Source organism: Ambystoma mexicanum, chromosome 9 (assembly GCF_040938575.1).
Source record: "Ambystoma mexicanum isolate Mex_15411 chromosome 9, UKY_AmexF1_1, whole genome shotgun sequence".
NCBI classification, from domain to species: Eukaryota; Metazoa; Chordata; class Amphibia; order Caudata; family Ambystomatidae; genus Ambystoma; species Ambystoma mexicanum.
This window is the reverse complement of record NC_090931.1, coordinates 138673491-138961848: the sequence shown is the minus strand read 5'-3', so window position 1 is coordinate 138961848 and position 288358 is coordinate 138673491. Positions and strand designations below refer to the sequence as shown.

At 47.4% G+C, this 288358-nt stretch overlaps 2 long non-coding RNA genes across 3 annotated transcripts; one reads left to right on the top strand and one right to left on the bottom strand.

The window, feature by feature from the left end:
• Window positions 1-46918: 46918 nt before the first annotated feature.
• LOC138489600 (uncharacterized) lies at window positions 46919-221065 on the bottom strand. Of its 2 annotated transcripts, XR_011274827.1 has the most exons (4): window positions 220959-221056; window positions 218027-218203; window positions 62638-62704; window positions 46919-47241 (listed from the first exon to the last, which is right to left on the bottom strand). It is a non-coding gene; the product is annotated as an uncharacterized lncRNA (long non-coding RNA). The 2 variants fall into 2 exon arrangements; XR_011274828.1 differs by lacking the exon at window positions 218027-218203 and having other exon boundaries at window positions 220959-221065.
• Window positions 116863-118310, top strand: LOC138489599 (uncharacterized). Its single transcript, XR_011274826.1, has 2 exons — window positions 116863-117082; window positions 117907-118310. It is a non-coding gene; the product is annotated as an uncharacterized lncRNA (long non-coding RNA).
• Window positions 221066-288358: the final 67293 nt, after the last annotated feature.

Genomic DNA, 288358 nt, shown 5'->3' with positions numbered 1-288358 from the left:
ATGCTCCATGTGCATTGCACGCATGCCCCTATGTGTCCTTGACTGGATGATCACTGTAATATAAGTCCTTGGTTACATACATTGCCTGCCATCTCATCAGCCTTCCCATGTCAACTGTGGCTCAGTCCTGCGTTGCACACATGTTTAGGCTCTGACAATCTGTGTGGCTCACAGGCCTCAGCCTGTTCAATGGCCAATGACTCTGTCCAACTCTTGTGTCTTCTTCACACGTGGGCGGCCTCCGGAGTTTCCATCATGTGTCCTGCCCACTGTCCCAGCATCATTTGCAGTGTTGTAATTTGAATCATATTTAGCTGTTGATGCCAGTCAACACTGCCTGTCAATACACAGGTGTATGGTCAGCCTTTTGATACCATGCTAGGCTTCCCTGCTTTGGTACTGGGGTGGGGGGTGCTTGGCTTCTAGACATAGTACACATTGAATGCACAATGCACGTGATGTCTGAATTTGACATTGCACTGCCTTCACATTTCCTGGCACACAGTAGTGCTTGTACATGTAGGTAGTGAGGGCGTACACATTTTCTGCACTGCATAGACCCACTTCCATGGAAACTGCCACCTTTCAACAGGTCTGATCACAGAAGCTATTCAAAGTATACCCAGCATGCATGCCAGGTCATATGTTGTGTGTCACATGTCTGCCGGATGCCTTTGCTGTCGGTGTGTGTGTGTGTCGTGTGCTTCTGACATGTGTATTGACCTTTTTCTCTCTATTTTTCAGGTGATGACGCAATGGAGGCAGAGGATGGTGTTGTCATGCCAGACACAGGGTTGCTAACGCCACATCAACCCAGCACTAGTGGGGGTCGTGGGGTGGTCGGCCACGAAAACCCCCAAGTGCTGCAGTCCATCTTGTCTCTGGCTGCCTATGAGTCCAGCCTTGATGACGACTCTGACGTCCATGTTGAGTTGGATGAGCATCAAGTCCATGTGTCAGGGGTGAGTGATTCTGATGTGGACACTCCTCTGTCTGCGACACCTGCACTGAGGGATCAGACAGTCTTGGTTCCTCCGCCCGTGGTGGATCGGGACGCAGGGTCACCCTCCACACCAGTCACTGATGTGCCTGGGACATCACGTCGACGGGGGCATGTAGTTGTGCAGCCGCAGGCGGTGCCAACACAGCGAGGACCCCCGGTCCTTGGGTCCCGCAGGGGTCAAGCCCGGCAACGCGGTCGCCGCGCGCAACCGCTGTATACTGAGTGGGAGCAAGACATGACTGCCAATTCCGAACGGCAGGGGGCAGCAATGGAGAACATCGCTGAGAGCATGGAGCGTGTGGCCCGATCTGTGCTCCCCACTGCTAGGCAGGTGCTTCTCCAGCAGCAGGCGGCACGGTCCACGGCCCGCTCGCTCAGGCTGGGCATGGCGGCCTCAGACAGGGCACGCCAGGCTGAAATGTCGTCTCTGCATCAAGCAATTGCTGCTCACGAAGAGGCGCACATGGATGCCCTGAGGGAGGAGTATGCTTCCCTCAGATCCACTCTTGGTGTCCTTATGATGTCCCAGAGGCAGCAGGCAGAGGAGAGGTTTGCACAGCTTGAGCCTACCATCTCGGCTGAGCTACAGGCTTGCCGGGAGGTGCAGCGGTTGTCCAGCCAGGCCTTGCAGGAGGAACTCCGTGTTACACGTGCTACCTTGCAAGAGGAAGCACGTGTATCACGGGAGGTTCTGCATGCAGACCTACGTCACATCGCCACACAGAACCAGGCTCACCCGTCCGGCAGACTTGCTGCCGACGAGGGGCAAGCTGCGGCTAGGCGTGGCCAGGCTACTGTGCCACGTCCTCCTTTCCAGGATGAGCCAGACTCGGACGACCATCTATCTCCCACATAGGTCGTGCTGTGCAGGCGTTGAGCCCATGGAGGATTTTTTTTTGGCTCAGCATCATCGCATGTGGATGTTGAGCAGCACCCTGTACCTCCCCCCTCCTGGGTGCCTCCCCTCCCCCCCGGGTCGTATATGGCCATTTTTGATTTTTCTTTTAGTTTAGTTAGTTACGTTTCTGTTTGATAGTTAGTTTAAATAGGTAATGTAGGTTTTACATAGTTAGTGTAATTAGTTAATAGTTGATTTAGTTTAAAATTGCTAGTCTATTGTGCTTTCATGTGACGGTGCGGTGCTTTGTGGCTTTTGAAGGCATCCACTGTCTGTTCCAGCTGGGCCCTTCATGGTTGTCTTGTGTATGTGTTTGCTGCTTGGGTTCCTTGACTCACATATGCCACTCCTGCCTCCCTTATCCATGGGCTTGCAAGGATGGTTCGGTGTTACAGCATTTTACACAAGGGCTTTGGACTGTCATATCTGTGGCATGTCTGGTGTTGTATGACTAGTGTTGACACCCCTAGTGGGGATGATTTAGGTGTCATTGTCCACTGTTCAGCTTTTGCTAGATGGGGTGTGTCATGATTAATGTGGACATTGATTGGTATGCATTGTGTAGTATGTTTCATATCTTTCCTGTACATGTGCTTGTTGCAATTCATGCTGTAGATAGTGTTCCACACTTTGGAGGTGAAAGACGGACTGATGGTGTGATTTGTGATGTGACTCTCTGACATGGTCAAGTAATGAGATGCCTGATGAGACACACACATATGACTTTGAAGCATTAATCATGTGTTTCACTCCCTTTCTGCAGGGGGATGAGCCTCCAGAGCACCTTTGCCAGCAGACATGGCCCATTGAACGACGGAATTCTGGACCCGTTTGTTGGTGCCCACAAGCACATGTGTGCAGAAGCAGAGGCACAGTGATTGCAGACCCACATCCTAGAACTGCTGACATGTTCCAAGGAACTCCAGGCAAGGTCAGCATCACAGGGGGGCCACGACACAGCAAAGCTTGCACCAGGCGAGTTGCACATGCAGGCTTAGTCACAGCACTGAGGGTGAGCTTAGACGAATATTGGTGTTGAAGCACACAATGCAGCTCAGATGTGTTTGTGGACTGATGGCTGCTGATAGTAGGGTTGTCTGGGACACATGCAGGGGAAGTGGCACATACCCTCCGGTACACCAAGGTCCATTGAGCCACTTGTATCAACCATGTAGCCTTCCGAGACATGGAAAGGGGCACCTCACAGGGACATACAGCAAGGGACATACTCGGGTGCAGTGCATGTCTTTTCCACGTACTTCATGATAAATGCACTGCCAACTTTGTTTCGGTCATGGTGGTACGCAATTTGCTCTGTAGTCATGGCTTGCTATATGGGTCTGTCTGCTTACCCAGGGAACATTGCATGTTGTGTGAATTGTGACACATTGGTGTTCCATATGCCACGCACCCAGCAGCGGCTGCCTTACTGCATTGACTGTGTATGACCCGTCACAGGGGTGATGTTATATATGGGTACGAAGCATCAACCACAGATTGTCTGTTTGTAGAGTAGTCTGTTGCTATGGGGCATGTTTGGTGTTGTGTTTTTGTGCAATTGGCACGTACAGGTTGTTGACTGTGGCTCTCTTTGCAGCATTGCAGTGCTCCTGTAACCGGACCTGAGAGTGCGCAGGCAGGAGGCCAGCACTCAAAACCAGAGCTAAGTGTCTTGTTGTTTTTCTTACAAACTGCTCTGCATAGGCTTGCTGGGGAGTGTACTGATGCATGGATGTATGTGTGGTTCAATTTGGTATGTTTTTTTCTCCCTAATCACCCGTGATCCTATGCAATTTTGAAACCTGTACCCTCTACCCGGTGTTCCTGCTTCCCGTGCCTATCCAAGCAACGTTCCCTGACCCTTTTTCCCCACTGGGGTTGCGGATGCCTGTGTAAGCCCCGAACTTGCAGGCGCCAAAACCCTAGAGGGGGTGGTTGGTTCGTACCACTCCTGAGCCTGGACTACAGAAGGCCATGACAATGATGTCCAAGTTTGTTTGGATTGTGTATGTGTTCATGCAGGTTGTACATTTTCGTGCATTCCCTAGTTTCATGTGTCATTCCTCCTCCCCTCTCCTGCCACTCATTCCAGTCACCCAGTGTGTCAACACCTGTCCCGACTGCATATCCCTGAACCTCATTCCCCACCAGGGTCTCAGGGGCCTGTGTGAGTTTGACCTTGCAGGGACCTGGGACATGGTGGGGGTGGTTGTTTCGTGACACTCCCGCGCCTGTACAGGGGACCTGTGACAGTACACATCCATTCATGGTGCATCATCCTATGTCATGTACCACACATGTCTCACATCCTGTCGTGACATTGTTTTGCTGTGCTACCTTGGTTGTTGCATCATTGTGGTATTACTTGGCCTTTGTGAGGTACTGCTATGTCAAGTCATCTACTGGAGGGTGTTCGGGTTCGTTTTTATGCCTTCGATTTTGTGATTTTGGAAATGAGTGTGGATTCTGAGGGTTCAGGCATCTTTTTACACACAAGGTGGGAGATGGTGACGAAGGGTAAAGGTGATCCTGTGGCCAGGTGGAATTGAGGTTTGGAGACTCTATGTCCCAGGTGCAGTTGTTCAGTGGGTCATGGTCATTTGTGAGGGAGGGGGGGGGGTTGTTGTTGATAGTTGCCTTGCCTTGCAGTGTGATGGGAACTCTGACATAGTAATGGTGGTATCCTATGTACATGTTGTGTTCTGCTGATCAATGCCTGTTCATGTGTTGTGTTTTCCTTTCAGGTGCGAGGGGATAGTTGTGGTTTGACATTCTGGGGTGTACACATGGTGGATGTTCACATGTGATGTGTAGGGAACACTGATGGTCACTTGAGTGCACATGCATATGTGGAGTGCATGTCCTTGCAGAACCACACACTTGCACTCTGATGCACTACATGTACTCCCACCCTTGAATATCCACGTGTACACTGTTTGCCTTCTGGTGCCCACTGTGTCCCGGCAGCACATGTTCTGTGACCGATCATGGATCCAGTACATGCCTAATTTGATGTTTGACGTGGTCTGTCACTTAGATGTGATGCTCAGGGTGTGCATCACACACAATGGCTGTGCACTGTGCTGTGCGCTGAGCAGTGTGATGCAGGAGTAGGACACTGCACACATGAACTGCAGTGTTGATTTTGCAATGCATAATGTGCATGTAGACAGGCATTCATTGTGATGTTACGTCTACGACTGTTGTAATGCATTTGGAAATGACTTATTTTGGGTGGGAGGTTGTTGTTCTGTCATTTCATCTGATTCCGGGTCAGGCAGCAGTGTCCGATGCCACTGTGCATTTAGGACATGGTAATGTGTACCTTATCGTTACTGCGTTGGTGTATGGGTATTACGTGCCATGTCATGTTGATGTTTGGGAGGGTTTGAGTGACATGACAGTGATGGCCATGGCCTGGTTTGCAGGTGTGTGTGAGGCACACCTTGCATGTCCGTGTCATCCGCTTCTCAGAGCAACTAGCTAGGGGTAGATTTCTCTCCGCAGCAGGGCCCTCCCCCTGGAACAGACTTCCCGCCTGACTTGAACTTGAGGGGAATCATCTCCAGTTCTGGAAGCACCTCAAGACCTTCTTCTTTGCTTCTGCTTACTGTCTGCCTCTCCCTTGCAGAATTCTCCACTGGAACTGCACAGGAGCTGCAACTGGGCCACTCTCACCGACCTCGGTCCCTGGCCCAGCCACTCTCTACTTGCACTGCCTCCCTGGCAACCCATGCACTGCAGTACTTTCTCTCTATCCCTACAGCCCTCCCTTCCCAGCACTTGTCTGCACTTACCTTTGTAGTTTCCACCAGGCGACCTATGTATTATTTTTTTGGGCTACTTCCCCTGTACTGGACTCCCCCCCACCCTTCCCCTTGCACTTTTCCCATTCCCCCTACCCCTGCACTTGCACGATCCCAATGACACCTGGCCTAGTAGTACCGTTCTCTGTGTTCCCTTTTTCCCCCCTCCCTGCCTCATTGCGCCTTGGAATACTTGTGTATGGCCCATATCATGTCATATGTCATATGTGTGCCTTTTGGTCACACAGGATAGCTTGTGTTTAAGTAGCTAGGGATGCAGACGATGTGGCACTTCCATGGCAACTTTCTCAGGGTGGTAGGGTTGTGACAGTTAACTGTCTCTTTGTCATCATCGATTGTCACCTGGTATGTGCCAGGCCTGTGTGCACTCCGCAGGGGTGGGAGTTTAGGTGAAAAATGTGGCCACAAGCTGGGTCCGGGCTTCCTCGCCACGTGCCCTGTCCCTTCCCATGGGCAGCGCCTGTGCCTGTGGTTGGGGATGTGGGGGCACCACCATGTCCACTGGGACGCCCTGCCGTGTTGCAACATTGTGCAGGACACATGCTGCCACAATGATCCTGCACACTACTGGTGGTGCATAGAGTAGTTGCCCACCAGAGCGGTCAAGGGAGCGGAAACGTGACTTGAGCACTCCGAATGTGCGCTCCACTATGCCCCTGGTTGCAATATGGGCGGCGTTGTATCTTACCTGGGGTGGTGTGGTGGGGTTCCGGATTGGCGTCATCATGTGGTTGCTCAGAGGGTAGGCACTGTCCCCTGGGGAGGTGATAATAGTTGAGATTATTAGGGTTTGGATATTTGTCTGTGTGTGACTTGCATGCATGTGCAAGGGCATTTGTACTGACCTAGGAGCCATGTGTCGCCATGCTGCCCAGCTTCCAGGGCCCGGCTCAGGGCGGACATTCTGTATATGAAACTTTCATGGGTGGAGCCAGGGTAGTTTGCATAGACAGAGGTGATGATTCCCTTTGCATCACATACCACCTGTACATTGATGGAATGCCAGTGCTTGCGGTTTCGGTAGATGTGCTCAATGGCCCTAGGTGGACGTAGGGCCACATGGGTGCAATCTATGGCACCGAGCACTTTGGGGAAGTGTGCCACCCTGAAAAAATCCAGGACAACGGCCTGCCTTTCTGCGGGTGTTCTGGGCATGTATATGTGCCTGCGGACTGAGGGGCGCGCTGTCATGATTGCCAGTACCTGGTGTAGGCAGCGTGACTGCGTAGCCTGTGAGACCCCCCCCCACTATGGCAGTGGTCCGCTGAAATGACCCAGTGGCCAAAAAAGGCAGGACATTGAGCAGCTTCTCCAAGGGGCTCAATGCTTGGGAGCAAAGGGTGGGGGATGTGAGGTCATCTTCCCACTCCCTGACCAGGTCTAGGATGATATGGGGTGGAAACCTATACCTGCCATAGACCTGGTCGTCAGGCATCCCAAAAAGGCTTGTCCGTGGTGCGAAAATGCGTGCCCTGGCTATTCTCCTCCTCCTGCGGTGTCCCACGATCAGTGCAGCGACAAATGGGGCATTCATCGTAGCTGTATATACGCGTTTGTTGTTTGCGCGCACTTTTATGCTGTGCGCGGGGACGCTTCCGCCTGCCTTCGTGTGGCAGACGCGTTGACGCGTGTGCACGTCTTTTGCCGTGCGCGGGTTTCCCGTATTCGGATACGGTCTGAGTGTCATCGCATGTGATCGGAGGGGAGTGAGCGTACACGCAACTGGCCTGGGCACGTGTGTTTCACGGTGCGTGGGAAGTTCCACACGCGATTAGCCTGGGTACGTGTGTTCCGGGGTGCCGGGAACTTTCACACGCGATTGGTGGAAATCCACGTGTGTTCTGTCATCACGTGCAATGAGGGAAACACCTGCGCGCATCACTACACAGACGCGCTCACGCGCTAAGGGCCTTTGGTCCAATGAAATCGCATATGCGTGCTGCCGTGCATACACGGTAAGGGCCTTTCCTCGTATTACACGCGGACGTGCAGTTTTCCACGCGCGCTTACACGCATGGGCCCTTTCCTCGTATTACACGCGGACGTGCAGTTTTTCACGCGCGCTGAAATGCCCATGCACGTCTGTACGCGTCACGTCACAGGGGCGATTGCGCTTGAGGGGCCTTCTGTCCAATGAAAATGCGTATGCGTGCAGACACGCTTACGCGCTAAGGGCCTTTCCTCGAATTACACGCTGACGTGCAGATTTTTCACGTGCCAAATCACTCCGTATGAAGCTGGCCACGCGTAAGCACACGGAAGACCACGCTCCTGCCCAGAAGGCCGAACTACTGCCCCCCAGAGCCCCGAGCACGCTCCCACCTGCCATCTGCTGCTGACTGACTGCCTGCTGCCCACGTGCCCTGCCATTTGCTGCCTGCACATCAGCCAGGGGTGCTGTTGCTGTGACCACCCCTGCTGGAACCGAAGACTCCCGACTGGGATTCCATCGCCCCACAGCCCAGCCCCAGGACCCAGTTGCCCACCCACTCCTGCCTCTGGGGTTGTCATGTCGGGGCAAACACCATCTGTGACCACTGACAACCCCCGGCCAGAGAGGCAGAGGGGCACCAGCTTCAGTGCCACCGAAGTTGGTGTCCTGGTGGAGCAAGTCCTGGGGCAGTATGATGCCCTCTTCGGAAGTTCCCGCGCCGACAATGAAGGACGGACTCGGATCTGGACTGACATCGTGACTGCCATCAACGCGGAGGGGGTGGCAGTCCGCGACTTACAACATGTCAGGAAGCGCTGGGAGGACTTCAGATCCAGGACCCTGAACAAGGCCCGGCGCCTCTTCAAGGCAGCGGATGCCAAGGGGCGCCGGGGCCACTTGTCGGAAGAACAGATGAGGGTCCTGGAACGCATATCCCCAGCGCTCCACGTCCAGGTCCTTGAGAAGCAGACCCGTCTGGAGTCGAGCGGTGAGTGTACATGCATCCTGATTGTGAGCAGTGCGTGTGGTGATTATTCAGTAGTGTGCAGGTTGCACATCTGTTTGTATGGGGTCGAGTATGGGTGGGGGTGTACAGGGCCGTGGGGCTGACACATGCGAGGGCTGTAATGTGTGAGACATGGATGGTGCTTGTGTGTGTAGGCTTGCATGCCAAATGCAATTGTGTGGGCACACATGTTTGGATGAATGTGTATGTAAGTAGACATGTCCGTGATGTCAAGCATGTATGTTGTTTTCGGCTGCATGTATCAGCACTGTGTACATGTGCATGTGTGTGTATTTGACAAGGGTGCAACAGTGATGCAACATGGATGCATGTGACAGCGGTATGTGGAAGCCTGATTGGCAGATGTGACATGGATGCCCGTCTGAACAGTGCGACACTTGGCAGAGGTGTACACATGCATGCAAGTGTGGTGGTGTGTGTACATGTGTGGTGCACTTCCTGTGTTGCATGTGATGTCTGGCTCACCTTTGGCTGCTCATGCTGTTGTATGAGTATGGATGGTGGTGGCAGTTGCGATATGGCTGTGGTATGGCTCATGTGTGTGAGTTGTAATGACATGTGTGTTGGGGATTGTGATGACATGTCTGAGGTTTGCCAATGCCACTCATGTACAACTGTCATGTGTGTATGTGTCCATTGTACAGTGCCCTGATGCCTGTGTTTTGTTTCTCCCTGTCTGCAGTGTCAACTGATGAAGAGGGCGGAGAAGGTGCTGTGGAGCACAGCGGCGGGGATCCGACCGCCAGCCGGAGACGCAAGGCCCGGCTCCCCTCCCAGGTTGTCATCTCGTCGGGGAGTGAGGAGTCCGGTGCCGCGTCCCAGGCCGCAGCTGCTGGGGGAGGTCCAAGAGGCGGAGGTTGGAGTTGGACTCCTCGGCATCAGAAGGGGCAGCTGGGACCCCATAGGGCCCAACAGGGGAAGATGGCACGGAGTCATCCAGGTTGGTCTGGGGTTTGGTGGAGGAGGAAGCCGTGCAAGCACCAGAGACGGGGTCTGGAGGTGGGGATTGGGGATCCCACTGGTGCTAGTGGTGCAGTGCAGGACAAGGGACAGGAGGTGCCGCGGAGGTGCCTGTGTGCAATCCTGTCCCCGATCCTGTCCCTGCATCATCTTGCACCAGCAGGGATGCCTACGTCCAGACCCGTTTTCAGGCAGTGGATGAGCTCACGTCAACTGGCCTTCCTCTTCCTGCGGACGTGGCTATCCAGGTCCGGGTTGAGCCTGTCCTGGCTGGTGTGGCGTTGCGTCAACGGGCCATGCGAGGTGACCTGCAGTCTTTTCATGAAGAGACTGCGAGTCATCTCGAATGGCTCGTTGACCACGTCAGCCTGCTGGGACAGGTCACCCAGGCCGGATTCCTCCGTCTGATGGGGCTTGCTCCGACCCCCTCCTCAACTGGACCCCCTACGCGCCAGTCGTCCTCTGTGCCATCTTCCCACCCATCAGTCACCTGGGTGCCCTGTGGAGCTGCCTCTGACGGTGCGGCCAGGCTGGTGGAGGAGGCATCCCTGCCACAGTCGGGAGTCGGACGTCCAGCAGGGGTGGCCACATCAACAACTGCACCCCAGCCGGCGGAGGATGTGCAGGCAGCAGGAGGCAGTGCACGGGCAGAGGCACAGCAGCAGCAGCAACGTGGTGGGAGCAATGAAGGCTCGGGGCCTTCGACATCGGAGGGGCAGGCATCGGCCGGAGGGCAGGAGGACCCAGGACAGAGAGTGTCTTCCGTGTGGCAGCGGTTGGGCCACGCCATAGATGCGGAGCGGCAGCGGGCGGAAGAGGCACGGCTCACAATGGTCAGGGCGGAGAACTCCATGCGGAGGGCCCTGAGGCGGGCCGAGTGCCTCGAGGCAATCCGCAGGGGTTTGGAGGTGGAGACGTCGGCGGCCCTGCGGACCCTCGGGGCCATGGAGGAGGACCGCCTCCGGGACATTGAGGAGGAGTTCGATGATGCCCTGGCCCAGAACATCCACAAGTGAGCCGTGTAACTAGCCCGCTGCCCTTGTACATAGTTTCTAGGTAGTGTTAGGTTTCATTTTTGTTTTTATTTTATTTGGACCTTTCGGACATTGGCCACATTTTTGTATATAGTTTATTTTATTAGTTAGTGTAGTTAGATAGGTTTCCTTTATTTTGTTGGGATGATGGACCCTGGATTGTTCCCATGTACATAGTTGACAGTTGGATTGTATTTTTTTTCTATTTTTAACCATGGAGCAATGGCTTTCTTTTTTATTTCCCATTGGATTTTGTTTTGTGGACATTGACTTTGGACATTACTTTGGATTTTTATTTTTGGTTTTGCTTTTTTTGACGGACATGCTTCTTTTCATTTTTGTACATTCACGTTTCTGTTTCTTCATTTTTTATTCTATTGATGTTTCCTTTAATACATATTATTTTTGGTGAACTTCAATGTGTGGTATCTCATTGGTTTCATGCATTTCATGATATGTGTTTTGAGATTCACTGACACCCATTGGGTGTATGTGAGGGAAATGTGTTTGTTTCGGAACTTGCAATTGGTGTTCTGTGATGTAATTGCAAATTATGAGTGGGTGGATGCAATACTCGGGTGGGTGTTTTGCATTTGGAGGCTGACCATAGGGACCAGGGATCTAGATTGTGATGACATGTTGGCTGGGGAACATGAGTTGCACATGGGTGGGGGCCTGCTGGCAGGTGCCCCACAGTGCTGGGGGGTGGGGGTGGTGTGAGACATGGGTGGGGGCCTGGTGGAGGCTGCCCCTGCACTGCTGGGGGGTGGGGGTGGTGGGAGACATGGGTGGGGGCCTGGTGGAGGCTTCCCCTGGTGACTGGGGGGGTGGGGGTGGTGGGAGACATGAGTGGGGGCCTGGTGGAGGCTGCCCCTGCACTCCTCGGGGGTGGGGGTGCAGGGAGACATGAGTGAGGGCCTGGTGGAGGCTGCCCCTGCACTGCTGGGGGGTGGGGGTGATAGGGGAAATGAGTGGGGGCCTGGTGGAAGATGCCCCTGGTGGCTGGGGGGTGGGGGTGATAGGGGAAATAAGTGGGGGCCTGGTGGAGGATGCCCCTGGTGGCTGGGGGGTGGGGGTGGTGGGAGACATGGGTGGGGCCTGCTGGCAGGTGCCCCACAGTGCTGGGGGGTGGGGTGGTGGGGAATAGGGTTGGACATGGGTGGGGGCCTGCTGGGAGGTGACCCACAGTGCTGGGGGGTGGGGGTGGTGGGAGACATGGGTGGGGGCCTGGTGGAGGCTGCCCCTGGTGGCTGGGGGGTGGGGGTGGTGGGAGATATGAGTGGGGTACTGGTGGAGGCTGCCCCTGCACTGCTGGGGGGTGGGGGTGCAGGGAGACATGAGTGGGGGCCTGGTGGAGGCTGCCCCTGCACTGCTGGGGGGTGGGGGTGGTGGGAGACATGGGTGGGGGCCTGGTGGAGGCTGCCCCTGCACTGCTGGGGGGTGGGGGTGGTGGGAGACATGGGTGGGGGCCTGGTGGAGGCTGCCCCTGCACTGCTGGGGGTGGGGGTGATGGGAGACATGAGTTGGACATGAGTGGGGGCCTGGTGGAGGCTGCCCCTGCACTGCTGGGGGTGGGGGTGATGGGAGACATGAGTTGGACATGAGTGGGGGCCTGGTGGAGTCTGCCCCTGCACTGCTGGGGGTGGGGGTGCAGGGAGACATGAGTGGGGGCCTGGTGGAGGCTGCCCCTGGTGGCTGGAGGGTGGGGGTGGTGGGAGACATGGGTGGGGGCCTGGTGGAGGCTGCACCTGCACTCCTCGGGGGTGGGGGTGCAGGGAGACATGAGTGGGGGCCTGGTGGAGGCTGCCCCTGCACTGCTGGGGGGTGGTGGCGGTGGGAGACATGGGTGGGGGCCTGGTGGAGGCTGCCCCTGCACTGCTGGGGGGTGGGGGTGGTGGGAGACATGGATGGGGGCCTGGTGGAGGCTTCCCCTGCACTGCTGGGGGTGGGGGTGATGGGAGACATGAGTTGGACATGAGTGGGGGCCTGGTGGAGGCTGCCCCTGCACTGCTGGTGGTGGGGGTGATGGGAGACATGAGTTGGACATGAGTGGGGGCCTGGTGGAGGCTGCCCTGGTGGCTGGGGGGTGGGGGTGGTGGGAGACATGGGTGGGGGCCTGGTGGAGGCTGCCCCTGCACTCCTCGGGGGTGGGGGTGCAGGGAGACATGAGTGGGGGCCTGGTGGAGGCTGCCCCTGCATTGCTGGGAGGTGGGGGCGGGGGGAGACATGGGTGGGGGCCTGGTGGAGGCTGCCCCTGCACTGCTGGGGTGTGGGGGGTGGTGGGAGACATGGGTGGGGGCCTGGTGGAGGCTGCCCCTGCACTGCTGGGGGTGGGGGTGATGGGAGACATGAGTTGGACATGAGTGGGGGCCTGGTGGAGGCTGCCCCTGCACTGCTGGGGGTGGGGGTGATGGGAGACATGAGTTGGACATGAGTGGGGGCCTGGTGGAGGCTGCCCCTGCACTGCTGGGGGTGGGGGTGCACGGAGACATGAGTGGGGGACTGGTGGAGGCTGCCCCTGGTGGCTGGGGGGTGGGGGTGGTGGGAGACATGGGTGGGGGCCTGGTGGAGGCTGCCCCTGCACTCCTCGGGGGTGGGGGTGCAGGGAGACATGAGTGGGGGCCTGGTGGAGGCTGCCCCTGCACTGCTAGGGGGTGGGGGTGATAGGGGAAATGAGTGGGGGCCTGGTGGAGGATGCCCCTGAACTGCTGGGGGGTAGGGGTGGTGGTAGACATGGGTGGGGGCCTGGTGGAGGCTGCCCCTGCACTGCTGGGGAGTGGGGGTGATGGGAGACATGAGTGGGGACCTGGTGGAGGCTGTCCCTGGTGGCTGGGGGGTGGGGGTGCAAGGAGACATGAGTGGGGGCCTGATGGAGGGTGCCCCTGCACTGCTGGGGGGTGGGGTGCAGGGAGACATGAGTGGGGGCCTGGTGGAGGCTGCCCCTGCACTGCTGGGGGTGGGGGTGATGGGAGACATGAGTTGGACATGAGTGGGGGCCTGGTGGAGGCTGCCCCTGCACTGCTGGGGGTGGGGGTGATGGGAGACATGAGTTGGACATGAGTGGGGGCCTGGTGGAGGCTGCCCCTGCACTGCTGGGGGGTGGGGGTGCAGAGAGACATGAGTGGGGGCCTGGTGGAGGCTGCCCCTGGTGGCTGGGGGGTGGGGGTTATAGGGGAAATGAGTGGGGGCCTGGTGGAGGCTACCCCTGCACTGCTGGGGGGTGGGGGTGGTGGGAGACATGGGTGGGGGCCTGGTGGAGGCTGCCCCTGCACTGCTGGGGGGTGGGGGTGGTGGGGAACATGAGTTGGACATGGGTGGGGGCCTGCTGGCAGGTGCCCCACAGTGCTGGGGGGTGGGGGTGGTGTGAGACATGGGTGGGGGCCTGGTGGAGGCTGCCCCTGCACTGCTGGGGGGTGGGGGTGGTGGGAGACATGGGTGGGGGCCTGGTGGAGGCTGCCCCTGGTGACTGGGGGGGGTGGGGGTGGTGGGAGACATGGTTGGGGGCCTGGTGGAGGCTGCCCCTGGTGGCTGGGGGGTAGGGGTGGTGGGGAACATGAGTTGGACATGAGTGGGGGCCTGGTGGAGGCTGCCCCTGCACTGCTGGGGGTGGGGGTGATGGGAGACATGAGTTGGACATGAGTGGGGGCCTGGTGGAGGCTGCCCCTGCACTGCTGGGGGGTGGGGGTGGTGGGAGACATGGGTGGGGGCCTGGTGGAGGCTGCCCCTGCACTCCTCGGGGGTGGGGGTGCAGGGAGACATGAGTGGGGGCCTGGTGGAGGCTGCCCCTGCACTGCTGGGGGGTGGGGGTGGTGTGAAACATGGGTGGGGGCCTGGTGGAGGCTGCCCCTGCACTGCTGGAGGGTGGGGGTGGTGGGAGACATGGGTGCGGGCCTGGTGGAGGCTGCCCCTGGTGACTGGGGGGGTGGGGATGGTGGGAGACATTGGTGGGGGCCTGGTGGAGGGTGCCCCTGGTGGCTGGGGGTGCAGGGGGACATGCGTTGGTGGGCAGTAGTGCAAGTTGACATGTGGGTTGGCTGGTGGGCATGGCCATGGTGGATGGGGTGCCTGCATGACATGTGCTGGGTAGGCCCCTGTGGTGTGAGCCACCTGCAGGGGCCGTGGAGGGTGTAGAGGGAACACCTGGGAGGACCCACACGTGCAATTCACGTGTGCTGCTCCCCGCGCACCCCTGTAATACACGTACCCTGATGATATCGCGTGTGGAACTTCCCGCGCACCCCTGGAATACACGTACCCTGCTGATGTTGCGTGGGATACTTCCCCCGCACCCCGAAATACACGTACCCTGATGAGATTGCGTGTGTGACTTCCCGTGCACCCCAGAAATACACGTACCCCGCTCAATCGCGTGTGTAACTTCCCGCGCACCCCCGAAATACACGTACCCTGCTCAATCGCATGTGTAACTACACGCGCACCCCCGATATACACGTACCCCGCTCAATCGCGTGTGTAACTTCCCGTGCACCCCCAAAATACACGTACCCCGCTCAATCGCGTGTGTAACTACCCGCGCACCCCCGATATACACGTACCCCGCTCAATCGCGTGTGTAACTTCCCGCGCACCCCCGAAATACACGTACCCCACTCAATCACTTGTGTCACTTCCCGCGTGCCCCCGAAATACACGTACCCCGCTCGATCGCGTGTGTTGCTTCCCGCGCACCCCCGCAATACACGTGCCCCGCTCGCACAGGCCCAATTGCTGTATGTTGCCACTTTTGTGATGCGCTGGGACTCTACCGCCTGCCTTCGTGCGTGTCTTTGGCTGTGCGTGGCTTTGCCCTATTCGATTCCATGAATACGTGTGGTTCGAGTGCGTGTGGGCGTTCCGTCTGCTTCCCTGCAGTACATCCCCAGTTACGCCCTTATTTTCGCACGTTGTTCCCCATTCCGCGCGTTACGCCCCGTGTCCCGCCCACTTTCTGGTGTATGCGCCGAGGTTGTGCGCTTTCACTGTGCGCGTCGTGCACGCCTTTCGGGATGTTGCAGTGACTTGTGCGCCATGCACAGGTTTGGCGCACATCCCGAGGTGAACACGCGCAGGGACTTCCATGAATCGCACTCGTGCGCCTGTTTCTTTGCGCTTGCGCCTGCTTGTGCCTGCTTGCACCTGCTTGCGCCTGCTTGCGCAACGATTTTCGGTGCACGTTTGTTCCATGAATCGGCCCCTTAGTGTGAGAAGGCTACAGATAGTGTTCAATTTTTCTTATCCTCCCTGTGCTTTGTGATCGAATCTTTGATTTTGGTAAACAATAAAGTTCAATTATAACAACCAGTGTCTAAGTGTTGCAATTAGAGATGGGGAAACAATCACATGAGTGTTTCCCTTCAAGGTGACATATGTTTCGGCCACTCAAACTGCGCAATCTCAAGTGCTGTTGGTCTACTTATTGTTTGGGCCATCTTCAGGACAAAGTAATTTTTTCTGAAAATTCAATTCATTCCCCAATCGGTACTTCTTCAATTTAAATTTATAACAATGATGATGATATTCTGTTTACTTCATTCGGCAAAGTTAAAAACAGCAGTTTCTTTGAGGTGATATGTGAGGTATCAACAAAGGTACCACCACGATTACTGACCCGGCATTCACAATGCTCAGTTAAGGATATTGAGAAATTCATATCTGGACCATAATGCAGTCTGGGTCTATATTTCAGGTGCATTAGGCTATCTAAAAACAGAGCGTCGTTTTATCGATCTCTGTGTAATTTTGAAAAACATTTCTAATTTTGTAGAATGTGTATTGTAATCAATTACCTTCCATAGATGTTCTATAGGGGATTTGTTCAGTCGTGCATCTCGAGCAATTCCTTTGTGACTGATTCAGATGTCTCTATTAATTATGTAGTGTCTCAAGACTCTTCTCTAACGTTTGTTGAGTCAGGCAATTGTCTCCATGCGAATAAAAACAAATGTGCAAGTATTTTCTCCCAAACTGGACTAGGTATCAATGGTGCTAGGTGTTCAGCATTCATTGTACCACCTGGTCAATTTATGGCTAAAGGAGGTGCAAGTCTCATGACAAAATGTCAAAAGATAGTTAATTACATGTGTACTAACCACAGGTATTACTCTCTCTCCCTAAGGGAATTTCCCTAGAAGGCGCTGATGGACCGCTTATCTAAAAGGGACAGGAAAAGAAGATAAAGAGAAATAATTTTTGAAAAACAAACATTCTAATGATTGTTACAACCTTGTTTGTCCCAGGTCACTAATATCCTAATGGGTAAATATGAGCAAACATAGTGTTAAAAAAGAGTTAACACCTAAGGCAAAAGGTCAGCCTTCTACTTTGGGTACATAGTGGTTTAATATCCCGTAAACAGTCTGAGTAGTCCTAGGGTAACTCAGGTTAAGAACTAGTAGCTCAAAATACAGAGGGTGTGCCAGAAAAGTAGGAGAGTAACTGGCGCTACCTATCTGGATGAGCTTCTAAAACGAAGACAAACATATAATGACCCACATCATCCGTCTATCAGATGCTTAATACTAGACTGAGTATGGGAAAGCTAAAAAGAGGGTTGTTCAGAGTGTAGGTAGGTTTATTTTCAATGGTACGGATATAGATATGACAACTTTCTTCAGGACAGTCTTCTAAAAACTGTAAATCACCAACATGGCCATGGGGAGTATACTTTATCCCACTTTTGTTGCCATAGACAAGGAAGTTCAAGAGAGGAACATACGGACAAACAGAGATAATCCTTGGTCTCTTGTCAATTACTGCTCAAGTCTAAATTGCTTATAGAGAATACAGTGTTTATCATGTACCTCTACATAGTACAGTGTGTGTGCAAGACATCAGTGTAGTACACATTTTACTAAAATGGTAAAGGAAAGCATGGATGTTAAATGCGTATTCTTGTTGTCTATCATGTATTTCAAACGAAAGTATCACAAGCACAAAGGATGTAAGTATGTACTGACCTTCCTTATGTCGTTGGTCAATCTAGATGGTAATGTCTAGTGTGGAACCTGACTGTTGTTCATGTGTGTTCAACAACAACCTCAGAGTATTCTTGCTGTGGAAACAACAAAATGAATCACTACAGTTGTGGCATGGGTAGATGTAAGTACCCCTGAGTCTTCTCTAGTGGTTGTGTATCCAAAACTGGGGGTGCTCAAGTGAATGTGTATGTATACATTAGCCTATGTTTGTGTCTCCTTTGCATGTAACTTCCATACAACATATGCCATAATTATATAATCTGTAATTAGCATATGCCAGCTATAATCCCATTATGGTCCTCAATAGGATCATATACCCAAGTGGGATGGATTGTTGGGTAAGCCATGTCAGTGAGCTATACAAGTGAATCAGCCATAACACATTTAGCCGTAACACCAGCGCCACTATAAGTGGTGATTTGCATCTTGTTTTAGTAGCATTTCAAAAACGACATAGGGCCTCATTACACGGATGGATTTATGAACTCTGACCTGGTGGGCAGAGGATCAGAAGGCCAGCCTAGTTTCTTGGAACAGGGCAACCTCTGGACCAGCCAGACCATTCAAGGTAGCTATGGCAGGTGGTCAAGTCTAAGCCTCAGGAGCGGTGAGGGTGACTGAAAGACCTCAATGAGCACACAGAGCAAGGACACTTACAAATGACTCCCAGCCCGGTGTTACATCAAAAATATAAACACATTTATTACAAGGCCTTTGTAACTCAGACCATAGCAAAAGAATCACAGCAATACTAAGTACATCAACCCAACACTATCAATATGGTGTATATACAAGACCATAGGGATCAAAAGGTTTAAATGCACAAAATATGTCGACAACCTAGATGGGAAGGAAACAGGCAGTGCAGGTAGTCTTTAGGCCCCTTCGACATCAGCAACACACCTAACTAAGAGGCAGTCCAAGCCCTAAGAAAAGAGGAGCCTTGTGCTCAATAGTACATGCAATGCAAGTGCACATGGTTGTTCCAATGGTCAAAACGGGGTCTCTTCAGGGGTCTCTAGCAGCTCAGAAAGGTGGATGAGGCAATGAAGAATAAGTTCCCACTGTTCAGGGGGACCTCCACTTGAAGGCAGAGGCAGTTCCAGAGAACGGGATGGACTTGCTAGTTCGCACTAGCAGTGGAAAGGAGAGGGACCCTCAGGGTCACTCGTGTGTAAAAAGGAGCCCTGGTGCTAGGGGTCACCAATTAGTGTTGGAAGTACTCACCGGTCCCAGGTGCACTCGGACCCAAACTTTGCCAGTTCAGTTCACTTCGCTTGCAGGTTTGAACACGACAAAAAGGACGTCTCTGCGGCTTTCAGTTCCTGAGATACAGTGAGGATTCCCAAATGGTACAGTGGCAATTTCTCCGATCTGGGTGGATGAATCAACCTGGTTTCACTGCAGCAGGCTTCATGGTGAAGAGGGTCACAAATGCAGTGCACTTGCAAAGGTTGTTGCCGCGGCAGGGCAACACAGTAACCGCGTATGCTCGGGTCCTGGTGCATTCGTCTCACTTCAGACCTGGGAAAGCCAAGTTTACAAAATTCAGTCTGGTGGTGCCGTGGACACAGAGCTAGCAGTATAACAAGTTTCGAGGGCCTCCTCGAAGTGGCGGCGGTGACAGAGCAAAGCAACTGGGTAAGCTGGTAAGTCCAATAGTTGGCCCAGGGACACTTGCATGAAAACTTATTTGCAGGTTTTGGTGAAAGTGCAGAGAATAGTTGGTCCCACTATTCCAATGGGTCGAAGCATCTTCGCAGACCTTCTAGGATGACCAGCTGCAGAGGGGTGCCACGGGACGACAGCGGGCTCAGGATGCCAAACCTTTCAGCGGGTCACCAGCGGTTCCGCGACTCAGCTTTATAGTTTCAGGATTTTTTGATCCTATTCTTCGTTCAGTGAGAACTCCAGAGATTGACATGTTATGGGTGCTTTCTGCCTCCTCTTATCCAAAGTTCTCTTCACGCCAAAAGGGAGAGGACCAAATGGGAGATCTGCTCACAAACGCACACTCCATACGTGGAGCAATCATGGACCATGATGGTCCCAGTCATTCACAGCACTCCAGACTCTCTGGCACCCAGGATGCGTATTGGGGACAGACACCCCAGCCCACATCCTAGAGGAACACACACAAGGCATGCAGAAGCCCACAAAAGCTTGGTGTTTCGCAGGATACTGCTTGTCCAAATAAGGATTGACCCAGCTCAACCTGGGGAAGGTGAAGGGACAAGATGGCCAAAGGACAGGACAAAGAACCTCATGGCATGGCAATTTTGGAACCAGGCCACCTATGTTTGCCAAATGCAGTTACCTCGGTTAATATGGCAGGAAAGGGTTAAAAATAATTTGAAAAGATAGCTGCCACCAACCTGTCCATGACACATCTGCACATCTCACAAAAAGTCCATCAGGAGTATGTAGGGCCTTTGGAAAATGAATACACTGTACTAGATGGTACATTGTGTGCTTGTTTGTTTCATGTTGCAGAAAAGTTGCAACATGGAAAAGGACTAAGAAAAACAAAGTCTCTCAGTACGACTGTATTAAGGGCATGTCAGTTTCCCCATAAAAAGTGAGCAAAAGTCCAGAGGAGTGCATCTGAAGGCTGTGCTTCTCTTGCAAAGTCAGTCTATGGTGTCTAAACAGCAGCTAAATGTTTGGGGGTGTACACATGGAGGGAAAATGACATACAATTATGAAATCTTTCCTAACACTTGCCCCTCCAAGACTATATACAGGGGGAACTAATCCACCCCTGGATGAGTTTCTTGTTCAGGTCGGTTAAACATTCTGGACAACCCATCAGCATTGCTATGTTGGACACATAGCTTATACTCAATAGTGAAGTCAAAGCCTTGCAGACGTATTGACCACCTAAGCAACTTTGGATTCTCACCCGTCATGTTCATTAGCCACTTTAATGGCTTATGGTCAGTTTTCACAGTGAAGTGGGTCCCATAGAGGTAAGGCCTCAGCTTCCTTAGGGCCCACACAACAGAGAAACATTATTTCTCCACTGTGAATCATCTAAGCACTCTCTCATTAAGCTGGCGACTAATGAAGCCAATAGGGTATCCTTACCCTTCTGATCTGCTTGTGATAGTACAGCTCCTATCACAGTGTCAGAGGCATCTCTCTGCACAATATAAGGTCCTTGGTAATCAGGGGCCCTGAGGACAGGGGCCGGGCACAATGAGTGTTTTAAGCCATTGAAGGCCTTCTCACACTCTTCAGATCAGGTTACCTTCTTGGGTTTCTTTGGAGTTGTGAGAGCAGTCAGAGGAGCAGCTATTGTGCCATAGGCTGCCATGAATTTTCTGTAGTAGCCAGTGAGTCCTAAACAGGCTTTCATTTGGGTCTGAGTAGTGGGGGTAGGCCAGTCGTGTACTGCTTGTACTTTACTGTGTAGAGGCTGTATCTTCCCTCTACCTACTTCATGTCCGAGGTAGACCACTGATCCTTGTCCAATCTGGCACTTACTGGCCTTTATGATCAAGTGGGCCTTCTGAAGAGCCTGTCACACAATCCTAAATTGTTTCACCTGGTTTTCCCAGGAGGCACTGAAAACTGCTATATCATCCAGATATGCAAGACAGAATTCATCCAACCCATTCAACACATGATTCACAAGCCTCTGGAAAGTGGCAGGTGCATTCTACAACCCAAAAGGCATTACCCATAACTGGTAAAGACCCTCTGGTGCCGAGAAAGCTGTCTTCTCCTTGGCATGTTTTGCAGGAGCTATTTGTCAATAGCCTGTAGTGAGGTCAAATATGCTGAGGTATTTGGAGGCACCCAAAGTATCCACCAGCTCATCAGTTCTAGGCAAGGGTCGTGCATCTGTTTTGGTGACAGCATTCAGAGCCCTGTAATCCACACAGAACCTCAACTCAGAAGTACCTGCTTTTGGAACCAATACCACTGCACTGGACCAAGGACTACTAGAGGGTTCAATCACCCCAAGATCCAACATTTTTTTGACCTCTGTCTTAATGTAAGACCTTACTTTGTCTGACATTCTGTACCCCATACTTTTGGTTGGTACACTGTCTCCTGTGTCAATGTCATGTTTGCAACAGGGTGTCAAACCAGGGGACTGTGAGAACAAGTGGGAAAACTGCCTAAGCAAACCTTTCACCTCTGCTTGCTGATCAGAAGTCAGGTGAGGGGCCACATGGGCACCCTCAATGGAGCTGTCTGAAGGACAGCTTTGGAGCAGGTCAGGGAGAGGTTCTGACTCCTGTTCCTCTACATCTGAAGCCAGCAGCAGTGCAGCGATTTCAACTCTTGGGATGAAAGTCTTCAGTCTATTCACATGGAAAACCTTTGGAGCCTGACCAGCCCTTCCAAGGTCCACTAAATAGTTGACCTCACCCAGTGACTCCACCACTGTGTAAGGGCCTGACCATCTGTCCTGTAAAGCTCTAGACCTTATAGGATTCATGATCAGGACTTTCTGATCAGGTGTGAAAGTGATGAGGGAAGCTTTCTGGTCATAACAATGTTTCACCAGTGATTCCTCTGCTTTCAGCTTCTCACTAGCCAGACTCATCAGGAGTACCATCCTTTTTCGGAGCCCTAGCAAATAGTCCACTACGTTGGTAGTAATAGGGGGAGTGGGCATCTCCCATCCCTCTTTGACTATGGCCAAGTGTCCCCCTACAGGGTGACCAAACAGAAGTTCAAATGGTCTGAAGCCAACACCCTCTTGTGGTACCTCTCTGTAGGCAAACAGTAAGCATGGTAACAGAATATACCATTGCATTCTTTGGGGTTCTTCCAGAGCCCCAATCATGCTTTTTAAGGTTCTGTTAAACCTTTCCACAAGACCATTTGTCTGTTGGTAGTATGCAGATGAAAACATATAGGTGACACCACATTCCTTCCAAATGGTCTGCATATACTTGGACATAAAGTTTCTGCCCCTATCAGACACAACTTCTTTAGGGAAGCCAACCCTAGTAAATATGCCAAGTAAAGCTTTTGCATCTGACTTGACAGTCACAGTCTTCAATCGGATGGCCTCAGGATACCTGGTGGCATGGCTGACCAGCATCATGATAAACCTATTGCCTGAGTATGTTTGGGGGTCAACGGACCAACAATGTCAATCTCTACCCTCTCAAATGGTACACCCACCACAGGGAGTGGTACCAATGGTGATTGGATTGTTGAGCCACTCTTACCAGATCAGTGGCAGGTGGAAAAACTCCTGCAGTGACTTTCTACTTGCAACCCCATCTTGGGCCAATAGAAGTGCATGGATAACCTTTGCTTGGTTCTCTTGATTCCAAGATGACCAGCAAGGGGCACTTCATGTGCCAGCTGCAGGAGGAAGGGTCTTACAGCAAGGGGAACACCAACCTCTTATGGGCTCCTTCTATAGACTCTGTAGGCTCACTGTACAGGAGCCCACCTTCCCAATAAATCCTATATTTCCCAGAAGGTTCACCCTCAAGCTGGGAGCAGGTCTGTCTAATTAGGCCTTCCAGAGATGGGCACTCATGTTGGCCTTTACTGAATTCTTTTCTGTCGAGACCACCTTCCACTAACACGTCTTTTAGTTCAGGATGGTCGTTTGGATCAAATACTTCAGGCAACACCTCTACCTCATCAGGTTCTGGTGTTTGACCAACTACCTCCACCTCAGTGGTAGGTGAGTTAGGGGAAATATTCTCTTCCCCTCTTTTGGATTTTCTGACTCCTTTAGCATTGGGTTTCCCCTTTGGCTGGGGCACTGCAGTGGTCTTGGCCAGTGCTGCCCTGATTTGAGACCTTGTGTAGGGTCTTTCAGCTGTATCTCCCACAAGCCCTCAAGATCATTTCCCAGCAAGACCTTTCCTGGGACTTTCTCTTGGATGCTCACTGGAATCCTAATTGCTGTGCCATTCAAAGTAAGAGTTACAGGTATTACTGGGAACATGAGAGGTGGGTCATGAGCCAACTTAGTGGGTAACAGAGTAGCTCTGGCAGCTTCCTCTGGGTCTACCAAGGTAGAATCCACTACAGTTCAACTACACCCAAAATCCCTAAGAGCTGGAGTATCTACTCCATTGATCAGCACACTGTCTTTAAAGTAGTATTTGGTATTATCTGGAATTCTCGCATACGCCCCAGAGACTTAAGGTTCCCAGGAACCCAGGGAAACTAAAACTACCTCAGAATTATCCCGCTGGGGAAGGAATCTGAGGAGAAGGATGCTCCTGTAATCTCTTCGCCATAGGAGGAGAAGGCCAGATTAGCACAGTGGACCCCCAAGGTTTTGACCTTACATCTGGGATCCCCCTTCACATGGTCAGTTGCTCCACAGGCAAAACATAAGGAGGCTTACTATAACCAGAGTTCTGTCTTGGATGCTGACCTCCACTACCCTGTGAGTTCTCTTGTGACATAACCCTATTTTTCTTTTTGTGGCCCTTCTGGGAGGAAGTTTTTATCAGATTCCCCACCCTCCTTATCTTTGGACTTTTTTCCCTCCTCCTGCTTACCAGGATGAGTCTTGTCTTTATGGGGCACTCTATGTGACACCCATAAATCTGCTGCTATGGCCAGCTTCTTAGGATCTATCTCCTTCGAATCTGCCAAATGCTCTTTAAGCTCAGGGGAACAAGATGCAAAAATATGTTCAAGCATGACAAGACATATCATACCTTCAAAGGTGGAGACCTTATAACCTTCAACCCACCCAGTCAAGTTTTTAAGGATTCAGTTAAATAAGACACCCAAACATGACCTTCTTCTTTTTGTACTCTCTGAATCTCTTTAAGTATTGGGCAGGAGTCTTTCCAAACTTTAAGATGAGAGTTTGCTTCAACATTGCACAATCTGCTGTCTCAGCCTTTGGCATTTCCATAATGGCACTGCAGCTATAATGGGGCATCTGCTAAGTAACCAGGCAATTTTATTAGCATTGTCAACATGTTGAACTTCACATGCATGTTCAAAAGTATTCAGCCAGTCCATAATGTCATTGTTTTCATTATACACACTGAACAGATCTTTAGGAAACCGAGGATGAGAGAAGGACCCAGACCCATGTCCAGGGCCCTTAGATCTATTAGAAACTTGAAGCTTGGTCATTGGGTGATCCCTGTCCTTCTGTTTTATGCCTGCTCTATCTTCAGCTTGACCATGTTAAATTCAAGCTCCTTCTGCCTAAACAGCAGTTCCTGCTTCCTGAATTTAGGCATGGCCTCAGCATCAGCACTGGCAGAGGAAACATTGGATATTACATCATTTAAATCCTCTTGGGTCCCATTGATGAGTACAGCGGGCAGAGGTTCAGAAGGCCAGCCTAGTTTCTTGGAACAGGGTAACCTCTGGACAAGTCAGACCAATCAAGGTAGCTATGGCAGGTGGTCAAGACTAAGTCTCAGGAGGGGTGAAGTTGACTGAAAGACCTCAATGAGCACACAGAGCAAGGACACTTACAAAATACTTCCAGTCGGGTGTTATATCAAAAATATAAACACATTTATTACAATGCCTTTATAACTCAGATCATAGCAAAAGAATCACAGCAATACTAAGTAAATCAACACAACACCATCAATAAAATGTATATACAAGACCATTGGGGTCTAAAGGGTTAAATGCACAAAATATGTCGACAACCTAGATGGGAAGGAAACAGGCAGTGCAGGTATTCTTTGGGCCCCTTTGACATCAGCAACACACCTAAGAGGCAGTCCAAGCCCTAAGAAGAGAGGAGTCTTGTGCTCAATAGTACATGCAATGCAAGTGCACACGGTTGTTCCAATGGGCAAAATGGGGTCTCTTCAGGGGTCTCCAGCAGCTCAGGAAGATGGATGAGGTGATGAAGAATAAGTTCCCACTATTCAGGGAGAACCTGCTACCTTGATTGGTCTGGCTTGTCCAGAGGTTACCCTGTTCCAAGAAACTAGGCTGGCCTTCTAAACCTCTGCCCACCAGGTCAGAGGTCCGAAATCCATCTTAACATATGTGACAATAGAGATTGACAAATAAAGGTAGAGATAGAGTGATGGGGGAGCAAAAGAGCGAGAGAGAGAGAAACTGAGAAACAAATGGGGATCGGGAGAAATAAAATTAGATCATACTGACAGAAAAGGTGAATGCATTCCAGCGTGTTCTGACTGTGAGAACAGACCCTGCAAGACCACACTAAGAGAGGAAGAGGAAGAAAGAGTGCACACTAGAGAGAGATAGACCGAGAAAGAGAAAGAAAGAGAGAGAGAGAGAGAGCGACCGAGAGAGATATCACATTGGGGGAGAGAGGCAAAATACTAGATGGACACATGCGATAGAAAACCATGGTAAAGCATATTTGTGGGTGACCAGTGAGATCAAGAAAGGGTTGAGAAAAGAATAAATAAGAGATCGGCCAGTTAAAGCTCACGGGTAGTGATTATTTTCTCCAGTTCAAATCTTTGTCAATCTTACACAGTGTGCCTCATAACGAGCTTGCTGGTCCGGATACAACGGTACCGGTAAGCATGCCGGTACCGTTGTAGCCGGACCGGCAATCTCTGATTTGTGCTCGCGGGTGCCTTTCATCCCGCCAGGTCTGACCTGGCGGATTGAAAGGCACTCGTGAGCACAGCATGTCGGATGCACCGGCACCGTCATTAAAAACGGTGCCGGTGCATCCGACCTCCCCATTCTCATTGAGCCCTATGAGGCTCAAATGAGAATGGGGACACATTTTTTCTGGCGCACAGGAATGGGTAAATACTGAGTCCGGCAAGGCTTCAATGACCCGGTAATTGCCCATTTCTGGGCTCGGAAAAAAATGAATACCAGCGGCAGCCGTGCCTATTTTACAGGTACGGCTACCACCAGCCTCTTAATGAGGCAAAGTGTGTCTTAAAGCCACAGGGCTTCATTAAATCATAGATTCTCACGGGTAGTTCTGATTCGCTCCAGTTCAAATCTTTGTGAATCATGCAGCCTGTGTCTTCCAGGCACGGGGCCCGAGTAAAGCATAGATGCCCATGAATATCTCTCCTTTTCTACTTCTCCCTAACCCTGATTAACAAAGGCTTACCCTGCAGAACACATGGAGATGCCAGGAGCATCAGTGAGAGGTCCTGGAGCAAATATTTAAGAACCACATTTCCACACGTGCAGCTGCGATGCTCCTGGCATCTCCACATTTGCTGCAGTTTAAGCCTTTGTGCATCGGGTACAAAGGAGCAGGTGCAAATTCGAAATGCTCACAGGTATCACTGAATTACTCTGGCGTGAATCTTTGAGAATCAGGCCCAGTGCCACATTTTGTGAGCTTACCAAAAGGAGCCTGTAAAATGGCATCATTATCCAACACTGTTAGCAAAACATACACCACAGAACTTAAAATACAGTGCAGTAGATAGATGCATTGCTAGAGACACCTGACACCGATCAACCGGCATTGCCCACTAACTTACTTGCTAAGATCATACAAAGTAAAAGCAATCACAGCTTAAGGGACATATATGGTAACGCTTGACACGCAATGGTGTTGACTGTAAACATGTGCAGACACATCAAATGCCATAAATCAATACACAATGCAGCACACTTCCCAAGACATGAAAGACAGTATGTCTGTGAACACCAACACATCTGATAGTAAAACCCAGACATGAACTGCAGGTCACGCTGGAGGCGGCGCAGTTACATAAGCACCTGGAAAAACCTGCAGTTTGGAATTCATTCAAAAACAACTACATGGGTAAAAGGCAGCAACAGATGGACATGTATTGGGTAAGGTGGGAGAGCCAGGCCACTCTTCAAGTCACACAGACTGGGTACTTTGGAAATGGCTTCTCAACAAGCACAAGCCGCACACATGGGAATCGAATATGTTTTTACAAAAATGTATTTGGATTATCACATCAAAATACATACATTATTATAATTATAACCTAATACTTTTAAGTTCCAAGTATAACATTTTAACTCATGCAGAGTATTTTTGTAAATTGATTATGTATTCCACATTGACAGAGAATTCATAGACACGCTACTTAGATAAAGTGGCTTGTGGGTAAGATGTTGACTTGGCTCCCTGGAACATTAAGCCTGGCTAAACCTGTCAGAAGGGCTTATTGCTTTTGCTTTGATCTCTGGGTTGCTAGCCTTCACAAACGTTCCTTACAGCCTAAACCTGTCAGGTTGCTCTTCCCAAGCTACCTGTACCTGCAGGATGCACTTGGGTCATTTGGGGATTCAGGGCAGACATTCATAGTGGATGAACATGGAAAGGAGGCAAGAAAGAAAAGGATGGACTGCGCCAAAGGGAGGGATGCAGTGTAGGCCGGTTGGACCAGATTAATGTGGTTCATATTTCGATGTTATGGTTTGATTTTGATTTCTGGTGACAGCTTAATTCTTCACCCGCTAAAGAAATGACGCTGTGACCCGACAGAAAGGCTTCAACTTTACATTTCCACAGAGAAAGCTGGAAAACTCTTTTGGAGTGCACAGAAATCTATTCAGAAGAGCAATACATAAATAAGTAAATAAATAAATAAATACATAAATAAATAAATAAATGCAATAAAAAGAAGATATTGATTGTGTCTCTTTATAAAAGAGCACACTGGGTTTGCAGCAATCGGTTACAACAGTTATCACAGAACTCTGAATGTCCTGGGAGGATAGCTCAGGCAACGTGCGTGCCTTCAAAGCAAAACAACACAGAAGCAACGCCGGTTCGATTCCCCAGGTCTGCGCTTAGAAACCTCCGGGTGTTTAAGTGCATTATAAATATAAGACAAAAAAAAAACAATTACGCAACTAAAACCCAACTCATTCCTGTAACAATTCCTCTAACAGCGCCTTGATGCATGTGGGCTGTGTGAGCGCTTTAAAAATGTTCATTAAATAAGTTAAATAAAATAACCCTAAAAAAGGAATATGCAAAAAATCACATTAGCCTTGAGGAAGTGCCACAATTTGTCTTAAAATTAGAACACAAGAAGAAATGATGAACTAGAGTTAAAACTGAATATAATAAGAAAACCCAAATAAACACATACAAGGGGAACCCGCGTGTTTATTACTGATTCTTAGACAAATCAGGCCCTTTATTTCAGAACATTAAGGGGCTATGGCAAAGGCTATTACTAGATGCTCCTCGATATGACTGATATCATGTCAAGTAATCTAAACCATAATCAGCAGTAACAGGTGCCGCACAAAGAATGTACATATACCATTTTCTTTGAAGATTGCACTGGCTACTGGTTATACCCAGGATCAAATTTAGGTCCCTAATTCTGGTGTTTAAGACTCTCCAGAAGACCTACAAAGGAAATGTCAGCACTATTCTCCTCATAGATCTTCACAAGCTTTGCTTCTAAAGAGTGTTAGAATGAAGCAAACCTAAGCAATGGGGAGGTCCTTCCAGGCAATAGCCATCAAGTTCTGAAAGGCACTAACACAGGACCTCAGGGACATAAAACACATTTAGAACAGGACTTAAAACCTTTCTCTTCATGTAGTTCCTCTCGTGGTCATCAATAGATGTCTGAACTATATAATTTAGATGCTTTGGCCGTAGGCACTCTATAAATGCCAATAGACTATATTCACAATAAGAAATGTGCTTGGTTAAGCATGTAGAAAAAATATTATTATTATTATTATTATTATTATCATTATTATAGTATTTATTGAGCGTGGACCTAGCTTCGAGAAGCAACAGAATGTTTCACAAAGGTATATTGTGTGTTTCACAGAGATATACTGTAACAGTTTATTGAGAAGCCACCCTCAACAAGGGGAGTTCCTTCCCTCCTCAATTAAGTGGGTATCCAACACACTTTTTAACAGATTCTTTTTTTAGCCGTATCTCAGACACATATCATGCCACTTGGATCCCTCTCCCGTGAGCTAACAATGAACCAAGAACCAGGCTGGTGTATGGGAAATATCTCCAGCCTGATTCATCCTACTAGCCTCACTATTTTGCCAACACTCTTCTACTAACAGCAAATTAGAATATAACTGAGCAGTTAGCTGAGCCTTTTGTATCTGTTCACCACGAGCAGTTGTCTTCATATAAAAAGCCTCAAGTGCTTTGTGCAATATCCCAGCTTCAAGCCAAATATCATTGCTTACTGAGGTTCCCTACCGCACAATTCTGGTTTGCCAGTTTCTTGCATTTACTGAACCAATTCTCCTTGGAGAAATAATTTAGTTAGGAGATGCTCCCTGGCTTCCCCAATTTGCACAGTAGTCATTTTCACAATTGGCTTTTTGCACTTTAGTAAAACTTTCTTTATTCAGGGGCAAAATCATTCTGTTCCTGCTTGAATTCCTTGCTCAAATAAATTCTTACAAACTCTTAGGGGGTAATTCATAGAATTCAGCGCACAAGTGGCGCACACGGCTGGCGCACAGTGTGCGCGTGCGAATCCCTGCGCCAGCCGCGTGCGCCAAAACCCATTTCCGCGCACAGCGTATTCATGGATTCCAGCCACCAAAACCAGCCGTGGCGCACAGTGGCGCAGCGACCTTGCAGCAGCACCAGTTACGCCCCCAAGAACGCCTTCCACGCAGGGAAAAGCCATCAAAATCCCCAATCCAGCGCAAAGGGCTGCGCTAACCCTGTACCAGCACGGCAAGCGGGCTACGTGTATTTCAGGGGTTCACGTGAAGTTTCTCACGCGAACGGGCCTGGGGGAGCGGGCTACGTGTATTTCAGGGGTTCGCGTGAAGTTTCTCACGCGATCGGGCCTGGGGGAGCGGGCTACGTGTATTCCAGGGGTGCGTGAGAAGTTCCACACGCGAATAGCCTGGGCGCGTGTATTTCAGGGGTGCGCGGGAAGTTCCACACGCGAATAGCCTGGGTGCGTGTATTTCAGGGGTGCGCGGGAAGTTCCACAGGCGAATAGCCTGGGCGCGTGTATTTCAGGGGTGCGCGGGAAGTTTTACACGCGATTTCAGCAGGGTACGTGTATTTCAGGGGTGCGCGGGAAGTTCCACATGCGAATAGCCTGGGCGCGTGTATTTCAGGGGTGCGCGGGAAGTTCCACACGCGAATAGCCTGGGCGCGTGTATTTCAGGGGTGCGCGGGAAGTTCCACATGCGAATAGCCTGGGCGCGTGTATTTCAGGGGTGCGCGGGAAGTTCCACACGCGAATAGCCTGGGCGCGTGTATTTCAGGGGTGCACGGGAAGTTCCACAAGCGAATAGCCTGGGCGCGTGTATTTCAGGGGTGCGCGGGAAGTTCCACACGCGAATAGCCTGGGTGCGTGTATTTCAGGGGTGCGGGGGAAGTTCCACACGCGAATAGCCTGGGCGCGTGTATTTCAGGGGTGCGCGGGAAGTTCCACACGCGAATAGCCTGGGCGCGTGTATTTCAGGGGTGCGCGGGAAGTTCCACACGCGAATAGCCTGGGCGCGTGTATTTCAGGGGTGCGTGGGAAGTTTTCCACGCAATTTCAGCAGGGTACGTGTATTTCAGGGGTGCGCGGGAAGTTCCACACGCGAATAGCCTGGGCGCGTGTATTTCAGGGGTGCGCGGGAAGTTTTACACGCGATTTCAGCAGGGTACGTGTATTTCAGGGGTGCGTGGGAAGTTCCACACGCGAATAGCCTGGGCGCGTGTATTGCAGGGGTGCGCAGGAAGTTTTACACGCGATTTCAGCAGGGTACGTGTATTTCAGGGGTGCGCGGGAAGTTCCACACGCGAATAGCCTGGGCGCGTGTATTTCAGGGGTGCGCGGGAAGTTTTACACGCGATTTCAGCAGGGTACGTGTATTTCAGGGTGCGCGGGAAGTTTTACACGCGATTTCAGCAGGGTACCTGTATTTCAGGGGTGCCGGGGAGTCCTACATGTGATTTGACAGTGTGGGTCCTCCCAGGTGTTCCCTGTACACCCTCCACGGCCCCTGCAGGCAGCCCACACCACAGGGGACTACCCTGCATCCCTGGTCATGTCCCGCAGGCAGCCCACCCAACATGGGCATGCCCCCCAGCAAAGGCACATGTCTCCTTGAACTAATGAACACCAACTCATGTCCCCCACCACCCCCACCCCCCAGCACTGTGGGGCACCTGCCAGCAGGCCCCCACCCATGTCCAACTCATGTCCCCCACCACCCCCACCCCCCAGCACTGTGGGGCACCTGCCAGCAGGCCCCCACCCATGTCCAACTCATGTCCCCCACCACCCCCACCCCCCAGCACTGTGGGGCACCTGCCAGCAGGCCCCCACCCATGTCCAACTCATGTCCCCCACCACTCCCACCCCCCAGCATTGCGGGGCACCCTCCACCAGGCCCTCGCTCATGTCCCATCCATGCCCCCCTGCACCTGGGTCCCAACAATCCCCAATCATGTCCGTAATGGCCATCCTCCCCTGCCAAAAGGCCCAACCAACTATCACATCCACCCACATATCAAAGGCAATTACATGTTACACACCCAATGTAAATAATGCAAATGAACACATGTCTGTCACACACAATGGCTGCAAGTGAATGTTAAAACACCCAACAGGACATGCATGAAAGTAATGAGATGATACGACACATTGAAGGATGAAAATAAAAATGTATTGAAAATAAACTAGAATGGAAATGAAATTAGAAAAACCACAAAGCAAAACAACAAAAAGAAGATGAATGTCCACGAAAAAAATCCAAAAAATCCAAAAATCCATAGAAGAACTATTTACAAGACAATCCCGGGTCCATGAGCCCAACCAAATGAAACCTAACTATGTCAACTAACTAAAAACTGAACTATATACAAAAAAGTGGCGCATTGTCCAATCGCAACCAAATAAAAAAAAAATAATTTAAAGGAAACCTACCACTAACTATATAACTATATACAATGGCAGCGGGCAAGTCCTGCGGCTCACTCTGTGATGTTGCCGGCCAGGGCATTATCGAACTCCATGTCGATGTCCTGGAGGCGGGACTCTGTCCTGGCCCAGAGGTCTCGCAGGGATAACCCCATGTTCAACTCAAACTCCCTGCGAGCTTCCTCGAGGCACTCAGCCCGCCTCAACGCCCGACGCATGGAGAACTCCGCCCTGACCATGGTGAGCCGCTCCTCTTCCGCCCGCTGCCGCTCCGCACCTATCCGCTGGACCAACTGCTCCCACACGGAAGACACTACCATCCCAGGGTTCTCCTGCCCTCCGGCCGATGCCTGCGCCTCTGATCTTAATGGCCGCGAGCCATGATGCCTCCCACGTCGAGCCTGCTGCTGCCTCCGACGCCACTGCCTCTGCCAGCACGACGGCATCCAGGATGATGGAAACCACCGACGCCGGCGTGCACGTGCCCTGCCCGATGATGCCGTCACATCCTCCATCTGCTGGGGTCCAGTTGCTGTGTTGTCCACCCCTGCTGGACCTCTGACTCCCTACTGTGGCAGGGATGGGATCCCCACCGAGCTGGCTGCATTGGTCAGGGCAGGTCCACAGGGGGCCCTGGTGGCATCTGGGCCGGAAGACGGCAAGGAGAACGACTGGCGTATAGTCTCCACAGAGGAGGAGAGGGCCGCCAGATTGGCCAACACATGCAGGAAACCCCCGAACATGGCCGATCCCAATTGGGCCACGTCGGCACGGTGCTCTTCGTGATGACGTGCGTGCTCCTCCTGGGAAGCACGCACGGCATCACGAATCACAGCCGTGCGCATCGCGACCCCAATCAGGACCTTCTCCACACGGCCAGGGGTCCCCTCGTCCGCAGGTGGAGGGGAGTCAGATGACATGGACATCCCCTCTACCTGCGGACGGGCCTGGGACGGGGCATCCCTGCTGGTGCAAGGTGATGCACCCACAGGTTCAGGGACAGCGACATGCACAGGCCCCTCCACGGTGACCTGTGCTGCCTCCTGCCCCTGCCCCTGGACTGCACCACTTGCACCAGCAGGGATGCCCCCACCAGGCCCCATGTGCGCCTCAGTGGCGGCCTCCTCCTCCTCTGTGGAAACCACCAACCTGGATGGCTCCTCGCCGTCTACCGCCGTAGCAGGCCCCTGTGGGGGCTCACCCACCCCTTCCGCAGCAGCCGTGGGGGCATCCCCGCCGCCTTGCTCCACAGCGCCGTCTCCGCCCTCTCCTTCACTAGCCGCTGCGTAGAGGGAGACATAGAACACAAGCATCAGGGTACTGTACAATGGTCCCCTAGACAGGAAGCAATAGCAGATGAGTGCCACTGTCAAAGTACACTTCCATCATGTCACACCACAACACATGTGTCAGTCCAGGCAAAACACACACAGTGACAGTCATGGTGCGTGCCATGGACATTTCAATGCATGTCCAATGGACTCTCGAATCATACAATGTAATGGGACTCACATGCATCATGGGTCATGCCTATCACATGCACACACTTCACCTCAGTCACATCCATCTGGCCCCGTACACCCCAATCACAGTGCATACAAGCATGACTAGGCTGCATCAGTGAATCTGTACATTGTCACAGACATGTGTCATGCATCCATGGCACTCACAAGTCACAGACACGCAGGTCAGGCACACACACATGGATACCACCTATGTATCTGGCATCAGCACCCATCCCTCGCCCCCACCCATGTCCAGGAACAGAGACTGCCATGCTCTCATGTGTGCAATCTGCACAGGGCTCCCCATGTCGCATTCAAACACATGCAACAACCGTGCGGTTCACACATTACAGGTCGCACATGCATTCCCATGATGTTCCTGCACACATACATGCGTACATGGCCTATGTCACACATGCAGGCAAGTATCAGACAACCAGCACACTGCAACATGCCCTGTCTCACACAGCAATGCTTGGCCACTTACCGCTCAACTCCAGACGGGTCTCCCTCTCAAGGACCTGGGCGTGGAGCGCTGGGTGTGCGCGTTCCAGGACCCTCAACTGGATGGTACTCATGCGGCCCCGGCCCCCCTCCACGAGGCGCCTGGCCTTCTTGACCTTCTGGATGGTGCGGGTTGCCACCCCCTCCGCGTTGATGGCAACCACACAGTCGGCCCAGATCCTCTCCCGTCCTTCCCTGTTGGCGCGGGACGATCCGAAGAGGGCATCATACTGCCCCAGGACTTGCTCCACCAGGACACCAACTTCGGTGGCAGTGAAGCTGGTGCCCCTCTGCCCCTCTGGCCGGGGGTTGCCACTGGGGTCAGATGTGGATGTGCCCGACATGGCAACCCCAGGGGCAGGAGTGGGTGGGCAACTGGGTCCTGGGGCTGGGCTGTGGAGCGATGTTATTCGAGTCGGGAGTCTTCTGTACCAGCAGGGGTGGACACAGCAACTGGACCCCTGCAGATGGCTGATGTGCAGGCACCAAATGGCAGGGCACAGTGGCAGCAGGCAGGCAGGCAGGCAGCAGCAGATGGCACGTAAGAGGCTGCTCGGGGCACTGGGGGGCAGTGATTCGGCCTTCTGGGCAGGAGCGTGGTCTTCCGTGTGTTTTCGCGTGGTCAGCTTGATACGGAGTGATTTGGCACGTGAAAATCCTGCACGTCAGCGTGAAAATCGAGGAAAGGCCCTTAGCGCGTAAGCGCGTCAGCACGCGTACGCGATTTCATTGGACCAAAGGCCCTTACAGCGTAAGCGCGTCTGTGACGTTTTGCGCACGGGCGTTGCCCTGGCAGGGCTTGGTGATCCCGCATGCATTTATGTTCTGTACGTGCTTTTCGTGCGGTGCGTGTGTTTTCCATCCGTTGGGGTTCACAGCGGGTGTTGGCTACGCGTTCTTCTACACGCAAGGCAGACGGTGAGTGGTACCCCGCTCCCCCAGGCCCGATCGCGTGAGAAACTTCCCCCAGGCCCGATCGCGTGAGAAACTTCACGCGAACCCCTGAAATACATGTAGCACGCTCCCCCAGGCCCGATCGCGTGAGAAAGTTCACGCGAACCCCTGAAATACACATAGCCCGCTCCCCCAGGCCCGATAGCGTGAGAAACTTCACGCGAACCCCTGAAATACACGTAGCACGCTCCCCCAGGCCAGATCGCGTGTGTGACTTCCCGCGAACCCCCGGAATACACGTATCCCGCTCAATCACGTGTGTAACTTCCCACGCAACCCCGAAATACACGTGCCCCGCTCGCACAATTGCTGTATGTTTCCACTTTTGTAATGCGCAGGGCCCTTGTTTTCGCAAGTTGTTCCCCATTCCGCGCGTTACGCCCCGTGTTCCGCCCACTTTCTAGTGTATGCGCAGAGGTTGTGCGCTTTCACTGTGCGCGTCGCGCACGTCTTTCGGGATGTTGCAGTGACGTGTGCGCCATGCACGGGTTTGGCGCACATCCCGAGGAAGACACGCGCAGGGACTTCCATGAATCGCACGCGTGCGCGTGCGCCTCTTTTTTTCCGCTTGCGCCTGCTTGCGCCTGCTTGCGCGTAGATTTTCGGCGCACGTTTGTTCCATGAATCGGCCCCTTAATGTTTTACCCATACAGACTACTGGAAGTCAGGAGTCAAATCCTAGTGACACTTTAACAAAACAAATACAACTTTCCCTCCTCCTTAATGCAATTGCATCAAAGTGAATAGACTGTCACAATGTACTTGTCATGGGTCAGGAAAAGGAGGCTAAATCCTGGCCTAAGACCACAATTTGTAACAGTTTATCCAGAAGCCACCCTCAACAAGGGGAGTTCCTTCCCTCCTCAATTAAGTGGTTATGCAACAAACTGTTTAACAGATTTTTTTAGCCCTATCTCAGAAACATATCATGCCACTTGGATCCCTCTCCCGTGAGCTAACAATGAACCAAGAACCAGGCTGGTGTATGGGAAATATCTCCAGCCTGATTCATCCTACTAGCCTCACTATTTTGCCAACACTCTTCTACTAACAGCAAATTAGAATATAACTGAGCAGTTAGCTGAGCCTTTTGTATCTGTTCACCACGAGCAGTTGTCTTCATATAAAAAGCCTCAAGTGCTTTGTGCAATATCCCAGCTTCAAGCCAAATATCATTGCTTACTGAGGTTCCCTACCGCACAATTCTGGTTTGCCAGTTTCTTGCATTTACTGAACCAATTCTCCTTGGAGAAATAATTTAGTTAGGAGATGCTCCCTGGCTTCCCCAATTTGCACAGTAGTCATTTTCACAATTGGCTTTTTGCACTTTAGTAAAACTTTCTTTATTCAGGGGCAAAATCATTCTGTTCCTGCTTGAATTCCTTGCTCAAATAAATTCTTACAAACTCTTAGGGGGTAATTCATAGAATTCAGCGCACAAGTGGCGCACACGGCTGGCGCACAGTGTGCGCATGCGAATCCCTGCGCCAGCCGCGTGCGCCAAAACCCATTTCCGCGCACAGCGTATTCATGGATTCCAGCCACCAAAACCAGCCGTGGCGCACAGTGGCGCAGCGACCTTGCAGCAGCACCAGTTACGCCCCCAAGAACGCCTTCCACGCAGGGAAAAGCCATCAAAATCCCCAATCCAGCGCAAAGGGCTGCGCTAACCCTGTACCAGCACGGCAAGCGGGCTACGTGTATTTCAGGGGTTCACGTGAAGTTTCTCACGCGAACGGGCCTGGGGGAGCGGGCTACGTGTATTTCAGGGGTTCGCGTGAAGTTTCTCACGCGATCGGGCCTGGGGGAGCGGGCTACGTGTATTCCAGGGGTGCGTGAGAAGTTCCACACGCGAATAGCCTGGGCGCGTGTATTTCAGGGGTGCGCGGGAAGTTCCACACGCGAATAGCCTGGGTGCGTGTATTTCAGGGGTGCGCGGGAAGTTCCACACGCGAATAGCCTGGGCGCGTGTATTTCAGGGGTGCGCGGGAAGTTTTACACGCGATTTCAGCAGGGTACGTGTATTTCAGGGGTGCGCGGGAAGTTCCACATGCGAATAGCCTGGGCGCGTGTATTTCAGGGGTGCGCGGGAAGTTCCACACGCGAATAGCCTGGGCGCGTGTATTTCAGGGGTGCGCGGGAAGTTCCACATGCGAATAGCCTGGGCGCGTGTATTTCAGGGGTGCGCGGGAAGTTCCACACACGAATAGCCTGGGCGCGTGTATTTCAGGGGTGCACGGGAAGTTCCACACGCGAATAGCCTGGGCGCGTGTATTTCAGGGGTGCGCGGGAAGTTCCACACGCGAATAGCCTGGGTGCGTGTATTTCAGGGGTGCGGGGGAAGTTCCACACGCGAATAGCCTGGGCGCGTGTATTTCAGGGGTGCGCGGGAAGTTCCACACGCGAATAGCCTGGGCGCGTGTATTTCAGGGGTGCGCGGGAAGTTCCACACGCGAATAGCCTGGGCGCGTGTATTTCAGGGGTGCGTGGGAAGTTTTCCACGCAATTTCAGCAGGGTACGTGTATTTCAGGGGTGCGCGGGAAGTTCCACACGCGAATAGCCTGGGCGCGTGTATTTCAGGGGTGCGCGGGAAGTTTTACACGCGATTTCAGCAGGGTACGTGTATTTCAGGGGTGCGTGGGAAGTTCCACACGCGAATAGCCTGGGCGCGTGTATTGCAGGGGTGCGCAGGAAGTTTTACACGCGATTTCAGCAGGGTACGTGTATTTCAGGGGTGCGCGGGAAGTTCCACACGCGAATAGCCTGGGCGCGTGTATTTCAGGGGTGCGCGGGAAGTTTTACACGCGATTTCAGCAGGGTACGTGTATTTCAGGGTGCGCGGGAAGTTTTACACGCGATTTCAGCAGGGTACCTGTATTTCAGGGGTGCCGGGGAGTCCTACATGTGATTTGACAGTGTGGGTCCTCCCAGGTGTTCCCTGTACACCCTCCACGGCCCCTGCAGGCAGCCCACACCACAGGGGACTACCCTGCATCCCTGGTCATGTCCCGCAGGCAGCCCACCCAACATGGGCATGCCCCCCAGCAAAGGCACATGTCTCCTTGAACTAATGAACACCAACTCATGTCCCCCACCACCCCCACCCCCCAGCACTGTGGGGCACCTGCCAGCAGGCCCCCACCCATGTCCAACTCATGTCCCCCACCACCCCCACCCCCCAGCACTGTGGGGCACCTGCCAGCAGGCCCCCACCCATGTCCAACTCATGTCCCCCACCACCCCCACCCCCCAGCACTGTGGGGCACCTGCCAGCAGGCCCCCACCCATGTCCAACTCATGTCCCCCACCACCCCCACCCCCCAGCATTGCGGGGCACCCTCCACCAGGCCCTCGCTCATGTCCCATCCATGCCCCCCTGCACCTGGGTCCCAACAATCCCCAATCATGTCCGTAATGGCCATCCTCCCCTGCCAAAAGGCCCAACCAACTATCACATCCACCCACATATCAAAGGCAATTACATGTTACACACCCAATGTAAATAATGCAAATGAACACATGTCTGTCACACACAATGGCTGCAAGTGAATGTTAAAACACCCAACAGGACATGCATGAAAGTAATGAGATGATACGACACATTGAAGGATGAAAATAAAAATGTATTGAAAATAAACTAGAATGGAAATGAAATTAGAAAAACCACAAAGCAAAACAACAAAAAGAAGATGAATGTCCACGAAAAAAATCCAAAAAATCCAAAAATCCATAGAAGAACTATTTACAAGACAATCCCGGGTCCATGAGCCCAACCAAATGAAACCTAACTATGTCAACTAACTAAAAACTGAACTATATACAAAAAAGTGGCGCATTGTCCAATCGCAACCAAATAAAAAAAAAATAATTTAAAGGAAACCTACCACTAACTATATAACTATATACAATGGCAGCGGGCAAGTCCTGCGGCTCACTCTGTGATGTTGCCGGCCAGGGCATTATCGAACTCCATGTCGATGTCCTGGAGGCGGGACTCTGTCCTGGCCCAGAGGTCTCGCAGGGATAACCCCATGTTCACCTCAAACTCCCTGCGAGCTTCCTCGAGGCACTCAGCCCGCCTCAACGCCCGACGCATGGAGAACTCCGCCCTGACCATGGTGAGCCGCTCCTCTTCCGCCCGCTGCCGCTCCGCACCTATCCGCTGGACCAACTGCTCCCACACGGAAGACACTACCATCCCAGGGTTCTCCTGCCCTCCGGCCGATGCCTGCGCCTCTGATCTTAATGGCCGCGAGCCATGATGCCTCCCACGTCGAGCCTGCTGCTGCCTCCGACGCCACTGCCTCTGCCAGCACGACGGCATCCAGGATGATGGAAACCACCGACGCCGGCGTGCACGTGCCCTGCCCGATGATGCCGTCACATCCTCCATCTGCTGGGGTCCAGTTGCTGTGTTGTCCACCCCTGCTGGACCTCTGACTCCCTACTGTGGCAGGGATGGGATCCCCACCGAGCTGGCTGCATTGGTCAGGGCAGGTCCACAGGGGGCCCTGGTGGCATCTGGGCCGGAAGACGGCAAGGAGAACGACTGGCGTATAGTCTCCACAGAGGAGGAGAGGGCCGCCAGATTGGCCAACACATGCAGGAAACCCCCGAACATGGCCGATCCCAATTGGGCCACGTCGGCACGGTGCTCTTCGTGATGACGTGCGTGCTCCTCCTGGGAAGCACGCACGGCATCACGAATCACAGCCGTGCGCATCGCGACCCCAATCAGGACCTTCTCCACACGGCCAGGGGTCCCCTCGTCCGCAGGTGGAGGGGAGTCAGATGACATGGACATCCCCTCTACCTGCGGACGGGCCTGGGACGGGGCATCCCTGCTGGTGCAAGGTGATGCACCCACAGGTTCAGGGACAGCGACATGCACAGGCCCCTCCACGGTGACCTGTGCTGCCTCCTGCCCCTGCCCCTGGACTGCACCACTTGCACCAGCAGGGATGCCCCCACCAGGCCCCATGTGCGCCTCAGTGGCGGCCTCCTCCTCCTCTGTGGAAACCACCAACCTGGATGGCTCCTCGCCGTCTACCGCCGTAGCAGGCCCCTGTGGGGGCTCACCCACCCCTTCCGCTGCAGCCGTGGGGGCATCCCCGCCGCCTTGCTCCACAGCGCCATCTCCGCCCTCTCCTTCACTAGCCGCTGCGTAGAGGGAGACATAGAACACAAGCATCAGGGTACTGTACAATGGTCCCCTAGACAGGAAGCAATAGCAGATGAGTGCCACTGTCAAAGTACACTTCCATCATGTCACACCACAACACATGTGTCAGTCCAGGCAAAACACACACAGTGACAGTCATGGTGCGTGCCATGGACATTTCAATGCATGTCCAATGGACTCTCGAATCATACAATGTAATGGGACTCACATGCATCATGGGTCATGCCTATCACATGCACACACTTCACCTCAGTCACATCCATCTGGCCCCGTACACCCCAATCACAGTGCATACAAGCATGACTAGGCTGCATCAGTGAATCTGTACATTGTCACAGACATGTGTCATGCATCCATGGCACTCACAAGTCACAGACACGCAGGTCAGGCACACACACATGGATACCACCTATGTATCTGGCATCAGCACCCATCCCTCGCCCCCACCCATGTCCAGGAACAGAGACTGCCATGCTCTCATGTGTGCAATCTGCACAGGGCTCCCCATGTCGCATTCAAACACATGCAACAACCGTGCGGTTCACACATTACAGGTCGCACATGCATTCCCATGATGTTCCTGCACACATACATGCGTACATGGCCTATGTCACACATGCAGGCAAGTATCAGACAACCAGCACACTGCAACATGCCCTGTCTCACACAGCAATGCTTGGCCACTTACCGCTCAACTCCAGACGGGTCTCCCTCTCAAGGACCTGGGCGTGGAGCGCTGGGTGTGCGCGTTCCAGGACCCTCAACTGGATGGTACTCATGCGGCCCAGGCCCCCCTCCACGAGGCGCCGGGCCTTCTTGACCTTCTGGATGGTGCGGGTTGCCACCCCCTCCGCGTTGATGGCAACCACACAGTCGGCCCAGATCCTCTCCCGTCCTTCCCTGTTGGCGCGGGACGATCCGAAGAGGGCATCATACTGCCCCAGGACTTGCTCCACCAGGACACCAACTTCGGTGGCAGTGAAGCTGGTGCCCCTCTGCCCCTCTGGCCGGGGGTTGCCACTGGGGTCAGATGTGGATGTGCCCGACATGGCAACCCCAGGGGCAGGAGTGGGTGGGCAACTGGGTCCTGGGGCTGGGCTGTGGAGCGATGTTATTCGAGTCGGGAGTCTTCTGTACCAGCAGGGGTGGACACAGCAACTGGACCCCTGCAGATGGCTGATGTGCAGGCACCAAATGGCAGGGCACAGTGGCAGCAGGCAGGCAGGCAGGCAGCAGCAGATGGCACGTAAGAGGCTGCTCGGGGCACTGGGGGGCAGTGATTCGGCCTTCTGGGCAGGAGCGTGGTCTTCCGTGTGTTTTCGCGTGGTCAGCTTGATACGGAGTGATTTGGCACGTGAAAATCCTGCACGTCAGCGTGAAAATCGAGGAAAGGCCCTTAGCGCGTAAGCGCGTCAGCACGCGTACGCGATTTCATTGGACCAAAGGCCCTTACAGCGTAAGCGCGTCTGTGACGTTTTGCGCACGGGCGTTGCCCTGGCAGGGCTTGGTGATCCCGCGTGCATTTATGTTCTGTACGTGCTTTTCGTGCGGTGCGTGTGTTTTCCATCCGTTGGGGTTCACAGCGGGTGTTGGCTACGCGTTCTTCTACACGCAAGGCAGACGGTGAGTGGTACCCCGCTCCCCCAGGCCCGATCGCGTGAGAAACTTCCCCCAGGCCCGATCGCGTGAGAAACTTCACGCGAACCCCTGAAATACATGTAGCACGCTCCCCCAGGCCCGATCGCGTGAGAAAGTTCACGCGAACCCCTGAAATACACATAGCCCGCTCCCCCAGGCCCGATAGCGTGAGAAACTTCACGCGAACCCCTGAAATACACGTAGCACGCTCCCCCAGGCCAGATCGCGTGTGTGACTTCCCGCGAACCCCCGGAATACACGTATCCCGCTCAATCACGTGTGTAACTTCCCACGCAACCCCGAAATACACGTGCCCCGCTCGCACAATTGCTGTATGTTTCCACTTTTGTAATGCCCAGGGACGCTACCGCCTGCCTTCGTGTGGCGGACGTGTATCGGCTTGTGCGTGTCTTTCGCTGTGCGTGGCTTTGCCCTATTCAGTTCCATGAATACGTGTGGTTCGGGTGCGTGTGGGCGTTCCCTCTGCTTCCCTGCAGTACATCCCCAGTTACGCCCTTGTTTTCGCAAGTTGTTCCCCATTCCGCGCGTTACGCCCCGTGTTCCGCCCACTTTCTAGTGTATGCGCAGAGGTTGTGCGCTTTCACTGTGCGCGTCGCGCACGTCTTTCGGGATGTTGCAGTGACGTGTGCGCCATGCACGGGTTTGGCGCACATCCCGAGGAAGACACGCGCAGGGACTTCCATGAATCGCACGCGTGCGCGTGCGCCTCTTTTTTTCCGCTTGCGCCTGCTTGCGCCTGCTTGCGCGTAGATTTTCGGCGCACGTTTGTTCCATGAATCGGCCCCTTAATGTTTTACCCATACAGACTACTGGAAGTCAGGAGTCAAATCCTAGTGACACTTTAACAAAACAAATACAACTTTCCCTCCTCCTTAATGCAATTGCATCAAAGTGAATAGACTGTCACAATGTACTTGTCATGGGTCAGGAAAAGGAGGCTAAATCCTGGCCTAAGACCACAATTTGTAACAGTTTATCCAGAAGCCACCCTCAACAAGGGGAGTTCCTTCCCTCCTCAATTAAGTGGTTATGCAACAAACTGTTTAACAGATTTTTTTAGCCCTATCTCAGAAACATATCATGCCACTTGGATCCCTCTCCCGTGAGCTAACAATGAACCAAGAACCAGGCTGGTGTATGGGAAATATCTCCAGCCTGATTCATCCTACTAGCCTCACTATTTTGCCAACACTCTTCTACTAACAGCAAATTAGAATATAACTGAGCAGTTAGCTGAGCCTTTTGTATCTGTTCACCACGAGCAGTTGTGGTCATATAAAAAGCCTCAAGTGCTTTGTGCAATATCCCAGCTTCAAGCCAAATATCATTGCTTACTGAGGTTCCCTACCGCACAATTCTGGTTTGCCAGTTTCTTGCATTGTACTGAACCAATTCTCCTTGGAGAAATAATTTAGTTAGGAGATGCTCCCTGGCTTCCCCAATTTGCACAGTAGTCATTTTCACAATTGGCTTTTTGCACTTTAGTAAAACTTTCTTTATTCAGGGGCAACATCATTCTGTTCCTGGTTGATTTCCTCACTCAAATACATTCTTACAAACTCTTAATGTTTTAACCATACAGACTACAGGAACTCAGGAGTCAAATCCTAGTGGCACTTTAACAAAACAAACACAACTTTCCCTCCTCCTTAATGCAATTGCATCAAAGTGAATAGACTGTCACAATGTACTTGTCATGGGTCAGGAAAAGGAGGCTAAATCCTGGCCTAAGACGACAATTTGTAACAGTTTATCCAGAAGCCACCCTCAACATGGGGAGGTCCTTCCCTCCCCATTTAAGTGGTTATGCAACAAACTGTTTAACAGATTATTTTTTTAGCCCTATCTCAGACACATATTATGCCCCTTGCAGCCCTCTCCCCTGAGCTAACAATGAGACAAGAACCAGGGCGGTGAACAGGAAATATATTGGTATTTATATAAATTAAAAATAATAGAAATTAGCATGAAAATATAAAAAAACACTTTATCCGTGGCATAACACAATCAACTTCTCTCAGCATAAATAAATCACAAAAGTGAGTTAAAAAGAACACAATCACAATTCTTAACTTTCTGCAAATTTCACTTCACAAAATAACTACACTGATCAATAACAAAGGCTCTTATGTAATGTTATGCTGTATTGATTTTCCTGCTGGCTTAAAAGGATAGCAGTAGGATTTCAAGATTGGTCAAAATACATATGGCAATTACAATTTCTCCCACACTTTTGGTTTAAAATAAACACCGGCTGATTTACCACTCTTTTTTTCAGACCCCCCCCCTCCTTGCCTTGGTCTAGGTTGAGAAGTCAGACAGAGAAATTGGAATGCTTTGAGGAGAAATGTTAGATGGATTAAAGAACAAAGTCGGGGTCAGCAGGACAGCAAAGATTACCCTATTAATGTATAACAACAAAGATTGGCAGAGTAAGTCAAAAATGTCCACATCGCTTGTACAATTAATATTCAAGCAGCACCAGGCAGCGGGTGTCTGGGATGTGTGGGTACACTGTCAATGTTCCCACAGTACATAAACAATAAACAGAAGGTCCCCAAACACACTGCGTCAAGGAAGTGCAAGAGTTGAAATGCGGTCTGATGTTAATTCAGGGTGATCAAAACAGCCTGACATATGTTTTGTTTTGTCAAGCGCTTACCTGAATTTTGCTGCTACTCCCTCTGTAACCTAGACCTTTACCGCATCTGCAAAGCATTAGAGTTGACCAACTCAAAGGCATCTTCATGCCTTCTTTGCAATTGAACCATTTACTTCCTTTACAAGCCTCAGATGAAGAGCCAGTTAAGCTCGAAACGCGTGACGGGCTTTTTGATCACCCTGAATAAACATCAGATTGCATTTCAACTCTTGCACTTACTTGGCACAGTGTATTTGGGGACCTTCTGTTTACCAGTTAATGTATAACCTATAGTTTTCAGCGCACACTGGGAAGTGAGCTTTGTTAATTTCGAGTTTTAACAAAATTCATCACGTAGTGTCCTGTCATATGGTGAATTAATTAAATTAATATTTTTGGTTACACAGGCTAAGGATCTACATAGTTATCCCCCCAAGCCCACAATAAAGGGAAATGATTCAAGGCAAGCAGACTCCCCCACCTTTGGTTTTGCCAGGGCTCAGTTCTGCTTACATAGCAAGCCTCTGTTTAAGGTTCAGGAAAGCCAGCTGCATCTCAGAAAACTCTGGAAAGCAAGGACAGGGGTCTGGTCACTCCACTCTCAAAGATGACCATCCACACTCCACCTTATTACCCTGTCAGCTTTGAGGCTTCCAGGAGATAGAATCTCCTCTAGTCTCTCCTTAAAGTTGTCAGATGGTCTGTCTCTTGTCTGTATGTTCCTGTCTTTCACCTTTTTCTGTGTGTCCCCTATTCTAGAGTCCCCTTATATAGCAGTGATGACACCATCAATTTTACAATCTTGAGGAAGTACCCTACAATAGTCCCTGCCACTAGGATTGGACAGTTACCCTTCTCTCTCCTCCCAAACCCAGCTTCCAAGTCAGGATTTGTTTGGGGGTATGGATCAACATATGGCAATTCCCATGTGTCAACATCCTTTGTTCGCCTTTCAACTTTTTTGGCAACAACTTGTTATGTATCACAACTTCATAATTTTACTAGCAACTGCCAGACTAAACATATTTTATGTTTATGCTAATCATTGGGAATTAGATAAGATGACCACGAAATCTGTATCATGTAGCATGGCCATGAGGCACATTTCTGTCGTTTCCATATAAAGCACAACAGTTATGAATATGTAAGTTATTAAGCATATTCCTAATTTCAATTTCTCTCACATTTGGAACCTGTTCAGATCAGCCAGAAACCTAGTTTAACTGGCCCTTACCGTTCCCAGAGTCCCAGGAAGATGAATTTTATATCCCCAAAACTGCCTGGAAATCACATTAAAAAATGGTACATAGCTGACATACACTTGCCTTATGATGGCTGAGAAAAAGGTCTACATGCTAATAGTCATTTTAAATAAATTCTGAATCTTCATGTGGGACAAATTGCCCTGCTCCTGCTTCCAGACATTTGTTTTTATTGGGTCAGCCTGTACTTATATGAATCTCCTTTCTGTTGGAAGCTTGCACTTTGAAGTGTGTGCCCCCATTTTCACACATATGAGTCATGCTCCAGCAAGGGTGACCTTTCTTGAAGTCCATGCTTTCAGTGCTGGTCTTGAAAACACTGGATTTCGATGCATTTAGCAGGACATTGTTTATTGTGCTCGGCCATTAGATGTCCTTGTGATGCTTTGCCCACAGCCAGCAAAAAGGTCTGCCTTGGGCTGACATTTTCCATGAATACAAAGTGGCTCTTCAAATGTCACTAGGATTTTGGAAGGTGAAGCATAAAATACATGGCTTTTGGTCAACCTGCATATCATCTTTTGTTTTCCTGACATTTTTCTGTGATATTTTTTTCACTTTTACTTTTAAAACTGTTTTAATTTTTGCACACACATGTGCAGGCCTGTTTTCAATGTTTAAACATCTGTCCTTCAGGTGACAGGGATCTCTGATTCCTCCTTCTTTTGTAAATTAAAATGCTGTTTATCCATTGGTAATGACAGTTAGGCCCCGTTCCACATTGCTCTTTAATTTTACTTGACAAACAAAAACAAGGGCCAGGCCATTTTTGTTCAGTGTTTAATATCCTGCCATTAATGTGCAAGGGACATCTGTTTGACACCTTTAAATGCACCCCACATGCACCTCTCCCTCCCCTGTTCTTGCATGACTCTTTGTTGGGGAAGAGCAGGGCAGAGTGGGGTTTCATTAGGTGTCATTTCCTTCATTTCCTTCATCAGGGAATGGGCACTCCAGCTTCCCCTAACATCTTTGGGTTGGATGGCGTGGCACGGGAACCCCTTTCTTCTTTCTTTTCCAGGTCCATGGGGTTCTCGCCGGACTCCATTCTCACCTCTAGGCTGGAAGTTAAGAAGGTTATGTCTCTAATAAAAGATAAAGAGTTTCAGTACTTTTTATACATTGTTCCCGGGAAGATATACATAGAGTTTACATCTGCAACATACAGTTATAACATGACATTTCCATTTTACAAAACACATTTTATTCATTTTCTTCATTTGTACAATAACAACAAGTAAATTACTACCTGTTATATACATATCCAGACGAAGCCCGAGTAGGGTGAAACGCGTCGTTCCTTTTTGTGACTTAAGCTGTTGCTGCCTTCTTTGTCCATGCATTTTAACTAATAAAGGACACTTGGCTGCACGGTAATCATTGACTGCTTGAGGATTAGTTACTATATCCATTTTTTCATTAAGAGCACAGCCGGAGTGCAGCTGCGCCCCTGATTGGTTTCCAGTCTTCCTTTTTGTATATATATATATATATATATATATATATATATATATATATATATATATATATATATATATATGTATTTTTTTTTTTTTATTTTTTTTTCCATCTGATTTTTCATCCTTCCTTTTCATTCTTCAGGTGGTTCCTCTGCTCGACTTTCATTTGGCTCATCAATCAATCATGATGCGTGTCTGGGATGAGAGCTTTTCAACTGGTTGATGTGGACCCATTTTTCTTCTGTCAGTTCTCCTTTTGGGATGTGAATCTTGTAAGCAACAGGTGATGTTTTATCTACAATTTCAAAGACAGCACACCAAGATGGGAGGAATTTCCACTCCTTGGCCTGATTCATGTGAAAACTGTAAAGGAAAACCTTGTCACCTATTTCACAGTCTTTCTTGGTGGTCTTTAGATCATAGTTGGTCTTCATTCCTTCAGGTAACTTTTCTAAATTGCTCTGAGCATAAACAAAAGCATGCTGGGGGTGCTTCCTTACATTTTCAATGTACGCATGAGCAGTGGGCACCTTTATCAGTGTCTGCTCCTGAGTCCTATAGAGCAGATGCTGTGGTAATACCATTTTCTGTCCAGTCATGAGCTCAAATGAGGACATCTTTGTTGCAGAAGATGGTGTAGACCTAATAGCCATCATGACAAGCGGCAATTGAATGTCCCAACTGGGTCCATAGTCTGCCACAAACTTCTTTAAGATACTCATAAATGTTTTGTTGTATCTCTCTAGCCCCAACTTGAGGACAGCAGTAGGCAATGTGGAGTTTTCTTTTACCCCTAGAATCTCCCACATTTTCACCATCACCTCACTGGTAAAATAGCTTCATCGAACCGACTCAAACCTTTGTGGGAAGCTGAAACAAGGGAAGTTGTGGTTGATCTTTAGTGCAGCAGATGTCACCACCTTACAATTTGGGCCTGGAAGACATTCTGCCCACTTCATGAACAAGCATGTCACATTCAACAAGTACTTGTTTCTTCAAGAGGAGTGAATCACTGGCCCAATGAAATCAACTTGCAAATCTGACCAAGGCACTGTCATTCTGTTTTTTTGTGCAGGAGCTCTGTGTGAGTGAACTGGGTTGTAATTGAGGACACACAAGACACCCCTTTAGGTAAGTGTTGAGGTCCTGGCCCATGTGTGTCCAGTAGGCAACCAGGCACAAGATTTCCAATGTCATATGAAACCCCCTATAACCGGCAGTTGCTGGATCATGGGTGTGGTTCAACATCATGCTTCTGAAGGTAGTAGGTACCACTCACTGGTCACAGCCAGATAGGGCTTTCCTGACCAACAAACCATATCTGATCCTGAAACATCTTGGACAACTTCACCAACACCCAGAGGTCCTCTTTACCGGCATAATCCGACTCTGTTAGAGGAAAGCTTCCACAGTCTTCAATGTGTCGATAACATTCCCCAATGCACAGGTCCTCTTTCTGTGTAGTGATCAAATCTGCATCTCAGGTATCGTTCCTCCACTGGGCTGTTGAGAGCGCACTGTTACCCGAGTTTGAGACCTAGTGAAAGTTGCCATTTTGATTTCACCCAGCAGCAATTCCATTTCTATGAAATCCCCCTGCAGAGCTATAGTTTTAGCCTGCTGATCAGCCAAGTTATCCCCAGTCTTATCTGGCCCCTCTATCTTAGAATGACCTCTTATCTTCTTCCAATAGTTGGTCATCTCATCGGCAGTCACCAAGCCATTGATTGACTGGATCAGTTTGGCATGCTTTCAGGGTTTGTTGTTGGCACAAAGCATGCCTCCATTCTTCAGTTAATCAGGTGCTCCACAAACCAATTCCTGACATAATCAGAGTCAGTGATTATGACTAGTTTGTTGAGTTGGTGGTGCACTGCAGTGAGGAAGTGAAGATAGTTTGATAAACAGCCATCAACTCTGCAACCTGACTACTTCGGAGTCCTATTTTATAACCAGCAGAAGGTTCTGGGGTATCATTCACCAAAGCATTCCCAATACCAGCCAGCAGTTGTTTTTCCCCGCCATATAAACAAGGTAGGAGCACCCATCGATATAAACTGTGGGTATCCCATGACACGTGTCTTCTTCATAGACCTTGCGTGGGGAAGTTAAGTACACCTCCATGTTGTTGTTAAGCATTAGACTTTTGTCCTCGAGACAATTTCTTGAGCACACTCATGCAACTCCACCAACCCTTGAGCTAGGGGACTCTTCTTGTTTGGCCATATCGGATCTCCACAGGAAAGCCTTGCATAGACAAAATCCAGGAAGTAATGCTGGAATTACTAACATTCCCCTCCCGGATGCTGTCACTTTGTAAATATTGCAAGGGTTGATGAGGGGTTTCAACAATTATGTGCTCCCCTGTATGAATGTGCTGTACATTTTCCGTGCCTACACCATTGCCAGGAGTGCCTTCTCACAGTCATTGAATTTTTCCTCCAAAGAGGACATAGGGCCTCATTCTGAGGCTGGCGCAAAGGGATTACAGGCACCAGTAAGGACACCGGTGCCAGTAATCCCTTTGCGCCCTATTCTGAGGTCCCTTTGTGGGTCCCGCTAAGGCCACCTGGTTTTACCAGGCAGTCTTGGCGGGAGCCGCAAAGGGTCCAGAGAACACATAACGGTGGGGGCTTACCGGTCCCGCAATGGTCTGACTAGAGCAGTAAGTCCCCATTGAATGAGGGCGGACTCGGTACCCTTAGTGGAGGCAGCCATGGCGCTATTAGCGGCATGGCTACCTCCAATCATGGAATGAGTCTCTTAGTCTTGCTCGCATATTAGTTGACCTTGTCGACCTTGTCATGCTTTTTCTACAATACCGCTGTTAGCCAAGTACCTGAGAACCCTGTCTCCAAGAAGAACTCCTAGTTCTTTATCAGGTAAGCCAACCAAGGAACCTGGGAAAGGCTTCTTTTCAGTTGTTTAATTGCCTTGGATTGTTCTGGATCTCATTCGTACTTGACTCCGGCCTTTTATAAAAGGGCCAACGGTTGAATGACCCCTGCGTAGTCTTCATTGAACTTTCAACTATAATTAGTAAGTCCAAGAAGGCTTCTTAATTCTCACAGACTGGTAGAGTCTTTTAATTTCAATACAGCTTCCACCTTCTTCGACTGGGGATTACGACCCTCCGGTGTGATCTCGTGCCCTAATAAGTTCACTCAGGTCTTACACCACTGTGCCTTCTGCAAGGACATTTTTGCTCCAGCCTTCTGCAACTGGGTAAGAGCATAGCAGATTTCTGGTATGTGTTCCTCCACAGTTAAGCTCTTGATCAAAACATCATCCACATAGGCCAGTGTTCCTCTTTCGCCCAAATCGGACATGGCCTTATCTAGGAAGATGTTGAACTCATTGCCAAAGTTTATGTATCCAAAGGGGGTTTGGGTCCACGTGCAATGCTGCCCCCGAAGCTAAAGGCAAGCTTGTACTGGTCTTCCCTACTCACGGGTACTGTCCAGTTACTGTTGGTCAGATCAATAGCGGTTTACACCTTTGACCTTTGGATCTGGGCCAGTCCCTGATCGATATAGGGAAGGGTCCATCTTGACATGGACATGTGAACTTTTTTGGCTAGCTCCCTCAGGTCTGCACATAGTCTCCATTGGCCATTTGGTTTAAGGATCCCCAGTACCGGGTTGTTGAAGGTACTGTGGATCGGATAGATTATCCTACAGGGTTCTAAATTCTTAATATTCTCAGTGAGTGACTTCAGGGATGTGAGAGGTAACTGGTCTTGTTTCACAAATACAGGAACCATCTTGGGGCCCATAGGAATGTTTGTTGAATGAATGGATGTGCGTCCACAGTCATATGAGTCCACTGAAAATATATCTTGGAATTCCAGGAAGACCTGTTTTAGCTTTTGTCTTTGCTCCTCAGTCTCACAGGCATCAGCAAGATTGATCCTTTCCTTGACACTTTGCTTGAAACCTAGAAAGACTTGGCTTGGCAATTTCAGTGGTATCCTCTAGTTGGGTGGAGAGATCTCTTTTGATGGTGTAGACCTGGACTGGGGATTAGAGGTGGTTGTCCTTCACTCTGAACACTACCTCCAGCCTCCTAATATCATAGGTCACCACTTCCACACTGTAAGGATGGGAAGAGTACACCAGGAAATTACACCATGCCTAGTAAAAATCTTTTCTGGAGGAATACCCTTGCTGATGTTGAAACAGTTGTTTGGGATTGGTCCCATGATTTCATTACCTAAATCAATAGAATAATGTTGGCATCAACCTCCATTCCAATATAGGTGTCTGTGCCCAAAGTGATACTTCAAGGATTGCTGTTATCCACCAATATTGGAATGGTGTTGTGTTGTAGGTCTACTAGAGGTGTCAGATTTAAATATAAATATTGTTCGAGATGGGAATTTAGATTTAGATATGCGTCCTTATGTTTGAGGTTCTGATCTTGCTTAATTTTGAGGGGAAGAGTACATTGTCGCACCTGTCCTGGCATGGTAACCTCCTCTCACACTTGAACTTCAACTGCATAAGGTAGCAATTGAGCTGACCGGAATGCCTTTTCAATGTTTTCAAAGCCCATGGGGTTACTCCCCAGTCAGGACCAGGCTTTATTATTAATTAGTCCCTGGCGAGGGCTCAATCAGAATGAAACAAACATTCTGATTGGCCCTCGCCAGGGCATTATCGGCCAGGAATCCCTTGGCCGGGATCCCATGGCCATGGTTCCTGGCGGGTGGTGTGGTAGCCCCACAGCCAATGAGAAGGCTCGAAGCGGGGCGATCCCTACTCTGAGCCTCCACATGGCTGAGAAGCTGCCTCGGCCCCCTGAAGGGGACTCAGGGATGTGGTTTTTCCCCTTTCCTCCCACCACACCGCCCTCCCCACCTCACTTACATTCTGCCTCCTTTGTCCATGGCAGATGACGTGGCAGCCTCCAGCCATGTAGAAGCTTGGAACGGGGCCATCTCCGCTCCGAGACTCCACTCGGCTGGAGGCTGCCTTTGTCCACTGCCGTGGATTCAGGGACATCTAATTTTTTTTTGGTTTTTGGTTTTCCCTCCCTCACCCCTTCCTCCCCCGCCCTCCCAACCCCACTTCATCCCCCGCAGTGGATTCAGATACGTCTTATTTTTTATTTGTTTTCCCTCCCTCTTCTCCTCCTCCCCCGCCCTCCCAACCCCACTTACCTTCTTCTCTGTCATCTGTTGGGAGCGAACGCGCTGGGAACACTTCTGTTCCCAGCATGTCCGCTACTGATTGCTGCCATGGAAAGGGAAAACTGACTCTGTTTTCTCTTTCCTGGCGGCCATTTTCTTGGTCTTATTTTTTTTTCTGTCCCGAAACACTGCAGTGTTTCGGAACTGAAAAAACTGTCTTTAGTACCCCAGTCATGCAGATCTTGCGGGTGGGGTACTAATAGCAATATGCCCCCGCCGCTAGTGGCATATTGCTTAATTAGGTCCAAATTGATTGCAAATCGGCTGAGAATGTCACTTTCCAGATAAAAGGCAGAAGTGACATGTCTCACAACCCAACAATTATGGTATATGCTTTTGTTACCAATGGACTTCGTTAGCATACAACTGCTAGGCAGGAGATGTTTGGAATTTGGGTTTTCCAAACCTACTTCACATTTGTCAATCAATTTAAATGTGGGAATGGTCTGCTCTTTTTTTTTTTTTTTTAAACTTTTATTTTTGTTGACAGAGGCAGGTAGCATACACACTTACATCAGGACAGCAAGAGCAAATACAGTACATAGGTACATTAATGCAAGGGCTTTTCTGCGGAACATAAGCTGTCAGGGACCATCAGCAACATAACATGAGACACCAACACTTTAGACAACACTAGTAGAAGGCCGGTGAGATCCGCCCACCGTGGAGATGTCATCCAAACCGTTCAAATAACTATTAAAGGCAGACCAGATATTACGGGGGCGGGACCGGGCCGGGAGCATATCCAAAAACCCCTCCTCGCAATTCCTAGACCATGTGAGCAGGTTCAACCATTTCTGATATGTAGGGGGGGTCGAGCTTTTCCAATCCAGCAAGATGCATTTCTTGGCCACCACACAACTTACATTTAGGAACTTGACCACATCTCTAGGCTCCCCGAGGCCCCACACCCCAAACAGTGCCCCCAGCGGGTCGAGGTCAACATCAACATCAATAATTGTCGACAACGTCTGCATGATCTTGGACCAGAATGTGGCCAGCTCCGGGCAGGCCCAGAACATGTGTAGATGGTCAGCCCCATCGGTTCCGCAGCGAAGGCAGGGCCGGGGGGTAGAGCGTGCAAATCTCGAAATTCTACCCGGTGTAAAATACAGCCTATTGAGCAATTTATACTGTATGGTGCGGTAGCGAAAGTTCAAGGACACCCCACTGGTATGAGAGCACATTTTCCCCCACAATTGGTCTGTAAGGTCCGTCCCCAGTTCGGCGGCCCAGTCCTCCCGTGCCCTGGACGGGCGGGGCGAGGGGCCGGTTAGTAACAATCCATATAATGAGGAGACCACACCCCGCGCCCCTCCCGAATTGGCGATGTATGCGATCCCGGGGGAGTCCGGAGGCTCAGCTGGGAAGTCAGGCCACGCGCTGCGGAAGGCTGCGCGCAGCCTGTAGAATTGCAGCAGCTCCATGACTGAACCGGAGTGCCCCGGCTTCAACGTCTGCAGTGTTATAAACCGCCCATCTGGGTAAAAGTCAGTGAGGGCACGGTAACCCAGCGCCTCCCAGTGCCGCGCCAGTGCAATGTCACACGTGGGTTCAAGCCCGGGAAGGTTCCAGGCGGGAAGCCACCTGTAGTATGGATGTTGTTCAGCACACGTGTTAAACAGCCGGCCCCAGGCCTGTACAGTGGCGCGGACTGGATCGATAGGCGAGTCCGGGACATACTTCCTATTTAGAATCAGGGACATTATGTTACAGGGTGCCCCCGCCAGAGTCTCCAATTTGACGTGGGGGCGAGGTGGGGGTCCGGGGTACCAGTACGAGGCGAATTGCGCCTGTGCAGCCGTCCAGTATCTAAGCAGGTCCGGGGCCGTGAAGCCCCCTTTGTCATATGGGAGGCACATGTCCGACCATTTCTTACGCACCGCACCAGAGTGCCAGAGAAATTGTGCAAGTGCTTTATGAAGGTCTGTAAAGTATCTCCCACCCGGCCAGACAGGGACGTTAGAGAAGATATACAAGAACTTAGGAAGCAGGATCATTTTCACCAGCGAGAGTCTACCGGCCAGCGACAGCGGGAGAGCGCGCCAGCGCGTGATTTTAGCCTCAGCTTGTTCCGCCACCGCTCGGTAGTTATCCGCTAGCAGTGTTTCCCTAGACCGAGACACCCAGACCCCCAAATATTTAATCCCCATTGGGGACCAGCGTAGCGGGTACTCCGTGAGCGGTTGTGCGGTGGAGCTAGTAAGAGGGAAAATTTCGGATTTGGTATAGTTAATGGTGAACCCGGAGTGAGTGCCAATCCGGGTGATACCGCGTATAATCGGATCCAGGTGCACATCCGGGTCTCTTACGAAAAGTAAAACATCATCTGCATAGAGCGAGACGATTTCGGGAGCGTCCTTCAGGCGGATCCCCTGGTGGGCGTGCCGGGCCCTGATATAGTCGGCCATCGGCTCTATTGCCAGGGCGAATAAGATCGGAGAAAACGGGCAACCTTGACGGGTGCCCCTAGAGAGTGGGAACAGAGCTGACGTCTGGGAATTAACCCGCACCCTAGCCACCGGGGAAGTGTATAGCAACTTAATGTACGCTATCATGTTAGGCCCTACACCCATAGTCTCCAGCACCAACCAGGTGTATTTCCAGGAGACCATGTCAAAAGCCTTCTGGGCATCCAGCGTAACCGCCACGGCGCCAACTCCCTGATCCATGCGGGCCATGACATTGAATAGCCGTCTAATATTGTGGGACGTCGACCTCCCAGGGACGAACCCTGATTGGTCATCATGCACCATATAGGACATGACCGGGAGGAAGCGGTTGGCAATCATCTTAGCGAATATTTTGGTATCTAGATTCATTAGTGAGAGGGGCCTATATGATCCACACTCATCAGCAGGTTTCCCAGGTTTAAGAAGGACCGTAATGGCGGCCTCCCGCAATGATGGAGGGAGGGTGCCCAGCCGGAGCGACTCATTCCAGACCTCCAGCAGCCTGGGGGCCAAGATGGCCACATGCTCCTGATAAAATTCTGCCGTTAGCCCATCCGGACCGGGAGCTTTTCCTTTGGGTAGATTGGAGATTGCCCCGACAATTTCGTCCAGCAGAATGGGGGAGTCCAGTGAGTCTTTGGTTGTGGGGGAAATGAGTGTCGTGGGGATCTGGCTGAGGAGATCGCGCATTTGGGACTCGCTATGTTCAGGGGGCTGGGAGTATAGGTCAGCGTAGAAGTCCGCGAAGACCTCCAAGATTCGTTGGTCAGACGTTTGACTCAGCCCTAACCTGTCCCTGATACAGGAGATCTGTGAATGACCCCACTCGCCCCTGGCCACAGCAGCCAGCGTCCTGCCCGGCCTGTCCCCCTCACCATACTTGCGAGCCGCCTGGGGGCGACTGAAATATCGAACTTCCCTGATGGCCTGGTCATTAAAAGCTTGGAGCTCCTCACTGATCTGGGAGAGGGTGGCCGGGTCAACCGAAGTGGGATGCGCTCTTTCCAGGTCGCGTAGTTTGGTTTCGGAACGGGCAAGAGCAGCACGTATAGCCTTGAGTACTCCCGCCTCCCTCGATATGGACATTCCCCTGATGAAGACTTTGAAGGCCTCCCACCGGACCCCCAGGGAGGTGGACCGGGACAAGTTAAACTCAAAGTAGGACTGTATATCAGCAAGAATATCCGCCTTGAATACTATGTCTTGCAGGGCCGCAGACTTGAAGCGCCAAGTATTAATAGTGGGAACCGGGACTCCCAGATCCACGGACATCCGGACAGGAGAATGGTCCGATAGGGTACGCGCCAAGATCTGAGTTTCAGCCACCCTGCCCAGAAGCGTACTGGACACGAAAAACATGTCAATCCTCGAGGAGCTGTCGTGTACCGAGGAATAATGGGTATATTCGCGCGCCAACGGGTGCATCGCCCGCCATGCGTCTCGAACATCTAGTGACACCCCGTGTGCTAATAGCCTACGCGCTGCGCCCGAGAGCAATCTGGGGGCAGTGCCCGTTCTGTCCAACGTGGTATCCATTATGAAATTCATGTCCCCCCCCCAGATAATCTGTACCCCCACATAGCCCAGCAATATCGCCGCCACCCGGTCAACGAAATCAGGAGAGTCCACATTAGGGCCATAGGTATTGACCAGCAGGTATTCCCTATTCGCCAAGGAACAATGCAGGATAACATACCTCCCTTCAGGGTCAACATAATTCTTATGTAGAGAAAACTTGAGCGATCTATGAACCATCGTCAGGACCCCCCTAGCCCGGGAGGAGTAGGAGGTAAAATATCTATTGGGGCCCCAGGAAGGGGCCATGCATCTGGCCAGGTGGCCCCCAGAGTGGGTCTCCTGCAGGAACAAAATTTTACAACAATGTCTGTTGGCGTAAGCCATAATTTTACGAGCCTTGGTGTAGTTACTAAGGCCCCGTACATTCCAAGACAGCACAACAGTTGTCATTGCATCGAACTAGGGTACATCCCACACTCTCTGCCCAGAGCCAGCCAGTAGTTTAAAATGGGCCCCACAATGGTGCCCCGATGTCATGCATTCTGCCACACTACCTCCGTCTTTTGTAATACAATCCCACACACCCCCAACATCACCACCCACCACCCACACTGCCCACCCGCAACTTGCAGTAGGTATCGTCCCCCACCCAAACCCAAGGTCCCCAGCTAAGCCAGGGGAGTGACAGGGTCTCCCCAACCGGGGAGGAACAGAGGGCACCACCCAACGGGGATGCGCCCACGATTCGGCCCAACAGTGGCCACCCAGCCCTAACAGCAAACCAAGCACAAACACAAACATTGCAAACGCAGTGGGGGCGCTGTAGCCGTGCGGACGGCATCTTAAACATCATGTAGGCCGACATGGGCCATCAAGTCAAGTTCTGCGGTGAAGGATCCAAGTTCGAACCCAGGAGTTGAGGTCGGATGATAACAGGAAAACAATAGGCGATCTAACGCATGAGCATACCGTGTACGAGGAGTATTGAGTAGTGTCCAAGGGCCCAGGGCGAAACCCCAGGCCGGATGGCCATCCACGGGGTTCGAGTCGCTGGGGTAAAGAACAGCATTGCCAACAACACATCCAAAATGAGCGAAGAGAGCTGGCGAGGAGAGTGGGGCACTACAGGGAGTGCTCACTCAGCGGCCACGGGAGCATTTATCGGATTAGGTAATGGTATCTCCAGCTCGATGAACTTCACTGCCTCCTCGGGGACCGTGAAGAAGTAGAGTTTGCCATTGTGGGTCAATTTCAATCGCGCCGGGAAGAGGATGGCGTATGGGACATTGCGTTCCCTGAGCAGCTTTTTGACCCCGAGAAATTGGCGCCTTTCCTGCTGGACCGCTACGGAGAAGTCGGGGAAGATCCTAACGGTGTTGGCCTCCAGGCGCAGCTCTCCCTTCTCCCGTGCCAAGCGTAGGATGAGGTCCCTGTCCCGATAGTTCAGGATCCTGGCAATGATGGGTCTCGGAAGATCACCCGCTCTAGGGCGAGGGGACAGGGCCCGATGTGCGCGCTCGACCGTAAAGTGCGGAGACAGGGTCGGGTTGTCGAGCAGTTCCCTAAGCAAGCTCTCGATCGCATCCTCCATGCGCCCCTTGAGTGCGTTCTCGGGGACACCAATGATGCGTAGATTATTCCTGCGAGAGCGGGACTCCAAGTCATCGCATTTGGATTTAACCGCCTTCATGTCCCGGGACAGGGCCGCGACCGTGGACTGCAGCACGTGTAGTTCGTCCTCGTTAGTAGAGATCCTGCCTTCAGCCTCTGCTATTCGGGTCCCGGCTTGGTCTACACGTGTCTTGAGCGAGGCAACATTGGCATGTATATCGTCCAACTTCTCGTGGAAGGAAGCGAAATTTTTGGCCATCGACTCCATGATAACCGTGAGGTCAGGTCCCGGCGGCCCGGCCTGCGACTCCACCCCAGACTCCTCCGGCGGGGGTGGGGATGAGCAAGCGTCGGATCTCGGAACCGCTCTAGCGAATCTATCCATCGATCCTCCCCTGCAGTTTCCTTTCGATTTACTTGGCATGACGAAGAGTAGCGACGGCCGCCGTGGTTATCAAGCGTCAGCCACGTGGAGGTGGTGGGCACAGGGTCCGGGAGTCGAGTCAAGCCCGGGGGGATCTTCACCGATGTGGACGTGGATCACGCTGGCAATACAGAGCGGGGCGCACCAGGGGGGAGGGGGCAGGGGCGCCCACAGGGCAGGTCCAGGGGCAGCGCGAGGTGATGGCCGGGCCCACCGTGCCCCGTCCGGATGCGTCACCCCTCCGCTCCTCACCTCGACAGTGCAGTCCTCCGCCAGGCGAGTGTCGATGTGGCGGGGCACCCCACAGGCCGCCGCAGCCGTCGGTTCGGTCCCAGCCCCCCATCCGGCAGTGATCCGACCCGCGGGGCCCCCCAAGGTGGGAGACAGGGGCGGGCGGGCCGCGAAAGAGTGGCGAAGCCTCGAGTGACCGCCGCAGCCCGGGTAGGCCTCCAGAGAGATGTGGCAGTAGCAAGTCTCCCAGTAGTCAGAGAAGGCCGGGACTCCGCCAGGAGCTGCCCAGCAGACAGGAGCAGATGGTTGGCCGCAATAGGAGTGTAGCAAGCTCCGATGTTCGCAGATGTGGGCAGATGAGGGCCGGAGCCGCACGGAGCTCAAAAGCTAAGCAGCCATCTTGGGCTGCTCCACAGCGCCACCCCCAATGGTCTGCTCTTTTGAGAGTTTCCTGAATAATTCTTTGCTGCTGAAGCTCCTTCCATTATTCAGACATACTCTGACGAGCAACGGTTCCACTCCCCACCCCCCACACATTTAACTGAATTGGGAAAAACAACTGCTCACCCTTTTTCTGAATAATGTCTGTCAGAATTTGAGCAGACTCTTCTTTGTCTGGTTTCACGGGACTCAAGGTTTCTTCGGATTTTGGACTGGTGTAACATTTTAGGGTGTTCCCTTCCAGTGTGAATTGCCACTTAAAACAAGGAGGCAGGTTGATTTTTAAGAATGGAGAAGGGTTCCCATCATCATTTTGTTCTCCGACAGAGATGACAGGGATGGCGGGGACTTGGTTATTTTTTTAAATTGAACTGTATATTTTTAGAACGTTGATCGAATACGTTACAGGTGCCATTCAGGATTACATAATAGGTATTCAATTTTTATTTGATGGAGCGGTTAATCTGAGTTCAGAGGACCATTTTTACAAAGTTGATCAGAGATGATAACATCCTCAGGAGATTGTTCCCCAGTAGACAAGGTGTGCCCTCTGGAGTCACAGCAATCAACAGATGTTTCAGCCAATGCTGTCCAAACTTTATGTCCAGATCTGCAGTCCCTTTGATGGAAATATCATTCCCATCGAAATTATGGAGTTGTCTGGGAAGTGGTGTAAGTGGAATTTGGTGGCCCTCCCCCATCCTGTGTTCAGTTGGTCAAAGGCCGTTTTTGACAGGAGGGTGGCTTGGGATCCAGCATTCACCAGAGCCAATAATTCACACTAACCCTGCACCTTGACCGGTGCATAAAATCAGCCTTAATTTTCCTCCAAGGTGCAAAAAAAGTGTGACTAATTTGACAGTCCAGTGGTCATTTTCTTAATATTGAACCATGACACTGTGATCTTGGGAGATTTTCTGTGTCGGAGTTCGGTAATATGTAAAAAAAAACGTTGCAACTCAAAATGGGAGTTGTTGGGGAATCCTCCTTTTCTCTGCCCCTTGGCTGTCCCCTGTTACCTGACAACAGTTCTCAGAAACCATTTGGAGAAACAACACCCAGTCCGTTTCACTACTGTGTGGTTCAGATGTTTGTGGTTGAATAGTTTCTGGTTCTGGGTCAGTCTCCAAACTTAACCTGTCCCACTCTGGGTCTTTTGGAACTCATTTCACCTTGAAAGGATCCCTCTGTTTTCAAGAGAAGGTCTGGTTATATGAATCCTTCTCTTTCAAAGGGGATAATCTTGTGTTCCTACACAAAGTGGGTTCTTCTTTGGTCTCTCCTACTTACCCTTTGCTCTTTGGGTTCTAACATTTTGGGGGTTAAAGAGATTCTTTCAGGCTGGGAGGTTTTGAGGGGTTCTGTTTGGGTTAGAAAGGAAGCATCCTCAAGGGCTCGGCATCTCCCCTCCACTCTTGCCCCCTCCTCCGGAGCCTGTGGTTTGTCAGAGGTTTCTTCCCATCATTTCCCCCCAGGAGCATCCAGCCTGGGTGTTGTGGAATTCTGGGAAACAGTGTTAAATTGAGAGTTGGACTGAGTCCTCAGCATGCATGCCAGATCATTGGTCAGTTGCTGGTCGCTCCAACTGTGAGACCTTGTCTTTGTGGTCAAGAGCTCTCAAGTCATATCTCTACTTCTCCTTAAACGGGTAACGTTACCTTCTCCCAGAGTAGCTCGGGTACTGGAAAATCCCCTCATAATTGTCCATCCTGAATATCCCTTTTCCCAGGTTCAGAGATCTATTGTCCTGGAACTGGGGAGAGAGAGGATTGTTTTGGAAGTTCTGGTTTGGGGGATATCTGGGGAAAAAGTTCAGATTGGGAGGTGTAGTGATGCTTCTCTCCTGGGGGAAGTTTGGAGGGAAGTTCCTGGGACAGTACTTACCTTATTTGTTCCCCCATTTGGTCAGGAAAGTGTGTACATACCCCAGGATTGGTTCAATACCCTTGTACCTACGGCTTATATAGGTGGAAGGGTCAGAGGGATCATTGTTCTGGGCCCCCGCCTGACTGCCATTTGGTTGGACTGGGTTGGGGGGTTCCCTACTGCTTTCCATTTTTCTTTTTGGCCAGAGGGTTACTTTTAGGCCCCCCATCTCCATATTCAATGGAGGGGTCGTTTATCTCCTGCACAAACTCCCTCAATGCCTGATCTTCCCCACAATGCAAGTTATACGCAGTTTTATGTGCCTCTTGTGGGTTTCTATGGATGGAAACATTTTTCAATATGGCTGCCTTATAAGTGGACCATTTATGATGATCCTGGTCCTCCAGTCCAGCAAAGAAACTGGAGTACTCAGGTGAGAAGGTCCATTTAGCAGACACTATACAATTCACATAATTTCTGATCTGGAATGATGCCATCATCTGCTCATAAAGTTCCAGGTGCTCCCATACAGAATACTTGGCATTGTTGTGGGATAGGGAAAGGAAGCTCTTTATGGCCTTGATTTATTTTATTGGGTCTTTGACAAAATCTTTTCTTTGTTTCCCTGTATTTTTCTTCTTCTGCACCAGAGTTCAGTCATCTTCTGACTCAGAACTGCTACCGGTACTCCTTTCCCTGTCTTCTAGGTGCTTCGTATCTCAATGAGACTGAGAATATCTCCCAGAACCACGGGATCTGGACTCCTCTAACCTGGACCAAGGTGAACTCTCAGGGTCACGCTCCCTGGAGTTCCTTTCAGGCCCAGGATAGAACCCAGTGTCCTCATGCCCCCTACCAGGGATTCTGCGGGATTCCCCCCCTTCCCCTGATTATACAGATGTTTTTAGAATGCTCTTCCTGGGATGAGGTCTGACTTTTCTCCTTCAGCAAAGCAGGCAAGGCGGTATCCTTATAATCGAATCTTCAGCCAATCTAACTCCCTAACTTTCTCCTCATAAGAGTTTTCATGGTTTGAAGTACTAACCGTACTATTCCTTTCTTCCCAGGACACACTGGTCTGGACACTTTCCCTTCTATGTGGTAGAGATGAATACTCACTAATGTCAGACATGGACTGGCCTTCTTGTTCAGCTGAGCTAGGCCTGGGTAAGTCTAACTCATGTCACCCTGCTCTTGATAGGTGGCATGCATGAGGTTGGTTCCCATTTGCGCACGAGAAGTTGTAAATGACTGGCATAAGGGCTCTGTTGGCAAGGGTGCCTCACCTTGATCAGTGGTCCTTGTCACATATCCTGATTGTTCACGGTGCCTCTGGTCCTGTCCACATAAATCCTAAGTAGAAATAAACAGAGGACATTAAGAGCAGCCAATGTGGGTAGTGTGACCAACTGTCCATTATTTCAGACCTTGAAACTCTTTGAATTCTCACTTGGACCTAACCTGCTTGCTTCATATAGACACTTTAGTGCCCTGCTTAAAAAATGCCTCTGTCGACCATACTTAACAGCCTATCACTCTACTCCCACACTACTCCAAGGCTCCTTAAAAAAGTGGCATTCACCCGGACAACTATCTACCCAGAGGTCAGCCGATTCGGCAAACCACTGTGATCTAATTATGTACTGCTAATGATCCACAGATATGTATAACAAACAAAAGGGGTCCCGAAGACCTTATGAAGTTCAGGATAAACTAATCAAACACACAAAACAACTTCATAGGCAGAGGTGCAAAGTACATAAAGACAAATCCACCTATTGGGGGAAACCTGTACTGATTGAAAACAGTGTGCGATGTCACATAAAACACAGGAATGTTTATATCATAAGATAAAAATTAAACCAAATGTAAAAAACTCAACAAAAGACATACAAGCAAACACTTTAAAACATGTTTTAGTAACACACATGTCACACATATGCTCATGGAGGGGGCAAAATAAACCTATTTTGCTAAACCACTCTGTCATCAAGGGCCAATGTAGGACAACTTGTGCACTAATAGTCACATACATTGTGCAAGAATTTTATGCATTTCAGACCAAGCTATAGATCTCTGACAAGATTGTCAATTGCAACATTCACTGTGTTAATGCATGTTCCTAAAGCATAATAACTCCTCATGTTTTGCTGAACCAAGGGGCAAGAATAGACAATATAAACAAGGCCGCAATAGTCCAACCACTAGTTTTGGTGACCAAAAATAATAAATCGCTTTCCTGAGGGAATCCCTGGACTCCTACAATAGACAAAACAAAACAAACATGACTATACTAAAAGGCTGTGTCCACATGACACACAACACTCATGTATGCATATTTTACAAAAAATACCTATCATAAATTAGATAAGCTGAACAGCACTGATAAATGTCTCCAACATTCTCACGTATGCACACCATACAAAACTCACTGCAATTCCCAATCTTCTAGATCTTACTCCAGCCTTCAGCATTAGCAATCACCCCACACTCCTCCATAACCTCTGTAACTTTGGTATCAGGGGCACTGTCCCTGCTCTGTGTGTATGCATCTTGTTTGACAACTACTTCTCCATCTCATGCAATAAACACATCTTCAGTCTGTGCCCTGGTGTATGTGCTTGGTTTCAGATAGTGCAAGCCTGACTGTGATGCATATGAACAAATGGCTCTTATGTTTACTCTTGGAAGATCATGGTGGGGGGATACAGAGTGTTGCATGTTAGGCAGGATGTGTCAACCAATTCTTAATTAAATTGTTGGTGGATCTGCAGCTGTGCTCCGGCTTAAAGTATATTCCTGTGGTTTTCACACACCCTGACTGTTATGTTGTGTCCCAGTGTCTCCCTCAGCAAGTGTCTCTTTGCCGTCTTCTGCTATGAGAGTGAAATCCAAGTGTGTTCCCTTTAATCTTCAGGGAAGACCCTGAATCGACAAATCATTAGTCAACTCTTCCCATATTTTGAATATCTTTTTGTATGCTGAATCCCCAAGATGGCCCACAGAGTGAGGAGTCATTAAGCACCAGAGGTGCCCTGGTTGTTATAAATTCAGAGGAATATGAAACAGAGTGTTTCAGACAGTTGAGCGACCTAAACGTATACAATATTCGACCCAGTGACCCAACCAATTAAATTGCAAGTAACTTGAAATCCATTCTAGAAATGGCTGAAGATAATGAATGGATCAATGAGAGAACCAGATTGATCCTCACAAAAGAATTACCCGAAAACACTGCATTTTAATATTTTACCAAAGATACATAAATCAATGACTCAACCTCCTGGATGACCAAAAGTGGCAGCAACTAATAGTATTCTTCAACCTCTTCCCATCTACATCGAAGCTATATTGCAACCCATAATTCAGAAATATCCAACTTACATTCACGACACAACTTATTTTCTGAACAGACTTAACAACATATAGCTTAAGAAAGTGTACCTGCTAGTTACAATTGATGTAAACAGCGTGTATACATATAGCCCACATTCCCTGGGTAAACAAGCAGTGGAGTGGCTTCTACTACAAGAAGATGAAGTGGGAGTTTCCAAGGAATGGATCATGGTAGTTTTGGAGTTCATCTAGCAAAATGTGTACTTCCAGCATAACAATACAGAATATTTACAGATGAGTGGAACAGCTATGGGGGCCACAATGTGCCACCCAATGCGAATAGTTTCATGTCTAAAATTGAAGAGGATCACAGCATCAAACGTCCCATTTGGCACTGATTCATCAGATACTGTGGAAAATACATTGATGACATTTTCATGGTCTGGAGCGATTCAAGAGAAACATTGGATTTATGATTGGTTAATTATATTTTGTTTTGAGAGGGTAGCTATGAGCAATATGCTCACCTTGGAAGCAAGACGACACGTAGCAACACAGGTTTGAGCCCCGGGTCTGCGCTTAGCAACCTCTGGGTATATAAATAACCAATCATAATCATAACAACCTTCTGCATCGGATGAGTTTCACCCTCCGGCAACCATCAGATGTTTTCCATACAGCCAATTATTACAGATCAGAAGAATAATCAACAAAGAAACAATGTATGAGCATGAAAAGAACACAATGGCAGCCCATTGGTATTTGATAGCAAGTACAGTAGGCATACAACAAGAATTACAAAGCAAATACTGAAACATTAACCCCTGTTGGCATGTAACAATAAACTTCAAGATTTATTCAAGGATGAACTGATCTTCGCATTTCGACGCAGCAGTAACTTGAGAGATCTCCTTGTTAAGAGAAGAGAGATATCCAAATTATGGAAAGCTATGTCCCCTGCACACTTTCCATAGGGCAATAAGCATTAAAACTATTTTGACAAAATTTGTGTGGTTAAAAATGAAAATTCCAAAATTCAAGTAACTCTGATTCTGTTCCTCTCCAAATTTCAAATATATCATTAATATATCTTAACCAAGTTAGTTTCTTGTTCTGCCATGTTGGATTGTCCAATACGTGTGTTTTCTCAAAATGAGACATGAAAATCTTCGCATAGGATGGGGCTACAGCAGACCCCATCGAGGTACCATAGCTTCTACACATAGTATATTCCTGATGTTACATTTCTTTGGAGAAGCATATTTGAGGCATCTCAGGTCCTTCATGGTTCTTTGTTTAAACAGGTTAATGAGAGGGTGGAGGGACAGATAGCAAATTTCAACCGTTGGTTGAAGAAAATGTATTACTTTTTACAATGGACATAAATAGCCTTTATACTTCCATCCCCCCCTCAGAAGGTATAGGAGCTATGGAATGATCCCTACTGACACACAGAGATGTGAACATCCAAAAAGTGTTTGCCTTAGAATTGTTACATATCATACTCTACAATAACTATTTTAGGTATAATGGACAATATTATCTCCACATTTCAGGCACCTCAATGGGGTCTTCTGTAGCCCCATCCTATGCAAATATTTTCATGTATCATTTTGAGAACACACACATATTGGACAATCGAACATGGCAGAACAAGATACTAACTTGGTTAAGATATATCGATGATATATTTTGAATTTGGAGAGGAACAGAATCAGAGTTACTTGAATTTTGGAATTTTCTCAACACCTGTAAACCAAGAATTGGCTTCACAATGGAAATTGGCAAACCTTCGGTGAACTTCTTTGATGTCACGGTGGAATATACTGGTGCGCATATGAAAACTAAAATTTTCCGAAAACCTACATCATGCCAGCCATCACCTAAAACACCTAAACGACAATTTACTGTACAGTCAGCTGTTACAATTTAAAAGCATCACCTCTGAAATGGACACACTACAGGAGGAATATAATACCATGAAGAAAAGATTTCTATTTAGAGAATTTCCTCCAGAAACTATAGACAAAGCAATCACTCGCACAGAGACACAAGACAGAAATGTACTCTTACAGGCCAGTCATAAGAGAGAAGATCAAAACCTAATACACACACTCAAGTACTCGAGCCAAAGCTTCGAAATAAAAACAATTATGCATAAAAATTGGAACGTAATCAAATCCGATGAAACTCTATCACAGCTATTTCCAGATCTACCTATGATGGATTATAAACGAGGAAAGAATTTCAGAGATCAACTGATAAGAGCGGAAAGGAGCAACCAACAACCCAGAGGACTCTAAGCAAACCCAAAGTTGGCACCTTTGCCTGCCTACATTGTCAGCATTGTAACAACTTGATCAAAGGAGACCACATTCGCCACCCACACACCGGAGAAAAGGTCATGCTGAAAATTTCGTGACATGCAACACGAAAAGTGTCATCTATGCCATACGCTGCCCTTGCAGCAAATACTATGTCGGCAAAACCAACAGACGGACCAAAGATAGGTGGACGGAACACAAATCATGTATCAGGACACAGAACATCAAGTGACCCTTCTTCAGACATTTCCGCGACATGGACATAATGTCTCCCAAATGCGATTAGTGATTTTGGAAGTGCTACAACCATTTAGCAGGGGAGGAAACCTACCCAGACTATTGGCTCAGAGAGAATTATTTTCGATCAACAGACTCGATGCAATGACCCCATTAGGCCTTAATGAGGATTATTACTTAGGTCCATTTTTATAGCCACAGAGCATTACACACATTTAGGGAAGGACTGCTCTGGTTCTAGTACTATGTGTATTAACTCCAAAAGGTATAAATGTGTATGAACACCTAAATAAATCCAAGAAAAAGGTGTTTACAGTAGATTGTACACCCATTCGTTTTGGGGTAGACAAATTGTAAAGATTTTCATTTTCTATTGAATAATTGTCCTGTTTTGACACAAATAATATGGACTATACAGTTTGATGAATGGTTTCATGACATAGCAATGCCTTTCTCTTGAGATTCTGACCATTAACTACTCAGAGATCTACTCTGTATATGTATTTAGCAGGGCATTACGGCCCTCACTTTGCTCATTTGTTCTTTCCACTCATGTCACAACTTGCGCCCCTGTTTGCTAAACAGTAAAAGATTTAGCTATGGGTAACCACATTTTACTCCCCACTTTCCAGTGCAATGGCTTGGTAGGTCGTATGCACTACTGTCAACTTTTTAGCCACATATCATTTCTAGCACACTACGGCTTTATACATACCTGATACCAAAACCATTCTAATGCTTTTTAAGACTAATACTTTTGCTGATTTAGTTTTTACTAATGACCTAATTCACATTAGCTCATTGTTCCCCATAATTGATTACAGTACGCACATACTGGAGTGACGTCACGCCACTCACGCAATACTCAGGCATTTACCAGCTTATCAGTCTATATTAGACCTCCTGAGCGTGTGCAGGTGACATCATTGCTTATGGCGTACCCTACGCACGTGCACTTGTAACACAACTTACTCTCATTGTTGTGCTTGCATCACGCCGCTCGCGCGTGCGCGGGTGACGTCATGGCTTGTGACGCCACTCGTGCATGCGTGAGTGACATCACCGGACCAAGAACTAGCATATATAAACAGTCCGCGATGGATGCAGTCGGAGAGCTGCGCTTCCTGACCGCATCCGCGCCGTGAACTACAACAACTACACTATCTACAAGTAAGTTGGGCTCCCACATTTGAGCTTTCACTAGGCCCATAGATACCACATCTTAATTCATGCTCTCATTCTCCCCCAGGAGAACAGAGCCTTTCAACCTCCTACTCTGCAGGATTTCACCTGACCACTACACTTTGCCTCAACGCCTAGTTGTGTAGCTCTTAACATCCCGCTGGGATTATCGTCTTCTACAAAATTGTTTAAGCGAAGGGTGAGTCAGTTTCTGATCAGACTCTCAATTTTTCTACCAACTATTTAACTTAGGCATTGCTGTGGCTGAATTCAGCACATCACTGTAAACTACCCAGATTTAGGGGTGTAATGTTCTTTTACTTCTAGATTTGTTCTATTTTATTACTTTATAATCACTGTGGAGTGTGGATTAGAAGTAAGTCACTTATAGGTAACATGTATTCCTCTTACTCTCTATAAAAATGTTATAAACTAGCACGATCAGGTTCAGAGTGACACTTGCAACAGGATGGCAATCTAAACAAGCTGTTTAATTATTTATTTTTTTTAAAAAGTGAGTTGACTTTGTTATTCTATTTTTGAGTAAACATCAGTTAATGTTGGATTCATTTCTGTTTCTATAGATCTATGTGAAAAATTGTTTTGGAATATATGCCCTTGATGAAGAGAATATGAATCTGGAAACGCGTTGGGCCTACTTGAAAATATTAAAAAGGAGAAGACAAAGAAGTCTTTGAATGTATTCTTTGAATTAACTTGTTTACAAAACACCTCTACTTGTTTGATTATGAAGTACTATATGTTAAAAAGCTATTTTTAACCACAACAATTGGTCAAAATAGTTTTTAGGCTTATTTCCCTACGGAAAGTGTGCAGGGGACGTAGTTTTATATAATTTGGATTTCCCTGTTCTCTATTATGTTCCAGCCTAGATACCAAGGCTGAGTCTTTCTCGCCTGCACCTCAAACTTTGTCAAAACAGTTTATTGAATATCACTTACCTCTCACAGAATTATAATTTAAAAATTGGTGTGCAAGTGTATTCCTGTGTTTTGTTAGATCTCCTTGTTAAGACACACCCCAAGAAATCACAAAGGTAATTTACATGTCTGTCATGTGGGAATTTCCATAGTATCATCAAAGGCAACTCAGTGACACATCTCAGGACAGGAGAAAAGATTGTGATCAAAGATTACTCAACATGTGCTTCGCAAGGAGTGATAGATTCAATCAAATGTCCCTGCAGTCTTCTCTACATTGGACAAACCAGTAGAAAAGTGAGGTCGAGATGGAACAAACATAAGTCCAACATTTGAACAAATAACCAACAATAACCAGTTGCGAAACATTTTGAGCAAGCAAGACAGCAATTATCACAAATCAGATTCGAGATTCTGGAGGTCGCGAATCACACACATCGGTTTTAAACCTCACCAGAAAACTTAAACAAAGAGAAGCCTACTGGATAGAAAATTTGAACACAGTCTCTCCCAGTGGGTTGAACAATGAACCTAATTTACACTGCTTTCTGTAATTTGAAGTATATCACTGCCGTGCCATTCCAGCAGTGACCTTTACCAGTTGTGTGAATATGAGACCCTGGTATACTATACAGTGACTCTTACAGTATTCTTAACCCTTTTTCAGTTTCTGATTTCTTACACCTCAAACATAGGTATACATTTTGCTGTTATGTCAAGATAGTTACTCTATCTACTCTACTCTCGTATCATTATGATAGCTAATCCTTTTTGATCATGTAGGATGCTTTAGGGTTGACATGGTATGTGATTCACACCTCAATGTTCCCCATGTACTTGCTTTCACCACATGGGTACATCACTATCGACCTTACGTGCTACCATCACCATACCTACCCTGTTATGCTTCTCATGTCACCAGTCAACACCACACATGAAACAATTGCAACTGCCGCTAAGGGGTGTTCACTTATACATTATGAACATCTTGCTTCACTTAAGTCCACTGCCCGACGATCGGATAGACATGCATATTATTTTTGCAACATTTACCAGAGATGTTCACATATGCGAACCCTTGTACAACATACGTGCAACAAAATCCTTCTGATATGTGTTTCTCTGTGTATGGCCTTTCATTAAGACCTTGTTTTATTGTTGTATTTTCCACCTTGTTGTATTGTTTACAAGTTGCCTAGGCAACCTCTTGGGCCGTAATCCTGCCCGACACTACACGTCATCACGCGCTAATGTGCGGTTACCCTTGGAAACACTTACATACACAATCCCTGCACCCCGCGGCTGCATAGTTTTACGAGACAGCAGGAGGCCCATTTAACATTGAAACAGACAGATTCAACTTGTGATAATGGTAAGCAGCGTCCAAATCGTTCACATTTGATGCTTGGTTAACAGCCTGACTCACACGAACAGATCGTACAACTTTGCTCATATATATTTTTTCATGACAGACGCATACACGTTAGCAGCCATGAGGGACACGCTAATATTGTAACTGTGAATGCCGTATTGCATTTTCTTTTCCCAACGTTTAGGCATGCTCTTCCTGCCTATGAAATATGACGGTCACTGTACTGAAAAACAGGGGTAAGAATGACTCAAACCTTTGAGAGACATATTTATTACAGTTGTGTGTAAGTGGTTTATCACAGGGTATTACATATGCACTCAGGTTTTTTACAGAAACAAATTCTGAAATCACCCTATGTATGTCCACATCTTCTTGACTTTGCAAGATTGCAGGTACAACGAGTCTCCAACTCTGTTTCTCTTTCAACCTTTTTGAACTTTTTTCACCTTTTTTTCATTTTTGAGTCTTGATACTGTGTTGTATGGTTTTAATATTCATTTGATTTGAACTAGGTAGCAATCTTGTTGATATGGCCATTTCCTATCTAAAGAAGTGTCTGTTTGATATTGCCATTGTAGAATTTGCCCTGGAGAAGGACCTTGGTCCGAAATGTATCTGAGCTAGAGGCTTCTGCTAATTTACTTGAAGAATTAACTTTCATTAAAGAATATATTTTACCCAACCTGAACAGCCTCATCTTTGTTGCTTTATGGAGAACATATTACCTATGATAAAATAAAATAAAAAGATACTCAGTAGTTTTCACTACATAATTTGGCGACCCCCAGGTCTGGTGATTACTTCACCGGACACTTTATTGTTGAGTCATTGAGCACCACGGTCTATGTTCTTCCAAAATGTTCTTGGACTATATTTACTGGCAACTCTGAAATGGATTTCTGCATTGAAGAGGATGTAATCAGGAGAATGTAGTCACCCAAGAAATAAGCACTACTTGCTGTTCTGATGGCACCTCAAGTCTTGGTGCTTAGACTCTTTTCATCTCTGTATTTGGTGTCTCCTACCAAACCTTTGCAGATGGTACTCAGGATTTATTCTTCTCCTACCCAAGAAGTAGACCCAAAAATCACAAATTGTCTCACTGCTATTGGCAACTGAATAGATTTCCTTGTCTTCTATTGAAAGCCTCCAAGAATGAAGTTATACACCTTCCTGCATCTAACGACCCACATTGCCGCCCCTCCCAAATATCCTTTCCTCCTCACCTAATCACACCTTCCCCCAAGGCTCACAACGTGGTTTCAGGCTGAAGAAGAGGATTCAGGCTGAAGAAGAGTAGGGGAAAGTGTCACGTGGGAACTCGATAGGCAGAGGAAGAGATGAGAGAGAGCTTTTAGCAGGGAAGAAGAGTACCTCTGTTCTGTTAACGCTTAACATCAGAGAGCGCAAAGCCATCCCATATTTAATATCTGAGAGACAGTTCGAAATTTTAATAGAGAGGTCAGAGAAACATTGAGGAAAAGAGAAGATTTGGGGGTTGTCTGTAAAGAGTTGGTATGAGTACCAAAAGGAGGAGATTTGTGCCCCGGGAGCTGTGTAGTGTAATGAGTGGACCCAAGACAGAGCCTTGTGTAACACCAACAGTTAGAGGAGTGCAGTTAGAGGTGTTGTTACTCCAGGAGACACAGAACTGGTGAGGTGCAAGGTAGTATTCAATCCAGGCAAGGGGATGATTATGAATCCTAAGAAGAAAGAGAGTGTTAAGGAGATCAGTGTGATCAACAGTTTCAAAGGAAGCAGACAGGTCAGGGAGAATTAGGATTGAGGATAGATTTGAGTGCTTAGCAGAGGCAATGAAATTGGACACATTCATGAGAGCAGTTTCCGTGGAGTGACAGGAGTGGAAACCTGCTTATAAGGGGCCTCAAAAGTTGTGAATGTCTAAGAAATTGTTAGGCAGTCAAACACAACTCTTTGAAGCAGCACTTTAGAGTAGTGCAGAAGGAGACACACAGAGTAAAAGTAAGCAATAGGTTTGGTTCAGCCCTTTGCTTTTTTAGAAGCGGGATGATTGTGTATGTTTTGTAAACAGTGGGAAAGCAAGTGGAGTCAAAGGACAGGTTGAAGAGTTCAGCACAAGAGGGGTTACCGTTACTGAAGCGGGAAATGGAGGCAGAGAATGATGGTAGAGTAGGCAGAGTGTAAAATGTAGGAGGAGGGAGTATGAGGAAGGTCAGTAGAGAGTCTCTAATTTTGGAAATGTTTGCAGTGACGTATTCAGCTAGGTCATTAGCTGTGAGGGTGAAGTTGATAATCGTAGACTTAGGGGGAGTGAGGAGTGAGTTTAGGGTGTCCTTTAACCAGTGAGGATGGTTGGCATGAGAGTCAATGAGGGTTAAGTGTAATTCCTTTTTAGCTCTATCAAGAGCGGACTTGAGAGATTTAAGAGCAGAGAGTTTGAGTTGCAGGTTGTCATGGGAGTGGGTATGCTTCCATTTGCGCAGCAGCCGATTCATGTCTCTGCAGAGAGAGGATATGAATGGGGTGACCCATGGTTGAGGATGCTGAGACTTAGGGGTGAAAGTAAGCAATGGGAAGTGAGAGGAGAACAAGTTGTAAGGTAGGGATTGGAAGCTGGAGGAGGCAGTGTTGGTGGAAGAAGTATTGGAAGTGAAGGAGGAGAATGTGGACTGTAGGTCCGAGAGAAAGGGGGAATGGCTGACGGTTTGAATTTCCTTTTAGTAATAGGTGAAGGAAGTGGTGAGCAAAGGCCAGAGGGTGGAACAGAGATGGTGGTGGAAACAATTGAGTGATCAGGTATGGATGGTGTAACAGTAATATTAGTGGCTGGGAGAGAGGTGAGATGAATAAGAGGTCCAAAGAGTTACCCCCTGCCTGGATAGAATGGAGAGTGTGGTTACTAAGAAAAGACTGAAGTTCAGATTTCTGAGAAGTGGTTGGAGAGGAAAGGTAAAAGTAACCTAAGAGAATGGGGTGATGTTTAGTGGAAAGAGAATCAATGAGTTTCCCAAGATCATCAAAAAATTGTCCAATGGGACCAGGAGGGCGGTAGATGGAGATGATGTGAACCGAGAGAGGCAGAGCAATAGTAGAAATGGGGAATTCAAAAGAGGAAGGAGTGGACATGGCACTGGAGATTTGTGAGGCATTGAGGTGGAAGAGAGTAGTATATGCCTGATGCCTCCACCTCCGCCATTAGTCGAGGAGAGTGAACAAAGGATAGTTTGGAGTCGTGTAGGGCTGCCAGAGGGGCAGCGTCAGATGGAGAAATCCAGTTTTCAGTGATAGCAAGAAGGTCTAGGGGAGGAGAGCTGGAGTGAAAGAAGTCAGAGATAAAGGAAGTGGTTTGCATACAGACTGAGCATTCCAGAGTGTAATGTTCAGTTGAAGTGGTAAGGAAGAGTAGAGAAGTCGAGTATCAGAGGAAGAGAGGCGAGGTGGATAGGTGTTAGAGGAGGCATGGTTACCTCATCGGCTTTGTTTTTGGAAGGAGGTGGAAGAGAAATGGAGTAGTTGGAGTTTTGAGTTGTGAGTTTTATAATAGGGAAAGGAAAGGAGGCAGTTGTAGCGTGACTGGAGAAAGCATAGGGAGAGGTGAGTAGGAGGAGCAGCTGAGGAGCAAGAGAAAATGCTTTATAGGCTAGTAGCACAGTGTGGATATACAGTACAGTAATTATGAAACTGCTGGTACTCACAGGTGCAACAGAGCGAAAGGCAAGAGATAAAGCTCATATGATAAGAGGCAAAGAGGCTGCTAGAGGACTGGTCTTCACCCTTCACTGTACTGCCCTTAACTGCGACACCCCTGGCTGGACGCCCTTAGGAAGTTCAGAAGGAATGACACATGCTCTTGCACATCATCGCCTAGTCGATCAGTGGTTGGTCTCTCTGATATCGTCCCTGATTTTGTCCTTGCTGTTGCTGGGGTGAGGCAATTTCTTTGTGGTTGATGTTGCCAGAGGAGCCTCTTGCGGCTTGCGTCTGGAGAGGGGATTTCGTCCAAGGCGGCCGTAGAAAGTTATTTCAGGGATCCACAATGTCCACAGGAAGAGATGTCACAGATCCAAGATGGCCACTGGAAGTGTTGTGAGTGATCAATCAAAGATGGCTGCTGGCATCCAAGCTCCAGACAGAAAGTTAAGCCAAAAACCAGAAGGAATGACACATGCTCTTGTCATCTGATTGCCTAGTCCATTAGTGGTTAGTCTCTCTGATATTGACCCTGCTGTTTCCGGGATGAGGTGATTTCCTACTGACTGGTGTTCCCAGGGAAGCCTCATGTGGCTTTCAAATAGAGCCAGCCTTGAAAATCGGACAGTTGCGTGATTACAACTGCTGATAAAAACCCTGCTGAATATATCCTATTAATTAAAGTTTGCACCTAAAGGGGTTATATTTAATTAGACAGTATGGGGCTAGCTGACTGTGACGGGACTGCTGTATGGATAATTTTCCACTGTAAATGAAGAAAAGCATTTTTGTTCCCATCCTCTGCTGCAGTGTAAGTCATGCTGCTTGTATAGCAAATCTAATACCACTGGACTATTGGTACCATAGGAGGTGGTTTTGTCCTGCCTCGCTTTAATGTCTGTGCTTCATTTATAGTCGTTCTAGGGAGATTATATTGTATCCTTTTTAATCTATATTTTATATTATGTATTTAGTGTAATACTGGTAATAAAGTTGGGTTTTATCTGTATGTGCTTTTAGGGGGAATTCAGAAAATATCTTAATTTCTAAATTCACTGAAAAAAAACGTAGTTAAGGTGCACTTAAGTTGTATAGATTTAAGGCAACAAAAACCTTGTAATTCAGCGGATTTGGGAAGCCATGACCAGCTTAACTCTGCATATTACCATTGATGTCCCCCATAATGCCATGTCCCCCATATTGCCATTTTGTATGTCATTTTGTACCTCTTCTCTTATAATATGTATATGCTCATGGGCATTGCAACAGTAACGTGCTGAGTTAAGCTTGCCATGTCTTCCAATATCCACTAAATTTCAAGGGTTTTGTTGTGTTAAATATGCACGATTTAACTGCAACTTAACTACGTTTTTTCCATGAATTTCCAGGGTTCTTGTTAAGTTGAAGAAGACCCAATCCATGTAAGAGTGCATCAGCTTTATTTAAGTACAGCAGTACAAGGCCCTCCCGCAACAGTCATGTGTAACTGACAACCCTCCAGAAGGGGAGTTGCTTTTTCTCCTGGTTAGAACCCCCATGCAACATTCCATATCCTAGGTGACAGTGAAAATAATCCAGGCTGCCTTGTGACAAAATAGACATCTAATGCAATGATATTCTAAGTTGCCTGGCAACTTAGTAAACACTTGCAGCAAAACAAACGATGCAGCTCATTTAAATTATGCTGTCACCTCTCTATAAATGAATATATACAATCGCAACTATGCACAAACATACATATTTATATATCAAGACACACCTAACAGTTCTGTGATTCGATTTCTTTACAGGCCACTAGCCACGGCCTTCGGGTGTGTCCACTCTACATGCACCCCCAATATGTTTCTTTTGGGCCGGTAGGTGGCCATGGCCAACATTTCTTTCAGGCCCACTGACCGGGGATTTCACTCTGGCCAGTGAGCACAGCGTTTGGTTGTGACAATGTTATCTTTTAAAACACTATCTTTCTTTCCTGCTCATTAACATGGCCTTCTCCCATTACCATGGGCCCTTTGCATGTTTTCCCAATAGCTTTCTTCCAGTGCCCACGGCCTTCATCTGTGTCCGCTCTACATATTACTTCAATAGCTTTTCTAAACAGGCCCACTAGCCGTGGCTGAATTTAAAGGGTTTTGTTGTGTTAAATTTGCACAACTTCACTGCACCTTAACTAAGATGTTTCAGTGAAATTCAAGGGTTTTGTTCAACCATCGTTTCTTTACATGCCATTAGCCATGGCATTCGGCCATGGCCAGTAGCCACGGCCTTTGGCCGTGTCCACTGTACATGTTCCCCCAATATGTTTCTTTTGAACCCACTAGGTGGCCACAGCCTTCGGCTCCCCCGTGTTGGCATAGTGGTGGCACCCTATGTAAGAGAGAAGCTCCCCACTCCCATGATAGTGAGGCCAGTGCTAGCACAGAAGGAGGGCATTTTTCACTTAAATAGGGCACCCCACTCCACCAGCTCAGGGGAGCTATTCAAAGGTACCTCGATGCTGGTGTTGCCGCAACGCCCTACTTAAGAGAAATTCTCCCCACCCCTATAATAGTGCAGCTGGCGCCAACATGGGAACGGTGAGATTTTCACTTCAATAGGCCACTGCCACTGAGCCAGCTTGGGGACGCTTTTTAAAGGCCCCAGTGCTTGCGTGTCAGTGGCACCCTACATTAGTTCCAAGTCCCCCACGGTTAAGGAGTTTTGCACTTATGCAGGAAGCCACTGCCACAGCAGCATGGAGGAGCCTTTTTTGTATTTGTTTTTTTTTTTATTGTGATTTAGTTTATTACAACTTTTCACACATGAATAAATGTACAATTAGATAATCGCATTGCATTTGGACTTCACATCTGCATTTCATCTTTTGTTTTAGAAACTGTTCAAAATCTACAGAATATCTAATTAAGTATTTGTGACCGTATACTTATTGTCCAATATCTTGCCTAAAAAAATCAATGCCTGCACATATTCGTGCTGGATTCTCTAACAAAGATAAGCTCCACCAATCATCTAATGATAGGGTGTTTACATTACTGTCATGTGCTTTTGTGTAAATTGTTCTCTCTGAGATTATGGCCGGACAGGAAGTCATGAGATGTTTGATTGAGTCAATGCTATCCGGCTGTTTGCAGAAGCGACATAGGTTGTCAGGGCAATCCTGTTTTAGAATGTGCAGTAGATCTTTTCTGGCATATAGGTTTAACCTTAAATGCAAAATCTGATTTCGATGATCCCGACTTGGGAACTTCATCAGATATTTCAATGTTCTATTTAGTGCACGAGTTTTGCAGCACAAATATAACAATGATTTGTGCTGCGCTCTCTGTTGGTGAGTTTCGATCCAATCCTGTGTACTCAGTTTACGTTTTACTTCACATGAATTACGTAACAAGGTCTCCAGCGGCATGTTCAAATGCTGCAGGTGGGCCACACATGTTTTGTACCACGTCTTTAGGAGCCAGGGATAATTTCCATTTAGCAGAGGTTTTAATATTCTGTGGGGGATTGAGGCATCTGCTATGGCTATTTTCCTTAGGAGAGATAGCATTTTCCATAAAAGCACTAATTGAAATGATTGAAGCCCCAATTCAGCTCAAATACCGACTACCGGTAGACTTCTTGGCAATTTCACAGTTGTTTTCCAGACGTTCCCCTATAGATTATTCCATATTTTCCATGAAACATTTAAGCCAGCTTCTCCTCCATGTCTTAAAGTTGGAACCACTTTCTGTTCATATAATCTGATTAACAGATCCAGGATACATTTTCCATATCTGGCATGTAGGATTGCACCCTGTGTTCTTAACATTTTAGTTCTTGATTGTAGTTCAAGCAGCCAGGTACTTTCTCAAATAATTTTGTTATATCTAATACCTATATAACAGAGCTACTTTACCTGTTTAAGTTGTTTGCAGCCTACTTTCCACTTGAAAGTCATTCCTTTTTTCCTGCAGTGATGGCTAGAGGTTATCAGTTTGGATTTCTTAACATTAATCACTAGCTCATTATTAGTCATGTATTGTTACAGTGTGTTCAATTTACGTTGCAATCCAATTTCCGTCTGGTCATGAAGGACTAGATCGTCAGCATAAATGATCGAACAAATGTGCTGCTCGTTGAACTTTGGTGGAAAGGCTTTTACCACCGTTAGAGCTATTGGCAGGTCTGCTAAATACAAATTGAAGAGTATTGATGCTAGCTGACATCCCTTGTTTGACACCTCGCTCAGTCTTGATCCCTCTTGATAGTTCTCCTTGATCGTTGAGTCTAATTCATAAGGCAATGTTGGTATGGAAAGCCTCTAGAGTCTGCAGCAGGTCAGTTGGACATCCAGAGGCAAGAAGTTTGGCCCATAACATCGATCTGCTGACACTGTCAAAGGCTTATTGTAAGTCAATAAATGTGCGATACAGATTACACTTAGTTTTTAGTGCATTTAGGAGAAAACTGTTGAGTGTGTTGCCAACACCCTTTGTGAACCATGTTTGTCTTGAGTCCATGTTGTTTGCCTTGTTGGCCTACCTTGTAAGCAGTTTCTGGAGGTTTAATGCAAAATGTTTAACAATAACGTCTAACATCGTTATTGGCCTGTAGTTTGTCGGGTCCGCTCTATCTCCTTTTTTAAATATAGGGATAATGATGGCTGTAGTCCAATAGGGAGGTAGTCCACCAACGGCAATAATGTCATTGAATAATGGTGAAATACATACGGACCATTTTTCAGGTGCTGCCTTTAGCATGCAGTTTGCTAGCCCGTCGGAACCTGCAGCATGCAAATGATTCGGTTTCATGATTGCGTCTCTGTCATCTTTATTGATGCTGAAACTCCAGGATTTGATAGTGGTCTATTGATGGTTCCAGATGTCTGAGTGAAATCCTTGGAATAGTGATCAACCCAGAGCTGTTCTGAGACCCCACTACTCAGGCTTGCATGTTGATTGACAGTTATCAGATTAATGAAAGACCAGGTATCTCTTGAGTTTGGATCACAGATCGCTTTCAGCATTATCTCGGCCTGTTCTTGATCGCACATTTTGAAACCGATTAGCCAGTTTCTGTATCAATGTATCGCTATTTTCTTTTTTTTTTATTGCGTCTGTCATTGTTGCTTTAGGATTTTACTTGAATTGCTTGAGGTCAGATCAAAAAATGTTCTGCTGTCAACAATAGCTGAACTATAATGATGTTTACATTTTATATATGGATTTTTGAAGTACATTTTACCACCTCATAGATTGAAAAAAGAGGGGCGTAGCATAGGCCTGACTTTTGCACATCAAGGAGTTCTAAATATTGGGCAGTAATCGACAGAATGTCATTTTGGGTGATTTTTAAGCGATTTCTCCCTTGATTTATTGTAGTTGTACCCAGCTCATTGATTGCTGGCTGTGAACCTTGGATCCTCCATGTAAGTGTCAAGGAATCATGATCACAACCTTCCTGTGGAGAAATGTCAAGCCGTTCAATGTTATGCAGAACATTTTGAGACCTTTAGACATAGGGGGTCATTACGACCTGGGCGGTAAGGGATACCGGGCACCAGTAAGGAGACCGGTGCCGGTAATCCCTTACCGCCCTATTTCAAGGTTCCTTGGAGGGGACCGTAAGGAACATGTGGTCTGACCACACGTCCCTTACGGGTCCCGCTAAGGGACCAGGGCGCTAATAACGGGCTTGCAAGTCGCATGCCCGTTATTAGCGCCCCCCCCATTCCCATTGATCCCTATTGGGGCTCAAATGGAAATGGGGAATGGTTTGTTAAATGGGGACTTACCGGTCCCGCCAGGGTTGTACTGCACCGGTAAGTCCCCATTGAACAACACCAGTGCCAGACCCGTTATTGGAGGCATTCATGGCGCAAATAGCGCCATGAATACCACCAATCTCGGAATGAGGCCCATAAACTTTTGTTGACACAGTGGTTTTCTTTCTTCAGGTTTCATTTTTTTTTACTGGGATATCCCCAACTGTCTGACCATTTAGCATATAGTAATTTCTGTGACTCAGGACTTGCATCCACATTTAACTCCTTGTATCCAAAGGAGTGGTGTCAGTGGGTTCAGCTGTTAAAGGATTGGCAGCTCTGTTAAGCCATTTCACGTTTAGGTATCCACAAATGAGAAAGTGAGGTTTGCTTAAAGCTATATAGCACTCACTCCTCTATGATGTTGGTTGCACTTTGTAAGAACTTGTATGCAGAGATCTTGGCTGGATTGCCGTCCAGGTTTATCACCACTGAGTGTGTAGGATGATGTTCATCAAAATGCTCATGTTTGAGAACAGTCCACTGGACAGAAGGATTTTGATTGATACTTTTTACAACCTCTAGACCTCGAATATGTTTTATCATCGTTATTAGTCCAGCATGCAGGTTTCATTGTTGTCCCTTTGATGCAGGGTTCAGAAATTCTGTATAACCATCCTCTGAGAGTTGAATACCAGCCAAGTCTCCTGCAGTAGTGGTGTGACATTTCAAGTTCAATGTTGTATTAGTGAACAAATGTTTGAAGGCTTGGGTGTTCCATGAGAATAGACTTCGCTCTTCTTAATTGAAGTTCCTCTTGGCTAGTGATGTTTTGGAGCTGACAAGGCTTTAGTTAGCCAGGCCCAGTTACATTTCCCTTCTAACGTGTCAGAAGGGCCATGAACCTCGACGACTTGACGGGTATGCTCAGTTTTGTTACTGAAGGTGACTTTCAGTGGCCCCAGCTGAGAGTCCAGTTTTTTTACACAACTCGCCTCTGTGTGTGTTGGTGGTTGCTTCACACAGGTGTGTTGGATTTCCTATTTCATTGCATTGTCGTACATTCTTTGAAACTATGTTATCTTTCAGCTCGAATTCAAACGCTATTAATGCTGAATTTGCCTCTAATAGAGTGTTTTTTATTGACTGCGACTTGACATGTAGAATAACCCAATCGCCTTTTGATTCCTTTACAATTCTTCAATCGCAATGTCATCTGAAGCAATGGTTCTGAGTGAGGGTACACAGTGAAGTAAATACATCACATTTCATCAATTTCTGTTTACTTCGTTTCTTATAGTTAATATGTATTCCAGATGGATTCTCTCCAGGTTCTTGTGGTCCTGTCAGAGGGTTTTGGGTTTGTTTTTTTCCTGTCTCGCGGCCCTCTTGGATTAAGGCCATTCATATTGTCCAGTTTATTGCATTTGGGTACGTCTAGATCCGTGGGCCCGAGATAAGATTGTAAATGTCGTTTTTGTGATAGTGTTCAACATGTTGGCCAGCTGGCCATATGATGCGCCCTCTTGTTTCCCTTTTTGTGCTCAGTTTCCATCTCGCCATTGATGTCAATCTATGGCAGCCACGGGTGCCCATGATCTTGCCTCTAGTTCCAACGGTGAGTCTTGTATATTTAGGCACGTTCCCTCATTTTCTTGTAGCTATTAAGTCTTCCAAGGGATCAAGGTCCTCAATGGTGGTCACCTCACAGGGCTCACTAGTGAAATGATTAGTCTCTTTTTCGAGTTGTATCACAGATTCAGAGTGGGCTTGTGGTGTGATTTTTTCTTGAGTGTCATGCTCAGGAGACTTTGGTCTCTGCGTTTCTGTTATGTTGCTTGATGTTGCAGAAACTAGTGCGTGGAGACCGAGTGCTGAAGTTCCTGAGGAACGCTCATGAGCCATTTGATTTTAACATAGGACCACCTTTAATGTCTTTTGATTTCTTTCTTGTAACCGTGAGGCTTCTGACTTTGCAGCGGCTTTGAAGCTCTATTGTAATGAGCTGAGGCTGTTTTTAAAAAAAAATTCTGCCTACTGATGTTAAAGGTAGTATTCCTTGTACTACGCAAATTGTGCTTGTTGTGTGCCAAATCAGACAGAGAAGTTGGTTCATGTTTGGCATGTAGGCTTGCATCTAGCTCTTGTTCCACTGTGAGTGTCTCTTTAACCTTGGAGGTCTCGATCACGCGTGTCACCTCAGCGTGGTTAACCAAGGGACATCTCGGATTTCAGAGTTGTTCTTTTCGTAAAGTGGAATCGTTTCACAATTAAGTATGGTCATGGGTTGATTCAAGATTTCTGCTTCAATGGTTGGCCCCCATTATGCATTTGTCACTGTTGAAAAGTGTGATGGCATCATTTTAAGTTGCTTTCTTATCCATTTCGTTGAGTCTAACAGGGCTTCGATCAAGATGGCGTTCTCCGAACGGTTGCCACTGGCCAAGTCACATACATGAGATTGCCACATCCCTGATGCTTTAGCCTTGCGGTGAAGTCTAGCTTGGACTTCAGAGATGAACGCTTCCAAGAATAACATTTGTGAATGCATCATCGCAAGCAGTTTAGCATGATCTTTGATGTTATCATTCATTGTTTCGTAGAGCTTTAAAAAAGGAGCCAGGGAAATGGCTAGTTCCCCCATTACATTATTGTGTATTTGTATACCTCCGGCCACTGACAAGTGTGCCTTGCTCTATTTATTTCACTAGAGCAGTGGTGATCACTCGAGTCACTCCATTTATTTAGTTCACTTGGCGACAAAAGGTTTAGTGACTGCTGAATGAGAATTAGGAGATTGCGTTCGTTACTTCATGCACTAAACCCGTACAGGGCAGTAGGGGGTAATACACTTTTTTTCACTAAGCAAAGTGGCACCAGGCCCATTTTGATCTCCTCAAGATTTGATTTGTGACGGCCTATCATTGAACCTCACTGGCATTGATGTATTTGAGTGGTTAATCTGCCATCAACTGATGAAGGTCCAGCGTTACTTTGTCCAATTTTCTCTTTGCGTTAAGCAATGTCTTTAGCCAATCTGGCCACTAGTGGTGACGTGGTCACCTGTCTTTGGCATTGTGTACTCTTTGCACTCTTCAAACTCCACAGCAAGAGACTGTTCATGAGTATTATTATGAATTATTTTGCGTTTGGGTACAGCTTGTGCAAGAGTTTTTACAGAATGCACCTCAAGGTCTGGGGCTGAGGCAGGGTTTGGGCTCAATCAGCTCTTTCAGACATAGAATTTGTTATCTGCTTCAAGCAATTCGGCATCAGTGAGGTCAAGTTTATTTGCACAGCCTGTTTGTGAGGAGAGCGAGCATGGGTGTGTTTGTTTGTTTGTTTTATTTGTATGGCGTGCCAAACCCGAAGGTAACTGGGCGCAAGCAGTACAAATAGGCGTTAGGCTTAGGTTACAGAGATTTCAGTTACAATGTTGTAGATACAATATTAAAGATACATAAGGTTACAGGTGGTCCATGTAGGGAGAGCAATACAATATTACGGTGCATCAGAGTTGTTGCTGCAGTATTTTAGATACATAGGTTGCAAGGGGTCAATGTAGTTAGAGCAACGGCAGGATAAGTACATAGAGGGCCTCAGCAAGGTAGTCATTCAGAATAGATACTGTAACAAGTGGTCAGATTAGCACATTATTCTTGGGCTTGGGTCCCAGGGTGTGAGTCATTGGTTCTCAGCCATTTCTGTATGTTTTGTCTGAAACTAAGGTAGGTTTGATCTGTACAAAGTGAGACCGGGAGTGAGTTCCACGTTTGAGCTGCCATGACTGGTTGCAGCTGAAACGGGGCAAACACTCACCTCCACACTCACCTCCACACTTCTAGGTGGCTCACTGTTAGTCTCCTTCGATGGGCCACGATGGAGGCGCTGTTGCTGGCGCGTTCGTGGCCCCATTTGCTCTGTGATGGAAGAGGTTGACGATGCAGGTGAGACGAGCATCTCAGATTGTCTCGATTTTTCAGGTCTTTTTTTTGGCAGCACATGTTTTCACCCCAGTCGAGCCCCAGGAGTGACTGGGGAGAGACTGGACACTCGCTGGACTCACGCATTGGTGCCACGCGCCTCCTGCACAATATATAGGAGGGTCCAAGTTTTTAAAGGAAAAGCAGCAGCAGACACGGCAAGGAGAGCAGAGATCCACAGCAACACCAACAGAGACTGGGGAGAGACTGGACTCTCGCCAGACTCACACGCAGTCGCTATGCGCCTCCTGCACAATATATAGGAGGGTCCATCCTTTTAAAGCTACAGCAGCATCAGACACGGCAAGGAGAGCAGGGATCCACAGCAACACCAACAGAGACTGGGAAGAGACTGGACTCTAGCCAGACTCACGCGCCGTCGCTATGCGCCTCCTGCACAACATATAGGAGGGTCCATCCTTTTAAAGCTACAGCAGCATCAGACACAAGGGAACCACAGCAACACCAACAGAGACTGGGAAGAGACTGGACACGGAGAAGCCTTTTCTTACATAAGGAAACATGGGTGCTTCTGCGCCAGCACAAAGGAGCTTTTGAAAAGCTCTGTCATGCTTACATGGCCATAGCTTTGTCATCCTTAGTAAATAACATGAATTTGGCACCTGGGTCACTGGCCAGATCGCCCGTGCCTAAGGCCGGCCCAAGCCACTGGTTACATGTCTCTTACCATGGTACAATGGACGCCCTTATTCATCCCTCTCACAATCAACAGATGAAAGCTATACCATCTGCATGCATCTGGCTTCTCGCACCAAAAAGACTGCAAGAAAGCAGACTCCCTCCCTCTGCTGGCAAAATGAGACCCTCCACTTCCAGGAAGCGGGTTATGCAGTAGCAGAGAAACAATGCATTAAGCTCTGAAGCTTTTCGAAGGCTTATGAGCGCCTGACAAAATCCTAAATAGATAAAAATATTAACGAGGTGCATGTTCACGTGTGGCATCCATTTTCCGACAGAGCACAGGCATGTGAAGGAAGAGTAAATCGCACCCCACCCTTAGGGGCATTACATCCTGACAGCCCACGGTGTTTTATGAGTTATTGAAGATTGATGCAAGGAATCTGAAGAGATTTAAATGATTGGCTACGTTCCAAGCAGGCTACGGAAGTAAATACACCAATGGTGCTACTGGGGTGTAAAATTGGCTCAGACACCAATGACAAAGCGGACCACAGTCGCAAATAGTAACTGCGTCCTGATGTGACCGGCTGTTCGAGTCGTATCCAAATGAGATGTTTTGGGTAGCTTTTTAAAGAATATTTTTTCAGTAACACTGCCAAAACTATTATTTGCAAAGTGAAATAATTCATCAAACGTGCCTACCTGAGCCAGAAAAAGGCACACTTTGACCAGAAATATGACCCACAACAGCATTCCTGGCCTGAGCCTCAAGCATTGGTCTGTTGCCCTATAAGGCAGTTCGAGCCAGCACACACAGCGTAGGATTCCAGTCATGTGGTATGTTGAACTTGTCATGGAGGACAACTTTGCAGAGCTCGAGTTGACTTTCCAGCATCATAGGAGACAGCAGAGGGAGGAGTTGTCTTTCCAGCATCATAGGAGACAGAAGAGTGAGGATTTGACGTTCCATCATCGTAGGAGACAGCAGAGTGAGGAGTTGACTTTCCAGCGTCACAGGAGACAGCAGAGTGAGGAGTTGACTTTCCAGCATCATAGGAGACAGCAGAGTGAGGAGTTTACTTTCTAGCATCATAGGAGACAGCAGAGTGAGGAGTTGACTTTCCAGCATCATAGGAGACAGCAGAGTGAGGAGTTTACTTTCTAGCATCATAGGAGACAGCAGAGTAAGGAGTTGACTTTCGAGCATCATAGGAGACAGCAGAGTAAGTAGTTGATCCAGAAGATGCACGAGGCAGCTAATCAATACCCCTTTGCCGAGATCTGAAAGTAACCCACCGGTCACTGATTGGAACCCTAGCAGGACTAACACAGACTTTCTTTTTATGAGGTGGATAAAATGAGTGTCATTGAGGATGGTAAGACTGTATGGATAACACGTCCCTGCTTGCACTTTATAAGGATACTGCAATTGTGCCAGTCACAAAGGCATTTTTACTAGCTGTAGTTCAGCGACAAAGTTAAGGAATGTGTCCTTCACGTTATAACGTGACCATGCTGCAAGATCATGGAACTTGCGCATGTCTGACAATATCAATTTTATGTATAGTTAGGGGTGTTTTATTTTGTATAATATACTAACAAAAAGTACCCATCATCCGAATGGGTTCTGTGGACAGTCATGACAACACTCTCCTCAAATGTTGAAAATCAATAAACCTGTGAGTCGCTTTTCCGATTCACTTATCGCTTGATGTGCTTTGTACTCTGAAGTAAGCTGCACTGAGAATTGGCGCATATGGCTGACTGACATACCCCAGAGCAGATGTTGGTGGGGGTTGGGGGGGGGTGAGAGTTGCTGCATACTTGGACCTTCTGTGCTCTCTCCCCACCTGTTGCCTCACCCTGGCGTGGTGCAATTCACTGTTGTGGATTCTAGTGCAAACATCTCAGAACCATGCATCCTAGGGCCAAGCAACATGGTTTTCAAAGTCCCCATGGGACCTTGAGTTTTGTTCCTCGTGTCGAGACTGGTCCTTCTACGACCACTTAGATACTTCCCCGGTTCCAGCCAATCATTTCATGTGTGAAGGTGCTGATATCTGGAGAAAGGGGTGGAGTATCCACATGTCATATAGTCAGTAATGTTTGCAGGGTCGTAACAGGTAACTTTGCAAAATTTGATGAAGATTGGTGAAACGGTGTGGAATTGTACAAGGAAAAACGCTTCGACAAGCCGCAAACCCTCAAAAACCCACAAACACATTTTGTCTTTTATAAATATAGATGGTCCTCAAATTGAACAGTCAGTCTCCTTTCCAAAGCCATTTCTGCTGTCTCCTCTTTTTCCCAATTTCCCATGAAACAGAGTGATTCTATCTCACAGAGGCATCACATTTAAAGACCTGGACTGTCCTCTTTCAAATATGTGGTATCAGGTTTTGAGTCCAATTTCTTCAATGAAAGCTAACCAGCACTGCAATGCACAAAATGCATTAATTTGGGGAGTTAAAGTCTAGAAATGGAAATGGGGGTAATAGTGAATCTATTCATCAAATATGGTCCCCACTGTTCCTTTGCCAAAAAATAATTTGGGGGTGCCCACAAGCCTGTTTCTCTTTTCACCCATTCTGAATGACCTCGATTTACAAATGTCTCTTTTGTGCTTACTTCCCTCATTCCCTTGCCCAGCTGCTGTTTTCTTTGTGGAACTCACATGACACGTTTTCATTGTGTATCGGCCCTTTCCCAAATACCTTGTTTTCAACCAGTGGTTCCCATGTCAATGCCACTAGCTGTAGCAATGGAACAGTGGCATGTCCAGAATCTTTTGACTGGGAGGACCCATGTGGGGTGCTGATTTATGTAGGAGTAGCATGAAGTACATACTTTCAAATTAAAGTCCCACCAGATAATTATCATAGTTTAGGATAATTGGGTGGTACCTGGGGTGGACAATCACATTCCAGGGGTAGCCGGTGCCACCCCCGGCCACACTCTGGACATGCCTATGCAGTCTACCAAGGTTATAAGTGGCCACAGAGGAGAAGCACGAGTGAAAGAGTGGTTAACCGCCTTATCTGCACAGTTATGTGTGGATAAGGTGTGAATGTGCCTAAGCTGTCTGGGTGGAGTGACTACAGGGTGTGTGCCGCCCTTTCTGGTGGCAATCAAAGACAGACCTCGGTCACCTGCAGAAATGTGTGGGAATTAAAAAGTGTAAACCTAACTTGGAAGCAACAGAGTACTGTACATCAGAGACGCATCCAGTGGGATACAAGGCAGGGTGCAGCGGCATTGGTGTATCTGGGATCGTCAGTAGAACAGGAATGGGAGGAGCACCCGAGGGGGAAAGTGGGGCGCAGTGGAAGGATCAGGAATCACATGCAGTTTTTCATTGTTTCTAATCCATGGAGCAAGTGAGGGGACTGCTTGTGCATGAAATACCATTCCCTGTGTAGTATTAATCTCTTTCCCTCTCTCAGTATGTCCTGCAATGATCGAACACAAGGGATACCAGCTACTTGCACCCTTGATTTTTCTGTCTATGGGAGATAATATTCTTTTGCGCTCATTACAAGTCCGGCGGTAACCGTGCCGGTACTACCGGCAGGTTGCTGCCGGACCCGTAATGATTTACCGGCGCAGAAACACTAGCGTATTACAACCCCGGCATTCCGGAAAGTCAGGCGCCGGTAAATTGTAAGTCCCCATTCCCATAGGGTGCAATGGGAATGGGGACAACGGAAGCACCAGCAGTGTTGGTAACGGTGGGTGTCGGTGCTACCGTGACGGTCTGCTTACCGTGGCCACTGTGTCCGACAGGGTCTGCCCTGTCAGGTACACCGGCTCTGCCAGGCAGACTAGTAGCTTGCACGTCCGGAAACAACGGTGCCGGTAAGCTTACAGCACCGTTGTTTCCGAACCGGCAAACTTGTAATGAGGACCTTTTTCTCTACAAATTTAGGTAATTTTGCCAGATTCCAACTCTTAAGCAAGGGACCTGTCATATCCAAGACCTTCTATTGGCTGCCAAACCAAGCATAATCTACCTATTTGCAAGATTCCTATCTATATTTTTAGAGGAAAAGACCAGATGAAATAGGTGGAGTAATCTGTGCTTTCTTTGCCAGTACCTTGTAGCCAGAAGGTAATGATGTCATTTTATCTCCAATGGACAGAACGCCCCATTCAGTGTCCTGGGCTTGGTTGAGTACCCCGCATTGTCGATGGTAAAGTGGGGCCTGGAATCGGGGAGGAAAGGGCATACGAAAGTGATGATTGCCTAAGTTCCACTGAAAAGCGGGCTAAGCAAGCACACCTAGCTCTGCCGATGGCATCACAAATGACTTTCCCAGAAAGGAAATTAACTCCGCCTATAAAGAGGGGCTGGGGGTTAACGTTTCCTTTTTCTACTTACAATTCTTCCTCGCATGAAAGGTCCTGATCCCTCCATTATTTCAGAACAAAAGGCAAGGGATCGGGGACTCATTACCTGCCACGAATTCCACAGTACTGTGCAAATGTTGCTGCAAGTCAAGATACGCCTAACGTGGGATACCACTCTCCTCAAGGACAGCCCAGCAGCCAGGGGTGGACGGGGAACCAAAGTGGCCCGGGAAATGTTTTTCAAAGTGGCTCCATGGTATATCATTCGAGGGCATGTAGCAAGCTGGCCCAACCTTTCTAAGCAAGGTTTGAGGGTTTTCCACCCAAGAAAAGTTTGAAAAATGGTTCCAAGCAGTGAATGTTATTAAACATTTGTCCCTAAAAGTAAGCACAGATGCACCTGGCTCGTCAGCTTTCTACCAACGAATCTGAATGTGTGCCCATGAACAGGCCATATACTGTCCTGGAGTACCCGGGGGCATGGCCATCTTTTAAATCAAGCCGGGTCTGTGGACTTGCTGAGGGGAACTGGCATATGTATGCTCCAGGCATGTTGCATGACAGCACACATTTCCTCTGATGGTTATCAGTCTTTTCATAATTTGACATGTAGGGGTCCTGTGGAACGTCCTTTTGACGGCCTTTTTACAGTGGTCATAAGTCTCCTGGGGATAGCTCAAGGGCAACATGTTCTCCTTGGAAGCAAGATCCCCGGGTCTGCACTTTGAAACCTCTGGGTATTAAGCGTGTTATAAATAACATATCATATCATATCAATAGTATGAAAGCTAAGATTGTACCGGTACCCCCTAGGAGAATTATCTTCTTATGTTCGAGATATGTATTGAAATGGAAGACACTCGACACAGGTTATTGTTAGTAAATCTATATGACCCCCCACCCCTCCCACAGGAGGTATACCAAGGGTATTTCTGACATTATCACTGATTTCTTGGTGGAATGGGGCAGAAATGAAGAAACCGACATGGGGTCTCATTACAAGTTTGGCGGTAGCCTTGCCAGTAAAACCTGCAGGCTGCTGCCAAACTTGCAATTTTTTCTGGCACCCGTGAACGAGCAATTATCGGGTCATTACGGCCCAGCCAGACCCAGTAATTGCCCATTGTCGGGTACTGGATGCTGGAATGCATTACTCCCCATTCCCATTTCAGCCCGATAGGGCTCTATGGGAATGGGGAGGTTGGATGCACCAGCACCATTGAGAATGGTTCTCGTGCATCCGGCATGCTCTGCTCGCGGGTGCCGGTACGGCCGCCAGGACAGTCCTGGCGGCCGTAATGGCACCCGCGAGCAGAACTCCTAGTTTGCCTGTCCAGGAACTATGGTACTGGCAAGCTTACTGGTACCGCAGTTCCCGGACCGGCAAACTTGTGATGACCCCCATGGTATTGCTTGGTGGTGACATATATGGATATTGTTTGGATGACAAGGAAATAAACAAAAGTGATTATGTAGATGTCAAGGGCCCGATTCATGGAATTTTTAGCATGGTGCAAAGTTACTTTGCACTACTGCAGCGCGACTTTGCACTGCCAACAAACACCCTGATTCGCAGAGCGGTGCAAAGTGTATTTTTGCAGTGCAAAGTCATATTGCACTGCCAAAGTACTCTTTGCACCAGGCTACTTTGGGCTAATTCATGGTGCAACAAGTATTTTATAGAACAAAGTGACTTTGTACTGCAACAACACACTTTGCACCGCTCTGTGAATCACGGTATTTGTTGACAATGCAAAATCACTTCATGCCAATGCAGTCACTTTACACTGCGCTAAATATTCCATGAATTCGGCTCCAAGTGTATTATGATTAAGAAACAAAGTGGGGAGACTTTGGCAACAGTTGATGGACAGGTGGGATATGTCAATGGTTAACGGGCGAACCAGGGGCAATATACCAGGAGGTACAACATTGTGCTGTGGCTGTAAGAAGGTCACTCTAGATTATTTATTCTGGACCATTGCGTTTATTATTATTAATGAAATATTATTGATTATAAAATCTTTTAAAAAATTAGAATTGGTGCAAAATTATGTTACTGAGCACGTAGTATTATGCCTGCATGTTGACGCAGATGTTAAACCTAAGCTGCGGATATGTACCACTGAGGGACTAGTGAATGTAGGCGGGAACAGGTTATCCTGGTCATTAGTAAATATTTGTCCGGATCCCATTACGAAGTGGGGAACGTCCCCTGATGAAATGGAGAGATGGATTTTATGATGCACAGCTAATTTATCTGGGCTCAGCAATAATTCAATAATTAAAGAGGGATCCGCAGAGGAAAAACCATTCGGTGCTGAAATAAACATTTTAAAAAGCTAAGCAGACTCTAATGAAGGAGATTAACCAAATAAAAAGCACGACTGTGTACAAAAGAGAAATTGCTATTATTATCTGGAAAACAAAGCATGAATAAAATAAATGGATAAAAAAAGGCACATTATCTAAAAAAAATAGAGTGTGTAAAAATATGTGCATGGCGCTCTGGAAAGGGGATGTCAAAAGAATCTAGGAGATCCTAGGAACCTGTAAGGGAAATCATGCCACAAAATCAATCAATCCGATTGGCGAGGATAGTCGGAGGGAATATATAACTAATACATTATATATTGCCCATCCACCAGAGAGAGCTATACCTAACACTATGCATTAGGGGTTTAAGCTATACATTATTTCATGTATATATAAAAAATAGCTGGGGATGTCAGCAGCTTAAGTGAATTTGGGGGTAAAGCCACTAAAATCGAAATGTATAGAATAAAAGATGACCTACTTGTGAGTGGCACATAGGTTGCAACTATTAAATGTCATGGTTTTGAACTTAGAATCAGCATTCTAGCTGCATGTGTAAAAATTGTAAGTGTGATTTAAACTGGGAACAAACAGGGCATTTAGCTGAAGCTTGGCTTAAAGAAATTGAATTCTGCCTGTCAACTACCCCCGACAGGAGTTGAACTGGCTCAACAACTCTTCCCAGGCCTGACTGCATCCTGCTGCCCCCACCAAAAGGAGATCACACCTCTCTGATTGAATTAAGGGAGGGGTACCTGCAGACTGCAGGAAATTGAAGAAAGCCCTGTCTTGGACTCAGGCAATTGTTAAATTAGGGGGGTCGTAAAATGGCTTCCTCTTGGAAGGAAATGGGAGGGTCAGTGCCTCTGCTAGCAAGCTGAGCTTGGGGGAAGTGGACAAACCAGAAACTCCACCATGTGCTTGGGGGAAACCACACCCCTTTGGGCCAGAGCATAATTTTAAAAAAAGATGGATAATTCATAGTATGGACTTGTCAGAATTATATAAGTAATATCATTATTCTTGTGATTTTCCTGTGCACGTTTTAAGAGGTGTTAGGACCCTGTGGTGTATTCTGGGGGGTTGCTAGCAGAAAATAGGGTCTTACTCCAAATGTCTGCATGTTAAAAATCTGACACTTCATCAATTAATGTCCATACTCCTTGCGCACATTTGTGTAATTTTTGGTAAATGTCCGATATTGGTAAACCGTCCAAAAAGTGCAAAATGTTGTCATTTCTGAATCCCAGCTCGCAGGAACATGGGGCTTGAACAGAGACCTGTCTTAATTCATCTGTAATATGTACATGTAATGTCAACCACTTGTGTAACTGGGAAATATGTATTTGAATCAAATATAGATTTGTGGGCAAATTGACTTGGGGAGGATCCTCTGACCCATAAACAGACCTCATCGTGATGACCATCCATTTCCTTCCCCCAATCATGGGAGAGGGGAGAATTGGGCCAATGACAAGTAGAGAGGGACAGGCTCAGTTATGCCATGCACACACCCACTTTCTAAACACATAAAAGCAGACAGTGCAGGACAGGTGGGGACAGTCACTTTCTTGCGGGACGCTTTGCCGGGAGACTTCAGACTTCACACCCAGAGATCCAGACTTCAAATCCATCAATCTCCAGAACCTGTTGCAGAAATTAACTCCAGAATTTGTAGCAGAGAGGCCTGAATCCACAAGCTGAATCCTCTTTAGCAGGCCTCAAAACCAACCAAACTATTCAACAGCCGGGCGAGCTGTTTGAATTTTTTGCCAAGAACTTTTGCAAGAACCTGTAGCAGTATCCAGAAAGCAGTGCTGTATCCGGAACCAGAGAGAACCACAAACCAGACCGTTGTGAGCAGAACCGGTGCTTGACAGACCCAGAGAGCAGAGCTAACCCAGATAGCCGGGACTTCAGAACCACCCGCCGGAAGTCCCGTCCAACCTGACCAGAACTTGACGGCTTATTTCAAAAATATAGTGTGAGTACTCACTGTGCCAAAACCAATCTCTTAGTTTAAAATAATCTAATCCAAACTATTTTAGCCTATTAGAACTGCCTCCTAGAATCGTGTCATTCTGTCATCTTTAAAACTGAAAACTGTCATCTGTCATTCTGAGCTTTAAAATTTCAAATCCGAAAAACTACCTTGACCAAATCGGCTATATCTCCGGAACCGTTTGTGCTAGGAGCGGGTTTTAACTGTCATCTATCTTAAAGCTAAGATTCTAGGCTTTCCAACAAATCTAGAACTGACTTGCTACTCCTTATAAGGCCTCTGTAATTACGCTCGACGCACGCAATAAAATTTGCCGCAATTTCACATTTTGCACAATTTCAGCCACGTGTAAAAATCAGCAGCTCCTTGCTTTCCTTTGCTAAAATTCGTTTTAACCTGCTAGTTACTTATAGAGCATTGCTAAAGTGAGCCTGAACTAATATAAACTAGATATCACCCACCCTGAACCCCCTATAGGGAATTAAAAGCCTTTTTAGCATATTTTTCACTTAATTGCTACCACATCAAAGCATCTTGCCTGTGTTAAAACTCATACCTGTTTTCCTCTAAGCTTGCTAGGGGGGAACTGAATTATATTTGATTGCATTCCTGAGAACTGTGTGTCTTCTTTCCATCTCCTTATATTGCATAAAGGGGGGGGGAGTGAATTGTCAAGGAAAAGTGATTACATTGTCTTTTGTTGAAGCCATATCTAGTTATTTTCTGTACTGCATTTCATTCATCATTGCGTTTCCTTGAACCATATAAAGCATTCTTTCCCACCTCATTCTTCTGTTCCTATTCATAAGTAACCAAGAACTGTGCTACTGTAGGATTACCTCTTGTTGATTACTGCTCATAATCACAAGTGTACTATCCATTATCAATGTATTTATAGAAGTGTGATATATATATATATATTGTTTAATTTTTCAAATAAACCATTTAAATTTGCAAAACAAGCCTACTTCTTGGCTCAGTGGGGTCAAGGGGGATTCTAAGAGAGGGGTGTTATACAAGGGGTCCATCATCCAGATTATAACTTGCCATAAAAATACATAAATAAGGGCTTCCCTTGGGCATCCCAGACAAGGCACTGACTTAGTGGGATTGCTTGATTGGAGTCACTTACAATGTAGAATAGATATCTTATGTGGATGATATTATACTAATGGATCATACATATATTGGCCTTTGTAGAACTATGAACACACTTTGCTGTTTTGATAAAAAGAATGAACTCATTTTGAAAATGAAACAAAACAAATACATGTGCTTTGGGGGCAAGCACTGTAAGACATCTCTGCAATATACCACAGAGGGTTTTGTTCTACTGGTCAATGAATGTAAATATCTTGGGGTGTTTCTCCACCAGAAAACTGGATTGAATAGCAGATAAAAGCCTTAGAGCAGTTTTACTTACAGCTCTGATAAAAGGATTTACAAAGGATTTACAAATGGAACGGCCGGTTATAGTCTGCAGGGTATTTGACAAGGTTGCAAGCAGAGACACTGGAACTAGAAGATTGTAAATGACTAAATGATTTAGAGGGAAAATTCTGGTGACAATTGCTTAATCCCCCCCAAGCTTTCCTGATTGAAATGTTGTGATTAGAACTGGAATTTAAATCTCTAATGGGATAACTTCAAAGGAGATTGGGCAATGTGTTTATTAAAACTCAAAAAGAGTGTGGGAGCCCCTCTACTCAGAACAAACATGAGTCAAATACCCTTTTCTATGGCATTACCTACACTCAGGAGGATCCACAAACATGTTTTAGCTCACTTGCCCCTTCACAGAGGAGAAATATATATTTGCATATCAGTCTATGTCCCACCCACGAGGGAAGTCCAGCACCAAAATGCTAAGCAATTCTCCTCTGAGCAAGAGTATCATCAGCAAACCCAGGCATGTGTTTTGCCCTTGTTGGTTCTCCTCCTTGTGGTGAACCTGAGCCTCTCTAAGGCACGTCTGGATTTCCCTTGGTTACTTAGGGAGAAACCCTAAGTTTTACAAAATTCAGTGTTGGAGCCCCTCTACTGAGAACAAACACAGGTCAGATACCATGTTCTATGGAAGTCCTTCCACTCAGAAAGGTCTACAACCAGGTTGTTAAAGATTCCAATCAGGTGTCACACCCTGGACCAGGACACTTAGTCTTAGCCTGGGACGTGGTGCTCAATAGGAATGCTTTTTCTTTAATTTCAACTAATTCAAATTGAGCCGGTACCTGACCCGTCTCACACCCCCTTTTACAAATACCCTGGGTCACAATGGACCATGAACCAGGCCGGGTTGGTGAAAATACAATATTTATTTATTTTTAAAATTCACAAAAATCACACAAATTTTAATATTGTCGAGCAATCATGAATGGGGTGATAATGGCAATGGAAATGGAAGCAATGCACTTGGTTAACCTTCTAGTAGACCATATCCAAAGCACAACTGAATACGAGCACTTTTTGAATTAGGATAGATAGCACCCAACTTAAGGTTTCCCCCTTCAATGTTCCCTTGACCCACAAGTAATCGAATTCTGAGTTGACAGAAAGAAGCAGCAGGTAGTCAGCAGGTAGTCAGGGATAAAAGGCAGCAAACAGGATCAAAATCCGACCTTTCCTCACAAAGGCCTAAAATGACACTCAGATTTTGATAAATAATTGATTATATGTGTTCTGAAATAATGGTATGCATATTTTTTATCACAGTATTAGGGATGTTATATCACTATTAATCATAAGGTAAGGTATCACAAAAACATACAGTTTACAAAACAGATACAGATTGAAATTGAAAACCCAGTGCAGCTGAATTCACAAATGGAAAAATTGAATTTTTTCTGGTTTGCAGTTTTAAATGCAAACATATTTTTTTTCAGAAAATGGGTGAAAAACACCTAATTGCAATGCGGTTTTTGAGCAGGGTGATAGATGCACTGCACAGGGACAGTATAGAAGTGAAAGGAGGGCTATAGCTGGTGAACGGAGAGAGATTTGGAATGTACAATAAGGTTAATTTTTAGGAAAATAGAGCAGTGAAAAGAAGAAACTTGGTTAACAAAAAAGAAAGGCAAATTTTACTTAAACTAAATTATTTAGACTATATTGTTAAAGAAGGCCACAGTACGTTCAAAGATTGAATCGCAACGTCAACCTTTTCCCGACGTGCTCTGATCTATGTGGGAATTATTTTAAATGACTCCAAATATCACTAATGAGTTACAAGGGGAAATGAATACAAGAGTTGTGCTAACACTAGGAAACAAGAACAGGGTGCACAGAACATTGGAACAGTCTATACAAGTTATCAGGGTATGGATAGGGTTGCTTAGAGAGTGGCACAATGACAAAAGTCAAGATGGGGTAGACTATGTGTTATGGGATGGGAGATACTCACAGTCCACTCTCAAATTTGGGATTAAGAACAGTCAACCAGGTTCTGGACTCCAAGTCTTGTGTCACCAGGTAGCAGCGGACTCTCCTAGCAGAATAACAGCTGGGCCTGTCTGGTCACTGGATAATCAGGACATCTGGATGGCAGGGTTGCAGCAGGCATGCAGTTAGTGGGCAAAATGCCGGTCTGGTATCAGGATGCTTCCCAAAAGAACACCACAGCTTTTCCCTTTGGTTATTGGGATTTTGTTAGTGGGATCTCTGGACTGAGGCCTTGCTGGGATGGTCAGCAATGCTTTGGCCTTGCAGTGGAGTCTGGAATCAGCTATCCTTTGGCTTTGCAGTGGGATCTGGAATCTGGCAAGATGAATGTAGAAGATCAGGAATGCAGGTGCAGGAAATTCAGGAAAGAGTCTATCTAGAATTTTGTCAGCCACCCTTTTTATAGATCATGGTGACATCACAGAATTATATGTCAAGGTAGGCTTAGCTAAGCATGTCTCTAAACAAGTAGATTGGCCAGGGGTGTTAGTTACCGCCTTCCTCTCAGCTGGTTGAGTTTCAAGGGCCTGATATCAGATTTATGATGTGAGTTTTACAATGTCCAGAATCTCCCACAGTTACTTTAGCTAATATCCAGTTTTTCCATAAATGGCTCCTTTATACAGTTGGAGCATCTTAACCAATTACATAAACAGGTGACATATTTTATGCAGACCATACCAGTCCAACTCTACATTTTGTAAGACATTATTTCGCCCTTCAGATCATTTTTAGTCATTTTTAGTATGAAATATTCGGCCTAAAATGCTGTTTATGGATTATCATTAGGCATGTCAGTGTTGATTTTTACATTGCCATTATGTATACCTTCCTTGGAATACCCCATTCTCTGCCATTTCTGTTCCCTATATGACATTGAAGGCTACAACGTCTTAATTTAAAACCCAATGTTCTGTTGCAAAAATAACCGTCATCAATGTTTCTTAATAAAATAGTCTTTTGAAACAAATGGCATCCTTTGTCCTTCACTGGGACAATTTTTTTCTCTTCAGCTACCTTCCACTGTCACTTCCCCCAGCGTGGAGAGGGGTTTTCCCAGTTTGATTGAAGGTTTATGGGCACTTCCACTTCACATGTTGGTGTCCCGGAGCTTCCATTGTAAGAGGCCTCAGCCCAGATGAAAGTCTGCCAAGGTAGCAAGTATCACTTGTGTGTTCTAGCATCTACTTTGAGGGTTCTTCTGTTGCTGGCAACCCCCAAGCAGAAACCTTTTGGGCTGATTTCCCCACTGCAACCAATGCAATTTAATTCCTTATTTTATCTATTTTTGCTATAAATCAGAATAAAGCCTCAAATAAGATCTCCCATATAGGTTTCACAGCACAAAACCCCTTCACATTGCTAGATAAGGGCAGGGCCTTATCCAACAAACACTTTTGACCAAATATTCTTCTCAGTTTGCAAAAGTACATTTTAAACGTGTGGTTGCTTCATTTTCCTTGCAAATTCCCACATTGTGTTGTAGCCATAGTTAGCTTCTGGTATGCAGCAATGGGTTAAAACACAGATGCACTGAAATTGACATAGGCCCAGAGAACCAGGGCATTTTTGACGCATTGATCCTTGACATTTCGTGACCAAAAAGTAAAGCATTTCTCGTGTAGCTGAGTACAGCTTCTTTTGTTTTCTTCAGATCTGAACAGCAGCCTGTCATTCAGGAATACTGCTCTTGTATGCATAGAGCGCAATGTGAATGTGGGGGTGCATGGCAAGGTCTCATTAATACAAGTACTGTGATGAGTAACAGAGGAAAAAGAGCATCAACGTGGCATGATTTTTAAATGTAAATATTTCCCTTTTTCAATGGGAACTTGGGCTTGCAGCAAAGCAGTGTTGCTTTTTTCTGCTTTTTTTAACACTCCTTCTTTTGTACATGTAAGAACATGCTGGTGGGCTTTCTCAGTGTGCCCCCTTGTTCCATCCTGCCCAATATGTGCTTGGCAAGATGGTGCTCACGCAGTTTTGTTGTGAGGCAATGGTGCTCACAGGACCCAGCGCAGCCATTTTGCTGCTTCTGCTGAAGTGCAGCTTGGTTATGGAAGGGAGTACAGCTGAGTGGGTAAATATTTCCCACAATGTGAACATTAAAGCTATTGAAGATCCAACCATTTATTGGGGAAGTCCTTACTAAATGAGGCAGATAGCAAAATGGCTGTACATCTGAAGCTAGTCACTTAGCTTTTTAGAGGAATTGAATGGGCCCCTGATTGGGATGTAGATTATAGTCACCTGAAAGCTGAACTTGAACAAAAATGTAATGTATGGGATTGGTGGTCGAACTATGATCACATGAGAACATTTAAAAGGTATACAAATTATCGGTCAGTACAACATACCTATTTCAAACCACTGAGATACTCCATTATATGCCCCTCTCTGGAAGTCAGAAGATTTAACCTGTTAACGAGAATGAAGAAGCTTCTCACTCTAACTACTACGGTCCCACAGATGCAAATACCCTTGATAGAGAGATGTTGTTGAATCTGTAGAACGTCTGTGATTGTGGAGACCAATCGGCATGTTCTCACCACATGCAAAGAGTTAGGTGATGCATAGAAATGTAATTTGCTGAGATTTGTGCATAACCTGGTGTCAATAAGCAGTGATGATTTTGGGCAGTATTGTCTTAACTCAACTAGCGTCTCATTGCAAATTGCAATGTTTAATGTACGGAAATTAATTAGCCCCATATTGAAGATATAAAAGTGGAAAATTAAAATCATATATTGATGATTGTAATGTTTATTTTTAAGAAGTGTTATGTTTATAAAAGAATTGTGTTACCAGTAATGGAGATACTATCTATTAAGAGTCTTAAATGCTTTTCAATTTTGTATTAGATTTTAAATTGATATATGTATATTATATGTTTATATTGTTTATTACATGTGAAAGTTCACTGTGAACTGAACCACATTAAAATAAAAATCAATAAAAAAAGGCCATACATAGGGTTAATAAAAATGCAAATAAAGGGCCCTACAATGTTTGATAATATGACATCCTAGAAATGTATAGCAAAGTATTTGAGTCAAAAGGATGTGGGGGATTGGGATGCTGGGAGTAATGAGATGGAATGCAATGACTTGGGAGAGAGGTTAAGGAAAGCAGAAAACCGGGAGCCCCACACAAGATGCTCAAAGCGTAGTGGCTCATTGGAAATCTCCAGAGATCCCTGCTGGCCAGTCCACCACTGCTTCCCACTATTTATAACTAAAATGCTCATCCATGGGCAGGACACGTAGCTGGAGCACTAGCACGTCAAAGCAAATGTAATCACTAATTTGTCAATGCGTAGATCTGTTGGTGCTCAAGAAGGTATAATTTGTGGATTTTGAGACCCTGGTACCATACAGGCCAACATTATCCATTCAAATCAGGAGATACCAAACCAGTCCTAGTTTTAACTTTGAATTCTGTAACTTCTAGTCCTTGATTTAGGGGAAAATAAAGAACTTCAATTTGCACAATGCATGTTTAAAACCAGCACTCGACTAGTGTATCCCGAATGGATAGTGATAGAATGTGAACAGTGCTGTAACCTCGTCCTCTACCTTGACATAGACTCCTTGCCCCTTACTATTGGAACACTCTCTCTTTCCCCCTCCATTCCATTACTTCCTACTGTTCCTTCCCTACTTCTTTAAGGAACTATCTTCTCCTGACTTCATTCTTTCCTTGAAAATGTTTGTAATTTGAATCAATCTTCATTTGTATTGTACTGTTACTTTTTTGTACAGCACTTTGGAGTGAAGGGCTCTATAAATGCCAATTAACTAACCACAGAAAATACATGTATGGTGTACCCTGAACCCGCACCCAGAGTCACAAAGAAAGAACATGTCAGCAGTGGGAGTGAATGATCAAAGCTCCAACTTCTAATATGCATTTATGTCCCAGGCAGAAGAGAAGCATTATTGACCCTCGTTCCCAAGACCATGCACCATAGGCTCAAATCAGAGGGATCTACACGAATAAACTTTACGACGTATGATCATGCAGCAATACAACATGAGGATTTGGACTTATGGCATTGAGGGCTATATAGTAAACGGAGTAAATGGATGGGGTGAAGTATACAGATGCCAATGGACTGAAACACAGAGAGCTATGGTGCTTGTATTCCGATGTTGTTGACATACTTCCAGCTGGACAAATAAAGGAAAGAGAATTGCAAAATGTAAAGCCTTCATGCCTGCCCCTAAAAGTATTGAGTTATGCCCTGCAAGATAAGTTATTTGACCAGTGAGATCCCCACCACCTTAGACACCAAGAGGCTTTGGTTTGAGTCGGAGATGTCTAAATAATTTGTGTCCCCCTGCACAACGGGGACTACATGGACATTATTTTATCCCACGTCACTTGCTCACTAAGCAGTGGTTTAGACGTGGATTGGCAATTTGATCCTGTCCGTGATCAAACCCTTGGCTTTGAACCCAAATCACCCTTGTTCATCACTTCTTCAGAGTTTTCTAAGTAAACCCTGTGCAGAACCCACCCCCGCCCTCTTTATTCACTTATATATTAAACTATCATCTTATGCAGGGCGTTTGATAAGATTTTGAAGTAAGTGATTCCATCTGCGGGCATTTTTTGTGTGGGTAAAAATATATATTAACCCTAATACAGATCCATTGTTGTATTAGTACAAGGCAGGGGCGTGGCATCCTCCAAGCCAATGGGGCGGCTCGGAGCAGAGGCATTACCATACTATAATCCCACCGCTCTGAGCCTCCTCAGGGCTGGAGGCCATCATCTCCACTGCCGTGGCACAAGTAAGTGCACCCCCCCTCCGCATCCTGCACCTCCCGCCCCCTCCTGCCCACTTACATTCTCTTTTCTGGTCATGATCGTGAGTAGATGCACTGGGAACACTACTGTTCCCAGCGTGTCCTCTCCTCATCTGTTACATGCCACCATGGAAAGGGAGAAGGGACTAACTTTTTCCAGTTCCATGGCGGGCAACTTTTTTTTTTGTGGGGATGTGAAACGCCAGCAGCATTTCACTACTCCGGGAAAGATTCTATTAGTACCCCGGTCCAACGTGCCGGGGCACTAATGGCAATAAGCCCCTTGATGTGTCCGCTAATTCCCCGAAGCCTTCATTAAGTCCCTTGCGTCACTCAGGGCTGTAACTGTGGGCCCGGGGCATTACCTGATGCAGTAATGCCCCCACCCCCAGTTCGGGGCTTATTGCTTAAATATATACCTGTATGAACTCAGTAATGCATGCACATTGAAAGATTCTTTTTTACCTCCTCAGATCAGACAGGTAATTCATTTGAGGTTTTTCAGGTGGCACTGGTCTGCTCGAACCAAAGACCCAAACATAATTACGCAGCTGTGTGGATGCAAGTAGAGACCAGGCTCTTATGTATCTGCCATTCCAAAATTTTTGTTGGGAATATGTTTACTCTCTATTGTATTTTCTTGGGAGTAATTGCCTGTTTTTAGGGATTAGAAGTGGCTGGTATGCCACTTACCTGTAAGGTTGGTCTTATGTTGTATTACCGCAACTTAACAATACAAGCCTTCTTCTGTATTGATGAATGATTGTGTAAATACCCATATTGAAAAAATAACCAAATAGAAAAAAAAACATTGAAATTAAGTTCTGATTTCACTTAATTGGGAAACATTAGCAGAAGTCAATGGTTCACAAACACGTCTCTAGAGAGCTGCGGAACAGCGAGTTATAAACACTTCATTACATTAGTATGAATGAAATGATCAAGATTCGTGTTTACACTTATTGTGCTTGGTGCCACTCCACAATGAACTGTGCGTGTTGCATTCACAGAACAGAGTCTATCGCTTTGACGGGTCTAAGGCAATGGCCGGTTAGACTAAGCTTTGGAATGGGAGCTGAACTGATTGATAGACATAAAGAGGGACAACTCATTAGCTGTCTCCACTTCCCTGACGTTTATCATGTATTCCCTTTGACCGGGATGGCTTTAAGGAAAGAATGTTTGTAAACTTCACAGTGGAGAACATGTGTGGGCAACATGCAGAAGACAAACCAAACCTTTTCATAAGCATGGAAAAGAGCCTACCTGTTCCTTGGGAGAGACTTGCCACTCTCGCATTTGCTAGCCTCTAGGGTGCATTTCCTGATACAGTCCAGAGTGCACGATGCCACACCCCATTCTGTCCAGCATCTTCTGCTCTGCCACAAGCCTTCCCCTGCTCTCCACTCCCGGTCCCGATCCCACTCCTAGCCCTTCATCGTGCCGTATGGAGAGCCCTCGCTCTTCGCACCGCGGGGATTAATTGTTATACTGTAATTGGGAAATTGCAAACTTTTTTCTGTAAAAAAAAAGCATACTGCTGGAAATCCTAGAAATGGCCAAAGTTATTGACTAGCTGTTTGAATCCAGGAAACTTGAGCAATGGCAGTAAACCATATAGAGAATAGATTTTCGTAAAGTTTAAATTCACCTTGCACAGTTCTAGTTGTTGCAAAGTTAAGTTCAAATCAAATCAAAAATCACTTTATTTAGATAAAAATATTCCATTATATTATAGAAAAGGACAATGACTGTGAAAGGTAACGAAAGAAAGAAAATAAGTTAAAAACGTATTAAGAGATAAAAAGCCAAGACAAAAATAAATACATAAAACACTGCAAGACCAAAATTAGGAGGTTTTCTGATGAGGAAGTACTAGTTAATTTCAATAAGAGCGCATGTTTAGGTCCTGATGAATGTGACTTAAAATTAGTATATGACGCTGAAACCGGTGAACCATACAAGGGTATATCATTATTTGATGAGATACCCTAGTTTGTATTTATATAGAAGACCATTGTTCATCTTTTTTAGTTGAAGGGCCAGGTCTTCATGAGAAATAGAACTCAGAGGTGACTACATTTGGAGGTTTCCCTCACTTCTGTTCCTATTTTAACTTATTTTTTTCCTGGACATATTGGGCTAAAACAAGCCCATCTAATATACATATAAATATTGTTCTGCTGCTCCTTTCCCGAACATTGAACTTTGTATGGTTTTCACAATTCTTTTTGAAAATGTAAATGAAACATGTTAGACAGAATTGCATGCAGTTCCCTCTGGGACCACCACAAATAATTAGGGCTACAGGTGTAAGCAAAACCAACCTTTGGTATAAGTGTGTACTACACAGTTTAGTGGCAGCAGGGCTGAGCAGTCAGGCTTATCTCAAAAGGGAATATGAGCAGTACAAGATATTACACAGAGGACTTACAATCACAGTGGTTCAAGTAGATATTTATACTCAACGTTTCTTTGTAAAACACTTATTAATTTATTTACACAATCATTTATCCATATTCACTAGTGTTAGGCAACTTAATAATATGCACAGATGTACTTCAGTACTAAACCAATTGGTTTCTGAACAAGTGTCAAGACTGGAAGAATCTTCGCCCCACTCCTCCTCACCTGTATCTTCCCAGGAACTCTCCTGCATTTCTGTCTTCTTCTTTAGTCTTGACGGCTTGATGGGTCTTTCCTTTCGCTCTTTTGTGTGATGCAAGTAAGGGCGAGCCCCCTCATCCGCCACCTTGACCAGGGAAGAACCTGGGCCAAGGGGAAGGCCAAAGGGCAAGCCCCCTAATTCAGGGAAAAAGCCATAGCAGAAAAACCCCTGAATTTAAGTGTAGTTGCAGGAGGGTCCTTTGTTATGGTATGGCTGAAGTATGGCTCAAAAATATGTTGCTTGGCAAATCGAAGAGAAGACCAGCTGACCGTACACGGGTCTTTTGGAAGGTAGTGTTCCAAGAGAGTAAACTCAAACTGCGATCCGGGATTTGGTGGGAGGTTGCAAGTAACTGAAGCAGTCGATATCTGGCAGTACCACAAATGGGAAGGTACCGACAGGGCAGCCGTCTGAGTACAGCGAGAAAATTAAAGATAGCCGAACCAAGGTAAGTGGAAAGAAAGCTGGAAGGTAAGGAGGGGAAGGAAGGAAGGCTGACCGAGAAGGCAAGTATTGGAGTATGACCGCAAAGGCGGCGTAGGAAAATAATATCCAAAAAGAAAAGGGCGTCAGAAGAGAAAAAGGATAATAGTAAACAAGATGAGCTCAAAAGAAATATGGAACCAAAGAAGGCAAAGGGTTCGGAAGAAAACTGAACGAGCAAGGATATATCTATCTAGAAGGAGAGAAAAAGCAGAGAAAGGCAAGCGATAGAGTAATAGAGAAAAAATAGGCACAGATCCAAACCAAGGGAAAAGCAGAAAAAGCTAGGAAGTGGCAAGAAGAAATGGATAACACCAAACTTACCTTAATGAAATAAGTCAGCGAAAAGTGGGTAGCTTGAACGGAGAGAGGCTGAGAAGGTAAATAGAAAAAAAAGGAAGAAGTACAAAGGCTAATATCACAAGGGAAACACTGGAACAATCGGCGAGATATCTAAAACGATACAACGCGCCAGTGTTAGAGGAAAGGACCTATTTATTGACAACGGCCATGATGGAAGAGGCATAGAACATTAAGATGGACCACCGGCGGACATGTTACGTGAGTCGCCATCGGTTCCAATGTTTCCATGCCTGAAGCATGACAACAAGTTAGGCTCCCCTGAAGTGGGAGCAAAATGGCACTTCAGAAACTTTCAAAAGGAATAAAAAGGCATAAAGTAGCAGAATAGATCACATATACTTGGGAGACAATGCAAATAGTTTTAGTTCACCAGAATAGTTCAATTCAAGTCAATAGGCCAGACCAAAGTCAATGGGCTAGTGTTCTGGATAGAAAAGAGCAGTTCTGGTATCAAACGGTAAAGTCTTTGCAAAGGTTCTTAGAAGTAGTTTTGGGGAAAGGGAATCATATGTCGGGTCACAGGCTGATTAGGCCTGCAAGTTGGGAAAGTTTCATGAACTTTCACTGCGAGAAAGTGGTTTTCTCAATCGAATGTACACAGTACCTTATTATGAAGAAACAAATGCTGCTGAAGTCGTGGTTTCCTGGCAGTGCCTGCAGATCTCACTGTTCCTGAACCTCAGTCGTGGGGACAAGAGAGAGGATGTCGGGGGACTCCTGCACTGCACGGGATCATCGAAGAAAGCAAACAAGGTGGAGTCACTTCAGTTTCCAGTAGCTGTAGATTCAAGAACACAAGCTGGTGTCCCTCTACCTGGTTAATACTAACCAGCCTTGAGAATGGTATCCAGGTGTCGTACGAGTTGATTGGTCCCACCAAATCAAAGGAAGAAGGTGTCCTTGAAGGAGCTTCTCTGTCGATTGGAGCTTTGGCAATTCAGACCTGCAGCAGGGCTTCACCGGACAAACCAATGGTCCAGGAGTTGCAGCAGCGATCCTCTTCCAGCTCGTCTTCGGTTCTTTTGTTCCAGTGGTCGACTCTGCCTTCTAGTCCAGGAGACTCACCTTTTAAACAGTTTTATCAGATTCATTCCAACATAGCTGTCACTCACCCAGCAGGGTGGCTGTCCTTTCCGGACAGTCAGCCAGCCAATCACGCCAGAGTGCATTTGTATCTCCTAGGAGACTAAGCACAGGGAGTTTTGGGCACCTCTCTCACTTCCTGCCCACCCCTGAAGCCTGCCAAAGGCAAACAAACAAAGGGACCAAACCTGGTTTGGCGCACAGAGACAAACCCTAGAAGGACATTTCCAAAAAGAAACAATGAAAAAAGAAGACCGGACCCGTTTTAACAAAGGGGCTTGAGGCGCCATATTGAAAAACATGGCTCCCATGATTTTTAGCTACGGGTGTTCGCGGTCGGGAAAAATCATGATAGTTCGTTGTAAAACCACTGCCGCCAGCCTTTTCAATAGAAAAGGGTAGAATTTGACTGCTACATGAGTATTTAGACATAGCGGATACTATGAAACCCCTCCAGCACTCCATTGTAAGATGGTGTGGGCTGGCTCTAGGAATTTGGAAAGACTAGTAAAGTCAATTTCACTTTACATTATCTGGGAAACAGTAGTTCATTCCAGGGAAGGTATTTAAAACTTTGGGAAGTCTAAAAAGACATCCCTATGACACTGCACTGGAAAGATGAGGCCTATGGCGTTATCTAAAATTCCCATATTCAAAGAACACAAGTGTAAAACACAGAGCAAAACACATGAAAGAGTGGGGAAAAAGGCTCACACTCTATCCAGGTAAAAAAATCAAGTCCTCAAAATCCAGTAAAGTTGATGGGGTCTCTAAGGTGAAGAGAATTAGCACATCTATGAGAATTCTCCCTAGCAAAACACCAAAAAAAGAAAGTGTAAGTATGATTGTTTAGGATGAGACAGTTTGGTGCAGTCTATGGGCCTCATTACACGGCTATTAGCGCCATGGCTACCCCCTACTGCCGTCGGAGTCTGGGTTCCCAGAATAGGGACTTACCGGTCTATTCCGACCTTTGCAGGACCAGTAAGTCCCCGTTCCGGGAACCATTCCCCATTCCCATTTGAGCCCCTATAGGGCTCAATGGGAATGTGGAAGGAGCTAATAACGGTACCGCAATTTGCGATACCTTTATTAGCTCTGAGGTCCCTCAGCGGTTACCGTCCATAACGCCTGGGCAGACCACACGTTAAGGACGGGACCCGCTGAGGGACCTCGTAGTAGGGCGGTAGGGGATTACCGGCACCGGTGCCCTTACCGGTGCCGATAATCCCCTACCGCCTATCGTGTAATGAGGCCCTATGTTGCTATCCCTTTCCTAGATAGGCAGTACAGCAGCACTCTCTAGGGATATTCAATCACATATAGGGATAGTTTGTTTTTTCTAAGAAGAATAGCTAGCATTAGCGTGGATGGTTAATTGTTTGGTAGATGTGGGTTCTTTTCTGGTGTGTTTTAAAACATTAGCAAGGCATCGGAAGGAACTCAATAGCTCATTTGTGGCTTCCTTTTGTGGTGCGGAAACAATCGTGTGTGTGATCATAATTTGCAATATGAAATATGAACATATGGAAATATGTTAGAAAAGTCCTCTAAAAATAGAACACTCTGGGCCTGGTCACAGTTTTGGCAGTATTTCCAGTGGAAGACTGCCGAAAAGTAATATTGTTACTGCAGTATTATCTTTGTAATTAATATTATTTGTATGTTATTTATTGAGCGTGGAGCTAGCTTCGGGAAGCAACTGAGGTCTTTAGCCATAGGGAGAAGAAGACAGTCAGGGAAGCAGAGAAAAGGGCAGTGGGAGCTAACAATAGGGTAGGGTATGGGTAGGCACTTGGCAGCAAGGGTTCTACATGCAGCCAGAGGAGGAAACAGTGAGGAGCAGATCATCCAGTCTTGATCACACAGTAACATGAGGCGTCTGCATGAGTCAAGAGTCATGTGGATCATTTAGTTATTTCGAATTTTGGAATCCCAAGGGACTCCCTAGGGATTTCATAGTTCAGCATGTGGTAATTCTTTGGTGTGAAAGTAATTACCACCAAACAAAAACCACAAAACTGGAGTTAAGTTTGGTGGAGCGGTCATACATCCTAATAGCATATGTTTTACAGCTATGACTAAACTTGTAAGCACTCTGTCCCAGCAAAAGCACATGCATGACGCTCTGGTTTGTAGAAAATCCGGACTTCCCGAGTGCAGGTCTATTGATAAGTGGGTAGATGGTAGACAGATGAATATATAGAGAGGTAGATAGGTACATACATATATAAATAAAACATACATAAGCCCTTGTTGCCCCTTCCTTAATCCCAAGTAGGAAGATACAAAGAATAGATAATTTCCTACGGCTTATCTACTGCTCAAATAAAACGCTCATTGCCCCTTCCCGAAATCCTAGTAGGAGGGTGCAAAGGTTAGATCACCTCCTGGGGCTAATCGAGTGTACAGATAAAGTTCAACATTACCCCCTCCAAAGTCCCAAGAAGGGAAGTGCAAAGATTAGATCACCTGTGTGCGTGTCGGGGACTATTCCATCTCTGCTTAAATGCGCAATGGTGATCCCCCTTTTGAACAAGCCATCTCTCTAGTCTTGGCAAACTTCCGCCCCATTTCCCTACTCCCTTTTGGGATGAAACTACTTGAGTTCCTGGTGTCCCCTCTTCTGATCAGGTTTTATGAGTCTGTCTCTCTGTTTTATGATTTCCAGTCAGGCTTTAGACCTGGCCAGGGAACTGAGACCATTTTGGTCTTGGTGCTTGATGATTTGACGCTGATCACTGATCAGGGTGGAGTGGCGGCGCTGATTTTGTTAGACCTTTCAGCTGCCTTTGATACTATTAACCACTCCATCCTGATCAGTCGTCTAGCTGCCGTTGGCATGACGGGCCCTGTCCTTGCCTGGTTTCACTCCTTTTTGTCTGATCGGTCACAACGTCTCTTGCTTCAGCATTTTCTTTCCGCTATCTCGGCTCTGCTCTGTGGGTTCTCTCAGGGCTCTACCCTAATCTTCACTCTTTTCAATCTCTATATTCAGCCTTTAATCGCCCTCATCCGCGCCTATGGCTTTAGATGTTATTCTTATGTGGATAACACACAAATCTTGGTAAGACTGGATCTTCTCCACCCAGCTCATGCCTCCCAGCTACGAGACTGCTTAACAGCCATGGGTTGCTGGATGGCCAAAAATTGGCTCAAATTAAATGGCGATAAAACCAAGGTCTTGGTTGTTGGCTTTTCGTCTCCTTTCTTTTCCTGGACTCGGGCCTTTTGGCCCTTATACTTTGGTTCCTTTCCCACTGCTGCTTCTATGGCCAAGAACCCGGGCATTAAGCTCTCTGCATCTCTGTCTATCGCCCCTCAGGTTGGTGCAGTCTGCGAAGCGGGCCACTTCCAGTTGAAGATCCTCAGGTAGATTTTTCAATGTATCCCTCTCCATCTGCGTGCTCCAGTGGTCTCAGCCTTAGTTCTGAGTAAGATCGACTACTGCAACTCTTTATATCTAGCCCAACCTGATTCCCTGAAACATCGTTTGCAGGTCCTCCAGAACTCGGCCGCCCGCCTTGCCACCGGCACCCATTTTGGGAACATATTTACCCTATTCTGAGATCTCTTCATTGGTTGCCAGTGGCCAGATGTGTTCACTTTAAGTCCCTGTGTCTGGTGCAGAGGGCATTCTACAGGATTGGCCCTAAGTACTTGCAGCATACATTTCTGCAGTATGCTCCCCGTTGCGCACTGGGATCTGCTAATCGCTTCCTTCTGGCTGTACCTAAGTTTAATCATGCCAGAATTGGTGGCCACTCCTTTTCTGTCCAAGCAGCTACTCTTTGCAATGCTCTTCCTATCACCCTGTACATGTTAACTGTGCACTTGCCCTTCCGGAAGGCTTCGAAAACTCTACTGTTTTAACTCATTCATCATGGTTTCCGATTTTGGCTGTCTGCTTTAGCACCCTGTTGCCTTTTTGGTGTTGGTTGGGCTGCATCCCCCTTTTTTTGGTGGGTGTAAGCAATTTTTAATATAACATAACACCTCCTGGGGCTTGTCTATTGCTCAAATAAGGGCACTCATTGCCCCTTCCCGAATCCCAAGTAAGAGGGGGCAAAATCTGAATCACCTCCTGGAGCGTATCTACTGTGCAAATAAAGACCCTCATTGCCCCTTCCAAAATCCAAAGTAGGAAGTTTTAAAGATTAGATCACCTCCTGGGGCTAATCAATTGCACATGTACAGTCCCTCATTAACCCCTCCAATGTCCCACACAGGGAGGTGCAAAGATTAGATCACCTCCTGGAGCTTATGTACTGCTCAAATAAAGACCCTCATTGCCCCTTCCCAAATCAGAAGTTGGAGAGTGCAAATATTAGATCACCACCAGGGGCTAATCGAATGCACAGATAAAGTCCCTCATTGCACCATCCAATGTCCCAAGCAGTGAGGTGCAAAGATGTGATCACCTCCTGGGGCTTATTTACTGCACAAATAAAGACCCTCATTGCCCCTTCCTGAATCCCAAGTAGGAGAGTGCAAATATTAGATCACATCCTGGGGCTAATTGACTGCACAGATAAAGTCCCTCATTGCCTCCTACAAAGTCACAAGCAGAGAGGGGCAAAGTTTAGATCACCTCTTGGGGTTTATCTACTGCTCAAATAAAGACCCTCATTCCAAAATCCAAAGTAGGAAGGTGCAAATATTAGATCACCTCTTGGGGCTAATCGACTGCACAGATAAAGTCCCTCATTGCCACCCCGCCCCCAGAGCCACCAAAGTCCTAAGCAGGGAGGTGCAAAGATTAGATCAACTCTTTTGGCTTATCTACTGCTCAAAGAAAGACCCTCATTGCCCCCTCCTGAATCCCAAGTAGGAGGGTGTAAAGATGACATCACCTCCTGGAGCCTATATAGTGCTCAAATAAAGACCCTTTTTGCCCCATCCCAAATCCCAAGTAGGAGGGTGCAAAGATTAGATCACCTCCTGGGGTTAATCGATTGCACAGATAAAGTCTCTCATTGCCCTCTCCAAAGTCCATTAGAGAAGTGCAAAGCTTAGATCACCTCCTGTGGCTTATCTAATGCTCAAATAAAGACCTCATTGCCCCCTCCAAAGTCTCAATCAGAGAGGGGCATAGATAAGATCACCTCCTGGGGTTTATCTATTGCTCAAAAAAAGACCTTCATTGCCCCCTTACAAAGCGCAAAGTAGGAGGGTGCAAAGATTAGATCACCTGGTGGAGCTAATCGGCTGCACAGATAAAGTCACGCATCCCCCCCCCCCAAAGTCCCAAGCACAGATGGGCAAAGATGAGATCACCTCCTGGGATTTATCTCCTGCTCAAATAAAGACCTTCATTGCCCCCTTCCAAAGCCCAACATAGGAGGGTGCAAATATTAGATCACCTCCTGGTGCTAATCAACTGCACAGATAAAGTCCCTCATTTCCCACCCCACCCCCCCAAAGTCCCAAGCAAGGAGGTGCAAAAATTATATCATCTCCCTTGGTTTATCTACTGCTCACGTAAAGACCCTCATTGCCCCTTCCCGAATCCCAATTAAAAGGGTGCAAAGATTAGATTACCTCCTGGTGCTAATCGACTCCACAGATAAGGTCCCTCATTGTCTCCTCTAAGCTCCGACGCATAGAGGTGCAAAGATTAGATCACCTCCAGGGGATAATCGACTGCACAAATAAAGTACCCCATTGCCCCCTCCAAAGTCCCAAGCAGGGAGGTGCACAGATTTGATCATCTCCTTTGGCTTATCTACTGCTCACATAAAGACCCTCATTGCCCCCTTCCAAAACCCCAAGTAGGAGGATGCAAATATTAGATCACCTCTTGGGCTAATCAATTGCACAGATATTGTCCCTCATTGCCATCCCGGCCCCCCAAAGTCCCAAGCAGGGAGGTGCAAAGATTAGATCATCTCTTTTGGCTTATCTACTGCTCAAAGAAAGACTCTCATTGCCCCATCCTGAATCCCAAGTAGGAGGGTGTAAAGATTAAATCACCTCCTGGAGCTTATCTACTGCTCAAATAAAGACCCTCATTGCCCATCCCAAATCCCAAGTAGGAGGGTGCAAAGATTAGATCATCTCCTGGGTTTAATCGGTTGCACAGATAAAGTCCCTCATTGCCACCTCCAAAGTCCATTAGAGAAGTGCAAAGCTTAGAACACCTCCTGGGGCTTATCTGTTGCTCAAATAAAGACCCTCATTGCCCCCTCCAAAGTCCCAAGCAGAGAGGGGCATAGATTAGATCACCTCCTGGGGTTTATCTATTGCTCAAATAAAGACCCTCACTGCCCCTTTACAAAGAACAAAGTAGGAGGGTGCAAAGATTAGATCACCTGCTAGAGCTAATCAACTGCACAGATAAAGTCCCTTATTGCCCCCCACCCCCAAAGTCCCAAGCAGGGAGCTGCAAAGCTTAGATCATCTCCTTTAGCTTATCTACTGCTCAAATAAAGACCCTCATTGCCCCCTTCCAAAGCCCAAAATAGGAGGGTGCAAATATTAGATCACCTCCTGGTGCTAATCAACTGCACAGATAAGGTCCCTCATTGTCTCCTCTAAATTCCGACGCATAGAGGTGCAAAGATTAGATCACCCCCAGGGGATAATCAACTGCACAATTAAAGACTCTCACCAACCAATTTCCAAATCGGAAGTAGGGGTGGATACAAATATTAGCTCACCTCCTGGAGATTATCGACTGCACAGATAAAGTCCCCCATTGCCCCTCCAAAGTCCCCAGCAGGGAGGTGCACAGATTTGATAATCTCCTTTGGCTTATCTACTGCTCAAGCAAAGATCATCATTGCCCCTTCCTGAATCCCAAGTAGGAGGGTGCAAAGATTAGATCACCTCCTGGGGCTAATCGACTGCACAGATAAAGTCCCTCATTGTCCCCCCCCCCAAAGTCCTAAGCAGAGAGGGCAAAGATTAGATCACCTCCCGGTGCTAATCAATTCCAAAGATAAGGTCCCTCATTGGCTCCTCCAAACTCTGGCGCAAGGAGGTGCAAAGATTAGATCACCTCCAGGGCATAATCAACTGCACAAATAAAGACTCTCACCGACCAATGTTCAAATCGTAAGTAGGGGTGGATACAAAGATTAGCTCACCTCCTGGAGATTATCGACTGCACAGATAAAGTTCCCCATTGCCCCCTCCAAAGTCCCAAGCAAGGAGGTGCATAGATTTTATCACCTCCTGGAGCTTATTTACTGCTCAAATAAAGACACAAATTGCCCCTTCAAAAATCCCAAGTAGGAAGGTGCAAAGATTAGATCACTTCTTTGAGCATAGCTACTGCTGACACAAAGACCCTCATTGTCCCATCCCAAATCCCAAGTAGGAGGGTGCAAAGATTAGATCGTCTCCTGGGGTTAATCAATTGCGCAGATAAAATCCCTCATTGCCCCCTGCAAAAGTCCCACGCTGGGAGGTGCAAAGATTAGATCACCTCCTAGGGTTTATCTACTGCACACATCATTTCTGTCATTGCCCATCGCAAGCGGGGTGCAAAAATCAGATCACCTCCTCAGCCTTATTACAGAAATTGCATGGTGAGCACAACGTGTGTTTGCATCTATTTTAGGGTGTCCCTCTCCCATTCGCTAGTGCTGAAAATGAAAAAAAAAGGATTTACTTTAAGTAATAGTAGAACATTGAAACACGATTTAACTGAAAGAGAAGAAGAACGTTGGAAAAGAAAGGGTTGGCTATTTTTGGAAAATCCCAGAGTCTGTTGGAGCGCGGAGATTACATTCAGAAGCCGGGCATGAGTGTGAAACGTGCATGTGACTACTAAGCAGGACAGAATATCAGTGCCCACCGTGCATGACACACAGACACATGATATGTGTTGCCACTGACTAGTAGAGAGGAAATAGCTGAAAGCAGGAGATGATAGTGCACGGCTTCACCCGAGTGTGCATCACACAGGCCATTGTGTTCTCACTTCAGGCAAGTTTGGGCCTGATATGGGAGCACCAGCGAGTCTAGCAAGACATTGCAAATCAAAATAATGCTGAATATGCAATTCAGTAAGACTCACAATTTCGTCTCAGGTGAACTTTGCCTAACCTGCTTATGCACGATTCCATCTAAGAAATGTTCACTTAAAAAATAGGGTAGGTTCAGCAGGCTTGTGATGTTTATGTAACGTAAGAAAGGTAACATAACGCTGTATCCATCCAATGAACAGAAGGCACTGCAACCTGGTAATGGACTTGCATCAAGGCGCATCTGTGATCTGGGGGTGTCTGGAAGTGGAGGCCTGAGGTACATGCTTGGCAGGGTGAAGAGGGGGAGTGTACTTGGGTGAGAGGTTGCTAGGGTGATGAAGACGGGTGGTTGGAAGGCCTACTGAGTATTCACCTTTCTTAAGTTGTGTCTCATAAATTTGTCTTAGCGACAGGTGTGGCAGAAAAAGCATAGTTAGGGAAAATGGAGAGAGTCACAGGTGCATGAAAACACATTGGGCCTAATTCATGGAATATTTGCCCGGTTCAAAGTGACTTTGCACTGCCGACACAAGCCCTGATTCATGGAACGGTGCAAAGTGTATTTTTACGGGCAAACACATTTAGTACTGGAAAAATGACTATGCGCTGACTTTGCCCTGCAAAAAAACACGTTGCATGTTTTCCGTTTCCATGAATCAGGGAAGTGCAAAGTCACTTTTCAGCAGTGCAAATTCACTTTGATCCGGGCAAATATTCCATGAATACTTTGACCTCATAATTGTATCATTACTCCCCATATTTTGTGTATTTCTGCCGTTGGCCTGTGCTAAAGGCTAAAACGTGAACATTTAATGAGAGCCTTAAATGCAATTGCAAACTTCCTCTATCGTGGTAAGGAGACGAGTCCTGGATGTCCAGGCTTGACAAAACAGTGTTGTGTTCCTCTTTTTTTGAAGTGTGTACCTATGCTGTTTGAAGTACTTCAATACTGACAACAACTGTAATGGAGCTAACCTTTTCATGTCCTTCCATCACAGTATGAACTTTATTGGGTCATTTGAGACTGCACTTGACATATGTCAGCCGGCTGTGCCATATATATTCCAAAACCCATAGGCTAGTAACTTTGTGGATTCCTCCACCCCCAAAAAAGAAAATTAAGTATGTTTTCCCAGCATTGAAATGGATACTCATTATAACACTGTATGTTAAAAAATTAAATGGATTTTAAGTATTAGCTATTAGGTGGCACTAAAGCACCACCTGAAAGCAGAAACGATTACATTGGCGTACAGATGGGAGGGAGATAACATGTGAGGGACTCATAACTTTGGTTTGTTGTTTGGTTTTTTAACCACCCATTAAATGTTCACTGTCCATTACCAACCACCTCTGCATCTCCCACCCAAATCCTCCTGGTACCTCCATCTGAACAGCCTCCCTGCCTCTCTGAAACTTGAGCAGAACCAACTCCGGTTCCGGAAGCAGCTCAAGACTTTCCTTTTTACTTCTGCCTTCTCTCTTCCACTACCCTGCTCAACTGCTGTCTGATACTGCACTGGTTACCTGGCTACCCTCTGAACCACGGGCCCAGGTTCCTGCCCTCCCGGTTGCACACCTGCACTGCCCCCTGGCCACCCTGCACTTGGGGCTGTATCCGTAACCCTACAACCCCCCATACTGGCTCATATCTATCACCTATGTGTATGCACTTAACCCTTGCACTGCCACCTGCTGGCTGCACTTCTTTTTTCAGTGTTTATCCTATGTCTTGCACTAGCTTCCCCCCCTTCCCCTGGCACTTCTCCCCTTCCCTTTCCACTGCACTTGAGCAATCTCAATGTCACTGGGCCTAGTAAGATCGCTGTCTTGTTCCCTCTTGTTCACTTGCCTCGGCACGCCTTTAAACACTTGTGTACAGGCGCAGTACAAATAAAATATCATATTATATCTTTTTGACCTAGCTGTATGAAGCAGTAATATCAAACTTTGACCTTGCAGGGTTATTTTCAGGCAGTATGCTAAGAGTTAATGGCTTAATTGCAGCTGTAAATGCGCTACTCCTGTAATAACAATGTCTCAACCAAGTGTCCCTTCAGCTAAGTGATTTATAACTGATAGGTCGCTGAAAGGCTCTTGCTGTAGCAAACAACAACAATACTGGCTTGCCTGCAGGTTCTACACCATGTTCTAGCTGTTCAATGCGTTCAATGTCGTTACTGATTGGCACATGCCTATCCTGTGTCTAAACACAGGCTTTCCCAATGCCTGTTTGCAATGTACTCATTAGGTCTTTGCAAAGGGGAACTCACGTTGGATTATTGGGAGGGCTCCGACGATGAGGTGGGCACGAATAGATCAGTGGATGGTCATGCCAAACACATGGGTGAAAGTTAAGGTGCAGCGACGAAGAGCGTTGCCAGCGTGATAGGCGAATCCCTGCAGCTGGGCATCCAGACGGAAATAGAGCACAGCAACTCCTAATTGCTGGACTTGTGTATGCTGCTTACATGTCATCACTCATGCACAAGGACGAAGGGACACCCGTGCAGGTGTCCCCCCTGCGGGCCCCGGGCTGCTCCGTGGAGCCTCTAGGAAGCAGACTCATTCACACAGCTGCACTCGTGATGGAGAGAGCCGCGACGAGCACCGCGGGCTACAAACAAAGGCCTTTTCTTCCTTGTCCCTGAAAGGGGTTCGCAACGACTTCCATGATTAAGTCGAGGAAAGCATCCGAGGGCTTGTGGTTGTCGGGGCTCCAAAAAGACGTGCGTGTTTATGTGTCTGCCAAGGCTTGAGGTGCCAACAGATTTATTCACAAAAGGGGTTCCTGGCAAACAAAGGCGGCTGGATCGTAAGTGTGCCATCATTAATACAAAGTAGTGCCGTGAAACATATGCTCCATTGTTATGTTATGTTATGTAATATACCAACGCGCGTTATGTTTTAATGTTGCGTTTGTATGTTTGTTTACAGAATATGAGGGTACGTTTTTGTTTTGTTAGATTATATCACTGTGTAATGCCTTAATATACAATGTAACATTAGGTTAGGACATGCTATGGTATTGGTATGTGCTGTGATATTACAGTAAGGTATGTTATGCCATATTATATGAGCAGTAAAGCTCTCTTCACGGCAGTCAAAAAGTGCTCAAACCCACTGCCCGACTCTGTAATCCTAAATGTACAGAAACATACAATGTTATCAAAAGGATTTTCATCAACAAGTAACACGTGACAACAGATCCATACCACAAAATGGGTCACCTCCTCCCATGGCGCATAACACGAACCTAGCACAACTTCACTTTCCTCATCATCGAGCACCTTGCTGACACCGTCATGTCACTCAATCATGTGCAAAGATGACGTCCGCCCTCCGCTCGCACCTTACACAGAACAAAGTGTCTGCTCTCACTCCCTTCCTTGACATAGTAAATGCATCACTCATGCAAGGCAAGTTTCAAAAGAATGAAAAAAACAAGATTAATCTGCCCTCTACTCACAAAGGAGCTACATCAACATGCGTTTTTTTTTTTTTTTCGTGAGTATTATCCCACCCGAGATACGCCTGGTTGGGAAGATGTATTTGAACAATGTGTTTGTGCTGTCTTGATGATGGCTGTGAGGTTGCCATATGTCTGTCCCTTACACCGTTCTCTCTCTTTGTTCGCAGGTGAGGAGCGTAAGAATGGCTGAGCCCTTCGACAACGGTGGTGGATAGTTGCGAAAGAAGGTCATTCAGTTTCCACACGGGTTGTTCGTTGAGTTGCACGAGCTGCAGAGTCGTTGCTCGCAATGTGGGATCATCTGTTTCTAACGGATTGGTGATAGTTTCAAATCATCAAAAGAAAGAGGAAAGGACCCAGGCAGGACATGACTCATGAGGAAAACTGGGTCAGGATTGGTGGTTTGAAAAGTTGGACAAAACTACATAACACACCGATTTATGGGGATTGGTAGTCATTTATGTTGAACGTTTTGTTGTATTGAAAAGTTTGTTTGAAAATAAACAAAGTATGAAATGTTTTAAGATTTGAAAGGCTGCTGAAAAATAAGCATTAAAAGAGTTAAGCATAATGCTCGCCTCCGGTCTTGACATAGAATCCTGGTTTTCTTGCTCCATTCTGGCACTGTCATCAGGGGATGAGTACAACTTTTCAAACCGGGATACAAACAAACATTGGCAATACCAACGGTTTTTGGGATTGTTGATGGGAATTCCCTTCATTGAGCAAGCCAACCGACAGACCCCTTGTCCTTGCCCCAGGGCTTTTAGAGCGACACACCCATGCATCCATTTTAATATCCAGATGCCCTCAATGGGTGCTAATGCTCTACCCAGGAGGCAATACTAGGGGTGAAGCTAACATTGACATCTATCGGTTAAACCTGAGCAGACTCACTCGGAGGTGCTAGCGCTCTCCCTATAAGCCAAAACGAATGCTTCTTCTGTGGTGCCAACTATAAGGCAAACCCACGGGGCATCTAATGACTTATTCTGTCTTCATAATGCCATCTTTGTCCCGCGTGCCCTTTACCAAATATGTGTCTTTGTTGAGTTGTGCTAAAGTGTCACTGATATAACTTGATTGGTAATGCTCTATGAATGCGACTGGTGGTGTACAATAGAAAGTATAGCAACATACAAGTTGTATAAAGAGTATGGCGCGTTCCTTAAAAAACGCACACCGCGTTTTGATCATGTACTTTTATTCCCATGTAATCATACGCGTCAAGCATATATTCGGTATAGAATGAATTTATATCATACCAGGGAGAGAACTGTTAATTGCTCCAAGTACGGTGACCCTAAGGTATTGAAATGTCAATTTCCTCTCTGTAAACAACCGATTGAATCTTTGGAACATCTCATTTTAGAATGTCCACATTTCAAAGTAATGAGGACCAAACGGTTCTCTAAATTTGTGAATACTGAATTTGAGGATTGCATGCAATTTCTTTGGACACGCATGATGTCAGGCATGCACAAACCGTTAATATTCGAATTAGTGAGTTTTTGTAAATATATTGAAAATGAGTTGCTAAAATGTTAACCATAAGGAGGAAGTAAACTGGGTAAACACCTATCCACCTTTCTTAAATGTACTTAGATTTTGTATAAACGTGTTTTAGATGACTTTGTAATATTATATGATGTATATGTGACTATTTTATGGTTTTATTTTTTTTGCGTTTGTTTGTATTTTTTTTGTAAAGGTTCTGCAAAACTTGTTTTGTAAAGGAACCAAACACAAATAAAAAAATAAAAATAAAAAAATAACTTGATTGGTAATGAAAACATAGTGGTATGAATGATCAGGGTCAGGCCACCCCCCATTATTTGTCTGCCTTATATTTTAACTGTTAAAAGGCGCTTTGACCGTTTCGAGATGGATTTCTTTGGGTTCTGGTTTGTCATCTGGATCCAATTTCGTTGTTTTAGCTTTTCACAAACTAATGGTTTCTGGGAATTGTAGTCCCGTTTCATTTCAAGATTGTTGTCTAACACCCACATACCTGCGATGTGTAAAAGAAAAGACCCTGCATGTAACCACATTGTCTTTGGCGACATGGGGCGTTCTGGTCACCTAGTTTACTTACCCCTGTTTTTCTCTGCTGCCACACTTATAATTCGGACAATTGGGCCATTAGGTCACAAAGGGGTACCTAGCGGGTATGTCTGGCACACTTTGGCTGGCATTGCCCGATTGCATGCACTTTGTGAACTTACTTAGGGTGACTAAGAAGCAAAATGGCATTGTTTTGCCTGTGCTCCCTGTACAGATCACGTGATCCATTCACCCAATGCTGCTCTCTAATCGGGACCAGTTTTGCCAATACAAAACCCCAGAGCCCTTGGGTTTCCCGTGGCCACATGTAAGCCCGTTTTTGCTTGGAATTCTGGGACTGTCCAACATTTCAAATGGGAAAGAATAAACGACAAATGCCAGAATCCAAACCTAGCAAAAGCAAAACTGAAAGGCCTTTCCATGGCCACGAAAAACTTCACAGCTCTGAAACCCGTTGTTGTGTATTCCGTAAACAATGTTTAAAACTGGCCTCGTGTCACCTGAGCCACGTTTCGAGTCCTCAATGTTTATCAACAGCTCTTTGCACGCTGGGACTGCTAAACACACTCTTTCTAATGGAAAGGTCAAAACTACAAGTCCCAGCGTGCAGGGTGACGTTGGTCAAATGCACAGGGCTGGATAAAGTTGACGCTGATGACAAGGTGCCATTTAGAGCTCTAATTTCCTGGTTCACGAGGTCTGAACGCAAGAGAAGTCATTACACGCGCGGGATTATACATGAATGGCTTGAAAGTGACACAGCTTTGAGAAGAATTCTGGAGCTTTCATTTCAACCTTAGTTCACAGTGAGTGCCTCGGGTGACACCAGTCTCAACAAGTTTTATCTTCGCTGATCGCCACAACATGCATTTTTACAGCAAAGCAAACCGGGGGCATCACCAAACCATCCGTGTTCGTATTGCAAAACTGGGGCACTTAACCTATCCAAATGACATTTAATTGGTTAACTTCTTGCAGTCTTTTTTCAAAATGTTGTTTAACCCAAATGATGATGTCAAATATTTGTGGAAGTGATATGTTAATAGATAATTTAGCACAGATCTTTGGCATAATAAAGTGTCTGGAAGATAAGATTCTATTTACGAGATGTCAGCATGTTTGATTGCCTGGCCAGCAATTTGAAGCTCATAGAACACTCAGAAATTCCTTTCTACAACCTTCTTCTAGCTGACAGTCCTGTGTGCCCCATGCTCTTCTGAAGTGTTGATGGCCTCTAGACTCTGTGAGGCCTATCAGTGAGTGCAGCCCTAAGTTTGATTTAGTAACTATACCCCTGTGTCAAGATTCACACGTGTAACCTATGGCATGGTTAGAGAATGCACAATATACATTACATATGCGTTTTTCATAGGGTGAGTCACGGTTGGCATAGATAGGTGTGTTGTTATTTGCATTAGAGAAGGTGATGTATGCACGCATGCATCTATGTATATTTGAATAGGGCATTTCAAATACACAAACCTAGCTAGCAAGCAACGAAGTCCAAAGGTCATGGCATCAAACTTGATGATTTAACGTGCCAGGTCTTGGGTCCATGTTGGTGTAGAAAATGGGTGTGCAGCCATTGGTAAATGTTTTCGAATACAACTTCCAACCGCCCTAGCCAGTATAGCCAATGGCAAGGGATATCAGGACTCCTAATCCAAAACATCTGGAGTGCCACGAGGTGCAGATCTCTGATGTAGAAATATGGTGACCCACCTAGAGGCGCAACGAGAACTAAAGAGAAAGTGCCTGGATAGTTGTTTAGACTGGATTCAACAGCAGCATATTGGAATTGTTGGTAGAAGAGTGGACCATGGCTTCCAGAAGACATAACAAAGACGCTGATGATGTTACAAGGGTAATCATGGCACTTGAAAGAGACGGACATGATGATCCAAAACAGACTCAAAGATATTGTGATTCCAAAAGAGAGAGAGAACGTTGCCTTGACATGATCATAATCATCATCCTCCTCATCATCAGTACCATCGGCGTCAATGAAATGTTGGACTGGAAAGAAGATTGCTGGGGATACGAAAGTGGTCAACGGTCTGCTCTGCACTCTGTGGTTTACTTGCAGGGTAAGTCAGAACTGCTTATTTTCCATTGAAGGAGTGGTGCTAGTGGTTCTCAGAAGCTGGCTCATGGCATCTGTGCACATACACATTGTGCTGCCAAACAAAGCGTCTTTAGTGTGCATTGTAAATATGAGGTGTTTTGGATGGAATTATATTTCAGAAAATGCATCTGTCAGAAGGTAATAGATTGAATCTATCTCTTTTACCCAAAATATTGGATGGCCATTGAAATACATATTAGAGTTTTTCACTAAAAAAGAAATTAATTCAAATGAAGGTTCAGAAAAATCAACAAACCCACCCCAAAGGAAATATGGTTTTCCCTTTCTTTTTTTAGTGTTTCCTATCGCCCCCCCCCCTACTCCCCTAGAGACACCCTCCCAGAAAACGTAGGTTTTGGCTCATAAGTAGAGAAAAAGCTATTGGTAGATGACTAATGTATATTATTCCATCCTTCTGTTTGTTTCTGGGTTTGTAGTTGGCTGAAAGATAAACATACTGTGTATGTTTCAGCTTCTTCCAGGGGCAGTCTAATTACAAGTGTCTCACATGTCTGAGGCATGGCAGAACATTCTTTTAAAGTGGGTGCCTATGTATGTTTACTATTTTAATAATTGTTTCCATTTGTAAGTTGCAACCATTATTTTTGTCATATAGCCATAGCATGAGATTCAAATTGACACACACCTCACTCATTTACACTAACTTACATACAGGCACTCCCCCACTGATGAACTTCCCTCTTATATGCACACACATTTCTCTCACATGCACCCACCTTCCCCATGTGCACTTCATCCCCTAACAAGCATGCTTGTGGTCTCGTACAGAAGCAATGTGACCTAGCAGTTTGGGCTGGACCACTCCTTTTGGAATGGGAGAAAGCCTGATTTGCATATGGCCGTTCCCCTTCTGTAATGACATCGAAGGCTGGAGATTGATGTCCTGGAGAGTTGTCCAGAGCAATGTAAGAGTTTTGAGTTAATTCAAAACCTTCCAGCCATAACCTCTCTTGTTTTTGGATAAGTCACCCTTAGTGGGACAGTTATGCCCAGTTGTGGGTCCCGAGCCTGCTGGGTATAGAGACCCAAGCTACTCGTCACTGATGATGCCCAATGAGGCCGAAACATGTCTGGGGGTGCTTGTAGTATCATGTAGAAGGGATGTGACCTAGCAGTTTGGGCTGGACTGCGCCGTTTGGGGTGGATCCAAGCCTGATTTGCACATGATCTTTCATCCTCTGTAATGGCATGGAAGGCTGGACAACCATGGTCTGGAGGGTTGCCCAGAGCCACGCCAGAATTTAGGATTAATTCTAAACCTTCCAGCCATCACCTGTTTTGTTTTGGATTAGTCACCCTGAGTGGGATGGGTATGCCCAGATGTGGACCCCGAGCCTGCTGGGCCTAGAAACCCAAGCTGGTCCTCACTGATGACATCCAATGAGGCCGTACATTGTTTGGGGATGCCTGTGTTATCATTCAAAAAGGGTGTGGCCTAGCAAATTGGGCTGGAATGCCCCCTTTGGGGTGGGACCAGGGCTGATTTACATATTATCTCTTCCCTTCTGTAAAGCCTTGGCAGGCGAAAAACCACAATGTAAGGATGAATACCATGAGGTAAGGATGAATGCCAGAGGCAAGGATGAATGCCAGAGGTAAGGATGAATGCCAGAGGCAAGGATGAATACCATGAGGTAAGGATGAATGCCAGAGGTAAGGATGAATACCATGAGGTAAGGATGAATGCCAGAGGTAAGGATGAATACCATGAGGTAAGGATGAATGCCAGAGGTAAGGATGAATGCCAGAGGTAAGGATGAATACCATGAGGTAAGGATGAATGCCAGAGGTAAGGATGAATGCCAGAGGTAAGGATGAATACCATGAGGTAAGGATGAATGCCAGAGGTAAGGATGAATGCCAGAGGTAAGGATGAATGCCAGAGGTAAGGAAGCATTCCAAACCTTCCAGCCATCACCTGTTCAGTTTTGCACTTAGTTACATAAGCACACTCCTCACACATGTACCAAAACCTTGCATAAGACACAGAGGAGGATGGAGCGTTCTGCTAAGATCGCAATCAGGCATCCCTCACTGAGATGCACCTCCCTCTTGCACCTCCCTCTTGCACCTCCCTCTTGCACCGCCCTCTTGCACCTCCCTCTTACATACTCAAAGCTTCATCTTTCATACAGACGTTTCCCTCACTCGTACACATACACCCCCCGCACCTCACAGGGACACAGATTTCGTCTACATACACAAATCTACTTCTGTTGTATGGCACGGCCAATAACTGAACACAACATGACATAGCATGTGCACCTCTCTCTCTCTCTCTCTCTCTCTCTCTCTCTCTCTCTCTCTTTCTCTCTCTCTCTCTTTCCCTCCCCCTCTATTGCCTCTCTCTCTCGCTCTCTCTCTCTCTCCCTCTCTCTCTCTCTCTCATACACACACATAACCACACATGCAAATGCAATCCTCCCCCCCCCCTAACATACATGTGCCGAGTTCACATACACTGGTAGCAGAAGATTCACACATCTTCCACTCTCACATAATCACACCCCGCTCTGCCATATTCACAAGCTTCCGTCTGCCGCATGCATGCATCTCACGCGCCCACACACACTCACTCACTCCAATCTGCACACCATCCTTCAAATTCGCACAGCGTTATTTCTTACATAAAGAACTCTCACTCAGATTACAATTAATTAATTAACAGCCCCTTTCCTCTCTCTTTGTTTTTGGCTATACCTTTTATTGATTATATGGGAACCTCTATTCTGTATCATAAAACATGTAAGTGCTAAGGGCAGGAAGTCGTCCTGAATTCCCATAAGGAATCATTGTATTCTCTGAAACTAACATTGTCAGTCCTTTCCCATGTACCACAAGATTATAATTGTTCATTTATAATGCGCTTCATACCAACGAGTGGTTTCTAAGCACAGGATGGGGATTCAAACCTATGTTGCGCTGAGTTGTCTTGCTTCCAACACAAAGGTCTTGCCCCTGAGCTATCCTTCCTCCCCTATTCTGTGTGCTTCCTAAGCACCTCAGAGCAGGGGTGTTGCTAGGTCTGGAATAAACCAGGGGCTAAGCTAATGTCGGGACTGGCGGCATTCGGTGCTAGCTATATCCTTTTGGTTGTAGCTCTTGAGCTTCTATCCGAGGCTACATCCAAAAGACCCGGGGGCTATAGCCCCCTCAGCCTCCCGCCCCTAGCAACGCCTCTGCCTCAGATGCATCACACCAAGATGGGGGACAGGGGGATGTTTCTGTGATGCTGGAGAGGGGAGGTACTATGCTGCACAGCAAGCCTCCAAAGGATGTGCCATGACACAGAGATTGTCCGTGCAGAGGATCTGATGGGTGGCATGGCTTGAGCTGGGCACAGAACATACGAAAGGCTGATGATGAATGAGTGGACTTGCAGGCACCACTCATCACATTTTTATATCATTTGGGCACACTGCGGGAAAACTGCACATTTAAAATTGTGATTGTGAGCCGCTCGCAGGATCTAGCGGTGCCACAGTGAAGTGACTGAGGTGAATGCAGTATGCCATGGATAGACTGCCACAGCATCTAGAGCCGGGCTCTCAAACCGGTCTATAGTGCACAACTCACTGCTTGCCCAGTGCTTCCCAGTCGCTTGCATGTGCTAGACATCAGAATAGTTGGTGCTACAGAGGAAGGAAGTCTTCTGATTGTCTCGGGTGGATAACTCAGGGGCAACCCGCTCACTTTGGAAGCAAGACCACGCAGTGTAACACAGGTTCGATCCCTGGTCCGCACTTAGAAACCTCTGGGTATTAGGCCCGGTATAAATTACCAATTATAATTAATCACAGCGTGGACCGTGCGTTTGGTGGACACAACAAACATTGGGATTGGTTAAAACATGTCACAAAACCGAAATCTGATCCGCCATTGGTCCAACGCTTTCAGTGTTGATGCTGGTGCTATTTTCCACCTTGTGTTGCTTTGAGGTTTTGCACCCTCCCGTTTCCTCTCCCCAAATGGCATTTTTACTCCCAGGCCAGATTTCCTATCTGTGACTATTCTCTTTCTTTTCTTTGTACCCTTTTTCTACACACACGACCGACTTTTCACGAGGCCCCGGAAGACAAGGGACAAAGCATACGACGAATTGCCATAATCAGGTACTTAAAACAACAGGGTGCATGCCTGTGAGTGTAAAAGTGTTACTGAGTGAATGTGTGATGAGAGTGGTGTTATCTGGATGTGTGTGTGTGTGTGTGTGAGAAAGAGAGAGAGAGAGAGAGAGAAAGAGAGAGAGAGAGAGAGAGAAAGAGAGAGAGAGAGAGAGAGAGAGAGAGTGCACTGGTGTGATTAATTGTGATGCACGTCAATTGGTTCAGGCCCCAACTATTCTTCGTTGGGATGTTGGGATACTGCATATCTTGGACTGACTAGCATGGCCATGTTTCTACTGTGGATTGAATTATTGCAGGCATTATGGCCAAAGCAAGCATGACTATTCCTATGCAGACTCCTGACCTACATTAGTACAGCCTGCATGGGCATGTTTCTACTGTGGATTGAATTATTGCAGGCATTATGGCCAAAGCAAGCATGACTATTCCTATGCAGACTCCTGACCTACATTAGTACAGCCTGCATGAGGATGTTTCTACTGTGGATTGAATTATTGCAGACATTATGGCCAAAGCAAGCATGGCTATTCCTATGCAGACTCCTGACCTACATTAGTACAGCCTGCATGGGCATGTTTCTACTGTGGATTGAAATATTGCAGGCATTATGGCCAAAGCAAGCATGACTATTCCTATGCAGACTCCTGACCTACATTAGTACAGCCTGCATGGGCATGTTTCTACTGTGGATTGAATTATTGCAGGCATTATGGCCAAGGCAAGCATGACTATTCCTATGCAGACTCCTGACCTACATTAGTACAGCCTGCATGGGCATGTTTCTACTGTGGATTGAATTATTGCAGGCATTATGGCCAAAGCAAGCATGACTATTCCTATGCAGACTCCTGACCTACATTAGTACAGCCTGCATGGGCATGTTTTCTTCCAGTGGTATGGCATTATTACTGACATTATGGGCAACGCAAGCAGGAATATTCTTTCATGGGGATAGTGGCATATGTTGGCAGAGCAAGCACAGACATATGTTCTTATCATGTGTATGCCATTATTCCTTGAGTTATGGCAAAGTGGGCATGAGTATTCTTATTGGGGAAATTGCCATGTATTGGCACAGCCAAAATTGCAGTTTTATGGCATTATGACTGATATTATGGACAAAGCCAATGTGAGTATTCTTTAACAGGTATAGTGGCATGAATTGGCCAGCATGGACATGTGTTCTTACAGTGGCAACGTAGGCAAAGGCAACATGAGAATGTTCTTAGGAGTGAAACACAGCATATATGGGAATACTGGCATATAGAGAGCCCTTTTCCCTTGCATTCTTTTCCCAGGAGGGTGAGGGGCTGAGTCCTTTTCTATCCTCCTCACTCATAAAGCAGGGGGATATATTCTTCCCATGCCCACTGGGTGCTATGCCCCTCCATCAATGCAAATGGAGACTGTCGGGTTAGGGACTTTGTACTGTATGATGTATGCTATATCCAAATCCAATTCGCAATAGTGGTGTACCATACTGGATACCCAAGTCACAAGCAGCCTTTGCTGAATCCAGTCCTTGATGTCAGGATTGCGCAATAACACAGTGCCAATTCTTCACAGACACTCTTTGGCGGAACCAATTGGCAACAACAGACCTATTGGCTTTGCTAATACTGGCTAACATATGACAGTATTTGGACATTTTGGAGTTGTGGTCTTTAAAGTGAGCTCCTGACGGATTTCCATTGCTCGATTGTTATACAGTGTGAGTGCATATGTCGGTGTGCCAGTCTGTAAGAGTCTCGCCACAGGCGTAGATGGCTATATCAGTATCACCTGGAGAGTCATGAAGGCCAATGACAACATGTGAATCAGAGGGGACAGAAAACACTGGGACAGGACCTGCTAGGGGGAGACAGTCAGAGTGTGTTGTAACAGGATATCAATTGACTTTGACAGAGGAAGGCCCCTTCTTTGCAGCTTTTCTTAGGCAGGATGACTGAGGTTAGGAAACCTGTGGATAGGAAAAAGTGGAGCTGGCTCCCCATTTCTAGAGGCGTTGTTGGGGGACTGAGGGGACTTTAGCACTGGGTCTGTTGGTTGTAGCCCCGGATAGAAGCTCAGGAGCAACACCGTAAAGGCTAGCTAGCCCGAGTCCAGACAGTCAGCGTACCCCGGGATTTTTTCCAGACCTTACAACACCCAGTGTTCCCATTATGTGGCCCGGGCAATAGCTGAGGTGGTAAGATTTAGCGTGGAACGTTCTGCTGCTCACCTATTCTTGCTCTGCCTCTGACCCACTTTAACTTTATACCTTGTAATGAGGAGGGGATACACCTGCCAGAGCAAGTGTTCATTCTGTGACTGGGCAGAGTGCCAACCCAGGCCTCCAGACTTTTTCCAGAGCTTTTATCCTTGCCAAGTTGATACACATAACTGGCCTGATGCCCCCTTAGCTGGGAGTGCACAGATAGTCACTATTCACCTCCAGAACATCCTCTGCCGATTACAAGTGGAGTCTCCTGCAGTATTAAACAAGAACATTGACCCTTGGCAACGAGGTGGGAAGGATAATACTAACATACACTGTTCAAACCCAAAATATCTGTATTAGAAAACATGAAAAAAACAATACTGTTTGTCATAAAAATCACATTAAATCTGTTTGCATTTGACATCATCAATTTCCTTCCATCATACATACACATTCACACACATCCAATGTCAACCCTAATATAGATATGGGACCCTCTCACAAAGACCTAAAAGGTATTTGAATTCTTCACACCCAGCTGAAACTAATGGTATTTATATCTGTTAAGTCGCACACAAGGCTTATTAAGACAGTCTACATATGTTTTGGTCGGTATAGGTGGCTTTCCCGATAAATCTGACAGTTACTCTGACCTTCTTCAGGACATGGGAGGGGCGTGGATGTCGCCTCGCCCTTATAACAAAATTAGATGGAGGATGTCTTCAAAACCAGAATCTTTAAAAACAAACAAACACAAAATCTGATTACCACCCAACCTCTCATGATTTCATTAACGGCACCGAGAAATTGTGCATATAAATCTTGCGTGATTATATATGTTCGCACTCACCTTCCAGGCTGTATTCATGGAGGACAGAGCGAAGTGTGGAATGGATCCCAAGAAAAAGCTCCAGTGGCAGCTTACCAAATGGAGAGGGGCCTGGGGGAGGATAGAGGCACAGAGCGAATCAAGCGTCACCACCCCCAATCTGCATGCAATTAGTCGCCTTACACATCACGGTAATGGTTATTCTGATTATACCAACACAGACCTAATTTCTTACCATGCGGTCTGGGCTATCAACGTGTCTTGGTGTCACCTCTCGTGGTGGCCCTTCTTATATGTCACACCCGTACATCTGGTGTGTGTAGATGAGATCAGCCAGACAGTGCTGTACATGAACACAAAGCACTCAGAAGAGTAAGGGATCCTGCTCCTCTCAATGTCTTGCGAGTCAAAGCCCGCCATATCTTGTGGAGGGTGCTTTCTTGAAATATACCATTAGATTTGGCCGGGTGTGAAGAATTCAAATACCTTTTAGGTCTTTATGAGAGGGTCCCATATCTATATTAGGGTTGACATTGGATGTGTGTGAACGTGAATGTGGGATGGAAGGAAATTGATGACGTCAAATGCAAAGAGATTTAATGTGATTTTTATGAGAAACAGTATTGTTTTTTTCATGTTTTCTGATAAATATATTTTGTGTATGTACAGTGTATGTTAGTATTATCCTTCCCACCTCATTGCCAAGGTCCAGTTTCTTGTTTAGTGTTGCATTATATACCTGGAGGACCTTTGGTGTTACAGGAACCCCTTTCACTATACTTCTCCTGCAGTATGACATCTTCTTGAACTGGCCCCTTGACACAGCATCCCTCTGGAGAAAGGATGGTACTTCTAGTTGCGTTCCCTCTGTAGCCAAGTCTTAACCACCTCCTTTTTTTATTTGACGGGACCACTCAGCTGGCCACACCCAGGGCTTGTACCACTGACCTTAGGCCCAGAGCATTTTATTTCATGTCACAGCATTCCAATATTCACATAGAATGACCCCAAAAAGTCACGCTTACTAAGTCCATGCATCACACTGATACCGTTCTTTATGGACCATCAAATGAAGGGCACTTTATTAGAGCAGGTCTCAGAGAGACAATCAATAAAGCGCTTTGCAGGTGCATGTCTTGGCCCTAATGGTTACATGTTCCAATAACGTTCAGAATGTAAAAGGTACGTTAACATGGTGTCCCATTATTTACATCAGCACGGGAAACACGTGGTAAACATTATACATTCATTGAACACAAATAACATTGAGCAATAGGGTGTCCATCGCCCTGTATCATTTATTAACAGGAAGCAAGATAGAAGATGGAAAACTATGAGAGTGCCTTGAGATGTGAAAATGCAACTTCCATTCCAATCAGAGGGTATGAAAGTGCAGCTCTTGGTGCACTCCAGTGTTTGACAAGTTGTGAATCAAGTGCACGTACCGAAACGTGCAGCCGCTGCTTTTAAGGGACAGCAATGCATCACCAATTAAATGTATGGGATTGCCAAATGTAACTGGTTTCCAAATAAATGGAGTGTGCAGATATTTTAGTCACTGTGCGATGACCTTTTCTTCCCTAAATCTCGGCAGTAATTATTCCTTTATGTTCTGCAACATCCAGATTTAGATGGCCTCATCCCGAGTCCAGTGGTGCAGCAAACATTGGCAGAATTGTGGTGGTAATTCCATTGCACTTGCTGTACTGCCTAGCTGCCAGCTTTGGTTGTACGGTGGACACATCACCTCCAGAAAAAAAGCTGCAGGTAAATTGCCCACCTTACCACCCAAAAACATCAGATTTACTGCACGGAATTACCACTCACAGTAAACCTGAAAAATATTCCAATGTCGTCCTATAGACTCCAAAAATGATGTCTACCACGATCGTAATTCTGTGCTAAGTTCCGGGATCGAGTGGAGGTAGCAGTAATTATGACTTTTAGTGGACCCCCTGTAAAACAAGACGTGGCCTAATTACAAGTGTCGCGGTCCAGAAGTAAGGGTGCCGGTAGCAACGTAACACACTCTTTCCGGACCGCCACACTACAAGTCTGCCTGCAGGGGCCGATGCGCCCGGCCACTGTGTCCTGCCAGGCGTAACGGTCCCCGTAGGCAGACGTGTCACGGAAGCACCGCACCGTTAGTAACGGTACCAGTGGTTCCGTTTCCCCACTTCGTATGAGACGCCACGGGAATGGGGAACAACATTTTCCAGCGCCTGACTTCTCGATCTGCCGGGTCTTGTAATGTCCTGGTGGCACCAGGATATCACGCACCAGAAAAGTGTTACGAGTCCGGCGGCAAGCTGCGAGTTACTGCCGGACTCGTAGGGCTGCACTACTCCTTTAAACTGCGCCTGTGATGTTGTGAGCTTTTAAGGTATTCAAAAAAAACAGAACAAATGACTGCAGAGCCAGTCCTGACATTGTTCTGCATCATCATTGCAAACCTGGCGTCCACTCAGACCTTGCCATTACACGCCCTGGGGAAAGTTGAAGGTTGAAGCCCTGAGGTGGGGTTTTGCACGGTACACCCTCATAAGAGCAAGAATAACAAAAATGTACACCTACGCGTCATGAACCCGCGGTGAACTTTTGTACAACTAAACAAACATTTTATGGTGGCGTTAAACCGTACACATACAATGAGCCATGCTTGCAACGTGCTGTTCCCACTTCCCCAGAGCGGTCCGAAAAGTTAACATTTTAACTGCCAATTAAACATTAAACCAGGGCATGTTTCATTTGAAATACTTATGCCTATTGATTGCATGTCGGTAATTCTGCAGTTTCGCACACTAATTCGTTCAGAATGTATAGCACTGTAGAAACTCTGTATGTTAACTTTGGGGTCATCCTGTGTACATATGTGGTGCACCATAGAACATTCTCTTGGGGGAACTGGTCACTTCTTCAGCTGTAGACCGGTGAACCTGTGATAAGCGGCTGACTGGATGCTATCACCAAGCATTTTATGTGTGTATTAATCTAATGTTGTTATCAAATGTCACTTCAGTGCCCCAAGTATTTGGTGTAGATGGAGGAATTTTTAGGGGGCAGGGGACATTTTCTATAGGTTAGCTCAAAGTGGCATTTATAGCGAGTGTATTTGTTCATTGGTTCCAGAGATGTTATTTAGTTCATGTAATTTACCACTGTATTCAGGCCTCTGATATCATGTCAGGAAGACACTGGGCATTGATAGCAAGCCAGGAAGATTGAGGTCATTGATGCCAGGGACGTAAGATATGGGCTATTGATCTCAACCCAGGAAGATAAAGGCAACTGATATCAAATGAGTAAGATATGGATCATTGATATCAAACTTAGAATGCATGGGCAATTGGTATCCAGCCAGGAAGATATGATAGAACTCTTATATATTACGCTAACAAGGAACAAGTCATTGATATCAAAATGTCCAAATAATAAATAAATGAAATGGCATGATACAAGCCCAACGATATCATGCCAGGAAGATGCAGGTCATTAATGTCAAACCAGGAAGATATATGTCATTTCTCTAAAGAAATAAGAGAATGGGTTATTGATATAAAGCTAGTAAGATACAGGTCATATGTTTAAGCGGGTGAGGTGAGGGTCATTTATATCAAGATAGGAAGATGCAGTCAATTGATATCAGACTAGAAAGGCATGGGCCATTGAAGACGGCAGCAACACTTTTCTAGTTTAATGAAAGTTTAAGAAAACTTTTCTTAAATTAGAAACGTTGCAGTCTTCTAAGAAATGCTCGCAAAGCCACTGGAGCACATGCTTTTATCAGCTTTTGTTGCTGGAAAGCACAACATCTTCCTTCCAATACTTCCACCAACCTCAGAATGGTGGTGCTGGAAACTGGAGGGGAGAATGTTCTATTACAAGACTCTTTTTATCAAGAGTTCAGAATCGCCCCCCTGAGTGCGATCTCCAGGGTTATCTTGATATATGCATTCCGGACATGTGTGTTGCATGTGTAGGTGAGGCTGACCCAAATGGGTGCCACCAATAATTAGTTCTGCTTTGCGAGGTTGGTACCCAGACAGGTCTCTGGGACCTCATTCCTTATCACTATGATGTGCTGTTAAAGTCCTGGTGGGTCTCTCAGTCTGTAAGTCCTAGCTTGAGGGGGCTAGCAGGTTGAAAGTTTGCTGTTGGTCTGGTCTTTGTAGAACGTTAGGCTACTTTGTCTATTGTACTCTTGTGAACAGGCAAGATGTCTGAGAGTGTATGAAGAGGACTTGACTTCCTCTGTGCTGAGTCACCTAGCTTGGTTAAAATGGATGAGTAGGGGGATCCGCCTTGGGATTTCTAGTGGGGGCAAGGCACAGCTTCTAAAGCTGTGTTGCTGTGCAAAGCCTCCTAACTGGCCTTTAGTGGATGCATTTCTTCCTGTTGGATTCTGGGTCTCTGCTGTGGAAGGCACAGTGGACCATACAGAGGATTTTGAATTGTATCCTGCATTTCAACTGGGAGCCAATGTAGTGTTTGGCAATCATCTGTGTGATGTGTTTCAGATCTTTGCAATCTTAGGGAGACCCTGGCTTCTACATCGTAGACTCGTTGGATGAAGTTTAGCAAATATTCTGATATGCCCGCTGGAGACTCTTGGCGAGATGGAGCTTGCAGAGTATTAGGCCGATGATTGACATGGCTCCTTGTGGGAAATTCAGCTCTGGCTTGATGCAGCAGACTGCTTAGAGGTGGAAGAAGCAGGCTATCGCTCAAGGTATTACTATTGAAGGTCACCATCCTTCCACCATTGCCAGGCGTGGCTTTCAAAAGACATGGTACTTGCTAGTCCTTGCCAACAAAAAGCCAGGTACACAAAACAGTTGCTGATATAGCCGTACAATTCCCAGGTGTTCATATAATTGGCAGGTATTAGATTAATGTGCCCAGATACTCATATACTTGCTAGATAGCTCTTTTAAAGTCCAGGAACTCACACCATTGTCAAATACGGCAATACATTGCAGAGGTACTCATGCCTTGGCAGGTTATGGTATTAACTGTTCAGTTACTCACATCTTGGTTAGGAATTGCAAACATAAGCCCTGGTACACATAACAAAAAGAAGATTGCAGCATCCTTGAGTCCTAGCCAGCTAATCCAGATGTTAGACGATGTGTCCCAAGAAAATCTCTGGAGCTACAGGTTCAAAATGGACCTCTGGATGCATACTGTGGCAATAAGCCCCGAGACAGTGAGCCAATACTACCCCAGTTAATGCCCGGGCCCATAGTTACAGGCCTGTGCATAGCAAGGGCCTCAACGTGGCCCTGGGGGCATTACCGCAGGCGGTATTGGCCCGCCGTGGAGGTGCTTATTGCCATTAGAATTCCGGCCCATTAGACTGGGGTACTAATAGCATTTTTATTCTGTTCTGCGTTTTGGAACAGAACAAAAAAAATAATAATAATAATAAAATGGCCACTGGGAAAGGGAAAACGTAGTCCATTTTCCGTTTCCATGGCGGCCATCGGGAGCGGACGCGCTGGGAACAGAAGTGTTCCCAGCGCGTTCGCTCCCGAGAAAAAGAAGAAAAGAGAAGGTAAGTGTGGTTGGGAGGGCAGGGAGGGGATAGTTTGCAGGCGAGGGGGTAGAGGAAAATAAAACATAGCTGAGTCCCCGGCAGGGGACGAAGGCAGACTCCTGCCTTGGGGAGGTTTGGAGCGGGGATAGCCCTCTTTCATTCCTCCTCATTGGCTAAGGGGCTGCCACGCCCCTCGTCGGGAACAAATGCAGGCACGTACGTGCGTGCAAGCGATTCCTGGCCAGGTAATGCCCCGGCGAGGGACAATCCGAATGCTTGCTACATTCTGATTGACCCTCGCCAGGGACTAATTCCAGATAATTCCACAGCAAACAGCTGGAGAAAAAAGGTGAAAAGTCTACCAGTACATCTACCCCTCAGACAGCGACCTTCCAAATGATGCTCTCAGAATCCCTATCACTCGCTCAGCACTCCCCTCACAAGAACCAGACATGACATCACACTAGTTAGTGTCCCACAACATAAAAGTGAAATTACAACACATTTCGCCTCAAGGAAACATTTTTTTTTTTTAAACAAGGCATAGGAGCCAACACAGCACACCAAGCGATAGATGACGTCACTCACATACATCATCACACAAAGGAAAAACGCTCATCACCATTCCAGAATGTACAATCACACACAAGCTCAATCACCTCACAAACAATGCCCATAACACAAGAAGCAACTCTCTACGCCAAAGGTTCTCCACAAGCCGGCAATGCACCCAGGACCAAACTCCATCAGGGGAAAAGCACCTGCAGCACTGTATCCACACCTTTACATAAGGGAAACCCCTCAGTTGCGTATAATATGTTAGAACTAATATTTTTTATACTGATATACCCAACAGTGTCTCGTTTCATTTTTTACAATTTCTCTTTAGGTATGCTATGTTATGTTATGTTACTTTGCATTTGTATAGCGCCTTATGTACCACTGGTATGGTCTGAAGGCGCTGGTTGGTTGAATGCCCTTGGAAACCGGAGTTCAAGTCAGTAGAGAGAGTAGAGAGAGTCAAAGGTGCATGTGAGCACTGGATATGTGTGCAGCTGGTGTGGCATTCGTGTAATAGCTGTTTCTTAGCGGTAGGTGTGGTGGTTTAGAGATCAGGAGTATGTGTTCGTTCTGGCAGGATTTATCCAGAAGGAAAGTGGCTGCATTAGGCCTGAAGAGAGCGCCTGGCTGGGGGGTGTGTAACCAGCAGTGTTTACTTTGAGTGATGGAGAATATGCGGCAGATGTTAGTATGAGAACAGTTGTACCGAATGGTGTCATAGTATCCCTGTGTTCAAGTTGAATGTTGGTGTAAAGAAGAGAGTAAGTCTGGTGATGTGATATGATGGGTTACATGCTCTTTCAAACGTTCCATGCACTCCAAACCATTCTATGTATGTCACGCAATTCTACGCGCTCCAATCCGTTCCATGCACTCCAGTCTGCTCCATGCACTCCAGTCCGCTCAACGCACTCCAGTCTGCTCACGCACTCCAGTCCGCCCCACGCACTCCAGTCTGCTCCATGCACCCCAGACCGCTCTACGCACTCCGTTCCACCCCACGCACTCACGCACTCCAGGCCGCCCCACGCACTCCTATGTTGCGATAAATTAATAACAATTCATGGAACTCAATATCATCAACCAAATATATTATTTATTGGTATGTTTTTTTCAAATCGTTCACTGTTTCCGGTTGTCATTTTCTTCTTTTACAACCTTTCTTTACATTTTATGCATATTGTTTCAGCCGATTTCTTTTCTACAATTATGCATAATATAAAGTCTATTTCTGCGAATGGACAAACATGCTCTCAATACAAAACATCATAACGACGTCAATTTGAACACAATCCAGAAAACATTCCTCACTGTCACCTTTTACTGTGATTCCTCTAACCACCTCAGTGTCAACTTATAAAATTTGCACATGACAACATCTCTAAACATCTAGGGGCCTATACATAAAATGTGTATATTACAGGGTCTACATCACAGAGAATACGTTTGTAAGATTTCTCTTGTATATTGTAGGGAGCTAGCAGAAGGATCACACCAATCCCTTCTCTAATCTGACGTTTCGCCAGAGTATAAAGTATACCACCTTCTTCAGAACCTCTTGTTATTACTCAACCCCGAACCGCATAAGGTAATCTTGCATTTCTAAAAAAAAATCTACGTATAATATTTTCATAAGTTCCAATTTGCATCCAAGTGTAGGTATATAAAGCACTTGCCTCGCAACTCGCTCGGCATCTCCTTTTTCTGTTTTCCTTTCCTGGTTCTCTTCACCCCCTTCATTCGATATCTCTGCCACTGTTCAGCACTGTGCAAAGAGAATAACAAAAATAACAGGGTTCTGTGTAACTCTCTAAGGCAGATTTCCACCCTCCCGTACTTATTGTTCTGGTTGCATCCATTTGGCCTCGGTTTAATTGAGAAGCTACTTACCTAATAGTAGATTGTTTTTAGCTGCTGCAGCACCTATCTTCAAGTAGAATGTTCTGTCTGCCCATGCTTCATGGTCAGATGCTTCTCTAGTTGGAACGTCTGGCTGTCAATTATTTCTGTGAAGCCTGCTGACCCGTAGAATCATTACACCAATTGTACTACTGTCACAGTGAGAATTGCGTTGGAGTGTTAGATTTAAATTCAACTCTGTTTACCCCGGGAGCAGTGTTCTCATACAGTTCCTAGCAAATGTAGTGCCCTAGCTTTGGGAAACCAGGAGCCCGAAGGGGCCGGTGTTTCGTCAACTCCCTGGTTGGTTGTAGCAGAATTCTGTGTATAGCGCGTTTCATGCCAAACTAAAAATTGAAAATTGATCCTGTACTTTGGTCCAATACATTTCTGTTGTACCAAAACTGTATGCTTTGTGCCCAAGGGTTCGATATTTGTTTATATATGTATAAGGGGATAAAATGACATTGTTTCCCTTGTGGTGCCTTACCTTTGCAGCATCTGTAGCTTGTTCATTGTGGTATCCCACATTGGCGGTCAAGTTAGCACCCCTGCCGTTTCCTATCTCGAGGGTGTACTAGGGGGCAAACAGTACAGCTCGATCAGTGCTACACATAATTATTTCAAGGCTGTTGTAGCTGCTTAAAACATGCCTTGGTTTATCCGTGTATTTTCTTAGGCAGCCGTGTTAACGGGTTGGGAACACTTACACTTGGTGTTTCGCAAGGATGGATCTGCGCAGTGGTTTGCTTCTTCTTCTTCTTAATGATCGGATGCATGGGCGGACCCACGCAGGCGCTTCCCCATCCTAAAGGATGAAGTGCACCAGACCTACCAATCAATACTTAGCTTACATAAACTCACAACTCCTCCCACCGCCCCGTTTGCCTCACAAAATCCAATATCACACTATTCCTCCTCCTGCCTCTCTCCCCTTCACCTCCCAGCAAAGTCTTCCCACTCAGCTCAGCCACACCCAACGCAGTCAACCAAACCCTCATCAATTCTCTCTCCTCAACATGTCTCCCACACCTAAGCAGGAAATGTCCCACAGTCTCAGGCACCCCACACACCGCACAATCCCTCGACTCACACTTCCCCACTCGAAACAAACAATCATTCAGTCCCGCATGCCCTATCCTCAACCGATTCAGCATCACCTCCTCCCCCTCCTCCATTCCAGACTCCCCGCATCCACCTTCACTGATACTTTCCCACGAACACCAAACATCCACCTGCCCTTCACCCCACTCACCCACCTCTCCTGCCACTCATCTATGACCCGTCTCACCACCACCGCCTTCCCCTCATCCACACTCAAAGGTAATCTCACATCAACCGCTCCCCTTCTCATACCCTCACCCGCCGCCAGATCCACTAACTCATTACCCAAAAAACCACTGTGACTGGGGACCCACGGCAACTCCAAATCCATTCCCCCGTGTACGCACCGATCAATCTTCCTCCTGATGTCCATAATCACGCCCTTCCTATCACCATCCCCTGCCATAATCGCCTGCAACCCACTCAATGAATCTGAAAATATCACCACCTTATCTAACCCCAACTCACACACCCTATCGATCGCCAATGCAATCGCCACCAACTCAGCCATACAAATTGACACATCATTCATCAATCGTCCCACTTTATACTCCCCAGTGCTTTCCAGATAATACGCCATACCCACTCTCCCAGACACAGGATCCTTCGAACCATCCATAAACACTTTGCATCCTTCCTTTTCTGCAACATACGCCTCGCCCAAAGCTTTGAACTCGCTCCGCAAACCTCTTTTCTTCAACACCACATTGGCTAACTCCAAACACACCTTTGGAGACCCCATCATCCACCTCGGCCATCTCTCCAAATCCGTATCTGTTACAGTCATCAAATCGCCCACACCCCACTGCACTCCCTTTTCCCACATGTGAAACCCAAAAGTGCCTCCTTTCCTCCTCCATCGGTCTCTATAATAATCAAACCTCCAATTATACTTCAAACATTCACGCACCGGATGAGCCACACTCTTCGCACTGCACTTCACCCACCATCTCATATTCAACGCATCTCTCTTCAACCCCAACGGCATCTCCCCCACAAGCACCTGAACCGCATTTGCTGGAGAGGATCTCATCACACCCGAACACACCCTCAATGCCCTCGCCTGTACCCTGTCCAATCGCAACTTCTGACTTGCTGTGAAACCCATTGACACTTGACATCCGAAATCCATCACACTCAAAATGAACCCCTTATACAACATTTGTAGACACTTCTGTTGAGCACCCCACTCTTTCCCAGTCACCGCCCGCAACAAATTCAACCTTTGTTTGCTCTTATCCACCATTCCAATCACCTGCAAATTCCAGTTTAACTTCCTATCCAAAATCACCCCCAAATACCGAAACCCTTCCACGCTTTTCACCCTCTCACCTTTCAAAACCAAGTCCAACCCTTGCTGCACTCTTCTCCTTGAGAAAACCATACTCACGCTTTTATCCACAGACATCGAAAAGCCCCATTTCCCACACCACTCCTCCATACGCACTATCGCAGCTTGCAACCGATTCTGCATCAACAAAAAACTTCACCCTCTTACCCATACCATACCATCATCTGCAAAGAAATCCACCTGACACCCGAAACCCTCCAAAGCTCGAATCAACCCGTCCACCATCACATTAAACAGCATCGCACTAATCACACTCCCCTGCGGTGTCCCATTCTCCATCTTCCAAACCTCAGACAACACCCCCCTCACTCTCACCTGAAAGGTCCTGTCAGCCAAAAACGACTTAATCCACCAAAACATCCTCCCCTTCACATCCATCTCCAACAGTCTCACCAGCAACCCATTCTTCCACACCATATCATACGCCTTCTCCAAATCCAAAAAGAACGCCCCCACCATCTCCCCATCACACAAAGCCTCCTCCACTCCAGTCACCAACCTCACTAACGGATCTGCCACTGACCGATTCTTCCTGAACCCACTCTGAAAATGGCTCAGACACCCATTCGACTCCAAATAGAACCCCAAGCTCTCAACTATCATCCCTTCCATAACCTTACACATCACGACAGTCAGCGCAATCGGCCTATATGACTTGCACTCCGTCGGGACCTTGCCACTCTTCAAAATCGCTACCACAATCGCTCTCTTCCATAATCTCGGTAAAACTCCACTCTTCCAGATCTCATTGAACAATGCTAACACCTCCAACTTACATTCCATCGACAACTTCTCCAAAAATACATACATGACTCCATCCACCCCTGGACTTGACCACTTCCCCTTCCGAATCGCCCTATTCAACTCCGCCATAGAAAACAGAGCCTCATACTGCTCTTCCCAAGGCAACATTCGCCAACAACTCCCGCATCTCCTCCTCAACCACTCCCATACTTAGTCTCACTGCCTCCGGAAAGTTTTCTGAACTGTGCACTCCCGCAAAATGTTCCCCCAGCAAATTCGCCTTCTACCCATCTTCACTGACCACCTCCACCCCTTTCAACAAAACAGACATGCCACCCTGCGACTTCATTAACCCGGACATCCGCTTGAACTGCTTCCAAACCTCACCCACATCAGAATTACTCCCCAGAGACCCACAATAGCTCCTCCAATATCCGCGCTTTCTTTCCCTAATCACCCTCTGCACCACCGCCTTCGCCTTCTTATATGCCAACAAATCCTCCAACATACCCGTTCTCACCGCCCTGGGCCTCGCCTTCTTACGCGCTGCCACAGGCCGTGAACATTCCACCGACCACCAAGGAACCTCAACCTTCCCCCTTTCCTCTTCTCTACCTCCGGAACTGCCGCTACTGACGCCGCTCTCATTCCCTGCACCAAATGCTCATTCCATTCATCCACCCCCCATCCCTATCCCGAGAAACAATCAATTCCTGACACAATTTCTTATACAACTCCCAATCAGCCTTCCTAAAATTCAACCGACTTCCAAGCATCCGGGATCTGACCCCTACCTTACCCCTCACAGTCACTAAAATGCCAGAGTGATCACTCCCCATATCCCCATCCTCACGCACCATCCAGTCACATTCACCCGCAATCGCAGCAGACACCCAGGTCAGATCCAAACATGACAACTTCCCAGTCCTCACATTCAATTGTGTGCCCGAACCGTCATTCGGCAAAAACAGGCTCAATTCATCCCCCATACCCTCCAACAGTTCCCCATTTGCATCTGTCCGATCACTGCCCCACAATGTATTGGCACTGTTGAAATCACTGCATAAAACACAAGGTCCCACATGTCCTCTTATCTCTTCAGACAGCACATCCACCTCCACCACCTCACACGGATTATAATAATTCAACACTAAGACTTCTGATCCTCCTACCCGAATCCCCGCCCCGATAACCTCCACTGCACCATCTACCACAATCTCCCTTGCAACCAACCCCTTCCGAACTGCCACAGCTGCACCCCCCCTCTCCCCTCCGTCCTATTCTTACGAAACAACTCAAAACCCGGAATCACAAACCTCAGATCACCCCTTAACCACGTTTCCTGAATACAAACCACATCAACATTCAATTCCCCACACAACACCGCTTTCAACTCCTGCCCATTCCTCAACAAGCTCCTCGTATTCCACTGCAAAATTCTCAGGCCAGACGCCCCACTCTGTTTCCGCACTTTAGTAACCTTCTTGAACACATCTTCTTCCGACACATCTACAACATTCAAAAACCTACTCCCTACTTCCACCACTCCTTTCGTAAGGTTTGACACACTGACTGACAAATTCCCCTGAACCAGCTCCAGCACATTTATTATAAAACACATAAACTCAGTTTTCGGGACAACCACCATTTCTACGCCTTTCACCTCTCTCACCACTCTCTTCCTTCCCGCAGCCTCATCCACCACCGGCTCTCTCCTACACATTTCACTCACTACTCGAACCGGTTTCACCTTAGCCACAACCTCCGCATAAGATAAACCTTCCGCAGCCCTCACCTGCACCACCTCTCTCGCCACCCTTTGACTCTCACACCCCCTAAACGCAGTAGAGTGCCCCCCCCCACAATTCACACACTTCTCCGGAGTTTCCACCTTACATTCTTTAATATCATGATCCCCACCACACCTCCCACAGTGCCTCTCATTCCTGCATACTCTCGCCACATGTCCAAACTGCTGACACTTATAACATCTCAAAGGCAATGCTACATAAGCTTTCACACGAAACCTCTGATATCCCAAATTCACCACCTCCGGACACTCCGCTCTCGCAAACCTCACTGCCACAGTTGTAGACACCACATTCCCATGTGTATCTCTCCTCCCCAGCCTCCACGCCTCCACTACACCCAACTCTGCCAGCTGCTCCTCCACCTCAGACATATTCACAGTCAACGGTACCCCATACAACACCCCCTTACATGACACGCCACTCTGATCAAACACTTGCACCGCGCGCCTACCCACACAACCCACCTCCAGTATCTTAGCATTACTATCAGCATCCATCCCCTCCACCAACAACCAACCCCCAGACACTACTTGCACCTGAGTGACATTCCCCACAGCCTCTTTCAACCACCCATCAATCACCATCAGATTCTCCCCCTGAAACGTTTTCCCACGTCTATCTGACTTCAACACCACCTTCCACACACTGTCATACTGCATCTGCTCCTCCCCAGGCACACCGCTTCCTGAGGCCCCTAGCCCCTCCAAAATACACTTTTCCTGGGTCCCCGACCCTGAAATATCCCTAACCGTCCCCCCACCATCATTCTTTTGTGGAGACCTGCTGCGATGCTGCCCCTCACATCCCCGCTTCCCCCCCTCCACAGATGTAGACTTCACAGTCAGTGTCCTCCCCCTTTTCTCCCCTTCCTCCACCCCTCCCTTCATTTCAGCCTTCCCACCCCCCTTTCCAATTCTTACCACTTCCTCCGAGAACACTCTCCCCCTGCACCCTCCTTGAGAGTCCGCTCTATTTCCTTAATCCCAGCTCCCTGCACCCAAACACCGCTCCGCCCTGCCTGAGTCCGCCCACTTCCAGAGTGCCAAAGCGTTTATCTCGTCACACGCCTTCTACGGGCCTCTTTCCTGCCCACCGCGACCGTTACTGGCGCTCCGCCATCTTCCAGGGGCGACATTCCCCAACGGCCCCTTTCCGAACTTTCCGCAGTGGTTTGCTGTTTCGATGCGTTGCTCAGGGCCACCTGACGTTACTCGGCACGTTTATGTAGCTCGAAACCACGTAGCATTTCCATGGTGACCAGACGGTTGCCTTGGTGTGTCTAATGCCGCCTGTGAATCTCCATGCAGATGACCATGCGTGCCGTGCCAGTCCTTCCTTGATTTCATATTCGTTTTCCTACGGTCATAATCAATGGCCCTCTATTGTTCCTGATGAGCCGGCGGTTTTGAATGTGTTAACAAATCGACGTCGGCATTCTCTGAGCCATGACCCTGTTCTTTCGAACTGCATCGTTCTTTAAGGAAAGTTTGTAAAATTCCCTATTTGTAAGTACTCCTGTTTCCATTCGACCCTGTGTGTATGTGAGTGTGTATCCAAGGCTGTACCACCTCGTGTATAGGCGCGTTATAAATGCCATATCATATCATATGATATCATATCGCTCTTTTGGGAGTGCGTATACAGGCTAATTTTGATGTCGCTAATTGCAGGGTGTGTTGTTTGGGTGCCCTGGGGGTCTGCATGTCACTGGGTACAGCCCATTAGGCACCATCTGGTCCCAAACACCCCAATGTTGAGTTCGTTTGGCCCCAAACCTCCCTTCCTGTTTCCTAGTGGCAGTTTATCCACAGACATGCCAACACCTATCATTATTGCCAATGCCGATGAACTGCAAGCAGGACAAACTATCCTCACAAGTGCATGGCACAACTCTGCACCCCACCAATCCAGGGACAAACGTCGCCAAAGACACCATCCCGCGGGCATGCAATGAACTCCGGTATAGCAGCTGCCTGGGACTGGGAGCACTCCTGTACGTTTTTTCCAGCAACCTATAAAGGATATTCAATGACAACAACTAGGGCACAAGATACTCACATTCTACAAAACAAGAACCACAGATGCAGCGCCATTGCCAAGACATACAATTGTGTTCGCCAGGAAGTGGCATGCAGGAAACGAATAATCACTCAGCAGAAATTACAGGAGCAACATTAGACCAAAAAGTGCTGTAGCTGCACACATATAGTACATACAAAAAAAACATCACTGAAAAAATCAACAGCACTCTTACCAACCGGCACATCCTCAGCCAGTGGACAACACACAGACACATATAGGTACACAGACGCGAAAGCACAGGCTCCATAACATTTGATAACACATAGGTCAATATGATGAGGCAGTGCCCCGCAAACACACCCTACAGTAAAGTAAAACAACATTCAGGTATATGTAAACAAGCGGGGTACAATAATGGCATCAACGAAACACTATAAGGCTTGCTGCAAGAACTCTGATGTCTCTGCGGCCCTTGACAGTGCCTACCTGAGACGCCCACCCTTCTGACAAAAGTACACAAGTGTTTACCCATGCATCGGTTACTGACATGGTAGGCACGCTTGCCTCCAATTACCTGGCACGTTAAGACAGCCGCAAGCATCTTGGGACAGGAGACGCGCAGCCTGGCTGAGGCTAAGATGCCCTCATCCTCACTTAAAGTCCCCCTTCCTTTTATAGACTCTAGTAAGAGTCCCCCTGTCCTCCATGCTGGACTGTTGAATTCTCGCTCCCTGCATCTGCATGATGTTCAGATTTGTGATTGCTTATCTTCCACTAGTCTTGATATTTTAGCTCTGACTAAGTCTTGGTTGGACAAAGCTACCTCCTCAGAAGCACTACTTGCTACTCCCTCTTGTTACTCTCTGCTGCGTGCGAACCACGTGACCGGCAAAGGGGGGTGTTTGCGTTATTTCTGAAAAACTCTCTGCAGTTTCTTACCTTGGCACGCAAGTCCCCTGTGGACTGTGAACGTTTGGTGGTCAAACTTAAGATCACAGACAATACTAAATTAAACAGACAATACTTAATTAACGATTATTGTTATTTATAGACCGCCCAGGGCTTCATCCCCATTTGAAGAGCAGTTCATACATTTACTAAATAATTTTACAAAGTTGCAGCCATCAGTTTTAGTGATGGCCGACTTTAACCATTGGTTTGATGCCCCCCACCCCCTGATGTCCCTATAAAGTCCCTTATGGGTGCTATTGAATCCATTGGCTTTGCACAACTGTTCGACTCCCCCGCGCACATTGCAGGGCACACACTCGACTGGCTACTTGTTCACCAACTTGCATTGTCCAAAGTGTCTGTTTCGCCCTGTATCTGGTCGGATAATGCATTATTGTAATGTGACATCATTCTCCCAAATCCACCAGCTAGACCCGACACAAATATGAGAACAGTTCTCTGTATGATCCTGCACTTCCCCCTCACTATACAACATCTTCACCCTCTCGCTCTTCAACGACCTGGACCATCGCAACATAGCGTATACCAACTACGTGGACGATACCCAGGTACTTCTCCCCCTATCTGGTATATATGAACAAGACGCTACAGCACTAACCAAAATCTACTCTACCTGGATGGCTGCAAACGGTCTCTGCCTAAACGGGGACAAAACAGAGATCCTCATAGTAGGCACCAGTGAAACTCTCAACAAACTCCCACCACAAAACAAAACCTTCACCATTGACAACCCTACCATCACAGTATCAACAGTGTAAAAACTCTAGGAGTTTACCTCGACTCCTAACTCTCCATGTACCGCTAGGTCAATGCTATAGCCTCCTCCGCCGCACTCACCATTAAGGTTATCAATGCGGTCAAGCCGTTCCTTTCCACAAAAAATTGCCTATCCATCACCAGGGCCACAATCGTTACCAAACGGGATTACTGCAATGCCCTCTTTCTGTGCACCTCGGCTAAAAACCCCCATAAACTTCAAGTCACACAAAATAGTGCTCTTAGAGCAGCCCTTAGCATTCCAAAGAGGGAACGCATCTCTCAATCTAGGAAAGACGCCCACCTTTAAAAGAACTAAAGCTGGAGGGTCCAGCTTTCAGCACCTTCCCCTAAGAATTGGAATGCCCTGGAAAATCCTACTCCACCTTCCGCAAACTGCTGAAAACGTAACTGTTCTGTTAGATCTACATGCATTGATACGCTGTTCAAATTGTAACTTAAGTAACAGCACAACCTATGCCTCTGTCTACAACTATACACCTTAATGTACATGTACCATTTGTTGTAACTATGTCATGCTAGGATTGTAAGTAAAGCCTTCTGTAACAGCGCCACGATGCCCCTGGGCCACTTCTGCGCTTTATAAATTCAAATAGTCTCTAATGTCCCAAAATGTATGTCCACTTTTACGAGAGAAGTTGGGTGTCTTAGAAGACTTTGATATTGCAGATGATCTGGCGCTACATATTACAAACTTGCTTACTGACATTACTAATCAGTTGGTGCCCTTAAAAGCCTGTCACATTAAAAGTGAAGCCATTAAAAAAACATGGTTCAGTGACAACATTATTCTCATTAGGCAGAAGAAACAAGCAGCGGAATGCTGTTGGCGTAAAGATCCTTCTGACTTAACGTTAGTTAACTATAAACATTTGGTGCACCAATATAAGGAGGCCATCATTAAGGGCAAATCTGAGGTATATAACAATAGGATTCTGATCACCAAACTGAGATCCAATGATTTTTTTCAATTGCTCGTGATTTTAAGAGTAAACCCCTCTCTTCTTTGCCACTGGTGAATGACAAAGAGTGGTGTCAGTCTATTCATGACTCATTTACCAACAAAGTTCTCCTACACCAAACTAACACCCAACAGGCAAGGGATACTGGCTCTTTGCAGGTCACTGCAAAAACAATGGCTCCTTCTCCTTCTGTGCCGACTGTATTCTCTTTCGCCCCCTTTTCTGAATCCTTTATTGCAAAGACCATCTCTGATATGAAACCGACCTCATGTCAGGGCGTTGTCTGCTCATCCAGTCTTTTAATAAAATGTCTGGATGTGCTCAGCCCTTGGGTTACCAAGTTTATTAACCGATCATTTGCAGAGGGTAATGTGCCACTGTTTCTCAAGGAGGCCTGGTTTACTCCCCTCTTAAAAAAGGAGTCTCTTGACCCATTTGTACCAGATAACTAATGCCCAATTACCAACGTGCCATTTCTGTTGAAAATCTTGGATACGGTTGTGCACCTGCAATTCCAGGACTTTGTTGAGGGCAACAACATTCTCTTGCCCCATCAGTCTGGTTTCAGGAAGGGTTTTGGCACCAAAATCACTATGCAAGACCTTAAGGCTACCTTGCTACAGAGTATGGATCAGGGGCAATTATCTGTGCTGATGCTGTTTGATTTATCAAGATAGAATAAGTTCCTAATGGACTAGGGGGTTTATTAGTTGCCCTGTAATCAGATATCTGAATGATTAACTGTCTGCACTTAATGGACCAATCTCTTTTTTCAATTAAAACCCCTTTTTTAACTTCTTATTCATTAGAACAAATCACTGAGGTCAGAAGTACACAAAAATATACATCATGTTAACTACAGAGCGGTTTAATGAGGTCTAACATTAGGCCAGTCTTATAAAAATTAACAATTATTGATTAAATTGTGAGAATTACACCTGGTCGAATGGTTATGAGCTTTTATCTGTGATTGAACAGAAGCCCAAGTTTAAGAAACATATTGAATGAGGATTTTATCAAAAATTGTGAAATATGATTTATTCTTCAGAAAAAGTAATATATGTTTTTGAAATCTTTCTTTAGTTGTTATTGAAATATAGAATATGCCCCTGAAGAAGAGATGACTCTCGAAACATGTTGGGCCCTTTGAAAATTAAAACATATATGAAAATTACAATGGACAATGATTTTGTGTTATCATTGAAGACATCTTGAAAAACTTTTTTTCTGTGAATAATTATACATGATTTATACATTCTGTCAAAAACATTAACCTAGATTGTTTGGCTCTATTGTGGAGCTTGTGGTAGTGTGCAGGGGACGGGAGTTCCTCCATTAGGAACTTATTCTGTCTTCATATATTTTACAACCCATATGCCAGGGTTGACTGTTATCTCCCCTGCACCTTAAATTTATCAAAAGCACATTTGCTATAAGCTACATTATAACCCTATCTATAAAACCATTATGAATAGGAGTGCACAGTGAACACAATTGTTGGTGCTGTTGGATTTATACTCAGCTTTCGATCTCGTGGATCACACCCTAATAGTGGAGAGACTCCAGTTGGTTGTGGGCTGTTCCCCCAAAACTGCTAATTGAATCTCCTCTTTTTTGGGCCCTAGGAATTTGAGGGCGAGTGAAGACGAAGTCACCTTGAATCCAACCTTTGTTACCTGTGACGTCCCTCAGGGGTCTTGTCTCTCCCCAACATTGTTTAAAGTTTATATGATTCCATTGCTGTATCTTCTTGTCATCCTGGGGGTCCAGTTCGCAAATTACGTAGATGACACACAGGTTATTGTAAAACTCTCGGGCTCATATCTTGTGGACGCAGCTGAACACAACGCCATTTATGAGGCTATTCATCTCTGGATGGCTGCCAATTCGCATGCTTTGAATGCAAGCAAAACAGAGCTCCTGATTGTCGCTTCCGGGTCAAAATTGGAGTCGCTTCCTGTGGAGTATAAGAACATCCTTATTTTGGGCACCCTGATTCTGGTGGCCTGGAAAGTTAAGACCCTCAGCATATTTTTAGATGCAGAACTCTCTATGGTCCACCATGTGGCCCAGATTAGACCTTCCTGTGGCCTGATCAATAAACTCTTGTGCAGTATTCAACCTTTCTTGACCCAAGTGAACCTAGCCATCCTGGCCTCAGTCCTCATTAACGCTTGCCTCGATTATTGCAATAGTCTGCTTAGCGGCTGTTCACAGTCTACCATCTCTGCTCTTCAGTTGTCGCAGAATGGGGCAATGCAGGCAGTTATGGGTCTGACTAGACACACTCATGTTACCGCTGCCAGGCGGGGTCTACTCTGGTTGACAGTCAAACATAGAATTAGACAAAGTACTCACCCTTATGCACAAGTGCACAGTGAATTTGGCCCCTGAGTACCATAAGGTGCATCTACAATCTCATGCCCGTTCCTTGAGATCTCAACATCTAATTAAATTGGTCCAAACCAGATTCAAATTGGTGAAGGCTGGTGGGCACCGTTTCAATGTCCAAGGCCTTATTGCCTGGAACCTGTTGCCTCTCAGCCTTAGAGCTTCCCAGAGGCCAGCTAAGTTCAAGAGTAAACTAAAAACATTCCTCTTTGACTTGTCGCTTGGCAAGGACTTCTGTCTCTCTCAAGGAGTTCCTCTCATTCTGATCTCTGAGTTCCCCTTCTGGCTTCTCTCTTGCAGTGTTCCAAGATTCTTTGTAAGTGGGGCGTTGTCTTGTTGATTATGTGTCCGTGCCTTGAGGCTACGGGCATGTGACGCAGAGTTATAAGATTCATAATAAATAAATAAATAAATAAAGCAGGCAACGTCAAGTACACACGGCCATGAAGTCACATGAGGCAGAGAATGGGACGGCTCTGGGGTGATCCTACGGACTGGAGACCAACACACCCCCCCTTTATGCATTCCTGAGAGGGGGTATATTGAGGAGGTCCAGCACCCCATGACTAACCTCCAAGGATCAGTCCTTCTACATGGACTGTCTATGGTGGCCGGGGAAGTGTAGTCACAGTAATTACAGAGAACATTGTAAGAAGGTGCAGACAGCTCACGGAATTCATAGAGCCACGCTCTAGAGTCAGGGACACCAGGTCATCAGAGAACCAGAAGGCTGTGATGGTTGCTTCTGGGAGGAATGGCAACCCCAATTGTACCCGCTCATAGGGTACCATGGAGACCACAATGAAGTTAAGTTTACCTTCCACTGTTTATGGGTAGCAAAGACACCAGCCCGCGTGGAGGCTTGGAAGAAGTCTGACCCACTGGTGAATCTGATCCAAGATGACAGATTCACATTTTGTAAACTCCTCTGTCCCAGGGGTGGACCTCTAGTACACCTTATCTGGAGAATCTGTGGTTCAAATCACCTGTACCCAATTGCAGGACATTCTCCCGCCACCACAGTTAGACAGACATGTGGCCCAGACCCACAGATCTATAAAAAGAGAAGCGATGTGTGGACGTGCTGAAGTGTAGGTGCAGATTAGAGCATGGCAGTGTTTGGAGGAGGTGAAATGGAGGAGAGGGGAGGATTCGTGTGGAAGAGAGATCAGAAAGGGTGGAGAGCAGAGGAGAGAGGAAAGAAGCTCTTGTAGTCTAGTGTGTGCAGAGCACTGCACTGCTAAATCACCGTCCTGCGCCAGCACGTCCTGTACAGCAATTCTATGTTCTTCAAGTGCTGTGCTGCTCCATACTCTCGCCCGATATAGTATTGGGTTTAGTGTAATTGATCTTTCAATGCGATCCATTTGAATTTCCAAGTGCAATGACGTTGTGTGAGGGTGGACACTGGCCGACCCATGATGCTTCAGAAAACCGTTTTCTATTCCTCTCACTCAGGACTTACAGTTCATAAAACCCCAGAGTTCAGATGCCTTGTTTTCAAAATCCTAAAACTCCCGCTCATTCGCGGGAGCTTCAGGATTTTGAAAAGCAGCCTCACCTTTCTCTCCATAATGGTGGCGCCGACCCACAGGCATCTCTTGCTTGAAGTGATGCCACGCAGGTGTGGCGCCAACATAATGGCCGAAAGGCATTTTTTTCTGAAGCCTGAAGCCCCCGCACATGAGCGAGAGCTTTAGGCTTTAGAGAAACGCATTGTCCTGTAGCGGTCGGGGCTACCATGGGAGATTAGTGACCTCTGGCAGGGCCCTGCCTCAGAACGAGAATTCTGATCCTGCCGGGGCTCAGCCCCGGCTAGCCCCGGCCCACTTACAGCCCCGGCCAACTTACAGCCCTGCCACTATACCTTTGGAGCACTGCACCGGCTTTCTCTACGCGCTTGTGCCACGTGCCATTGGCAGTCGCGACTCTTACGCCCAAGTAGTCATAACTATTAACCTGTTCTATCCTGTTCCGCTGCACTGTAAATAAATCAATCAAGATTTTTTTCTTTTCTTCGTGAACTATTTTTGTCTTGGAGCTGTTTATCTGCAGGGCATTCTCTTTACAGAAAGTCTCACATAACGGAAATTGCTTCCTCATGCCTGCTGGAGTTGATAATAACAGGGTAGCGTCATCTGCAAACATTAAGGTGGGGAATTTGCCCATACCTAGTGTGGGTGCGCCTGACGGTATTGGAAATACATTAGGAATGTCCTGGTTAATAAATGAACAAAAACGTTTTGGAGGAAGCACGCAGCACTGACGTACTCCAATATCTATGCCAAAAAGCCCAGTAGTCTCCCCTCTAACCCCCATCTGATCATAGCTTTATTTTCACTGTGCGAGCCCGCGTGCAGAATTAATTATGTGCACTCTGCACATTCATGGAATTGTTTGCGCAAAGTAACCACATGCCCCTGACACGCTCCCACGCAAAGCAAAAACAGCCAGAACACCTACCTTTGAATGATCCCCTGGGCACGATTACAGGCACCCTTCAAATGGTGCGTGTGGTGTCCCCTGCAAGCAGGCCTGCATCTTCGGGACCCTACGCGGGTTCCCCCGTAACTGTTACTGTCACCCTGACAACATGCATGCGATTCTTTGTAACTTGGGTAAAACATGGAAAGTCTGAGTGCAGCCCCAGTAAACTGTTCCTGCACCATGCTACACTGTGTACGCACACCCCTCAGTCAGATCGTAATCACGGCTATATACGTGACGCACCCCTAAATCCAACACCATGTCCTATCTCTGCGTGGTGAATCTTATGCACAATTGTCTGTACGCCTGCCTTCGGGTGGCGGATAGTATGAGGGCTCTGCGTGGCCATTTCCCCTCCCAGAGGTTGCACACTTCGATCCATGAATACATATCATTCCACGCAATAGTGGGCTTGTGATGGACTGCCTCTGGGCCGTCCCTCATAACGCCCACATGTTGCCTTGTTCTTTCTCATTTTCTGTGTTCTGCCCCCTTCCCTCTGCACAATCCACGCCCAGGCTCTGCGTGGTGCTGCGCGCAAGGTACTCGACCTCTCGCAGTGACGTGCCGAGCCTGTGTGAAGTCCACGCAAAGTATGAAAAAGTACTGCACAGCTGATTCCATGAATCGACTAACGTGATTTTGCACGCAGTTTGGCACTCAAAGTCACGATTTTGCAGATAATTCCATGAATCAGACCCTTACTGTTTTTTCTTGTTGTTGATTGCTACAGGGAAATCCTCCCATATTCTAGTCTAGAGACGTTTTATAATGTTTTCTTACCTTAGACAAACTGATTTATCCTGATGCCCTAGCCCTTTGATCTGTTTTATACGTGTATCTTGAACATCCCTACAGTCCTTACTAAACCCCAGGGTTTTCTTAGATCACTGCGGCCTTATGACCGTGTATGGCTTTGCTATAATGCAGTGGATGTTATCCATTGCACCTAAATATGATATAAGGATGATGTCATCTGAGGCACAGGGATTCCCACAGGCTATTCTACCGCTGGTAAGATCCCCTTGTAAGATCCCATTGTAGATTGTGTTTATTTAGGCACACACATGTAATAGTGCTTTGGGCCATACCTGCTGGTTCTCTTAGCACATTCCTAGCTCCCCTGCCATGTTCCCCTGCGGCATATATAGGTAAGGCAATAGTTGATGCTACGCGACAATGGTCACTATAAATTCTGGAAATAACCTCAAATGTATTAATTTAAGGCCATAGCTGTAGGTTCACCAGCACACAATCAATATGGTTGGACCGGATCCTACCTACAAAGTTGGGTTTAGCTGTCTTGTCTTCCTCGATCCTCATATTACATGGCCGTAGATTCAACAATGACCATATTCAGACAATTTCCAGGGCGTTCTTGTTTGGTCTCTTAGGTTTGGGAGCATACATTCGGTATATCTCAAGCCTCATCTTCATAATCTAATATGCCTTTCACTGCATCAAGGGGTTTGAAGTGAATATTCATATCCGCAGCTATAAATATGCAAAGGTTATCTCTTTGGGTCCATACGTCTATACGTAATTCAACCAAGTGGATAATTGTCATGCCTATTTTAGGAGATTGGGGATTATAGACATTTAATAGGAGCATCTCATCCCCATTTACAAACTTGACACAGAGCTCTTGGTTATCCGAGCAACCAATGTCAAAACTTACACCATGGGTATTTAAACTTGCATCAAACCAGGCAAACAGACTACCCACAACTTGGTCTACCATTGTGTCCTTTGGTGGCTAGGATCTCATAGGAAGCATGAAGGTGTCAGATGTGGCCAATTTTTCCTGCATGCATATAAAATGGTGCTTATTAACAAAACTGCACCAGGAATCATCAAAGAGATGTTTAGGTAGTCACGCAATATTCCATGACAATATCTGCACCTCGGGGACTATGGAAGAACACCACACCCCCACCACTGAGGCTACTTCCCTTGACTCGAGGTGCCCACCCTGTCAAGCTAGCAAAGTTCTGGATTGGGCGTCCCTTGTATCCTTGGGATCAGTGTGATCACTGCCATCGTGGGTTGATCTCATTTCTATCACCCGCACCGTGGAATGATCTTCACGTGGCTCTTCCACGCTCAGGGACGGACTGGAAAGAGAGACAAGGTGGCAATTGCCCCCCAGGCTGGCTTTCAAAATATATGAAATAGATCATTGGAAAAGGTGAAATCCTTCAGAATCTAGCCTGCCTTGAAAGAAATGAATGCTCCCACCACTGCTCTGCTTGTGTTTAGAGAGCCTGAAGCACTTCGCTTGATTTCAGCAGTGTTGCAGATGGGCCTGGGTGGCCCCCACCCAATGCCCTCCACAATGTGTAGGTGAGAGTGAGACGAGCCTAGGGACAGGAGCATGTTCATATCGCCCAGCACAATGTAGGCATTTAAATGTCAGGATTCTATGACCCTCGATAGTAATGTTGATAGTACTGGGGTCTATACGCATTGCCCCGGTATGATTGTTAGCAGCTTATCAAGACTCCTATCCCTATCTTAGTGCTTGTCCCCAGTTTTACTCTGTAAGAATGATTCCCCTTTTCTCTGGTGAATGTATTGATCCCTGATGATATCATAGTAAAAAAAGATTTTAATACCACCTTGAATAGCACTGATGGAGATTACTATACCGATCTCATTGAAATGGCTGTTGTATTGTTTGTGGTACTCACTGCTGGGCACAGCTGAAAAACACGCACAGAAAGATGTAAATTCAAGTATTAATTATTAGCAGACTACAAAGTAAAGGGTTCACTCAGAGTTTTGTGGATTGTTTCCATGAAATGCCGCTGGAGAAAGTTACCACTGCCACCTGTTGTATTTGTGTAACTCTGTTCAACACTGGAAGAGATGGCATTTTTTAGAATACCTCTGGAGGTATTATAGAAATACTACCTCTGCAGGTGGTAACATACAATTTTTTTAAAAGTCAGCCATTTCCAGTTTCAAAGTGAAGGCGCAAATGGATTATGTGCATTAGTGGTATACCACTATTGTTCATTTATATGCAAAAAATTGTTCATTCTGACCCTTTAATGCAAGATGTGGGTAAGGTGGTGAGGGAGGGCATTAAAGATGCTCACCTTTTTACTCCTTGTAATGGCCCTTTGAAAAAACATATTTCACTGTATTGAAAGAAAGTGCCTGCACTAATCAACTGTAGAGGGAAAACATGAGTCCAGTTTGGCTTTTTTAACTGCACTTCTTAGGTGGAGGAAAAAATAGGCAGATTCCCAGCAGAACATTACTTAAAATATTTCCACCTATATTCCCAATGAATATTAAAAGAGTTATTTAATCAAACAGGAGGATAGCTCAGGGGCAACACGCTCACCTTGGAAACAAGATGACACGGAACAACACAGGTTTGATCCCCGGGTCTGCGCTTAGAAACCTCTGGGTATTAAGCATGCTATAAATAACCAATTATAATATGATTATAAACTCTGACTTGGCCCAACAGTAAAATTGGCAGAGTTTACCAAATACTTCCAATTTTACCATTACCACCCAATTCTGAATGGCCCCATACGTTCTTCGTTTGTAGTCTTGTTTAGAACATTCTTATCTGACCAACATAAGATACACATCTAAATCAACAAAATGTTTACATAGTCACATGAACACAGATGCATTCCTCCACATATACTTAACCCAATAGCTTAAACACTCAACCGAATCACCACAGACACACAAACCAAACATAGACTCACAAATGCCCTCCAACTTCCTGGTAAAATAAAATTAATATTAATCTCACTCCTTCTCCATCACTCAATCCCAGATGGCAACTCCTCACTATTCCCTCCGGTTCCATGAGCTAAAATATGCAACCTACTTTCAAGAAAGTGCATCTTGGGAGCACAATAAAAGCCAAGTTCCCCATCTGTGTCTTTTGTTCTGCATTGTCGAATGGCAGACCCCATGGTCACATTTATCAGCAAGTCCCCAACCACACCTTATCGTTATGTCTGGCAGAGGCCGATTAGCTAATCGAGGTGGTCTATTGTCCACATGTGAGCCAGGGCAGTGAAAGGCAGTGTGTGACAAGGAATTGGTCACTGAGCAATGTAGGCAAGTAAATGGGGTGTGAGGGAAGGGGATTGAGATAAGGGTTAAAGGATGGTGTAAAAGGGGAAAGGAAGTCTGAAAGTTAATTGTATTGAAGACGCTGAAGGGGCATCAAGGATGTGGTGCAAAGGAAAGTCAAAGGGGTGATAGGCAAGGAAAATAGGGTAATTGAGACAGAGGTACAACTCCGGAAAGGTAAGTCAGCATATTGGATGCCTGTTCCTGAGATTTGCGTCATACCTGCATACCACTGTACCAGATTCTGGGGCAGGTTCAACCTCTTTGTTTTTCTGACAGTGTGCATACTTGCTTCATGAAATATGTTTCAATGTAGGTTTTCCTTATGTTTTGTCAAGGTGCTTTATCATGTGACTTGGTGCTTTGAAACCCAGATTTATTGAATAGTGTACCAGTTGAGTTCTCGAATAACAAATTTGCAGAAACAATTTTGTTTGCTCTGTTATTGAAGATGGAACCAGAGAAGATGAATTCTCCTCTGCCGAATAAAACTGCGGAACCAAGAAAGTAGGGTTTAAATCCCTGCCCAAAGAATTGTCTGTGTGAAACCAACCAGAACTCAACAGCACACTGTCATGCAACCATCTGGCCTCAAAATTCCTTAGACTCTTGAAAGGAAGAATAAATAAAAAGGTTGCTATAATGCACATTTTTTCAACAATTATTGTCATGGATACCTGTGTCCATCATCCCTACTCAGGCCTATTCCTCCTTTGAGCGCCTAGTTTGAAGACTCTCACCCTCCCTTAAATCTCTCATTATGTCCACCTGCCATCGATCACCAGGTAAGTCCACTCTCTTCCTCTCGGAATGGGCTGAACTTGATCCTTGCTGCCACGGGGAGCCAGTGAAGGGATGGAGAGATGCGGTCCCTGGGCTTGAGGCCAAGGATAAGTCTTGTGGTTCTGTTCTGAGTTGTAGAGGGCGCAGGACAGAAGAAGGGAGGTTGAGGAAGTTAACATCTCTGCGGCATCAAACAACATAGCCAGAGCTTTCAAAGTCTGCAAGGAACTGGCTAATCATGCAGCAACCTCTTCTTCTGCCACACCCACCCAGGACCTTTGCTCGGCCCTGGCTGCACACTTCACCACAAAAACCCAAGACATCCTTGCCACCCTCTCTTCCACTCCTCAGCATACACCAACACCAGAGACTCCCTTGGCCCCCCCTCCACTTACCCTCTCTTCTGTCTCACCCATCACACTTGATGGGGTCACCAGACATGTCCAATCGATGAAGGCTTCATCCTAACAGGTGGACCCCTGCCCCTACATAACCATTAAAAACATATTAACTCCCTCACCGAAGACTTGGCTGATTTCTGCAATCTCTCCTTTTCCACTGGAGTTTTCACAACTGCCTTAAGCACTCCCTTATGCCCCCTCTGCTCTAAAACCCTCTGCCGACCCCTCTATTCCGGCAAACTACCACCCATTCTCCATCACTCCTTTCCTGGGAAAACTCCTTGAGAAGTTGGCTATCACTCAGCTGACCCTCCACACTGAATCTATTGGTTGCTTCCATTACCATCAATCCAGCTTTAGAGCATCCAGAGGCACTAAACTGCTCTTCTGAACACCTGTAAAGACTTGCTCTCAAATCTTGACATTAACACTCCCTGTGTCCTCATTCTCCTTGAGTGCTCCTCTGCCTTTGATACGGTTAACCACAACATCCTATTCGCACGTCTCTGTGACACCCTGGGAATCACAGGTCAGGCTCTGGTGTGGTTAACCTCCTTTCTCACTGACCGCCCATCCCAGTTGGAACTCAGAGCATTTCTCTTGACTATAGCTCTCTCAACCTGTGGCATTCCCCAGAGATCTTACCTATCCCCCAGGTTCTTCAACATCTATGTGTCTGCCCTGGCATTTATGATTGCCACTTTCACCTCTAACTTCCAGTGTTACGCGGATGACATGCAACTATCTTTCAGGTTACCCTCAGCCTCCTCCACCACCTCGCTCATATCTGACTGCCTGTCCGCTATTCAGTCATTGTGTGCTTCAAACAACCTCTCCCTCAACACCAGTAAGACTGAGATCGTTCGCATTGGGACTCCTGCCCCCGCTTTCCCACTTTCACACTGGCCGGCCTCCCTTGGCCCTGTGCCCGCACCCACCTGCGAGACAAGAATCCTTGGGGTCATTTTTGACTCCACTCTCTTCTTCGCCTCTCACATTTCAGACCTCTCTAAAAAAGTCTAACTATCAGCTACACTGCTTTTTCTCACCTTCCCCCAGTGCCTCACTGTCTGCAGAGCCCTGGTTCTCACTAGGCTGGACTATTGCAACATCCTCTTCCTCAACCTCCCTTTGTCTGTCCTGCACCCTCTACAACTCAGAACAGAACTGCAAGACTTATCCTTGACCTCAAGCCCAGGGACCGCATCTCTTCATCAGGGAAATCCCTTCACTGGCTCCCGTGGCAGCAAGGATCAAGTTCAAGTCCCTCTGCATTGTTCACAAGGCTTTCTGGGGCCTGAGACCCACCTACCTGGAATGCTGCCTACCCAAATACTGTCCCTCAGGAGCCCTCCGCTCATCTACCGCCAACCTTCTGCAAGTGAGCCGGTTCTCCAAGCAGAAATTTGGAGGGAGATCCTTATCCCCAGCAGGTGCCTCCATCAGGAATAGCCTCCTTGCCATCCTCTATCTTGAGCCTTATCTTCTTAAGTTCCAGAAACTCCTCAAGATCTTCCTCTTCTTCTCTTCCTTCTCTCTCCCTCTACCCTGCTCACCTAGTTCTTTGCTCTTTGCCTCTCTCCCTCCTCCTCCTTACAGCTTGCTGACTGGTCGTCCGGTTTATCGCAGAGTCTCACTGGTCCCGGTCACCCCCGCCAGTCCTCTTTTGTACTTGCCTCAGGGCCCTACATCCCACCCACACTCACAGCACTTGAGAAATAACCCAATAAAGTGGCTCTCTCTGCACTTCCAGTCTCCATTGACTGGGTGCACTTGGACCTTCCGCCTCCCGGTGATGGTCTGTGCACTTGCACGATCCAAATGCAACGTGCCTGAAGATCGTCTGTCTTTTCTCCCTTGTCTTCACCCCATAACCGCACTTGGTGCAGAATCACTGTCAGGCCTATTTGCTGTATCTTAAACTGTTAAATGTATTTTTGCACTTACTCTGCCTGTGCAGACTAAGATCGTCTCAGAATTTCAAGGGCTCTGAGCGACTTTTTTTCTTTTCCCCATGTCGCCACCCACCTTGAGCCCTTGCCAGTGTAGGCGCTTTATAAATAAACAATACCATACCATACCATAAGTCTTTACAAAATGAATAATTTAAATATAGATCAACATCGCTCAAATGTCCGTACTAACTCAAAAGTATACAATTATAAGAAGTTCTATTTTTCCTAGCACCTATTTTACACCCCCTACAAAGGACTTTAGTGCCAATTCCTACTTGTTACAGAACAAAGGCCCATCTTCAGGGGATGTATTAAGCCATTCTCCCCCCAAAAATATCACACATCCTGACTGTATAATACTGAACTCAGTCCTAATTAATGTTCCTTTGTCAGTAAAAACTGCATTATTCAATGAATTACTTGTTGGTTGCACTCTTTCCGATACATCTAAAAATAACAAGGAGTACCCAACTATAAATGTGGTGATAATCTAACCTAACGTCTTGTCCTAACTGCCCAAATCATTCTACGCTACTTGGGAGGTAATGTAATGTAGTGTCAACACGGGAGTTCAAAGTTCTTCATGGATGTAGGGAAATGTATAAACTGTCAAAAAAACAGAATACCACAATTAGAACCCATTAACTGCAGCGTTCTACAATGACCGCCGCTGTTTCACATCTTTCCCAAGATATGTGAATTACTGGTGTCTAGTCAAAGGATCGAATATAAAGGGTTGAGAGGTCAAAGGATCGACACCAAAGGGTCGACAGGTGAAAGGATCGAATTTTTTTTTTTTGTACATATTTTTTTTTGGGTGAAAAAAGTGTTTTTTAGCAAAAAAAGCAGGGTTTGGGGAGGGAACCCCCCAAACAAATTAAAAAAAAAAAACATTTGATCCTTTGACCTGTCGACCCTTTGGTGTTGATCCTTTGACCTGTCGACCCTTTTACTGTCGATCCTTTGACCTAGAACCTGAATCACTCTCTCCTGGCACCCGTTTGTTGCCAGCACTAGCGTCAGGACCTCAGGTGCCTCCTAAAGAAAGCGAGGAGGGCACCCCGATGTCACCACGCTAAACGTGCCGGATCACAATGAATGCAGCAGCGCTTTACTAAAGAAGCACCGCTTCAAATGAGTTTCTGAATCACTAGCCACAGCTTACAAGCAAACCCCTCCTTATCCTCCCAAGCCAAATAGCGTCTAAATATACACGTAAAGTGTCATGTTCACAATTAAGCCGGAACAAAAAATACAGCTCAATTTAGTAGTATATTAGTAGTATGACTATTCATTTGCAAAAATATAATTCTAAGCAACAAGTATTTGGTCTGGCCACAAGAAGATGGAGCAATCATGTAAGATATGAAATATAATGCACTGTTTGCCACTTCATACCAACACTTGTGTGATGCTATTCCTCTTTGTACACAAGCAATGGCCCATGTGTTTATGTCATGAAAGGTGGTCACTAGGATCCCCCCTAATTATGAGATAGTCACTGAATACAATATCCCCCTTCCTCCAAAGAATTCCAAGAGTTTTCTATGCAAGCAACACATATTTGTTACTGGCCACAAAAAGATGAAACACTCAGTTATGGGTACTGAATGTACTCTCTCGCCTAAAAGATGTCTATGCAGCTTCATTCACAAAATTATTTCTATGACTTTTATTTTCCAAAGAGAAAGGTATGACTTTTTTATTCCAAGGTTTGTGAACAACATGCATTTGGTCAGGCAACTATCAATGGCACACTCAGAAGTATTAAATGTAATCTTGTGCCGGCCACTGCCTCCAAACCATATAAATATGGTCTTCTCTGGAATTTGAGAAGCACTAGCCCACAGGTTACTTAATAGCAAGTTAAACAGCAGTCATGAAAAATGACATTTCCTATTTCTGTTCTCCACCTCTCGCTCAACAAAATCTTATTTCATTTTGATACATCTCCCCAACTAAATTCCGTGCCATTCAGTGCCATGCCATGGGCAGGTTGACCCCCTCCTAACTACTCATTGTTCTGACCCACTTGGCTTCTGCAGACCTGTACTTGATCTTGGGAACGTGCATTAAATTGGAGCGAAGGCAGGATACATAAAAATATTTAATGTCCAATGGATTCTCGTCTGTGTAAGAGCATGGTCTGGAAGAAATGAGCTTGCCTCAGAACAGAAATGTTGAAATATACCCCTATGTGCTTCCAAAATAGATGGCCACACTATCAAAGAATCTGACTCAGATCTCAGTGCAAAATATCTTGTTAATAATAAGCAATCTGCGAGGCATTATCATGAGATATTTGACTATCACCTAAGTTAATAGTCCTGATCTGATGGCAAGGGCATTTTATAAGGGCAAAGGATTATTATGCTTTGGGCTGTTACCCCACACCCTTCACTATGGTGGCTACAGCTGATGGGAGTTGTAGTCCTAAACATCTTGGGAGCAGACCACTCCTTTATAAGGTCACAGAACTCCGTGGTGACTTGCAATATGCTTTTTGGGAGTATTAACTCGATGAAGATTGACATTTTTTTTAAACATGCAGCTAGTGGCACATGGTCAAAACCTGGTAGATTTAGGCACCAAACGCCACAGCAGGGATTGCCTTCTGGTTATGCTTGAAACATACACAATGGGCCTCATTATGAGGAGGGCGGTAAGGGGTTAACGGCACCGGTAAAGGTGCCGGAGCCGTTAACCCCTTACCGCCCCATTACGAGGTATGCTCCCGCGACCCGAAAAGGACGCCTGGTTTTACCAGGCGTCCTTAGCGGGTCCCGCGAGCAGCCCAGCATGCTAACAACGGGCCCGTCATTAACATCCCTGTTGTTAGCATCCTCCCCATTCCCATTGAGCCCTGAAATGGGAATGGGGATGGACCGGGTCCAGGTTCCCCAAATTGCGGCATGGTTACCTCCTTCTTCGTAATGCGGCCCATTGTCTGGGCATGGTGCAGGACTCCAAACCCACACATAAGAAGTGACTATATGTGTATAACATTTAATGGGGTTGGCCCAATGGAAATGATAGGAGCAAGGCCTTTCATTAGTAGAAGCATGCAAGGGTGTCGTCTGTGCCTAGGTCAAATGGCGGCGACTGTTATTCATGTGTTAATTGAATGTAATAAGTGGAGCACATCCAGAAAGCAGCACTCACGCGCCTAAGGCAAATACGGTTTGATATATGGATCACAAGAGGAAATAAGGTGCTGCTACTTGACAGGTAACAATTGTAATCTGATTTATCACCTAACACGCTTATGGCACGACATTCATAAAAAGCTACACGTGACTTGATAGATGTACCTTGTTCATTTAAAAACAGCTTTGAATATGAAGTATGAAATATGAGATATGTAACATTAGTTGTATCTTTATAGTATGCATTTTTTAGAATTATGACAATTTTTACGGTGTTCATGTACACATTAAAAACTAAAATTGTAACTGTATTATATATGTAATAAACAATCCCTTTTCTGTGTTATGTTCCTTACAGTACACTGTCACTTTTGTATCGCCTTCAATACCTGGCCCACTGCTTAATCTGATTCAAGGCATCTTCCAGGTGATATCAACGATGTGGATGTAGAGAGTGATTACCCCTGAGCACTTCACATAGAACATGTATACATACAATAGCACCCAACCAGAGTTGCTACTCCATCATGGACCTCAGATATTACAACTAGACTGTAATAAGACAATTAATGACAGGATTCTATATAGGTATTGAAGGCTGCCATGTATTATTTAATTATTTTGCATTTTTGTTACAGGAATTGTTTTTTTTTTTGATGCGTAATTGTTTTTTTTTTGTTTTAGTTGCGTATTTATAACGCGCTTAGATACCCAGAGGTTTCTAAGCATGGACCCGGGGATCGAACCTGTGTTGCTTCGTGTCGTCTTGCTTCCAAGGCGAGCACATTGCTGCTGAGCTACCCTCCCTACCCTCCCAGGACAGATTATACAGTTATAATAGCATGCTGGTTATTGATGTGATATCTTCAAATTTAATGGGTGTGGTTGCATATATAATGCAGAACTCACAAAACTGAGAGGGAATGCCCCACATAGTTTGATTCGTATTCTATTACCTTTTTTGTGTGCCTGTTATGGAACTCCAGTGAGACTCCAGCACTAAAACACAGCATGATGTTGCCATGTCTATATCTATACATATTTGAAAGGCTTTTTGCTCTGTTTGAGCATTTTTGTTCTTCTGATCCATAATAAATCCTGCTCCAAATTCCAGTGCAAATCTTCATTCATTACACACTACAGGCCACAACCGGGTTCAATGCACGCAACAAGATGGCAGGAAAATGAACTAGTTAGAAGGAGAGGTGATGGGATGTCCACTCCTTCCCCGATGTGAGGCGGCATGGTTCAAGAAGCAGAGGGAACGATAAGAAGTTCCATCATTTGGTGCCCAGATAAGAGAGGATGGCCACGGTGTCTGTTTCATTGTAGCTCATGCACCAATCATGATGCCTGACGAGTCGGAAAGATGGACCATGAAGGCCAAGCACCAATACGATTTCTGACAAGCCTGAATGATGGGTCATGGTGGACATTTCATTGTAGTCCACCCACCAATCACAATTTCTGAAAAGCCCTAACAGTGGATCATTATGACCATGTTGCTGTAGCTTATGCACAAGTTACAATTCCTGACAAGCCCAAACTGACTGAGGAGGAGGCAAGTAAGAAGATTTTTTAGTAAGAAGTAAGAAGAGTGTTTAGGGACATGTCAAGATACAATATGGTTCCATTCCTGAGATCAGAATAATGCCACCTTCGGTTTACAAAAGAAAAAAAGGAAAGGTCTTCCTGTTCAAACCATCTTTGAGCTTCTCCCTGCAGGGCTGTGCCATCCTACAAGACATTCATGTTCAGATTATCAGGGCTCAGAGCTGCTGACATAAGACTAGCACACCATATTCTTGTTCATGCAATCTGGGGCTTCTAGCCTATTAGCTAGGACTCCCTACAAGACCTTTATGTTCAGACCTCCCATGCTGTGGGCACAAGATAGGGCATTATTCAAGAAATTCCTGTTCAGACAATATCTTGGCTTATAACTGCTTAGCTCTGGTCATCACAAAGACATTCATGTTCATACAATCTCTGTGCTTCGAGCTTCTTAGCTAAGGCTCCCCACAAGAGCTTCATGTCGGACAACTTCTTGGTTTAAAGCTGCTGAGCTAGGACTCTGAATTACTCTGCACAGAACCTCCATGTTCAAACAATCTCTGGGCTTCTTGCTGCTTCGCTAGTATTCCCACAAGACCTTCATGCTCAAACCATCTCTGTGCTTCTAGCTGCTTCGCTAGTAATCCCACAAGACCTTCATGTTCAGACAATGGGCCTCATCACGAGTTGGGCGGTATTACTGCCATGACACCGGCAGGGCTAATAGCATTACCGCCAAACCCCCCGGCGATATGAGCGCCGGATCATGGGTTTGGTGGAACGGTAATTCCCCATTCCCCATTCCCCATTGGACCCATTCGGGAATTCCGCATTCCCCAATGGACCCAATGGGGAATTTCTGGCGCAACTACGGTCGGCGGTATTACTGTGCGGTAATTGCACCTAAAATCGTCAAATTCCCAGCGCATTTACTCCCATCTCAGAGCTGGGGGTAAATGCTGCCAAACCACCGCATTTAAGGGCTACCGCCAAACTTGTGATTAGGCCAAATATCTGGGCTTCTTACTGCTTCGCTAGTATTCCCACAAGACATTCATGTTCAAACAATGTCTGGACTTATTGCTTCTTCACTAGAAATCCCACAAGGCCTTCATGTTCAGACAACACCTGGGCTTATAACTGCTTAGCTCTGGCCATCACAAGACGTTCATGTTCATACAATCTCTGTGCTTCGAGCTGCTTAGCTAAGGCTCCCCACAAGAGCTTCATGTCAGACAACATCTTCGCTTAAAGCTGCTGAGCTAGGATTCTGAATTACTCTGCACAGAACCTCCATGTTCAAACAATCTCGGCTTCTTGCTGCTTTGCTAGTGTTCCCAATCTCTGTTCAGACAATCTCTGTGAGTAATCAAGAGTGTCATGGGGGATACCAGAGTATGGAGATGGAATAAGCACAGCGGAGAGAAGCAAGAGGAGAGAGTAACATAAAGAATTGTGAAGGCATGAACATGCTGAACATCCAGTACAACTATAAAGAAGTGGATTTAACTGATCAAGAAGTTAATAAATTGTAACTCAGATAAGCTAATGGTGGAGTATGATCCAGATTTAACGTTAATCAACTTTGTAAGGTTAAGAGTGAAGGATAAATGGATTTAATGGGAGATCTTGATTTGTCTCTCAGATGAGTTGAAGTGGATGGAATAACCAATGGGAATGGGGAAGTTGATCTGCTGCGTTTATGAGTATTTGATGTGTTGGTTCTTGGGTATTTTGAAAGTCGGCGAAGGGAGTGGAGGATCCGATTTGGCTGCAGGATTCGGAGAAGTGATATCCGTTGGTGCCATTTGAAGAGCTTGGAGTAGATTGTGAAGTTCATTTGGGTCCATGAATTCTTTAGTGGGGCCGTCCAGGATGGTAATAATCATTCTTGCGGGGTCCAACAAACCATATCTAATGTTAAGGGATTTTAGGAGAGGTCTCATATCAAGGAATCTTTTCCTTTTGGCCTTGGTAACTCTGGAGAAATCGGGAGATATGAAGATTCTATTGTTGTGGAAAAGCATAGGGGAATTGTTCCTGGCCGTTAGATGGATTTGACGTGCTTGTTGCTGTCGTAGGAAACAAGCGATAAAGGGTCTTGGTGAGGAGGTTTTGCCGGACAAATGAGGTCTGATCCTGTGAGCATGTTGCAATTCCAATAGGGGTGAAAAGGTGATTTCTAGGGCAGAGGGAATCCACTTGATCAGAAAGTTAATAGGCTAATCTCCTTCAGCTCTTTCAGGTATCCCATAGAAGTGAAGGTTGTCTCTACGATTTATGTCCTCTAATTCCGTAACTTCACATTCCAATTGTAAGAATTTTGTTTGCATGTTCTCTAGGCCTTCCACTCTATCCTTCACAATACTAGCTCTTTCTTCTGCTTCATCAAGTCTGCCGGACAATAACTTGATGTCATTTTTGAAGCATTTAAGCTCTTCTTGGATGGAGGAGGAGCAGAGGTCTAACGTGGAAATAGAGGATCGAATATTACCAAGTTCTTCTAAACTTTTCTCCATGCAGGCATTTAATGGTGCATTGTCAAGTGAAGACATAGTTTTGGTAGTATCGGCCATGTTAGAGGTAAAGGGTAATATCCGAGGTCAATAGTGAATAATTTCACCTTGAGTTAGATAGGGTTGAGTAGATGAGGTTTGGACACAACAAGAACGAAGTGCCAATGAATGTGATGAGAGCTGCCCCGCTGAAAGTTGAGTTGGTGAATCTGAGGAAATACCACTTGTGCACTCCACTAAGTAAGGGAGAAAGCCCTCACCTTAATGTTGTCTCCTGGAAAATGAGAGGCTTCGGTCATTTGTTTAACGAATCCCTGAGGTGGACTGAAGGTATTACCATAATATGTTTACAATAAACGTGGATGGCTAGATGTCCCATCTCAGAGGATTTTGATTTGGTGATGAATCCATCCATAACGAGACAAAAAGGGCAGCCATCTGCTGGACTCTTAACATTAATCAGAAAAAACTCAGGCCTGAAAATCTTGAGTTCATCTAATCACACCTCCTTTCTACAGCACACAATCCTGGAATCTAAATGCCCGACAACGGAAAATAAAAATCATTTAGACATAATTAACGTCTACTGGCACCACAAGCTGGCAGAAACAACCAAATTCATAAACATGCTTTGTGACCTAATTGAGGAGATCAACATTGCCCAGGAAGCACCCAATATAATACTACTCTGTGGTGATTTCAACTTGGAGTGCATAAAAACATCTAAATCGGCTGGTGGAGCTGAAAAAATTGCAGTTAAATGGTGTCTGGCATTAGAAGAGAGAAACCTAATGATGATAAATGGAAACATCAAAGGAGAAATCCCTGCTCAAACTACTTGGATGTATAAGGAGATGTCTTCGACCATTGATTATTTCTATGTATCTGGAAATCTGAACCGGTGTGTACTGTCTCTGGTAATAACCAAGTCCCACTCAAGTGACCATAGTCAACTCAAACTGTCAATCCGCTACCTGAAGAGAAGCAGGACTGAGAAGTGGGAGCTGGGCGCCGAAGTAGAACCAAACTGAATAAGATTGAAAATAAAGCCACACGAAGTAAAACAAATCACAGAAGCTTACTCTAATGGTTTGAGCGGTTCCACAGAAAACAAAGTTGAGTATATTCATCTCTAACAGAAATACACGTACCAAGAGCAGGGTCTGAAAAGAGGCTCCTTCAAACCAAACCACCAGTATGATGAAGGACTTGCAAAAAGAAAACGACAACTGCGCATGGAACTCAGACAACATACTAAATTAAAATCCTGTGAGCAACAAACAGCCAAAAAAGCGAGCAAACAAAAGTATAAGAACTGGCTGATCTCTCACAGGGCAATCCTACAGCAACGAGATGCAGAAGCAATGATGTCGAGCCTTGCTAAAAAAAACTTGTAGGATTCCTGGAAATTAATAAACAACAATAGTTGCAAACAGCAACCCATAGTAACAAATATGGTTACCGAAGTCCAGTGGGTCCGTCATTTTGGAAAACTGTATGAAAAGAAAGGATCAACACCAGAGCCTAAATTGCCAGAGCTAGCCAAACGGGACCTTCAGTTTGACATAGGAGACATCCTACGAAGCATTCAACGCTGTAGCTCATCAAGGGCGCCTGGCCCTGACGGACTAACAAACCACACTTTAAAACAAAATCCAAAAGAGTGGGCTACCTTTTGCGCAAGTCTGTTCTCAAATATTGCCATCAAACGAGCAACTTCAGCAACTTGGAAAAGTGCGATAGTGGTCCCGATATTTAAAAAAGGCAATCGAGCGGAACGAAACAACTACAGACCCATCGCACTTTTGGAAGTTCTATGCAAGCTGTATGCAGCCCAACTGCAAAAACAACTAACTAAGTGGATAACGACAAGCGGCCACTTAAATCATAGACAGTCTGGCTTTGTGAAGGGAGTTGTGTGTGGCCTAAATTTGATGATACTCAACTTGCTAAAAATGGAGTCAATCAGAACTGACAAGAAGGTTTATCTGGGGTTCGTTGATCTATCGACAGTATCGATAGAGAACTGATTTGGTGAAAAATGAGTAGATGGAAATGCCCTGACAGTCTTCTAATGGCAATCAAAGATCTGCACACCGACACAGAAATCAGAGTGAGACTGGACCAACAGGGCACCCTATCGGCACTGATAAAAACGTGCCGTGGTGTAAAGCAAGGATGCCCGTTGGCGTCCATTATTTTCAACCTTTTTATATCTGATATCAGTGAGTCTTACGCAAAAGCCAAGGTGTTTCCACCAAAGATCAACGGCAAAGAGGTAAACTGGATCCTGTACGCAGACAACCTAGTGTTGCTAGATCTAACACCTGTAGGCCTCCAGCATACACTAAATATATTACAACAATACATAAACCAAAATGGGTTGTGTGTGAACACAAATAAATCGGAAATCCTAGTCTTACGAAACCTGCAAAAGAACAGAAATGCGAGGAAGATCAAAAAGTTTACCTGGAAGCTGGAAAAGGATCCTATTGAACTTGTGACCCAAACTACATACTTGGGCATGTGTGTGAGCGCCAGCATTAATGACACCCCATGGATCCAAAGAACAAAGTCCAAATGCAAGCAATTTACGGCCCAAGCTTGTATGTAAAATAAAAAATTCTGCAAATTCTCAATAATGCCTGTATTGAACTTTTACAAGCAAAAAGCCATTCCTGCACTGATACATGGAGCCGAGAGTGCCTTTGGTTGTACCGCAGACTTTTGGTCCTCTCTTGAACATTCTTTTTGGTCAAAAGTGCTGTGGTTGCCAAAGGGTGAAACAACTGCATGCTTAAGATATGAGTTGGGGCTACTATCCATTAATGCAAGAATTACGTGGAACACCCTTAACAAATTTCGGAAAATGTCTTCAACTCAGGTGGCACCCCAATATGAAATCCTGAAGGATCCAGTGATCGGTAACATTGAGAGCATTTTAACATCATGGGCTCACTGCGCTCAAAAAATCCTATTGGACATAGGCTCTGACAAACAGACCTTGCAAAACAACCCAGATAAAGTCAAAACCACATTATGGACCCAGGATTGGATCGATACTGGAGACACTCGGCGCAATGAGTGTGATTCCGTTCGAAGCGAAGAAGCTCAACACGACTCAATCATATCTGGAGACATTTCTCGGAAGAACTCGTAGATTTATATTCATGAAATTTCACCTAAATAAAATACCAACAAGAGAATCGTTAAACTTCTGGAACACGGAGGACCCAGCAGCACTAACATGCCGATTGTGTGAACAGTCACTTGAGACATTAAAAAAATTAACATTGATATGCCCAGCCTTGACACAAGAACGACACCAACACTTAGGAGATTTTCTTCAGGCAAGACCGACCCTGGATGCTGAAGATTGGTGGTGCGAACTGTTCAGTGATTCGAATCGGAAACTGACAATTGAACTGACATTCTTTTTAGAAAAAGTAATAAAGAAGCTGACAAAAGATGAAGATATAGTCAAAGCATAAGAAAAAGAAGTGAACTCTTTCGAACTTGTCACAAAGTTAAGAAACAGTCACATGAAGAAAACCATCTTTTGTGATTCCCTTTGTGTCTTCATATCTAATCTTCTTACTCTTATGTCCCTTTTGCCAAAATCTTCAGTCTTTTATGTTTTTGCTCCCTGTGTCATCTTTTCGTCCATTTTAGTTTTCCCAATTTTTCATATTTTATATCTCATTATTCACACACTTTTTCTGTTGATATTTTATCCTTTTGTTCAAAAATCTCTTAATTAACTGTGCGTTCTTGATTGCTACTGTCCTTTTTTCTATTCAATATTTACTTGTTTTTAAAGGTTTGTAACAAACCAATAAAAAAACTAAAAAAACTAAGTATTATGGCAAAGTAAAGAACCGATGGAGTCTCGTGAAGTAATTAGCAAGTTATCACATAAAAGTTGTAATTGTTGATGTTCAGACAGACAAAAACATATATTTGACTGTATCTAGCTGAGATATAATTATATTTTGTTGTAAAAAAAAACATTAATTACAGATCCAGGAGTTTTAATTATTTATCTTGATCAGATGTATAGATTTAAGGTATAAGATTCAAGTGGTCAGGAAGTTCAAAATACCAAGCTATTTCAAATTGGAAGAGTCAAATGTTCAGGATAAAGGATATATCAGAAGTGACCAAGAGGGTTAATGAATAGCGAAGAGCACATAAGTTTCTGAAAAAGCAGCAGTTAATTGATTGGCATCCAAATGGAGCTGTTTAGTCAGTTAGTCAGAAAGAATTCATCAAGCAAAGCTCCAAAAGTGTTTAAAACGTGATTTACATTTGTATTTCTGCTGTGCATGTGTTCAAAGCAAGCAGATTCATCCTGTAAGGGATATATTATTATTTACGGACATTGTGGTGGAGAAAAAGAGTTTCCTTATAATGAGCAGGTTCTCTAGCTCGCGTAATCTGTGTCAGCTGACAGAACGTGTCGCCTAATCCTTTGATGTGAAGCCGCTGCTGCAGGCCTCGCCCACCTTCCCAGCTGTGCGGTTTGCCTGCACATCGCCATCAGAGACCCAAGGACTGCAGAGGAACGTCACTGAAGGGCACAAAGAAAGGATTCCCAAAGGTAAGCACCATATATATGACTTTCAAACAGAAGTCATAGGGGGTCATTACAAGGTTGGCGGTAAGGGATTAACGGCGCCAGTAAAGGTGCCGGAGCCATCAACCTCTTACCGCCCCATTACGTGTCTGTTAGCGGGTCCCTCTAGCAGACGAGGATGCTAACAACGGGCCCGTTGTTAGCATCATCCCCATTCCCATTGAGCCTTATGGGAGTTCAAATGGGAATTGGGATGTACCGGGTCCGGGTTCCTTGAATGAAGAATTACCGGGCCCTCCAAGATCGGAATGGCCCAGTAATTCCTCATTCAAGGAACCCGGACCCGGTACCCGGTAAGGGGGTAGCCATGCAGCTAATAGCTGCATGGTTACCTCCTATCTTGTAATAACCCCCATAGACCAAAGCAGAGTTATAAAGTGAAGGGCTTTGTGAGGAATGTCGGTGTCATTGAAAAGCCGCGATAGAGTACGCAGCAACATCAAGGGAAAGTTTTAAAGTTGCATATTTGTAAAGATTCCACGACCAAAGTTACGCTGCCAAATCACTCATGAGCAGTATCCAGGAAGAAATGTTGGTCAAACATCATGCTCAAAGAGGTGAGACTTCTCCTCAGATCCCGGAGATCCATGACTATGCAGCCATCTCTGTTGCCGCTTGGCCACGCCGCCAATCTCTGGGCTTCTTACTGCTTCGCTAGTATTTCCACAAGACATTAATGTTCAAACAATCTCTGGGCTTCTTGCTGCTTCGGTAGAAATCCCACAATACATTCATGTTCAAACAATCTCTGGGCTTCTTGCTGCTTCGGTAGAAATCCCACAAGACCTTCATGTTCAAACAATCTTTGGGCTTCTTGCTACTTCGCTAATATTCCCACAAGACCTTCATGTTCAGACAATCGCTGGGCTTGTTGCTGCTTCGCTAGTATTCCCACAAGACCTTCATCTTCAAACAATGTCTGGGTTTCTTGCTGCTTCACTAGTATTCCCATAATACTTTAATGTACAAACAATCTCTGGTCTTCTTACTGCTTCGCTAGTATTCCCACAAGACCATCATGTTCAAACTATCTCTGTGCTTCCAGTTGCTTTGCTAGTATTCCCACACTACCTTCTCGCTCAAACAATCTATTTGCTTTTAGCTGCTTCGCTAGTATTCCCACAAGACCTTCATGTTCAACAAACTCTGGGCTTCATGCTGCTTAGCTAGTATTCCCATAATACCTTCATATTTAAACAATCTCTGGGCTCCTTGCTGCTTCGATAGTATTCGCACAAGACCTTCATGTTCAAACAATCTCTGGACGTCTTGCAGCTTCGCTACTATTCCCACAAGAACTTCATGTTCAGACAATATCTTCTTGCTGCTGTGCTAGTATTCGCACAAGACCTTCATGTTCAAACTATCTCTGGACTTCTTGCTGCTTAGCTAAGACTCCCTACAATACCTTCATGCTCAGACGATCTCTGGGAAATGTGTGTTCAATTTAGCCAAACAAAGTATACTGCACAAAACATGATGTGGGAAGAATTACCTGTGCTTCGACAGTGGTATTATGCAATTCACAGGAATGCAGCCTTAAATAAATGACAATTCAGCATGTCATATTTCTTTTTCTAGACACCTCAAGGGTAAAAATGATGAGTGTTTAATGTCTCCGTATGTTGGGATGGAAAACAAATCTGTAATTATTTTGTCCTGCAAATCAAGTGTGCCATAATATTCTTTGAAAACTTGCCTAATTTCACAAAATGCAATGACAAAATATATCAGGGCGTGGCTAACAATGATAGTGTGTTAGTACTTTGGGCCACAGTTTATATAAAAAAATGTAATCATGTATGGGCTTTTACTAAAACAGCATCTATAAATCCCTCAAATCAAATAACTTTCGATAATTTGTTTATTGCTTTTCAGACTTTGTGTGCCAAACCCAAAATTATGTTTTACAATGCACATCACTCAAATAACAGAAACCTGTTGACACTACAGTGTTTCAGTCTTCTGGGACAATTTATTTAGCATGAAGTCTCCAATTGGTCAGATCTTCTTCAGGCCACATGCATTAGTCACTTTTAATACTCTTTTTATGGCAATAATTCTGCATTGTGTGTTACAGATAGATGCTATCAGCTGATTTTGGGTATCAACATTCATTTGGGTGAAGCTACAACATTTGTTGGAATGTGGCAACCACCCTCTTAGTTGATTAAGATTCTCCCGGCCTTTTAGCTTCTGTCTTTGGTGTATCCAATGCCAGTGTCTGTGGGTATAAATGTCTTAAACAGAGGTAGTGCAGGAGGAAGGGCAGCAGACAAATAACACTCTTGTTCATCAATCCTCAAGATGCTCCTCAAAAAGATCCCAAAACGGGGTGCAGGGATGCCTAAGTATTCATTTAAACACTTCATCACTCATCTACTAGCAATTAAATGCAAGTGCTGGACCAGAAATTCCAGAGTACACCTCCCTAGATTTCTGGCCAAATATTTTATTGAAGGAAAATGAATAGCCTGAAATGTTGACATAGCATTGGAACTCTAGGGACTTTCTGAAAAGCCATCATTTATAGGGGTGGTTAAAATGGCTGAAGAAACAGCTAATTTGGGGAAATTCCGCTGACTTTGACATGTCTCCTTCAGAATTAAATGGAGAAATGGGGAAACAGGAAACTCAAATGTTTTTAACAATGCAATATATAAAGTTGAAAATCCACCATATATTAGTATTGGTGATATTAATCAAGTTGTGTTGGTTTAGGCCTAAGTTATTGTATATGGATATTGAGTGGAGTTGGGTTGGCTCTTTTTGGGGTGGGGGGATTATGTGAAGTCTATGTATCTTATCTATTGTGTTTCTTTTGTGTTTTGATTGTACTGAGATGATAAATGCTTATGGTTTAAATTGAATTAAAAAAATGCAAAATAATATATATAAATATTTTGCATTTTTCCCCCTTTGTTCTAGTGCCTGAATATTTGACACGAATAGGGGTCATTGAAATGTTTTGGCCTTCTAATTGGGCAACATATTTGTGCAAAATTTGCCAAAAATTGATTTTGCCCGAAAACAGTGAAATAAAAAGGCAATCTGCTCCACTGGTAGGCAGAATTTGGCATACATTTCACCCAGTGCATTTCACCAGCATCAATTTCACCCACCCCTAATCATGGATTTCTGAATGTTCAGAACGTTTGTTCCTATGATCATATTATAACTGAATTACTGATATTTTATGTTTGAATTTTTTCTGCAGATAAGATTTGAAAGTATAATACGCCCCTGACAAAGAGAGTTGCCTCAAAACGCGTTGGGCCACCTGAATATTAAAATGTTATGCTAAAATCATAAGAAATGGTGATGTCTACTTTTTATAACAAAATTGTGAATATAATGTCAACAACCAAAATTATTTAAGACTTAAAGTGATTAGGTTCCTTTGGCTGAAAGTACCAAGATCTGTTCTAAACTAAGTGTGCAGGGGACGGGAGTTCCCTAACTGGGAACTTTTGCTGTTTTTAATACCTTAAATATAACATGTGTAATATCCATGATATCAAACCGGTAATGCCATAAATATAACATGTGTAATATCAACTTGTCGACCATGCAAGTTTGTTCCCTCATTTCAAGTAATATGATGCCTGTATGCCTGCCTCTAGTATTTTGCTGCCCCCCATTGTATGCATGTGATGCCTGTATTCCTGCCTCTTGTATTTTGCTGTCCCCCCTGTTGTATGCAATGCATCTTGTATTTTGCTGCCCCCATTGTATGCATGTGATGCCTGTATTCCTGCCTCTTGTATTTTGTTGTCCCCCTGTTGTATGCCTGCCTCTTGCATTTTGCTGCCCCCATTGTATGCATGTGATGCCTGAATGCCTGCCTCTTGTATTTTGCTATCCCCCATTGTATGCATGTGATGCCTGTATGCCTGCCTGTTGTATTTTGCTGCCCCCCCAGTTGTTTGCATGTGATGCCTGTATGCCTGCCTCTTGTATTTCGCTGCCCCCCCTGTTGTATGCATGTGATGCCTGTATGCCTGCCTGTTGTATTTTGCTGCCCCCCCAGTTGTTTGCATGTGATGCCTGTATGCCTGCCTCTTGTATTTCGCTGCCCCCCCCCTGTTGTATGCATGTGATGCCTGTATGCCTGCCACTTGTATTTCGCTGTCCCCCCTCTGTTTTTGTTTTTTGGTGGTGATTCCATCAGAGGAATTAGCCCTGGCGCTGTTTCTGCTTATTCTAGGTGGATTTACCACTGGAGGTAATTCCGCCAGAGGTAATTCCTACAGAGGAATTGCCATCAATTTTTGGGTCACTCGTAATTTGGCATAGTTGTAAAGTTGGCGGTAACAGAGTTACCGCCAATTTTAACACTTACTGCCACTTACTGCCAAACTCATAATGAGGCCCATGTTCTTTCCATGGATATTTTCACCAAGGCAATGATTGCTCTAGTCTCAGTCTATGCCTGGGTGCAAACGTGCATTGGAAGAATATGTTTGTTGCACTTACGGATTGTTTGCCCTGGTGCTAATTGCACTGGTACCAGTGCAAATATTTTGCAAAATGTCCTGTGCTGCGCTGATCAAAGCCAACAAGCAAAAGTCAGTACCTAGATATGCAATGGCCACCTGAAACCAATAGCGGTGGAGGGAAAGGGTGCTACTTACGTCAGCTAGTTGCCAGCTACATACTCACTTACTTACCGGATGTGGCTATATGTAAGGGCGTACCATTGGAAAGTTTGTTTCTCATTTCTGAATCCAAGAAAGAGGATACAGGAAAACCACTGAACAAGTTACTCTTGAGACCCTGCAAAAAAGGCAGGGCTCAGAAATGACACCTGTCTAATTCCTGCCTTACACGATGCATAGCGCCTGCCATGCAAGGTAAGGTGTCGCAAAAGTCTTTGTCTGCCATGCACATATGGGAATGCACCTCTATGTGAACCAAACATTCCCTTCCATATGAGCTATTCCCATTGCCTAGGACATCCCAGATGGTGCAAAGGTGCATGTCAGCACAGAGATAAGTGTGCATGGGTGCATTGGGAAAAGGAAGAAGGATATACCCTTGTTGACTAGGACGTGTGCCATAGCGCAACACAAAATGTGAAAAAGTGGTGGGTGCCCTGAGATTTCCATCACCCATCATCTGGTGCATAGAAAGTGGGGCACCACCTGCACTGTTACAAGCCTCGCCTCGCACAATATTTTTCTATATATTATCCCTGTGCATAAAGTGCACAAGTAAACATACATATTTTTGTCAATTCGTCCTGTCATCTCCCAGTTGTCAGGTTAGAACAAGGATAGAGGGTAGGACACCTAAGAGGGTAGGTGAAGTTAATGTAAAACCTTTGACTTTGCAAAATATTCCCACCACACTTCGCACTTTCATGTGTGTACTTCTGCGCAAGATCTCTAAACAAGTTGCATTTGCAACTGGGAATTTTTCAAAAATATACCTCACAGTTGCACAGTGCATATAAATACACACCAAATTCACCCCAGACTACAGAAAGCCTGTGCTAACTTGCGCTGGTCACAAAACATTGAAATGAACAAAGTGAAAAATAAGTGGTACCTGAAGTGCTGATGTATGTTTATTATGTGTTCAGGCAACACGTGTTTCAACCCTCACAGGGTCTTTGTCAAGGCTGAATATAAAGTAAAACTATATATGACACAATAACTAAAGAAAAGCAATAACACAAAAAATGAAATTGTAACATTGATTGTTCAATCAAACCGTAGCATACGTTTTGAAAATGTTGCAAAATAACATCCAGTATAAGCTGCCAATCAAATAGAGAAAAACAGAGTAAAGTACAGGATATGAGACGTGCAAGAGGGTGGTTGGAGAGAGACAACAGCATAAAATATGTAATTAGTATTTTTGGTTGGAACTAATATGCGCCAAGTAAATGGTTGCAGCAGTGGTGAACAGCGACAGTCATTGGCCCACGTCATGAGTTTGGCCTTAGCCCTTAAATGCGGTGGTAATAATAGTACAGCCAGATTTAAAGGTTAGCCCAATCATGAGTTGGGCGGTAAGTGTGAGTTTAACCGCCAGCTTTTGGCTGGAGGTAAAATGGCCGCTTAGCTCACGTTTTCAGCTGTTTGGGTAGCTATTACCAATTGCGCAGTTACTGACGGCGGTAATAGTGCCCCCCAACGGACCCACTGGAGAATGGGAACTTAACGGACACAGTAGCAGTAACTCTATTTGCACTGGCGGTATCCTGGCAGTATTACCGCCAGCATATCGCCAGACTCCTGATGAGGCTCATTGAAGGGCTTACCAAAGAACAATGGCATCCAAATGAATTGTTTGGAAGGAAAGAATATAACTGGACTGATGTCACTTGATGGATCGGTGAAGAAGCAGTAGCCTGGTGTGTGCCAGTGAATCCTCAAGCCCAGCCCTCCCAGCACTCATTTCCATCCTACCGTAACACATCAGATTATAGCATAATAGGATTAGCTATAGTGCACCTTGACAAGTTCAAAAGAGCATTAAAAAAGCCCACATATACATCCCATGCACTCTAATTGCAGGGAATCCTCACAGTCACCCTCCAACACTCACACACGTATACTCATTTCATTTGAAACATTACAAATCCATAATATAGCTCATACACTCCTACAAACAGCATGCACGATATAAATAATCTTGAAATGTATAACATGGCTAACGAAGTTCAATGCAATCCCTCATACCTTCCCCCACCCATGTCCTACCACAGACAACATGCTAACCTCACAAGAAAATCGGCAAAACATGATGTAATCCTCAATACCCGGCACACGCCAAATCATTCAACACTATCACTCCAAATTGCTTTATCCCTGCAAAATCAGGACACATTTTCCCCATTGTGGGTGTGCAGGTTGGAGATGTGAATGTGTGTTGGCCAATATAAACTTCACTTCATTTGGCCTCTCATCCATACTGTGCATGTGTTCAATGTTGAGTGTTTCGTTTGTGGATGTTTTTGTGGGATGGGCGGTATAAGCTTTCATTAGTTAGGCACTTCTTTGGACCCATGCGCCGTCTGCGCATGTCTGAACCTACCCACACATTGGTTTGGCCTTTAAAAGTCAGCATCTTGAGTTTGTCAGATCTGATTTTGGAAGATGGTGTTGCTTTCACTACTTCAACCCAAGGCCCAGGTGTTTCCCAAACATCTTGTAAATCTAAAACGGAATTGTGCAATTTTACAATATCATGGAGAACTTAGGCAATGTTATAGCCTCTAGAAAGCTCCAAGAAAATATGTATACATATGTGTGAATAATGTTTAGTTGAGGTGACCTTAAGGTGCTGGTATAATGCACCAAAACCACTGAAATTCTGCAGGTCTTGGAAGCTACGCCCCCCACCCGCTACATAGTCCATAAGTACACTGATGACATCAAAGATGAAATCACTCAGGCATCACTTATGACCTCATCAATAACATCCCTGGAAACTAGAACCTACCGATGACACAGTGCTAATCTGCTTGTGAAGTTTCCTAAGAAGGACATTTGAAAAGCAATATGATATGCTCATCCGGCAAAATAAGTAAATACAATAAATGAAGGGCATTTGTTATTGTACACTGCCTATTTTTTAATTTTACAAAGTAAATTGTTTGTCACTTCCAGCATATATTGAATGGATTAAAATAACCAAACATGTGCCTTGCTGAGCTAAGCACATTATTGCACCTTAAAATAGACATATGCATTATATTCTATTTGGACACTATTATTCCAAGATTGACAGTTTGGTGCACTCCTAACTTACACTTCAGAAATACCAACATAAGAAAGGGGATGAGGACAAATTGCAACAAAGACGGTTCTTGGGTGCTTTGCATAACATCAAAGAGCATTTTGGGAACATACAATGACTGCAGAGTTTTGTATTTACAAATCTGTCTGTGATAAAAGAGTTGTATGGTTGAATCACTATGTACATAATTCACACTGGGCTTGACGCTCATTTAGGGGCCGGTTCATGGAACAAACGTGCGCTGAAAATCCCAGCGCAAGCAGGCGCAAGGAGGCGTAAGCGTGAGAAAGCAAGCGCACGTGCACGCGTGATTCAAGGAAGGCGTTGCGCTACTTTCCCACTGGTTGTGTGCCAAATCCGTGCATGGCGCACGCTGGCACACACGTCTCCAAACAGCGTGCGCTAAGGGCACAGCGAAAGCGCATATAGCGCGGCGCACACAACAAAAGTAGGCGGAACATGGGGCGTAACACGCGGAATGGGGAATAACACGTGAAAAATAAGGCGTAACTGGGGAAGTACTGCAGGGAACTACACGGAACGCCCACACGCACGCGAACATCCTGTATTCATGGATTCCAATATGGGAAACCCGCGCACAGGCGTCAACGCGTCCGCCACAGGAAGGCAGGCGGAAGCGTCCCCGTGCACAGTATAAAAGTGCGCGCAAACAACAAACACGTATATACAGCTACGATGAATGCCCCATTTGTCGCAGCACTGATCGTGGGACACCGAAGGAGGAGGAGAATAGCCAAGGCATGCATTTTTTCACCACGGACAAGCCTTTTTGGGATGCCTGACGACCAGGTCTATGGCAGGTATAGATTTCCACCCCGTATCATCCTAGACCTGGTCAGAGAGTGGGAAGATGACCTAACATCCCCCACCCTCTGCTCCCAAGCATTGAGCCCCTTGGAGAAGGTGCTCAATGTCCTGCATTTTTTGGCCACTGGGTCTTTTCAGCGTACTACTGCCATAGTGGGGGGGGGTCTCACAGGCCACGCAGTCACGCTGCCTACACCAGGACTTGGCAATCATGACTGCATGCCCCTCAGTCCGCAGGCACATATACATGCCCAGAACACCCGCAGAAAGGCAGGCCATTGTCCAGGACTTTTACAGGGTGGCACACTTCCCCAAAGTGCTCGGTGCCATAGATTGCACCCATGTGGCCCTATGTCCACCTAGGGCCACTGAGCACATCTACCGAAACCGCAAGCACTGGCATTCCATCAATGTACAGGTGGTATGCGATGCAAAGGGAATCATCACCTCTGTCTATGCAAACTACCCTGGCTCCACCCATGACAGTTTCATATACAGAATGTCCGCCCTGAGCCGGGCCCTGGAAGCTGGCCAGCATGGCGACACATGGCTCCTAGGTGAGTACAAATGCCTGTGCACATGCATGCATGTCTCACACACACACACAAATACACAAACCCCAATAATCACAACCATTATCACCTCTACAGGGGACAGTGCCTACCCTCTGAGCAACCACATGATGACGCCAATCCGGAACCCCACCACACCACCCCAGGTAAGATACAACACGGCCCATATTGCAACAAGGGCCATAGTGGAGCGCACATTCGGAGTGCTCAAGTCACGCTTTCGCTCCCTTGACCGCTCTGGCGGGCAGCTACTCTATGCACCCCCAGTAGTGTGCAGGATCATTGTGGCAGCATGTGTCCTGCACAATGTTGCAACACGGCAGGGCGTACCGGTGGACATGGTGGTGCCCCACATCCCCAACCACAGGCGCTGCCCATGGGAGGGGATAGGGCATGTGGCGAGGAAGCACGGACCCAGCTTGTGGTCAGATTTTTCACCTAAACTCCCCACCCTGAGGAGTCCACACAGGCCTGGCACATACCAAGTGACAATCGATGATGACAAAGAGACAGTCAAGTGTCACAACCTTACCACCCTGAGATTGTTGCCATGGAATTGCCACATTGTGTGCATCCCTAGGTACTTAAACACAAGCAATCCTGTGTGACCAAAAGGCACACATGCAAGGTGTGAATCACACAGACCTGCCAAACAGGCCATGAATATCACTGGTATGTCACTCAAACCCTCCAAAACCACAACATGACATGGCAAGCAATAGCCATACACCAACACAGTAACAATAAGGTCCACATTGCCATGTGAAAAATGTAAATTGGCATCGGACAATGATGCCTGACATGGAATCAGATGAAATGACTGACCAACAACCTCCCACCCAAAATAGGTCCTACCCAAATGCATTCCAAAAGTTGTAGTTGAAACATAACAATGAATGCCTGTCTACATGCACAATGTGCATTGCAAAATCAACACTTCAGCTACTGTGTGCCGTGTCCACCTCCTGCAACACACTGCTCAGCACACAGCACAGTGAACAGCCATTGTGTGTGATGCACACCCTGAGCATGACATCTAAGTGACAAACTACATAAAAAACCAAATTAGGCATGTACAGGATCCACAAATGGTCAGATAACATGTGCTGCAGGGACACAGTGGGCACCAGAAGGCAAACAGAGTGTACACGTAGACATGCAAGGGTGGTTGTACATGTAGTGGATCATAGTGCAAGCGTGTGGGTCAGTAGGGACATGCACTCAACATATGCATGTGAAATCAAGTGACCATCAGTGTCTTCTACACATCACATGTGAGCATTCACCATGTGTATACCCCAGCATGTCAAACCACAACTATCCCCTCACACCTGAAAGGTAAACACAACACATGAACAGGCATTGATCAGCAGAATACATCATGTACACAGGAAAGCACAATTACAATTTCAGGGTACCCATCACACTACAGAGCAAGGCAACTATCAACAACAACCGCCCCGCCCCCCTCACAAATCACCACGACTCACTGAACAACTGCATCTGGGTCATTCATCGTACATCCTTGAATTCCACCTGGCTACAGGATCACCCTTCTCCTTTTTCACCATCTCTCACCTTGTGTGTAAAAAGTTGCCAGCACCCTCAGAGTCCACCTAGATTTGCAAAAGCACAAAATCCAAGAGAACTCAAAGCAGGACAACACAGAAGCCAAGCAAATACCCTGCAGGCAGTAAAACAAACCAGAACAGCCTCCAGTAGATGACTTCAAGTAGCAGTACGCCACAAAGGCCAAGTACGACCACAATGATGTCAACAACCAAGGTAGCACAGTAAAACAATGTCACTACAGGATCTGAACCATGTGTGGTACATAACATAGAATGATGCAACACAAACGGATGTATAATGTTACAGCTCCCGTGCACAGGCGCAGGAGTGGCATAAAACAACTACCCCCACCGTGATCTGGGTGCCTGCAAGGTCTAACTCACACAGGCCTCTGAGACCCTGGAGGGGAAGGATGGTCAGGGATATGCAGTCGGCACAGGCATTGACATACTGGAAAACGGGAATGAGGGGCAGGAGAGGGGAGTAGGATTGACACGGGAAAGTAGGGAATGCACCAAAATGTAGTACACACATTAACACATACACAAATCGACAAAACTTGTCCACATGCACATAGCGAAAATTACTCAAATGGAAGTCAAAGAGAAACTTATCTCTGGGGTGAGTGCTGGCCTCCTGCCTGCGCACTCTCCGGTCCAGTAACAGGAGCAATTCAATGCTGCAAAGAGAGCCACAGTTAATAATCTGTGCGTGCCCAAAACACACAAACACACTACCAAATATGCCCCAAAGTAAGAAAATACACTACAAACAGACAAACGTGTGTGGATGCTTCATACCCGTACGTAACATTACCCCTCTGATGGTTCATACACAGTCAATGCAGTAAGTCAGGCACCGGTGGGTGCGTGGCAAATGGAACAACAATGTGTCACGATTCACACAACATGCAATGTTCCCTGTGCAAGCAGACAGACGCATATAGCAAGGTCTGACTTCAGAACAAGTCCTGTACCACCATGACCAAAATAAAGTAGCCAGTGCATATATCAATTTCTACTTGGAAATGGAATGCACTGCACCCGAGTCTGTCCCTTGCTGTCTGTCCCTGTGAGCTGCTTCATTCCATGTCTCGGAATGCTACATGGCTAATACAAGCTCCTCAATGGACCATGGTGGACCGGAGGGTATGTGCCACTGCCCCTGCAGGTGCCCCAGGCAACTTTCACATCAACTAGCCATCAGTCCATTAACACATCTGAGCTGTATTGTGTGCTTCTACACCAATATTTGTCCAAGTTCACCGTCAGTGCTGCTACTAAGCATGCATGTTCAACTGGCCAGGTGGAAGGTTTGTTGTGTTGTGACCCCCCTGTGCTGCTCACCTTGCCTGGAGTCCCTTGAAACACGTCATCGATTTTCAGATGTATGATCGCAATCCCTGTGCCTCTGCCTGCGCACACATGCGCATGTCGGCAGCACCAAACGTGTCCTGATTCCAGACGTCCAATGGCCCATGTCTGCTGGCAAAGGTGGTCTTGAGGCTCATCCCCCTGCAGAAAGTGCATGAAACACATGATTAATGCTTAATATTCATCTGTGTGTGTCTCTTCAGGCATTACATGACTGGACCATGTCAGAGACGTACATCAGAAATCACACCATCAGTCCGTCTTTCACAGCAACAGTGTGGAACACACTATCTACTACATGATTTGCAACAAGCACATGTTCATTAAAGATAAGAAACATACTACACAATGCATAGCAATGAATGTACACATGAATCATTAAACACCCCATCTAGCAAAAGAAGAACAGTGGACAATTACACCCCAATCATCCCCACTAGGGGTGTCAACACAAGTTCCACAGCAGCAGACATGCCACAGATATGACAGTCCATTGCCCTTGTGTAATAGGCTGTTACACCAAACCATCCTTGCGAGCCCATGGATAAGGGAAGCAGGAGTGGCATATGTGAGTCAAGGACCCCAAGCAGCAAACACATACACAAGACAAGCTTCAAGGGCCCCGCTGGAACAGACAGTGGATGCTTTCAAAAGCCACAAAGTACCACACCATCACATGAAAGCACAATAGACTAGCAATTTTAAACTATATTAACTAATTACCCTAACTATGAAAAACCTACTTTACCTATTTAAACTAACTATCAAACAGAAACTTAACTAACTAAACTAAAAGAAAAATAAAAAATGGCCACATACGACCCGGGGGGGTTGGGGGGGCACCCAGGAGGGGGGAGGTACAGGGTGCTTCTCAACACCCACATGCGATGATGCTGAGGAAAAAAAAAACATCCAAGGGCTCATTGCCTGCACAGCCCGACCTATGTGGGAGACAGATTGTCGCCCGAGTCTGGCTCTTCCTGGAAAGGAGGACGTGGCAAAGGAGCATGACTACGCCTAGCCGCAGCTTGCCCCTTGTCGGCAGCAGGTCTGCTGGACGGGTGAGCCTGGTTCTGTGTGGTGATGACATGTAGGTCTGCATGCAGAACCTCCCGTGACACACGTGCTTCCTCTTGCAAGGTAGCACGTGTAACACAGAGTTCCTCCTGCAAGGCCTGACTCGACAACTGCTGCACCTCCCGGCAAGCATGTAGCTCAGCTGAGATGGTAGGCTCAAGCTGTGCAAACCTTTCCTCTGCCCGCTCCCTCTGGGACATCAGGACACCCAGAGTGGATCTGAGGGAAGCATACTCCTCCCTCAGGGCCTTCATGTGTGCCTCTGCGTGAGCAGCAACTGCTTGACGCAGAGACGACATTTCAGCCTGGTGTGCCCTGTCTGAGGCCGCCATGCCCAGCTTGAGCGAGCTGGCCGTGAACTGTGCTGCCTGCTGCTGGAGAAGCACCTGCCTAGCAGAGGGGAGCACAGATTCGGCCACACGCTCCATGCTCTCAGTGATGTTCTCCATTGCTGCCCCCTGCCGTTCAGAATGGGCAGTCATGTCTTGCTCCCACTCAGTATACTGTGGCTGCACGCGGCGACCACGTTGCTGGGATCGGCCCCTGCGGGACCCAAGGACCGCGTGTCCTCGTTGTGTTGACACCGCCCGCGGCTGCACAACTTCATTCAGCGTCAACGTGATGTCCCAGGCACATCAGTGACTGGTGTGGAGGGTGACCTTTCGTCCCGATCCACCATGGGCGGAGGTACCAAGACTGTCTGACCCCTCAATGCAGGTGTCGTGGACAGAGGTGTGTCCACATCAGAAGCACCCACCCCTGACATATGGACCTGTTGCTCATCCAACTCGACATGGTCGTCAGAGTGTTATTCAGGGCTGGAATCATAGGCAGCCAGAGACAAGATGGACTGTAGCACTTGGGGGTTTCTTGGCCTAACACCCCACGGCCCCCACTTGTGCCGGGTTGTAGTGAGAACAACCCTGTGACTGGCATGACAACGCAATCCTCCGGCTCCATTGCGTCATCATCTGAAAAATAGAGAGAAAAAAGGTCACTACACATGTTAGAAGCACACAACACACACACACACACCAACAACAAATACATCAGGTAGACATGTGACACACAAAATAGAACCTGGCATGCATGCTGGGTCAACTTGAATTTGCTTCTGTGATTAGACCTGTTGAAAGGTGGCAGTTTGCACTGAAGTGGGTCTATGCAGTGCAGCGAATATGTATGTTACTCACTATCTACATGTACAAGCACTCCATGGTGTGTGTCAGAAAATGTGAAGGCAGTGCAAGGTCAACTTCAGGCATCACGTGCAATGGGCATTCAATGGGTAGCATATCTACAAGCAAAGCACCCCTCCACCCAAGTGCAAAAGCAGGGATGCCTAGCAGGGTATCAAAAGGCTGAGCATAGACCTGTGTATTGACAGACAGTGTTGACTAGCATCAGCAGCTTCATGTGAGTCAAGTGACAACACTGCAAATGATGATGGGACAGTAAGCAGGACACATGATGAAACCTCTGGAGTCCACCCACGATGGAAGAAGACACTACACTATTTGGACAGAGTCAATGGCCGTTAAACAGGCTGAGGCCTGTGACCCTCACAGATTGTCAGACCCTAAACATGTGTGCAACGCAGTACTGAGCCACAGATGACATGGGAAGGCAGATGAAATGCCATGCAATTTAGGTCATCCTGGACTTGTATTACAGTCATCATCCAGTCATGGACACATATGGGCATGCGTGGAATGCACATGGAGCATGAATGGGCGCTCATGTCCCTGCGGGGCATCTGACCTCTGCACAGTCCAAGTGAGACACCCTGCATCAAGTACTAAGGATGTACCACAATGGATATGTCTGGCAGATTGGCGGCTGGATGTTAGCATGTACAGAGGAGGCATGAACAGGGAAGTACCCAACAGCAATATTGTAGCAGACCAGTGCTAAGGTGGAATTGGGGTGCAGAGCAGGGGGTTGAGGGGCAAGGGAGCATGCCTACATTGGGTACCCCCTTGCAGGCAGAGTACACATGCATGTCAGTCATGCTATGCATAGTTCCTGGGCTGAGAGGGAGCTCACCCCACGCTACATGCAGAAGTGCCAGTGAGCTGGAACATGGACCGGAGGGGCAAACTGGTAACCAGCATGTGAGTAGGATGCAAAAGTGGTGATGTGGACAGTCCCCGTCTGCTCCACATGTCCACCATCCAGCAGAGTAGACATGCATCAGGGAAGCATTGCATTACTCACACATCATCACCATGTACACGTGACATGTAGTGGCAGTCATGCACATCACATCACACAAGTAAAACACACACGTCCTCCACAAACACGCATCAACACTCACTGGACTGTGCATCAAAGTCTGGCATCTCTCTCATTCCTTCAACCGATTCTGATGGTATGAACTCCGCAACGAGTGACTCATGCGGAGTGAAGTCTTCCTCCTCCGGTGCAGGCCCACCGCCAGTCACCAGAGTCAAGTTGTGATTTGAGGCACGCTTAGCCTTAGCGCTGCGTTTGAGGTAATTCCAATGCTTTTTGCACTCTTGCGCTGTGCGCACCTCATGGCCGACTGCACTCTCATGTTCCGCAACTTGCTTCCAGTGGGTATCACGGTGGGCAGCCATAGTCTGACAATTGGCACCCACTAGCATGTCACGGCTGTGGTCCCGCACGTAGTCCGCGAGGTAGTCCAGTTCCTGGTTGCAGAAAGGATTCTTCCTCGACGTGCAGGAGGTCGTGGCTGTGTGTGGGGTCCCAGCCTGTGCTGCAGGTGCAACCTTCCTCCTCATGGATTGTGGCGCATACCCTGGCTGGCTGATGCCGCCCTGATCAGCATGGCCAGTGGGACCGGTGGATTGAGCCAAGGGCGTGGCAGGTGGAGGGACGACCAAAGGCCTGACTTGCGTCAGTGGCAGCTGGGTGCCCTCTAATGGACCCTGCGCAGCAACATCCGCTATGGCAGGGTCATTGACCGTGACTGTCCTGGTTGGCAGACTCACAACCGGGGTGTTGTTGGGTGCATCTGCCCCTGCACTTGCCAACACCCGGCTGTTCGGGGCAGCAGATGACATTACTGCCCCAGGGACACATGTCTTGGTCAGGGCAGCCCTTCGTGTCCCTACGGTTTAACTCCGGGCCTGTTGGAAATCTTCCAAGGGCTCTTTAAATGTCAACGCAGCCTGCGCTGGCAGACCATGACCCTGGGTGGTGGTGTCCACTGCTGGACCTGCAGCTACCACTACCATTGGGCCCTTGGCAGTCGATGAAACGGACTGCCGGGTCACACGGGCGCCAGTGCCAGATGCAGAAGCTGCATCTCCTAGAACCACAGGGGGCAGTGGCATGACTGCACCGACACATGGTACAACATCGTGCTCAAGTGGCGCACCCCTGCCTCTTCCCTCTCTGCGGCCACCCTGTACACCCTGGAGTCCCCCTACTCCCTGGTCACCCGGCCACGTCCCTGACCACACCCGCCACGAGGAGTATGCCCAGCTGAGGCGCCCCTCACCTTTGGTGGCCTCCCAACCATGGCTCAGATGGGGTAGTGCCGGCACAGAAGGAGAAGTGCCAATGGTAGGTGTACACCACAATTGACCTGGGCAATTGGGGTGAAGGGGGTGGGATGCAAGATGTTAACAGCCCCCCTGCACCTGCAAGGCTGTATGTGACCCCAGTGATGTAGTGACGGGTCACGCTATGCTCAGGCACCCCAAAACTGCAGTAAAACCGTGCACGCAACCTTGCAGCCTACGTGCGTGGAATCAACCTCCCGCAGTACGCGGTGGCACCCAGTAACATGAAAAACGCATACGCGTGGGACACGCAGGCTACTATGACCTTGAAAACGGGTGCGATACACAGGGGCACCCGCAGTGGGAAAAATAGCGTGCGCGACTCACCGTCTGACTAGCGCGATGCAGAAAAACAAGCGTAGCCAATATCCACACCAAAAGAATAGATACGTCCTCGATCGCTGTGAAGATGTGATGGCGCGCGAAACAACACGAAGCAGCTACACACGCCGGTCTCCACGAAAGGCATGTACAGCAAACTGCTGGCCCCGCTCACCTTTAACCCGTGCTGAGGGAAATGCCCGCGTGCGGCACGTCACTTACGCGCGTAGGCCCTTTCCTCGGATTACACACATTCACACGCGGACATGCAGTTTTTTCACGCGCGCTGAACCACTATGCCCACGTCACGAGGGAAAGGGCCGCGTTTACGCGCTAAGCGCCTTTGGTCCAATGAAAATGCGTACGTGTGATGACGCGCTTACGCGCTAAATGCCTCCAATTACACTCTGATGAGCACTTTTTTTCACGTGCCAAATCACTCCATATCAAGCTGGCCATGTGAAAACACACAGAAGACCCCGCTCCTGCCCAGAAGGCCGAATTACTGCCCCCCAGAGCCCCAAGCACGCTTCCACCTGCAAGCTGCTGCTGTCTGACTGCCTGCTGCCCACGTGCCCTGCCATTTGCTGCCTGCACGTCAGCCAGGGGTGCAGTTGCTGTGACCACCCCTGCTGGAACTGAAGACTCCTGACTGGGATTCCATCGCTCCACAGCCCAGCCCCAGGACCCAGTTGCCCACCCACTGCTGCCTCTGGGGTTGCCATGTCCAGCAGAACACCATCGGGCAGCACTGGCAACCCCCAGCCAGAGAGGCAGAGGGCCACCAGCTTCAGTGCCAGGGAAGTTGGTGTACTGGTGGAGCAAGTCCTGGGGCAGTATGATGCCCTCTTTGGAAGTTTGCGCGCCGACACTGAAGGACGGACCAGGATCTGGATGGACATTGTGACTGCCATCAATGCGGAGGGGGTGGCAGTCTGCGACTTACATCATGTCAAGAAGCGCTGGGAGGACTTCAGGTCCAAGACCCTCAACAAGGCCCGGCGCCTCACAAAGGCAGCGGATGCCGAGGGGCGCCGGGGCCAGCTGTCGGACCACTAAATGAGGGTCCTGGAACGCATATGCCCAGCACTCTACATCCAGATCCTTGAGAGGCAGTCCCGTCTGGAGTCGAGCGGTAAGTTTACATGCAGAGTGATTGGACGCTGTGTGTGTCTTGATGTGCCAGTAGTGTGCAGGTTGCACATGTGTTTTTGTAGGGCCATATAGGGATGTGTATGAACATGGGCATGAGGCTGCCACATGTGTGTCCTCTCATGTGTGAGACACATTGATGGTGTATGTGTTGGTAGGCATGCTGGACAAATGCAGGTGTGGGAGCACACATGTTTGAATTTCTGTGTATGTACAATGGCATGGTTGTGGCATGGATGGTGGTTCCTAATGCATGTATCTGCACTGTGTACATGTGCATGTGTGTGTACTTGACAAGTGTGCAACTGTGATGCAACATGGATGCATGTGACACTGATATGTAGAAGGCTGAATGGCAGATCTGACATGTATGGCGATCTCATCACTGCAACAGTTGGACGAGATGTAGACATGCATGTAAGTGTGGTGGCGTGTGTGCATGTCTACTGCACTCCCTGTGTGATGTCTGGCTCTCCTTTGGATGCTCATGCTGTTGTATGTGTATGGATGGTGCTGGCTGTTGTGATATGGCTGTGGAATTGCTCATGTGTGTGAGTTGAAATTACATGTGTGTTGGGGATTGTGATGCCATGTCTGAAGTTTGACACTGCCACTCATGTACAACTGTCATGTGTGTTTCAGTCCATTGTACAGTGCCCTGATGCCTGTGTCCTATCTCTCCCTGTCTGCAGCGTCAACTGATGAAGAGGTCGGAGAGGGTGCTGTGGAGCACAGCGGCAGGGATCACACTGCCAGCCGGAGACGCAAGGCCTGGCTCCCCTCCCAGGTTGTCATCTCGTCAGGGTGTGAGGAGTCTGGTGCCGAGTCCCAGGCTGCAGCTGCCGAGGGTAGGTCCAAGAGGTGGAGGTCGGAGTTGTACTCCTCGGCAGCAGAAGGGGCAGCTGAGACCCCACAGGGTCCGACGGAGGAAGATGGCACGGAGTCATCCAGGTTGGTGGGGGGTTTGGTGGAGGAGGAGGCCGTGCAAGGGACAGACACGGGGTCTGGAGTTGGGGATTCCACTGGTGCTAGTGGTGCAGTGCAGGGGCAGGGACAGGAGGCAGCACAGGCCACCGCGGAGGTGACTGTGTGTAATCCTGTCCCCGATCCTGTGACTGCATCATCCTGCACCAGCAGGGATGCCTACGTCCAGACCCGTTTTCAGGGAGGGGATCCGCTTACAACAACTGGCCTTCCTCTCCCTGCGGACGTGGCTATCCGGGACCGGGTTGAGCCTGTCCTGAGTGGGATGGCGTTGCATTTACGGGGCATGCAAGGTGACCTGCAGTGTTTTCGTGAGGACACTGCACGTCATCTCGAATGCCTCGTTGACCGCGTAGACCTACTGGGACAGCTCACCAGGGCCGGATTCCTCCGTTTGCTGGACCTGGTTCCGACCCCCTCCTCACCTGAACCCCCTATGCGCCAGTCGTCCGCCATGCCATCTTCCCACCCATGTATCACCTGGGTACCCTGTGGAGCTGCCTCTGACCCTGCGGCCAGGCTGGTGGAGGACACATCCCTGCCACAGTTGTGATTCGGACGTCCAGCAGGGGTGGCCACATAAACAACTGCACCCCAGACGGAGGAGGATGTGCAGGCATCAAGAGCCAGGGCACAGGCAGAGCACAGCAGCAGCAGCAACAAGGTGGGAGCCATGATGGCTCGGGGCCTTCGACATCAGAGGGGCAGGCATCGGCCAGAGGGCAGGAGGACCCAGGACTGGAAGTGTCTTCCGTATGGCAGCGGTTAGGCCATGCTATAGATGCGAAGCGGCATCGAGCAGAAGAGGCACGCTCACGATGGTCAGGGCGGAGAACTCCATGCGTAGGGCTCTGAGGCGGGCCTAGTGCCTCGAGGCAATTCGCAGGGACCTGGAGGTCCAGATGTCATCGTCCCTGCGAACCATCGGGGCCATGGAAGAGGACCGCCTCCGGGACATCGAGCAGGAGTTTGATGATGCCCTGGCCTGGGACCTCCAAAAGTGAGCCGTCAGACTAGCCCGCTGCCCTTGTAAATAGTTTTTAGAGTTAGGTTTCCTTTTCGTTTTCCTTTTATTTGTGGTCAATGGACAATGCCACACAAATTTGTATATAGTTATATTTTTAGGTAGTTTGTTAGGTAGGTTTCATTTGTTTGGTTGGGATCATGGACCCTTTACATCCTTGGACAACGGATTGTATATAGTTTCATCGTGTATTCATTTTTTTTTTTTTTTTGCATTATGGACATGGAGAAATTGATTTATTTTTTTTCGGACAATGGATTGTAAATAGTTGGACTATGGATTGATTTTTCTTTTTTTTTTATTATGAACATGAAGCAATGGAGATTTTTTTTTTACATTTCCTTTGGATTTGCGTTGTTGGAGGGTGACTTTGGATTGTTTTTCTTTCTAATTTTTTTTGGATTGATTATCATTTTCATTCAATCATCTTTTTCACATGCTTTTCATGTCATGTTTCATATTGTGGTATGCTTTCATTTCATTTTTGATTTTATGTACATAATACATTTTCATTTTTTAGTTCCATGTGTGGGATTCGCTCATTGGGTTGATGCATGTGAGAATGTGGGTTTACACAAGCAATGCCAACCAGTCTATGTGTGTGACGGACATGTGTTGATGTACATAGTTGACCTTTGGTTTGTGTCATGAGATCGGCATTCCACTGCTGGGGGTGCAGGGGGACATGAGTGGGACATGAGTGGGGGCCTGCTGGCAGGTGCCCCACAGTGCCCGGGGGTGGGGGTGCAGGGGGACATGAGTGGGGGCCTGCTGGTAGGTGCCCCTCAGTGCTGGGGGGTGGGGGTGCAGGGGGACATGAGTGGGACATGAGTGGGGGCCTGCCGGGAGGTGCCCTGCACTGCTGGGGGTGGGGGTGCAAGGGGACATGAGTGGGACATGAGTGGGGGCCTGCTGGCAGGTTCCCCTCAGTGCTGGGGGGTGGGGGTGCAGGGGGACATGAGTGGGACATGAGTGGGGGCCTGCTGGCAGGTGCCACACAGTGCTGAGTGGAGGGGTTGCAGGAGGACATGAGTGGACGCCTGCTGGCAGGTGCCTCACATTCCTGGAGGGTGGGGTGCAGGGGGACATGAGTGGGGGCCTGCTGGCAGGTGCCCCTCAATGTTGGGGGGTGGGGGTGCAGAGGGACATGAGTGGGGGCCTGCTGGCAGTTGCCCCTCAGTGCTGGGGGATGGGGGTGCATGGGGACATGAGTGGGACATGAGTGGGGGCCTGCTGGCAGGTGCCCTGCATTACTGGGGTGTGGGGGTGCAGGGGGACATGGGTGGGGGCCTGCTGGCAGGTGCCCCTCAGTGCTGGGGGATGGGGGTGCAGGGGGACATGAGTGGGGGCCTGCTGGCAGTTGCCCCTCAGTGCTGGGGGGTGGGGGTGCAGGGGGACATGAGTAGGACATGAGTGGGGGCCTGCTGGCAGGTTCCTCACAGTTCTGGGTGGTGGGGGTGCAGGGGGACATGAGTGGGGGCCTGCTGGTAGGTGCCCCTCAGTGCTGGGGGGTGGGGGTGCAGGGGGACATGAGTGGGACATGACTGGGGGCCTGCTGGCAGGTGTCCTGCACTGCTGGGGGATGGGGGTGCAAGGGGACCTGAGTGGGACATGAGTGGGTGCCTGCTGGAAGGTGCCCCTCAGTGCTGGAGGGTGAGGGTGCAGGGGGACATGAGTGGGACATGAATGGGGGCCTGCTGGCAGGTGCCCCACAGTGCTGGGGGGGTGGGGGTGCAGGGGGACATGGGTGGGGGCCTGCTGGCAGGTGCCCCTCAGTGCTGGGGGATGGGGGTGCAGGGGGACATGAGTGGGGGCCTGCTGGCAGTTGCCCCTCAGTGCTGGGGGGTGGGGGTGCAGGGGGACATGAGTAGGACATGAGTGGGGGCCTGCTGGCAGGTTCCTCACAGTTCTGGGTGGTGGGGGTGCAGGGGGACATGAGTGGGGGCCTGCTGGTAGGTGCCCCTCAGTGCTGGGGGGTGGGGGTGCAGGGGGACATGAGTGGGACATGAGTGGGGGCCTGCTCATGTCACCTTGCACTACTGATCACCAACTCATGTCCCCTTTCACCCCCACCCCCCAGCACTGAGGAGCACCTGCCAGCAGGCCCCCACTCATGTCCCACTCATGTCCCCTTGCACCCCCATCCCCAGCAGTGCAGGGCACCTGCCAGCAGGCCCCCACTCATGTCCCACTCATGTCCCCTTGCGCCCCCACCCCCCAGCAGTGCAGGGCACCTGCAAGCAGGCCCCCACTCATGTCCCACCCATGTCCCCCTCCACCCCCACCCCCCAGCAGTGCAGGGCACCTGCCAGCAGGCCCCCACTCATGTCCCCTTGCACCCCCACCCCCAGCAGTGCAGGGAACCTGCCAGCAGGCCCCCACTCATGTCCCACTCATGTCCCCTTGCGCCCCCACCCCCCAGCAGTGCAGGGCACCTGCAAGCAGGCCCCCACTCATGTCCCACCCATGTCCCCCCTGCACCCTCACCCCCATCACTGTGGGGCACCTGCCAGCAGGCCCCCACTCATGTCCCACTCATGTCCCCCTGCACCCCCCCAGCAGTGCAGGGCACCTGCCAGCAGGCCCCCACTCATGTAGCCCTGCACCCCCACCCCCCAGCACTGTGGGGCACCTGCCAGGAGGCCCCCACTCATGTCCCCCTGCACCCTCACCCACCAGCACTGTGGGGCAACTGCTAGCAGGACCCCACTCATGTCCCACTCATTTCCCCCTGCACCACATCAGTGCAGAGCACATGCCAGCAGGCTCCCACTCATATCCCCTTGCACCCCCACCCCCCAGCAGTGCAGAGCACCTGCCAGCAGGCCACCACTCATGTCCCACTCATGTCCCCCTCCACCCCCACCCCCCAGCAGTGCAGGGCACCTGCCAGCAGGCCCCCACTCATGTCCCACTCATGTCCCCTTGCAACCCCACCCCCCAGCAGTGCAGGGCACCTGCCAGCAGGCCCCCACTCATGTCCCACTCATGTCCCCCTGCACCCCCACCCCCCAGCAGTGAAATGCCGATCTCATGACACAAACCAAAAGTCAACTATGTACATCAACACATGTCCATCACACACATACACTGGTTGGCATTGCTTGTGTAAACCCACATTTTCACATGCATCAACCCAATGAGCGAATCCCACACATGGAACTAAAAAATGAAAATGTATTATGTACATGAAATCAAAAATGAAATGAAAGCATACTAAAATATGAAACATGAAATGAAAAGCATGTGAAAAAGATGATTGAATGAAAATGATAACCAATCCAAAAAAATGTAAAAGAAAAACAGTCCAAAGTCACCCTCCAACAACGCAAATCCAAAGGAAATGTAAAAAAAAAATCTCCATTGCTTCATGTTCATAATAAAAAAAAAGAGAAATCAATCCATAGTCCAACTATTTACAATCCATTGTCCGGAAAAAAATAAATCCATTGCTCCATGTCCATAATGCAACAAAAAAAAAATGAATACATGATGAAACTATATACAATCCATTGTCCAAGGATGTAAAGGGTTCATGATCCCAACCAAACAACTAAAAAATACCTAACAAACTACCTAAAAATATAACTATATACAAATTTGTGTGGCATTGTCCATTGACCACAAATAAAAGGAAAACGAAAAGGAAACCTAACTCTAAAAACTATTTACAAGGGCAGCAGGCTAGTCCGACGGCTCACTTTTGAATGTCCAGGGCCAGGGCATCATCGAACTCCTGCTCAATATCCTGGAGGCAGTCCTCTTCCATGGCCTCGAGGGTTCGCAGGGACGACAACATGTTCTCCTCCAACTCCCTGCGAATTGCCTCGAGGCACTCGGCCCGCCCCAGGGCTCTCCACATGGAGTTCTCCGCCCTGACCATCGTGAGCCGTGCCTCTTCTGCCCGCTGCCGCTCTGCATCTATAGCATGGCCTAACCGCTGCCACACGGAAGACACTTCCAGTCCTGGCTCCTCCTGCCCTCTGGCCAATGCCTGCCCCTCCGATGTTGATGGCCCCGAGCCATCATGGCTCCCACCTAGAGCCTGCTCCTGCTACTGCTGTCCATGTGCCGTGTCTGATGGTGCCTGCACATCCTCCATCAGCTGGTCTCCAGTTGTGGTGTCCACCCCTGCTGGGCCACCGACTCCCGACTGTGGCAGGGATGTGAGCTCCACCAAGCTGGCTGTGTTGGTCGGGCCAGGTCCACAGGGGGCCCTGGTAGAATCTGGGCCGGAAGACCGTGTGGAAAACGACTGGCGCATAGTCTCCACAGAGGAGGAGAGGTCTGCCAGAGTGCGCGACACATGTAGGAACCCACCAACCAGGGCCCCTACCAGCAGTGCCATGTCACGACGCTGCTCTCCGTGATGGCGTGCGTTCTCCGCCCAGGAAGAACGCACGTCATCATGAATGACACGCGTGCGCAACGTGACACCAACCAGGACGGAGCCCATACGTTCGTGGGACCCCTCGTCCGCAGGTAGTGGAGAGGCAGATGACATGGCACTCTCCCCTACCTGCAGACGGGCCTGGGATGGGGCCTCCCTGCTGGTGCATGGTGGTGCAGTCACAGGGTCAGGGAAAGCGACATGCACAGGCCCCTCCGCGGTGACCTCTGCTCCCTCCTGACCCTGGCCCTGGACTGCACCACTTGCACCAGTGGTACTACCCCCACCAGGCCCCATGTGTGGCTCAGTAGCGGGCTCCTCCTCTTCTGTGGAGACCACCAACCTGGATGTCTCCACACCATCTTCCGCCATTGGAAGCCCCTGTGGGGGCTCACCTGGCCCTTCTGCCACAGCCATTGTGGCAGACGCAGCACCAGCCCCCTCACTCCCGGATGATGGTAATTCCTGGGAGGGTGGCTGGGCCTTGCGTTGCTGCCCAGTGGAGGCATCCCCGCGCTTGGCTCCACAGCGCCGTCTCCGCCCTCTTGTTCACTTGACGCTGCGTAGAGGGAGACATAGAACACAAGCATCAGGGTAGAGTACAAAATATCCTAGACAGGAAGCAATAACACATGAGTGGCACTGTCAAATGTCACTTCCATCCTGTCATTCCACAACACATGGGTGAATGCACACAACACACATGCAGAAACAGTTCTGGCGCCTGCAATCAACATCAACATCCATGTAGAAGGGCCCCTGTAAACCAAGATGTTGCCTTCAAACTCACATGCATCCATGGCGTTTCAAAGTCACACACACACTTCTCAGGCACACACACACACACATGTGCACCACACATGTACATGACATCAGCACCCATTCCTCACCCCCCTTCATGTCCAGGAACAGAGACAGCCATGCTTTCATGTGTGCATTCCGCATAGAGCTCCCCATGTTGCATTGAAACACATGCACCAACCATGTGGTTCACACATAACTGGTCTCACATGCATGACCGTGATGTCCCTGCACACACACATCCCTACATGGCCTATGTCACACATACAGGCAAGCATCAGACTACCAGCACACTGCAACATGCCGTGTCTCACACAGCAATGCTTGGCCACTTACTGCTCAACTCCAGACGGGTCTGCCTCCGAAGGACCTGGGGGTGGAGCGCTGGGCATGCACGTTCCAGGAGCCTCATCTGGATGTTACTCATGCGTGCCCGGCCCCGCTCCGCGAGACGCCGGGCCTTGTGGAGGGTCCTGGACCTGAAGTCCTCCCAGCGCTTCTTGACGTGCTTGATGTCGCAATTTGCCACCCTCTCCACGTTGATGGCAACCACTACGTCGTCCCAGATTCTCTCCCGTCCTTCCTTTTTGGCGCGTGATGTTCCGAAGAGGGCATCATAATGCCCCAGGACATGCACCACCAGGACACCAACTTCGGTGGCAGTGAAGCTTGTGGCCCTCTGCCTCTCTGGCTGGGGGTTGCCAGTGGTGCCAGATGGAGATGTGCCCAACATGGCAACCCAGAGGCAGGAGTGGGTGGGCAACTGGGTCCTGGGGCTGGGCTGTGGAGCGATGTTATCCCAGTCGGGACTCTTCTGTTCCAGCAGGGGTGGACACAGCAACTGGACCCCTGCAATAGCTGATGTGCAGGCACCAAATAGCAGGGCACGTGGGCAGCAGACAGTCAGGCAGCAGCAGATGGCAGGTGGGAGCGTGCTCGGGGCTCTGGGGGGCAGGAAAATGGCCTTCAGGGCAGGAGCGTGGTCTTCCGTGTGTGTATGTGTGGCCAGCTTGATACGGAGTGATTTGGCACGTGAAAAAATTGCACGTCAGCGTGTAATTCGAGGAAAGGCCCTTAGCGCGTAAGCACGTCTGTGACGTATCGCGCACGGGCGTTGCCCTTTTGCATGTAAAACTTCACGCGAACCCCAGGAATACACGTACCCCACTCGCACAGGGCCCTTTCGCGTGTAAAACTTCATGCGAACCCCAGGAATACACATACCCCACTCGCACAGGGCCCTTTCGCATGTAGAACTTCACGCGAACCCCAGGAATACACGTACCCCACTCGCACAGGCCCTTTCGCGTGTGAAACTTCCCGCGCACCCCCGTAATACATGTACCCTGCTGAAATCGGGTGTGAGACTTCCCGCAAACCCCAGTTATACACATACCCCACTCGCACAGGCCCTTTCGCGTGTGAAACTTCCCGCGCACCCCCGTAATACATGTACCCTGCTGAAATCGGGTGTGAGACTTCCCGCAAACCCCAGTTATACACATACCCCACTCGCACAGGCCCTTTCGCGTGTGAAACTTTCCACGAACCCCGTAATACACGTAACCTGCTCCAATCGTGTGTGAAACTTCCCGCAAACCCAAAGTAATACACGTACCCCGTTCGCACAGGGGCTATCGCATGTGAAACTTCCCGCGAACCCCAGTTATACACATACCCCACTCGCACAGGCACTTTTGCATGTGAAACTTCTCGCGAACCCCCGTAATACACGTATCCTGCTCCAATCACGTGTGAGACTTCCTGCGAACCCCCGTAATACACATACCCTGCTCCAATCGCGTGTGAAACTTCCCGCGAACCCCACTTATACACGTACCCCACTCGCAAAGGCCTTTTCACGTGTGAAACTTCCCGCGAACCCCGTAATACACGTACCCTGCTCCAATCGCGTGTGAAACTTCACGCGAACCCCAGTTATACACGTACCCCATTCGCACAGGCCCTTTCGCGTGTGAAACTTCCCGCGCACACCCGAAATACACGTACCCTGCTCATATCACATGTGAGACTTCACGCGAACCCCAGTAATACAAGTACCCTACTCGCACAGGGCCCTTTCACGTGTGAAACCTCCAGCGAACCCCGGTAATACACGTACCCCACTTGCACAGGGCCAATCGCGTGTGAAACTTCCCGCGAACCCCAGTAATACACATACCCCACTCGCACAGGGCCAATCATGTTTGGAACTTCCCGCGAACCCCAGTAATACACGTTCCCCGCTTGCCGTGCTGGTACAGGGTTAGCGCAGCCCTTTGCGCTGGATTGGGGCGTTCTTGGGGGCATAACTGGCACTGCTGCAGGGTCACTGCGCCACTGTGCGCCACGGCTGGTTTTGGTAGTTAAAATCCATGAATATGCTGTGCGCGGAAATGGATTTTAGCGCACGTGGCTGGTGCAGAGATTCACACGCGCACACTGTGCACCAGCCGTGTGCGCCACTTGTGCGCTAAATTCTATGAATTATCCCCTTAATGTTTCACAATATTAAGTGTAACAGTTAAGTATATGTAACCATGAAGTATAAATACTCATTCAGACCGAATGAGGAATTCTTTGGGACAATGAAATAGCTGTCACATCTATCACAGTATTAGACTTTAAGGGAAGTAAAAGAATGAGCTGCTTCATGGAATGGAGAGGAGGCCACAAAATAAGAGGGGTAGATGGAGATGGAGGGGAAGAAAAGAAAGGCAGAGAATAGGTGAGAGAGTGGGAAGTAAAAGAGTTGAGGGCACTAGTAGCAGAATCAGTGGTGGAGATGGATTAGGTGAAGACTAAAAGCCTGGACAAGCACCCAATTGAACCAGAAGCAGAGCACAAATAAAGGGGGGATACAGACTTGTGAAAGCTGGGGTTCAACACCAACACAAATATGCAAACCCTGTGCCTCCTCAAGATGACCCAAGACACCAGGGATGGTGCTGTCAGATTCTATAAAAGCCTGAGAGGACCTAGGAGAAATCTAGACAAGTTCCAGAAAGACCCAACCATTTGCCAAGAAAACTGTAGAGCGTGTAAGTGACTTTTTCTCTGTCAAGAACGCAGAATTTCTCATTTGAGAAAGGGACACATTGAGGATCGTGGTCTTAGTCAATTCTACTGGTATTGTACATAATACAGAATCCCACCAGGTGGACTCAGTTAAGCCAAATATCATTGTTCAGTGATATGCAGTAAACATGCTTAATCAACACTTTACTTTGAATTGTCTGTTAATCCCTTCACTGCCACAATGCACCTGTCAAGGCCTCAGGCATCGGCATGGCTTACACAACTTTATTGAACATAGTTGACTTTGCATTGGCATGTTATGGCTTTGACATGTCAGGATAAGTTCAGCCCTGTGATGCATGAAGCACATGACAAACAGTGTATCTGGTTTCTTTCACCCACACCACTTTCCGCTCCACTAACAAACCCCAGATGCCTCTGTATGGTAGCAATGACATGCTATCCCTCATGCAAGAATCTGTTTGGCATTCAACCGCTCAGAGGTGACACAAGTTACCACTTACCCTTTTTGTGTGGCTCCTTAGCATCCAGCAATGTATCTATCGGTGGAGGCATTTGGTGGTGCTTGATCTCTGACTTGGTCAACACTCCTAGAGTCCTGGGTCTGTGCGCAGAACTGCTCAAAGATGGCTTTCTACAACTTCTTCGGTTCATCATGGTTACCTTTTGCACCATGGTACAGCAACTTGAGATGCAGCCTTATTTCTGACCAGTATCAGCATTTCTGATTAGCAGAAGTTATGCATGTTTGGCCTTCTCCATGCCAGCTCACCACTGGTTTTCTGTCAGTGCTGTTGTCTCTGTTCGTCACAGGTGTAGTGTGCCCTGTGAATGCTTTTTTTCAACTTTGTGTCTTGGCAGAAATATATTAAAACTAAAACTTCTGCTCCGACTACAGATTGATCCTCCCAAAAACCAAGAGAGAGGACCATGATTTGTCACGATACTAGGATTGGAGTCTAGAAAACTTCCAAATACTCCTTGTCCTAGTATAGAGGAGAATTCACTGAACTGCCTCGGTCCATTCACCTTTTATATAATTGTGTTCACTAACACACACCATCGGTCTATGGTTAAAATTGCTTTGGCATTTACTGAGAACCTTTGTTTTAGAAAATCTGCTCCCCATAGAAATTGAATAAAAGGATTTGATTTTTCACTTGGAGAGCAGGTATTATATGGCAATAAGGCAACAAAGAAGACAATACAAAAGAATTGGCTTTTAGAATTCACAATAAGCAAATTTACCTGAATCAGAATGTGTGATCACAAATTGTACTGAAACAGCTAACAAACTGGTTTGCTGTTTGTGTTTTGTGGGTCTCTGGGGTCTCTAAAAGGATGTCTTGCCTGTTGATTGTGTGGTCATCCCATGCTCTGCTTCCTCAGAGCTACTGATATCTGGACAAGGTGTCTTCAACAACACGGATTTTCTTTGAACTTCATTTCTGCATGAATTGCTACCTGTGGTAGACTGATGCTGCTTCAGTTCTTTTTTTTCCCATTTTGTATTTCCCAAGACACAAGCTTATGGGTGTTTGTGATGGTTTTGTAGGTGTTGCTGGATGCTATCTGCACTGCACATAGATGTAAATATGCAAATCTAACGTCCCAAAGGGGGGGCACAAGTACAGGCTACAAAAAATACAAAAAATAGGAAGTGATGCAGTGGTCTCATAGTTTTGTGACGTCACAAGGTAAATAGATTATATATATTATTGTGCCACACATTAGGGAGTTGTCAGGCTGGGGGCTCTGCAGAAAAACACACATGCAGGGGGGTATTTTTTTAGAGGGAATTGGATTAGCACAGTTATATTGTTAGGTAAAGGGCAGGTCGGAGCGGCTTGGTTTTATTATGTAGGTTGAACTGCATTGTGGTGAACAACAGAAGTTCATATTTAATCAAATCAATATGTGAAAGGACAATATCAAACAATGGCGTTGATACATCGATGATGTCATATGCCTATGGGAAGGATCAGAAGATACATTGCAAAACTTTTTTGTCTGGCTGAACACCTGCAGTACAGATATACAATTTACAATGGAATACGGTAAGACCACTATACAATTTTTGGACTTGACGATCGGACACAATCAGGGCAAATTAGTTTGCAATACCTTTTGCAAACCCACCGATCGGAATACCCTATTGCATTTCCAGAGTGATCACCCGAAACACATCAAAGAGAACTTACCATATGGGAAATTTCTGCGGATATGCAGAAACTGCACCTCTCTAGATGACTTCTACCATGACGCCGACTTGCTTAGTAACAGATTGTACGAAAGAGGTTACCCGAAGAAGTTGGTGTCCAGATCTTTGAAACAGGCACAATTCACATGCCGGGACTCACTCCTTACTCCCAAAACTCGAGAGGAACCTCGAGATCAAATTACATGTGTGATCACCCATGGTCAACATGCCTTTCAAATTAAACAAATTGTTCACAAATACTGGCCCATTGTAAGACTGTGCCTCCCGGACCAACAAAAACCTCGATTTGCATACAAAAGGGCACTGAACATGAGAGAGCACTTAGTGCACTCCATGTACATCAAAAAATCCCTGCAAAGCAATCTTTGGAACTTACGAGCATTAAAAGGACATTACCCATGTGGTTCCTGCTCGGTCTGCAAATATACATGCAAAATACAGCAATTCCGATTTGGACAAAAAACCTGCATCCTTAATGACATTTCCAATTGAAAAACCAACCAAGTGGTTTATTGCATAGAGTGCCCTTGAAATCTACGTTATGTTGGACAAACTATGCGCAACATTGGCACACGGATCTCCGAACATCGGTCACGGATCAGGTGCAAAAATCTCACATCTCCTCTGGTTCAACATTATTTGGATAAAAAACATACCACACAAGATATCAAATGGTGGGTCATTGAAAGAGTCCGCAACAGGCCTAACATCCAAGGTCGACTTTTGGACCTAGAATGCAGGTGGATACATAGATTGGACTCTATAGAACACGGTCTCAACGAACAACAAATCTTCCCGCATTCCCCCAGACAAACAATCAATCAGTGGGCCTGCATTGTGCCTGGAATAAGTTTCAGCCCTTGAATGAGGTACCCCGATCCAGGAGACACTCTTCAGCCACGATTTCAACTGAAACGCTACTCTTTTTGAAGATGTAGCCCATTCAACTGTTTCAACACACATGGGCAAGCCATAACTCAACATTAGCACTTTCCTGTACATTGCACCTCAGGCATTTTCTGCCCGCTTTCTACAAACACAATGCCGACAGATGCAGCACTTGATTCTGGCCGTGTGGCATTGCTCCCAATCAGAGCACAGCTCCCGCTGTTCCCTGAGTGGAGAGCAAACACACCCATTTTTTCTGACCCAAGACCGGGCTCATGCCCGCACACACAGTCTCCTCTACAGGAGCAGACTCACCCTTGAGGGTGCTCTCCTTACGGCACACATTCCTCAGCTTGGTGCCTCCCACCGGCCCTTATACTTTTTTGACTCTCCTCGCTGGTTCGGCTGACGTCGTTCGGAGCGGTTACTCCGCCCCTAGGGCTTTCCCTTGTTACATCGAGTTGGTTCCGCATTCCTGATGCAAGAACCAATAAGGCCATTACACTCCCTGCGTTTCCATTGGCTGCGAGACCCACACACCCTCCTTATCTACAGACGCCAGCATTGCAGACGCCCACAGCCTGCAGCAGCGCGTCGGCTTAGGACTCTGAACCGAAGCACAGATTTATTCATTGCAGACCAGACTTACCAAACGTGTGCTCATGAGCATATACGAGCAACGTTCAGCACGAATTTGTACGTGCATTTGACTACTCCCCAGGTAATGCTCTCAGCTCGTGCTTTGTGACACGTTCACCACAAGCATTTGTTTTACCCTTCAATGAAGGCTTTTGTCTCCTTTATTTTCCTCCGCACGGATAGGAGCATCCAGGCACCAGTTCTTTAGCTGCCAGAGTTTTACCTTATTACGGCGACACTTTCAGTAGAGGCACACTCGGACCTCTCCAGCTGTTCTCCTATCAAAAGACTCAGGGAGCAACCCAAGCAAAAGCCCAGGTATCTCACTATCTGCATGCTCAATTTGTATATATTGCATGGGCGCTCCAGATAATCCCTAGCAGCTTCCCACCCAGTCGCGGTGGGCACACACTGTCAAATAAATTCAACATGTCACTCCACGTTTGACTTGCACTACTGTTCCATGTGTGCAGCACGCAGCTTTATCAGGCTCTTTAAAACAAAACTCTTTAACTTTTTTTCCAGAGCACGCTGTTCCTGTGCGGTCCACTTTGTGGTCCTGCTGCACATTCTCCTTGCCCGCAACAATAGCGCAGTTTGACTGGTTGGGCCTGTTCGGGGAGCCTGCTCTACAGTGAGATTCATTACAAGGCCACAGTGGTGAGTTAGGCATTCTTTACCCCCACCACTCTCAAACTATAGGTGCAATCATTTCCACCTTTTCCTTTTTCCAGCCCCTTATTTTACTCAATCAATTTTAGACGCTTGGACAACATTGTGTCCTTTGAATAATATGTTTCTTGTTACTAATTAACCCAGTTATGTCCAGAAAGGATCAAGTTTCTGACCAACAAAAATTGTACACTTATTTTTTCTTTTCTTCTCCTTTTTTTCTTGTTGTTCTTGCTATAGGGGCCACCCATCTGCCCTGATGAAGGCGGTTCTCGTATAATAATACATATCCCTCTGATGTATTCTCAAATTGGATGATTTTGCCGCCGAAACGTGTACTATGTGCAAGGGGGTTGTATAAACCCATGTCTTCGGGGTTCCGTTATTATATATTGTGTTTATAATGTCCACTATTGTTTGCTGGCTAGAATTCAACACCTAATCCTGGCCACGTTCCCCCTGCCACGTTGGCACCAGTAAGACTAGATGCTTTGGTACCTGAGAGATTAGATACTTTCCGCATTTAAGCTAATTTAGGACCTAGATGGTTACATGTCCACCAGAGCGCCAAGTTACCAGCGCTTATGATCTCCACATGTTTCATTGATGGGTTAAGTTTTGCATTTCAAGTAAATTATGTACCTTTCCCTTTTGGGTCATGCCACATATTGCAAACTAATCATGTACTGAAGATGATTTGAAATTTTGTTTTCACCATTTGTCTGTGTTCAGAATATTGAATTCTGCTATTTATATTCTTTCACAATTGCCTTTTGATGTTTTTGTCACAATTGTGTTTTGATGTTTTTGTCTCAATACAAACTATGTATATCCACAGTCTTTGATGTGTGTGAGTTTCTTTTTCCCTTCTGGACAATTTCATGGTTTATGAACTTAGGGATTCAATCCATTAGTACTAGCATACTAGGTCCCCCAATGTAAATTACTTGTTTTGCTTCATTTATTGACAAAAATTGGTGTTGAACCTTGGCAGTAGCAGTTCTACCTCCTTTTTGGTTCTGCTTCCTCAGAGCTACTGATATCTGGACAAGGTGTCTTCAACAACACAGATTTTCTCTGAACTTCATTTCTGCATGAATTGCTACCTGTGGTAGACCGATGCTGCTTCGGTTCTTTTTTTTCCATTTTGTATTTCCCAAGACACAAGTTTATGGGTGTTTGTGATGGTTTTGTAGGTGTTGCTGGATGCTATCAGCACTGCACATAGATGTAAATATGCACATCTAACGTCCCAAAGGGGGGGCACAAGTACAGGCTACAAAAAATACAAAAAATAGGAAGTGATGCAGTGGTCTCATAGTTTTGTGACATCACAAAGTAAACAGAATATGTATATTATTGTGCCACACATTAGGGAGTTGTCAGGCCGGGGGCTCTGCAGAAAAACACATGTGCAGGGGGGTATTTTTTTTAGAGGGAATTGGATTAGCACAGTTATATTTTTAGGTAAAGGGCAGGTCGGAGCGGCTTGGTTTTATTATGTAGGTTGAACTGCATTAAGTAGAATTGTAAGTTGCTGCAGGGAGCAAGAGGGGTGCCATATCGGAGCTGTCTAGTGTTGAAAGTTGCAGAGTATCATGGTTTAGCTAAAGGATGTGGTCTTTCATTTAATTGAATTTTATATTTACTGTTGGGCAAAAAGCTCCTAGAGAGAAGGTTAGGGTGGAAAGGGATGCCAAAAAGAGTCCAATTAATTGTATTTTCTCAAGGGTATGAAGTTGCTTGTCGGACAGCTGGTGCTGTCCCAGATGAAAAACTAATGAATACACAGTGAATGTGAAGGACAAAGTATGTTGCACGAGAGGTCTCAGATCACAGCACTGTCAGAATATAGAACTAGGGTGAGACCAACAGCTCTCACACTGACCATAGGGCATTTGGATTGAAAATTAATGTGTGAAAACAAATAACTAGAAGGAATTAATTGCTAGCAGCCTGGCTGCACACACATTTATTCCATGCAGCTGTTCATTAAGTGAAATACCAGAGGGTGTTACACATCCTAGGGCCCAGGATACCTTGCTCAGGTGACCAGGGAAAGGCCATCACTTTTGGATCCCAACCCTGGGAGTGGACAAGCCAGGGAGGATCTCCTGGGTAGGAGGTCCTGAGGGAGTGGGGGATAAGCACCCGATAGTGAGACATGGTATCCCCCTTTTTCCACAACCCAGTTTATCCTTATCCCTATTTATTCTATGGGAAACTACATATATACCTATAATTCCTCCCCACCTTGTCTTGACAAAAGTATTGCACCAAGGAAGAAGAGGAATTAGGACAGAAGGATTACCTCCCCTGACTTGCATTGTCCCTGTCCCTGTAATGAGGCCCGGAAGAGTCAAACACGCAGCTTTAATAATGCACACATATGCTCTATATGAAAATAAAAGGTGGCGCACTACGACATTCTTTGAGCGAGGCTGGGTATGAGATGGAACAGATCGTCCGATGCTGAAGTGAACCAGGCTATGGGAGTTGAAAGGCCAACAGGCTGATCACCAACAGAGAGAATTGAGAGAAAGCCAGGCAAGATTTCCAAGCTTTCGGGAAGCCGTGAGTGTTCAAAAGGCAAAGCGAGCGGAGGAAAGAAACCTTCAAGGTGTCAGGAAATGGACTGCAACACTTTCTGGTGAATGGCAGGGTAGGGGAGGAGCAGAGGAGGCATTGGTAATAGCATTGTACTGCGGACGAAAGAGGAAAGACATTCCTTTAACACAACCAGTGAGTTATCGAACAAACCAAAAGTCTGGTTGATGTTAATGGGGAAGTGACTGTGATTTGAAAGTTGAAGGTTGCGTGTGTGCCGATAAAATACAAATGAAGACAGCAAATGTTAAAAGAAGCAGATACAGAGTAGCAGAGTGGTCCTGTGAGAGGAACTCACACATTCGAAAGTCTCTGTGAAATGTTATGAACTTTTGAAAGATTTTATAAGTGGAGATCAAAGTAAAGAAAGTTAAATAAGAGGAAAACAAAACATATGGAATGTGAAACACGCCAAGATGGCGAAAGTAAAACATGACAAGAGGGCAAAAAGTTAAATGCAAAGAACTTTGTAAAAGGCCTGGAAGTCAAGTGAAAGAGTATAAGAACTACAATTACCAAGAGGCATTGGTGCTGCTAGAGAAGATTGTGAATTGAAGGAATATGGAAAGAGAGGTTGAAGTGGTCATGCAGAGGTCTATGTAAATTACTTGCAGTTTCGAAAGTCTTTGACAGTAAAAGAGGTCTAAGATAAAACGTGGGGAAGGGAACCCCCACAATCAGCAAGAAAAGCTTGAGCTTGGCAGAGGAAGCCTGTGCAGAATTGTAAGAAATTGTGCAATAAAATAAAACCAGAAAGGCTCGAGCCCGGCAGAGGGAAGCCTGTACAAAACTGGCAGAAATGAAGAGCATATAAACTGAGTATTGATTGAAATGAGTGTGAAGTCTAAGGAAATGATTGAACCATCAATGATTGAAAGACTAAGATTGAACTGTTGAATTGTACCAGTAAGCCAAAGTGTGCAAGACTGATAGAACTGTGCCATCCACCTATTCTTTGTTTATCAAGAGACTCTCTAGACCTCGTGGGGTTGGACCTTTGGAAGGGAGTTGGTGCTGAAGTCATTCTGACATTTCTTTTTTACACACTATTTTCCTTTTTATATTTCCTTAACACATTTATTTATCTTGAGGAGGGCATGGTTAGGTTTTCTTAGTATAGGCCTTTTTATTTTGACCAGACTGACTTGGACGTATTTGTTATTATTTAATGGTTGAGACTACTCCCATTTTAGAGTTAGGACTAGTTAGGAATTCGAGCAACCCAACCAAAAGGGCATTAAGTAACGCGTAAAGAACTTTAAAAAAGGCCAAGAAGGCAAGTGAAAGAGTATAAGAACTACAATTACCAAGAGGCATTGGTGCTACAAGAGAAGATTGTGAATTGAAGGAATATGGAATGAGAGGTTGAAGTGGTCATGCAGTAGTCTAAGTAAATTCCTTGCAGTTTTGAAAGTATTCAACAGTGAAAGAGATCTAAGATAAAACGTGGGGAAGAGAACCCCCACAAAGAGCAAGACAGGCTTGAGCCCGGCAGAGAGAAGCCTGTGCAGAACTGTATGTAATTGTGTGATAAAGTGAAACCAGGCGGGCTTGAGCCCGGCAGAGGCAGGCCTATACAGAAATGTCAGACATTAAGAGAAAATGAACTGAGTATTGATGACAAGGAGTGTGTAGCCCAAGGAATTGATTGAACCATCAGAGATTGAAAGCCGAAGATTGAACTGTTGAACTGTACCAGTATGCTAAAGTGGGCAAGACTGATAGAACTGTGAGATCCACCTATTCTTTGTTTGTCAAGATACTCTCTAGACCCCATGGAGTTGAACATGGGGAAGGGATTTTGTGCTGAAGCCATTCTGCTATTTCTTTTTGACACTTTATTTTCCTTTTTATATTCCCTTGACACATTTTATTAGCTTGAGAAGGAGGGCAAGGTTAGGTTTTCTTAGAATAGGCCTTTTCATTTTGATCAGACTGACTTGGATTTATTCATTATTATTGAATGACCGAGACTACTCCAATTTTTGTATGAGGGGTAGTTAGGAATTCGAACAACCCAACCATAACTTTGAATACAGGTTTTCAAAACTTGTATCCATTATGTCTGTGTCTACTACTTGATAACATGGTTTAACCATTTATCAACATTGTACTTTCTGGACTACATCTTTTAAAGCAGAAAATCACACCAATTAGAATATATCAAACCTGTTGATTGGTCACTCGAAAACAGGCCCGTAAAGAACGCTATACATTGACAAATCTAACTGGTGGTTTCCTTTCTCATGTCAAATAAACATACCACTTCCTGAACATTAAATAATGTGATAGTCAGCGAAAAAGATGACACTCTGATTGGTTGGCATTGTTTGTAATGCAGGTTGATAGAATGCTAGGTGTTTTTTGGTCAGTTATGTTGGAGTCAGCTTCAGACAATAGCATCCCACCGGGAAGGACTAATGACCTTACGAGGGGAATACGGCAAGGGTAAAACTTTTCGCTTTCCCCAGAGCACTGCTCCCCAAAACCCTGATTGGATCTCTTCGCCCCTCGCCCCCTGTTCCTGCTTGCTCCCCACCTCCTGTGTCGATACATGTTGCCAGCTCTGGACCCAACCTTCTAGTTAACTTCTCATAACTTCTGCTAATCAGAAATGCTGATACTGGTCAGAAATGAGGCTGCATCTCAAGTTGCTGTACCATGGTGCAAAAGGTAACCATGATGAACCGAAGAAGTTGTAGAAAGCCACCTTTGAGCAGTTCTGCGCACAGACCCAGGACTCTAGGAGTGTTGACCAAGTCAGAGATCAAGCACCACCAAATGCCCCTACCGATAGATACATTTTTGGATGCTAAGGAGCCACACAAACTTTTCTGGATTTGACTCACATACATTGAGCGAATGCACCGAATGAGAGGACATCATCACTGCTGCACTCACCTGTGAACATTGCTCTGGGATAGCACACACGCTGCTACTAATGAAAAGGGTAAGTGGTAACTCTGTCCACCTCAGAGCGGTTGAATGTCAAACAGATTCTTCCATGGGGATAGCACGTAATTGCTACCGTACAGAGGCATGTGGGGTTTATTGGTGGAGTGGAAAGTAGTGTGGGTGAAAGAAACCAGATACACTGTTTGTCATGTGCTTCATGCATCACAGGGCTGAAATCATCCTGAAATGTCAAAGCCATAACATATCAATGCAAAGTCAACCATGTTCAATAAAGTTGTGTAAGCCATGCCGATGCCTGAGACCTTGACAGGTGCAGTGTCCCAGTAAAGGGATCAACAGACAATTCAAAGTAAAGTGTTGATTAAATATGTTTACTGCATATCACTGAAAAAAAGGAGATTTGGGTTGACTGAGTCCACCTGGTGGGATTCTGTATTATGTACATTCCCAATAGATTTGGCTAATACCACATTCCTCAATGTGTCCCTTTCTCCACTGAGAAAGTCTGCTTTCTCGACAGAGAATAAGTCACTTACAAGCTCCAGACTTTTAAGAGCCGCATGCGTCTTTCTTGGCACATTGTTGGGCCTTTCTGGAACTTGTCTAGATTTCTACAAGGTCCTCTCAGGCTTTTATAAGATCTGACAGCACCATCCCTACAGACTCATCATGTGTTTGGTGGAAACCCTTAAATGCGGCAGTATTGCTATCACCGCTGTATTTAAGGGTCTGCCAAATCACGGGTTTGGCTGCATTTACCCCCAGCTCCGAGCTGGGGATAAATGCGCCAGGAAAATTCAAATTTTCGGGTGCAATTAGCACTGTGCTGTTAGTGTACGCTAATTGCGCTGCAAATTCCCCATTGGGTCCACTGGACCCAATGGGGAATTACCTTTACCACCAAACCCGTGATCCAGCGCTAATAACGCAGGTGGGTTTGGCAGTAACACTATTAGCCCGGGTGGTATCCCAAAGATTATACCACCGGGATACTGCCCAACTTGTGATGAGGCCCCTGGTGTCTTGGGTCATCTTAAGGAGGCACAGTGTTTACATATTTGTGTTGGTGTTGAACCCCAGCTTTCACAAGTCTTTGTCATCCCGTTATTTGTGGTGTGCTTCTGATTCAACTGGGTGCTCGTCCAGGAGTTTAGTCTACACCTAATCTATCTACACCACTGATTCTGCTACTAGGGCCCTCACCTCTTTCACTTCTTACTCTCTCACCTTTTCTCTTCCTTTCTTTTCTTCCCCTCCATCTCCATCTAGCCCTCTTATTCTGTGGCCTCCTCTCCATTCCATGAAGCAGCTCATTCCTTTACTTCCCTTGAAGTCCAATACTGTGATAGATGTGACAGCTATTTCATTGTCCCATATAATTCCTCATTCGGTGTGAATGAGTATTTATACTTCATGGTTACATATACTTTACTGTTACACTGAATATTTGAAACATTAAATGAATGTCAATCCCAGTGTGAATTATAAACATAGTGATTCAAGCATAAAACCCTTTTCTTTAGCCATGTTATACATTTCAAAATCATTTATATCATGCATGCTGTGTTTAGGTGTGTATGAGCTATAACCGCTAGAATGTATTACCACACTACACAGGAGTGACAGTGTTCAGTGGAATCCCTTTATTATTACCCGGGGCATCCATGGCCTCCAAATAGGACAGTCAACAGAGAGCTCTGACATGCCCAGTGCTTTTGGTAACTGCAGACTCAGGAGACGACCCAGAGGTTGCAGTGAAGTTAGGCAACAAAGACATTTCGTTTTTGGGGTAAAACGGGAGCTCCCAAGTCCTGTATTATGGAGGGAATGTTTGTCCTGTCAGACAAAGTAATGGACACGCTGGGCTTTCTGTACTTTTGTAACAGTTCCTATCACTGAAGATTTACCTCTTACCATAGGTACACAAGCAATTATAGTGGCCTCACTGTACTCATGAGAAGCACCAATCAAAATATTAGTCGAAGAGATTGGGAGTCAATACAAGGTTGCCGGTCAGGTAACAACAGTGCCGGTAAACTACCGGCACTGTCGCTACCAGACCAGCAAACTACGAGGTCTGTGGGGTGGGGTGCCTTTCTGCCTGCCCTGTCTCACCTGCGGGCGGAACAGCACCGGCCCGCAGTCCTTGACTTATGCACCGACACCATTCATGAATGGTGCCGGTGCATCCGTCCTCCCCATTCCCATTGAGTCCTGTAGGACTCAATGGGAATGGGGAGTAATATTTTCCGGCGCCCGGCAATGGGCAATAACATGGACCGTCGGGGCTGTAATGCTCCGGTAAGTCCCCATTGCCGGGCGTCAGAAAATAAATTACTCCGGCATGGCTACCGCCAGACTCATAATGAGGCCCATTATGAGCAAATGAGCATTATGACCATTTCGTTTTTAGAAAAGGGCATTGTTTGTTCTACTCCAGGCATCTATTACACACAGGTTGCAGCACTGATTCAAGTATTCTGTACAAACAGCACTTTGCAAGGTACGCCACTCTATCCGGAGTTATTCCTTTATGGGTGCCCAGGATCAAGGACCAAACGTTTCAATTATCCACTGAATTATTATTCAGACTAGCAGTGTACAAGGAAGGAGCACCAGGCACAACTATCATCATCAATTTAGAAGCAGCACTCACAAAGAAAGACATGGTTGTTTTGCAGAGCAGAGATGATGAAGGTACTGAATGGCGCACAGTCTTATATGTTGACCCGAACACATCGATTGACAGACTTGACGGATGAACAGTTCTTTAAAGATGACAATGACACGAGAGAAATGATGTTTCAAATATGCTTACCATGTCAGTTGGTTGAGGAACACAGAGAGGTTCCTAAGACAGTACTTATAAAGACATTATCATCACACTTACAAGAAGATTTAGACAAGGTGCCCAAGAAATATGGACTAGCAGCCCCATAATATGGGCCCACTGAAGGGACTACGGGTGGTCCACATCAAGCTGAAACAAGGGGCAAGTTTGTCCTGAGTAAAACAGTATCTTGTGTCACAGAAAAGTGGGTGAGGAAATGTATGAAACAATGTTGGCTTTGTTGCAACAGGATATCATGAATATCAAATGAATCGAGGGTCTTAGAGGATGGTTCAGGACCTCTGTGAGTTTCCAGTGGTGCCGAATCCAGCCACCGTTTTGTGTAGCCTTCCCACAGGAGCAACATATTTCTCAGTAATGGATATAAAGAATGCACTTTTCTCGATTCCATTACACCCAGACTCACAGTATCTCACTGCAATTACCTATCGCAGGACCAGGTTCAAACACACTTGTTTACTACAAGGGTACTGCGAATCTGCAAGTGTTTTCAACAAAGTGCAACAAATGCATTTAATTTAGATAACTTACAGATGCTTAGTTCTTAGCACAGTGATTCAATATGTTGATTCAATATGTTGATGATCGCTTATTGTGCAGCACCACCAAAGATCAGTGCAGAGAGGATTTAATAACACTCCTGACACTATGGGGTGACAAAGGATGCAAGGTTGATAAGGATGAACTACAATAGTGCCAAAAAGAAGTTGTGTATCTAGGACAGATAATATCATTGGATGGGAGGAGTGTTACTCCGAAAGGGGCTTCTGCAATACACAATACACCACAACTGCAGGCAGTCAAAGAGCTGCAACAATTTCTGGGACTGTGAAATTACTATAGGTCTTGGATTTTTGATTATTCCACCCACACCAAGCCCCTCCTGCATGGATTGAAGGAAGCACAGAAAAGAAAGGGACCCATAAATTGGACAAAATAAATTATCGATTAATTCCAAGAATTAAATATTGCACTTCTTTAGCAACATACACATTTTAGCAACTCCAGATTATGCAAAAATGTTTTTTTCTTGTCTCCCATTCTAAAGGTCAGGTGATGAGAGCTGTCCTCACCCAGAAGACCTCACAAGGACAAGGGCCATTGGCTTATTATAGTGGACATCTAGGCCCAATCATGCAGGGACACATTCCATATGAACAGACACTCTCAGCAGCTGTGTTTTAAATACAGATATCATCCATGATCACTACGGGCTGTCCAGTGATGCACTATGTGGTGCACGCAGTTTGTGTCATCTTGAAAAAATCCAAGTCTACCTTTACAACCAACAAGCTTTGGAGTATGAGGTAATACTGTCCAATCACTCCATTAACAAAGTGAGATGACACATTGTTAATCCATCTACATTCCTCCCAGAGCCACTGCAGGAAGGGGACTATGTACACAACTGTAATACCTTCTAGGACACATTAGATTATCTCACTACAGTTAAAGAAGATCCCTTAGAGGGAGAAGAGATACTTTCTGTTGATGGGTCATTAATGATAGATCAGAACACTGGTTATCGGCACACAGGAGCAGCCATAGTGCACTATGTGAAGAGGGAGTTAGACGTCATGCCAAAATTAAGACTAACACTACACTATTCTGCTCAAGCAGCAGAACTAGTGGTATTAATACCAGCAATAGAATTGTCAAAAGGATGTCGTGTTATCATCTATTCAGATTCAGCATATGTTAAATCCACAGTGCACCCTTGGTTGTTGAGATAGAAGAGGAGAGCATTCAGTAAAAGTGATGGCATGCCAGTGAAAAATGCTGATTTACTTTCCAGATTAATAGAGATACTGCCCGTTCCCTCAGCATTAGCAGTTGTAAAATGAACAGCGCACACCAAAGGCACAGTGCTTAATTTCCTGGGGTAATGATGCAGAGGACACATCAACATATTTCCCAAACATCACTGAACAAGTTCCCAAGTTCACAAACATTTCACGGCAACAAGTACTTCTGACAGACCCTCATAATGTTCTGCATGTGGCCTAAATAAAAGAGCTAAAGGGATGTTCACTGCAGCAAGAACAGTACCAATGGACACAGAGAGGGTGCATCCTATCACCCAAAGATTAATCACAAATGTACAGGGAAGCCCATGAATCTCCAGGAGGTGATTTTGCTTGCTCTGGATTAACTGCATTCTCCAGTGCACACATCCAAATAGTATATTGCAGCAGACCTCCAGAAACAATGGTTTGTTTCAAAATTACAGGAATTTGTTTATCAAACACTTTGTGACCTTCCAGAGTTGCATCGCCAAACACAAACTCAAAACAATAAAAGCAACCCTGCCAAACCCCTCATGGTGATTCTCACATCTACATATTGACTTTGTTTATATGATTACTCAGTGTAAAAGCTTTTGCTATTTGATTGTTGTAGTGTGTCCATTCTCCCGTTGGCTTGAGGTAAGACCCTTTGCTCATGCTGATCCCAAATCAGGAGCTACATTTCTAATGCATGAGGCTTTCCCTCAGTGGGGTGTTTGTGAGTTGATGAGGTCTGACAATGAACCACATTTCCATCTACTCCCTCTTCAGAGAGATAACTTCTCTATTGGGCATAAAATACAAATTATGTTCCACGTACCATTGTCAGGCCAACAGGGAAGTAGAGCATCTTAACGGTTTGCTTAAAGATCGCCTTGCTAAGATGTGTGAAATGCTTTGCAAGAGCTGGCAGCACTGCTTGGCACTTGCTTTGTTTGCTCTGTGTAACCAGCTTGTCGCTGATCACTACCTAACTCTGCACAAGATTGTTTCCGGTAGGAGATAGCACGCACTGTTCACTCCTGATTGTACAATCTTGGATCCTCACAGCTCTGCAGAAGTTCGGGGGTGGGGGGAAATTTCAGGGGTATCATAAATAACTTAGCAATTCCTTAAAGTTAATATCAAGACAGGCTACACCTCACTGGCCTAAAGAAGCCCCAACACCAAAGGGAAAAGAGTCCCTTCTTCAGCAGCCACCCCTGTATACAGGGGCAAAGATTTTTATTAAGAGCTTTACAAGAAAATTGAACAAGTCCCACTTCGTGGGACATTTCACGGTCACTTACACAACCCCAAGTCTGCTGGGGCAAAGGCAACACCTCCCAGGAGAAGACAAGGGGGAGAGGAAAAGGAAGTATACTCCAACTGACTGTTACATTGTTAACATAATTTGTCTTATTCAGGAGGACAGACTATTTTTATTCCACGCACAGCACGGAGGAACTAGAGAAAAGTGGATATTTGGGAAATATGTATTGTGGTTTCTTGTTTTCTTTTTTTCACTCTCTTCCTTTCCCCTTTTATTCAAAATAGAATGGGGTTTGTTAACACGTCCCACCGTTGATGTAGATGTAGCAAAAATGGTTAATATGTGAGTGCTCAGAAGTAAAAGGGAGGTGTTAACATCCAAGTTGTTTTTGGGCAGCGGTAGAGGAGAGCATCACACTGACACAGATTTTATTTATTTATTTATTTATTTTCTTATTTATATAGCACCAGAGCCAGCAGGCATTGGGGTGCATTACAGATAGACAAGGACGAAATGGGTAATAACGGGACAGCAGAGCAAGATTGCAGGACCTGAATAAATTACTTTACCTGTTCTTTATCATACGGGTGGGTCATTTATTTAAACAGGAGTGTTTTCAGTTTCTTCCTAAAAGTTAAATAGTTGGGTTCTAATTTTAGGGTGTTCGGTAGCTCATTCCATTTCGTAGCTGCTTTCTGGAAAAAGCCCAACCAAGTCTGTTGGCTTTTTTGGCTTGAGTGACTTTCCCCAATCCTTGGGCTTTGGACCTGGTTCGTATGTGGTTACTTGTTCTTTTAGGTAAACTGGGGCACATCCAAATATACAATAATGGACAATGGTCATTGATTTAAAGGTGATGCGGTCTTCCAGGGCTAACCAGTGGAGGGACTTTCTATTCTCTGTGATGTGTTCCCCTCTTGTTTATCCAGTGATCGTCCTGACCACATTATTCTGTATAACCTGGCATTGTTCAATGCATTTCTTATTAGCCCCAATCAACAGTGCATTTCCATAGTCCAATCTAGATAAGATTGTGGTTCTAGTGATGGTGGTACTGTTTTTTGTGCTCAGAACTGGTCTAATACGTCTGAGTAACTTCTGGTGGTATTGACCATTATTATTCAAGTATGCTGCATGAGCATCGGCTCCTAGAGATGCTTACAGATAGACGCCCAATGTCTTGACCTTGTCAGAGACCATGACATTTGTGTCTTTGATCTTAAATGTGGTATAGTCGCCGTCTAGTTTGGCCCTAGCCTGGGGAGATCCAAAGATCATAAGCCCTGTCTTGCTTCCATTGAATTCTTCTTAATCCAGACCTCAATGGAATTGTAGATGCAAGCAAGCTTGTTGTTGTCCATAGTATGACACCCACTCAGTTCAATTACCAGTTGTGTGTCAGCGGCAAAGTTGGTGAAGAAAACCCCTAAATTGGTTAGTAGGGTGCATTGACACCGTAGGTAGAGATTACACAAGAGGGGCGATAGCCAGGCCGCCTGGGGTACGCCACAGTTTATGAGGCAGGGCATGAAATCTGGTCACTCCAGTGGATCTTAGAGCTCCATTCTTAAAGAAAATATGTTACGCAGTCTATAGCTTCTTGAAAGAAATCTCCTGATTTTTCTAGGGCTTTGTGGAGTTTTTGATGGTCAAGCAAATCGAATGCTGCTGACAGGTCCAACAATATCAGGATTCCTGCCTTTCCCTTATACAGGATACCAAGCATTTTGGTCTGACGGTCAAGCAGGGCTGTTTCTGTGCTATGGGCTCCTCTAAATCCCGATTGTTGAGTGGGTAGAAGACTATTCCTATCAACACACGCTTGAAGTTGGCTAGTAGCGACATTATCCAAGATTTTTAGTAAAAAGTTGCAATTTGTAATCAGGCGGAAGTTAGAGAGTTCATGCTGGTCCAAGCCAGGTATTTTGACTAAGGGCGTGACAGTAACTGTTTTAATTGCACTAGGGCCCTTACTGTCTCTTAACAAAGCATTAACCATTCTACGGAGAAAAGGAACAAATAGAAGCCTATGGGGCTGTAAGGGCGCGGGTGTTTGCTCCCGCTTGGCGCCTGGAGTCCTCTTTCACTGCCTGCATTGCTGCCGTTAAGCCCCGCTCCCTTCAAGGACAAATATGGCGGGCTGTACCTGCATGGGTGGAAGGCCGCGGGGGTGTAAGGGCATGAGTGTTTGCTCCTGCTTGGGTGTTCACTCCTGTTGGTGGAGGAAAACTGCTCACAGAGGGACTGTTGTGAGGTGAGCTCAACTAACTTTGGGAAGTGCTGTTTCTGTGCCACATTGAGTACATTGACATTGACCACATTGTGTGAGAGTGTTAGCCTTCCCCAGGATGTTGTAGTGGAAAATGGCTAAGCCACGAACAGAGAGGACCTTCCTTCACCCCCACCCCTCTTCCTCAATCAATCTGCTCTCCTCTCGAACCTGCAGGGCCCACTGGACACAATGGCAAATCGGAAACCCACAGTGGGCCAACGAAAGGGGGCGAGGGGGCATCACAAACGCAGGATGGAGAAAAGCCAGGGAGGTGGAGCCTGCTTAGGGTGCTCCAATGGGGATGGAGCATGCACTCAATTGCCTGCAGTTATTGCTTGCGATCCAAGGGGGGGTCACTGGGGAGCCAGCATCTGAGACTCGTAATATCCACAGCTCCCAAGGAGGGCCCCGCTCAACTTCTCCCAGGATCATCTAAGGCCCTGTTTCGCACACATTTTGAGCTCCTGCCATAGCCAGCTTCCTCTCAGATGATCAGGCACCCACCATCAACCTGGTAACTCCTGGTGTGGGTCTTGATCGTATGGCTACCGCCAATCTCCTTGATATCCTGAGCAATGGATGTGAGAGGATTGCCATGGGCATAGCAAAACTAACCGCGGGTTGTGCTCCCACGGCCTTACCACTAGCACCTGTTCCTCCACACCCACCTTTTGCCTCGTACTCCAGCGCTGGTTTTGATACCACATGCTCAACCGCAACCGCAGACCCATGGATGAAACCGGCCGTTGCTGAAGTCCATCTCCCGTCTTCTTTCATCCCCCTGGTCGATGATCCAATGGTGCCGGGCTGGAATGGACCGGGTGAGGGAAAGCAGTCCAGCCCCCCTGTAGTACAAAGAGTGAGTTCTCATCAGAAGCTTTCTTGGGGGCCAACTCCTTCCTACTCCTCAGCCCACTTTGGGTGCCCAAACCCCCCATCCCAAGTAATCTTTGCCCTACAGGCTCATCTCCCATAGTACCCATCAACCTGACAAGCTGCTCCTGCCAACACCTGCTCCCCGATTGGCGGACATTAAAAAACATTTGGTGGTAATGATCAAGGAGGTGATGTGGGGCAGGAGGGTGCGGGGAGGGCTGGACAAAGCACCCCCTTGATCATGATCAACCACGAATAGCCAACCAGAAGAGGCAAAACAACTATCACCAACCCCACTGAGAAAGCCCAGTATGAGTCCAAACTTGGGGGATGAGTCTTCACGTTTGCGGAATCTTCTGCTGAGGGCACCAGGAAAGTCTTGCCCAGTGGGGAGGGCGGATAATGCCTCAATCCCTTGTCTAGGGAGGTTGCAGCACAGGCATCATGCACAAGAAGGATGCAGAAGCTATACGGTGTTCCTTCTTGGGGTTCCAAAACTACCGTCTGGCTGTAGAGAACCTAGAGATGCCCTCTTGAATAAAAGCCTACATTGGCTACGGTCTGTAGGAGACTGTGCTTTTGTGACCAAGGGATCATTGTTGGAGTGTGCCAGACTGTCAACGCAACTGTCTATTAAAAATGACACTGTTAAACTGGCCTTCACGGATGAGTACATGGCAAGGGCTGCTCTGGGAAAATGCAATCTCCTTGGGCGGTCCGGAATAAGTGGAATCACAGTTAGCCTTTCCCTGAATTTTACCTTTGCGCCACTCCATGGCAGTTCCAATAGCAACAGTCCTCTTTCTGGGGCGAACCTTGTCCCCTTGGGCCTGAGGCGATTCAGGTTGGCGGCTTTAAATCCAGGATACAAATTTCACCAGGGTGACTTTCGGAGGGTGCTGTTTATTCTATTGTTTTGCTTTTCTGTAATAACTTTAATACTGTGTTAGAAATGTATTTTGCTAGGATGTACTTTGATGGCCTTTTAGGTCGAATAAAGTTGTTTGATGATGATGATGATAAATAGATCAGCGTTGTCCAGAATAAGCTTGGGACGTAGAATATTCTCAGAGCAGGTCCGTTCGTCTAATGGTGGAAGGAAAGGCCCTCATGTCATCTAAAGAGTTGGGGGAGAACTTGAATGTATTCCTGTTAGGAGGAGTATGTTCTAAGTTGTCCGGGTTTTGGAGTGATTGAGTATTCACATTACAGGAGTTTATGGTTTTGCAAGCCTTTTGAATTGTGTTGTAAAAGGCGGTTTGAACCTTCACACAGTATTCCTGTGAAGGATGAAAAGGAGGAGATAATGTCGGGGGGTTTTCTACCAGGATCTGGAACAGTTTGCCTGTCGAGCTGGAAGCTGCAGTGATCTGTTTTTTATAATAATTTTTCTTTGCTTCTGTCAGTTTTCTTCTATATAGGCTATCCAGTTCTTTCCATTTCCCTTTGTTGTTATCAGGGTTTTTTTTTGCCATTTTCTTTCTAGTTTCCTCTTTTCTTTTTTCAGTTTACAGGTTTCCGCATTAAACCATTGCTGATGATTTGGGTTAGATCTAACCTGTTTCTACTTGATGGGAGCTTGGCAGACTATAAGCTTTTGAAATTGGTTGTTATATACTGTCACAGTTTTATCGCAAGAGTCCTCATCTACAGTGGTGTTCATGATATTTTCAATACCCTGCACTAGGATGTGGAGTGTGATCTTTTTAAAATTCCTTCCAAAGACTTTGTTTGGTATGTTATTCCCTTTCCTAACTTTCTCTCTAGTTGTCAATGTCAGTTTGATTTTGTAGTGGTCAGACCATATGCATGGAGTTGTTCCATGAATAGTCGTTTCCATGTTGTTAGAGACCATCCAATCAAGTTGGTTTCCCTTGTTCAATGTGGGTTCGTTGTTAATCACGCTGTCGATGGATTTTAGATTTTTCTCAAGAGGCAGGGCTTCCTTGTCTTTAATATTGCCTCTCCATCTGTTTAGGTTGCCCAGGAGCATAGTCCCTGTATTGGGTCCTTTTAGATTGTTCAGCACTTGTGTTAATTCATCTTTGAACTCTGAGGTCAGTGATGGTGGTCTGTAGAGTACAATGATGTTGATACAACTATTTTAAGTTGGAGTCATTTTAAGCAAATGAGTTTCACATTCTTGGCATTGGATGGGTGAGGGGAATAGGTTAATAGCCTGCTTGGCTATTATAGCCACTCCACAGCCCTTTCCTGTTTCTCTATTTTTATAGTGGATATTATATCCCTGGGGAAACGCAAGGTCGATGGTGGGACCAATGTGTTCCTGCAGCCAGGTTTCAGTTAAACATAAAATGTCCAGCTCATCCAGTATAATATAATAGTGGATGCATTGGGCATGGTTGTTCAGAGATCTGGTATTCAAAAGGCCAATTTTTGCCTTAAGAGGATTTATTAATTTAACAGAAGGAGGATCTTCTGGTGGTGGATTTCTCTGTTTATCTGGTTCTAGGTCCAAAGAGGCATTTACGAATGCCCCAAATTCTAATTTCTTTCCACTTGTATGATGTCGTGAAGGCAGGTTATTGCCTACATCAGGGGTTGTGTGTGGCTGTGGTAGATCGGCGTTATTCACAGCGGTGATATTAGCGGGCGACGGATCAAGTATCCCTCTCCTGGTGTCTAAATAGCGCTGTCCCGTGTTTAAACGGTGAAGCTGTTCTGCCTCCATCACTAGTTGTAACACTTTTAAATAGCCCATACCTTATTTGAAAGTCACATTAGGATTGATGACAATTGGGGCACAGTGTCACGCCGGAGACTCCGAGGACCGCGTGGACTGGTGTAGACTGGCTTGCTGCAGAAGCGTCGGCACTGAGGCGCATGACGTTTCATTTAATGCGCCATGGGGGTGTTGGGAAATGTAGTTTCCCTGTTGCCTTGTGTGCTTAGTTTCAATGGAAACGAAGAGAGCAGCCGAGATGCAGCATTCCATGTGAGAAAAAGGTAAGTTAGTCTAATAGGTCTATTCAAAACAGTTCAATAAGGTTCCCTGGGTGAACAGTTGCAATTACAGTTGTGCAAGAAGTGAATGAGCTGGGGATTAAAAATCCCCCACCCCTCTGCAAGACTTCTTTCCACACAAATGTCTGATAGTCATTTCAGGCAGTCTCCATACAAAGGCTTTGAAGCACGACACTTGTAACAAGACACACATTTCCAAAATAATCCACTTTCATTCAATTATGGCGGCAGCGTGTTAGGCCCTAATGGACTCCTATCTACCCTTGAGTGCCTGGAAGCTGAAGTATTAAATATTGCAGCCGGCGAGACCAGTTTAGACAGGCTTGCCGCAAAAGCGCTAGCACTGAATCGCCTGACATTTCCTTTAATGCAGCGTGGGGCTGTTGGGAAATGTAGTTTCCCTGTTGCCTCGTGTGCTTAGTTTCAATGGAAACAAAGCGAGCAGCCGAGATGCGGCGTTCTGTGTCAGAAAAGGGTAAGTTGGTCTAATAGGTATATTCAAAAAAGAGTTGAATAAGGTTCCCTGCATGAGTAGTTGCAATTACAGTTGTGCAAGGAGCAAATGAACTGGGGTTTAAAAATTCCCAACCCGCCGCAACAATTCTTTCCACAGAAATGTCAATTTCAGGTAGTCTCCATACAATGGCTCTGAAGCACAACACTTGTAACAAGTCACACACTTCCAAATTAATCCACTTTCATTCAATTATGGCGGACAGCGTATTAAGTCCTAATGGACTCCTATCTACTTATCTGATGACATATGGCATGTCCATATGTGGGCAGTGTGAAGAGAGAGGGCAAATGAGATGTGTTATGTCTGCAACTTTTATCCCACATGTGACGGGCACACCCAAACTCATTATTCCCAGGAAATACCAACACAGACAGCACATTGTTTAGTTCACATGGGTTGATGCAAAATTACAGGGCTGTTGCAGGGACACAAGGTACAAATACAGTGGGTGGAAGAATGCAGTGGTGGCTGGTCAATTTCTTAACTGCAGGGGCGTAAATATTTTTCCTAGATATGCTATAGTGACCGAGTATAGCATGGAGCCCGAACCAATCAAATAGGGTCCAGTGGGAGGTTTATAATAATGGGTTAAAAATGGGGCATTTTAGGGCACACATTTTAGAAAAAATGTGTAAAAAGTCAAACAGTTTGCAATTGGTTTTGTGGGGTAACTCGTGAAAAAATCCAAGAGATGCAAGTCACCAACAGTGGACAGAAGCATGTCTCCGATACCTTTTCATAATGCCTTTGCTCACAACATGTGCCAGTATACAACATTTTCATACTGACTGCGCCCATACAGTTCCATGATGACTGCACCATTATACCCTAGTATTCCCTTAAAACAACATACTCATGTGTGTTTAACGCATAACGCCGGTAATGATACTATAAGAATACATGTCCATGTGTGTTCTGCCAATATATGGCAGCATCCCCACATAAGTACATACTCCAGTTGGCTTTACTATTAAAAATACATGCCACAGTATGAAAACATGTCCTAACTGGCTGCACTAAAATGCCAGTCGAGCTACATAATAACACTTACTGTGTTTGATTTACCAAAGATGTCTAATATAACATGTTATACCACAATAAGAAATGGCCAGAGTGGCTGCATTGAAGTGCCATTTTTTAAAATGTTTCTTTTTGAATTCACTCTGCCTTCATAAAGAAATAATTCTTAATGAAGGTAGAGTGACTAAATAAAGAAACTTTGTTTTTGAAGTCTGAGGGCTCCCCCACCCCATGACATGGAAGATCCCAGGCTGGAGGCCTTCATGCCATGGGGTGGGTGGAGCCCTAGGACTTCAAAAATAAATAGTTTATTTTTGAAGTCACTCTGGCTTCATAAAGAAATGATTTCTGTTATGGTTCGGTCCTTAACGGAAATGATTTCTTTATGAAGTCAGAGTGACTTCAAAAAGAAACCATTTCTTTTTGAAGTAATAGGGCTCTCCTCAACCCCATAACATGTGAGTGTGTGAGTGTGTGGTATAGGGTGTATGCTTAAATGTGTAGGTGGCTGCCTGTATGAGTGTATGGTGTGCGTGTGTGCCTGTACGGTGAAAGGGTGCACACTGAAATGTATGGGTGGCTGCCTGGGTGTGCCTGCATGGTGAAAGGGTGCACACTTAAATGTATATGGGGATGCCTGTGTGAGTGTATGGTGAAAGGGTGCACACTTAAATGTATGGGTGGGTGCCTGGGTGTGTGTGTGCCTCTGTGGTGAAAGAGTGCACACTTAAATGTATGGATGACTGGGTGTGCGTGTGTGTATATGGCAAATGGTGTGTGTGCTTGTGTTCAGGGGTTCAACAAAACCTACATTTCGCGGGGGCTAATCCTTCAAATGTTAGGAGAGGCGCTGACTTCATGGGCGGTGGAAGAGGGGCAAACTTATTTGTGTGGGGGCATCTAACTTTTTTACACATTTTAATGAGACTATTCTAGTGCAGCCTCAATCTTAAAAGCAGTTAACGCTCTCATCTAAGTCTGAAAGCACCCACTTGTGGACTACTGTGAGAATGAGCCGTCTCCTGTACCCTCTCTACCCTTCCAATCACTCCCCTGTCATGCAAGTACTAAACCCACATCACGATTTCAATTGCCTAAACAATTTGGCATTTCAATGCAAGTACTAACAGTGAAATGCTTTACGTTACTAATTGCTGGGCCTTTGTTAACAGTGAAACACAGGTGCCGTTTAGCATCTGTGTCCTGTTCTGTCCGGCAACTGCTCTGAAGGTCAGCCAGGTTGAGTCAACACAGCCCAAAATTTCAGGTGGGGGGAGTGCTGAAGCCCAGTCAACTCAATGGTGTTACGCCACTACTTGTGTTTAATACATTCATTACTTATTGATAATCATCAATACTCTTAGCCCTATTCTTCCTCGTCCATGTACTTGTGTATGAGGCAGTCTGTCGCATACACAAGTACTGTGATGAGGTAGATGTACATGGAGGTAATGCCTGACTTAACTACCTGTAATTTTCATTACTCCTAGTCCCACTCTTCCTCATCCCAGTACTTACCTATGAGACAAGGAGCCTCATATGTAAGCTCTGGGACAAGGAAGAGGAATGTGAAGGTAATTCTGGGCCAAGGAGCTGATTTTGGAGGTTGGGTTACGGGGTGGGAGGGAGAGGGGATGTGTGGGGGGCAAGATTGTGCAATTAATCATAATGGTTGTCCATGTCCAGGCTAAGCAGGCATGATATGTGTTATCCGTGGCTAGAGACGCATTTTGGAGCAGCTAGTCTAATCATTCCTTAATTTGGTATGACTTTTATTTAACTGCGCATTTCTGATAAAGCGGTCCTGCTAAGTGCAATTACCTGGCTAGACTGGCATTTGGGTGCTGCCAGTCTAGCTATTTCTAACATTGGCATTGCATTTTTTTTGGGCATTGTTATAAAATGATATGATTTGATATGATATAATAGTCATTTATAACACACTGGTACATAAGTGTTTCTAGGTGCGACAAGACAAGGGAGCGAAGATAGAGGGAGAACAAGACAAACAATCGTATTAGGCTGTGAGTCATTCAGATTGTGCAAGTGCGAGAATGAGAAATGCAAGGGGAAGAGGAGGGGAAAGGGCAAGGAAGAGGGGGGGGGTGAAACAGGGCAGTAATGCTCTGAGTAAGTACAGCCAGGGCAGCGTGGCTCTGGGTAGTGGAGAACAAGGGACTCTAGGGTTAGAGTTACAGCCACTAAGTGCGTCGTAGGCCCAGAGGCCTTTCAAGAGTGACTAATCAAGAAAGAGCCTGGACTCAGTGGGACCCTAAGGGTAGCCAAGCAACCAGCCGGTACAGCAGACAGGTAGATCAGGTAGGTCAGCAGGGGAGGGAGAGAGAGAAATCAGAGGAGATGAGGAAAGTTTTGAGCTGCTTCCGGTACTTCAGGTGGTCTGCTCAAGTTTGAGTGGGGCGAGGAGGCCATTCCAGAGGGATGCAGCTGCAGAGGAAAGAGATCCCCCCACTCTCTGTCTGGAGAAGCATATAACCTTTAGAGAGCTGGAGGTGGCTGGTTGAAGGGCTCAAGAATGAAGGTATTTTGCAAGAGAGCATTGGATGTAGTGTGGGCCCGACCCCAGAAAGCCTTGGGCACAATGCAAAGGGTTGTGAACTTGATCCTTGCAGCGACTAGGAGCCAGTGGAGAGATTTCAGGTCTGGAGAGATACGGTCCCTGGGTTTGAGGCCAAGGATAATCTTGCAGTCCTGCTCTGTATTAGTTGCAGAGGGCGGAGAACAGAGGAATGCATATTGAGAAAGAGGATGTTGCAGTAGTCCAGCCTAGAGAGAAACAGGGCTCTGGAGACAGTGAGCTTCTGGGGGAAAGTGAGAAAGGGAAGAGTCATTTTGAGGAGGAGCAGCTGGTAGTGGGACTTCTTGCGATGTCCGAGATGTGAGGAGAGAAAGAGAGAGTGGAGTTGAAACTGACACCAAGGTTTTTTGAATTGCAAAAGGCAAAGGAAGAGGGCCCAAGGTGGGCAGCCAGATTGAGAGAGAAAAGCAGGGGCAGGGGTCCCAATGAGAAGGATATCCGTCTTAATGGCATTAAGGCAGAGATCGTTGGAGGCGCACCAATCCTGAATCGCAGATAGGCTGTCAGGAATGAGCGAGAGAGGAGAGGAGCATGAAGGAAAGCTGAGTGTCATCTGCATAACACTGAAAGTTAGAGGAGAAGGTTGAGATCAGGTGGGCCAAAGGGGCCAGGTAGAGGTTGAAAAACCAGGGTGAGAGGATAGAGCCCTGGGGAACGCCACAGATGGAGAGGGAGGTGGCAGAGAGAAAGGGACCAAGTTGGACCTGGTAGGGGCAGTCCAAGAGGAAGGGGTTCAGCCACTCCAGGGCCTGATCCATGATGCCCAGGTTCTCACGTAGTTGATTGATCAGGATGCATGGTTGCATGTGTCGAAAGCAAAGGAAAGATCAAGGAGGATGAGGACAGAAGGAATGCTGGAATCAAGGTTAGAGAGCAGATCTCCACGGGTGTTTAGGCGAGCAGTTTCCGTGCCTCTGGCAGTCTGAAGCCAGACTGATGGTCATGGAGACAACAAACAGATTCACTCTGGAGTGTAAGCTGGGAGATGGCCAGATTTTCTAACAGTTTGAAAAGGAAAGGGGTGATGGAGATTGGGCGATAGTTTAGTGAGCAGGTAGGATCGGCAGACGGCTTCTTGAGAAGTGCATGCACAAGGGAGTGCTTAAGGGGAGAGGGGAACGTTGCAGTGGCAAAAGAGTGATTACAGAATTCAGCCAAGGCCGGAGCGAGGGTGTCAATATAGTCCTTGATGGTTCTGGAGGAGCAGGGAGCACCTATTTGGATGACACTTTCATAGATCAGACTTGTCTAGAAACCTTGTCAGCTGTTGTCACAGAGAAAGAGGAGAAAGGAGGAGGAGAGGTAGAGATGGCCAAAGGAGTCAGAGAGAGGAAGAGGGAGAGGATGAGGAGATAGATGACAGGATGTCCTGAGTTTTAGCAGAGAGGTGAGAGGACAGAGCCATACAGAGGGCCTGAGGGGGAACTGGAGAGGTAGAGACCGCAACAGGATTGACCAGTTCCGTGCAGATTTTGAAGAGTTTGGCCATGTTGTTAGAAGCTGCAGGGACCCGGGCTTGAATGTGTGCTCTCTTTTTGATGAGTGTTATTGCTTCGACTGGCATTTTGGTGCAACCAGTCTAGGTATGTCTTAATGTGGCCTGGTATGCTTTACTATAATGTTATTACGTGTCTACACTTGTCTACATTGTGCAGCCAGTGGGACATGTTTTCTATGTGGCATGGCATTTTTAATAGTAACGCATTCATGTTCATGTGCACTGTTGGTGATTTGCATGTATTGGATTGGTGTTTCCCTACAAAACAATTGCAAACACGCTGGCTTTTTAGCCAATTTTTTTCAGAAAGTGTGCTCTATATTGCATTAAAACACATATGTATATCTTTCTCCTAGTAGTGTACGGCATACCCCTTCCGCAGCACGTCTGTGCATATTGTGCAAGCGTGATAATCTAGGCCATCACAGAGTGTGGCACAACGCGTGATTTGTTGCCGAGTTGGGGGGTGGGCCCTCAGCATGGCTCGCAGGGGGGCCTCCACATTTTGTGTTACGCCACTTGCGGTGCTCCAGAGCGTATACCATGTTCCCACCACACTGTGGCAAACTGTGTTCACTGGTACTCTGCATTCCAACACACTTGCTGTGCCTCACTCTGGCCTCATACAGTTTTCTGAACATCCTGCTCTTCAGAATGTGCATCACAAATGCACCAAGAGGTTCCTGAACCTGCAGAGGAACAGGCGCAGTAATATTTGCTGGTCACAGGTATCCGTGGACAGATTAGAACCATACGTCTGGTGCTTAGCCTGTTTAGTAAAGCAGCAGTGTTTTTCAATTTGCTTATTGCACCAACCATCCAAAGTGTCACAAATGCCCAATGGTTGTAGATAACCCTCTAAGAATTACTGCAACTGGCCAATGGCATGGAAAGGGGGTTAAATGCTATCAGGGAAGAGCTGAGGGCAGTTAGGTTGACCATTCTGCAAAATAGATATGCTTTAGATATTATTACAGTGATGAAAGGACAAGTGTGTGCTAAGATAGGGAGCAGCTGTTGGATGTCCATGCCCTCAAATGATGTCAAGAACAGAAGCTTGTCTCAAGCAACTTCACACACTCCACATGACTATGGAAAAGGACACAAGCAGACTGGTTGAAGAGGACTGGTGCCAGCCTGCTTAACAACTATCGTAAAGGTGCTAATCTTCATTTCTTATAGTGACTCTCATTGCTCTCTGTGAATGCCAAATGGGGTAGAGGTGTTTTAACTGGGTTGAAATAAGGGTAAATAAACAATATCGCTCACAGTCAAAAGGTTCCAGGGCGCCACACCCCTGTCCAGAAATATTCATATGCAAACAGACCATTGGAGGGGAGAACAAGAGAACCCCATGGTTCGGATAGGTAATCTAATTGGTTCCCCATGGACACTCTCTAGCCCTCTTGCAGGCCCTGAAAATTGGGTGTATTGTTTTGATGACTTTGGGTGTTTTTTCATGACTTGTACACCAGAGGAATATGCGACAAGCGGGCAAAGTTTATGTGGGGTTTGTAAGGAATGTATTTCAAAGATGAGGGAGAGACGGAGAAGGAGGGGTTATCAGTTAATAAATTAACTGAAGGAGGGAGTGGAAAGATGCAGATACAGTGTCCCAAAGGGGGTGCAAGTACAGGACACGATTTTCAAAGTTTTGTGGCATCATAGGTTAACTAGAATATATATATATGGTTTTGCCACACATCAGGGAGATAGCATGCTGGGGACTATGCTGGAAAACATTTTTTTTGGAGGGATCTTGGATTAGCACACTTATATTATTAGGTAAAAGGGCAGGTAGGTGAGGCTTAATTTTTTTATATAGGTTGAACTGTATTAAGTACAATTGTTAGTTGCTGCAGGGAGCAAGTGGACAGCCTTATTGGAGCTAGAATCCGTGGTCTTTGTTTAATTGAATTTTATGTTTACTGTTTTGCAGAGAAGCTCATGGAGCAAAGGTCAGGATGGAAAGGGATACTGAACAGAGTCCAGTACATTGTTGCAAGGGGTTATTTTCTCAGGGCATGAAGTTGCTCTTCAGACATCACGTGGCTTCCCAGATAATAAACAGATGTATACACCGTGGTCGTGAAGGACAAAGTATGATGCACAAGAGGGATCTGATTGTGGTACTGACAAAATATAGAACTGGGGTGGGTCCAACAGTGCCCCCACTGACCACAGAGCATCGGGATCATAAATAAAAGTGGAGGTGGGGAGTCAGCAGGTGCAGGGGGCAAGGGGCTAAGGGATACAATCAAGGCTAGGGGATTGCAGTGCTCTGGGGAAGCAACAAAGTGTTGCACTCACTGATTTCCAATGATAAGGTTATTGGTCTTTCTGGGTGGGATGCTATTGTCTGAAGCTGTCTCCAACATAACTACCCAATCAGCACCTAGCATTCTATAAACTTAGGCTACCAACGATGCCAAATAATGAGAGTGTCATGTTTTGTGCATTAGATGTTCAAGGGGTGGTATGTTTATTTGCCAGGAGAAAGGAAACCACCAGTTAGATTTGTCAATGTATAGCATTCTTTAGAGCCTGATTTCGAGCGACCAATCAACATGTCAGAAATATACGAATTGTTACGATTTTCGACTTCAAAAGGTGTAGCCCGGAAGTTCAATGTTAAGAAATGGTTTCCCATTCAGTTCCACTGAGCTGTCTGTTTTTCTCCCAGCTGTTTCTTTTTTTATAAATACTTGTTTTTTCTTGCAACTTGTACACTCCATTATTTACTATTTTAGGATTATTTCTTGGATTGCATGTGGGGACTGCACCTTTACACAGACTTGGATTGTTCCTAGTACAATTAGACAGGTCATTTGGGTGCAGCTGGGGTTGCAGGTGGGCCTTGTCAGTGGTTAAGTGTGTGCATGCATCTAGGTGTTTTTTCCTGTGTAGACCCCATTGCCAATTGGTGGGTAATTTTGTTGTGCTTCAGCCGCCGAGTGTCAGATAACCAATCTTTTCAAAAGAGATTTGGAGAGATGGCATGGCTGATGTGCTGCCTTTCAATGCTTCTATATCTTCTGAGGGTCCAGGCAGGGGGTTCTTTGTGGCTTGCAGGTGTGGATCTACTGGGACAGCTGCGGGTCTGAAGGATATGTCAATGTCCGTGCGTGTTTTAATTCATCAAGTTACAAAGCTACATTCTGATTGTAATTTAGGTCACCTTCGAGGGCTACGGTCTGGAAATGGGCCAGTGCTTGGATCAGGAGATCCAGCACTCATATTATTATCTCATTCTGGTAAAGACAACTCACACTTTGCTGGAGACAGGTATATACAGATTAGCGGTAAGTACACTGGCGGTGAGAGATATTGCACTTGTTGTAAATCCACCACAGGAAGGGTCTCACATGTCCGAAACCTTGTGGGACAAACAAAGGTTTCTTGATATTTGAACAATAGAATATCTGGAAAGTGTTTGAGGCTTTTTACAAAGACCAAAACTAACACATGCAAAATAAAAATACAAATATGTCAGCAAATTGTGTGTATATCTCATCAAACTGGGAAAATGATCGGAGTGCTTGACCTGTTGTTGCAAACAGTGGTCCATTTGTACATGCACTGCTTTCATGTATCCCAGCTGGCATACCTTGTGAGCCTGCCGTGGGCGGATGCAGGTGGCCCCAGTTATTTGTTTGTGTGAGGCCTACCTGTTTTTTCAATCCCTAGCTCTGGCATTGCACGACCAAACGGTGCAGGAAGATGCTTGCTGGCAGACTTTTGAAGACTGTGATCAGCCTCCATGTGAGCATGAGGCATGTATTATTTGCGATGGTAAATAAATGCCTCTGCGAAGAGTGGACAGAAGAGACCATGGGTATGTGGCCCCCCACCTGTATTGGTTCTTATCATGTTACTTCTGTGTTAGCTGCTTGTGCATATGTTGTGAATGAGGCTTTTGTAAAAATGTATTTTGGTCTTGAATACACTTGCAGGCAGGGGTGTACTGGACTATAGGGAAATCTGGAGATGTCCTGCTAGGTCTAAGCCTGGACCTCTTTTGTGTGGCAACCTATTTTATTTCCACATTGTCTCATAGGAAAGGGGCTTGGGCTTGATCAAAATCTGTAACATGGGGCCACTTTGAAAATAATTTCCAGGGCTTCATTTGGTTCCGAGTCTAGCTTTGTGTTTCCTTTAGAAGAGATCTGGGGCCAGATTACAGAAACGTTGCGCCAAGGCAAGGGCAAAATTACACGGTATTAGCAGTAGGGCAAGGTTTGCCCTATTTTTTAAAACAGTGGCACATACTAGAAAACTACTGCACCATGACAAGGGAGTTTGGCATATTAAAAGTTGCCCTAGTGAAACAACGATGCATTTCTACTGCATGTTTGCGTCAGGGCACAGTTTGCCCTAGTGCTAATACGGAATAGTATTGGCACTAGGGGAAACTTTGCCCTGATGCAAAAATGCATCAAAAATGTATCTTTTTTGCACTATGGCAATTTTTACTCTGGTGCTTTTAATATGTCAAACTGCACTTGTCATGGTGCAATAGCTTTCTAATGTGTCCCAGTGTATTTAAAAATAGGGCAATCTTTGCCCTAGTGCTAATACTGTGCAATTGTGTCCTTGCCTTGGCGCAAAGTTTCTGTAATCTGGCTGAGGCACTAATAATTCACCATGGAAAAAGCATATGCAGATGCCCTGATCCAAAAACCCTGAACCAAGATCTGAAAATCATTTAAAATAGGATCTTTTGGGGCATTTTTCTTTCTCTCTCGCAGTCTATTTTGAACAAGATTTTCAGGAACAAAATAACACAGTTGATCTCAAGGCAGAACTCATTAGCCTGCACTAAGAAAAATACAAAAACACCACTAAACTACTCGACCACTTACAGGAAAATCCCACTCTTTTCAAAAACCACTTATCAAAGGAAACATTGCAAAACTGTCAACACATACTTATCCCAAAATTTTAGGCATAATACAAAATGTATTACATTGAAATCCAAATCTTATAATTGTAAACTTGTAATAATCGTACAGAAGGCCAGGTGTTCTTTGTAAGATTCTGTTGACACCCACTCCAAAATCGTCAAGTAGCTGTTAACTGATGGCTCTTAGAATACAATGGGAGCCATCAACAAGAAGCCAAATCAACAAACCTTAAAAGACGGGTGGCGCCGGTGATGACGTCATTGTTTTGACGTTGTCTTCTTCCACACAAGCTGCCATAATAAGGCTCACAAATAGTAGTTTCATGTTTCAGGGTTGGGCCTCAAGGTTTGCTGGGTCACATCAGCAAATATTGCTTTTCCATCACAGATGCTTGCATGTTCATGAAGCATGAGAGCCACACCTGAGGGCTCCACATATGGGTTGGGGGCTTCCACCAAAGGCAGTGGTCCACAGTCAAAGGCGAGGGCCTCTAATGAGGACAAAGGTCACCTGGCACACGATAGAGCTCAATAGTAACCAACTATATACTAAAAGAGCTTCTGCAGAGGGGGGGAGACCCCTCACCTTGGGCCTTCTGTTCAGAGCTAGTCCAAGTCACCTTGGTCAGTGCCCTGTATGTACGCATCAAAAAGCGTTTACAGGCGTTTAGAGTCCCCATTGCAATCCTTCTGATTTGGTAAAAATCCTGTAAAAACAATCAGAAGTGTGGAATGCAGGCTTCTAATGTAGGTTAATGTATGTTTCAAATGTTATAGGTTATTACTCGGATGTCCACATTTGCTATTTTGCACAAACGGATTGGAGAAACAAAACTGTTTTTTAGGGGTCTTTCGTGTTAGAATCAATTGTAGGAATGCAATGCAATACGGTATTGTTCGTATGCAATGTTTGTAAAGGTTGGTCCATAAACCGAAAATAAATAAAACATTTAAAAAATATGTAGATTATGGCCTGGATTCCGCATTTTTTTGATGGTTTAAAACGAGAAAAAAGGCATGATCTAATGAATGTTAATTCCTTTGAACCCTGGCAGAATGATATGCCAAAAAGTGTGCAGGTCGTGATTGCAGATTGCATGCATTATTCACAACAGGGCCCTCTGGAATTAGAGACAAGAAGGACCAGCACCCTACAATGTGAGACAGTATGCAACCCGAAGATAGATGCAAGCTGCAGGTCCAGCCATGTTCATGAGAAGGAGCCACTGTAATAGGGAGGCAGGAGGCTGCTGCTGCACCCTAGCTGATCCTGATGGGCCCTTTATGGCTTCTACCCAGTGTCCACTGGGGACTGTTGTGCCGAAGAGAACAGTGCATGATGATGTAGCCACACTGAAACTGAAGACATTATGGGGAGCAGAGGCAAACTGGTTTGTGGCATGCCCCCACACACCACATCCCACAGCACTTGTGCACAGGGGCATAGCCACAAACACAGAGGGACAATGCGGGTGGTGAGCATGTCACCTTGTCTTCACCGCCTCCTTCACTGAGACTAGTATTTCATCATTGCACCCCAGGTGTATTTGGCTCTGCAACCTTTGGCCCACCATATGCTTTGGACTACAACTCCCGTTAGCAATGGCCAGCATAGCCAATGGTCAGGGATTATGGGAGTTGTAGTCCAAAACACCATGGGAGCCAGAGGTTGCAGACCACTGTTTAGTTAAAAGGAAAAACCTTGTGCTAGTTTGGATGCCCTGTGCTTTTGTGTATTCTGCTGAGCAGGGAACTACGTTTCACCGTGGTCTTTACTGGCACCCTTTCACTATGATTTGACTGATTTGTTAATTTTGTTTATCTGTAGACACAGGGCCTTTAAGTCAAAGCTTATTTTGCTTCTTTTCTGTGGATGATGACATTTGTGTAGTTACTCGTTTGGCATTATTTTGCCCAGTGCAGGCCAATGGGCCAGTTCTTGCCGGGTCTGAGATCCAGCATTAGATATCTGGCTGGCTCTCGGGACCCACCCTGCCTCAGCCCCGACCTGGCGGCAAAGTGATCAAATCTGCTCTGTGCGAGCGCGCACAGAGCAGATTTACCGAGCACCAAACCCAGCCTTGGTGGGGGTGAGCCGGGCGACCGCCTGAGGCGCCACGCCCCCAGGGCGCCATTAGCCCCCCCCACATGCCAGTCTTTCAAGGGCTCCCCCGAGCTGGAGTTGTGGGAGAAGGCGTGGCAGGTGGCCTTTTACTGTAAAATCTGCCAGCGGCGGCGGGTGCATTTAAATGCGCCTCTCCGTCACAGGCACTTTTCATAATAAAAGGCACCATTAGTCCCCCACCACACCAGCTCGGAGGAGTCTTTCAAGGGGTCCCCCGAGCTGGTGTAGTGGCAGGTGTCTCATTGTCATTGAATGCACCCATAGTGGCGGGCTCAATCAATGACAATGGGGTGCTAACACGCCCTATTTAACCTCATCGCCGAGACGAGGAGGTTAAAAAAAGAAAAGTTGCCCAACCTGGCTCCGCCCCCTTCCGCCCCGCCCCCTGTTAACCTGGGGTGCGCGGTGGGCGATGGGGGGCGCTATTTCACCCAGAGGGCTGCTGCCCTTAAGGCCGGCCCTGCCGAGCACCCAGCTGCGCCGAGGGAACACACGCAAAGCTGGGGGCTCAGTGAAATATGTCAGCAGGGATTCTGGTACTTGTAGTCTCCCAGTCAAAATAGCAGGATTGTCACAATTGTACACGTTTTGCCTAGCATATTTCTCCTTATGTTTATAAAAGATGGCTTGCAAAGGACACAAACCATGGTATGGTTCACACACAAATATATAAATCCTTACATATATTTGTTCGAGTAGCTTATAAAGGTTTGTGTACTTCTCAGGTCATCTTTTATAAAGCAGAGCATTGTTAAAAGATTAAAGCAAAACAGGGGGGTGAGGAGGGGAGATGAGAGTGCAAGTGAGCTAAGAAGGTTTGCCCAGGATGTCATGTGGCAAGAGAGTTTACAATCCAGAAGACTGGAGCAAATATTCTCCCTGATTGTGGCCCTGTGCTGCTGCTTTTCAGGGCACAAGTAAAGGATATATGTGATGGACATAGTTGCTTTTTTTCAGAGGGCAGACACAGCTCCTCTTGGGTGTTTTTGAGGCCGGCAGTCTTGCTCAAGTGTTTGGCTACCATGATTTCACCCAGGTTGCACGTTCCAGTGTTGACCCTTACACACAAGGCCACACAAAATTGTCATCAAAGCATTTGTCTCATAGTTGGATATTTTATTTCCCAGGGTACAATGCACTGTAGATTGCTGGGTTTAAAAGGAGAACACCTTTTATTTTTTGCCAGTGTAGTTACTGGAAGAAGCAATATGAAAGAAATTACACCATTTTACAACTATTATTTTGAACATTTACTTTGAGTGGAGTTCAACTGCCAGTTTTGCCCACTCTGAGCTCTGCCTCCTCGGAACCCCACCCCTCCCCCAAACTCTGCCCCACCCCTGCCCTTGTGGGATCCCCCTTTAAAAGTTTTCCATTTCCACTACTTTACCCGAGTCATATCTTTTGTTCTGAGACTCTTATTCTATAAATTGGGATTGTTTGAATTTAGGCCATTCTTGTCTAATTCCTACACCAATTGTGCCTGAGTTGTCCATTTAATCCTGCCTTGTCATTCACCTTCACTATTTAATCCATCTTGCTTGCTGTATGCATATGTGCCCTTTAAAACGCATCAACCTAGGGTGTTGCAAGTATTGATGAGAGGAAGCTGAGAAGGGTATTGGCAGTAGGGGAGGGTGGGAGAATGAAGGGTAGCGGAAGGGGTGTATCATCATTCTCTAGAGATAATTTCATCATCAGATCCCACAGATGGTGTTTCAGGACATCCTCAGAAGTACTCAACGCACAGCTTGACTCCCAAAATGCAACAGCTCTGAAGTTCCGCGCCTGCTGTCGCTTTCAAATCCCCAAATACCCCATGAAAAAATTCTATTGGCAAAACAAAGAGGTGAAAATGAAGGGGGGGAATAATTAATTGCACATCAAAAGTGATATTATCTGTAAAATTGAAGGATGTCAAAATTAAGAAAGATATTGAAATTAGCCCTAATACTTACATGTTAAAACTATGTTTCTGTGCAAAACATTTATATTTAAGCAGATGGGAAAACATCCAGGTGTATCTATGGTTCTTTACCTATGTTCCCATCTAGCGTTTGCTTGATGACATTATCACATTTCCTTGCGTGATGACGTCATCGTGGAATTATGTATACCCTAGAGCCGAGGCTCGGACAGATATTATAATTGATAATATACTAGTTTTCCCAGCACGTCGAAGCGTTTCTCTCACCACTGTTCCCCAAACAACACCCTAAATGTGGTACCAGTTTTAGGCTTACCAGTTTTTAAGATGCAATCAATTTATTCCCATCTATTTTGGGACCTTATTCGATTTTTCCAAATGTCAGTTTTTCACATTTGTGGTTCTGTATAACAATGTATTTTTAGTTTACTTGATAGCCAGCATCTCCCATTGCAGTTAGACACTTGAATGCACAGATACTGCGTGTTATCAGGAACTATAATCAATATATTGACAACCATTTTGTATTATCTTAGATCCTTTATTCCATAAAACCATAGAAATGTATGTTATCTGTTTCATTATGAGTCAGTGATCCAGAATTTGTTATGTAAATAATATCTTAGCGTGTCCTACAGTTTTTACAACCTACAGATTTCTCCTGACGATGAACTCGAAAGAAATTGGCCTTGTTTCATCAGCCTTCAATTTCTTGTAGCCCGAGATCCTATCTTATTGAACAAGAACACTTTGAACATTCAAAAGTCTATTGACCATATCTACTAATTTTTGCGAATATAATGTAGTTTTAGGGTGCACCCAGTGCTAAAGAAAGCATGCTTAGATCTTTTTCGTATATTAATCTTTCTATGCAAGTGCTTGTGTGGATAACCGATGTGCACCATACATAGACTTGTACGTTGTGTGATTATTTAAAATCCTCCAGGGTGGTGGCTGCTATCGCTCCATAGCCTTTGAATTGAAGATGTGGTTTTGCTCTGTTTCTCATGCATCTAGAAAGATTAGACTCTAAAATTCATGGGATTTTAGTTTGGCTTTCTGGGGATCGTTTGATAGAACAAATACTAAATCAATATACAAATCTATGGGTTTAAAGAAATACACAAATATTTCCATCTCTGCTGGATTGTAGTTATGTTAATAAAATTATCTTGGAGTTTGAAACCTTAATCCATTGCATTGTATTTACTGCAACAGCTTGAAGTTGTCAAAATGACTTACAATATATCTGGTGGGCCCAGGATGCTGGGCTAAACCCATATATTTGTATATTTCTATTGGGTATAGGGTAAGACCCAGTCTTACCAGTACTGCAGCGCACCTGAATAGTATATACCAGTCATTGTTAAGCTCGAGTGCTCTTACATGCAGTTTACACTAAAATGTATTCCCACCACCGCTAAATCAACGTACACACAGTTTGAGGTTAATAGAAGAGAGGATTACTGGAAATCCCTAAAAAAAATATTCAAGGCATACTTGAGTGCTTCTGTTAGAGCAACGCAATGTTTTGATCGCGTGTAAAAACAACACATTTTGTACTGTTTTGTTTGTGTGTAAAATGCACGGGGGCGACGTCTGCACCCTCCAATCACCTAACTGCAGCCTAATTTCCTTATACCTAACCCCAACTCCCCATCTACCCATTCGGGGCAAACAAATGCCGTAAGAAACTGCGGTTAAAAAATGTGTTGTTTTTACCCACGACCAACATGGCGAGCACCTACTCTTCTCATCATCTTCAAAACTATCTATGAACTCGCCCCAGCCTACCATCTGCTCATCTCACTCCCTTCTCTCCTCTAGGCTTGTTAAGATCATCCTCAGCTTATCTTCTTGCAACCACTGGAGCCCCCTGTGCTCCCTCTCCTTTCCGCTATCGCTCTCTCTCTCCTCACTCCCCTTCTCTGGAATGCCCTTCCTCTCCCTCTCCGTTCTGTGAATAATGGCGGAAATCACAATAGCTGGAGTGATAAAAACGTGATAGCTCTGAATAAACGTGTAGTACTCGATCAGGATGAACTAAAAGTCCATTTTTTGGAGATCGAAGGGACGGCCCTGGCAATTGCAAATTATGCCAATGCTTTTGGTTTATGTCGTGGAATATCTAGAAAGAGGTCTATGAGTAACGGTTCTAAGCAGTATGACCCTGAAATTGCAAGAACTAAGAAGGAGAAATTAGGTTTGATCAAGATGCTAAATAAAGATAGAAAGAGATGGCCTTATAACTTGCAACGCATCCACTAGGTCATGCAGGTGAAAAGAATATTCCTATTGCTCAGCAACAATGACTCTAAGAAGTTATGGCTCGAAGTGAAAAACATCTTATCCCACACTAGTGATTTCTTAGTGAACCCGATCAGGAAATCAGATTGGGAAGCGTACATCAAAGAACTCTATGGGGCTAAACCTATAGATGCTCCATGCAGCATCCAGAGTCCATATCTCCATGGAATTCAGATTGGGTTTAATGAGGATGAAATAGAGGATGCATTTAAGAAATTGAAAGCCCCCAGAGCCCTGGAGCCAGACCCGCTATCTAATATGGTGCTGAGAGCCAATCCAGATATACGGTCACCTATCCTATGGAAGCTACTCAAAAAGATCAGCAGTCAAGGTATTATCTCCGTGACCTGGAAAAAAATCCATGCTAATTCCAGTGTACAAAAAAGGAGATCACAAGCTAGTTCCTAATTATAGGCTACTAGCCATGCTAGATGCTCTGTGGAAATTATTTTGTACCTTTACCTTGAAGAGACTTTACCACTGGGTTGAACAATCTGAAGAATCGTTGACCAGCAAATGTGGTTTCTAAAAGAAATGGACACCTTTAAAAATATATAGGCCTTATACTACTTCATTAGGCAGACCTTGGAAGAAAAGGATAGGAATTTGTACATTGCAAATAGCGTTCAATACCATGGACAGAGCAAGGCTCTGTTACACATTATTAAGTTGGGGTATTGAAGAAGGTCGCCTCTATGCAATAAGGTTATTCTATACTGGGACGTCAGCTGCCGTCAGACCCAGCCTTGAGGGATTTGAGACAAATTATGTAGATACTAGCAATGGTTTAAAACAAGGATTTGTTCTGGCACCAGCGCAAGTTAACCTGTATGTAGACAAGTTAGGGCCAACACTGGATGCTTGCAAAACATTTCCTCCAAAAATAGGTGATAGGAGGGTAGGATACTGTTTTTATTGATAGAACACCATTCGGCTTGCAAAGGGCTCTGTTAGTACTATATTCCTACTCTAAAAACAACGGGATAGAACTAAACAAGTCCAAGAATAAGATCATGGAGGTGGGATGGAAGGAACTTGCTAAAAGCATTCTGTAAAAAATAGATGGTGAAGCGATAGAAAACATAGACACATATACATATTTAGGTGCCCTTATCTCTTCAACTGCTCAATCCAAGCTGGTCATGAATACATCACTAACATAGCTTTGTGTACATTTGGGGTGATCAGAAAGCTTGCCAAGATTAAGGCAGGCTGGTCCTTAGAGGGCTTAATAATGGTGTATCACCCAATACTGGTCCGAAGTATCTTATACGGTTTAAAATTGCATAATGAAAGGCAAGTGTTGCGGCTTAAGATAGTGGAAGGTAACATCTAGCAGCCAGAATTAGGCCTCCCCCAAAGTACCCTGGTAGCGGCCATTCACTTAGATTTAGGATGGGTTTCATTAATGATGACCCTTAACATCAGGAGAAGTATAATGAAGCAGGAAATCTCAAATGATCTGTGTGCAACGCAATAGGGCTGGTACAGTAACACAAGGGAGGGGCGGGGGGCGTAGACCATCATTTGTGAACAAATGAAAGAGTGGGATGTAACTATTGAGGCATTCCACACAAAGATAGGCATCACAGTCGATTAGTCAGAGCATTAGACTGTGTTTAAGAATACAGTGATTAATAAATCGCAGGAATGGGATTGCATAGCCAAAAGTGAACATCTGCAGGGGAAATCTATCTTTTGGAATTATATTGACCACTGTTTTCTTTCCATTCGACCTTTGACATATCTTATTACATGGGGTGACCCATGGATGAGACTCTTTGCAATGAAACCAAGATTCAATGTATTGCCAGCGCTCATGAGAACATGCCAGAGAATAAACCGACAAAGGGACAAAAGACTATGCAGGTTATGCGCATTCCAGTTAGAAACCATTGAACATCTATTGGCAGACTTTGTTGGAAGATTATTATCATGAAATGCATGGAGTACCGGGATGGTTAAGGGATTGGGATGAAAGTAGGACATTGTGCCAGTCCATATTTAATATGACAAATTACTAGTTGACACGTGCACTGTACACACCTTGGCAGTATGCAATTAAGAAAATAGAAATGCAGCCTCAAACCACTTAATGTAACATATTCGCATGCACTTTCTGTAAGAATAGATGACTAGTTTAGTACTTTTTCTTTCATAATTTTCACACTTTACTCAAGCTCTCCTTCTTTGAAATGTATTAAATTAGCTTTCCAAAATATGAGGATAGACCACTCCCTGCACGTACACACCTTACTATACGTAGGGTTGGAAGACCAGCATTAGCAACTTGGACTTCCATAATTTGAACCTACTAGTAGGGTCCTTTAGAAGGACTGTATTATAATAATTTTAAAACTTAAGGATAGTCAATCGTATGGATGTATGCATTTTCACATTTTATGTAAGGCTAGAGGGATTGCCCTAAGTATTGGAACTTTTTAATGTTGATACCTTATTTCACTTTATAAACTTGATTATAAATGTAATTAATTTGTTAGGATGTTTTTTATTTAATTGAAACATGTTTTATTGTAAATAATAAAAAGGTTATTCTGTCCTCCTCATGCCTGATTTGTATGTCCATCTTCCCCTGCAACATCTGGTCTTCAAGTCACATTCCCTCACCCCATTGTAAAGGAAGCATATCATCTGCTCTGTTATCAATGGTAAATTCTGTAAGCGTGTGTGTGCCAAAAATGCATTGCTTTTCTGCGGTTGGAATAAACAAATAAATAAATAAATAAATAAATAAATAGATAAAAGATAGTGAAATACTGAAAAAATACTGAAAAAAGAGGAATACAATGATCCATAATAGTAACTTTGAATTTGTCAGAAATCAGTCTGGTGAACCGAACAAACAAATCAATGGTGTGTGGCATACCTGACAACCCTCTGAAGTGAACAATGTTTCAGCATATTCATTGGATGCCCCTTCTCCCCACATGGAACATAAATGAAGAATCTAAGTCACAGTGAGGAAACAAGCAAATTTGATTTCTGAGTCCTTTTCCAGCAGCTGAGTCACCACATGCCTAATTACTGATATTAAGCAGTGAAACTAAACACATTATGGTTGGTTGGTTGTGCTTTATTTCAGTAAGAAAAATCATAAAAGGAAATGGGTACAACTATAACATGCAATATTCCAATAAACAACAGGTTAACAAATAATAACAAATCAGGAATAACATATAATCATTCAAAATTTACAAAACAGCATACATAATAGCTTTCGACTTCCTGAAGAAGGAATTGCTATCATATATGCTGTTTGGTAAAACTTGTAAACATCTACTAGAGTATTTGTCTGTCACCAGTTACTTATTTAGAGCCTCGGATGTCGGTTACATTTTTGTGTCTGACTTCCTGAATACATTTGCATTTTTGAATTGCTATTATGTTAATTATTGCAGACATATATTTCACATATTTAAAAAATGGAAATCAATACACAAAGTGGTATAAATTAATATGTACAATTTCACTTCAACAGAAATAGATATATAGAAAAACAATGAATTCAACACAAATTCAAAGTAAAAAACAAACTTATGCTCCCTCAAACAATATTTCCCTCTTATAGGGTGTTGATAAGCCTTCTAAAATAACACAAATGCTATCCTTTAGATACAAGGGCAAATCCAAATAGTTGAAAGTTCTTTTTGTCTTAAACGTGTCTGTCCTAAATGTCCCAATGCGTTTCAGATCACATATCCTTCTTCAGGAGGTCGAAAACTTTGCTTCCTAAAATCATAAAAACATGCATCTAAATTAGAACTACTCCATATAAGCCTCATTTAGGACCGCCCACTTTAAACAATATCAAGTCGCTGACCTGATTTTTAGTCCCAAACACTACACTTTCCCATCTAACAGTGAATTCCTCAAACCAAACAATACAAGTCTCACCAATCTAGATTATGGAAGTATCAGGTACGATTTTATGTAAGGCTAAGTAAGCCTAAGCATATCTTCCATGGCTTAAAAATGTATGTTTACGCTTATATAAAATCGTTCCAAATGTTGCATAATCTAGATTGGTGAGACTTGCTGTTAATGGGTAGGCCTAAATATTTTTTTATAAACTTATTTTCACAGATGCTCATTTTGGAAATGTTGCAGTGCCACCAAAGTTTTTATTGCATAAAGTACTGCTGCTTAAAATGAATTGTGTAGACCTACTCAACGTGTAGGGAATCCTGCGATGCAACACCTGCCCTCCAAGGGAAGTGCCTGTGTTGCTGAGTTCTCGGACCCCTGGTTCCTGCTGTGTCTAAGGTCAGAATGGTGGCAAGCGAAATATTCAGTTTTGAAACTGGAAAATGTGATGGTGCCACACTTCAAAATGGGCATAGTTAGCACAGATAGTGATAGTAATGACATGCACTGCGGAATGATAACCAACAAGGACAATTTCATAGCTAGCACTAAACATCCATGACCAGGAGTTACATACAATGTTGTTGCAATCACTTAGAACGTTCATGCAAAGAAATCGACAGATCCATCCAATGCATTTCAAAATATTATTAATGCTTCATGGGGCTGAACTAAAATTGAAACATAACAGACAACATTTGAATTGAACAATAAGTGAGACATATATATATATATTGCACTCCCTTGAACATGGGCATTAAGAAAGATTTGTACGTATACAGAATTCGCGTAAATCTCTGCTGTGAACTGTTCGGTGTAGACGCAATATTGGTTTCCTTGCAGATATGTCAACACATTATTGGTGTGGCTATCGATCTTATTGTGTGGAAGTCACATCTGACTACCCACTGCTGTATCTGCACCAAATCTTTAGGAAAAATCTATAGCACTGTCCTTAGCTTCTTCAGATGTGTATTTTTGGGACACATCCGAAGATCATGCAAGAAGGCTATGTTTTTTCAGATGAAAGTTCTGAAATAAACCCCCAAAAACATCTTAGTACACAAAGATGTTGCCTAAAAATTCACAGGGTAATTCATTGAAATTCGCACAAAAGTGGCGCACGTGGCTGGCGCACAGTGTCCCCGTGCGATACACTGTGCCAGCCGCGTGCGATAAAATCCTTTTCATCGCACAGCGTATTCATGGATTTTAGGCTCCAAAACCAGCCGTGGCACAGAGTGGCGCAGCTACCCTGCAGCAGCGCCAGCTACGCCCCCAAGAACGCCCTCGCGCAAGGAAAAGCCTTCAAAATTCCAAAATCATCGCAAAGGGCTGCGCTAACCCTGGACCAGTTCACAGGGCTGCCAAACAGCAAACGCCAAGCGGGGAACGTGTATTTCAGTGGTTCTCGGGAAGTTTCACACGCGATTGTCCTGGGTACGTGTACATCAGGGGTGCGCGGGAAGTAACACACGCGATTCCATCAGGGCACGTGTATTCCAGGGGTGTGCGGGAAGTATCACATGCAAAAACAGCAGGGTACGTGCATTTCAGGGGTGCACGGGAAGTATCACACGCTATTCCATCAGGGTACGAGTATTCCAGGGGTGCGCGGGAAGTATCACACGCAAAAGCAGCAGGGTACGTTTATTACAGGGGTGCACGGGAAGTACCACACGCAAAAGCAGCAGGGTACGTGTATTTCAGGGGTGCGCTGGAAGTATCACACGCGATTCCATCAGGGTACGTGTATTCCAGGGGTGCGCGGGGAGCACTACACGTGAATTGCCCGTGTGGATCCTCCCAGGTGTTCCCTCTACACCCTCCACAGCCCCTGCAGGCAGCCCACACCACAGGGGACTACCCTGCACATGTCCCGCAGGCAGCCCATCCACCATGCACGTGCCCCCCAGCCAACCCACATGTCACCTTGCACTACTGCCCACCAACGCATGTCCCCCTGCACCCCCACCCCCCAGCAGTCAGGGGCACCCTCCACCAGGCCCCCACTCATGTCCAACTCATGTCTCCCAGCACCCACACCCCCCAGCTGTCAGGGGCACCCTCCACCAGGCCCCCACTCATGTCCAACTCATGTCTCCCAGCACCCCCACCCCCCAGCAGTCAGGGGCACCCTCCATCAGGCCCCCACTCATGTCCAACTCATGTCTCCCAGCACCCACACCCCCCAGCAGTCAGGGGCACCCTCCACCAGGCCCACACTCATGTCCAACTCATGTCTCCCAGCACCCCCACGCCCAGCAGTGCAGGGCACCCTCCACCAGGCCCCCACTCATGTCCCCCTGCACCCCTATCCACCACCAGCCAGGGGCACCCTCCAGCAGGCCCCCACTCATGTCCCCCTGCACCCACACCCCCAGCAGTCAGGGGCACCCTCTACCAGGCCCCCACTCATGTCCCCCTGCACCCCTTTCCACCAGCAGCCAGGGGCACCCTCCACCAGGCCCCCTCTCATGTCCAACTCATGTCTCCCAGCACCCCCACCCCCCAGCAGTGCAGCACACCCTCCACCAGGCCCCCACTCATGTCCCCCTGCACTCCCACCCCCCAGCAGTGCAGGGCACCCTCCACCAGGCCCCCACTCATGTCCAACTCATGTCTCCCAGCACCCCCACCCCCCAGCAGTGCAGGGCACCCTCCACCAGCCCCCCACTCATGTCCCCCTGCACCCCCACCCCCCAGCAGTGCAGGGCACCCTCCACCAGGCCCCCACTCATGTCCCCCTGCACCCCCACGCCCAGCGGTGCAGGGCACCCTCCACCAGGCCCCCACTCATGTCCCCCTGCATCCCTTTCCACCAGCAGCCAGGGGCACCCTCCACCAGGCCCCCTCTCATGTCCAACTCATGTCTCCCAGCACCCCCACCCCCCAGCAGTGCAGCACACCCTCCACCAGGCCCCCACTCATGTCCCCCTGCACTCCCACCCCCCAGCAGTGCAGGGCACCCTCCACCAGGCCCCCACTCATGTCCAACTCATGTCTCCCAGCACCCTCACCCCCCAGCAGTGCAGGGCACCCTCCACCAGGCCCCCACTCTTGTCCCCCTGCACCCCCACCCTCCAGCAGTGCAGGGCACCCTCCACCAGGCCCCCACTCATGTCCCCCTGCACTCCCACCCCCAGCAGTGCAGGGCACCCTCCACCAGGCCCCCACTCATGTCCAACTCATGTCTCCCAGCACCCCCATCCCCCAGCAGTGCAGGGCACCCTCCACCAGGCCCCCACTCATGTCCCCCTGCACCCACACCCCCCAGCAGTCAGGGGCACCCTCCACCAGGCCCCCACTCATGTCCCCCTGCACCCCTATCCACCAGCAGCCAGGGGCACCCTCCACCAGGCCCCCACTCATGCCCCCCTGCACTCCCACCCCCCAGCAGTGCAGAGCACCCTCCACCAGGCCCCCACTCATGTCCAACTCATGTCTCCCAGCACCCCCACCTCCCAGCAGTGCAGGGCACCCTCCACCAGGCGCCCACTCATGTCCCCCTGCACCCCCAGCCCCCAGCAGTGCAGGGCACCCTCCACCATGCCCCTACTCATGTCCCCCTGCACTCCCACCCCCCAGCAGTGCAAGGCACCCTCCACCAGGCCCCCAATCATGTCCAACTCATGTCTCCCAGCACCCCCACCCCCCAGCAGTACAGGGCACCCTCCACCAGGCCCCCACTCATGTCCCCCTGCACCCACACCCCCCAGCAGTCAGGGGCACCCTCCACCAGGCCCCCACTCATGTCCAACTCATGTCTCCCAGCACCCCCACCCCCCAGCAGTGCAGGGCACCCTCCACCAGGCCCCCACTCATGTCCCCCTGCACTCCCACCCCCCAGCAGTGCAGGGCACCCTCCACCAGGCCCCCACTCATGTCCCCCTGCACCCACACACCCCAGCACTGTAGGGCACCCTCCACCAGGCCCCCACTCATGTCCATCTCATGTCTCCCAGCACCCCCACCCCCCAGCCGTGCAGGGCACCCTCCACCAGGCCGCCACTCATATCCCCCTGCACTCCCACCCCCCAGCAGTGCAGGGCACCCTCCACCAGGCCCCCACTCATGTCCCCCTGCACCCACACCCCCCAGCAGTCAGGGGCACCCTCCACCAGGCCCCCACTCATGTCCAACTCATGTCTCCCAGCACCCCCACCCCCCAGCAGTGCAGGGCACACTCCACCAGGCCCCCACTCTAGTCCCCCTGCACCCCCACCCCCCAGCAGCCAGGGGCACCCTCCACCAGGCCCCCACCCATGTCCCCCTGCACTCCCACCACCCAGCAGTGCAGGGCACCCTCCACCAGGCCCCCACTCATGTCCCCCTGCACCCCCACCCCCCAGCAGCCAGGGGCACCCTCCACCAGGCCCCCACTCATGTCCCCCTGCACCCCTATCCACCAGCAGCCAGGGGCACCCTCCACCAGGCCCCCACTCATGTCCAACTCATGTCTCCCAGCACCCCCACCCCCCAGCAGTGCAGGGCACCTCCACCAGGCCCCCACCCATGTCCAACTAATGTCTCCCAGCACCCCCACCCCCCAGCAGTGCAGGGCACCCTCCACCAGGCCCCCACTCATGTCCCCCTGCACCCCCACCCCCAGCAGCCAGGGGCACCCTCCACCAGGCCCCCACTCATGTCCCCCTGCACCCCTATCCACCAGCAGCCAGGGGCACCCTCCACCAGGCCCCCACTCATGTCCCACTCATGTCTCCCAGCACCCACACCCCCCAGTTGTGCAGGGCACCCTCCATCAGGCCCCCACTCATGTCCCCCTGCACCCGCACCCCCCAGCAGTGCAGGGCACCCTCCACCAGGCCCCTACTCATGTCCAACTCATGTCTCCCAGCACCCCCACCCCCCAGCAGTGCGGGGCACCTGCCAGCAAGCCCCCACACATGTCCCCCAGCCAACACATCATCACAATCCAGATCCCAGGCTCCTATGCCCACCCAAATCACACCCCACGCCACCTTAGTCCAAACACCCAACCAAGCTTTACATCCATTCAAAATTGAAATACCCATTACATGATAGATAACAAATAAGCAGTAGGCACATGAGTACAAGTCCGTCAGACCCACACAATGGCAACACATGACTGTGAAAACCCACATTGTGGCAGGCATGAAACCAATGAGAGAAGTCTACACATTGAAGTAAGGAACAAAAATGTATTACAGTGTAAATGAAGTGAATGAAATCAAAAGAAACAATAATGGCAACAAATATCAAAATGCAGCATGTCCACCAAAATAATAAATAATGAAAATGGGAATCCAAAATAACCGTAATGAAATTGTGTCCAAAGTCACCGTCCAACAAAGCAAATCCAAAGGGAAAGTAAAGTGAAAATACATTGCTCCATGGTGAAAAAATAATAAAAGATGAAGGCCACAAATCCACTGTACAAATATGTACAAATAGCAAATCCAGCCTCCATGATCCCAATGATGAAAATGAAACCTACAATAAAACCCACCTAACTAATAACTATATACAAAAAAGTGGGGCATAGTCCAAGCGCCCCAAATTAAAAAAAAGAAATAAAACTTAACACTAACTAACTATATACAATGGCAGCGGGCTAGTCCAACGGCTCTCTTCTGGATGTTGCGGGCCAGGGCATCATCAAACTCCTGCTCAATGTCCCGGAGGCCTCCTGTTCCATGGCCCCGAGGGTCCGCAGGGACGACATGTTCTCCTCCAACTCCCTGCGGATTGCCTCGAGGCACTGGGCCCGCCTCAGGGCCCTCCGCATGGAGTTCTCCGCCCTGACCATCGTGAGCCGTGCCTCTTCTGCCCGCTGCCGCTCCGCATCTATGCCGTGGCCCAACCGCTGCCACATGGAAGACACTTCCCGTCCTGGGTCCTCCTGCCCTCCGGCCGATGCCTGCCCCTCCGATGTCGAAGGCCCCGAGCCATCGTGGCTCCCACCTACAGCCTCCTGCTGCTGCTGCTGCTGCTGTCCATGTGCCCTGTCCGATGGTGTCTGCACATCCTCCTCCAGCTGGGGTGCAGTTGTTGATGTGGCCACCCCTGCTGGACGTCCGACTCCCGACTGTGGCAGGGATCTGTTGTCCACCAGCCTGGCTGCACGGTCAGAGGCAGCTCCACAGAGCACCCAGGTGATACATGGATGGGAAGATGGCATGGAGGACGACTGGGGCATACGGGGTTCCGTTGAGGAGGGGGTCAGAACAAGGTCCAGGAAATGGAGGAATCCGGCCATGGTGAGCTGTCCCATTGGGTCAACGTGGTCAACGAGCCATGCGAGAAGACGTGCAGTCTCATAATGGAAAGACTGCAGGTCAGCTCGCATGGCCCGTTGACGCAACACCACCCCAACCTGGACAGGCTCAACCTGTTGCAGGATAGCCACATCTGCAGGGAGAGGAAGGCCAGTTGGTGTAAGCCAATCCCCTCCCTGAGAACGGGTCTGGAGGTAGGCATCCCTGCTGGTGCAAGATGATGCAGTGACAGGAGCAGGGACAGGATTGCATACAGGCACCTCCGCGGCGGCCTGTGCTGCCACCTGTCCCTGGTCCTGCACTGCACCACTAGCACCAGTGGAATCCCCACCTCCAGACCCCACCTATGTTGTTTGCACGGCCTCCTCCTCCACCAAACCCCCCACCAACCTGGATGACTCTGTGCCATCTTCCTCCGTTGGGCCCTGTGGGGTCCCAGCTGCCCCTTCTGCTGCTGAGGAGTCCAACTCCAACCTCCGCCTCCTGGACCTCCCCCCAGCAGCTGCGGCCTCGGACGCGGCATCGGACTCCTCACTCCCCGACGAGATCACAACCTGGGAGGGGAGCCGGGCCTTGCGTCTCTGGCTGGTGGTGCGACCCCTGCCGCTGTGCTCCACAGCAACTTCTCCACCCTCTTCATCAGTTGACGCTGCAGACAGGGAGAAATAAAACACAGGCATCAAGGCACTGTATAATGGACTCATAAACACATGACAGTTGTACATGAGTGGCATTGGCAAACCTCAGACATGGCATCACAATCCCCAACACACATGTCATTTCAACTTGCACACATGAGCTATACCACAGCCATATCGCAACAACCAGCACCATCCATACACATACAACAGCATGAGCAGGCAAAGGTGAGCCAGACATCACATGCGACACAGGGAGTGCACTACACATGCATACACACCACCACACTTGCATGCATGTGTACACCTCCGCCAACTGTCGCAGTGTTCAGATCGGCATCCATGTCACACCTGCCAATCATTCTTCCACATCCTTTGCCATGCAAGCCTACACACACAAGCACCATCCATGTGTCACACATTAGAGCCCTCGCATGTGTCAGCCTCACGGCCCTGTACCCCCCCCATACTTGGCCACATAAAACCACATGTGCAACCTGCACACTCCTGCCACACCATCACACGCACAGCTTACAATCAGTATGCATGTACACTTACCGCTCTAATCCAGACGGGTCTGCGTCTCAAGGACCTGGACGTGGAGCGCTGGGGATATGCGTTCCAAAGTCCTCCCAGCGCTTCTTCACATGATGGAATAGTCAGACTGCCACCCCTTCCGCGTTGATGGCAGTCACGATGTCTGTCCAGATCCGAGTCCGTCCTTCCTTTTCAGCGCGCACCTTCCAAAGAGGGCATCATACTGCCCCAGGACATGCTCCACCAGGACACCAACTTCGGTGGCAGTGAAGCTGGTGCCCGTCTGCCTCTCTGGCCGGGGGTTGCCACTGGTGCCAGATGTTGCAGTGCCCGACATGGCAACCCCAGAGGCAGGAGTGGGTGGGCAACTGGGTCCTGGGGCTGGGCTGTGGAGCGATGGTATCCCAGTCGGGAGTCTTCGGTTCCAGCAGGGGTGGTCACAGCAACAGCACCCCTGGCTGACGTGGAGGCAGCAAATGGCAGGACACGTGGGCAGCAGGCAGTCAGGCAGCAGCATATGGCAGGTAGGAGCATGCTCGGGGCTCTGGGGGGCAGTAATTCGGCCTTCTGGGCGTGGTCTTCCGTGTGCTTACGCGTGGCCAGCTAGATACTGAGTGATTTGGCACGTGAAAATCCAGCACGTCTGCGTGTAATTCGAGGAAAGGCCCTTAGCGCATAAGCGCGTCAGCACACGTATGTTAAATCATTGGCCCAAAGGCCCCCAGGCACGTCTATGATGTCACGCGCATGGCCGTTGAGAATGGCGCGTGTTAAAAAAAAATACACGTCTGAGTGTCAAAGCGTGTAATTGGTGGAAATGGCCTCAGCGCGTATGCGCGTCTATGACGTGTGTATAAAAGGTACGTGTAGAACACCATTTCCTTGTACGTGCTTTTCGTGGAGAGCGAGTGGGTGAAATCTGTACTTCTTGTCGGTTCACACGCGATTTGCTTCACGGCGTTTCAAGTTCGTACTCCCTGTTACCTCTGACAGCTTTTTCTCTTTTCCTCTTTTTCCTGGGCCTGTTTCCTCAAACAGCGTTCCCTTCTACTGTTATCCTGTCTCCTCAGACAGCGTACAATTCTTCTTTTGGCGGGGGTGTTGCCAAGGCGCACACGCGCGTCTTTTTCAAACTTTTTTTCCTGGCAGACGGTGAGTCGCGCACGTATTTAACATCTGTGCTTGCCCCGTGTGTCGCGTACCCCTTCAGAGGTCATTCTAGGCTGCGTGTGACACGCATACGTTCATTCTTGTGTTTCTGGGTGCCACAGCGTAGTGCAGGTTTATTTTTCCACACACGTGGTCTAGGAGGGGTTGCGTGCACCTTACTTTGCTTTTTTGGGGTGCCTGTGCGTTGCGTGACCCGTCATCCTTCCCCAGGGGTGACATACAGCCTTGCTAGAGCACTAGGGTACGATTATCATCTGGTACCCAACCCCTTTGACCCCCAATTGCCCAGGACAATAGTTCACAGCGACTCCCATACGCACAATAACATCAGTGCCATGGCTGGGAGGCGAACAAGCCGTAAGGGTGGCAAAGGTGGCCAAGCCCCAAGTGGTGGCTGTGGTGGATCCAGTAGGGGACATGGCCATGACTTGCAGGGTGCCCCTAGCCCCCCATGTTTGGAGGACCAGTCAGGGACACCCATGCCCCACCCCCCCTGTTTGAGGGTAACGTGGCTGACATCATCCATGTTCAACCCTTGTTGGACCAGCCCACTGTGGCACCAGACCTGGCACAGGGTGATTCCATGGCTGACTTCCCGGTCAGCAGGTCTAGGCCACGTACACCGGTGCACGTTGGTGTCATCAGGCCACATGGATCAGGGCCAGCTAGGTCATCTGCTGCCCCGAGTAGGCAGGGTGGGGAGGCTGCAGGGGCAGCTGCGGCTCCATCCACCCCACCTCTCACACACCCAGCCAGGACAGTGTCGGTCCAAGTCCATCCTGCTTTCCCCCTGACACCATCACACTTGAGCTAATGCCTGCACCAACTCCCATGCTGAGTGTGCAATCCCACTCTCCTAGTACAGAGTCCACCGGGGCTCCTACCCCTAGTGTCCAGAGCGGCGTAGGACACTCAGGATCCCCACCACCTTCCAAGCGGAAGAGGAAGAGTGCTCGTCCAGTAGAGGCTGATGCCCCAGACACGGCTACACAGTCCGGCCCGTCAAGGATGCCCAGCTTCAATGAGGCCGAACTGAATGCACTTGTAGAGTATGTGTCCGCACATGACCGCGAAATGGTGATTGTTGCAGGATCCAAAACCACACCTGCACAACGTCTGGCACACTGGCAGACCATCGTGGACATCACAAGTGCCCTTGGAATCGTGAGGCGCACAGCTACTGAATGCTACAAGCGCTGGAATGACCTGAAGCGCCGGGCAAAGAATAAGCTGGCCTCAAGTCATGCCGCTACTCTAGTGACTGGAGGTGGGTCTACAGCAGAGGACATAAAACTCACTCCACATGAGCATGTTGCCGGGACCTACGTCATGGAGGAACAGATCCAAGGCGTGGGAGAACTGGCAGATTACGAGGCATTGTCCGGTAAGTGCACATGCATGTGTGTGTCATCCATGTGCATGGTGTGTGTGTGAGGGCTTCTGTTTGGGTGCCAGGTGCCGGTGTGTGTGCCTGATTGGTTTTGGTCACCCATGTGCCTCATCCAATACATTCTGCGCACCAGCATTTGGGTATAGCAGTATCCCTTCTGCCAACAGTAGACATCCAGCCCAACACCACGCCAGTTGCCCTTGAAGTGTCATCTTGCCACAACATTGTTGCTTATTTTTCTCTGTTTATTCAGGCAGATTGTTTGCATTCCACCACTTTTACTAGGCATTTCTCAGTCCTATTGTCACATGTCTGACATGGCTATGGTACAGTGGACTGACTTTGTTTCCTGGATATCATTTGTTTAGACATGTCCCTATGCTATAGGACCATTTTGGACTGCCAGCTCCAGGTTAAACATTTGAACCATTTCAATTAAAAAAGCTATTTCATGAGCAAACTAGACTGAATGAACAATTGATGCCCTCCTCTCCCTCTTCACTTTATGGCTAGGGTACATGCCATCTGTGTGATGGCAATTGTATTTGACCTGCCAATCACAGGCCAATGTGTGATGCCACTGCTAAGCAGCATGCAGGAAATGTGTTCATCTTCCATCTTGGTGTCATCAATGTGTGCCATCTGCCTCCCCTTCATACGCAGTGACGGTGCATGCATGGGAGGGTTTTAGTCATGTGGGACATGTGTCAATCAAGTACTGGTTCTGTAGCTTCTCAGCCCTAATTGTGTGCCATAGTGCTAATGCCTGTTTCCATTTCTTTTCTTTTATGTCTTTGTAGGGGATGACGCACTTGATACTGCTGGGGTTGTGGAGATGGTGCAGACCCAGGAGGGGTCTCAGTGCCGACCGACCACCAGTGAGGGACGTGGTGTGGTGGTGGGTGAGAACCCACAACTGCTGCAGGTCGTGCTCTCAAGGGGTGTCTCGGGGTGCACCTCCCCCGAGCTGTATTCAGGTGTCGATTCGGATGATGAGACCTATGTGCCGTCGCAGGTGAGTGTTCCTGGGAGGGATTCTGTTCTGTCTGACCCACCTGCACCAGGGGTAGAACCCTCAATGGGGATGTCAGTGTTGGCAGGTACGCCTTTGGTGGTTACGGATGCAGGGTCACACTCCGCAACATCTGATCCTGTTCCTGGGCCAGAAGATCAGAGGGGGAATGCAGTCCTGCAGCCTCAGGCAGTGCCGGCACAGCAAGGCGCAGTTCGCCTTGCCCCAGACAGGTGTGGTGCCCGCCGACGTGGTGGCGTACGCCACCTGGCAATACCGCATGGGAGCAATCCATATACGGTATGGCAACCCAACAGGCAGCATCATCAGAGATGATGGCTCAGGCCATGGATAGAGTGGCCACTTCCATTGTCCCCCCAGAAAAGCTGATGGAGCGACTACAGCAGGCAACAGACTCCATCTGCCAGTCACACAGGGAGGACATGTTGGCGTCCAACAGGGACAGGCGGGAGGCACTGGAGACTCTGCGGGAAGCCATTTCTATTGAGTCCCAGGGCCACAGGGAAGCCCTGAGGGTGGAACTCCGTCAGCTCAGGGCAACTCTGGTTGAGCTTGAGGCTTCAGCTAACACGAGGACAGAACAGCAGCTGGAGCGTCTCACACGTATGCTCTCAGCTGAGATGCAGGCAACTAGGGCGGAGGTCCGGGCATCCCGTGAGTTGTTGCATGGGGACCTACGCACAATTATCCTCCAGAACGAGACCTTCCACACCCGCATGCTTGCTGCCATGGAGTACCAGACTAGGGCTTTGCGTGGGCTGCCTCCCATAGTGCCACCACCTCCTGATGCAGCTGCAGAGGGTGAGGAGAGAGACAGCAGCGATTCTCCCACAATAGGGTAGCCGTGCAGGCCATGAGCCCATGGAGGTGTTTTTTTTTTCGCAAGATCCACACAGGTGGGTTTTGGTGTGCACCCTGTCCTCGGACCTCCTGGGGGGCCTCCACCACCCCCCCCGGGCCCCTTAATGGCCATTTTATTTTTTATTTTTATTTTTTTTGTGACAGTGTGTTGCCTTGTGTGGCTCCCGTGGGCATACGCTGTATTGTGGCTGGGCACATGCAGGCTTGTCATGAATTTGGGTCAGATGCTTGGGTTTGTGTGACACACACCCCTCCTGCTTCCCGTTTCCATGGGCTTGCAAAGGGTGTGCCCAAGTGACATTGACATACATGGTGACGTTGGACTCCCATTTGATGTGTGGGCAGTCTGTAGTCAATACTGTGTATACATTCCTAGTGCATATTGTTGTTGTATTGTACACTGCATGGTGTATTGATATGTGCCTCTGCATCCATCTCATCCTCCTAATTTGCAGGTTCATTTCTCATGTCTTCACAAGGCAGTCTACCTTGGAACTGGAGTCCATGTTGTAAGCAGTGCACCTACACTCTTGCGTGGCGCTAACACTGTATACTTGGAAGTGTTCGAAGTGCTGGCATTATCAGGTAGTGAGGCTACAAATTTTTTAAGTCTGTACTGTCATCTTTAAGGTAGGTTGGAGGTTGTGTAGGTGATTGGTATTCTTGGTAAGTATTTGGTAATGTGTCTTGTAGATCCTGCATTACTGTGAACATTTCATGTGTGGCCAGTTTCCATTAGGGACACTGTAGTTGGCGACACTTGGGGCATGTTGTGGGGATTAATCTGTTTGCTCTCACATTGCATGACATGCCATGGTGTGTTGTGTGGCCGTGCCGGGGAGGGGTTGGGTGACATGGCACTGTTCTCAGGTAGTATTTTGCAAGTGGGTATTCATTTCTGCTGCATGGAAGTGTGTCTTTTGATGACACTGCATTGGTTGTGTTTGTGTAGGTAGGGATGCACACATTGTGACACTTCCACATGAACAATCTCAGGCTGCTATGGTTCTGACAGTTGACTGTCCCTGTGTTCGTCATAATTGTCAGGTCGAGTCATCATTGCTAATCAGATGGTATGTGCCAGGGCTGTGTGCACTCCACAGGGGTGTGATTTCTATGTGAAGTAATTAGCCACCAGCTGCGTACGGGCTGCCTCACTCCGTGCCCTTTCCCCTCCCATGCGCAGCTGGCGTGCATGTGGTTGGGGATGTGGGGGCACCACCATGTCCACAGCCAGGCCCCGGCGTGTTGCAACATTGTGCAGGACACATGCTGCCACTATGATCCTGCACACTACTGGGGGCGCATATAACAGCTGCCCGCCAGAACGGTCAAGGGAGCGAAAGCGTGACTTGAGCACTCCGAATGTGCGCTCCACTATGCCCAGTGTTGCAATATGGGCTGTGTTGTATCTTACCTCGGTAGGCGTGATGGGGTTCCAAATTGGAGTCATCATGTGGGTGCTCAGAGGGTAGGCACTGTCCCCTGGTGAGGAGGTGATGGGTATCATTAGTGGGGTAGTGACATAACTCTGCATCTGACATGCATGCATGTGCAGTGGCATTCATACTCACCAAGCAGCCATGTATCGCCATGCTGCCCAGCTTCTAGGTCCCGGCTTAGGCTAGACATTCGGTAAATGAAGCTGTCGTGGGTGGACCCTGGATAGTTGGCATATACTGAGGTGATGATTCCCTTGGCATTACATACTACCTGCACGTTGATGGAATGCCAGTGCTTGCGGTTCCTATAGATGTGCTCAGAAGCCCTGGGGGGACGTAGTGCCACATGGGTGCAGTCAATGGCACCTAGCACTTTGGGGAATTGTGCCACATCGTAGAAATCCAGGGCGGCAGCCTGCCTTTCTGCAGGTGTCCTGGGCAGGTATATGTGCCTGCGGACTGATGGGCGTGCAGTGATGATGTTCAAGACCTGGTGTAGGCAGCGTGACTGCGTGGCCTGTGACACCCCACCCACTATGGCAATTGTACACTGAAATGATCCAGTGGCCAAGAAGTGCAGTACATTAAGGACCTTCTCCAGGGGGCTGAGTGCTTGGGAGCACAGGGTGGGTGATGTGAGGTCATCCTCTCACTCACTCACCAGGTCCAGTATTATGTGAGGTGGAAACCTGTACCTCTCATACACCTGGTCATCAGGCATCCCAAAAAGGCTGATTCTGGGAGTGAAAATTGGGCCCTCACTATCCTCCTCCTCCTCCTTTGGTAACCCACGGCCACTGCTGCTAGGAACGGTATATTCATCCTGGCGTCTGAGCTTGTTTGTTGTTTGCGCGCACTTTTATGCTGCGCGGGTCGACGTACGCCTGCTTCCTGCTGGCGTACGTGTTTCCGGATTAGCACTTTTTTTGTGCGCATGCCTTAGCCCCGTTCAATTCCATGGATACGTGTTGTTGGCGAGCGTGTAAAACTTCCTGCACACCCCTGTAATACACGTACCCAAGCAAATCGCGTGTGAGAATTCCCGTGCACCCCTGCAATACACGTACCCAGGCCAATTGCGTGTACACGCACTTTCATCCAATTACACGCAATGATACTCTGACGTGCAGTGTTTCCACGTGTGCTCTGTCATCACGTGCTATGAGGGAAACACCCGCGCGCGTCACGTCACAGACGCGCTTACGGGCTGAGGGCCTTTGGTCCAATGGAATCGCGTATGCGTGCTGACGCGCTTACGCGCTTACGCGCTAAGGCCCTTTCCTCGAATTTCACGTTGACGTGCAGGATTTTCACGTGCCAATTCACTCCGTATCAAGCTGGCCACGCGTAAGCACACGAAAGACCACGCTCCTGCCCAGAAGGCCAAATTACTGCCCCCCAGAGCCCCGAGCAGCCTTCCACGAGCCATCTGCTGCTGCCTGCCTGCCTGCTGCCACCGTGCCCTGCCATTTTGTGCCTGCACATCTGCCATCTGCAGGGGTCCAGTTGCTGTGTCCACCCCTGCTGGAACAGAAGACTCCCGACCCGTATACCATTGCTCCACAGCCCAGTCCCAGGACCCAGTTGCCCACCCACTCCTGCGTCTGGGGTTGCCATGTCGGGCACTGCAACATCTGGCACCAGTGGTAACCCCCGGCCAAAGAGGCAGAGGGGCACCAGCTTCACTGCCACCGAAGTTGGTGTCCTGGTGGAGTGAGTCCTGGGGCAGTATGATGCCCTCTTCGGATCGTCACACGCCAACAAGGAAGGATGGGCCAGGATCTGGGACGACTTGGTGGTTGCCATCAACGCGGAGGGGGTGGCAACCCGCAACATCCAGAAAGTTAAGAAGCGCTGGGAGGACTTGAGGTCCAGGACCCTCTTGAAGGCCCGGCGCCTCATGGACGGGGGCCGGGGCCGCATGAGTACCATCCAGCTGAGGGTCCTGGAACGTGTAGACCCAGCGCTCCACGCCCAGATCCTTGCGAGGCAGACCCGTCTGGAGTTGAGCGGTAAGTGGGCAAGCATTGCTGTGTGAGACAGGGCATGTTGCAGTGTGCTTGTTGTCTGATGCTTGCCTGTATGTGTGACATAGGCCATGTATGCATGTATGTGTGCAGGGACATCATGGTCATGCAAGTGAGACCAGTAATGTGTGAACCACACGGTTGGTGCATGTGTTTAAGTGCAACATGGGGAGCCCTATGCGGATTGGACACATGCGAGCATGCCAGTCTCTGTTCTTGGACATGGGTGGGGGTGAGGGATGGGTGCTGATGCCATGTACATGTATGGTATCCATGTCTGTGTGTCTGACCTGCGTATCTGTGACTTGTGAATGCCATGGATGCATGACACATGTCTGTGACAATGTACAGATTCACAGATGCAGCCTAGTTATCCTTGTATCCACTGTGTCTGGGGTGTTCAAGGCCAGATGGATAAAATTACGTTGATGTGTGTGCATGTGATAGGCATGACCCATGATGCATGTGAGTTCCATAACAACATTGTCTGTTTTGACAGTCCCTTGGACATGTATGCAAATGTCCATAGCATGTGCCATGCCTGTTACTGTGTGTGTTTTGCCTGCATTGACCCATGTGTTGTGGAGGGACATGATGGAAGTGATCTTTGACAGTGCCACTCATCTGCTATTGCTTCCTGTCTAGGGGACCATTGTACAGTACCCTGATGCTTGTGTTCTATGTCTCCCTCTACACAGCGGCAAGTGAAGAAGAGGGTGGAGACGGCGCTGTGGAGCAAAACGGCAGGGATGCCCCCACCGGCCGGCGACACAAGGCCCAGTCACCCTCCCAGAATTTACCATCGTCCGGGAGTGAGGGGACTGGTGCTGCGTCTGCCACTACGGCTGCAGCAGAAGGGGTGGGTGACTCCCCACAGGGTCTTGCAATTGCAGAAGACTGTGTGGAGCCATCCAGGTTGGTGGTTTCCACAGAGGAGGAGGAGGCCGCTACTGAGGCGCACATGGGGCCTGGTGGGGGCATCCCTGCTGGTGCAAATGGTGCAGTCCAGGGGCAGGGTCAGGAGGCAGCACAGGTCGCCGTGGAGGGGCCTGTGCATGTCACTGTCCCTGACACTGTGACTGCACCACCATGCACCAGCAGGGATGCCCCATCCCAGGCCCGTCCGCAGGTAGGGGGGATGTCCATGTCATCTGTCACCTGCAGATGAGGGGACCTGTGGCCATATGGAGAAGGTCCTGATTGGTGTTGCGTTGCGCACGGGTGTCATTCGTGATGACGTGCATGCTTCCCGGGAGGAGCTTGCACGTCATCACGAAGAGCACCGTGCCAACGTGGCCCAGTTGGGATCGGCCGTGGTCGGGGGTTTCATACATGTGTCGACCAATCTGGCGGCCCTCTCCTCCTCTGTGGAGACTATACGCCAGTCGTTCTTCATGCCGTCTTCCGGCCCAGATGCCACCAGGGCCCCCTGTGGACCTGCCCTGACCAACGCAGCCAGCTTGGCGGGGATCCCATCCCTGCCACAGTCGGGAGTCAGAGGTCCAGCAGGGGTGGACACCACAGCAACTGGACCCCAGCAGATGGAGGATGTGCCGGCATCATTGGGCAGGGCACGTGCACAACGGCATCGGTGGATTCCATCAGCCTGGATGCCGTCGTGCTGGCAGAGGCAGTTGCGTCGGAGGCAGCAGCGGAGTCAACGTGGGAGGCATCATGGCTCGGGGCAATCTACATCGGAGGGGCAGGCATCGGCCGGAGGGCAGGAGGACCCAGGACGGGAAGTGTCTTCTGTTTGGCAGCGGCTGGGCCAGCAGATAGGTGCGGAGCGGCGGTGGGCGGAAGAGGCGCGGCTCACGATGGTCAGGGCGGAGAACTCCATGCGGAGGGCCCTGAGGCGGGCCGAGTGCCTCGAGGAAATCCGCAGGGAGTTGGAGGAGGACATGTCGGCGTCCCTGCGGACCCTCGGGGCCATGGAACAGGACCGCCTTCGGGACATCGAACAGGAGTTCGATGATGCCCTGGCCCGGGACACCACGGAGTGAGCAGCTGGACTAGCCCGTCGTCTTTGTATATAGTTAATTAGTGTTAGGTTTTATTTCTTTTTTTTTTAATTTGGGGCGCTTGGACTATGCCCCACTTTTTTGTATATAGTTATTAGGTAGGTTTTATTGTAGGTTTCATTTACATCGTTGGGATCATGGACCATGGATTTGCTCTTTGTACATAGTTTGACAGTGGATTTGTGGCCTTCATCTTTTATTATTTTTTTCACCATGGAGCAATGGATTTTCACTTTACTTTCCCTTTGGATTTGATTTGTTGGACAGTGACTTTGGACACAATTTCTTTACGGTTATTTTGGAGTCCCATTTTCGTTATTTATTATTTTTGTGGACATGCTGCATTTTAATATTTGTTGGCATTATTGTTTGTTTACATTTCATTCACTTCATTTACACTGTAATACATTTTTGTTTCTTACTTCAATGTGTGGACTTCTCTCATTGGTTTTATGCTTGTCAGAATGTGGGTTTTCACAGTCATGTGTTGCCATTGTGTGGGTCTGACGGACTTGTACTCATGCGCATACTGCTTGTTTGGTATCTATCATGTAATGGGTATTTCCATTTTGAATGGATGTAAAGCTTGGTTGGGTGTTTGGACTGGGGTGGCGTGGGGTGGGATTTGGGTGGGCATAGGAGCCTGGGATCTGGATTGTGATGACGTGTTGTGCTGGGAGACATGAGTGGGGGCCTCGTGGAGGGTGCCCCTGACTGCTGGGGGGTGGGGGTGCTGGGAGACATGAGTTGGACATGAGTGGGGGCCTGGTGGAGGGTGCCCCTGGCTGCTGGAGGGTGGGGGTGCAGGGAGACATGAGTTGGACATGAGTGGGGGCCTGGTGGAGGGTGCCCCTGACTGCTGGGGGGTGGGGGTGCAGGGGGACATGAGTGGGGGCCTAGTGGAGGGTGCCCCTGACTGCTGGGGGGTGGGGGTGGTGGGAGACATGTGTGGGGGCCTGGTGGAGGGTGCCCCTGGATGCTGGTGGGTGGGGGTGGAGGGGGACATGAGTGGGGGCCAGGTGGAGGGTGCCCTGCACTGCTGGGGGGTGGGAGTGCAAGGGGACATGAGTGGGGGCCTGGTGGAGGGTGCTCTGCACTGATGGGGGTGGGGGTGCAGGGGGACATGAGTGGGGGCCTGGTGGAGGGTGCCCCTGGCTGCTGGGGGGTGGGGGTGCAGGGGGACATGAGTGGGGGCCTGGTGGAGGGTGCCCCTGACTGCTGGAGGGTGGGGGTGCAGGGGGACATGAGTGGGGGCCTGGTGGAGGGTGCCCCTGACTGCTGGGGGGTGGGGGTGCTGGGAGACATGAGTGGGGGCCTGGTGGAGGGTGCCCCTGACTGCTGGGGGGTGGGGGTGCAGGGGGACATGTGTGTGGGCCTGCTGGCAGGTGCCCCTGACTGCTGGGGGGTGGGGGTGCTGGGAGACATGAGTTGGACATGAGTGGGGGCCTGGTGGAGGGTGCCCCTGGCTGCTGGCGGGTGGGGGTGCAGGGGGACATGAGTGGGGGCCTGGTGGAGGGTGCCCCTGACTGCTGGGGAGTGGGGGTGCTGGGAGACATGAGTTGGACATGAGTGGGGGCCTGGTGGATGTTAGGGAGAATTCTCTGTTTAGGCTGAATTTCCTAACCTAGTGAGTCCCCCAGCAGCTTTGCTGGATTTCTGGAGTTTGTTTTTTTCCATCCTGCCAAGAGTGAGACACTTTTTCTCCCACTCTTGGACATGAATGTGTGTAATTCCTTTAAATGTCAATGTGTTCTATGGGCTATGGGGTCTTTTACTCCATAGGGTCTCATATGTTTTGCTATGTGTGTTACAGCACACCCTCCGTGCCGTAACACTGGGGCGTTCTAGCGGACCTCCATCATAGACTCCATACCCGGGGACTGACTACTGTCTCCCCGGGCATGTAAAGTCACCATTGGCTTTACTAGACCTAAATTTGCTAACAGAACTAGTACAAACCATCCTATTGTGGATGTACTAGTAGGGGTAATTCAATTACTCCTGGGTCTGTTATTCGAGGGGGCACTGTCCCGTCCCTCCTCGTCGAGTTTTGGCTGGTGGCAGTGGAAACTACTTGTTATATTCGACCCCGAATGTAACCCTATGGGATTCGTCCCATTGTTGGAGATTGATACTTTTTCTTGTTAATCTCTAACATATCACCGGTTTACTTATCTTAAATAAGTCTATCGGATGGTATTTTCTGCCAGAGCTCGGCTTTTTAAAATGGTGTCTGTGTTCGTCTCTGTGACTCCTAAACCAAAGGTTGATACCTTTGTTCCACTTTTGGCGGGCTTCTGTCTTGCCAACTCCGGTCGCACTCTGGTGTGATTGGCCCAAGTGGGGAGCCTCCCCGCTCACCACTTAGCATGTTATGAGTGACAGCTAGGCTGAATGAATGGGGGTTTTCTGCATAAAAGCACGGTTTTTGGGACTGGATCTTCAGAAGTCGCCACAGGACCTAAGAATCGGACAAGGGTAAAGCTGAGCCGACCGACAACGATGAAACCTCCGGTGGAGCCCTGCTGAACCGACTCATCACTTCCCGACGACAGAGGAGATCTCCCTGCCGGAGAGTCTCTTCCCCTGACTGGTGGGAACAACCAGTCCCCTTTGCTTTTTCTTCACCTCAGGACGCAGTGGTTGAATTGCCCGTGCAGAGCACCTCGGCAACCGGATAGCCACTACCCCTGTACTGCGACCAAAAGGTGGTGCCTTGTGACGGAGCACTCCGCGGCTGGTCTCTTCCCTGGTGGTGCAACGATCTTCAACTTTCCTTCGACGACGAGATCATCTCTTCTCTTGGCAAAGACCGGACGTGCATCCACCACCAGGAACAACTGCCCCCGCCGGAGCTGTCTCTCCACAACCAAGGTACTGTGTCCGCCTGGCTTCCCTTGTTGCCGGATAGAGTGAGGTGTCTTAATCATCGCCTCTCCATAGGGTCGCCTCCAAGCTTTCTCTAGCGTGTTGTTCTGAACTGGTCCAATCTGCCGATAACAATTTGCTACAAAGACTCGAACGCATTTCCACTAAGATACTTTTTGGGACATATCGCCTTGCCTCTCTCCGAGTGGGCCTGGCCTCTGAACTTTGGAATCTACAGTGGTTCTCGTCTTCTTGCCTTGCATCTTTGTTCTTACACGTATTGGTATCGAGTTGATTTCTTAACCCGCCTTTTTCTCTGCCATCCTAACGAATACTAGAGTGCCATCTAGGTTAAAGCATACACCTCTGTCTGCAAATAAGTGATGGTGTTGAACCTAGACTTGTCGAACTATTGTTAGAGGGATTGATATTTTTCTCATAGTAATTGCGATTGAAGTTGTTTGCCTTATTAGTGCCAGAGTGTTTTCTATAGATGTGTCGTTATAAATAAATACCTTTATATCTTTACACCGAAGCCTTGTTTCGTGTTTGCTTGTTCTACTGTGTAGATTGCCCTATTTTGTATACTCCACATACTGCCTAACTCTTCTTGAGGGAGGTCTGACTGCTCAGCCACAGCTACCAAGTGAATCTGTGTGGTACAGACTGCTACCAAGTGGGTTTACTGCCAAACACCTGTAGTCCTAAATCTTTTGCAGTGGTCCCAGAGGGAACTGCACAGGTTTCCGCCTAACACTGGTGTACAGCGGTGGGATTTGTATCGAGTATACAGTTTAGAGTGCTTTTCGACACTTTAGGATAACTAACCACAAAGCTTAGCACTAAAAAGCAACTTTCAAAAACATGTCTACTATGGAAGCTTACAGACAGTCAAGAATCCTTGTCAGGTAAAAATACTGAGAGTTTACGAGCTCTCTGTAGGCAAGAGAATCTTCCTGTAAGGGGCAAGAAGTTAGAACTGATAGAGAGATTGCTGGCGAACCAAAGTCTGGCTACTGGTTCAGGGGAACCAATTTCTCCAGCGAATGTAGATAACAGTGATGGTGTTGATCTAAATCATAATTCTGGTGATAGTGATGAAGAGGCTGAAAAGGAAGGAGAGGCTAACGAAACTGTCTCCCCTGCTCCTCTACCTGCCTTACCAGCTGTACCTACGGGGTGCATACCAGGTCCCACATGTAACCCTGCTTATTTTGAACTTGAAAAAATGAAGCTCGAATTAGAATACAAACGGTTCTTGGCTCAATCTGAACGAAACTAAGAGCTCGAGTTCAGACGGATGAATGCCCAGGCTGAGCAGAAGCAAGCTGAGTTAAGACTCAGGGAAATAGAACTTAATCACGAGTTAGAGATGAAAAAGTTGTCTGTGGAAAATGCTTCTCTCTCCTCTGGTTCTTCTACAAGCTCCAGTCCCAAAAGACCCCGGATGCCGAAGGAATTAGTGGGTATGTATGAACCGAGATTGGATGTATTGGATTGGTTAAAACTGTTTGAGTACAATCATGGGCACCAGGACATCACCGGGAATGATTTACTTCCCTGGTTGTTCTCTAGGCTCCATCCTGTTGCGACTGATGTGGTAATGGAGTTGGGGGAGGCGGATAAAACGGATTACGCATGTGTGAAACTAGCTTTGATAGCTAGATTCGGGAAGACCCCTTCCCAGTATCTTAAGAGGTTTAGAACCCTCAAAAAGCATGATGGTACCCCTTGGGCTACCTGGGTGAGTGAAGGGTTGAAAAACTTAGAGGGATGGATTAAGGGTTACAAAGTGAACACTTATGAGGATATGAAGAATCTTTTTATGTTGGAGTCGATTTATGATGCCTGTTCTCCTGAGCTCAGACATCACTTGGCTGATTCGAAGGAATTGGATTCCCGGAAGCTAGCTAAGGCTGCTGACTTATGGGTTGCCAACAGGGCTACTCATAAGGATTCTGGGGCAACTCAGAAAAAGGATGAGGGAAAACAGCCTAAAAAAGACTCAAAAGAGAATTTGAATAACTCAAATTCCAAAGAGGGCCCCAAACAAAACCAGAAAGGTAAGCCACTGGGAAAACCGCAGCAGAATAGTGTGTCTTCTGGTGCCAAACCGGAAGGAGGCCAGAACAAGCCACCATTCCAGAAAGCATTCGGTAAATGCTTTGTTTGTGGCTCGACTGACCACGTAAAAGGAGATCCCAGATGTGAGGGTAAACCTTCAGGGGTCCAGCTTGTCTCCTTAGCCTTCGCTCCAGAGGAGGAAGTCCAAATGGCAAGTGGAAACTTTCTACTGCTAGCTGATGAACCCATCGGAGTCTGAGCCAGCGTTTCTTTAGTATCTCTGGGGTTGTGGGAACAAACAGAATTTAGATGTCTATAATTCTATCCCCGATAATACTAAAGAGTATTATAAGGACAGTGTCCAGGTGAATGGTCAGGAGACTCCTGCCATTAGGGACACTGGGGCCAGCATAACTGTGGTGGATAAATCGTTTTTTCAGTCTGAGGATGTTGCTAAGGCACCCAAACACCTCACCAAGTTAGCTGGAGGGCCTGTGCAGATGCTTCCCCAATTACCAGTTCTCATCCAGTGTAACGACATGACTGTGAAGATACCTGTCAGCATACAGAGTGAGGTACCAGGACGTGTACTGTTGGGTAACGATTTGAAAACTCTCTGAGTTGTATCGCATACTCCCAGACCTCCTAGTAAACAGTTACAGGAGCTAACCAGACCCGCAAGAGAGAGGACCATGTGCGGTACTCTCCAGGAGATGATGAAGAAAGAAATCACTCCTGCTCCACTGGAATTGTCGGCAGCTGTCTTGAAGAAACCAGAAGCAAAAGGGAAACCTAAAACTTCTACCCCGAAACCAGCAGTCAGCACTTCAGTGCAGCCAACGAGGACTTCCCCGCGGTTGTCCAACGTTACACCCGTAACTCAACCTCCAGCTGAGGCTGAGAGGGAGGTACAACCCTGTGTGGTAGAGTTAGACTCTGAGGAAGAGCTAATGGAAGGCCAGGAACTCATTGGAGATCTGGATCCTGTTGACCATCCTGAGCTGCAGTCTTTACTGGCAGAAGGTGGACCCAGCAGGGCAGACTTCAGTAAGTGACAGAGAGAATGTCCAACTCTGGAAGGCCTTCGCCACCAGGCAGAAGCTCAGGCTGAAGGGGAAGAGCCTGGGAAATACAGGTTGCACTGGGAAGATGGCCTCTTCTACAGTGAACCGACCGAGTCTGCACCTGGAGACTACAAACGACTTGTAGTACCCCAAGAGAACAGACCACAGTTCTTGCAGTTAGCCCACGAGATTCCTTTGGCTGGTCACTTGAGTTTCAAGAAGACTAAGGAAAGGCTCTCTCTCTACTTCTATTGGCCAAAGATGGGGGCCGAAGTAGAAAAACACTGCAGGAGCTGCCACACCTGCCAGACCTCTGGTAAGGTTAGCTCCAAGAATGTGGCACCTTAGTGCCTCTCCCAGTTGTGGGAGTCCCATTTGAGAGAGTAGGGATTGACATTGTTGGTCCCCTTGATCCTCCAACCTCCTCAGGCAACAGGTTTATACTTGTTGTAGTAGACCATGCTACTAGGTATCCTGAGGCAATTCCTATGAGGACTGTTACAGCTCCGGCTGTGGCTAAGGCCCTCCTTGGTATTTTTACTTGGGTCGGGTTTCCTAAGGAAGTAATCTCTGACAGGAGGTCAAACTTTATGTCCCACTACATGAAAGCCATGTGGAAAACCTGCGGAGTTACTTACAAGTTCTCAACAGCTTACCACCCACAAACCAATGGGTTGGTAGAACGGTTCAACCGAACCATGAAGAGCATGATAGGTGCTTTAGAGGAACCCCTTAAGCGTAAGTGGGACCTTCTACTGCCATGCCTTCTCTTTGCTTATAGAGAAGTCCCTCAGGAGGGAGTAGGTTATTCTCCCTTCGAGCTTCTCTATGGTCATCCCGTCAGAGGTCCATTGGCCCTGATTAAGGAGGGGTTGGAGAGTGCTCCTTCCCCCAACCAGTCAGAGTGACTGACTACGTGATAGGTCTCCAGAGGAGAATGTCGCACATGATGACGGAAGCAAGCAATAAATTGAAAACTGGACAAGCATTGGTCAAGCACTGGCACGATCAAAAGGCTAACATGGTTGAGTTTGCTCAAGACCAGCTCGTTCTCGTTATGATCCCAACAAGGCAGAGGGCCTTGCAAGACAAATGGATGGGACTCTTCAGAGTCGTGGGTAAACTCGGAGAGGTCAAATATCTGGTGGACTTGGGCAATCCCAAGGAGGCTCCGACCGTCTTCCACACCAACCGACTCAAAGCGTATGTCTCAAGACCTGATGTAGGAGCCTTGCTTCTAGCATCATCCGAGGAAGAAGAAGAGAGTGAAGCTCTTCCGGATCTCCTCAGAGGCATACCTTTGGACGAACAAGTTGAAGGAGTAAATCTCTCTTCAAATCTGACACCCGAGCAACAAGAAAAGAGCAAATCTATGTTGAATCAGTTTGCCTCTCTGTTCTCGCTTCCACCAGGCTTGACCACTTGGGGCCAGCATGACATACTCACTGGTGACTGTCTGCCAGTCAAAAGCAGAGGATACCGAATGTCAGAGAACGTACGAACCCACATCAAAGGTGAGGTCAGCAAGATGCTCGATCTCGGGGTAATAGAGCCCTCTACTAGTCCATGGTCTAGCCCAGTTGTGTTAGTACCAAAGGCCGGATCTAAAGAGCTTAGATTCTGCGTGGATTATAGAGCTCTTAATGCAGTCACCAAGAATGATGCCCACCCTTTGCCAAGAACAGATGAGTTGGTGGATAAACTTGTCGCCGCCAAGTTCCTCAGCACATTTGACTTGACGTCAGGCTATTGGCAAATAGCCCTGACAGACCATGCCAAGGAGAAAACTGCATTTTCTACCCCCGTTGGCTTATACCAGTTTAAGGTAATGCCTTTCGGATTGAAGAATGCACCTGCTACGTTTCAACGGATGGTAAACCAGGTTCTGAATGGGATGGAGGACTTCTGCATGGCATACTTGGATGACATAGCAGTGTTCAGCAATTCCTGGGAAGAACATGTAACCCACCTGAGAGATGTTTTGCAGGCTCTTGGACGAGCCAATCTGACCATAAAGGCGAGTAATTGCCAAATTGGACAGAGTAAGGTAGTCTATCTTGGACATGAGGTAGGAGGTGGAGAAATAAGGCCTTTGCTCAGTAAGATTGAAGCTGTGCAAAATTGGACAACACCTACTCATCAAACCCAAGTGAGAGCCTTCCTAGGCCTCACTGGGTATTACAGGAATTTCATAGAGAACTATGGGACCATAGATTCTCCACTGAATGTCATCTCCTCGCCCAAATTTCCTAAAAAGGTTAGATGGAACGAGGAGTGCAATCAGGCTTTTGAAAACCTGAAAAAGGCTCTTTGCCAAGCCCCAATACTCAGAGTTCCAGATTACTGCCAACACTTCATTGTGCAGACAGATGCGTCCAATGTAGGAATAGGTGCCGTACTCAGTCAACTGGATGGGAAAGGTAGGGAGCACCCCGTTTGCTTCATCAGCCGCAAGCTGAAGGATCCTGAAACAAGGTGGGCAACAAAGAGAGAGCTTTGCTATCGGGTGGGCTCTGAAGAAGTTTAGGCCGTACTTGTATGGTTCTACTTTTGTCATTCAGATTGACCACCAACCCTTGACATGGTTAATGCAAATGAAAGGGGAAAACCCAAAACTATTGAGATGGTGGATCTGCCTGCAAGGGTTTGATTTCACCATTGAGCACAGGTCAGTGTGTCACCACCAAAATGCTGATGGTCTCTCTAGGATGTATGTCATCGACTAGAGGTATGAGATTCATCCAGGAGTGGATTAAATCCTCCTGTCCCTTAGTCTGGGGGGGCGAGTGTTAGGGAGAATTCTCTGTTTAGGCTGAATTTCCTAATCTAGTGAGTCCCCCAGCAGCTTTGCTGGATTTCTGGAGTTTGTTTTTTTCCATCCTGCCAAGAGTGAGATACTTTTTCTCCCACTCTTGGACATGAATGTGTGTAATTCCTTTAAATGTCAATGTGTTCTATGGGGTCTTTTACTCCATAGGGTCTCATATGTTTTGCTATGTGTGTTACACCGCATCCTCCGTGCCGTAGCACTGGGGCGTCCTAGCGGACCTCCATCATAGACTCCATACCCGGGGACTGACTACTGTCTCCCCGGGCATGTAAAGTCACCATTGGCTTTACTAGACCTAAATTTGCTAACAGAAGTAGTACAAACCATCCTATTGTGGACGTACTAGTAGGGGTAATTCGATTACTCCTGGGTCTGTTATTCGAGGGGGCACTGTCCCGTCCCTCCCCGTTGAGTTTTGGCTGGTGGCAGTGGAAACTACTTGTTATATTCGACCCCGAATGTAACCCTATGGGATTCGTCCCATTGTTGGAGATTGATACTTTTTCTCGTTAATCTCTAACATACCACCGGTTTACTTATCTTAAATAAGTCTATCGGATGGTATTTTCTGCCAGAACTCGGCTTTTTAAAATGACATCTGTGTTCGTCTCTGTGATTCCTAAACCAAAGGTTGAGCCCTTTGTTCCACTTTTGGCGGGCTTCTGTACAGAGGCCCTCCAAAGTGGTGCCATTCTGTCTGGGTTACCACAGGGGTGTGGGAGGGGGTTTAGGCACCCTGGACCGAGTTGCCTTGCCAACTCCGGTTGCACTCTGGTGTGATTGGCCCAAGTGCTGAGCCTCCCCGCTCACCACTTAGCATGTTATGAGTGACAGCTAGGCTGAATGAATGGGGGTTTTCTGCATAAAAGCACGGCTTTTGGGACTGGATCTTCAGAAGTCGCCAGAGGACCTGAGAATCCGACGAGGGTAAAGCTGAGCCGACCTACAACGACAACACCTCCGGAGGAGCCCTGCTGAACCGACTCACCACTTCCCGACGACAGAGGAGATCTCCCTGCCGGAGAGTCTCTTCCCCTGACTGGTGGGAACAACCAGTCCCCTTTGCTTTTTCTTCGCCTCAGGACGCAGTGGTTGAATTGCCCGTGCAGAGCACCTTGGCAACCGGATAGCCACTACCCCTGTACCGCGACCAAAAGGTGGTGCCTTGTGACGGAGCACTCCGCGGCTGGTCTCTTCCCTGTTGGTGCAACGATCTTCAACTTTCCTTCGACGACGAGATCATCTCTTCTCTTGGCAAAGACCGGACGTGCATCCACCACCAGGAACAACTGCCCCAGCCGGAGCTGTCTCTCCACAACCAAGGTACTGTGTCCGCCTGGCTTCCCTTGTTGCCGGATAGAGTGAGGTGTCTTAATCCTCGCCTCTCCATGGGGTCGTCTCCAAGCTTTCTCTAGCGTGTTGTTCTGAACTGGTCCAATCTGCCGATAACAATTTGCTACAAAGACTCGAACGCATTTCCACTAAGATACTTTTTGGGACATATCGCCTTGCCTCTCTCCAAGTGGGCCTGGCCTCTGCACTTTGGAATCTACAGTGGTTCTCGTCTTCTTGCCTTACATCTTTGTTCTTACACGTATTGGTATCGAGTTGATTTCTTAACCCGCCTTTTTCTCTCCCATCCTAACGAATACTAGAGTGCCAACTAGGTTAAAGCATACACCTCTGTCTGCAAATAAGTGATGCCGTTGAACCTAGACTTGTCGAACTATTGTTAGAGGGATTGATATTTTTCTCATAGTAATTGCGATTGAAGTTGTTTGCCGTGTTAGTGCCAGAGTGTTTTCTATAGATGTGTCGTTATAAATAAATACCTTTGTATCTTTACACCGAAGCCTTGTTCAATGTTTGCTTGTTCTACTGTGTAGATATGCCCTATTTTGTATACTCCACATACTGCCTAACTCTTCTTGAGGGAAGTCTGACTGCTCAGCCACAGCTACCAAGTGAATTTGTGTGGTACAGACTGCTACCAAGTGGGTTTACTGCCAAACACCTGTAGTCGTAAATCTTTTACAGTGGTCCCAGAGGGAACTGCACAGGGTTCCGCCTAACAGTGGAGGGTGCCCCTGACTGCTGGGGAGTGGGGGTGCAGGGAGACATGAGTTGGACATGAGTGGGGGCCTGGTGGAGGGTGCCCCTGGCTGCTGGGGGGTGGAGGTGCAGGGAGACATGAGTTGGACATGAGTGGGGGCCTGGTGGAGGGTGCCCTGCACTGCTGGGGGGTGGGGGTGCTGGGAGACATGAGTTGGACATGAGTGGGGGCCTGGTGGAGGGTGCCCCTGGCTGCTGGGGGGTGGGGGTGCAGGGAGACATGAGTTGGACATGAGTGGGGGCCTGGTGGAGGGTGCCCCTGACTGCTGGGGGGTGGGGGTGCAGGGAGACATGAGTTGGACATGAGTGGGGGCCTGGTGGAGGGTGCCCCTGACTGCTGGGGGGTGGGGGTGCAGGGAGACATGAGTTGGACATGAGTGGGGGCCTGGTGGAGGGTGCCCCTGACTGCTGGCGGGTGGGGGTGCAGGGGGACATGAGTGGGGGCCTGGTGGAGGGTGCCCCTGACTGCTGGGGGGTGGGGGTGCAGGGGGACATGTGTGTGGGCCTGCTGGCAGGTGCCCCTGACTGCTGGGGGGTGGGGGTGCTGGGAGACATGAGTTGGACATGAGTGGGGGCCTGGTGGAGGGTGCTCCTGACTGCTGGGGGGTGGGGGTGCAGGGGGACATGAGTGGGGGCCTGGTGGAGGGTGCCCCTGACTGCTGGGGGGTGGGGGTGGTGGGAGACATGTGTGGGGGCCTGGTGGAGGGTACCCCTGGCTGCTGGGGGGGTGGGGGTGCAGGGGGACATGAGAAGGGGCCTGGTGGAGGGTGCCCCTGGATGCTGGTGGGTGGGGGTGCAGGGAGACATGAGTGGGGGCCTGGTGGAGGGTGCCCCTTGACTGCTGTGGGGTGGGGGTGCAGGGGGACATGAGTGGGGGCCTAGTGGAGGGTGCCCCTGACTGCTGGGGGGTGGTGGTGCAGGGGGTCATGAGTGGGGGCCTGGTGGATGGTGCCCTGCACTGCTAGGGGGTTGGGGTGCAGGGGGCCTGGTGGAGGGTGCCCCTGGATGCTGAGGGTGGGGGTGCAGGGAGACATGAGTTGGACATGAGTGGGGGCCTGGTGGAGGGTGCCCCTGACTGCTGGGGGGTGGGGGTGCTGGGAGACATGAGTTGGACATGAGTGGGGGCCTGGTGGAGGGTGCCGCTGGCTTCTGGTGGGTGGGGGTGCAGGGGGACATGAGTGGGGGCCTGGTGGAGGTTGCCCTGCACTGCTGGGGGGTGGGGGTGCAGGGGGACATGAGTGGGGGCCTGGTGGAGGGTGCCCCTGGATGCTGGTGGGTGGGGGTGCAGGGAGACATGAGTGGGGGCCTGTTGGAGGGTGCCCTGCACTGCTGGGGGGTGGGGATGCAGGGGGACATGAGTGGGGGCCTGGTGGAGGGTGCCCCTGACTGCTGAGGGGTGGGGGTGGTGGGAGACATGTGTGGGGGCCTGGTGGAGGGTTCCCCTGGATGCTGGTGGGTGGGGGTGCTGGGAGACATGCGTTGGTGATCAGTAGTGCAAGGTGACATGTGGGTTGGCTGGGGGGCATGGCCATGGTGGATGGGCTGCCTGCGGGACATGAGCAGGGGTCCAGGGTAGTCCCCTGTGGTGTGGGCTGCCTGCAGGGGCCGTGGAGGGTTTAGAGGGAACACCTGGGAGGACCCACACGGTCAATTCACGTGTAGTACTACCCGGCACCCCAGAAATACACGTACCCTGCTGAAATCGCGTGTGGAACTTCCCGCGCACCCCGGAATACACGTACCCTGCAGAATTAGCATGTGGGACTTCACGCGCACCCCGGAATCCACGTACCCTGCTGAAATCGCGTGTGGAACTTCCTGCGCACCCCAGAATACACGCACCCTGCAGAATTAGCGTGTGGAACTTCACGCGCACCCCGGAATCCACGTACCTTGCTGAAATCGCGTGTGGAACTTCCCGCGCACCCCGGAATACATGTACCCAGGCCAATCGCGTGTGGGACTTCCCGCGCACCCCAGAATACACGGACCCAGGCAATACGCGTGTGGGACTTCCCGCGCACCCCGGAATACACGGACCCAGGCAATTCGCGTGTGGAACTTCCTGCGCAGCCCGGAATACACATACCCAGGCCAATCGCGTGTGGAACTTCCCACGCACCCCGGAATACACGTACCCTGCAGAATTAGCATGTGGAACTTCAAGCACACCCCGGAATCCGCGTACCCTGCTGAAATCGCGTGTGGAACTTCCCGCGCACCCCGGAATACATGTACCCTGCAGAATTAGCGTGTGGAACTTCACGCGCACCCCGGAATCCTAGTACCCTGCTGAAATTGCGTGTGGAACTTCCCGCGCACCCCGGAATACACGTATCCAGGCAAATCGCCTGTGGGACTTTCCGCGCAGCACAGAATACACGCACATGCTATTTTTCACACAGCGGCTGTCTGTGTTTGTCGCGTACCCCTTTGCACGTCATTTGTCTTAGAGGGCCACAGTATGTGACATTCATCATAGCTGTATATAGGCGCTTTTTGTTGGCGCACATTTTGGCGCACATTTATTTCAGGGGCAGGGACACTACCGCCTGCTTTCTTGTGGCGTACGTGTTTGGGCCTGTGCGCTGGTTTGACCGTGCGCTGGTTTGCCCTATTGGATTCCATGAATACGTGTTGTTGGCTTGCGTGTGGGCGTTCCGCGCACTTGCCTCCTGTACTTCCCCGTGACGCCCACATTTTGACGAGTTGTTCCCCATTCCGAGTGTTACGCCCCGTGTTCCGCCTACTTTTGTTGTGTGCGCTGCGCTATGTGCGATTTTGCTGTGGCTGTGGCGCACGCCGTTAGATAACCTGTGTGCCGGCGTGCGCCGCGCACTTTTTCAGCGCACATCCGGTTTCTCTGCGATTTTCTCACTTGCACTGCGATTTTCGCACTTTTACTGCGATTTGCACGTTTTGGCACCTTGCGCTGGAATTTTCGGCGCACCTCAATTACATGATATTAAGAATGTTCAGATAATAAATCAATATTTATTTAAAAAAAGGAAAGGTTATGTCTCCAAGATTTAAAACACTTTTAGACAAAGAATAGCAAGTTACCTTTAGGATACTATTGATAGCATGTGTTAACAAATACAAGAATAGGATAGTTAGTCTAGAGTGTAATTTAGAGGTCATACCTGCTTACTGTTGTTGCTTTATGAGGATGTCAAATGCAGTGTTCCGAGTGAAAGGTTGAGTGGTGGTTTGTGTACTTATGTAAAGTTGACTTTATCCCTACACCCCAGAGGTGTACATGTGAAATGTGGGCGAATACAGGATGTGCATTGCATGAACTTGTTTTGAATTAACTGTTGGGAATTTTACAATCCTGACACAGGATATGATAAGATGAAGACAGATGCCAACAGGTCACATCCCAGAAGGCCTTTGAAGATGTTACAATAGAAGCTACATAAAAATGCCACATGGCCAGATAAGGAGCAACCTGTGTAGAAAGGTGCCAAGTGACCATTTAGCACAACAATATGGTGCAATATCCTTTTCGATTTGATCTGCAAGTGGTATTGTTTATCGTCTCATCATGTAGAGAGGGGGGCATTTGGAGATGATAGCGGACTGCTTATCTCCAGATTTCTGCATAGTGACCATCTGGATTTTCTGTCTATTTGATCATCTGGGTAAACACCATGATTGTGTGGGCAGATATCTTTATCCTTTGAAGATTGTATCACTTCCAGAAAGAAACTGACTAATAAAAGAGGACTGTACACCCATTTTCTAGGACTTAAGACACCCCCTAGTGTTAGACCGGGCACAATTCTGCCACCTCTAGCTACTGCAGGTAATGGAACATTTTGCAAATTCAGCACTTGAGAACATTTCTTTCCTCCTTAAAATACATTACCTGCAATGTTTTTAGATGGCTGAACTTAACACACATCATCATCAGAAGACCAGACTTGGTGAAGTAAAAATCGCATGATGTAGTTTCAAAATGGTTGCTCTGTCTTCATAGTTTGTTAACAATTCATGCAGAACTCATGCCGTTTAAATTGTGGGTCGCAATTTTTGTGCCACTTATTAGCTCATACAATCTTGCAAGCAGTTTCAACAGGAAAATACCACATAACAACTATGTATTAAAAATCTGCAGATATTTGTGATGGTCAGTCAATCATGCAAGTACAAATTAGCTTGAGCCGGAAATGTCAATATATATATGTTTATGAATTCACATCGCCTGAACTGTCAATATACATATTTTTGAGATTTCAGAACTTCTCCATTTGACCAATACCAAACACTACACCTGCGAGGGAATATTCTTGTGAAACATTTAGGGGGGTAATTCATAGAATACGGTGCACAAGTGGTGCACTCGGCTGGCGCACAGAGTGCCCGTGCGGCAGTCTGCGCCAGCCACGTGCGCCAAAACCCATTTCAGCGCACAGCGTATTCATGGATTTCAACATCCATGACCAGCCGTGGTGCAGAGCCGCGCATCGACCCTGCAGCAGCGCCAGTTACGCCCCCAACCCCACCCCGTGCACCAAAAACATTGCACAAATCTAGTACATGGCGCAAAGGCCAGTGGACCAGCATACAGCCCCCCAACCACAAAATCACGTGTAAAAGTCCCCACGCACCCCTCAGAATACACGTACCCTGCTCGCCAGGCCAATCACGTGTAAAACTACACGGGCACCCCTCGTAATACACGTACCCCTCTCACGCCAGGCCAATTGTGTGTAAAACTACACGCGCACCCCTCAGAATATACGTACCCCGCTCGCGCCAGGCCAATCGCGTGTGAAACTACACACGCACCCCCGGAATACACATACCCCACGCGCCAGTCCAATTGCGTGTGAAACTACACGCTCACCCCCGGAATACACGTACCCCGCTCGAGCCAGGCCAATCGCGTGTGAAACTACACACGCACCCCTGGAATACACGTACCCCCCTCGCACCAGGCCAATCACGTGTGAAACTACAAGTGCACCCCCGGAATACACGTATCCGCGCACCCCACGGAATACACGTACCCCGCTCGCCAGGCCAATCACGTGTAAAACTACATGGCACCCCTCGTAATACACGTACCCCGCTCACACCAGGCCAATCGTGTGTAAAACTACACGCGCACCCCTCAGAATACACGTACCCCACTCGCAGCAGGCCAATCACATGTGAAACTACATACGCACCCCTGGAATACACGTACCGCTCTCGCGCCAGGCCAATCACGTGTGAAACTACAAGTGCACCCCGGAATACACATACCCCGCTTGCGCCAGTGAAAACACGTGCAAAAAGTCCCCCCTGGGGAGTGGGCTGCCTGCGGAGCATGCCCAGGGTGGATAGGCTGCCTGCGGATCATGCCCAGGGAGGATGGGCTGCCTGTGGGGTATGGACTGGGGTGATGGGCTGCCTGCGGAGCATGCCGAGGGTGGATGGGCTGCCTGCGGAGCATGCCCAGGGTGGATGGGCTGCCTGTGGGGTATGGACTGGGGTGATGGGCTGCCTGCGGAGCATGCCCAGGGGTGATGGGCTGCCTGTGGGGTATGGACTGGGGTGATGGGCTGCCTGCGGAGCATGCCCAGGGTGGATGGGCTGCCTGCGCATATTCCGGGGGTGTGCGTGTAGTTTCACACGCTATTGGCCTGGCGCAAGCGGGGTACGTGTATACTGAGGGGTGTGTGTGAAGTTTTACACGCTATTGGCCTGGTACGAGTGGGTAACGTGTATTCCGGGGGTGCGTGTGTAATCTTATATGCTATTGGCCTGGCGTGAGCGGGGTACGTGTATTCCGGGGGTGCGCATGTAGTTTTACATGCTATTGGCCTGGCACGAGCGGGGTACGAGTATTCCAGGGGTGCGCATGTAGTTTTACATGCAGTTTGGCAGTGTGTTCTCTCCCGGGTGTGCCCCCCCCATAGCCCTCAGGCAGCCAACACCACAGTGTACCACCCCACACACCTGGCCATGCCCTGCAGGCAGCCCATCACCCCTGGTCATGCTCCGCAGGCAGCCCATCCACCCTCGGCATGCTCCGCAGGCAGCCCATCACCCCTGAGCATGCTCCGCAGGCAGCCCATCCACCCTGGGCATGCCCCACAGGCAGGCCACATGGCACCATGCACTTGGGATCCCTGACTCATGCCCCCCACCCACCCCCAGGGACAGGCACCTGCCAGCAGGCCCCAACTCATGTCCCTCACCCACCCACCCACCCCAAGTGAGAGGCACCTGTCAGCAGGCCCCAACTTATGTCCCCCACCCAACACGTCATCACAATCCAGATCCATGGCCCTTATGGCCACCCAGGTACAAACACCGAACCAAGCCTTCCATCCACTCCAAAGTGAAATCCCCATGTCATGATAGATTCCAAATAACCAGTATGCACATGAGTACAAGTCCAAAAGACCCACACAATGGCGACACATGACTGAGAAAACCCACATTGTGACATGCACGAAACCAATGACAGAAGACCACACAAATGAAGTAAAAAATTAAAATGTATTGTATACAAAAATGAATGCATGAAACAAAATTACACAAGAATGAAATGATAAATAAAAGGATGTCCAAAATCAAGGAAAAAATTATTAATGGTGAAATGAACAAAATGTAAAGAAAAATGCCTCCAAAGTGTCCGTCCATCAGACCAAATCCAAAGTCAAAATAAAAACAAAACCATTCCTCCATGGTAAAAAAAAAATATATGTAAAATCAGGACCATAACTATATACAATGTTAAAATCAAGGGACCATGTGCCCAACAATCCAAAGGAATCCTAAGAAAAAACCTACCTAATGAATAACTATCAACAAAAAGTTGGGGCATAGTCCATGCGCCCCAAAGGAAAAAATAAATAAAGGAAACCTACAACTACATAACTTTTTACAAAGGCGGCGGGCTAGTCCCATGGCTCACTGTTTGATGTTCCGGACCAGGGCATCATTTAACTCCACGTCGTTGTTCCGGAGGCGGGCCTGTTCCCTGGACTCGAGGTCTCGCAGGGATGCAGCCATGGAATCCCTTAACTCCCTGCAAGTTTCCTGGAGGCCCTCTGCCCGCCTCAAAGACCGGTGCATGGAGTTCTCCGCCCTGACCATCCTGAGACGTGCCCTCACCGCCCGCCGCCTCTCCGCATCTATTTGCCGGCCCAACCACTGCCACACAGAAGACACTCCCAGTCTGGGGTCCTCCTGCCCCACGGCCGATGCCTGCCCCCGGGGTGTTGATGGCCCCGAGCCATGATGCCTCCCATGCTGAGCCTGCTGCTGCCTCCGATGCAACTGCCTCTGCCACCACAACGGCATCCGGGCTGATGGAATCCCCTGGTGCCATCGTGCACGTGCCCTGCCCGATGATGCCGGCACATCCTCCATCCGCTGGGATCCAGTTGGTGGGGTGGCCACCCCTGCTGGACCTCTGACTCCCGACTGCAGCAGGGATGGGATCTGCATTGGTTGGGGCAGATCCACAGGGGGCCCTGGTGGCATCTGGGCCGGAAGACAGCACGGAGAACTACTGGTGTATAGTGTGCACAGAGGAGGAGAGGGCCTCAAGACTGGCTGACACATGGAGGAAACCCCCGACCAGGGACCCTCCCAACTGGGTCAAGTTGGCACACAGGTCTTCATGATGACGTGCGTGGTCCCCTCAGAAAGCACGCACATCATCACGAATGTCACGTGTGCGCAGCGCGACAGCAATCAGGACGGACTCCATCCAGTCACCGGTCCCCTTGTCCGCAGGTAGAGGAGTGCCAGATGACATGGACCTCCCTCCTACCTGCAGATGGGCCTGGGACGGGACCTCCCTGCTGGTGCATGCTGATGCAGTCACAGTGTCAGGGACAGAGACATGCACAGGCACCTCTGCGGCGACCTGTGCTGCCTCCTGCCCCTACCCCTGGACTGCACCACTTGTACCAGTGGTACCACCGCCACCAGGCCCCATGTGTGGCTCTGTAGCGGCCTCCTCCTCCTCTGAACACACCACCAACCTGGATGACTCCACACTGTCTTCCGCCGTCGCAAGCCCCTGTGGGGGCTCATCCGCCCCTTCCACTGCAGCCGTAGTGGCAGACGTGGCACCAGTCCCCCCGCTCCCGGATGATGGAATTTCCTGGGAAGGTGACTGGGCCTTGCGCCGCCTGCCGGTGGAGGCACCCTTGCCGCTTTCCTCCACAGCGCCGTCTCCGCCCTCTTTTCTTCACTCGCCGCTGTTTAAAGGGAGACATTGAGCACAAGCATCAGGGTACTATACAATAGTCCCCTAGACAGAAAGCAATAGCACATGAGTGGCACTGTCAAACGTCACTTCCATCATGTCTCCGAACAACACATGGATCAGTGCAGGCAACACACATGCAGGAACCGGCATGGCACATCAACATACATTTGCATCCATGTCCACGACACCGTAGAAACATCCAATGGTGGGCTGAAACTCACATGCATCATGGGACATGGTGATCACATGCACACACATCACGGGAGGGTCATGCATCTGGCCCTGTATATCCCCAGACACAGTGGATACAAGGATGACTAGGCTGTATCAGTGATTCAGCACATCGTAACGGACATGTGTCATGCATCCATGGCACACACACGACTCAGACACACGGACATGTACACCATGAATGTCCATGACAGTACCACACATCTATCACACCACAAACATGTCAAAGTACACAGGCATGCATACATGTGTGCATTCCACATGCTGCTCCGCATGATGCATTGTAACACATACACCATCCATGTGGGTCACGCCTGACTGGACTCACATGCAACACCATCATGTCCCAGCACACACACATCCATACATGGTCCATGTCACACATGCAGCCGAGTAGCTAACTACCACCACACTTCAACGTGCACTGTTTCCTACGTGAATGCATGGGCACTTACCGCTCGACTCCAGACGGACCTACATCCTGAAGAACTGGTGGTGAAGCACTGGGCGAATGCGCTCCAGGACCCTCAGCTGCTGGGTGGTAAGATGGGCCCGGTGTCCCACTGCATCCGCTGCCTCCAAGAGGCACCAGGCCTTCTTGAGGGTCCTGGATTTGTATTCCTCCCAGCGCTTCCAGGCATGTTTGATGTCACGGGGTGCCACCCCCTCCACGTTGATGGCACCCACTTTGTCCTCCCAGATCTTCTTCCGTCCTTCATTGTCGGTCACGATAGTGTGAAGAGGGCATCGTAATGCCCCAGAACTTTCTCCACCAGGATACCAACTTCCTTTTCACTGAAGCTGGTAGCCCTCTGCCTCTCTGGCTGGGGGTCGCCAGTGGTCTCTGATGGTGTTTGCCCCGACATGGCAACCCCCGTGGCAGGTGTGGGTGGGCAACTGGGTCCTGAGGCTGGGCTGTAGAGTGATGGAACACCAGTCGGGAGTCTTCTGTTCCAGCAGGGGTGGTCACAGCAACTGGACCCCTGCAGATGGCAGATGTGCAGGCACCAAATGCCAGGGCATGGTGGCAGCAGGCAGGCAGGCAGCAGCAGTTGGCTTGCGGGAGGCTGCTTGGGGCTCTGGGGGGCACTAATTCGGCTTACAGGGCAGGAGCGTGGTCTTCCATGTGTTGTGACATGGCCAGCTTGATATGGAGTGATTTGGCACGTGAAAAAACTAAACGTCAGCGTGTAATTCGAGGGAAAGGCCCTTAGCGCGCAAGCGCGTCTGTGACGTGACACGTGCGGGCGTTCCCCTGGCACGGGTTGAAGGTCCCACGTGGGTTTCCATCGCTCTGCACATGCTTTTCGTGGAAAGTGGTGCGTGTGTTTTCCAGGCATATGGGTTCACACGCTATTACTTCACAGCGGGTGGGTGTTGGCTACGCGTTCTTCTTCTACACACAAGGCAGACGGTGAGTCGCACATGCTATTTTTCCCACTGCGGGGGTCCCTGTTTGTCACATAACCCTTTTTTTCTGGGCATACTAGCCTGCGTGTTGATCACGTACGTATTTTTGGGGTTCTTGGCTGCCACAGTGTACTGCGTGTGTTTTTTTACACGCACATGGGCTACAGGGGTCGCTTATCACTTTTTCTTGCTTTTATGGGATGCCTGTGCATTGCGTGACACGTCATTTCTCCTAGGGGGCCACAGAATGGGACATTCATCGTAGCTGTATATACGTGTTTGTTGTTTTTGCACACTTTTGTAATGCGCAGGGACGCTAATACCTGCCTTCCTGTGGCAGACGTGTTTAGGCCTGTGCGTGTCTTTGGCCGTGCGCAGGTTTCCCCTATTCGATTCCATGAATATGTGTGGTTCGCGTGCGTGTGGCCGTTCCGTGTACTTCCCAGCAGTACATCCCCAGTTACACCCTTATTTTCACACATTGTTCCTCATTCCGCACGTTCCGCCCCGTGTACCGCCCCCTTTTTGGTGTGTGCGCTAACGTTGTGAGCTTTCGCTGTGCGCCTCACGCATGGCGTTCTGGATGTTGCAATAACGTGTGCGCCCATGTGCGCCATGCACTGATTTGGCGCACGTCCCGGGGAAAACACGCACAGGCCCTTCCATGAATTGCACACGTACGTGTGCGCTTGCTTTTTCACGCTTGCGCCAGCTTGCGCAAAGATTTTCGGCACACATTTGTTCCCTGAATAGACCCCTAAAGCTTCTGCCTCTTTTTTGTAGTCATTTGTTTAGAGGCCTTCAGATGGAGAGTGGGCAGAGTCAAGAAGGCCACGGGATAAGATGGCCTATAGTCAATATTCAATTGACTGTAAAAAGAGGACGTTTGTGGCATCATTTAGCACATGTAGCACACCCAGGTGGGGCAGGCTGGGTAGGTAACTGATTGGATTCCCGGTATTGTATGTCTTTTCTGAACATCTCAATGGTGATGTGAGGCGCTGTCTACCCGAAACAGGACAGCAAGGTGACATGTGTATCCAGAGACTCTGTGACTGTCTTGACATATAGTTGAATGCTTTTGAAGTTTGTATACCTTTGAGCATTCGAATCGCTGTCAAAGGCGGGCTGTTGTGACATCTTCCCAAACATGCATTTCATCCCTGTGTCAAGGGCAACCGAATTAGTACGGTAACTGCCATTGTGAATTGTTTCCATTCAGCCTTCATTGATGTGATGCAAATTCTAGCTGGAGGCTGGACAGTAACTTGACAGATGTCTCTGGATGTACACCGTCCATTCATTTGCATCCCTTTCAACCATGTGTATATTGTGTGTAAATAAGGGCAGGGGCACTTCCACTTATGCTTACACTTTGAACCCGGGTGGGTGATCCTGCTTATTTAGTTTTTCAAGTGCTACTGTTTACATTGATGTATTGAAAATGGCATCACACATTTGTTTGGGGTTTGGTTAGTTACTTTATAGAAGCATACCATAGTGTACCTATTCCCTGCCTGACCCTCCATTTGCACGGCTGTATAGTATTGTGAGCGTGCCTATGGTGACTTCTCACATAGCAATGGATGAATTGGAGAGGAGCATCGAAAATGAAACCTAATACATGCATTAGCATTTATCTCAAGGCAAGGCTAACATGATGCATGAAATGTCCTGACGCCGTAAGCCAAGGGTTAGACTAGTACCACTCCTGGCTTGTAGAATGTTCTCGATGTCCATTGCTACAATTAGACAGACACATGTGCAACACGATATGTAGGTATAATTGTTCATGACAAATACCATAGTGGGAAATTAATATATGACACAATATAATCGAGACTACAATGGCCACCACTGTCGAATGAAGTGAGACCACAATGACTAGCACTGGGGATTGAACAGAGGTCAAGATGACCCCTACTGGGGAATGAGCTAAGACCACAATTACCACCTCTGGGAAATGAGCTAAGACCACTATGACCACCAATGGGGAATGAACTGAGACCACAATGACCACCAATGGGGAATGAACTGAGACCACAATGACCAGCACTGGGGAATGAACTGAGACCACAATGACCAGCACTGGGGAATGAACTGAGACCACAATGACCACCAATGGGGAATGAACTGAGACCACAATGAGCATCACTGGGGAATTCAAACCACAATGGTCACCATTGGGTAATTAACTGAGAGCATAATGGCCACCACTTGTGAATGAACTGAGAACACACACAGCAGGAAATACCTGAAACAACATTGATTGTCACTGGGGAACTCATGGATATCAGATAGACTATCACATTGGATGTTCCTGAGACGACACGGACTACTCAACAGGTGCCCCCTAGGGATTTATTTTGATCCCTCCCAGGGATGGTGAATTTTATTCACGCAAAAGCAAAACTGCTGTGTTTTCTGTTTGGTTCATGGTTTCCTCTGTTGTAAAATTGTGAATCTCGTCCATTTTCACCATCACAACAAACTTTATTCATGAAAATGAACGAATTTGAAAAAATAATACATTTTGTAAAACAAATACCAAGTTTAGTCCATTGAAATATGCCATCCAATTTACCCGATCGGTAAATGATGTTTTTTTTAAGTTCTCATTGAGTCACCACCATTCAGGAACTTTTCAGTTTTGGGGGTTGCTTTCTCACCATCCATAATTTCTCCTGCGACTTTGCTTCTGTTTTTAAATTCTCTATCTCCTTTGAGTGTCTCTTTTCGACCAATAAATTGGCATTTCACGCTGATGTTCACCCGATATAATGCTTTCATTTACAAGTATGAAGCTGCGATTCTTGCGAGGCCGAAAAACTAAGCATTCAACCTTTCGTTTTCCAGACTTTTACCCCAGCACGCTAACCGAAGGCGGGAAAGTTTCTAAAATGTGTATTTTCAATGTTTATTCATGGCACACACCCACACAAACATCCACTATAGAATTAGCCTGGTGAAAAATGCAGTAATCAGAAAGAACAAGTGTCACTCTCTTTGGTGTTGATGGTTACCCCTGAAAAGAAAGCACAACAAAGTGAGTACCGTTCTTGTTCACAACAAAATAAATTTTTGATGCCAAGACTTCTCCATGATACCCTGGCATCTCTCCATGCCGGGCAGGGAAAAACATTTGTTTACCGAATCCCACCCCCACCTTAAAGCCAGTGTTAGATCTGTGTAGCCTCCACGTCATTCCCTCAGATATTCCAGACCTCATGGGTACCTCAAGTCCACTTATTCTAGCCTAGGTAACCAACCCCAATATCCTAAGTCTAGTATTGGTCAGAAGAACACCTGCTTATCCTGGAGATGGTGATTTGACTCTATTAATCAGCCATGCCTCAGGTGTTTGGAATTTGTTCTATCCATCTTCACCTACCACATGATGCCCCTACCACTGCTGCTAGTGATTGTGAAAGTGGCTTGGCACAAAGGGAGTTCTTTTCAGGATATGGGCAGGTGCCAATGAGCCGCTGGCCACATTATGCATCCTCGCCCAGAATGATAGCCTCACCTCCTTAGAAACATGCTTGTTCTAAACAGGAGGATTTTAATAAGCACTGACATGTTACCTTGGGACTAATAGTGGCCTCTTGTTAGACACAGTTGAAAGACACTAAAAGTACAGAAGTACGGCAGGTTAGTGTTATAGACTATTAGGGCCTGATTCATAGAATACGCGGAAAGACGCTGCAAAGTATTGTGTGCATAAAACAACTTTGCGAGCACGAGCGGGCAAAAGTTGTATTGCGTGCTCCTCATATTCATGGAATTATAACTTCAAAGTAACCCGAGGCACAAGTTATGTCTGAAACGCCAACGACACTTCGCCGCAAACCAAAACAAGTGACCTACACCGACCTTTGAGCATACATAATCCTTGCTAGCAAGCACCCCAATAATCGTGGGTCGTCACCTCGCAATCAAGGCAGCCCACTGGCGAGACTGCGTACCAACCCTCGTAACCCAGAACTGCACTCCGATGATCCGTGTTCCATTTCACTTAAGTCATGACAGCACCCAGATTATCTGCATCTGAACCTCCGTACATCAAGGCTGCACCCCACCAGTCTGCATACAATCACCCCTATCACCAAGCGACACCTCAACTCTGTGCCGCCACCCCTAAAATGTTATGTAAACCATGCCTTTGCAGGTAGGACCGATTGTACATAATGTTCTGCACCTCCTATCATGTGGCGGTGAGTACACGATGGTTGCGCGTTAGATTCCATGAATTCAGTTAGGTCAGCACTTGACTAGGCATGCAATTTCACTGTGTGGCCCGTCACTCAATACGCCCATGTTATTCCTTGTTCTTCCTCATTCTGCGGGGAGAATGGGGAATATGCATGTTTCTTCCCCTATTTATTTCTTTGCGTTAGCCCGTCCCACACTTTGCATGGAGTGTCATGCAAAGTCATGACGGACCCACACAAATTCGGGAAATACACGCAAAGTCCGAACCATGAATCGCTGAAAAGAGTTTTGCATGCTGAAAAGTGCGGAAAGTCACTTTTCAGTGCACATGAAATTCTACAAATCAGGCCTTATGTCAGCACAGAGCTGCACATTAACAAAAGCCAAGTTTTAGGTAGATGAAGAAAGACTCAGAGCTGGGATGTCTGTACCTACACCCTATAGCACTGGAATGTAAGAGGACGGGCTTAGTACTATTAAGTGCTGACAAATATATTCTTAACAGTGCACATTTTTCATAAAAGCAATATTTCTTTTTTAGTATAAAATAATGTGGGTAACTTTGTTTCTGAAATTGAGGTCTGCTAATCAGTCCTCCCTTTCCAAATGATCCATACCAACATTACATTACACATAGGTGCCTTGCTCTAACCAGTCTACCTGCATGACAGCAGATTAATGTTGGTGTTGTCACAATTCCTGGAAGACGTGATTTCAGGATGTAATTAGTGATTATTTCACTAGACAGATGTCTGCATAGACAAATCACCATCATCACTATAATCTTCGTGATCATCATCACCACCTTCATCATTATCTTGATCACCAACACCAGTATCACCACCATCATCTCCATCAAGGAACTGACACAAGTACAAAACATTTAAAACATTTCATATCTCCAGACCATCAAACAAGTAGTCATGAAATGCAAAGTAAAATGGAAAGTATTCCACTTGCTATATATCTGTTTTGATGAATGAAGTCAATCATTCTGCTGTGCAACTACCCATACAATTCCTAGCAAGCGAAACTATTTTCCTCTAACACTAAGGACATTACACCAGTATGCTTGGAGGGCCAAGGCAGTGGGACGATCTGAGGTGAGCTGTAAAAAAAAAAAGAAAATCACGTGTGGGTTGAGTAAATCCCAAGCTTTAACAATACGTGTAAGAGAACAACGATAAACTCAATAATGCCTGGTGTAAAAAAAATGGACTAGTGTTTTCTCAAATTGAAGACAGAAACAACATAGGTTGGTTACGTCCCAAGGTGCTACCACCAGTGTAAGGTTCACCGACAAGAAGGTGGTGGAATCTGAGGCAAACAAACCATGTTCTGGCGATGATCCTGAAATTCACATTAAATAATGTTCATATCCCCTCTGCAGATTTCATTGCATAAGGATACCTATTTGATATCTTCATCAATTCAAGATCCACACTCTGCTTCTTAAATGTACAGTTGAGAAGAGCTTTAAGTGCAACCTTCGAGTTCGGACGATAGAGGGTAAAGTGAATCACCCTTGGCAGTTTATGGAGCCCAGATCCCTTTTAATATATACTAGCCAATGGAGTTTCCTGGGTAAATTGCCATCTTAGTAACATGTTTTCTAGAAAGACTGGCCTGTGGTTACTGAAGATAGAAGAGCATGTCTTCACCAGCTTAGATCTATGGGCCGATTCATGGAAAAGTGCGCCTAAATCCCACAGGGGCTGTGTATTCATGGAATTTATAGCGCAAACTAACCGTATTCGCAAGTCATGCCCAGAATGCCCCGACACTCCCCCACGCAAAGCAAAAACAGTCAGGATAGTAACGTTTGTGTGGTCTCCCATGCGTGAATACACGCACCCTTCAAACAGTGCGTGGCATCCCAAACAAACAGGCCTGCATCTCGGGGACCAAGCATATGAACAATCATAACAACTCGGCTGAAAAATCTGCGTGCGAACCCCCGTAAACCATTCCTGCACCCTGCTACACTGCCTATGCACACCCCTCAGTTGGATCGGAACCCTTGTTGTGTAGAAGCACCCCAAAATATGACATGCAAACCCACCTCTGCGCTGACATTCCTATGCGCAAGTGTGCGGATAGTATGAAGGGCTTTTGTGGCCATTTCCAGGCCAAGAGGTTTGGCGATTGAATCCATGAATATGTCTCGTGCTGCGAAATTGTGGGCGTGCAAGGGACTGCCTGCAGGCCGTCCCTCGGAATGCCCACTTTTTCGCAAGGTCTTCCCCATTTTTGGTTTTCCATCCCCTTCCCCGCCCTCTGCCCAAGCATCAGGGAAGTGTCGGACGCTGTAGAACTTGTACTCAGTTTATGGAACACAGATCGCAAATAACAGAATAAGTAGGAAGATTCAGGCGTTCTGGAACCTTTTTGTGATAATGGACTCTGTGATTAGACAGATTGGATCTTTGTACTTATTCTGTAACTAAGTAGAAACATTAGCATGCCCCCTACAGAGTGAACGTCCAAACCCATTGACACCAACTTGCTACGAAGAGAGATGGTGTAGAGGGTGAAAAAGAGGTTGCAAATACACACTGGACATCTGTGCTCAGTTGAAAACAGAAGGTACCCTTACCTATTAATTTGAATATGAGAATTGCCTTGGTTTTATCATGAAGTGGAATGACAATGTTCAGGAGTCGTAGACCAACCCCAGTGTCCATCAGGGATCTCCAAAACATCGGCGTAATTACCATATCAATGGGCAAGGAAAGATCCCTGAAGGCCATGCAGAGGGACCAGTTCTAGGCAAATCAAATTCTGTTGCTTCCAGTCTAATCTCAAGGAAGAGCAATGGGCGTGTCCTACTTGGCATTCAGCATAATCACTGGCATTGTAATAAACTAAAGAGTTATAGGCAATCCAAGAAGCTGCATTTTCTAGCCCAATGCAATGAACTAGGTTAGAGAAAGGGCAAGGGCCATGAGGCCAAGGATGCTGTGATGGTTAAAGGAGTCCACTTTGGAGGGCAGGGTGACATTGGCATGGTTTAATGAATAGTCATAGGAAAACCCATCCTTGTCAAAGACTTCTCCAGAAACATTATTGATGCATAAAAGGTTAATATTGCTTCAGTGCAGATAATTATATGAAGTACACAAGAGCTAAAAGCTGAAAAGTGACTCACTGAAGATATAGGAACACCTGAAAAAGGTCACTTGTTTACTAATTATAATATTAAACAATCGAAGACCTCTTTCATATTTCAGAGGAGATGGATAAAACATATAGAACAACGTATTTCCTTCTGTTCCCCACATGCCTACCAGTCTCTAAGGGTTTCCCCAAATGGAGAGGCAACATTTAAGGAAACTGAATCATAGTTTCCCTGCATAATTGTCAGCACAGTGGTGGATATTGTTAAGTTTCTCTGTGTGATCACCATTCCAATGTCTCTGGTAACGCTTGATCCCTGTGGACTGGCTCAGATGTATTGTGCCTTCTCTTGGAGTGTTCAACCAATACCTCTCTGGAATATGTTTGTTCATGATCAACCCAAATCATCGTGAATTTGTGCAATATTATAACAGAAAGGGGTCACAAATGAACATTATTCTCAGCACATGTTCATGCAAAGGGCTACATTTTCCTTTTCAAGTCCACTACCTAGGGTAACATTCCATATTCAACCAGCATTTCCAGAGTTCGAGAACTTTCTTAATGTTCAGGAGAAGTTTTGACACAGTACAAGATCAAAGATTATGTCAAGTAGTTATGCACAACTCTCCTTTGCTCGACTGAGATAGCCTTGCCTTGCAAAACAAAACAGAGGGGTCATATAAAAAACCTGAGAACGTTTGCCGCCAGCCAGGAAACTGAAAGTTGTCGAACCTGTACCGATTGCATCTGGCGAGCGTGTGCTTGCCGGAGAAATAAGCAATAAAACCTCAGATGCAGACATACTTTAGACCTGCATTCTCTGTCTTTCTTTAATCAAGTTGATCAGCTG